The 288,358-nt window shown below is 42.6% G+C and overlaps 3 protein-coding genes across 7 annotated transcripts; all 3 read left to right on the forward strand.

The window, feature by feature from the left end:
• The first annotated feature begins 27,576 nt into the window (after positions 1 to 27,576).
• Positions 27,577 to 118,151, forward strand: nyap2a (neuronal tyrosine-phosphorylated phosphoinositide-3-kinase adaptor 2a). 3 transcript variants are annotated; one of them, XM_046297823.1, is made up of 4 exons: positions 27,577 to 27,750; positions 44,076 to 44,308; positions 77,435 to 77,742; positions 117,328 to 118,151. In XM_046297823.1, the coding sequence occupies exons 2-4, from the start codon at positions 44,106 to 44,108 to the stop codon at positions 118,149 to 118,151; spliced, it is 1,335 nt and encodes a 444-aa protein (XP_046153779.1). In that variant the 5' UTR covers positions 27,577 to 27,750; positions 44,076 to 44,105. The 3 variants fall into 3 exon arrangements, with proteins under 3 accessions (XP_046153779.1, XP_046153778.1, XP_046153780.1); XM_046297822.1 differs by lacking the exon at positions 27,577 to 27,750 and adding an exon at positions 38,647 to 39,540; XM_046297824.1 differs by lacking the exon at positions 27,577 to 27,750 and adding an exon at positions 38,647 to 39,540 and having other exon boundaries at positions 77,435 to 77,619.
• Positions 118,152 to 118,153: 2 nt separating this feature from the next.
• LOC123994815 (neuronal tyrosine-phosphorylated phosphoinositide-3-kinase adapter 2-like) lies at positions 118,154 to 149,507 on the forward strand. Its single transcript, XM_046297825.1, has 4 exons — positions 118,154 to 118,451; positions 132,699 to 132,899; positions 137,164 to 137,273; positions 147,029 to 149,507. Exons 1-4 carry the CDS (start codon positions 118,154 to 118,156, stop codon positions 147,266 to 147,268), a joined length of 849 nt encoding a protein of 282 aa, XP_046153781.1. The 3' UTR covers positions 147,269 to 149,507.
• A 45,957-nt stretch (positions 149,508 to 195,464) lies between these two features.
• On the forward strand, positions 195,465 to 255,153 carry irs1 (insulin receptor substrate 1). 3 transcript variants are annotated; one of them, XR_006831725.1, is made up of 3 exons: positions 195,465 to 199,287; positions 251,214 to 251,378; positions 252,339 to 255,153. XR_006831725.1 is itself a non-coding variant. In XM_046297826.1 (3 exons), exons 1-3 carry the CDS (start codon positions 196,077 to 196,079, stop codon positions 252,396 to 252,398), a joined length of 3,333 nt encoding a protein of 1,110 aa, XP_046153782.1. In that variant the 5' UTR covers positions 195,465 to 196,076; the 3' UTR covers positions 252,399 to 255,153. The 3 variants fall into 3 exon arrangements, 2 of the variants coding, with proteins under 2 accessions (XP_046153782.1, XP_046153784.1); XM_046297826.1 differs by lacking the exon at positions 251,214 to 251,378 and adding an exon at positions 252,091 to 252,152; XM_046297828.1 differs by lacking the exon at positions 251,214 to 251,378.
• Positions 255,154 to 288,358: the final 33,205 nt, after the last annotated feature.

Below are 288,358 nucleotides of genomic sequence, written 5' to 3' on the forward strand. Positions count from 1 at the left end.
GCCCATTTTCTTCTGTTTGGTGCCTAATGAACACTGTCCTGTCAGTCAGCACCTGCCTAGCGACTTGCTAGTGCCTCTCTCTATCTCTCAGTGAGAAACAACTAAGCCAGTCTGCTGTCAAGTGATCACGGTCTGAAAAAACCTGTCTCAGGACAGGGTACATACATACGTAGATACAGCAGGCAGTCACTTCTGTGTCTTAAGTATGTCCCAACTGTATCTGGCATGGAAGACTTGTGCGAGAGCTGGTGTGCCATCCTGAACAAATGTTCTATTGATTTAATGATATTAATTGTTGACCAGTTGAACAAGGATTGTATTGAAATGGATAACACGATTGAAGAGAATCGCACAGCTCTGCAAGGAGATGTTAATGATGGCATATTCAATGAACTGATGAAAACTAATCAAGCACTCCAGGACAAGTAGTCTACAGAAATAAAGGAGCATAAAATCAAGAAATTAATCCAAGACAAAGGCTACTTCTGGAGAAACCCTGATGAAAGAGGTCCTGCTCCTCTCCATGACAGACGTTGGAGGGTGTCCGCTTACTTCTATCCACCCCTGTCTGACCAACACTCTAAAACCAGCGCCTCTGACTGGGCCGACAGAAGCCCGGAGGTGGCCCCGGACACGTGCGACGAGATGCCAAACCGGACGGGGTAATAAGAAACAACTACCAGAGGCAGAGGGGACCTGCCCATGTCTCCTTGCTTGATAAAGGGTTATCTTTTGTGCCTACAACTCCGTGCAACGGTTTCGATGTTAAGGTAGACATGTACGTTTTTTTAGAAATCATTTAGAATCATTTAGCTCCCCTATTTGTGATATTTCTACTGAACATGTAGGCTGCTCATCTGCACATACTCGGACTTCTTTTTTGAAGTAAGACTTTGCCAGTCCTGTCTGGTCCAGCGACGGTGGGTCGCTGGTGATGTCTGGTGAGGACCTGCCTAACAGGCCTACAAGCCCTCAGTCCACCCTCTCTCTTAGCCTATTGTGAACCGTCTGAGCACTGATGGAGGGATTGTGAGTTCCTGGCGTAATTCGGGCAGTTGTTGCCATCCTGTACCTGTCCCACAGGTGTGATGTTCGGATGTACCGATCCTGTGCAGGTGTTGTTACACATGGTCTGCCACTGCGAGGATGATCAGCTGTCTGTCCTGTCTCCCTGTAGTGCTGTCTTAGGCATCGCACAGTACAGACATTGCAATGTATTGCCCTGGCCACATCTGCAGTCCTCATGCAGCATGCCTAAGGCACGTTCATGCAGATGAGCAGGGAACCTGGGCATCTTTTTTTGTGTTTTTCAGAGTCAGTAGAAAGGCCTCTTTAGTGTCCTAAGTTTTCATTACTGTGACCTTAATTGCCTACCGTCTGTAAGCTGTTAGTGTCTTAGCGACCATTCCACAGGTGCATGTTCATGAATTGTTTATGGTTCATTGAACAAGCATGGGAAACAGTGTTTAAACACTTTACAATGAAGATCTGTGAAGTTATTTGGATTTTTATGAATTATCTTTGAAAGACAAGGTCCTGAAAAGGGGATGTTTCTAGTTGAATCTTTCCATAATTTACCTAAGGATGGAAAAAAGCTTTGCTTGATTTACAATCTGAAACATCAGTCCTTACCCACCCTGCTGATAAGGGTGGGTCGGTTATACTCATGGATAGGAACATTTATGTTAATGAGTGTCATAGACAACTGAATGACAACACATTTTACAAGAAACTCAAGCGACCCACTGTCCAATTAAGAACACTATCTTTACTGTCCTATATGGGTATTTAATTTATGGTCAGATAGCCAAGAAGTTTTGTTACTTTTTGGTTATTTAACACCCTAAAATGTTCATTTTCTACACTTTTACAAAATTACACAAGAATTTTACAACACCTCCAGGGCGCCCTATTGTAGTGGGCATTGATGCATTGGGGCGGCAATGTAGCCTAGTGGTTAGAGCGCTGAACTAGTAACCGGAAGGTTGCGAGTTCAAGCCCCTGAGCTGACAAGGTACAAATCTGTCGTTCTGCCCCTGAACAGGCAGTTAACCCACTGTTCCCAGGCCGTCATTGAAAATAAGAATGTGTTCTTAACTGACTTGCCTGGTTAAATAAAGGTAAAATGAAGAAAATTAAAATTAATGGCCCCTCTATCGACTTTTGTTGACTTTTTTTATTAAACCACTTGCAGAACATCTCACCTCGTTTGTAAAGGACACCAGCAGTATGATCTATATTATTGAATCTCTTGATCCTCTCCCTGAGAATACTTTGATAGTTAATTTTGATGTTGAGTCGTTATACCTGAATATTCCACACGAGGGCGGTATTTAAGCTATGGAACATTTTCTTCTGCAACGTGACCCTAATGAACTAAATATATAATAATATATAATAATATATGCCATTTAGCAGACACTTTTATCCAAAGCGACTTACAGTCATGTGTGCATACATTCTACGTATGGGTGGTCCCGGGGATCGAACCCACTACCCTGGCATTAGAAGCGCCATGCTCTACCAACTGAGCTACACAGGACCACACAGGACCAACTACCTTCCAGTGCATGTATTATAACATTGGCTGAAATAGTACTCAGACACAACTACTTAATGTTTCTAAATGATTTCTTTATTCAGATGAAGGGTACTGCTATGGGATCCCCCATGGCTCCTAACTATGCTAATTTGCATGTGGGTTACATGGAGAAATAGTACATTTTCAATCCTCTAAAATATTTTTTTGCCTATCATTAATTGGAAACAGTATATTTATGATATTTTTGTTCTATGGAGGAGTGATGCAAAACAGCTCCAGGCATTCCATGCTTTTCTTAACTCTTGTTCTTCGCATCTGAGATTTACTATGCAATCTGACAAACATTCAAATCAGTTTCCTTGATCTTCTGATCTTGTGTGAGGATAATGTTCTATACACTGATCTTTACAGGAAACCTACTGATCGTAACAGTCCCTTGAAAACAGTTTGCCCTACAGCCAATTATGTTGAATCAAAAGAATATGGCTGAGATGCAAATAACTACCTACTGTTCAAAGTGCTCTGAACAAATGAAGGGAATCGTTCAAACATTGGCACATTCTAAGATCTGATGACAGTATTGGTAATGATATCGGGCCACACCCGGCCATGATTACAGACACCTGTGTGTGTCCGTTGACACTATATAAACTAGTCACCCCACAGTGTTTGTCATTATACCCTGATGAAGACCGCTTGTCTATTTAAACATTGGATATTAGGTTATTACATGTTTTCATCTGAGCTCCTGTCACGTTCTGACCATCGTTTGTGTGTGTTTTCCTTGTTTTAGTATTGGTCAGGACGTGAGCTGGGTGGGCATTCTATGTTGTGTGTCTGGTTTGTCTATTTCTATGTTTGGCCTGATATGGTTCTCAATCAGAGGCAGGTGTTAGTCATTGTCTCTGATTGGGAACCATCTTCCAGATCCATGGACTGCCCATGGACATGGTCTCCGACCGTGGCCCTCAGTTCTCGTCCCGGTTCTGGTAGGCATTCTGCGCCCTCATTGGGCCATTGGCCAGCCTGTCCTCTGAGCAGGTTGAGAGCTTTAAGTTCCTTGGTGTCCACATCATCAACAAACTTTCACGGTCCAAACATACCAAGACAGTCCTGCAGAGGGCATGACAATGCCTATTTCCCCACAGGAGACTGAAAAGATTTGGCATGGGTCCTCAGATCCTCAAACGGTTCTACAGCTGCACCATCGAGAGCATCCTGTCTGGTTGCATCACCGCCTGGTATGGCAACTGCTCAGCCTCTGACCGCAAGGCACTACAGAGGATAGTGCATACAGCCCAGTACATCACTGGGGCCAAGCTTCCTGCCATCCAGGACCTCTATACCAGGTGGTGTCAGAGGCAGACCCTAAAAATTGTCAGACTCCAGCCACCCTAGTCATATACTGTTCTCTCTGCTACTGCACGGCAAGCTGTACCGGAGTGCCAAGTCTAGATCCAAGAGGCACTGCTTCTACCCCCAAGCTAAACAAATGGCTATGTTTATTGTTTATTATCCATGCATAGTCACATTACCTTTACCTACGTACATATTACCTCAATTACCTGTGCCCTCGCACATTGAGTCTGTACCAATACCCACTGTATTTAGCCTTGCTACTGTTATTTTATTGTTGCTCCTAAATGATAGTCTTTAAATATATATATATATATATAACGTTTTACTTCAGTTTATTTTAGTAAATACTTTCTTAAAACGGCAGTGTTGGTTAAGGGCTTGCAAGTAAGAAAATCAATTTGATTTGAAATGTTCTAATGGCATTCACCGATGTCTAATAATGAAAATGCATGCAATATGAGTCTGAAATTGTCACGCCTTGGTCATTGTATCTTGTGTTTTTGTTATATGTTTGGGTAGGCCAGGGTGTGACATGGGTTTATATGTTGTATTTCGTATTGGGGTTTGTATTAATTAGGAGTGTGTATTAGTAGGGGTGTGTCTAGTTAGGCTTGGCTGCCTAAGGCGATTCCTAATTGGAGTCAGCTGATTCTCGTTGTCTCGGATTGGGAACCGTATTTAGGCAGCCTGAGTGCGCGTTGTATTTCGTGGGCGATTGTACCTGTCTTTGTGTTAGTCACCAGATAGGCTGTAAGTAGTTTCACTCGTTTGTTGTTTTGTATTCTCAGTTATTTCATGTACAGCATTTTCTTCATTAAAAGTCATGAGTAACCTACACGCTGCATTTCGGTCTGACTCACTTCAAACAACAGACGAATATCATTACAGAAATATGTATTGTTAGTGGCTGCTGAGGGTTGGCAAGGGTATCAGAAATGGTTCAATTGCTAAAAGCATGGATTTTTTTCTAATCACCAATTGCATAGTTTATATAAAATGTGTCAACCAGCCACTGAACTAATGGCTACAAAATTATTAGGTAACATATTTCATTAAATAACTTGTAAGGTTAGAGATGATAAGTTTAAAATCATGATGGTCAGGGACAGAAGCAGTGGTGGAAAAAGTATTACATTTCACACTTGAGTAAAAGTAAAGATACCTTGATAGAAAATGACTCTCGTAAAAGTATCTGGTTTTAAATGTACTTAAGTACAGTGTTGGGAAAAGTACTCATTTGTCATACTTAAGTAAACGCAATACATCAAATTGTCCTATATTAAGCAAACCTGACAGCACGATTTAAAAAACAATGCAGTATTTGTGTTTAGTGAGTCCACCAGATTAGAAGCAGTAGGGATGATGCGTGAATTGTACCATAATTCTGTTCTGCCTGAGCATTCAAAATCGAACGTGTACTTTTGGATGTCAGGGAAAATATTTGGGAGTAAAGTAAATATTGTCAAAAATAAAAGTGCAGATAGTGCAGATACCTCCAAAAACGACTTAAGTATTCCTCTAAAGTATTTTTAAATAAATATTTTATACCACTGGATAGAAGAGATTAATCACCCATGTTCCTTTTTAGAGATCGTGTTTACCTAAATCTTTGTTAACTTGCTGGAACAACTCAACAAATGACAGAGCAGACCTTTCAATTGTGCATTGCTATACAACAGACTATTACAGGTGGCAACTATAAAACCAATATGCTACCAGTACCAGATGTGGATCTCTTAGGCTTGTATTATTTCCCAGTTCAACCAATTTCCTTAAAACAAATATGTTCAGTGCTTTCGGAATGTTTTCAGACCCCTTGACTTTTTCCACATTTTGTTACAATACAGCCTTATTCTAAAATTGATGGGCGAAAAAACTATTTCATCAATCTACACACACAACCCCATAACGACAAAGAAAAACATGAAAAAAACGAAATATCACAATAACATAAGTATTCAGACCCTTTACTCAGTACTTTCTTGAGGCACTTTTGGCAGCGATTACAGCATCGAGTCTTCTTGGGTATGGCACTACAAGCTTGGCACACCTGTATTTGTGGAGTTTCTCCTCTCAAGCTTTGTCAGGTTGGGTGAGGAGCGTTGCTGTACATCTATTTTCAATCCTCTCCAAAGATGTTGGATCAGGTTCATGTCCAGGCTCTGACTGGGCCACTCGGGAACATTCAGAGACTTGTCCCGAAGCCATTACTGTGTTGTCTTGGCTGTGTGCTTAGTGTTGTTGTACTATTGGAAGGTAAACCTTCGCCCCAGTCTGAGGTCCTGAGCATTCTGGAGCAGGTTTTCATCTATCTATCATTCATCTATCTATCATTCATCTATCTCTGTACTTTGCTCTGTTCATCTTTGCCTCCATCCTGACTACTCCCAGTCCCTGCCGCTGATAATCATCCCCACAGCATGATGCTGCCACCACCAGGCTTCACCGTAAGGATTGTGCCAGGTTTCCTCCTACTTTCCGAATGCACTGTATATGTGCATATGATTTCATTTCTGTCCACCCACACCCAGGGATCTTCTGATAAACATAACTCAAAATCTCACTAATCTTATGAATTGGACTCTGTAATATTAAACCTTACTGTAATCTGGAATGGGGCGTCTCATGCCCCTGAATGTCAAGTCACAATGTGCATGGCACCTTTGACTCTGCCTGTAACCCCAAACCTAAATAGTTAGCCACCGTCTGCCTCTGTCTTCTGATGTCCCTGCAGGGTCAATTTGAGATGCCAGAGGGGGAGGCGGTGGACTCCCAGTCCTTGAGAATGAGGCAGATCCTCCGACAGTACTGTGCTCGCTGGGCCAGAACTTCCAGCCTCTGGACCACATACAAGAGTACTATGGAGAGAAGATAGCTCTGTACTTTGCCTGACTGTACTTTGCCGCTGTACTTTGCCTGACTGGGCGAGAAAACAAGCATTGCAGGCTGTGAATTCTGCAAATGTTTCTAGGATGGGCTATTACCGGGACTTTTCCCTTGTATTCAGATTACAACCGCTCACGTTTACACAAGGACTTGAAAACGAGATCGTGAACTCTGCAAACAACGTTTCCAGTCCGACAATGAGAATGGTAAATGAGTGTAATTAATTAACTTGTTCAATACATTGTAATACAAAATAAGCCAGCCATCCACCCATTATGGGCTATTAGCAGGACCATAGACTCTTGTCAAGAAGGGGGAGACTTGTATCATTTACGGATGAATGTTTTCAGTTGATGCCAAACGAGTTCGATCGGGTTTAATTCAGGAGACCTACAGTGGTTACTCCTTTAAAAGTTGTGCCACACTGCAGCACACCTTGCGGGCTGCCGAAGAATGCTATGGCACGTTATTTAATTGTCAACCATTGTTACCAATAATGCTAGTTAGTGCTAGTTTGACCACCAGAGGGCATCTTTGAGAAGCATTTGATAGCCTTCAATAGTGGCTGTATTAGAGAATTTAAATCCTGTTTTTGTAAGAACACAGTATATGGCATTGATTTTTTTTAAACATTTTTTTTTTTATTAATTTGATTAATATTATGGTGTTTCTATTCCAAGAAAAATGAAAAACGAAACCCTCAGCGTTTCTGTTAGGATGGAATGGAAAATATGGTGCTGTACTACAGTAAGAGCAGTACTAACTTCAATATGCCTTTTAAATGAGACCTAAACCACTTAACAGCACCTCATGTTGCCTACGGTAGGCCTACAGTATATCTAAAAATATTTTTTTCTATGGCGTGACTCCATCAATAATTACATTTAGAGGATTGGAGGATTCTAAATGAATATCTGATATGTGAGAATATCTGAGGGTCTTTAATTCTAAAATAATAATCGCTTTGTTTAAAAAATAACTATTTTGGCGATGATTTCATTTTCATATAACCTAGAGTGAGCAAGAAGAAGAAAAACCATTTTAAACCACATTCCCTAGTTTTTGGACAAGGACATCCCAGTGCCGACCGTGTGTGTTTGAAGAGTGTTTTCCAGTAAACAACAATTTGTTTACCTTCATTAGTCTGCTTTGTTCCAATATTTCTGTCATTCATTGATATTTATTCCCATAGTAAATCATTATTGATCCATAACTAAATAAAAATCTGCATTTTTATCATTATTTTAATATGAAGATACTGATGAAGAAATGCAGTACTGTCCAGAATATGCTTTATCCGACATGAGGTTGCCCACACGCAATTTAAACATTTGGATAATAAACATTTAATCATTTGGAAGATAGAAGCCGTCTGCATTTGTTTATTAGACTACTGTGCAGTCTGACAAGTAAACATAACCTACAGTAATGCTGTAGTAAACATGGTAAAGTGCCTAATTCCTTACATAAGGGAGAGCAGACCATGTCCAAACTTTCTCTGTGACCTCAAGTACTCATTAACTCTGTCTTTAATTCTTTTTCGGTTTGCATTAGTCATGGAGAGAAACTTCTGAGACACAGTATTAATGATGAACACTCTGAGGTTCACTAAGCCACATTTATCTCGGGATATATCCCAGTTGGTATTCTGTCTCCACTCGTGGTATCTCGCTTCGGTTACACATCCTTGGAATAGCAGAACAGCATAACTGTTCGGACGGCCCTTGCTGTGCCTGGTGTGCAGTTGGTCCAGTTCTGTTGTCAGGAGAGGAATGGAAATGTCAGGGTGAACCGACGACCTGACGAACCTGCCATGTATATTGACTCTGCCTGCCGGAGGTGGATTTCCAGAGCTCACAGGTGTGCCTGGCATGGATTGTGAATCCATATCGTTCCTCGCCCTCTTCAATGCGTCATTCTCCTTCTGACTCTCTACCAATGCCGCCTGACTCTCTGCCAATACTACCTGGCTCTGGACCAATGCATCAGCTGTCGCCCGTATCTCTGCCCTCAGATAATGTTTCTCTTTCTGCTGGTCTGCCTTCAATGACTCGATCTCGGTCTTCAAAGTTTGAATCTGATCCATGTGCACCTCCATCAGATGAGCAGAATGGTACCGCCCTGAGCCCCCATTGATTTACAGTGGCCTATGATAGAAACGGTAGATCAATTAAGAATTCAAAGTAACTCCAACACACACATGCTGCGTAAACATTTTTAAGAATCTGGCAACAATAATCGCTTTCTTGTCAACCATTTGTTTTTTCGGTGCAGCCCGTTGTCCAGCCCTTTGTTCACGGATGGTTGTCGGCATGGTTGTATGCTCTGCAAAAACACATTCACGTTTTTAGGGCACAATAATATTTTTTATTTCACTATCGATTTTAATACACAGTTTGCCTACACATTGAATGGCTATATACATTTTTTTTTAAACACACTGAAACCTAAATGCCTTTTTAGTTTTGGTGATCCTTTCAGCTCCAGCTCATTTTCATGTCCTCTGGTGTTTACAGTCCTAACCCTGAAGCGGGTAGCACCATAGAAAGAAGCTGACTGGAAGAAAACACTGTCCATTTTGTCTGTTTGGTCGCATTGTCATATTTTTCTTTAGAGAAACAGCTTGTTTTTGAATGGTAACTGTGTTAAGGGTGGAGTTTGGGGCGGGTTGAGGAGTACTGGAAAGGTGTGACTTTCAGTTTACAGTAGGGCATAAGAATACAGCAGATCGCCGATTGTTCTCACTTTGATTATGCTGTAACAACTTACTGCAGCACCATGACCAGGAACTCTATTCATTTAAATGAGCAGATTAGGGCTTTCAGGGGGAACGGAAAATCTACTGGAGACATTTAAAAGATACTGGTAGACTTGGGGATTTTAGTCACGGACAGTGCTATTCACAGACACTATCATCAGATGCCTGTGTTACGCCGAACGCGAAATCCCAGGAAAACGAACAGGTACAGTAGGTGACAATACTGCAAAGTTGGGCTAGTAATGCTAAAAATAATCCTTAAATAAATTGACTGCTGGTCTTTACTGTATGCTGCACATTTTTACGTTGAATTCCATTTCCAGCAAGACTATTCAAGCCATCGACTCACTGATGAATGAAAATGATGAGCGATCGACAAATGCCATGTGTAATGTGCTTGCATCACGGCACATCAACATCGTTCTAATCACAGTCAGAAGACAGTTGAAAAAACTTACATGGACTTATGGAAAGGCTCGGTAAGACAAGTTAATATGTACACTACCGTTCAAAAGTTTGGAGTCACTTAGATATGTCCTTGTTTTAAAAGAAAAGCACATTTTTTTGTCCATTACAATAACACCAAATTGATAAGAAATACAGTGTAGACATTTGTTAATGTTGTAAATGACTATTGTAGCTGGAAACGACAGATCCTTAATGGAATATCTACATAGGCGTACAGAGGCCCATTATCAGCAACCATCACTCCTGTGTTCCAATGGCACATTGTGTTAGCTAATCTGAGTTTTATCATTTTAAAAGGCTAATTGATAACAACTGAGCAAGAGGACAAGTACATTGGTGTCTAGTTTGAGAAAAAGATGCCTCGCAAGTCCTCAACTGGCAGCTTCATTAAATAGTGCCCGCAAAACACCAGTCTCAACATCAACAGTGAAGAGGCGACTTCGGGATGCTGGCCGAGTTGCAAAGAAAAAGCCATCTCAGACTAGCCAATAAAAAGAAAAGATTAAAATGGGCAAAAGAACGCAGACACTGGACAGAGGAACTCTGCCTAGAAGGCCAGCATCCCGGAGTCATCAATGAATCCTCAAGTGATATGCTGGACCCTATGTCAGAGAGGTGTTTCTGGGACCACATCGTTTCTTTGAAAGTAGGAGTATAGCAATATTTTGTTATGTTTAGGCCTATTTACATGTATGTTTCTAGTATTGTATCTAAAGTTGCCTGTTAGGCTAAATACATTTGTTTCTTCTCCAAATGCAGACAATGACCCAAAACACACTACCAACCGGGTTTGCATTGCAAATGAGGACATAAACTGGGTCAAGATGCCCGCAGAGAAAGTAGACCATAATGTAGTAACATAAAGGTTAAATAGAAATAAATAAACCGCCTACGGTAGACCTACAGTATATATACAAATGTTTTTTTTTAAATCTCTACATGTAGGTCTCCTGATTTAAACCCGATCTAACTTGTTTGGCATCAACTGAAAACATTAATCCATAACTGCTAAACCTACAAGCAAAGATGAACTGGTCAAGGCCATCAAGACATTTAGGCTAGAGAAATTGATGATACAACAATGTAACAAATACATTGATCATCTCAGCAAGGTTTTACCCATGGTCGTGGAGCTGGGTGGAAGTGCTGTAGGAATGCTCAACCGGTGTCGCTCATTCAGCCGACAAACTTTCAACCGGTTTTCCCCATTAAGCAGCGAGTCTGAGTCTGAGGCCAAGCCTTCTCTGGTCTCTACTCCTCACGTTACGGGGTCTGAGACGCCGAAGCTTCCCACCATTAGCTTTGACAAATTGAAAACCCTAGTCATTGGCGACTTCATTACCCGCAGTATTAGACTTAAAACGAATCATCCAGCGATCATACACTGTTTACCAGGTAGCAGGGCTACCGACGTTAAGGCTAATCTGAAGATGGTGCTGGCTAAAACTAAAACAGGCTAGTGTAGAGAGTATGTAATCCACGTCGGCACCAACGATGTTAGGATGAAACAGTCAGAGGTCACCAAGCGCAACATAGCTTCAGCGTGTAAATCAGCTAGAAAGATGTGTCGGCATCGAGTAATTGTCTCTGGCCCCCTCCCAGTTAGGGGGAGTTGATGAGCTCTACAGCAGAGTCTCACAACTCAATCGCTGGTTAAAAACTGTTTTCTGCCCTTCCCAAAAGATAGAATTTGTAGATAATTAGCCCTCTTTCTGGGACTTTCCCACATTTCTTTCTGGGACTTTCCCACATTTAAGTCATTTAGCAGACGCTCTTATCCAGAGCGACTTACAAATTGGTGCATTCACCTTATGACATCCAGTGGAACAGTCACTTTACAATAGTGCATCTAAAACTTAAGGGGGTGGGGCTGAGAGGGATTACTTATCCTATCCTAGGTATTCCTTAAAGAGGTGGGGTTTCAGGTGTCTCCGGAAGGTGGTGATTGACTCCGCTGTCCTGGCGTCGTGAGGGAGTTTGTTCCACCATTGGGGGGCCAGGGCAGCGAACAGTTTTGACTGGGCTGAGCGGGAGCTGTACTTCCTCAGTGGTAGGGAGGCGAGCAGGCCAGAGGTGGATGAACGCAGTGCCCTTGTTTGGGTGTAGGGCCTGATCAGAGCCTGGAGGTACTGAGGTGCCGTTCCCCTCCCAGCTCCGTAGGCAAGCACCATGGTCTTGTAGCGGATGCGAGCTTCAACTGGAAGCCAGTGGAGAGAACGGAGGAGCGGGGTGACGTGAGAGAACTTGGGAAGGTTGAACACCAGACGGGCTGCGGCGTTCTGGATGAGTTGAAGGGGTTTAATGGCACAGGCAGGGAGCCCAGCCAACAGCGAGTTGCAGTAATCCAGACGGGAGATGACAAGTGCCTGGATTAGGACCTGCGCCGCTTCCTGTGTGAGGCAGGGTCGTACTCTGCGGATGTTGTAGAGCATGAACCTACAGGAACGGGCCACCGCCTTGATGTTGGTTGAGAACGACAGGGTGTTGTCCAGGATCACGCCAAGGTTCTTGGCGCTCTGGGAGGAGGACACAATGGAGTTGTCAACCGTGATGGCGAGATCATGGAACGGGCAGTCCTTCCCGGGAGGAAGAGCAGCTCCGTCTTGCTGAGGTTCAGCTTGAGGTGGTGATCCGTCATCCACACTGATATGTCTGCCAGACATGCAGAGATGCGATTCGCCACCTGGTCATCAGAAGGGGGAAAGGAGAAGATTAATTGTGTGTCGTCTGCATAGCAATGATAAGAGAGACCATGTGAGGTTATGACAGAGCCAAGTGACTTGGTGTATAGCGAGAATAGGAGAGGGCCAAGAACAGAGCCCTGGGGGACACCAGTGGTGAGAGCGCGTGGTGAGGAGACAGATTCTCGCCACGCCACCTGGTAGGAGCGACCTGTCAGGTAGGACGCAATCCAAGCGTGGGCCGCGCCGGAGATGCCCAACTTGGAGAGGGTGGAGAGGAGGATCTGATGGTTCACAGTATCGAAGGAAGCCGATAGATCTAGAAGGATGAGAGCAGAGGAGAGAGAGTTAGCTTTAGCAGTGCGGAGCGCCTCCGTGATACAGAGGAGAGCAGTCTCAGTTGAATGACTAGTCTTGAAACCTGACTGCTTTGGATCAAGAAGGTCATTCAGAGAGAGATAGCGGGAGAGCTGGCCAAGGACGGCACGTTCAAGAGTTTTGGAGAGAAAAGAAAGAAGGGATACTGGTCTGTAATTGTTGACATCGGAGGGATCGAGTGTAGGTTTTTTCAGAAGGGGTGCAACTCTCGCTCTCTTGAAGACGGAAGGGACGTAGCCAGCGGTCAGGGATGAGTTGATGAGCGAGGTGAGGTAAGGGAGAAGGTCTCTGGAAATGGTCTGGAGAAGAGAGGAGGGGATAGGGTCAAGCGGGCAGGTTGTTGGGCGGCCGGCCGTCACAAGACGCAAGATTTCATCTGGAGAGAGAGGGGAGAAAGAGGTCAGAGCACAGGGTAGGGCAGTGTGAGCAGAACCAGCGGTGTCGTTTGACTTAGCAAACGAGGATCGGATGTCGTCGACCTTCTTTTCAAAATGGTTGACGAAGTCATCTGCAGAGAGGGAGGAGGGGGAGGGGGAGGAGGATTCAGGAGGGAGGAGAAGGTGGCAAAGAGCTTCCTAGGGTTAGAGGCAGATGCTTGGAATTTAGCGTGGTAGAAAGTGGCTTTAGCAGCAGAGACAGAGGAGGAAAATGTAGAGAGGAGGGAGTGAAAGGATGCCAGGTCCGCAGGGAGGCGAGTTTTCCTCCATTTCCGCTCGGCTGCCCGGAGCCCTGTTCTGTGAGCTCGCAATGAGTCATCGAGCCACGGAGCGGGAGGGGAGGACCGAGCCGGCCTGGAGGATAGGGGACATAGAGAGTCAAGGGATGCAGAGAGGGAGGAGAGGAGGGTTGAGGAGGCAGAATCAGGAGATAGGTGGGAGAAGGTTTGAGCGGAGGGAAGAGATGATAGGATGGAAGAGGAGAGAGTAGCGGGGGAGAGAGAGCGAAGGTTGGGACGGCGCGATACCATCCGAGTAGGGGCAGTGTGGGAGGTGTTGGATGAGAGCGAGAGGGAAAAGGATACAAGGCAGTGGTCGGAGACTTGGAGGGGAGTTGCAATGAGGTTAGTGGAAGAACAGCATCTAGTAAAGATGAGGTTGAGCGTATTGCCTGCCTTGTGAGTAGGGGGGGAAGGTGAGAGGGTGAGGTCAAAAGAGGAGAGGAGTGGAAAGAAGGAGGCAGAGAGGAAAGAGTCAAAGGTAGACGTGGGGAGGTTAAAGTCGCCCAGAACTGTGAGAGGTGAGCCGTCCTCAGGAAAGGAGCTTATCAAGGCATCAAGCTCATTGATGAACTCTCCGAGGGAACCTGGAGGGCGATAAATGATAAGGATGTTAAGCTTGAAAGGGCTAGTAACTGTGACAGGATGGAATTCAAAGGAGGCGATAGACAGATGGGTAAGGGGAGAAAGAGAGAATGACCACATGGGAGAGATGAGGATCCCGGTGCCACCACCCCGCTGACCAGACGCTCTCGGGTGTGCGAGAACACGTGGGCGGACGAAGAGAGAGCAGTAGGAGTAGCAGTGTTGTCTGTGGTGATCCATGTTTCCGTCAGTGCCAAGAAGTCGAGGGACTGGAGGGAGGCATAGGCTGAGATGAACTCTGCCTTGTTGACCGCAGATCGGCAGTTCCAGAGGCTACCGGAGACCTGGAACTCCACGTGGGTCGTGCGCGCTGGGACCACCAGAGTAGGGTGACCGCGGCCACGCGGTGTGGAGCGTTTGTATGGTCTGTGCAGAGAGGAGAGAACAGGGATAAACAGACACATAGTTGACAGGCTACAGAAGAGGCTACGCTAATGCAAAGGAGATTGGAATGACAAGTGGACTACACGTCTCGAATGTTCAGAAAGTTAAGCTACGTAGCAAGAATCTTATTGACTAAAATGATTAAAATGATACAGTACTGCTGAAGTAGGGCAGCTGGCAGTGGGTGCGTTGTTGACACTACACTAATCAAGTCGTTCCGTTGAGTGTAATAGTTTCTGCAGTGTTGCTATTCGGGGGCTAGCTGGCTAGCTAGCAGTGTTGATTACGTTACGTTGCGTTAAAAGAACGACAATAGCTGGCTAGCGAACCTAGAAAATCGCTCTAGACTACACAATTATCTTTGATACAAAGACGGCTATGTAGCTAGCTATGTAGCTAGCTACGATCAAACAAATCAAACCGTTGTACTGTAATGAAATGAAGTGAAAATGTGATACTACCTGTGAATGCGACCGGGTTGTTGAGTTCTATACAGAAGACGTTGGCTAGCGTTGGCTAGCTGATGGCTAGCTAGCAGAGTCACCTACGTTAAGGACGACAAATAGCTGGCTAGCTAACCTCGGTAAATTAAGATAATCACTCTAAGACTACACACTCTAAACCTAAACAACACAATTATCTTGGATACGATGATACGAAGACAGCAAAGACAGCTATGTAGCTAGCTAACACTACACTAATCAAGTCGTTCAGTTGAGTGTAATAGTTTCTCCAGTGCAGCTAATCAGTGGACGTTAGCTAGCTGGCTAGTGAAGACTACATTAGGACGGCGAAATACGATAATTACGCAATTATCTTTGACACAAAGACGGCTATGTAGCTAGCTGAGAAGAAATTGCTAAGATTAGACAAATCAACCCGTTGTGCTATAATGAAATATAATGAAAAAGTTATACTACCCGCGGGAGCGAAGTGCAGATGCGACCACTCGCTCCAACCGGAACCGGATAAAAAGCAGTCAAGGGGTCTGAATACTTTCTGAAGGAACTGTTTGTACGGGGTATACAACCATTCCATCTCCACAGATTTGTCAGTGAAGAGAGAATCATTAGATCATTTGTATTGGTACTGTCCACATGTAGCTTTTTTTTGGTCGCAAATTTACCTGGAGCTAACTCTACAAATAGCACTGCTGGGTGATTTGAAAAATCATAGTCAATCGATCAATAATATAATAATACTCTTAGCATAAATTATTATCTTGAATTTATTCTCCAACGGGGGTTGGGAGGGGGGGCCAGGATGGGTAGGAATGGAAAGGTGGGTGAGATGAAAGAGGAGAGATGACTTCACTGGGGAGGGGTCTCTGTAGGGCAGCCCTGGCCAGCCAGTCAGAGAGTGGCAAAATGGTGGAGAAGCAGTGGCACAATGACTAGGCAGAGGAGTAGAAAAGGAAAATGTCTTAGAGTGGGACCTATCCAGAATACACTACATAGTCTCAATTTGCTTACTCTGGACATCCAGCACAGACATACACTATATATACAGTGGGACAAAAAAGTATTTAGTCAGCCACCAATTGTGTACGTTCTCCCACTTAAAAAGATGAGAGAGGCCTGTAATTTTCATCATAGGTACACTTCAACTATGACAGACAAAATGAGGAAAAAAATCCAGAAAATCATATTGTAGGATTTTTTAATGAATTTATTCACAAATTATGGTGGAAAATAATTCAGAAAAGATACAACTATATTACATAGGTTTAAAGATTAACTTCTTGTAAATCCAACCACTGTGTCAGATTTCAGAAATGCTTTACGGCAAAAGCATAACTTACAATTATTTGAAAACATAGCCCAGCAGACAAATCATTACAAACAGTAACCAGCCAAATAGAAGAGTTACACAAGTCAGAAATAGAGATACAATTACATTTACATCTAAGTCATTTAGCAGACGCTCTTATCCAGAGCGACTTACAAATTGGTGCATTCACCTTATGACATCCTGTGGGACAGTCACTTTACAATAGTGCATCTAAATCTTAAAGGGGGGGGGGATTACTTATCCTATCCTAGGTATTCCTTAAAGAGGTGGGGTTTCAGGTGTCTCCGGAAGGTGGTGATTGACTCCGCTGTCCTGGCGTCGTGAGGGAGTTTGTTCCACTTACTTTTGCTGATCTTGATATGATTGAATAAATGTTCCTTTTGTTCGATAAAGTCTCTCTTTATATCTGAAAACCTCAGTTTTGTTTGCGGGTTTTCTTCAGTAATCCACAGGCTCGAACGCAGTCAAAACAGGTGTCACGCCCTGGTCATTATATTTTGTGTTTTTGGTATATGTTTGGGTAAGCCAGGGTGTGACATGGGTTTATATGTTGTGTTTTCGTATTGGGGTTTGTAGTAATTGGGATTGTGTATGATTAGGGGTGTGTCTAGTTAGGCTTGGCTGCCTGATGCGATTCTCAATTGGAGTCAGTTGCTTATCGTTGTCTCTGATTGGGAACCGTATTTAGGCAGCCTGAGTTCGCGTTGTATTTTGTGGGTGTTTGTACCTGTCTCTGTGTTAGTCACCAGATAGGCTGTAATTAGTTCACATTCCGTTTGTTGTTTTCTTATAGCAGTTATTTCATGTACCGCGATATATTTCATTAAAGTCATGAGTAACCTACACGCTGCATTTCGGTCTGACTCTCTTCATACAACAAACGAACGACGTTACAACAGGCAGACAAACAATCCAAATTGTATCTGTAAAGTTCATAGAAACATGTCAAACAATGTTTTTTATTTAATTCTCAGGTTGTTTTTAGCCTAAATAATCGATAATATTTCAACCGGACAGTAATGTTGTCAATATAAAAGGTAAACAAGAAAGGCACTCTTTCGGTCGCTCGCATGAAAAAGCTCTGTGACACGGCAGAGTCCACTCATTCAGACTGCTCTTACTCCCTCATTTTTCAGAATAAAAGCCTGAAACAATTTCTTAAGACTGTTGACATCTAGTGGAAGGCACAGGAACTGCAATTTGAGTCCTAAGTTAATGGGTACTGCAAAGGCATTGAATTGAAAACTACAACAACAAAAAAATCCTACTTACTGAATTGATTTTTTCTCAGGTATTTACCTCCCAAATCAGTTCTGTTATAGTCGCAGACATTATTCTCATAGTTTTGGAAACTTTAGAATGTTTTCTCTCCAAATCTACATTAAAATATGCAAATCCATATGCATATTGTATTTTCTGGGCCTGAGTAGAAGGCAGTTTAATTTGGGCACGCTTTTCATCCAAAATTCCAAATGCTGCCCCCTACCCTAGAGAAGTTAAATAGTACCCACAAAACTCCAGTCTCAACGTCTACAGCGAAGAGGCGACTCCGGGATGCTGTTCAAGTCAAAAGGTTGGACACACCTACTCATTCCAGGTCGACTTTTGTACTATGGGGGATAGCAGATTGACATACACCAGTTGTTACGGATACCAGTATCCTGTGTGTGTATCCTTGTGTGTGTGTGTGTTTCTTTTCTCTCCTTCTCCCCTCACAGGTGAAAATCATCACTCCCCAATCAGTCAACAATCAATCATCAATCAGAAGACACACCTCCTCCTGTTTCCTACCCAATCACAGTTCCTTTCCCTTGGTTTAAAAACACTGTCAGTTGTTTGCTCTACAGCTCAATCTCTCTGTAAATGCCATGACTGTAGGTCTTGCTGTTTCACTGTCTCGTTGTGTATTAACCTCTTTTGTTTGAGCACCGCCATAGCACTTTGTCATCACCTGTGAGTATTGTTTTTGGTTAATGTGTTTGATTGCTGGTGGGAAAAGGGGAAACCAAGACAAGTCGCCCATGGGCATACACTACCCGTAGGTAAACTTTGTTAAATACACTAGTTAGAACTGGGTGGACCACCCACTGTATTTTGGGTTAGTTAGCTGTTGTTAAAGTAGGCTAGTCTAGCTTAGGGGTGTTTTTGAATACTTATTGTTTCTTTCCTTGGGTCCAGCTCAGCCCCTTTTCCTGCTCACCCCCCCCACACACACACGATTACTGTGTATTTTACAATAAACCCTGAGTTTGACGGTAGATTTCAGTTGTTGTGGTTATTTTGTTCACTTTTACTTTATCACTATTAAAATTTGCATGAGTTATGTTATGGGTCTCATTACCATCCCCCCTAGACTGTCGGGCCTAAAGGGATTTTAACACCAGTACACCTCCATAGATATTCCATTAAAAAATCTGCCGTTTCCAGCTACAATAGTCATTTACAACATTAACATCTACACTGTATTTTTGATGTTACTTTAATGGGCATCAATGTCCTTTTCTTTCAAAAACCAGTGACCTGACACTTTTGAACTGTTGTGTGTGTGTATACAGTGGGGAGAACAGGTATTTGATACACTGCTGATTTTGCAGGTATTTCTACTTTCAAAGCATTTAGAGGTCTGTTATTGTTATCATAGGTACACTTCAACTGTGAGAGACAGAATCTAAAACAAAAATCCAGAAAATCACATTGTATGATTTTAAGTAATTAATTAGCATTTTATTGCATGTATTTGATCACCTACCAAGAATTCCGGCTCTCACAGACTTGTTAGTTTTTCTTTAAGAAGCCCTCCTGTTCTCCACTCATTACCTGTATTAACTGCACCTGTTTGAACTCGATACCTGTATAAAAGTCACCTGACCACACACTCAATCAAACAGACTCCAACCTCTCCACAATGGCCAAGACCGGAGAGCTGTGTAAGGAAATCAGGGATACAATTGTAGACCTGCACAAGGCTGGGATGGGCTACAGGACAATAGGCAAGCGGCTTGGTGAGAAGGCAACAACTGTTGCAGCAATTATTAGAAAATGGAAGAAGTTCAAGATGATGGTCAATCACCCTCGGTCTGGGGCTCCATGCAAGATCTCACCTCGTGGGGCATCAATGATCATGAGGAAGGTGAAGGATCATCCCAGAACTACACGGCAGGACCTGGTCAATGACCTGAAGAGAGCTGGGACCACAGTCTCAAAGAAAACCAGTAGTAACACAGTACGCCGTCATGGATTAAAATCCTGCAGAGCATGCAAGTTTCCCCTGCTCAAGCCAGCGCATGTCCAGGCCTGTCTGAAGTTTGCAAATGACCATCTGGATGATCCAGAGGAGGAATGGGAGAAGGTCATGTGGTCTGATGAGATGAAAATAGAGCATTTTGGTCTAAAATCCACTCACTGTGTTTGGAGGAAGAAGGATGAGTACAACTCCAAACACACCATCCTAACCGTGAAGCATGAAACATCATTCTTTGGGGACCCTTTTCTGCAAGGGGGACAGGACGATTGCACAGGGTTGAGGGGAGGATGGATGGGGCCATGTATTGCGGGATCTTCCCAACAACCTCCTTCCCTCAGTAAGAGCATTGGAGATGGGTCGTGCTGGGTCTTCCAGCATGACAATGACCCGAAACACACAGCCAGGGCAACTAAGGAGTGGCTCCGTAAGAAGCATCTCAAGGTCCTGGAGTGGCCTAGCCAGTCTCCTAGACCTCATGTTGCTGGAGTGAGTCAGCAGTTCCTGTAAGATGAAGACATTGATACTATGGACTGGCCCGCCCGTTCCCCAGACCTGAATCCAATTGAGCACATCTGGGACATCATGTCTCGCTCCATCCACCAACGCCACGTTGCACCACAGACTGTCCAGGAGTTGGCGGATGCTTTAGTCCAGGTCTGGGAGGAGATCCCTCAGGAGACCATCCGCCACCTCATCAGGAGCATGCCCAGGCGTTGTAGGGAGCTCATACAGGCACGTGGAGGCCACACACTACTGAGCCTCATTTTGACTTGTTTTAAGGACATTTACATCAAAGATGGATCAGCCTGTAGTGTGGTTTTCCACGTGTGACTCCAAATCCAGACCTTCATGGGTTGATACATTTGATTTCCATTGATCATTTTTTGTGATTTTTTTTTTTTTTTTTTTTTTGTCAGCACATTCAACTATGTAAAGAAAAAAGTATTTAATAAGAATATTTCATTCATTCAGATCTAGGATGAGTTATTTTAGTGTTCCCTTTATTTTTTTGTCTACAAATTTCTTGTTAACAAACTATAGTTTTGGCAAGTTGGCTAGGAAATTTACTTCGTGCATGACACAAGTCATTTTTCCAACAATTGTTTACAGAAAGATTATTTCACTTATAATTCACTATCACAATTCCAGTGTGTCAGAAGTTTACATTCACCAAGTTCACTGTGCCTTTAAACAGCTTGGAAAATTCACAAAAATTATGTCATGGCTTTAGAAGCTTCTGATAGGCTAATTGACATCTTTGAGTCAGTTGGAGGTGTACCTGTGGATGTATTTCAAAGCCTACCTTCAAACTCAGTGCCTCGTTTCTTGACGGTATGGGAAAAGCTAAATACATCAGCCAAGACCTCAAATCTATTGTAGACCTCCACAAGTCTGGCTCATCCTTGGGAGCAATTTCCAAATGCCTGAAGGTACCATGTTCATCTGTATCAACAATAGTATGCAAGATTAAACACCATGGGACCAAGTAGCCGTCATACCACTCAGGAACGAGATGCATTCTGTCTCCTAGAGTTAAATGTACTTGTGTGACAAGTGCAAATCAATCCCAGAACAGCAAACGACCTTGTGAAGATGCTGGAGGAAACCGGTAGAAAAGTATCTATATTCACAGTAAAATGAGTCCTATATCAACATAACCTGAAAGGCCGCTCAGCAAGGAAGAAGCCGCTGCTCCAAAACTGCCATAAAAAAGCCAGACTACGGTTTGCAACTACACATGGGGACAAAGATCTTTTTTTTTCGTAAAAGGACCACTGATGAATCAAAAATGGAACTGTTTGACCATAATGACCATCGTTTTATTTGGAGGAAAAAATGGAAGGCTTGCAAACTGAAGAATACCATCCCAACCGTGAACCACGGGGTAGCAGAATCACATTGTGGGGGATGCTTTGCTGCAGGAGGCACTGGTGCACTTCGTAAAATAGATGGCATCATGAGACAGATAAATTATGTGGATATATTGAAGCAACATCTCAAGACATCTGTCAGGAAGTTAAAGCTTGGTTGCAAATGGGTCTTAGAAATGGACAATGACTCCAATCAAACTTACAAAATTGTGGCAAAATGGCTTAACTTGATTGCATGGGGCAGGATTTTCGTTTTTGGCAAAAAAAACACCCATTTGAAACGGCCTATTACTCAGGCCCAGAAACTAGAATATGCATATAATTCAGTCAGAGTAGGATAGAAAACACTCTAAAGTTTCCAAAATTGTCTAAATATTGTCTGTGAGTAAAACAGAACTGATATTGCAGGCGAAAACCTGAGGAAAATCAAACCAGGAAGTGGCTTCTATTTGAAAGCTCCATGTTCCATAGCCTGCCTTCGCTCCATTTAAACAGATATCAACCAGATTCCTTTTCCTATCGCTTCCTCAAGGTGTCAGCAGTCTTTAGACAGAGTTTCAGGCTTTTATTTTGAAAAATGAGCGAGAAGGATAACATCGCGTCAATGGATAGCTGGGTGTTCACATGAGTTTTGCTTGCGCAACAGAGTGGGGCAGCCATTGTCTCTCCCTTTCCTATCGAAAAAGTGACAGTCCCAGTTGATATATTATCGATTTATATATTTTACATTTGATATATTTGGAATTTTCGTCTGCGACGTCGTGACTGCTCGAGCCTGTGGATTTCTGAAGATAACGCGACAAACAAATGGAGGTATTTTGGATATCAACAAAAGGAACATTTATTGTGTAACTGGGAGTCTCGTGAGTGAAAACATCCGAGGATCATCAAAGGTAAGTGATTTAAATCTATTGCCTTTCTGACTTTCGTGGCCAATCTACTTGTCTGCTAGGTTTTTGTATAATTTTCTCTACTGAGAGAGATGTTCTTACATAAACGCTTGTTATGCATTCGCCGAAAAGCTGTATTAAAATCTGACACGCCAGGTGGATTAACAACAAGCTAAGCTGTGTTTTGCTATATTGCACTTGTGATTTCATGAAAATGAAATATGTTTAGTAATTTAATTAGAATTTGGCGCACTGCAATTTAGCGGGTGTTGATGAAAATGATCCTGCTAAAGGGATAGGTGCGTCAAGATGAACCTCTCTGGGATATGTGGGGCGGTAGCGTCTCACCTGGCCAGAGAAAAGGCAGAGCGTCAAATTCAAATAAATTACTATAAAAATATAACTTTCATGAAATCACACATGCAAGATTGCAAATTAAAGGTACACTTGTTGTGAATCCAGCCAACATGTCAGATTTCAAAAAGTATTTTCAAAGAAAGCAAATGATGCCATTATCTGAGGACCGCACCATAGTAAACAGAGAGAAAAGCATATTTCAACCCTGTAGATGCGACACAAAACGCAGAAATAAAAATATAATTGCCTTACCTTTGATGAGCTTCTTTTGTTGGCACTCCAATATATTCCCATAAACCTCACAAATTGTCCTTTTGTTCGATTAATTCCGTCGATACATATCCAAAATGTCCATTCATTTGGAGCGTTTGATCCAGAAAAACACAGGTTCCATCTTGAACAACGTGACTACAAACTATCTCAAAAGTTACCTGTAAACTTTGCCAAAACATTTCAAAGTACTTTTGTAATACAACTTTAGGTATTTGTTAACATAAATAATAGATTAAATTGAAGATGGGATGATCTGTGTTCAATACACCCAAACAAGGGCACTGTGTTCATCCACCTCTGGCCTGCTCGCCTCCCTACCACTGAGGAAGTACAGCTCCCGCTCAGCCCAGTCAAAACTGTTCGCTGCTCTGGCCCCCCAATGGTGGAACAAACTCCCTCACGACGCCAGGACAGCGGAGTCAATCACCACCTTCCGGAGACACCTGAAACCCCACCTCTTTAAGGAATACCTAGGATAGGATAAGTAATCCTTCTCACCCCCCCTTTAAGATTTAGATGCAGTATTGTAAAGTGACTGTTCCACTGGATGTCATAAGGTGAATGCACCAATTTGTAAGTCGCTCTGGATAAGAGCGTCTGCTAAATGACTTAAATGTAATGTAAATGTAATACAGGAGGAAAGCAAACTGTAGCATGCTTTTTGGTCACAGGCCTCTATCTAACAGTACACTTCAAGTTACCCTCGTTCAAGATGGCCGTACTTCTTCATTACACAAAGGAAAAACCTCAACCAATTTTTAAAGACTGTTGACATCCAGTGGAAGCGATGGAAACTGCAAGAAGGTCCCTTAGAAATCTGAAAAGAGAGTGACTTAAAAAATACTTAAACTACAATCTGAATGCTTTGTCCTCAGGGGTTTGCCTGCTAAATAAGTTATGTTATACTCACAGACATGGTTCAAACAGTTTTAGAAACTTCAGAGTGTTTTCAATCACAATCCACTAATGATCTGCATATCTTATCTTCTGGGGATGAGTAGCAGGCAGTTGAATTTGGGCATGCATTTCATCCGGACGCGAAAATACTGCCCTCTGTCACCAAGAAGTTGAGGACCACAAAGTCAAGGTATTGGTGTGGCCATCACACAGCCCTGACCTCAATCCTAAAGAACATTTGTGGGCAGAACTGATAAAATGCGAGCAAGGAGGCCTACAAACCTGACTCAGATACACCAGCTCTGTCAGGAGGAATGAGCCAAAATTCACCCAAATTATTTTGGGAAGCTTGTGGAAGGCTACCTGAAATGTTTAACCCAGGTTAATCAATTTAAAGGCAATGCTACCAAATACGAATTGAGTGTATGTAAATTTCTGACCTACAGGGAATATGATGAAATAAATAATTCTCTCTACTATTATTCTGACATTTCACATTCTTAAAATAAAGTGGTGATCCTACCTGACCTAAGACAGGGAATTTTTACTAGGATAAAATGTCAGGAATTGTAAAAACTGAGTTTAAAAGTATTTGGCTAAAGTGTATGTAAACTTCCGACTTCAACTGTGTATATACAGTACCAGTCAAAGGTTTGGGCACACCTACTCATTCCAGGTTAACTTTTTTACTATGGGGGGTAGTAAATTGACATAAGATAGTAATTTTGCTGTTCACTAGGCCAACTGATCTTACAGGCTGCGGAAATTTCATGGTTGCCCTTAGTTTGAATATGTAATCCGGAGGCAAGTGTTTGTATTTATATTTATTATTGATCTCCATTAACTGCTGCCAAGGCAGAATTGAGGCAGTTATACAATTTTAAAACATTATAATACATTCATTACATAATTTTCAACACACTAAGTGTGTGCCCTCAGGCTCATACTCCACAACCACATATCTACAACTCAAAATCCATGTGCTTATGTTTGTGTTACTTCACAGTCCTGCTGTTCGATAAGGTGTATTTTAATTGCTTTTTAAATCTGATTCTACTGCTTGAATCAGATACCTGATGTGGAATAGAGGTCCATGTAGTCATGGCTCTATGTAGTACTGTGTGCCTCCCATATCCTGTTCTGGACTTGGGGATTGTGAAGAGAGACCTGGTGGCATGTATTGTGGGGTATGCATGGGTGTCCGAGCTGTGTGCTATTATTTTAAACAGACAGCTCGTACCTTCAGCTTGTCAACACCTCTTACAAAAACAAGTAATGAGGAAGTCAATCACTCTTCCAATTTGAGCCATGAGAGATTGACATGCATATCATTAATGTTAGCTCTCCATTTACTTTTAAGGGTCAGCCGTGCTGTCCTGTTCTGAGCCAACGGAACAGTAGTCCAGGTGCGACAAAACCAGGGACTGTAGGACCTGCCTTTTTGATAGTGTTGTTAAAAGAAGGCAGAGCAGTGCGTTTATTATGGACAGACTTCTCCCCATCTTAACTACTGTTGTATCAATATGTTTTAACCATGACAGTTTTCATTCCAGGGTTACTCCAAGCAGTTTAGTCACCTCAATTTGCTCAATTTCCACACTGTTCATTACAAGATGTAGTTGAGGTTTAGGGTTTAGTGAATAATTTGTCCCAAATACAATGCTTTTCGTTTTGGAAATATTTAGGACTAACGTATTCCTTGCTACCCATTCCTAAACTAACTGCAGTTCTTTGTTAAGTGTTGCAGTCATTTCCGTCGCTGTAGTAGTTGACGTGTAAAGTGTTGAGTCAGCAAATCGTTAGTAAAGATTGTAAAAAGCAAGGGGCCTAAAACAGCTACCCTGGGGCATTCCTGATTCTGCCTGGGTTATGTTTAAGGTGCTTCCATTAAAACCTCTTGGAACTACCCATTCCGGATCTGGGAGAATTGTCATCAACTACACTAATTAGCATAGCGCAATGGCCAAAAAATATTAATAGAAAATATTAATATCATGAAATCACAATTGAAATATAGTGAAACACAGCTGAGTCTTTTGTTAATCACCCTGCCATCTCAGATTTTGAAATTATGCTTTACAGCCAGAGTAAGACCAGCTTTTGTGTAAGTTTCTCGATAGCCTAGCATAGCATTATGTCCAGCTAGCAGCAGGAAGCTTGGTCACGAAAATCAGAAAAGAAATCAAATGAACTGTTTTACCTTTGATCTTCGGATGTTTTCACCGATGAGACTCCCAGTTAGACAGAAAATGTTCCTTTTGTTCCATAAAGATATTTTTTATACCCAAAATACCTCCTTTTGATTGTCACATTATGTTGAGAAATCGACCGGAAATAGCGGTCATGATAATGGCGAAAAAAATTCCAAATTATGTCCATAATATCGACAGAAACATGGCAAAAGTTTTTTATAATCAATCCTCAAGGTGTTTTTCAAATATCTATTCGATAATATATCAACCGGGACAATTGGCTTTTCAGTAGAAGCGAGAGGTAAAATGACTACCTCTGTCTTCTACGCAAGAATCACTCTGAGAGCCCTCAGCTGGCCACTTATGCAATGTAGACGTTTACGCTCATTCTTCAAAATAAAGGCCTGAAACTATGTCTAAAGGCTGTAGACACCTTAGGGAAGCCACAGAAAAAGGAATCTGGTTGATATCCTTTCAATGGGAAATAGGGATGCATGGAAAGACAGGGGTTTCAAAATAAGAGTCACTTCCTGATTGGATTTTTCTCAAGTTTCGCCTGCAATATCAGTTCTGTTATACTCACAGACAATATTTTGACAGTTTTGGAAACTTTAGTGTTTTCTATCCTAAACTGTCAATTATATGCATGTTCTAGCATCTGGTCCTGAGAAATAGGCGGTTTACTTTGAGAACATTATTTATCAAGAGGTTAAAGAACACCCTCTGTGTTCTGCTAGACAAGTAACTCTTTATCCCCATTATAGCAGGTGATGTAAAGCCATATCACACAACTTTTTCCAACAGCAGACTATGATCGATAATGTAAAAAGCTGCACTGCAGTCTAACAAGACATCCTCCACAATCATTTGTTACCCGATTCGGGAAACTAGGTGTATGTCAAAAATCACAACTTCACAGGAGAGCCGTTTTTTTTTAATCAAAATGCGTTTATTGGCAGAAATGCCTTCTCGAACATGTAAACTTTCATGTGCCTCAATAAAAAACTTGCATGGCATCTGTAAATACGAATAAAATTGTTAAATTACGAACCTTGTTGGTTAAGCCACAGAAAATACAGCAACCATGATTGGTTGAGAAAATGAGTTGGCTGGACATGCCAAGAGATTAGTTCAGATTTGTCTGCCATGTAGAAGGCTTCTGTCTATTTGAGTTCGTCAGTCTGTGTTGGTAATCCTGTTGAAAGCTGCTTTTAAAAAAACATGTATTGTTGTGTGGAGCTGCATAAGTGCTGCTCTCCATTTTCTGGAGGATCAAGTTTTGAAATCGGTGGAATTCGAGAATGACAGCTGGAGATGGACAAAACGCCTGTCTCCGGGTTACATCTTAAATCTAAGGGCAACCGTGGTATGGCATTCCTGACAGGGAGACATGTCCATCATGCATGATGATGTATACAGGTAAGACAGTCTAGCATTAGCTAGCTACATTGGAAAGAAAACACTTTGACATTTTGAATCCTACAGACGAAGAACCATATATGTGACATTTAAAAAAAGAGATATACATGAAAAATCATTATTGGACACCATTTTTCTATAGTGAACCGGTTTCACAAGCTTTCCACGCACTAATTAACAATCATTTCAAATTTAAAGATAGGCTCTCGTGGAATAACCGTTTATGTGCACCACTCAGAATGGACGGACAAGCGCACAACCTTTCTGTTGCTGATGAAAATCGCAGAATTGTGGGAAAGAAACGTAAAACAAAACTAAAAGAATGGAAAGACAGGCAAAGGAAGATCTTACGGGATGCGGGAAGACCCTATACAAATCGTAAGGGTCAAGAAAAAACTGTGAAAAGCTGTCCAAAAGAGGTATGTGGAAGAACCGTATATCAAACAATCAAGCTAGCTAGCTATAAAGTACAGTAACTAACATGTATGTTCTGGGTTGTCTAATTTGTAACTATAGAGAAAACATATTAGCTAAAGTTACTTGGCTACTAACTCATACATTATCGTTACAAATGTTATTGCTAGATTATAGAAGAAACATAGCTAGCTACTTTTTCTCCATCCACCGGATGATTTGACATGTCTACAGTAGCTAGCTAGTTACACTGTATTCTGCAGGGAAGAGCGTGTTCCACGACGTGCAGAAAGGATTTTGGAAAGTTGACTGATGAACGCAAGCTGCATCTGTTCAACAGTTTCTACACTGTCCCATACGAGAAACAACAAGCGTTGATTCTCTCCGGCTTAGAACAGGTTAGAAATAAGACAAAACGCCTATTATTATAATAGCTACATTGAACACTTGCATAGTTTCACTTTGACAGTAATGATACGTACATTAACGTTAACTCTAAAAGTGCTGTGTTAGACAATGGTGCAATACAAACTCATTCTGTGTATAGATTGGGAGTCTGTGAAAGATGGAGGTCCTGATCAAGCAATATCCTGAATGTGCTACAGTATATTAAATTCTGAATTCATCATTGTCAATTTTTATTGCAGCATGAGGTGAAACTGAGATGTAAACCTGAGGATACAAAGGAGAACAAACGACGGAAACAAACCTTCAAATACCATGTACAGCAAGCAGGCCAAAGATTGAATGTGTGCAAGGTTACTTTCATGTCTGTGTTCCAGCTAACCAACAGCAGTCTTCAGGCAAGTGAAAATATGAATCTATATGAATATCAATTACAAACATATTGTATTCTCTGTACTAGTTTTTAATAACCTGCTAATTGAAATGTAATTGTTTTGGTCAGGTTATTCAGGAAAAGTTAGCTAAGTCAGGTGAGGTTGCAGGGTCTCCAGATCAGGCTACTGAGGCTAGGTCTCCTTTAGAAGATGGAAGAGGGAAGCATAGCAATAGGTAATGCGCTATGGATTCCAGCCTGGATTATTTCACTATAGCAGTGCTCTAAACAATCTTCTAAACATTAACATAGAGTATCGAATGGATGAATAGCGAATTCTGAAACAAAAATATAAAAATGTTTATTACTTTTAAACAAAATGATGGTAACTAAGCTGTCCAACTACAACCTGAGCATTGAGGACTGAGTGCCGATTACCTTCCCCCTCCCACCAGACAGCACTGGCCTAATTCTCGCAGCCCTACAGGACCCCCGGCCACATACGCCAATGGCGTGACCGGGATTTGTACCCCGGTTATAGCGACACAGTTGCACTCTAAGTCAGGTCCCTAGACCATTGAGAGAATACAAGTTTAACAACACCTTGTTGTCTCCTTACAGGCCACATTGGATACATGCTACAGTGAAAGAGGGCATCAAGGAGCACATTCTATCTTTCCAAAGAACCCAGAACCACTACTCTCTGATGAAGGGGGATGTACACAGAGAATACCTCAGACCTGATCTGAATTTGTTGCGAATGTACCGACTCTACAAAGAGAAGAATACCACATCATCTGCAAAATTCTGGGTTTATAGGGACATTTTCAAACAGCAGAGTCTCAAATTCAGCCAACCCAGGAGTGACACCTGTGGCAAATGTGACGCATTCTTCACTAAGATGTCAGCAGCAACATCTGAAGAGGGAAAGAGGAAGATTGCAGTTGAAAGTGAGTTGCACCATCGAAAAGCCAAAAAGGCCTACACACAGCTTCAAAGTGACACTGAGTGGGCTAAAGCCAATGCTGACTGCCATGTCATTTCTGTGGATCTACAGGGGGTGATGTACACCCCTAATCTGACCCACTCCAATGTCAAATTTTAACTTTTGCATCCAGGAACTTGGAAACGAAGATCCTGCATACATGTGTGTTTGGCATGAGGGGATTGCACACTGAGGGTCCATTGAGGTGGCAAGCTGCATAATGAAGTGGCTGAAGACAAAATTCACGCCACTCACCAAACCAGAGGTGCGCATGTTGATCATATTCAGTGACAGATGCTGTGGGCAGAATAACAACTGGCGGATGCTCAATCTGATGTCGATTACTCGTCTCTATGGGTTACTTTACCCAAGTTGAGCAGACGTTCATGGTCTCTGGTCATTCTTTTCTTCCTTGTGATCAATCTTTTGCCACCATCGAGAAGAGGTTCAAGGTGTCAGTCCTTCATACACCTGATGATGTTTCAAAGATGATACTTAAAGCACAACCAGCAAAACCATTCAAGGTGATGAGGATGCAATGTGAAGACTTCAGGCACCTCCCAGATTCTGTCCTCAAGCGACCAGCTGGACTACAGATCATCTCAGTGAGGTGGTTAAAAGTCACAGGTATTGCAGAGAGAATAGTTTACTAACATCCCATCAACATGCAACATGTTGTTCTAACAATAAAATATCCTAATGCTTGACTGTGAAAGTTGTTATTGATGTCAGGAACTTAAAATGTTTCTGTTCTAATTTCAGTTGAGGATCCTTGGAATCTGTACAACAGACAGAGCCACAGTCTATTTGAGGGATGGAAATCGTGGCTGATCTCCAAACCACAACAAGGAGCTACACCTCAACCTCCCTATTTTGCAAGCCACTACCCTAGAGCATATGAGAGTCCTCTGCCCATCAAAAAAAAACAAGTACCAAGATCTGATGACCATGCTCAACTACTTGCCAGCTGCTGCACGCTCTTTTTATGAATCACTGCAGAGTGAATAATTTGTTGTTAAACCAAGCTACATAATTAACTGTTTTTCTGTGAGTTTATGATCCCCTGAACCTGTATACTGTAGTATGTTGAATCTGTATACATTTCAGAAGACATGTCACCCCTATTGTAGGAAATTAAATGTATCGTAGGTGTTTTCTATGTGAATCAATTTGTGTATGATTTGAACCAGCACAATATATTGAATTAATTTAATTTTAAGATGTTGTTCCTAGTGTAGAAAATGTTATGTACAATGTGTTCTGTTGATAATTTTTTTTAGTGTGATCATTTGAACCTTTTTTAATCTGAATGAATTAAAAACAAATAAGTCATCACATACAGTATGTGAGTATTCATTTGATCTTGATTCCCCTTTTTTATTCATTACAATATACAGTGTCTCTCTGTCACCACATTTAGCATGAACTCTAAGCAGTTAAATACTTATTTACTGCTGTCACCTCAGTGCAGAAGGACATTTCTTGCCTTTAGCATGGGTTTAACGCAATTCACAACTTAATTGCTGATCATAGTGTTAAACACAAAGAGAATGGTTTTCTGAACGTTTTGTAATATTGACCTTCGGGACCTGCATAATGGACATGCATATTGGCACATCACATTGATCCATATTTGATATTTACAAGTTGTGCTTGTTTTGATTGAATTAATTTAATTGTATTCTATTTTTGTAGTTCTATGGTATGTTCACATTGAGGGCTTCATTTTAAATGAGACTAAGATTTCATGACTCAACTTTTAAGAATAGTCATCAGTGCTAAAGTTGATAGACCACCTTTAAATGAACCTCCATACAAATGAATTAACTGTATATTGCATTGAAGTTATTTACATGAAGGGCATCTGTACTTGAAAGTACTTAAAACATATCAGGTGTTAAAAAAGGACATCTTACAAGAGTCATGCAAAATGTCACATATACTGTTCTTCCACAAACTGAGATCATCACTGGAGATATACTGTTCTTCCACATTCTAAAAATTAAAACGACAATAACAAAAGTATTATTCTAAATAACAAAAAAATATAAATTGTTGTTGGAATATATGGGTATGGTGAATTATTTGTCAACCATATAACACCTAATGTGGTACACACAATTAATAATATAAAAATAACTGATTATCTTAAAATGGAAAAATTGTCACATATATTGTTCTTCGTCTGTAGGATTCATTTGTAGAAATGTTAAAATAATGTAGCAGAATATAACACAATAAATATGGTAGGAGAAAATCCAAAGAAACACCAACTGGATTCTTTTTGGGGAGAGACCATCCTCTTAGAAATGCAAGAGAAAGCTCAAAACAGCTCCCTAAAAGAGCTCAAATTCCTATGGCTTCCACAGGGTGTCAGCAGTCTATGTTCACAGTTTCAGGCTTGTAACTTCAAAAACGAATAAGAAATACGTTTCTGTATGAGGACACAGTTGCACACCTGCTAAAAAAACATCCGAAAGATGTATTATAGTTTGATTACATTTTAGGGTGTCTGATGAGTAAATACAAACGTAATTTGACTTGTTGAAAGAAAGTTTAGGGATAGATTTTCAGATTCATTTCTCTGTTGAGCGAGTGGATAACTCAAATCGATGGGGCCAACTATACAGACTTTTTGGGATATAAAAAAGGATATTATCTAACAAAACGACATTACATGTTGTCTCTGGGACCCTTTGGATGACAAATCAGGGGAAGATTTTCAAAAAGTAAGTGAACATTTAATCTTTATATGTGAATGTATGAAACTTGGCCGGTGGGAAAAATATTTTGATGTGGGTCGCCGTCCTCAAACAATCGCATGGCATGTTTTCTCTGTAATAGCTACTGTAAATTGGACAGTGCAGTTAGATTAACAAGAATCTAAGCTTCAGCTGATATAAGACACTTATATGTACCTAAAATGTTTAACCACTATAATAATTATTAGAATTTATTTGATTTACGCACCCTCCAGTTAAACTGGAAGTTGATCTGCAAGCGGGACATCGATCCCTAAGGAGTTTTAACTAGCTAACGTTAGCTGTCTGCCTCGTTAGCTAATATTACGTGACGTTTGTGACCCTAAATATTGTTAACCTAGCTAGATTCAATGTTTCATTGTTTACCTAGCTAGCTAGCTACATGTCTTTAGTTAAAGTGTACTGAAGACTCATCTCTTCTTTACTGAAGACTCATCTCTTCAGTGGGTCATATGATTGAGTGTAGTCTGGCCCAGGAGTGGGAAGGTGAACGGAAAGGCTCTGGAGCAACGAACCGCCCTTGCTGTCTCTGCCTGGCCGGTTCCCCTTTTTCCACTGGGATTCTCTGCCTCTACCCTGTTACGGGGGCTGAGTCACTGGCTTGCTGGGGCTCTCTCGTGCCGTCCCTGGGGGGGGATGCGTCACCTGGGTGGGTTGATTCACTGTTGTGGTCGGCCTGTCTGGGTTCCCCCCACCCCTTGGGTTGTACCGTGTCGGAGATCTATGTGGGCTATACTCGGCCTTGTCTCAGGATGGTAAGTTGGTGGTTGAAGATTTCCCTCTAGTGGTGTGGGGGCTGTGCTTTGGCAAAGTGGGTGGGGTTATATCCTTCCTGTTTGGCCCTGTCCGGGGGTGTCCTCGGATGGGGCCACAGTGTCTCCTGACCCCTCCTGTCTCAGCCTCCAGTATTTATGCTGCAGTAGTTTATGTGTCGGGGGCTAGGGTCAGTTTGTTTATCTGGAGTACTTCTCCTGTCCTATTCGGTGTCCTGTGTAAATCTAAGTGTGCGTTCTCTAATTCTCTCCTTCTCTCTTTCTTTCTCTCTCTCGGAGGACCTGAGCCCTAGAACCATGCCCCAGGACTACCTGACATGATGACTCCTTGCTGTCCCCAGTCCACCTGGCCATGCTGCTGCTCCAGTTTCAACTGGCCTGGGCCCTAGGACCATGTCCCAGGACTACCTGACATGAGGACTCCTTGCTGTCCCCAGTCCACCTGGCCATGCTCCTGCTCCAGTTTCAACTGTTCTGCCTTACTATTATTCAACCATGCTGGTCATTTATGAACATTTGAACATCTTGGCCACGTTCTGTTATAATCTCCACCTGGCACAGCCAGAAGAGGACTGGCCACCCCACATATGCTCTCTCTAATTCTCTCTTTCTTTCTCTCTCTCGGAGGACCTGAGCCCTAGGACCGTGCCCCAGGACTACCTGACATGATGGCTCCTTGCTGTCCCCAGTCCATCTGACTGTGCTGCTGCTCCAGTTTCAACTGTTCTGCCTTATTATTATTTGACCATGCTGGTCATTTATGAACATTTGAACATCTTGGTCATGTTCTGTTATAATCTCTACCCGGCACAGCCAGAAGAGGACTGGCCACCCCACATAGCCCGGTTCCTCTCTAGGTTTCTTCCTAGGTTTTGGCCTTTCTAGGGAGTTTTTCCTAGCCACCGTGCTTTTACACCTGCATTGTTTGCTGTTTGGGGTTTTAGGCTGGGTTTCTGTACAGCACTTTGAGATATCAGCTGATGTACGAAGGGCTATATAAATAAATTTGATTTGATTTGATTTGATTTGTCAGCTAGCTAGCTAACGTTAGCTGGCTGGCTCCCTGCTGACATTGCTAGTTATATCCCAGAGCAATTTTATTTTCTAGTTAGATCCTAATGTTAGCTAGTTAACATTGCACCTGGTTGGTTAGCTTCCAGCACTGTGGCATTGTTGGCACTGTCTTCATTGTTGTTTATCTAGCTAACGTTAGCTGGCTGGCTCGTTAGCTAACGTTACTTGACGTGTGTGATCTTACACTTTATTTACCTACCTTGGTTCATTGTTTACCTAGCTAGCTATATGTCTTAAGCGAGAGTGGACTGTTAGCAAGCTAGCTAACGTTAGCTGGCTGGCTCCCTAGCTGACATTAATATTCGTATCCCAGAGCCGTTTGCTTTTCTAGTTAGAGCCTAATCAAATCAAAGTTTATTTGTCACGCGCGCCGAATACAACAGGTGTAGACCTTACAGTGAAATGCTTACTTACAGCACCTAACAACACAGTGCAATTTTAAAGTAAAAAATAGGTATGAGGTAAACAATAGATAAGTAAAGACATTTTTTTAAACTGTAAAATGACAGTGAAAATAACAGTAGCGAGGCTATATACAGGTTGTAGCGGTCCAGAGTCAAATACTCCGACTACTTTTGGAAGTAAGAGTTATTTTGCACCTCCAGCCAATCACAATCACTCTATGGAGACATATTGCAGACTTGTTGAAAAAGATGTTGTTCATCTCCTTAAGTACATATCTTTCCATAATTTACAGAAGAATGTAAACAAGCTTTGCTTGAATCACAATCTGATACGTCAGTTTGTACCCGCCCTGCTGATAAGGGTGGGTAGGTTGTACTCATGGATAGGACAGTTTATGTAAATGAGTGTCAATAGACAACTGTTTGACAACACCTTTTACAAGAAACTCAGAAATGACCCACTCCCCAATTTCAGAACACGATCTGTACTGTCCTAGATGGGTATATAAGTTCTGGTCAGATAGCCCAAAAATCACACAACCTTTTGGCTATTCAAAACCCTAAATTTGCCACTTCTTATACTTTGCCGAAATTACACAAGAATGTTTACAAACCTCCAGGACGCCCTATTGTAGTGGGCATTGATGCAGTCACGGCCCCTCTATCGACTTTTGTTGACTTTTTTTATTGGACCACTTGCAGAACTGCTCCCCTCCTTTGTAAAGGACACCAGCAGTATGATCTCTATTAATGAATCGCTTGATCCCCTCCCTGAGGATACTTTGTTAGTTACTTTTGATGTTGAGTCATAATACACAAATATTCCACACGGGGGGCATTGAAGAAAAATAACATTTTCTTCTGCAGTGTGACCCTAGTGAACTACCTTCCAGTGCATGTATTATAACATTGGCTGAAATAGTACTCACACACAACTACTTCATGTTTCTAAATTATTTCTTTATTCAGAAGATGGGTACTGCTATGGGACCACCCATGGCTCATAACTATTCTAATTTGTATGTGGGTTACATGGAGAAACAGTCTATTTTCAATCCTCTCAAAAATGTTTTCTTGCCTAACATCATTATTTGGAAACAGTTTATTTATGATATTTTGTTCTATGGAGGAGTGATACAGAACAGCTTCAGGCGTTCCATGCTTTTCTTAACTCCTCTTCTGAGCATCTGAGATTTATTATGCAATCTGATACACGTCAAATCAGTTTTCTTGATCTTCTGATCTTGTGTGAAGATAATGTGATCTTCACAGGAAACCTACTGACCATAACAGTTTTTTGAGGGCTGATAGATGTCACCCACTTCCCTTGAAAAACAGTTTGCCCTACAGCCAATTCTGTTCAATCAAAAGAATTTGTAAAAAACGTTCAGATTTCGACAGAAATATGGCTGGGCCGCAAAGATAATTCAAGGAGAGGGGGTACAAACATGGTCAGATTAATACTGTCATTGAGAAAATTCAAAACAAAGCATGACCTTTTTCAAGGTCAGTCTCACAAAAATAAGCATTCTTGCATTCTAACTACCCGCTATTCAAAGTGCTCTGAACAAATCGTTCACAAACATTGGCACATTCTAAGATTTGATGATGAGTATCGGTCGGTAATGTTTTCGGACCATCCCTTGGTCGTAATCTCACGGGGCAGAAACCTCAGAGATCAATTGGTAAACTCTGATTTTCCACCCCAGGATATTCCTGCACAACATGTATTTGCACCCCTACTGAATGGAAACTACAAATGTAATGGCCGTGCTCAATGCAATGGTACTTGTAAATGTAGATCCTTCGAACAACCCCAAACAAGGAAACAGATCCCAATCAAAAGGTGTTATCACGTGCTCCACTAAGGCAGTAATTTATCTTATAATGTGTCCTAGTGGTAAAAATGATGTGGGTAAAACAAAGTGCGAATTAAAAGTACGTATCTCGGAGCATCGTACAAAATTTACCGTTGCGGCCCACTTTTTGGAGGAAAACCACTCGATTTCATCTCTGCGTTATAATGGCATCGAACATGTCCCTCTCCCTAGGAGAGGAGGTGACCTCGACAATTTATTGTTAAAATGAGAGGCTGCCTGGATCTTTAATTTAAAGACCCTTGCTCCCTTTGGTCTCAACGTAGACTTTGATCTGAAGCCATTCTTGTGATTATTGTGATTTTTCTATTGTAAATGTTTGTACGCTTTTGTAGCCAAATTGTATCTATGATCATACGCTATCATTAGTTTTTTGTATGCTATTTTAATACATGAGAATTAACCAATGATATCAGGCCACACACGGCCATGATTACAGACACCTGTGTGTGTCTTTTGACACTATATAAACGAGTCTCACAGTGTTTGTCATTATACCCTGATAAAGACAGCTTGTCTGTCAAAATGTTGAACATACATTTTTTTTTGCAGCTGAGCTCCTAGAGTGTGCGGCTCACCTTTTATTTTTTCTAGTGTTCCACTCCGCTAGCCAGCACCTCCCCTAAATAGGTTTGTGTTTCTTTCGCCTCTAAGTTAGCTGGCCAGCCAGTCCAAATAATGACCATATCATGTAGCTGACAGTGTCTTTACTTTAGCTCATTTGTGTTCATTATTGTGGAGGAAGTTAGCCTAGTGGTTAGAGTGCTGGACTAGTAACCGAATGATTGCAAGATTGAAAATAAGATTTTTTTGTTAACTGACTTGACTAGTTAAATTAAGGTAAAAAAAATGAATACAAATATTATAGGAAAATAAACTCAAGATCATTATTTACAAGTGAATGCCGATCCAATTACAGAAAATAGCTGGCAGTTGTAAGCGTGATTAAATAAAAACAGGGCATTCTACCAGAGAATTTTAGAACTTGGACAATGTCTCATTGGCCTAACGTTATATCCCAATTTCACTTTGGTAAAGGTCATGCTCGTCACATTACCGTCGCTGGTAAACACATTCTATATCAAATAAAATCTAAGTTAATTTGTCACATGCACAGGATCCAGAAGGTGTAGTGAAATGGTTACTTGCATAGTGGAGTCTTTTGTTTTGACAATTAGCTAGCTAGCTAGACAATGTGTCACTTTGCGAGTGCCAAACACTGGCCATGCATTCTGCAAGTTTGATTGTCTATTCAAACTATTTGAAAGTAAATGCTACAGCACACTTCTATGGAAAATACGACACTGTAGCCTGCTCTACCCATACTGTCAAATAATTTAAATAGGCTACTGATCTATTTACTTTCTAGCATGTTTGGCTATTAAATGAGTGATGGCGAAATAGTAGCCTAATGTGTGTTGCGTAGTGGGAATAAACCAGTCATGTCATAAAAGGAGAGACAAGTCCGGCAATATGATAATGATTTCGGCCTATATAATAAAAGTTAAAGAAACATATTAGGCTACATGTTGCTATGCAATCTCCTTACCAATGACAAATGCATCTGTTTTTACATTAGGCCTACGATTTAATGTTTTCATTAGCCTACCGTTATTATAATTGATCCAACACGAGAAGTTGGGCATAAGCATGGTCTGAGATGTGCATGGAGATACGCACACTTTCCGGTCAAGTTCCAAATTGATAAATACTAACCTTTGTTTGAAAACTAATTATCTGGAGAGAGAGATGAGACAGAGCACAAGGATGTGTGGAAGAGATACCGCATTGTGGGGGTAGAGCGAAGGAGAACAGGCAGTTGCGAGCCAGTGAGGAGCAGGGGAGGAGATTGAAGTAGAAGGGATGGGAAGTGTAGATTAGCACACTTGTTCTTCATCTGTGTTGTGGTTTACCACTCGGAATCAGGGATTAATTCACAGCCACTCTGCCACTCTGTGCTTGTCAGGCTGCCTGTGAGGCTACTACTGTATCATCATGAGAGGCAGCTGGAATGTGATAGAGAGCCAGACTGCCAAGGAGGTGATACCATCACCAGGGAGTGAGAGTTGCCCTGGACCATTTCTGCTTCTGATCGCTGCCTCCTGCACCTAGCCTTCTCAGTTTGTTTTGCTCTGTTGTGTGTATGTGAGAGAACAGTGTGTGTCTGTGTGGATATGTGTGTGTGACACAGAGAGAAACACAGCCGCAGCGGAGGAAGGAGGAGCCAAGCAACTAGGGAGGGAGCTGGATGCTTGCGTGTTGCCGTGACAGCACCACAGCCTGCTGTTTCTAGTGACGACTGATGCAAGAATGTGTGTCTGAACTGTTCTAGGGAGGGGGAACCAGTGGTTGTCTGTGTCCAGCCCAGCTTGCAGTGTCCTGGGTGCCCCTTCTGTGCCTGTCTATCTGTCCGTCACTGAGGTTGGAGGTGGCCCTTGCTTTTTTACAACGCGGTACTCAGTCACTGGAAGATGGTCAACCTCCTCTTCCTCCTCATGCGTCCCTGTGATCTCCAACAGAAGCAGCAGCACTACCAGGCTCTCTCCTCTGTCATGCTCTGTACCACTGGGGGCTCTATGGTGCTAAGCTCCGGGTGATCCTGTTTACCTGCAGCTCAGCCCCCTCTCCTCCCTCCTAGCCTGTGTGGTGGACAGGACTGAACACCCACTAGTGTGGTCAACCTCTAGGTTACCTTGGTCTGACCCCAGCACTACCCAGCCACTGTAAGTATCATTCCCCTTTGCCTGCTACACTATCCTGCTTTTATTCTGTTTTCCGGTTCCGCTTCAGAGTCTGCCTATGGATCTGTTTCAATGCTCTACTGTCAATATTGATTGTTTGTAGAATGTAGTCTACCTACTTCGAGCCGTATGTTGTTGGTTTTATACAGTATATGTTAATAGGGAAAGACAGTCCTCAAAAAACACCTTGGAGTATACAGTAAGCCCATTATATTGTACATACTGTCTATCCATATTTGTATTTTTATTCAGACTATTTGTTAATGTCAGTTGTATACAGAATCTATGTCCATTGTAGCTATATTGGTGGTGCACTGCTCACCACAAACCACTGCAGATATAAAATTTCACGCTTCCCGTCTCTGAGGCGGAACAAATGTGTCTCAAACGATGAATTAGGAACTCCCTTTTCTGCATTATGTCACCCTCCACCGTGAGATGCTGTTGCCTGGCAACAGCCGGGCTCACTCTCCATTCCATTTTTAGAATGCTGCTGTGACTCCATCAGGAGAGCAAGGAGTGGGGGGTGGATTAGGAGAATTGGGCCAAGGATTAGAGGAGAAATTTAGAATAGGAAAAAGAGGGACAAGCGGAGAGAAAGAGAGAGTGGGTAAGTGAGAGAGTGGGTAAGTGAGAGTGCAGGGAATGACAAAGGAGAAAAGAGATCGATTAACTCCTTTTACATTCTGCACCTTGATTTATTCACACCCATGTGCACGGACACACACACACATACCTTCCCCCTCACCACATACAAGAAAACTCATCCTCCAATCCCTATAAATACAAACAAAAATATACACTCCCACCCCATCAGCTATGTATCGGTGTGTGCATTTGTGGGGGAGTGGGGGGCAAGTCTGGGCTAGCAGCAGATCAACCTTTTAGCCTGCTAGCCATGTAGAGTCTTGCAATGGGCTACACACAGCTTGCATATCACCAGCTGGCTGAGGTCCGTACCACTCCCCCATTGTCTGTGTTCGAGAGCATCAAAACCATGATGTATCATTGATAAATTGTCACTGACTGACAAATAAATCAAATAAAAAATGAGTAGTTATTTATGAGGCGATTTGTAGATCAGTCAGTCTCGACTCAACTTCAATGTCGGCTGCAATGTTAAAGGTGCCCAGTATCTCTGGCATGATGCAACTGTTACTCTGAGCGAGAGGTTTCTCATACATTTACATTTACATTTAAGTCATTTAGCAGACGCTCTTATCCAGAGCGACTTACAATCAGATCTCTCTGTGGTCTCTGGTGTGGCTAATAGGATCTCAACAACATACCCAAATTCACCCAAAATGCAATGCAACATAGTCTCACAAAAAATATCTTTGTGATTTATATATTTATAAACCTTATTTTGACAGGGAAGTCATACTGAGACTAGGGTCTCTTTCGCAGATGAGCCTTGCAGAAATACATCAAACACACACAATATACAAAATTACAAAAAATATTAAGAAAAACAGACACATTTATCAACATAGAGGTCTCTGATCATTACTCTGAACTGACCAAAGGGGACCAGAACATCTCATTTCAAAGAGCTCTGTAAAGGTGTTCCACATAAAGGGTGCAAAAAAACTAGAAGCAGCTTTACCCAACTCTGTGGAGACTGAAGTGGCATCCAGTGTTATCCAAGCCTGAGACCGGCTTTGGACATTTGTAAGTCTAAATTGTATTAATGATGATAGAGGCATAGGAAGTTTCTGCATGAGTGCTTTGTAGATAAACACAATATAATTCTGCTCACTCCTTACATGCGAAGAGGCCCAACCCACATTTTGATACAAAACACAATGGTGAGTTCTACAACCATCACAAGTAATAAATCTGAGGGTACAATGGAAAACAGCATCTAGTGGTTTAAGTGTAGATGCTGCTGCATGCATGTAGACAATATCCGCATAATCCAATTTGTAAGTCGCTCTGGATAAGAGCGTCTGCTAAATGACTTAAATGTAATGTAAATGTAATAATCTAAAATAAACATAAAAGTGGCCTCTGCGATTTCCTTCCTAATTACAAAAGTCAGACATGATTAATTTCTGTAAAATAAACCAACCTCGATCTTCAACTTCTTCACCAGCTCAGTGACATGTTTTTTAAATGGTCGTTTGTCAACAAGCCAGATACCAAGATATTTGAAGGATGGCACTCGTTAAATTTGTGTACCGTTCAAACTAGTCATTACAAATGTATTTAAATATGGGTAATGGGACCTAGAAAAAAAGCATTGGTTTTGTTTGCATTTAGCACAAATTTTAGATTTGCTCTCAAACAACTACACACACAATCCAACAATGATAGACAGGATAATTTCAAATATGCTCACAAAATCATACACAACGCTGTTTGTGCTCAAACACACACACAGTCTTGTTGACATTTTATATTAATGCAAATCTACTCTAGATCCATACAAAAAAAATTACCACTACCCCACTGGGCACACCATGTCATTTCAACGTGGAAATGTGGGTAACGTTTGATTAACAAGTTGATCAATGAGATTTCAACCTTTATTCACCCACTCGAAAAGACAGCCAAAAGTGTGCTGAATTCCCAATTTGTTATTAAACCTCTTAGGGATCGCGAACCGCTAGCGTGACACCTGTCGACAACCTCCGGTGAAATTGGTGCGCGCCAAATTCAAATGACAAAATCTTAATATGAAACATTCATGAGCATACAAGTGTCTTATATCATTTAAAAGCTTAACTTCTTGTTTAATGCAACTGCATTGTCAGATCTCAGAAAGGCTTTATGGTGAAAGCATACCATGTGATTATCTCAGGACAGTGCCCCACGTCAAAATACTTTTTCAACCAACACAGGCTTCACAAAACCACAAATAGCAATTAAATAAATCACTTACCTTTGAAGATCTTCCTCTGTTTTCAATGCCAAGGGTCCCAGCTACAAATGAATGTTTGTTTTTTGATAAAGTCCTTATTTATGCCCAAAAAAGTCTGTTTAGTTTTCGCCATTGATTTCAGTAATTGACTCCTTCAACATGCATCCAAAGGAATCCAGAAAGTTCCGGTAAACTTTGTCCAAACAAGTCAAACAATGTTTGTAATCAAATCTCAGGTACCCTAGTATGTACATAAATGATAATATTTCAGACTGAAAGAACGGTGTACAATAGGAAAGGAAAATAACGAAGAGCGCGCACTCATTCACGTTGGAAAAACTACTCGTTTTTCCAGAAACAAACCTGAAACCCTGTATAAAGACTTGACATCTAGTGGAAGGATTAGGTTCTGCAACCTGGGAGCTATTTTTATATATAGACCCATAGACTTGCATTGGAAAGGCCTGTGACCTCCTGCCATATCAATTCTGTTATACTCACAGACATTATTTTTACAGTTTTAGACACTTTAAAGTGTTTTCTATCAAATTCTATCAATTATATGCATATCCTAGCTTCTGGGCCCGAGTAAAGACAGTTTACTTTGGGCACGTCAGTCAGGCGGAAATTCAGTATACTGCCCCCTAGCCTTAAATAAAATAAAAATGTATTTGTCCCTTGCGCTGACTATAACAGGTGTAGACCTTACCGTGAAATGCTTACTTACAAATCAGTAACCAACAATGTAGTACAACAAAGAGTTAATTGCTAAATAATTGCTAAATAATTGCAAAATAAACTAAAGTAAAAATCAAAGTAAAGTAACACAATAAGATGTGCGGATGTACAGGTTAGTCGAGGTAATTTGCACATGTAGGTAGGGGTAAAGTGACTATGCATACATAATAAACAGTGAGTAGCAGCAATGTAAAACAAAAGTGTGTGTGTGGGGGGTTCAATGTAAATTGTCCGGGTGCCATTTGAATAATTGTTCAGCAGTCTTATGGCTTGGGGGTAGAAGCTTCTAAGCTTCCCAGTGATGTTTTGCGCCTTACGCACTACCCTCTGTTGCGCCTTACGGCTGGATGCTCTCGACGATGCAGCTGTAGAACCTTTTGAAGATCTGGGGATCCATGCCAAATCTTTTCAGTCTCCTGAGGTGGAAAAGGTGTTGTCGTGCCCACTTCACGACTGTCTTGGTGTGTTTGGACCATGATAGTTTGTTGGTGATGTGGACACCAAGGTACTTGAACCTCTCAACCCGCACCACTACAGCCTCATCAGTGTTAATGGGGGCGTTGCCCCTGAAAGTGAATATAATGCTAATGATCTGATGTTGTGTCAATGGTTCAAATTCAACATATTACATACCAGATTTGACTGTTGAAAATTGTTTACAGTGATGACATAATCCTATGGTTGTAATGTCACCCTCAAAACAACAGTTTACATTGATGACTTTATTAAAATCCAATGTATTTTCCACATAGACTCCACGTCACAATATGTTGACAAATATTTGCGCCCAGTGGGACATTGCATGTCATTTCCCTGCTCAACGTCGTTATACACCAGACGTCATTACTATTGACTTGACCTCCTTATCGTGTAACTCAGCCCTGTCTGTGTGTCTACCCTATCCCTCTCCTTGCAGTGCTCTCTGCTCCACTGCCAGTGAAAAACAATGACTTCTCAAGAGGAGGAAGCATCGTTCAGCAGGTTCTTCCAGTATGTGGAGGACAGTGGACTCAGGGCCTATGATGGACTGGTCATCCAGAATGCCTCTGACATCGCCCGTGAGAGCGACCGCGTCCGCAAAGAGACCAACTGGGCCTACCTTCAGGAGAAACACGATAAGAAGAGAAGACAGGAAGAAGCCATAAAGAGGTAAGACAAAGAGCTCATGCGCATGCACACAAATATGAACTAAGACACGTCATATGTATAAAAACCTGTGTGAAATCAATGACAGACTGTGGGAATGACAGACTGTGGGACTGTGTTAATTTTAACTTCACAGGACAATAACTTCACACACACATATACAGAGAAATACACACCAATGTAGTAGAGGAGAACTGGGACGAAAGTCACACTTTTTGTTTCTTTCTAATTGCTCAGAGATTGCTAGAACTAGAGACACCATATTTTATTACAAACAGACAGATGTCCTCCACCATTAGTAATTTAATTTCTAGGGTAAATTAGTTTAAATTAAATAGACCGAGAAGAGAACTAGTCTAACGTTACTTTTGTACCTGCCGGTTGGGACTGAAGGAACACTGTCTCGGGACGGAAGTAAGTGCACAATATATGTCTTATCTCCATGTTTCTGGTTTGTATGTTACTTTAAACAAATGTGACCGACCAGCTCAATTCAGTCTTATGTAGCAAAATTTGAAATTGTACAGACTCAGAGCTACAAAATGGTATATCATACACTGCAGTTGAGGAACAATGGGAAAGTGATTCTGCTTCGAAAGGTGATAAACCCGAACCACTTTTGAGAAAATGGCACTTGAATTATTTTGGGAACACCTACTGTAGAGCTCTTCTTTGTCTATACCTATTCAGCATTGTTCATATCCTCTTATGTCTTAGCCCAACCCATCTCTTTAAGGATTCACATGTGAGGCCATGTGCTACACAGAGTAATTAAGGTAGTGTAGTAAACAACCAAAGATTTCAAGACTAAAAGTGGTGAAAGTAGTAACTTACAGTAAAGACAATATTGACTGTCAAATAAAAGTGTATTTTTCACATGCCCAGGATACAGAATGAGTAAACAGTACAGTGAAATGATTACTTTGCAAATTTGCATAGTAGTAATATCAAAATTAGAAAGTGTCCAGATGAAAATATTTTATTAATATTTTACACAAAACAAAAATATAAATGCAACATACAACAATTTCAAAGATTTTACTGAGAGACAGTGGTTTTTCCTTTAAAAGTTATGAGCTTATGCCGCGACTGTTAATGGGAGATGGTGTCACAAGAGAGAGTTAGAACGCTGATCTATCGGTAGTCTAAACTGTGGCAATTAATGAAGGTGTTTTCCGTCTGAGTCTCTCCTCTGGCACTGGAGTCCTGCATCAGGCAACAAAAAAACTGTCAGCGATCCTGGAGTTAAGAGAGAACTTGAGTAAATGCAATGAGGGAAATTCACTTGACATGTGGACCGACAATTTTCAAAAAGGTGGGATTTTGGTTTCTCTCAATCCGAAACCAGAAATAAATAATTCATAATAACAAACTGGCTTAATTTACAAATTAGTACGAATGTCTCACCTCATGTTCACAAATGGCATTTCCCTTTATTCAGATTACAAATGCTCACTTCCAGTTATTTGAAATGAAATCTCCAAAATATTGTTATTTTTTACAAAGTTAATCTGCTCATGTTGTGTGTGTTCAATTTGTGACATTTGTCACGCCAGCCTTTGCTTTGGCTCCCCTTCCTGTTCAGCTCAGGCATTTGGCATCGCCGGCCTTCTAGCACCCCCACAACATGATGCTGCCACCCCCGTCCTTCACTATTGGTAAGGTCTAAAGCCTCCCCCTTTTTCCTCCAAACATAATGATGGTCATTATGGCCAAACAGTTTTGTCCCAATGTGCAGTTGCAAAGCATAGTCTGGCTTTCTTATGGCGGTTTTGGAGCAGTGGCTTTTTCCTTGCTGAGAGGCCTTTCAGGTTATGTCAATATAGGACTCGTTTCACTGTGGATATATATACTTTTGTACCTGTTTCCTCCAGCATCTTCACAAGGTCCTTTGCTGTTGTTCTGTGATTGATTTACACTTGTTGCACCAAAGTACGTTCATCTCTAGGAGAAAGAACGTGTCTCCTTCCTGAGCGGTATGACGGCTGCATGATCCCATGGTGTTTATACTGTACTTTATACTGTGGTTTGTACAGATGAACTTGGTACATTCAGGCGTTTGGAAATTGCTCCCAAGGATGAACCAGACCTGTAGAGGTCTACACATTTTTTTCTGAGGTCTTGGCTGATTTCTTTTGATATTTCCATGATGTCAAGCAAAGAGGCACTGAGTTTGAAGGTAGGCCTTGAAATACATCCACAGGTACATCTCCAATTGACTCAAATTATGTCAATAAACCTTTCAGAAGCTTCGAAAACCATGACATCATTTTCTGGAATTCTCCACACTGTTTAAAGGCACAGTCAACTTAGTGTATGTAAACTTCTGTGTTTTCAATTATTTTCTATGGGAAACTATATTTATGAGGAACCTCGTTACAGTTCATATGGCTTCCACTAGATGTCAACAGTCTTTAGAAATTGATGGATGTTTTTCTTTTGAGAAATGAATTAGTAGGACTGTTCATTGTGAGTGTCAAGCCAAGTGGACTCTTCTGTGTGGCGCGCGTGAACTGAAGCTCACTTCAGTGAACTGGAGCTCACTTCAGTGAACTGGAGCTCACTTCAGTGAACTGGAGCGCGCTATCTGCTATAACACATTGATTATTTATGTTTTAGGATGTCTAAGGTTGGATTAGGAAAGTTGTTTGGACCAAGTTTACAGGGAACTTATTAGATACTTTATAGTCATGTTGGGCGAGTTGGAACCGGTGTAATTCTGAATCAAACACGCCAAATAAATGCACATTTTGGGGATATAAAGAAGGAATTTATCGAACAAAAGGACCACTTGTGATGTTTCTGGGACATTTTGGAGTGCCAATAGAAGAAGCGCATCAAAGGTAAGGCATGAATTATATCGTCAATTTGTAAGTCGCTCTGGATAAGAGCGTCTGCTAAATGACTTAAATGTAATGTTATTTCTAGACTTTTGTGTCGCACCTGCCTGGTTGAAATATGTTTTTCATGTGTTGGTATGTGGGGCTCTGTCCTCAGATAATCGCATGGTTTGCTTTCGCCATGAAGTATTTTTGAAATCTGACACAGCGGCTGAATTTACAACAAGTTAAGCTTTATTTTGATGTATTTGTCTTGTGATTTTTATGAAAGTTAAATATTTATAGTAATTTAATTTGCCAATTTCACCAGATGTTGTCGAGGGCATCCCACTGATCCGAAAGAAGTTAAAGTCTTGTTCATCTAACTGCATTGTCTGATTTACAATAGGCTTTACAGCGAAAGCATGCCATGCGATTGTTTGTGGACCGCGCCCCACATCAAAATATATTTCAAACAGCACAGGCTTCATAAAATCACGAATAAATATTCACTTACTTTTTGAAAAGTAAGTTGACTGTGCCTTTAAACAGCTTGGAAAATTCCAGAAAATTATGTCATGGCTTTCGAAGCTTCTGATAGGCTAATTGACACAATTTGAGTCAATTGGAGGTGTACGTGTGGATGCATTTCAAGGACTACCTTCAAACTAAGTGCCTCTTTGCTTGACATCATGGGGAAATCAGCCAAGACCTCAGACTTCTTTTTGTAGACCTCCACAAGTCTGGTTCATCCTTGGGACCAATTTCCAAATGCCTGAAGGTACCACGTTCATCTGTACAAACCACTGTACGCAGTAAGTAAGTATAAACACCATGGGACCACGCAGCCATGATAGCTTTCAGATGGACATTCGTTCTGTCTCCCAGAGATGAACGTACTTTGGTGAGAAAAGTGCAAATCAATCCCAGAACAACAGCAAAGGACCTTTTGAAGATGCTGGAGGAAACAGGTACAGAAGTATCTACTGTATAGCCACAGTAAAACGAGTCCTATATTGACATTACCTGAAAGGCCGCTCCGCAAGGTTACGGTCTGCAACTGCTCATGGGGACAAAGATCGTACTTTTGCTAGTAATGTCCTCAGGTCTGATGAAACAAAAATATAACTGTTTGGCCATAATGACCATCGTTATGTTTGGAGGAAAAAGGGGGAGGCTTGCAAGCCGAAGAACACCATCTCAACCTTGAAGCACGGGGGTGGCAGCATCATGTTGTGGGGTGCTTTGCTGCAGGATGGACTGTTGCACCACACAAAATAGATGGCATCATGAGGCAAGAAAATTATGTGGATATATTGAAGCAACATCTCAAGACATCAGTCACGAAGTTAAAGTTGGTCGCAAATGGGTCTTCCAAGTGGACAATGACCCCAAGCATACTTCCAAAGTTGTGGCAAAATAGCTTAAGGACAACAAAGTCAAGGTATTTGTGTGGCCATCACAAAGCCCTTACCTCAATCCAATAGAACATGTGTGGGCCGAACTGAAAAAGCGTGCATGAGCAAGGAGGCCTACAAACCTCCATCAGTTACACCAGCGCTGTCAGGAGGAATGGACCAAAATTCACCAAACTTATTGTGGGAAGCTTGTGGAAGGCTACCCGAAATGTTTGACCCAAGTTAAATCAATTTAAAGGCAATGCTACCAAATACTGATTGAGTGTATGTAAACTTCTGACCTACTGGGAATGTGATGAAAGAAATAAAAGCTGAAATAAATAAAATAATGTTTGGATCCTAACTGAACTAATACAGGGAATTTTTACTTGGATGAAATGTTAGGAATTGTGAAAAACTGAGGTTAAATGTTTACATACACCTTAGCCAAATACGTTTAAACTCAGTTCAGCCTACCTGTATATATATATATATATATATATATATATATATATATATATATATATATATATATATATATATATATATATATATATATATATATATATATATATATGTAGTCTTACAGAGCCTTTTCATAAGTCCACTCAAGTTTCTTCAACTATCTTCTGACTGTGATTAGAGTGATGTTGTACCGTGATGCCAGCAGATTCCAGATTTCCTTTGCCGATCGTTCATCATCTTCAACCATCAGTGAGTCGAAGGCTTGATTGGTCTTGCTGTAAATGGAATACAATGTAAAAATGTTCAACATACAGTAAAGTCCAGCAGTCGATTTAAGCATTATTTTTGATCATTACTATGCCTACATTACAGTATTGTAGCCTACTATACCTGTTAATTTTCCTGGGCTTCGTGATCGGCATAACAAAGGCGAATAGCACTGTCTGTGACCATAGTCCCCAAGTCTAACCGTATTTGACCAACATGTTTAATTAGTCAAGGTTCCTTGCTCTTCCACACTTGATTGTTTATCAGCAGGACATTAGACTCCTACCGAGTTCTCCAAATGCATTGTTATCTAACCACATCTGGATGGATCCAAAACAAATTACTATGGGAATAAAAAATACTGAATGACAGAAATATTGGAATAAAATAGGCTAATGAAGGCATTAAATTCTTGCTTACTGGAACACCCAAAGTCATCCAATTGTTATAATAGGATATGAAGCAATAACCTACCTGTGTGTGGTCAACTATTTCAGCACCGATTCATGCTGCTCTGAGACAAGCATGGGGACTGGTCTTGATAATGATGATGAGATTTTAGTTTGAGATTTTAGTTTTCACTGAATCTTTGTTTTGAGTTTTGGTTAGCCTACAATTTGGGTGTGTAAATGTACGGATTATTTTGCTTTTCACTCACAGTCACCGGTCACATTGTACAGCGCTATATTGTCCGTAAAGCCTGAGGGTTTAGTTTATTGTTTTTCTTGGAATAGAAACACCATAATATCAATCAAAAATGTGTTCATAAATTCTCTAGAACAGCCAATATTTAAAACAGTCAAATGCTTCTCAAAGATGCCCTCTGGTGGTCAAACTAGCACTAACTTGCATTAATGGCAACAATGGCTGACACTTACATAATGTGCCATAGAATTCTGCGGCAGCCTGCAAGCAGTGCTGCAGTACGATGCAACTTTTAAAGGAAGAACCACTCGCTGGAGAGTTCAAATAAGAAAATCAGTCAATTGAAATAAATAAATTAGGCTCTAATCTATGGATTTCAGGACTGTGGATACAGATATGCATCTGTTGGTCACATACTTTTTTTTAAAGTTAAGGGTGTGGATCACAAAACCAGTCAGTATCTGGTGGAATCACCATTTGCTCCATGCAGCACGACACATCTCATTTGCATAGAGTTGATTAGGCTGATGATTGTGGCCTGTGGAATGTTGTCCCAATTCCTCTTCAATGGCTGTGCGAAGTTGCTGGATATCAGTGGAAACTGGAACACGTTGTCATACACGTCAATCAAGAGCATACCAAACATGCTCAATGAGTGACATGTCTGGTGAGTATGCAGGCGATGGAAGAACTGGGACATTTTCAGCTTCCAGGAATTGTGTACAGATTCTTGCAACATGGGGCTGTGCATTCTCATGCTGAAACATGAGGTGATGGCGGTGGATGAATGCACGACAATGGGCCTTGGGATCTCGTCATGGCATCTCTGTGTATTGAAATTGGCATCGATAAAATGCAATCGTGTTCGTTGTCCATAGCTTATTCCTGCCCATATCATAATCCCACCGCCACCATGGCATACTTTGTTCACAACGTTGACATCAGCAAAACCAGTCACCCACATGACACCATACACGATGTCTGCCATGTGCACATGTGTAGACATATAGACAATAGTGACCCATCCACTTAGCTAGCTAGTTAGCTGGACAATGATCTAAAACCCCAACCCATACTATTAGCAATACAAAGTGATTGTCATAGCTAGCCACATGAAATGCTGTAGTATGAATCTGCAAGTAGCTAAAACTAACCATCTAGGTTCAATGTTAGATAGCTAGCTAACAGGCTATACATATCAATGCAAATGGCTTTCTGGGATACAAATAAAATTGCTACATAGATCATACATGTAAAATTAGCTAGCGAGCCAGCAAGCCAATGTTCGCTAGCTAGCTAACAGTACGCTTTAACTTTAACAACTTCCTGAAAAAATGTAAAACCAATAAAAATCAAAAAATGTAGCTTGCTAGACTTTAACCCGTATACATGGAAGAACACTTGGTATCTTGTCCGTTTCGTTTGTAACTAGCTACAGCTTGTTTGGGCCGTTGCTGTGTTAAGTCACTCCGGATCACACTAACTCTAACTGTGTGCAGAAAGTAGTCCCTCACAACTTTTTCCCACTGAGCTTTGTTGATGGTGCCTGCTAAACTTTGCTCAGCGATGTTGTTGACAGCAGAAACAACACTTTTGCTGTTTTCCTTGGCTAACGTTATATCTTTCAAAAAAGCAGCGGAAGCTGAGCAGCTCATGTTATAGACAGAAGCGTGCTACTCTCGGCATGTCCAGCCCATCGATTATCTCAGCCAATCATGGCTAGCAGTAAGGTTCCTGTTTTTTCCCGTGGCTAAACCAAGTAGGCTCGTAATATAATTTTTTAATTTGTATTTACAGATGGCATACAAGTTTGTCATTAAGGCACATGAAAATGTACATGTTCCAGAAGACATTTCTACAAAAAACACACTTTGATAATACATATATTTTTAAACATTCAAATGCATCTCCTGTGAAGTAGTGATGTACACCTAGCTTCTTGAAATGGGTCACAAATGTACTATCAGTCGTTTTAAATAAGTATTGCTTACGGTTCGACATTTATGAAAATGAACCACGTGTCAACATCACAAGGTTGTGTAACCATAATATTTTGCCTTACAATATTAATCTAATTAAAATAGATCAACTAATAGCTATTTTAACCATAATTTTCTCATCTCACTTTAACCTTTCTAGGGCAGGCGTTCCGCTAACAGAACCCCTCGACAACAATCCTCTGAAAAGGCAGAGAGCGAAATTCAAAAATATTTTTTAGAAATATGTAACTTTCACACATTAACAAGTCCAATACAGCAAATGAAAGAAACTACTTGTTAATCTACCCATCATGTCCAATTTCATAAATGCTTTACAGTGAAAGCACAACATATGTTAGATCACTGCCAAGTCAAAAAAACACAGCCATTTTTCCAGCTAAAGATAGGAGTCACAAAAAGCTGAAATATAGATAAATTGAATCACTAATCTTTGATGATATTCTTGAGATGACACTCATAGGACATCATGTTACACAATACATTTGTTTTGTTCGATAATGTGCATATTTATATCCAAAAATCTCAGTTACATTGGCGCCGTTACGTGCAGTAATGTTTTGATTCCAAAACATCCAGTGATTTTGCAGAAATACTCATAATAAACATTGATAAAGGATACAAGTGTTATTCACAGAACTAAAGATAGATTTCTCCTTAATGCAACCACTGTGTCAGATTTTTTTTTTACTTCACGGAAAAAGCATAATCTGAGAACGGCGCTCAGAGCCCAATCCAGCCAGAGGAATATCTGCCATGTTGGAGTCAACAGAAGTTAGAAATAACACTATAAATATTCACTTACCTTTGATGATCTTCATAAGAAGGCACTCCCAGAAATCCCAGTTCGACAATAAATGGCTGATTTGTTCCATAAAGTCCATCATTTATGTCCAAATAGCCACTTGTTGTTAGTGTTCAGCCCAGTAACCATCTTCATGAGGCACAAGCACGCAAGTCCAGACAAAAACTCGAAATGTTCCGTTACAGGTCGTAGAAACAAGTCAAACGATGTATGGAATCAATCTTTAGAATGTTTTTAACATAAATCATCGATAAGGTTCCAACTGGAGAATTCCTATGTCTGAAGAACTCTCCCGTGACCGCGCGTCATGAGACCAAGGCACTATGCCAGACCACTGACTCAAGCGGGTCTCATGAGCCCCTCTTTAAAGACGGTTGACATTTAGTGGAGGCCGTAGGAAGTGCAACTTGACTCCATAGACACGGTGTATTTGGTAGGCCAAGCTTTGAAAAACTACAAACCTCAGATATACCACTTCCTGGTTGGATTTTTCTCAGGTTTTTGCCTGCCATATGACTTATGTTATACTCGGACATCATTCAAACAGTTTTAGAACTTCAGAGTGTTTTCTATCCAATACTAATAATAATATGCATATTAGCATCTGGGACAGAGTAGGAGGCTGTTCACTCTGGGCACGCTGTTCATCCAAAAGTGAAAATGCTGCCCTCTATCCCAAAAAGGTTTTAATGGGAATTGTAGTAGGATATCTTTCAAACCATTTGCAAAGGCTATTCATGCTTATCCCTACAAATCATACGCTTTCCTTGTGTCTTGATAGAATACATGTCTTTATTCCCTTCACAAACAGCACTCATCATGATTATCACATTTCCATTGACCCCCAAAATCATAAAGATATACATTTTTAAGCGCTAACCTGTTGATAAAAGCTTATGTGGAAAGCAGATCCATCAAGTCAATTGATTAAGGCATAATTCTAATAATGTTATATTTCAGTTTAAAACATTCTGTCACTTGTTGATAGTTTGCTAACATTATAAAAGCAATATGAAAGTCATCAGTTTACATTGTGTTTACTTTCATGTCACCTGTCTCGCGTGTAACTTCTCCCAGGCTATCACCCAAGACTAGCTAGCATGATACTTGAAACCTATTGTAACGTAGACACAGGGAGTCAGTTAGTGAGTTTAATGATAACGAACATGGAATGATACAAAACAAGAGAAGGGTCTGACATGGGAACACAAACAATACTACCTGATGACTGACAAAACTAGTGCTAGATAAAGGGTAAGTAATGAAGGTATTAATGAAGTCCAGTTGTGACTGATAGGGCCCAGGTGTGTATAATGATGGTTGCCAGGTGTGCGTAAAGATGGGTTGCCAGGACTGGTGGCTAGTAGACCGTTGACGTGGAGCGTCGGTGCGGGAGCGCGGGATTGGACGTAACACCTATGTTGTAGTTTAGTCACAAAATGGATTAAGAAAATGACATATGTTTGGAACCATAAACAATTAAACACTTTCAGTTCTGTTTTTTTACTTGCATTGCTCAAAACAGTTTTTTTGTCCCCTACAGTAGGAACATGCTGACTTCACCTTATCATTCGAGCTTCTGTGTTATCTGAGAAAATGGGCCTGTTACTATCGCCCTCTGTTACTTTTGTCCCAGCTCTCTCCTAGTACACACACAAACATGTACAGACTGAGGCAGCAAAGATGTACAGAATGAAATCCCTGGTTTTTCTTATACCATCTCACTCTCAAATCAAATCAATGTTTATGGTCACATGCTTCGTAAACAACAGGTGTATTGTAACAGTGAAATACTTAATTACGGGCCCTTCCCAACAATGCAGAGAGAAAGAAAAATAGAGAAATAATAGAAAAGTAATAATAAAAGTAATGATAAATACAAAATGAGTAATGACAACATGACTATATACACGGGGTATCAGTACCGAGTCGATGTGCAGGGTTAATAAACAGTAGCAGCAGCGTATGTGATGAGCCAAAAGGTTAGTGCAATAAGGGTCAATGCCGATAGTCCGGGTAGCAATTTGGTTAACTATCTTATAGTTGGTTTGGGGGTAGAGGCTGTTCAGGGTCCTGTTGGTTCCAGACTTAATGCATAGGTACGGCTTGCCGTGCCGTAGCAGAGAGAACAGTCTATGACTTGGATGGCTGGAGTATTATTATTTACACCACCTGGTGTTAAGGTCCTGTATGGCAAGGAGCTTGGCCCCAGTGATGTACTGGGACGTACGCACTACCCTCTGTTGCGCCTTGTGGTCAGATGCCAAGCGGTCAACGTAGCAAATGGTGATGCTGCCAGTGAAGATGCTCTCAATTGTGCAACTTTTTGAGGATCTGAGGGCTCATGCCAAATCTTTTCAGCCTCCTGAGGGGGAAAATGCATTGCAGTGCCCTCTTCACAACTGTGTTGGTGTGTGAGCACCATGATAGATCCTTAGTTATGTGGACACCAAGGAACTTGAAGCTCATAACCCCATTTCACTACAGCCCTGTCAATGTGAATGAGGGCGTGCTTGGCCATCCCATTTCCTGTAGTCCACAAACAGCTCCTTTGTCCAGGATCCTGATGAGCTTGGAGGGCACAAGGGTGTTGAATGCTGAGCTGTAGTCAATAAACAGCATTTTCACATAGGTGTTGTCCAGGTGGGAAAGTGCAGTGTCGAGTGCAATATAAATTGTGTCATCTGTGGGTCCGTTGGGGTGGAATGTGAATTTTGGGGTGGGTCAATGGTGTCTGGATGATGGTATTGAACGTGAGCTATGACAAGCCTTTAAAAATATGTAATGGCTACAGATTTGAGTGCTACGGGGCGATAGTCATTTATACAGATGACCTTGGCATTCTTGGGCACATGGACAATGTTGGTCTGCTTGAAGCATTTAGGTATTACAGATCGGGTCAGAGAGATATTGAAAATGTTGGTGAAGACACCTGGTCAGCGCATGTTCTTTGTTTCTCTGTGACCACAGTCGGTCTTATAGCTGAAAGTGACTTTGGCTGAGTCTCTACCCCCATCCCTCCTCCCCCACCTATTTTAAGAGCACTTGAGAGAATTATCATAATAAGATCTGGGTCTGTCCAATGTTTGCATGGTATAGTAGGGTATGACACCTGTACACTGTGAATGGAGCTGGAAGTCGCCTGACCACTTGGTACTAATGGGGATGTTTGGATTAGGAATGGAGTCAGATTTCAGCTAGTGTCTGTGTCAGGGAAAGTGTGTTTGTGTGTGTGTGTGTGTGTTCTCTCAGTTGTTGGGAGTCTAAAACTCGCGTTTTGGAATTACGAGCAAGATTTACTCCAATATTTCTACATGATGAATAGAGCTAGCTATCCTATCATGTTATAAAATTGTTACTGAACAGACTTGTAACTGTACTTTGGCTGTATCTACAGTATGTGAAGAAAGTGTATTCATTCAGTTGAATGGTGGTAAAAATTCAAGACCATGACCTTCAACGTGTATAAAGTAAAGACCATTCAAAATTGTTAAAAGCGAGACCACCATGACAAGCTAAAAAAACATGTGATAGAGAAATGGATAGATGGATTTCCACCCCAGAATTCTTACTGATGGACAGAACAACATAATGTAACTCCAAGTCGATCACACTTCTGTGAAATCAAACTGTCCACTTAAGAAGCAACACTGATTGCCAATCAATTTCACATGCTGTTGTGCAAATAAAATAGACAACAGGTGGAAATTATAGGCAATTAGCAAGACACCCCCAATAAAGGAGTGGTTCTGCAGGTGGTAACCACAGACCACTTCTCAGTTCCTATGCTTCCTGGCTGATGTTTTGGTCACTTTTGAATGCTGGTGGTGCTTTCACTCTAGTGGTAGCATGAGACAGAGTCTACAAACCACACAAGTGGCTCAGGTAGTGTAGCTTATCCAGGATGGCACATCAATGCGAGCTGTTGCAAGAAGGTTTGCTGTGTCTGTCAGCGTAGTGTCCAGAGCATGGAGGCGCTACCAGGAGACAGGCCAGTACATCAGGAGACGTGGAGGAGGCCGTAGGAGGGCAACAACCCAGCAGCAGGACCGCTACCTCCGCCTTTGTGCAAGGAGGAGCAGGAGGAGCACTGCCAGAGCCCTGCAAAATGACCTCCAGCAGGCCACAAATGTGCATGTTTCTGCTCAAACGGTCAGAAACAGATTCCATGAGGGTGGTATTGGCAAATTCGCCACTGGCGCCCTGTGCTCTTCACAGATGAAAGCAGATTCACACTGAGCAGAAGTGACAGTCTGGAGACGCTGTGGAGAACGTTCTGCTGCCTGCAACATCCTCCAGCATGTCCGGTTTGGCGGTGGGTCAGTCATGGTGTGGGTTGGCATTTCTTTGGGGGCCGCACAGCCCTCCATGTGCTCGCCAGAGGTAGCCTGACTGCCATTAGGTACCGAGATGAGATCCTCAGACCCCTTGTGAGACCATATGCTGGTGCGGTTGGCCCTGGGTTCCTCCTAATGCAAGACAATGCTAGACCTCATGTGGCTGGAGTGTGTCAGCAGTTCCTGTAAGAGGAAGGCATTGATACTATGGACTGGCCCTCCCGTTCCCCAGACCTGAATTCAATTGGTCCTCTGTAGCTCAGTTGGTAGAGCATGGCGCTTGTAACGCCAGGGTAGTGGGTTCAATCCCCGGGACCACCCATACGTAGAATGTATGCACACATGACTGTAAGTCGCTTTGGATAAAAGCGTCTGGTAAATGGCATATATTATTATTATTATTATTATAATTGAGCACATCTGGGACATCATGTCTCGCTCCATCCACCAACGCCACGTTGCACCACAGACTGTCCAGGAGTTGGCGGATGCTTTAGTCCAGGTCTGGGAGGAGATCCCTCAGGAGACCATCCGCCACCTCATCAGGAGCATGCCCAGGCATTGTAGGGAGGTAATACAGGCACGTGGAGGCCACACACACTACTGAGCCTCATTTTGACTTGTTTTAAGGACATTACATAAATGTTGGATCAGCCTGTAGTGTGGTTTTCCACTTTAATTTTGAGTGTGACTCCAAATCCAGACCTCAATGGGTTGATACATTTGATTTCCATTGATAATTTGTGTGTAATTTTGTAGTCAGCACATTCAACTATGTAAAGAAAAGAGTATTTAATAAGAATATTTCATTCATTCAGATCTAGGATGTGTTATTTTAGTGTTCCCTTTATTTTTTTGAGCAGTGTATTTGTATTTGTTTAACACTTTTTTGGTTACTACATGATTCCATATGTGTTATTTCATAGTGTTGATGTCTTCACTATTATTCTACAATGTAGAAAATAGTACAAATAAAGAAATACCCTGGAATGAGTAGGTTTGTCCAAACTATATATATAGTAAACATATACACAGCAACAACACAGACATTTTTTATGTAACCCTAATTTTACCAGGTAAGTTGACTGAGAACACATTATCATGTACAGCAATAACCTGGAGAACAGTTACAGAGGAGAGATTTATGAGCCAATTGTAACCTGGGGATGATTAGGTGGCCATGATGGTATGAAGGCCAGCTTGGGAATTTTGCCAGGACACCAGGGTCAACATCCCTACTTTTACAATAAGTGCCATGAGATTTGTAATGGCCATAGAGAGTCAGGACATCTGTTTAACATCTGTAATGTTCCCCCCAATCACTGCCCTGGGGCACTGGGATAATTTTTTAGACTGGAGGAAAGGGTGCCTGCTACAGGCCCTCCAACACCACTTCCAGCATAATTTGGTCTACCATCTAGGGACTGACCAGGACCAACACTGTTTAGCTTCAGAAGCAATCCAACAGTGGGATGCAGGGTGGTATTCTGCATGAAATATATTAATGCCTTCAAGGTATATACAAGATAAGTATCACACAAAACCATTTTCATTGAAAAGCAATACTGATTCTGGTACAATAGTGTTAGTAGCTGTCATGTCTGGACTATCATTGAATGTGAAGATTATTTATATAAAATCAGTTCTCTGAGTTTAATTATTACGTGATTAAACTAATCATGTCAACATTAATTAGCTAGGAAGTCGGGGCACCACGGAAAATGTTGAGATTTACAGAGTTGTAATTTTCTGAATATAACTTTTCAGATATTTTAATATCTGATAAATTAGTCATATAGGCATATACTTTGCACATGAACGGCTCCTCATTCTGAAAGAAATTGCAATGTACATGTTTATGAATGGATGTCGTTGTTGTCTCTCCGTTGAGACTCTAGTGGCAGTATTTCATTTTTGGCTGAAAAAACGTTCCTGTTTAAACAAGATATTGTGTCATGAAAAGATGATCGACTATGCATATAATTGACAGCTTTGGAAAGAAAACACTGACGTTTCCAAAACTGCAAAGATATTATCTGTGAGTGCCACATACTGATACTACAGGCGAAACCAAGATGAAACTTCAAACAGGAAGTGAGCCAAATTTTTGAGGCGCTCTTTTCCAATGTCTCCTTATATGGCTGTGAATGCGCCCGGAACGAGTCTACACTTTCTGCCGTTTCCCCAAGGTGTCTGCAGCATTGTGACGTATTTGTAGGCATATCATTGGATTGACCATAAGAGACTACATTTACCAGGTGTCCGCCTGGTGTCCTCCGTCGAAATTGCGTAATCTCCAGCTGCAAGTATTCTTCCAAACTTCCACAAATGACATATCATCGAATAGATATATGAAAAACACCTTGAGGATTGATTCTAAACAACGTTTGCCATGTTTCTGTCGATATTATGGAGTTAATTTGGAAAAACGTTTGCGTTTTAATGATTGAATTATCGTTTTTTTTTCTCATCCAAACTTGATGAACAAAACGGAGCGATTTCTCCTACACAAATAATATTTTTGGAAAAACTGAACATTTGCTGTCTAACTGAGTCTCCTCATTGAAAACATCCGAACTTCTTCAAAGGTAAATGATTTTACTTGAATGATTTTCTTGTTTTTGTGAAAATGTTGCCTGTTGAATGCTAGGCTTAATGCTATGCTAGCTATCAATACTCTTACACAAATACTTGTTTTGCTATGGTTGGAAAGCATATTTTGAAAACCTGAGATGACAGTGTTGTTAACAAAAGGCTAAGCTTGAGAGCCAATATATTTATTTCATTTCATTTGCGATTTTCATGAATAGTTAACGTTGCGTTATGCTAATGAGCTTGAGGCTCTACTTAAGATCCCGGATACGGGATTGCTCGTCGCAACAGGTTAAATCACCCTGTAGAGTTCCTCAGAGTCTCTGCTTAACTTTCCCAAAAGTCACAATGTCTTTCGTGGTTGTAGGTGGTTAGAATGAGTACCATTCAGAAATGTTCTCATAGAATAGATTGCTTCGGCGGTTGGCGGTATTCTCGATCTAGGTTTATGTAATTTCTAGCTGCAGGCTAGTAATTCATGTCGTCTAGAATTTTCTCTTATTCTGTAGTGATCTATAGTCTCAGAGTTGAACCATTTCCAGCCATGTAGCCAAAACTACAGCTGTATGGTCTCTGCGGCCTATAGAATTGTAGCCATTCCAACGTGGGGACTCTTTCCCGGCGTTCTCTGACTTAATGCATATTTTGTAGTAAGTGGGTTTTATACTCTGTGGAAAAAGGGGTGGTTCGATGATGCCTAATGTGGGCTCACGGGGGGTGTGGCCACTGACTAGTTAATCTTTATATGAAACTCTATACTCTCATTTAGAAGGTTAACATCACATTACATCTTTTCACAAATACTTTCATGTTTAATCACACATGTTTCACAATATTTAGATGTGACCCTGACAGCTGCGAAATGTACACTTTAGGAGATACAGTTATGTGTGCTCTCTATCCTTCATGAGATTACCAAATGAAACACACTCGTTATAACTGTCCCTTAAGTGTGCACGGACCATTCCCACATTCTCAAAAGTAGAAATATTGTTTTATTCTCCCATTTTGGGGATTGGGAGTTTGGCCAAGTCTCTTACTGTGTCCCACAGTTACACTTTCCAATCTCAATAATACAGACCCAGAAGCAAATATTTACGACTGTCATAAACTGTGGAGAAAGAAAGAGAGGGGGGGGGCTATGATCCTCCCCTCAGGGCACGTCATGACATGGCTCTCTTGGTTTTAAGACCTGAGTCTGAACACTGATATACTGCAGACTGGCTGTTCAGTGGATGTGTAAGATCCAAAATTATTTATTTACCCCTCTTACATGTGAGCTCTTTGAAAATGTCTCTGAGATTCTCTTGCTTTCTTCCTACAATCTTACCACAGACCATCATTCATCAGGTGTATGATAATGACAAGTAGAAGTAATCAGCATTTTAAAATGAATTGATTTAGTAGACTGTTTAATTATTCCGACTGTTCATGTCTATTAGATAGAAAAGTATATTGGCAGTCTAAAAAAATGTTGCTGTTGTAAAGTAAATTTTCTCCAATTGTCAATTTATTTTAATTGAGCTGAGGAAAATGTTGCATTTTTTAATCTAATTTACAGGAATTCTATGCATTTTGCAATGGATAATACTGTGTTTCTCTTCTCAAACATTATAACAAAATCAATGGACATGTGCCCCGATTGCCTGGGTCTGGGATTTTTTATTTACTTGAATGTTAGTTCTTTATGATGGTATTATTGAAACATACTTATAGTTATTTTTCTGCATGATTTCTATCTGGTTTTGGTCATTAAAGTTGACACTGAATCAGTTTTCCATCCCAAAAATGACCACTTCAGATGGTAATGAGTTAGCATGCTAACTGTTCTTGTAGACTTCTAGTCATTGCGCTAATTTTAGTTAGCATTTGCTCGTGAACTACCTCTAACTTCCTTCATACTGGCGACAGAGACATACAAATGGTATCCATAATGGTATTCTGTTGCCGCTAACAATATTTATGAAACAATTATTTTTCACATACAAAAATACATCGCCCAAAATATATTTTTTTGTGGACTCCCTACAGTACCCCAGTGTGAAAACCACTGCTTTAGGGAATAGAGAGCAATAGTAATGGGTTATTTTTGTGAACACTCTAGGTTCTTTTAGTCGGCTCAGCTGTTGTTGCAGGAGTTCTATGGTTGTCTGCTGTGCCGTGATCAATTGTTGTAGTAGGGCGTTATCCATCGTTCTTGAATGGTTCCTCCGGGTCTACTGTAAGAATCTTGATTTACTCACTTATCCTTGTGTCACTCGTCCACCTAATGCCCACATCCTCCACCAATGTGAGCGGACCACGTAATTGGGCGTCACTCTAAAGCGGGAAGGTGGAATAAACGAGTCAGGAGTAGGTTTTCTTGATTGAACACAGTTCTCTATTGAGGGCATTTGGTCAACACAAACACTCCAACATAATCAATGAAAATCTTCCAAGGAAAAACATACATCTTCTTCTCCAGATGAAACAGGAACACAATAGGCTTATCTTTAAACTACAACAAAAAGTCACGGGATTGTCACCGTCTTAGTGGTTCTTCCTGGATAGCTCCTCTCTCTCAGTGGCCATCTTCCAGAGATAGTTTACCCCCTTTCTCTGCTGGTTCCATTCTCTCTCTTATAGGGGAAGGAGAGTATGTCATTAGTACCGTCAGCTGTGCTTAATTGCCTCTGGTTACCTTGTCTCCCATGCCTTGTTGGGATACTATCCATGAGCCCAGCTTGCCCTCTGGTGGTCCTTCCAGAACTAACTCCACCATGCCTCGTTGGCCAAAGCTTACTGTGGTTGCTCAACTAAAAGTTTTGTGATTTTGCTCCTGTACTTAGAGGTAATTTGTGGTTTAGTAGGTACTACTTCATTGCTCCAGACCAGCGAAAGGGGAAATTAGAGCACTGATTATGCTTTTGGGTCCCAAAGCGCTACTGTGTCTCTAACATTACCTTATATAATGTTACTTACCCTACATTATTCATCTACATTTACATTTACATTTAAGTCATTTAGCAGACGCTCTTATCCAGAGCGACTTACAAATTGGTGCATTCACCTTATGACATCCAGTGGAACAGTCACTTTACAATAGTTACAATACTTTACAATAGTGCATCTAAATTATATTATTATTATATATTAAATCTTAAAGGGGGGGGGGGGGAATACTTATCCTATCCTAGGTATTCCTTAAAGAGGTGGGGTTTCAGGTGTCTCCGGAAGGTGGTGATTGACTCCGCTGTCCTGGCGTCGTGAGGGAGTTTGTTCCACCATTGGGGGGGCCAGAGCAGCGAACAGTTTTGACTGGGCTGAGCGGGAGCTGTACTTCCTCAGTGGTAGGGAGGCGAGCAGGCCAGAGGTGGATGAACACAGTGCCCTTGTTTGGGTGTAGGGCCTGATCAGAGCCTGGAGTTACTGAGGTGCCGTTCCCCTCACAGCTCCGTAGGCAAGCACCATGGTCTTGTAGCGGATGCGAGCTTCAACTGGAAGCCAGTGGAGAGAAGGGAGGAGCGGGGTGACGTGAGAGAACTTGGGAAGGTTGAACACCAGACGGGCTGCGGCGTTCTGGATGAGTTGAAGGGGTTTAATGGCACAGGCAGGGAGCCCAGCCAACAGCGAGTTGCAGTAATCCAGACGGGAGATGACAAGTGCCTGGATTAGGACCTGCGCCGCTTCCTGTGTGAGGCAGGGGCGTACTCTGCGGATGTTGTAGAGCATGAACCTACCGGAACGGGCCACCGCCTTGATGTTGGTTGAGAACGACAGGGTGTTGTCCAGGATCACACCAAGGTTCTTAGCGCTCTGGGAGGAGGACACAATGGAGTTGTCAACCGTGATGGCGAGATCATGGAACGGGCAGTCCTTCCCCGGGAGGAAGAGCAGCTCCGTCTTGCCGAGGTTCAGCTTGAGGTGGTGATCCGTCATCCACACTGATATGTCCGCCAGACATGCAGAGATGCGATTCGCCACCTGGTCATCAGAAGGGGGAAAGGAGAAGATTAGTTGTGTGTCGTCTGCATAGCAATGATAGGAGAGACCATGTGAGGTTATGACAGAGTCAAGTGACTTGGTGTATAGCGAGAATAGGAGAGGGCCTAGAACAGAGCCCTGGGGGACACCAGTGGTGAGAGCGCGTGGTGAGGAGACAGATTCTCGCCACGCCACCTGGTAGGAGCGACCTGTCAGGTAGGATTCAATCCAAGCGTGGGCCGCGCCGGAGATGCCCAACTCGGAGAGGGTGGAGAGGAGGATCTGATGGTTCACAGTATCGAAGGCAGCCGATAGATCTAGAAGGATGAGAGCAGAGGAGAGAGAGTTAGCTTTAGCAGTGCGGAGCGCCTCCGTGATACAGAGGAGAGCAGTCTCAGTTGAATGACTAGTCTTGAAACCTGACTGATTTGGATCAAGAAGGTCATTCAGAGAGAGATAGCGGGAGAGCTGGCCAAGGACGGCACGTTCAAGAGTTTTGGAGAGAAAAGAAAGAAGGGATACTGGTCTGTAATTGTTGACATCGGAGGGATCGAGTGTAGGTTTTTTCAGAAGGGGTGCAACTCTCGCTCTCTTGAAGACGGAAGGGACGTAGCCAGCGGTCAGTGATGAGTTGATGAGCGAGGTGAGGTAAGGGAGAAGGTCTCCGGAAATGGTCTGGAGAAGAGAGGAGGGGATAGGGTCAAGCGGGCAGGTTGTTGGGCGGCCGGCCGTCACAAGACGCGAGATTTCATCTGGAGAGAGAGGGGAGAAAGAGGTCAGAGCACAGGGTAGGGCAGTGTGAGCAGAACCAGCGGTGTCGTTTGACTTAGCAAACGAGGATCGGATGTCTTCGACCTTCTTTTCAAAATGGTTGACGAAGTCGTCTGCAGAGAGGGAGAAGGGGGGGGAGGGGGAGGAGGATTCAGGTGGGAGGAGAAGGTGGCAAAGAGCTTCCTAGGGTTAGAGGCAGATGCTTGGAATTTAGAGTGGTAGAAAGTGGCTTTAGCAGCAGAGACAGAGGAGGAAAATGTAGAGAGGAGGGAGTGAAAGGATGCCAGGTCCGCAGGGAGGCGAGTTTTCCTCCATTTCCGCTCGGCTGCCCGGAGCCCTGTTCTGTGAGCTCGCAGTGAGTCATCGAGCCACGGAGCGGGAGGGGAGGACCGAGCCGGCCTGGAGGATAGGGGACATAGAGAGTCAAAGGATGCAGAGAGGGAGGAGAGGAGGGTTGAGGAGGCAGAATCAGGAGATAGGTTGGAGAAGGTTTGAGCGGAGGGAAGAGATGATAGGATGGAAGAGGAGAGAGTAGCGGGGGAGAGAGAGCGAAGGTTGGGACGGCGCGATACCATCCGAGTAGGGGCAGTGTGGGAGGTGTTGGATGAGAGCGAGAGGGAAAAGGATACAAGGTAGTGGTCGGAGACTTGGAGGGGAGTTGCAATGAGGTTAGTGGAAGAACAGCATCTAGTAAAGATGAGGTTGAGCGTATTGCCTGCCATGTGAGTAGGGGGGGAAGGTGAGAGGGTGAGGTCAAAAGAGGAGAGGAGTGGAAAGAAGGAGGCAGAGAGGAATGAGTCAAAGGTAGACGTGGGGAGGTTAAAGTCGCCCAGAACTGTGAGAGGTGAGCCGTCCTCAGGAAAGGAGCTTATCAAGGCATCAAGCTCATTGATGAACTCTCCGAGGGAACCTGGAGGGCGATAAATGATAAGGATGTTAAGCTTGAAAGGGCTGGTAACTGTGACAGCATGGAATTCAAAGGAGGCGATAGACAGATGGGTAAGGGGAGAAAGAGAGAATGACCACTTAGGAGAGATGAGGATCCCGGTGCCACCACCCCGCTGACCAGAAGCTCTCGGGGTGTGCGAGAACACGTGGGCGGACGAAGAGAGAGCAGTAGGAGTAGCAGTGTTGTCTGTGGTGATCCATGTTTCCGTTAGTGCCAAGAAGTCGAGGGACTGGAGGGAGGCATAGGCTGAGATGAACTCTGCCTTGTTGACCGCAGATCGGCAATTCCAGAGGCTACCGGAGACCTGGAACTCCACGTGGGTCGTGCGCGCTGGGACCACCAGATTAGGGTGGCCGCGGCCACGCGGTGTGGAGCGTTTGTATGGTCTGTGCAGAGAGGAGAGAACAGGGATAAACAGACACATAGTTAACAGGCTACAGAAGAGGCTACGCTAATGCAAAGGAGATTGGAATGACAAGTGGACTACACGTCTCGAATGTTCAGAAAGTTAAGCTACGTGGCAAGAATCTTATTGACTAAAATGATTAAAATGATACAGTACTGCTGAAGTAGGCTAGCTGGCAGTGGGTGCGTTGTTGACACTACACTAATCAAGTCGTTCCGTTGAGTGTAATAGTTTCTACAGTGCTGCTATTTGGGGGCTAGCTGGCTAGCTAGTAGTGTTGTTTACGTTACGTTGCGTTAAAAGAACGACAATAGCTGGCTAGCTAACCTAGAAAATCGCTCTAGACTACACAATTATCTTTGATACAAAGACGGCTATGTAGCTAGCTATGTAGCTAGCTACGATCAAACAAATCAAACCGTTGTACTGTAATGAAATGAAATGAAAATGTGATACTACCTGTGAATGCGACCGGGTTGTTGAGTTCTATTCAGAAGACGTTGGCTAGCGTTGGCTAGCTGTTGGCTAGCTAGCAGAGTCTCCTACGTTAAGGACGACAAATAGCTGGCTAGCTAACCTCGGTAAATTAAGATAATCACTCTAAGACTACACACTCTAAACCTAAACAACACAATTATCTTGGAACGAAGATACGAAGACAGCAAAGACAGCTATGTAGCTAGCTAACACTACACTGATCAAGTCGTTCAGTTGAGTGTAATAGTTTTCCCAGTGCAGCTAATCAGTGGACGTTAGCTAGCTGGCTAGTGAAGACTACGTTAGGACGGCGAAATACGATAATTACGCAATTATCTTTGATACAAAGACAGCTATGTAGCTAGCTGAGAAGAAATTGCTAAGATTAGACAAATCAAACCGCCGATGCGACCACTCGCTCCAAACCGGAAGCCATCTCATATGCATATGTACGCTACATCATCGACTGCATCCTTATGTAATACATGTATCACAAGCCACTTTAACTATGCCACTTTGTTTACTTTGTCTACACACTCATCTCATATGTATATACTGTACTCGATACCATCTACTGTATGCTGCTCTGTACCATCACTCATTCATATATCCTTATGTACATATTCCTTATCCCCTTACACTGTGTATAAGACAGTAGTTTTGGAATTGTTAGTTAGATTACTTGTTGGTTATCACTGCATTGTCGGAACTAGAAGCACAAGCATTTCGCTACACTCACATTAACATCTGCTAACCATGTGTATGTGACAAATACAATTTGATTTGATTTGATTTGAACTGACAATGAATGGGCGACATGCACCAAATTGAAACTGATAATTGTGCACGACTTCAGTATTACTTACTAAAACTCTTCAGTATTACTTACTAAAACTCTTGTTACACTAAGGTTTTTATTCTAAGAGAAACTTAGACTACAATCAGGGTGTGGAAATGTTAGGATTATTTTGCTCTTACTGTAGTACTGTAGCCTACTCCCGACTCGTCACATTGTACAGTGCTGAGTGACATACCGGTCTAAGACACTGCATTGCAGTGCAAAATACATTGCTACAGATGCTGGTTCAATGGCAGTGACTGGGAGAGGCTTTTGTAGGCTTTTGTTTTATCTCCTTCTAAATAAAAAAATAAAAAAATAAAAATAACAAACTGGCTTTATTTACAAATTAGCAACAATGTCTCAACCCATATTCAAGATTGGCCCTTTTCTCGCTCACTTTATGTTATTTGAAAATAAAATAATCTCCAAAATATTGTTATTTTTTAAACAAAGTGATTATATTTATTATTAATTATTGTAGAATTATATAAAAATCCAATCAAATCAAATGTATTTATATAGCCCTTCGTACATCAGCTGATATCTCAAAGTGCTGTACAGAAACCCAGCCTAAAACCCCAAACAGCAAGCAATGCAGGTGTAGAAGCACGGTGGCTAAAAAAAACTCCCTAGAAAGGCCAAAACCTAGGAAGAAACCTAGAGAGGAACCGGGTGGTCCTGTAGCTCAGTTGGTAGAGCATGGTGCTTGTAACGCCAGGGTAGTGGGTTCGATCCCCGGGACCACCCATATGTAGAATGTATGCACACATGACTGTAAGTCGCTTTGGATAAAAGCGTCTGCTAAATGCCATATATTATTATTATTATTAGGAACCAGGCTATGTGGGGTGACCAGTCATCTTCTGGCTGTGCCGGGTGGAGATTATAACAGAACATGGCCAAGATGTTCAAATGTTCATAAATGACCAGCATGGTCGTATAATAATAAGACAGAACAGTTGAAAGTGGAGTAGCAGCACGGGCAGGTGGACTGGGGACAGCAAGGAGTCATCATGTCAGGTAGTCCTGGGGCATGGTCCTAGGGCTCAGGTCCTCCGAGAGAGAGAAAGAAAGAGAGGAGAGGAGCAAGGAGAGAATTAGAGAACGCACACTTATATTCACACAGGACACCGAATAGGACAGGAGAAGTACTCCAGATATAACAAACTGACCCTAGCCCCCTGACACATAAACTACTGCAGCATAAATACTGGAGGCTGAGACAGGAGGGGTCAGGAGACACTGTGGCCCCATCCGAGGACACCCCCGGACAGGGCCAAACAGGAAGGATATAACCCCACCCAATTTGCCAAAGCACAGCCCCCACACCACTAGAGGGACATCTTCAACCACCAACTTACCATCCTGAGACAAGGCTGAGTATAGCCCACAAAGATCTCTGCCATGGCACAACCCAAGGGGGGGCGCCAACCCAGACAGGATGACCACATTAGTGAATCAACCCACTCAGGTGACGCACCCCTTCCAGGGACGGCATGAGAGAGCCCCAGTAAGCCAGTGACTCAGCCCCTGTAATAGGGTTAGAGGCAGAGAATCCCAGTGGAAAGAGGGGAACCGGCCAGGCAGAGACAGCAAGGGCGGTTCGTTGCTCCAGAGCCTTTCCATTCACCTTCCCACTCCTGGGCCAGACTACACTCAATCATATGACCCACTGAAGAGATGAGTCTTCAGTAAAGACTTAAAGGGTGAGACCGAGTTTGCGTCTCTGACATGGGTAGGCAGACCGTTCCATAAAAATGGAGCTCTATAGGAGAAAGCCCTGCCTCCAGCTGTTTGCTTAGAAATTCTAGGGACAATTAGGAGGCCTGCGTCTTGTGACCGTAGCATACGTGTAGGTATGTACGGCAGGACCAAATCAGAGAGATAGGTAGGAGCAAGCCCATGTAATGCTTTGTAGGTTAGCAGTAAAACCTTGAAATCAGCCCTTGCTCTGAAGACTGTTGACACATTGAGGAAGCGATAGGATGAGAAATCTGGTTGATATCCCTTTAAATGGAGCAATGGGAGGCTATGGAACATGGAGTTTTCAAAATAGAAGCCACTTCCTGGTTTGATTTTCCTCAGGTTTCGCCTGCAATATCAGTTCTGTTATACTCACAGACAATATTTTGACAGTTTTGGAAACTTCAGAGTGTTTTCTATCCCAATCTGTCAATTATATGCATATTCAATGCTGTTTACTTTGGGAACGTTATTTTTCCAAACATAAAAATAGTGCCCCCTAGCTTCAAGAGGTTAAAGGTCCCCAAAGCACACACATCCCTGGGTCAAATAAAATCAAATTGTATTTATCACATACACATGGTTAGCAGAAGTTAATGCGAGTGTAGCGAAATGCTTGTGCTTCTAGTTCTGACAATGCAGTAATAACCAACAAGTAATCTAGATAACAGTTCCAAAACTACTAATTTATACACACAAGTGTAAATGGATAAAGAATATGTACATAAAGATATATGAATGAGTGATGGTACAGAGCGGCATAGGCAAGATGCAGTAGATGGTATCGAGTACAGTATGTACATATGAGATGAGTATGTAAACAAAGTGGCATAGTTTAAAGTGGCTAGTGATACATGTATTACATGAAGATGTAGTAGATGATATAGAGTACAGTATATACGTATACATATGAGATAAATAATGTAGGGTATGTAAACATTATATTAAGTAGCATTGTTTAAAGTGGCTAGTAATATATTTTACATAAATTCCCATCAATTCCCATTATTAAAGTGGCTGGAGGTGAGTCAGTGTGTTGGCAGCAGCCACTCAATGTTAGTGGTGGCTGTTAAACAGTCTGATGGCCTTGAGATAGAAGCTGTTTTTCAGTCTCTCGGTCCCAGCTTTGATGCACCTGTACTGACCTCGCCTTCTGGATGATAGCGGGGTGAACAGGCAGTGGCTCGGGTGGTTGTTGTCCTTGATGATCTTTATGGCCTTCCTGTGACATCGGGTGGTGTAGGTGTCCTGGAGGGCAGGTATTTTGCCCCGGTGATGCGTTGTGCAGACCTCACTACCCTCTGGAGAGCCTTACGGTTGTGGGCAGAACAGTTGCCGTACCAGGCGGTGATACGGCCCGACAGGATGCTCTCGATTGTGCATCTGTAGAAGTTTGTGAGTGCTTTTGGTGACAAGCCAAATTTCTTCAGCCTCCTGAGGTTGAAGAGGCGCTGCTACTCCTTCTTCACGATGCTGTCTGTGTGGGTGGACCAATTCAGTTTGTCTGTGATGTGTACGCCGAGGAACGTACAACTTACTACCCTCTCCACTACTGTTCCATCGATGTGGATAGGGGGGTGTTCCCTCTGCTGTTTCCTGAAGTCCACAGTCATCTCATTAGTTTTGTTGACGTTGAGTGTGAGGTTATTTTCCTGACACCACACTCCGAGGGCCCTCACCTCCTCCCTGTAGGCCGTCTCGTCATTGTTGGTAATCAATTCTACCACTGTTGTGTCGTCCGCAAACTTGATGATTGAGTTGGAGGCGTGCGTGGCCACGCAGTCATGGGTGAAGAGGGAGCACAGGAGAGGGCTCAGAACGCACCCTTGTGGGGCCCCAGTGTTGAGGATCAGCGGGGTGGAGATGTTGTTACCTACCCTTACCACCTGGGGGCGGCCCGTCAGGAAGTCCAGTACCCAGTTGCACAGGGCGGGGTCGAGACCCAGGGTCTCGAGCTTGATGACGAGTTTGGAGGGTACTATGGTGTTAAATGCTGAGCTGTAGTCGATGAACAGCATTCTCACATAGGTATTCCTCTTTTCCAGATGGGTTAGGGCAGTGTGCAGTGTGCAGTGTGGTTGAGATTGCATCGTCTGTGGACCTATTTGGGCGGTAAGCAAATTGGAGTGGGTCTATGGTGTCAGGTAGTGTGGAGGTGATATGGTCCTTGACTAGTCGCTCAAAGCACTTCATGATGACGGAAGTGACTGCTACGGGGCGGTAGTCGTTTAGCTCAGCTACCTTAGCTTTCTTGGGAACAGGAACAATGGTGGCCCTCTTGAAGCATGTGGGAACAGCAGACTGGTATAGGGATCGATTGAATATGTCCGTAAACACACCAGCCAGCTGGTCTGCACATGCCCTGAGGGCGCGCCTGGGGATGTCGTCTGGGCCTGCAGCCTTGCGAGGGTTAACACATTTAAATGTTTTACTCACCTCGGCTGCAGTGAAGGAGAGTCCGCATCTTTTGGTTGCGGGCCGTGTCAGTGGCACTGTATTGTCCTCAAAGCGGGCCAAATAGTTATTTAGTCTGCCTGGGAGCAAGGCATCATGGTCCGTGACTCGGCTGGTTTTCTTTTTGTAATCAGTGATTGACTGTAGACCCTGCCACATACTTCTTGTGTCTGAGCCGTTGAATTGCGATTCTACTTTGTCTCTATACTGAAGCTTAGCTTGTTTGATTGCCTTGCAGAGGGAATAGCTACACTGTTTGTGTTTGGTCATGTTTCCGGTCACCTCGCCCTGATTAAAAGCAGTGGTTCGCGCTTTCAGTTTCACGTGAATGCTTCCATCAATCCACGGTTTCTGGTTTGGGAATGTTTTAATCGTTGCTATGGGAACATCATCTTCAACGCACGTTCTAATGAACTCGCTCACCGAATCAGCTTATTCGTCAATGTTGTTGTCTGACGCAATACGAAACATATCCCAGTCCACGTGATGGAAGCAGTCTTGGAGCGTGGAATCAGATTGGTCGGACCAGCGTTGAACAGACCTCAGCGTGGGAGCTTCTTGTTTTAGCTTCTGTCTGTAGGCAGGGAGCAACAAAATGGATTCGTGGTCAGCTTTTCTGAAAGGAGGGCGGGGGAGGGCCTTATATGCATCGCGAAAGTTAGAATAGCAATGATCCAAGGTTTTACCAGCCCTGGTTGCGCAATCGATATGCTGATACAATTTAGGGAGTCTTGAAATCCCCAGCTACAATTAATGCAGCCTTAGGATATATGGATTCCAGTTTGCAAAGAGTCAAATAAAGTTCGTTCAGAGCCATCGATGTGTCTGCTTGGGGGGGAATATATACGGCTGTGATTATAATCGAAGAGAATTCCCTTGGTAGATAATGCGGTCGACATTTGATTGTGAGGAATTATAAATCAGTTGAACAGAAGGACTTGAGTTCCTGTATGTTGTTGTAACCACACCACATCTCGTTAACCACTCCTCTTTTCAGTTTGCTGCAGATAGCGACTGGAACGAGCTGTGGGATCCATGGGCCTCTCCGCTGTGTCATACAGCCGGGACAGTGTGTCTGCCTTAGCATTCTGGGAACCTGGTCTGTACGAAAGGGTGAAAAACATGGCCCACCTTCCCTGACGAGGGTTCAGCCGCCCGGATTTACTCCAAATTGCGGTGGTCGGTCCAGATGAGAAAAGGGTTTTGCCCCCTCAAGCCAATGTCTCCACGCCTTCAAAGCCTTGATGACAGTCAACAGCTCCCGGTCCCCCACGTCATAGTTTTGTTCCGCCGGGCTGAGCTTCATTGAGAAGAAGGCACCTTCTTGCGGGGAAAATTCAGGAAAAGTGACATACAAAAAAATGTGTTTAACTGAGGGCTCTGGGTGAGAATGGTGCCAGCTCACCTGGGGTGACGCCAGACTGCCCTGTCAGCTGCCTCGATCCGCAGAGGAACCGACCGGCAGTGTGACCTCTGCGGCCACAGATGGTGCACGAGATGGAACCTCTTCCTGTCTCCCTGCGCACTGCACCTCCCAACTCCGTGGGCATCGGAGTGGTGGTGCTGGGGGATGGAACTGACAGACCCCGCTCTGGACGTCCCCGGGTAGCCGGCAGGTTATCCAACCGAATGGACAGGTCCACCAGCTGGTCGAAGGTGAGGGTGGTGTCCCTGCAGGTCAAACCCGACGGACGTCCTTGTGCAAACTGCATCAATATTGGTCGATCAGGGCCCTGTCGCTCCATCCCACGCCGGCGGCCAGGGTCCGAAATTCCATTGCGAACTCCTGGATTCTTCTCGTCCCGTGCCTCAGATGGTAGAGACGTTCACCCACCGCTCTATACTCGGGCGGGTGATCGAAGATGGGTGAAATCCTCGAAATGGTCCAGCGCCGCGTCTCCTTCTCCACACACAGCATTGGCCTACTGCAGGGCTTTCCCTTAGAGGCACAAGACGAGGACGGACACCCACTCATGGCCCGAAGGAGCTGGGTGAACGGTTGCCAGGTAGAGATCTAGCTGCAAGAGGAAACCCTGGCAGAGTGCAGCCGTCCCGTCGTATTACTGGGGAAGGGCGAGACGAATCAAACTGGGACAGGATGAAGAGGAGGCGAGTAGTGGAGGCTCTGGTTGTGCTGGTGGAGGCGCTTTAAGAACTCCCTGTCTCTCCCAGCGGTCCATGGTTTGGACGATGTGGTCCGTGGCAGCGCCGAGATGTTGGAACATCGCCGCTTGCTCCTGGACGTGCTCCTGGACTCCTATACCAGGGGCACCTACTCCTGTTCGGTGCGTAAATTTGTAAGGGGTGCGTAACTGGTGGCAGGGAAGTCAGACGCAGGAGAGCAGAACTAGGTAATAGCTGGAGCAGTTTAATTTCAAAACCAACAGCAACAAAGAAATAACCAACATGGGAACAAATCCCGACGCGCACCAGTAAACATGTGCACAAGCACTTACAACAAACAATTCCGCACAAAGACATGGGGGGGAACAGAGGGTTAAATACACAACAATTAATGAGGGAAATGAAAACCAGGTGTGTAGGAAAACAAGGCAAAAAAATGAAAATGAAAGGTGGATCAAGGATGGCTAGAAGACCAGTGACACCGACCGCCGTACACCGCCCGAACATGGAGAGGAACCGACTTCGGTGAAAGTCATGACAATATGTTTATTTTTGTTTATTGTGCTGAATTATATTCTGTTAAACACATATGTGTATGTTGTTTTAATATTCTGTTTGTATTGTAATGTGTACAGGGCTCTCTTGTAAAATAGATTTTTAATCTCAATGTGACTCCCTGTTTAAATTAAGGTTAAAACCATCAAGCGGTATGATGAAACTGGCTCTCACGAGGACCGCCATAGGAAAGGAAGAACTAGAGTTCTCACTGCTGCAGATAAGTTCATTAGAGTTACCAGCCTCAGAAGGTTCAGCCCAAATAAATGCTTCAATGAGTTCAAGTAAAAGACACATCTTAACATCAACAACTCAGAGAAGTCTGTGTGAATCAAGCCTTCATGGTTGATTTGCTGCAAAAAAAACACGACTAAAGGACACCAATAAGATGAAGAGACTTGCTTGGGCCAAGAAACACAAGAAATGGACATTAGACCAGTGGCAAACAGCCCTTTAGTCTTATGAGTCCAAATTTGAGATTTTTGGTTCCAACCTCCATGTCTTTCTGATACGCAGTGTAGGTTCCCACCGTGAGGCATGGAAAAGGAGATGTGATGGTGTGGGGGTGCTTTGCTGGTGATTTATTTAGAAGTCAAGGCACACTTAACCAGCATTGCCACCACAGCATTCTGCAGTGATCCCATCTGCCATCCCATCTGGTTTGCTCTTATTGGGACTATCATTTGTTTTTCAACAGGACAGTGACCCAAAACACACCTCCAGGCTGTGTAAGTGCTATTTGACCAAGAAGGAGAGTGATGGAGTGCTGTATCAGATGAGCTGGCCTCCACAATCACCCAAACTCAACCCAATTGAGACGTTTTGGGTAGAGTTGGACTGCAGAGGGAAGGAAAAGCAGCCAACAAGTGCTCAGCATATGTTTGAACTCCTTCAAAAATGTTGGAAAAGCTTTCCAGTTGAAGCTGGTTGTGGGAATGCCAAGAGTGTGCAAAGCTGTCATCAAAGGGAGGCTACTTTGAAGAATCTAAAATCAAAAATCTATTTTGAATTGTTGAGCACTTTTTTGGTTACTGTCTGATTCCATGTGTTATTTCATGATCTTCACTATTAATTCAAATTCAGCAAAAAAAGAAACGCCCCTTTTTCAGGACCCTGTCTTTCAAAGATAATTCGTTAAAATCCAAATAACTTCACAGACCTTCATTGTAAAGTGTTTAACACTGTTTCCCATGATTGTTCATTGAACCATAAACAATTAATGAACACTTGTGGAATGGTCGTTAAGACACTAATAGCTTACAGATGGTAGGCAATTAAGGTCACAGTTATGAAAACTTAGGACACTAAAGAGGCCTATCTACTGACTCTGAAAAACACCAATAGAAATATGCGTCCCTGCTCATCTCCGTGAATGTTCCTTAGGCATGCTGCATGGAGGCATGAGGACTGCAAATGTGGCCAGGGCAATAAATTGCAATGTCCGTACTGTGAGACACCTAAGACAGCGCTACAGGGAGACAGGACGGACAGCTGATCGTCCTCGCAGTGGCAGACCAAGTGTAACAACCCCTGCACAGGATTGGTACATCTGAACATCACACCTGCGGGACAGGTACAGGATGGTAATGACAACTGCCCAAGTTACACCAGGAACGCACAATCCCTCCATCAGTGCTCAGACTGTCCGCAATAGGCTGAGAGAGGCTGGACTCAGGGCTTGTAGGCCTGTTGTAAGGCAGGTCCTCACCAGACATCACCGGCAACTATGGGCACAAACCCACCGTCGCTGGACCAGACAGGTCTGGCAAAAAGTGTTCTTCTCTGACGAGTCGCGGTTTTGTCTCACCAGGGATGATGGTCGAATTCACATTTTTCGTCAAAGGAATGAGCATTACACCGAGGCCTGTACTCTGAAGCGGGATCAATTTGGAGGCGGAGGGTCCGGCATAGTCTGGGGCGGTGTGTCATAGCATCATCGGACTGAGCTTGTTGTCATTTTAGGCAATCTCAACAATGTGCATTACAGGGAAGACATTCTCCTCCCTCATGTGGTACCCTTCCTGCAGGATCATCCTGACATGACCCTCCAGCATGACAATGCCACCAGCCATACTGCTTGTTCTGCGCGTGATTTCTTACAAGACAGGAATGTCAGTGTTCTGCCATGACCAGCGAAGAGCCCGGATCTCAATCCCATTGAGCACATCTGGGACCTGTTGGATCGGGCTAGGGCCATTCCCCCCAGAAATGTCTGGGAACTTGCAGGTGACTTGGTGGAAGAGTGGGTAACATCTCACAGCAAGAACTTTCAAATCTGTTGCAGTCCATGGGGAGGAGATGCCCAGCAGTACTTAATGCAGCTGGTGGCCACACCAGATACTGACAGTTACTTTTGATTCCCCCTTTGTTTAGGGACACATTATTCAATTTCTATTAGTCACATGTCTGTGGAACTTGTTCCGTTTATGTCTCAGATGTTGAATCGTGTTATGTTCATACAAACATTTACACATTTTAAGTTTGCTGAAAATAAACACAGTTGACAGTGAGAGGACGTTTCTTATTTTTCTGAGTTTACAATGTAGAAAATATAAAAAATAAAGAAAAACCCTTGAATGAGTAGTTGTGTCCTAACTTTTGACTGGTACTGTATATGGCAATAATTTTCTGGGAGTCTGTGCTTACTCCTTTTTGGGTTTGTGAGCAGAGTCTACAAACAAACATACAACTGCCAATGAATACTTTGATGAACTTTGCAAGTGAAACACAATATTTTCCGCTAAACTTGCTATTTTGACTGTAGCTATATACTGGGTGTACAAAACATTATGACACATTTCCATAAGAGGTGCATCTTTTTTTGTATTTATTTTAAATGTACCCTTATTTTACCATGTAAGTTGACTCAGAACACATTGTCATTTACAGCAACGACCTGCGGAATAGTTACAGGGGAGAGGAGTCCAGGTGAAAGGTATGATCCCTTATTGATGTCGCTAGTTAAACCCGCTTCAATCGGTGTAGATGAAGGAGAGAAAATAGATATGTGTGCCATTCAGAGTGGGCAAGACATAAGATTTACGTGTCTTTGAACTGGGTATGGTAGTATGTGCCAAGCTCACCGGTTTGTGTCAAGAACTGCAATGCTGCTGGGTTTTTCACACTCAACAGTTCCCTGTGTGTATCAAGAATGGTCCACCACCCAACGGACATCCAGCCAACTGACACAACTGCATTGGAGTCAACATGGGACACCATCCCTGTGGAATGCTTTCAACAGCTTGTCCTTGTAGAGTCAATGACCAAACATGGTGAATTAAGGCTAGGGCACCTCAATAATAGGAAGGTGTTGTTAATGTTTAATGCACTCAGTGTATATGGGTGCACGTGTGTGCATCAGCTGTCATAGTCATAGGCAACTTGGTAATATGGAGGAGAAGGTGCTTTTTGGGTCCATGATTGTGTCTTTGCATCTATGACATTTGGTATGTCTGAATCATTTTGCATATGTAATGTGATTTATGGATGAAACAAAATTATTTAAAAGATGTTTCCTGGCAGGATCGGTGAGGATGTGGCGAGGGTGACGGAGGGAAGCTACGCAGGGAAACACTTCCGCATGGGCTTCATGACCATGCCGGCGCCCCAGGACCGCCTTCCCTCCTCCTGTGGCCAGGGCTTCACTGTGCGTTCCCAGTCTCTACACTCTGTCGGCGGGGGTGATGAGGATGGGAGCCCCAACTCCCGTAAGCTACCGCCGCCCAAACCCAAGAGAGACCCCAACACCAAGCTCAGCATCTCCTCTGAGGGTGTGAACTCTGGATCTGCCTCCAGCAATTGCAACAGAGACAGCCTGGTCAAGTTTGACCGTGAGTGGCCTGGGCTGTGTGTGTATGTGTGTGTCCATGTCAACTTCAAATTAGATTAATGTTCTTATGAGGAAACCTTTTAGGTAGCCTGGTCCTATATATTGTATATGGCATGACAACAAAAGAGAAGTTGACTACAGTACATACAATATGGGAATTGGCATCATTTTTTGGTACATACAACAACACAAAACAGTCAACATGAAGCCGCATTTTGTTGTCCTAGCACAAGAACAGGGTTAGACAATTTTCTGTTTACAGTCCCGCACAGCACTGCCAAAGGCTACTGTCCTTATATACATAAAGTATACCAAGTTGCATTACTTTAATTTTAACATTCCAAAAGTTATATCCCTAAATTTGCTATAGTGCTATTAACTGGCCTGGAATGTCCATCTTTTTTTTAAAGATAGCAACACCAAACTTGATGTACCATCCGGATGGTGTCATTGACCGACATGACACGTTTCAAGTTAATGGAGCAAAGTGACATGCAGTTAATCATGCGTTTAATTAAAAGGGGAAACAGTTTGACATTTTTTGATGGGCCAATTTTCATGCCATCTTGGGAGATATCAAACTTTTAAGCATACATACCATGTTTCGAGTCAATAGGACTAACAGTTCATGAGAATATGATTTTTTAAGAGTTTGACAAAATTAGGCCTATACACTGTATAGCATTTGCAAACAGCTATTGTTTCAATTCAACCCAGAATGTATCTAAAAATAGACAGTTCAATAGGCCAAGGGATTCCTAGGATTTCATTTCATACGAATTAAAGCCAGAGGTTCAGATGGAACCCTCCAAGCAGTAGACACATCTCTTTTAAATGATATTTGTGACATGTTTCAGGAAACTAGACATATGTCACGGGTCACTACATTTGAACATCTTTTTTAAAATCAAAATCAAATCAAATTGATTTAAAAAGCCCTTCTTACATCAGCTGATATCTCAAAGTGCTGTACAGAAACCCAGCCTAAAACCCCAAACAGCAAGCAATGCAGGTGTAGAAGCACGGTGGCTAGGAAAAACCCCATAGAAAGGCCAGAACCCAAGAAGAAACCTAGAGACGAACCAGGCGCTGAGTGGTGGCCAGTCCTCTTCTGGCTGTGCAGGGTGGATATTATAACAGAACATGGCCAAGATGTTCAAATGTTCATAGATGACTGGCAGGGTTAAATAATAATAATCACAGCGGTTGTCGAGGGTGCAACAGGTCAGCACCTCAGGAGCAAATGTCAGTTGGCTTTTCATAGCCAATCATTCAGAGTACCTCTACCGCTCATGCTATCTCTAGAGAATTGAAAACAGCAGGTCTGGGACAGGTAGCACTACAAAATGTGTTCTTTTGGCAGAAATGCCTTCTGGAACATGTGAACTTTCATGTGCCTTAATTAAAAACGTGTATGCCATCTGTAAATACAAATAAAATAGTTAAATTATGAGCATAGTTGGTTTAGCCACAGAGAAAGTAAGCAACCTTCCTGCTAGCCATGATTGGCTGAGATAATAATTGGGCTGGACATGCCGAGAGATGAGTTTGGATTGGTCTGCCATATAGCGCACTTCTGTCTATGTGAGCTGGCTAGTATGTGTAGGTAATCATGTCTAAAGCGGCTTTTTAAAACAAGTATGTTGCTTAGTAGAACTGCATAAGTGTTGCTCTCCACTTTCTGGAGGACCGAGTTTTGAAATCAGTGGATTTAGAGTATGACAGCTAAGGAAATGGAGAAAACATCTGTCTCCAGATTACATCTTCAAACTAAGGGTAACCATGGCATCCGTGACAGGGAGAAGCATCTGACCATAATGTATACGGACGGGTAAGATAGTGTAAGTCACTCTGGATAAGAGCGTCTGCTAAATGACTTAAATGTAATGTAGTGTCTAGCCAGCTACATTTTCTGAAATTACATGTTTCTAATTTGGACATAAAGTCTTTTCATTTCAAGTTAGTGTACTGTTAGCTAGCTAGCTAACATTAGCTGGCTGTCTCACTAGCTAATGTTACATGTATGATCTTATTATTCATATCTCAGAGCCATTTGCTTGGCTAGTCATAGCCTAATGTTAGCTAGCTAACATTGAATCTGGTTGGTTAGCTACCTGCAGATTCATGCAGGGTAGTAATGTAATGAGTAGGGATTATGGTTCATTGTTTACCTAGCTAGCTAGCTACTTGTCTTAACAAAATACTCCACTATGCAGAGAACCTCTACTCCGATTTCAGAGCACTCTCGCCTGAGTGTGCCAGAGTGCAGAATAACTGATGAATTTACAAACACCCATTGAGTATGGCCTGTGTCAATACATCTCGGCCAAAAAGAGTAATTAAATTGTGGCCAGCTGCAGTTATAGCTGCATAGCTCTGGAAAACATGAAAATAGCCTAGCCAGCTCTGCTAGGGCAAGTAAAATGGTCAGAGGGGGGTGTTCTCTCATGTGTGTCTGGAAGTAGCTAGCAAGTTAGCCACTGTTAGCCAGTTAGCTTGGGTGTTTGACTGCCGTTGTGAGGTCAGAACATTCGGATCAACCCTACTCATCGGCCAGAGCGTCCAGTGTGCATCCTGAATGCTCCGAGAGCGAAACCTTCTAACTTTACAAACGGACAATCTGACAGCACAGTTGCAGTCACCAACGCTCTGGATAACATAACAGCATAACCAGCTCCGCCACAGCAACTAATGTTGAATGAGCTGTTCTCTCATTTGTGTCTGGAAGCATCTAGCAAGTTAGCTTGGGTGCTTGCCTGCTGTTGTTAGTACAGAATGTTCAGATCAAACTTTAAAGAGATGGGTGGGACTAAAGCCTAAGAGGGTGTGAACGATGCTGAAAACACTCTCCTGCAACCCGCCTCACCAATTTATATTTTAAAAAAGTATTATTTATCTCAAATCTGTAATCCTCCAAGAAGCTAGCCAGAAACTCCAAGAAGCTAGCCAGAAACTAGACAGAAGCTAGCCAGGAGCTAGCCAGAAGCTAGCCAGAAGCTAATCCAGAAGCTAATCAGAGGCTAGTTCAGAAGCTAGTTAGCTTCTTTACTGGCAAATCGTTAGTATTCAGCTAACCACGGTTTGTGGTCATCAGCTATCCTTTAGCTCGAAAATCTATCGCCAGTTTTGTACTGCGCAGCGTGGCTCGGAACAGAACATACCGGACCAATTTTTCTCTCCATGTCCCAGGATTTCAAACGCTAACTCTGGACATTCATACCTGGATCTCACAGCTAGCTAGCTGCTATCCGTGTGACTATCGGCTTTCGTCGATTCTGGAGCAAACATCAATTATTCCTGAGCAAGCCAGCTGAAGAGTTCCATCAATCACTCCTGGGCTGCAGTCACCTATCCGGACCCGTTTTACTGCCTACGCGGAGCAGTAAAACCACAACTGGACTGCCGACGTTATCTACCCGAAGGAGTTATCCGGCTGGCTCCTCCGTCGCGACGTTACCTGAATGCCCATCTGCGGCCTGCTAAACGTTAGCTGTCTTATCAGCTGCTATCTGAATAGACAATCGGACAATTTATTTATTTATTTTTATTATTCTTTTTTTTTCTTCTTGGGCCTCTATAACTATATATATTGTTTTTATTTTTGTTGTTGTTGTGTGATTTGGATTAATCCCCTCTACCACACGGAACCCCACTAATCTACTGACGGAACGCAAGAGGTGGCTAATAACAGACCTCCATCCTATGCTAGCTTGCTACTGATGGCCTGGCTAGCTGTCTAAATTGCCGTGACCCTAAACCAACCTCTCCACTCACCGGACCCTTTTGATCACTCGACTAAGCATGCCTCTCCTTAATGTCAATATGCCTTGTCCATTGCTGTTCTGGTTAGTGTTTATTGGCTTATTTCAGTGTAAAGCCTCTAGTCCTGCTCACTATACCTTATCCAACCTATTAGTTCCACCACCCACACATGCAATGACATCTCCTGGTTTCAATGATGTTTCTAGAGACAATATCTCGCTCTTCATCACTCAATACCTAGGTTTACCTCCACTGTATTCACATCCTACCATACCTTTGTCTGTACATTATACCTTGATGCTATTTCATCACCCCCATAAACCTCCTTTTACTCTCTGTTCCAGACGTTCTAGACGACCAATTCTTATTGCTTTTAGCCGCACCCTTATTCTACTCCTCCTCTGTTCCTCTGGCGATGTAGAGGTGAATCCAGGCCCTGCAGTGCCTAGCTCCACTCCTATTCCCCAGGCGCTCTCTTTTGACGACTTCTGTAACCGTAATAGCCTTGGTTTCATGCATGTTAACCTGTTAAGCCTCCTCCCTAAGTTTGTTCTATTGACTGCTTTAGCACACTCTGCCAACCTGGATGTTCTAGCTGTGTCTGAATCCTGGTTTAGGAAGACCACCAAAAATTCTGAAATTTGAATTCCAAACTACAACATTTTCAGACAAGATAGAACTGCCAAAGGGGGCAGTGTTGCAATCTACTGCAAAGATAGCCTGCAGAGTTCTGTCCTACTATCCAGGTCTGAACCCAAACAATTTGAACATCTACTTTTAAAAATACACTCTAAAAACAAGTCTCTCACCGTTGCCGCCTGCTATAGACCACCCTCTGCCCCCAGCTGTGCTCTGGACACCATATGTGAACTGATTGCCCCCCATCTATCTTCAGAGCTCGTGCTGCTAGGCTACCTAAACTGGAACATGCTTAACACCCCAGCCATCCTACAATCTAAACTTGATGCCCTCAATCGCACACAAATGATCAATGAACCTACCAGGTACCTCCCCAAAGCCGTAAACACAGGCACCCTCATAGATATCATCCTAACCAACTTGCTCTCTAAATACACCTCTGCTGTCTTCAACCAAGATCTCAGCGATCACTGCCTCATTTCCTGCATCTGTAATGGGTCAGCGGTCAAACGACCTCCACTCATCACTGTCAAACACTCCCTGAAACACTTCAGCGAGCAGGCCTTTCTCATCGACCTGGCCGGGGTATCCTGGAATGATATTGGTCTCAGTAGAGGATGCCTGGATATTTTTTTTAATTGCATTCCTAACCATCTTAAAATAAACATGCCCCATTCAAGAAATGTAGAACCAGGAACAGATATAGCCCTTGGTTCTCCCCAGACCTGACTGCCCTTAACCAACACAAACACATTCTATGGCGTTCTGCATTAGCATCAAACAGCCCCCGTGATATGCAGCTGTTCAGGGAAGCTAGAAACCATTATACACAGGCAGTTAGAAAAGCCAAGGCTAGCTTTTTCAAGCAGAAATTTGCTTCCTGCAACACAAACTCAAAAAAGTTCTGGGACACTGTAAAGTCCATGGAGAATAAGAACACCTCCTCCCAGCTGCCCACTGCACTGAATATAGGAAACACTGTCACCACTGATAAATCCACCATAATTGACCATTTCAATAAGCATTTTTCTACGACTGGCCATGCTTTCCACCTGGCTACTCCTACCCCGGTCAACAGCACTGCACCCCCCACAGCAACTCGCCCAAGCCTTCCCCATTTCTCCTTCTCCCAAATCCGTTCAGCTGATGTTCTGAAAGAGCTGCAAAATCTGGACCCCTACAAATCAGCCGGGCTAGACAATCTGGACCCTTTCTTTCTAAGATAACTGCCGAAATTGTTACCACCCCTATTACTAGCCTGTTCAACCTCTCTTTCGTGTCGTCTGAGATTCCCAAAGATTGGAAAGCAGCTGCGGTCATCCCCCTCTTCAAAGGGGGACACACTCTTGACCCAAAATGCTACAGACCTATATCTATCCTACCATGCCATTCTAAGGTCTTCGAAAGCCAAGTCAACAAACAGATTACCGACCATTTCGAATCTCACCATACCTTCTCTGCTATGCAATCTGGTTTCAGAGCTGGTCATGGGTGCACCTCAGCCACGCTCAAGGTCCTAAATGATATCTTAACCTCTTGCTCCTACCTGGCACGCAGGCGTCCCATCTAGACATCTGGAAATGCAAATGCGCTACGCTAAATGCTAATAGTACTAGTTAAAACTCAAACGTTCATTAAAATACACATGCAGGGTATTGAATTAAAGCTACACTCGTTGTGAATCCAGGCAACAAGTCAGATTTTTTAAATGCTTTTCGGCGAAAGCATGAGAAGCTATTATCTGATAGCATGTAACACCCCAAAAGACCCGCAGGGGACGTAAACAAAATAATTAGCATAGTCGTCGCTACACAAACCGCACAAATAAAATATAAAACATTCATTACCTTTGACCATCTTCTTTGTTGGCACTCCTAGATGTCCCATAATCACTATTGGGTCTTTTTTTCGATTAAATCAGTCCATATATATAGCCTAGATAGCCTAGATATCGATCTATGAAGACTGTGTGATAAACTAAAAGAAATAGCCTCTTATGACGTAACGTCATTTTTTAATTCAAAAAGTTGACGATAAACGTTCACAAAACACTTCGAAATACTTTTGTAATGCAATTTAGGTATTATTAAACATTAATAAGCGATCAAATTGATCACGAGGCGAAGTATATTCTTTAGCTGTCCGTCTGGAAATAATGTCCGGGTAATTCTCCACCAAAATATCCGGTTGGAGACTGGAAGAAATGCGTTGCCTTGCATCTGTTTGACCAAGAAACAAAGCCTAGGCAAATGACAAGACTCTAGACAACGTGTGGAAGCTGTAGGTATTGCAAACTCAGCCCCATTAAATGTGGTTCACCTTTATCAATCGGTTCAATTCGCGCATGGATATATTTTCCCATTTTCAGTGATCAGATTTTCCTGCGCTTTTCGATGAAACGCACAATCTGTTATAGTCACAGCCGTGATTTAACCAGTTTTAGAAACATCTGAGTGTTTTCTATCCACACATACTAATCATATGCATATACTATATTCCTGGCATGAGTAGCAGGGCGCTGAAATGTTGCGCGATTTTTAACAGAATGTTCGAAAATGTAGGGGGTAGGATTAACAGGTTAACCGCCATTGATAAGAAACATTACTGTGCAGCCGTATTCACTGATCTGGTCAAGGCTTTCGACTCTGTCAATCACCACATCCTCATCGGCAGACTCGACAGCCTTGGTTTCTCAAATGATTGCCTCTCCTGGTTCACCAACTACTTCTCTGATAGAGTTCAGTGTGTCAAATCGGAGGGTCTGCTGTCCGGACCTCTGGCAGTCTCTATGGGGGTGCCACAGGGTTCAATTCTTGGACCGACTCTCTTCTCTGTATACATCAATGAGGTCGCTCTTGCTGCTGGTGAGTCTCTGATCCACCTCTATGCAGACAATACCATTCTGTATACTTCTGGCCCTTCTTTGGACACTGTGTTAACAACCCTCCAGGCGAGCTTCAATGCCATACAACACTCCTTCCGTGGCCTCCAATTGCTCTTAAATACAAGTAAAACTAAATGCATGCTCTTCAACCGATCTCTACCTGCACCTGCCCGCCTGTCCAACATCACTACTCTGGACGGCTCTGACTTAGAATATGTGGACAACTACAAATACTTAGGTGTCTGGTTAGACTGTAAACTCTCCTTCCAGACCCATATCAAACATCTCCAATTCAGTTAAATATAGAATTGGCTTCCTATTTCACAACAAAGCATGCATCACTCATGCTGCCAAACATACCCTTGTAAAACTGACCATCCTACCAATCCTCGACTTTGGCGATGTCATTTACAAAATAGCCTCCAATACCCTACTCAACAAATTGGATGCAGTCTATCACAGTGCAATCCGTTTTGTCACCAAAGCCCCATGTACTAACCACCATTGTGACCTGTAAGCTCTCGTTGGCTGGCCCTCGCTTCATACTCGTCGCCAAACCCACTGGCTCCATGTCATCTACAAGACCCTGCTAGGTAAAGTCCCCCCTTATCTCAGCTCGCTGGTCACCATAGCATCTCCCACCTGTAGCACACGCTCCAGCAGGTATATCTCTCTAGTCACCCCCAAAACCAATTATTTATTTGGCCGCCTCTCCTTCCAGTTCTCTGCTGCCAATGACTGGAACGAACTACAAAAATCTCTGAAACTGGAAACACTTATCTCCCTCACTAGCTTTAAGCACCAACTGTCAGAGCAGCTCACAGATTACTGCACCTGTACATAGCCCACCTATAATTTAGCCCAAACAACTACCTCTTTCCCTGCTGTATTTAATTAATTAATTAATTTTGTTCCTTTGCACCCCATTATTTTTATTTCTATTTTGCACATTCTTCCATTGCAAATCTACCATTCCAGTGTTTTACTTGCTATATTGTATTTACTTTGCCACCATTGCCTTTTTTGCCTTTACCTCCCTTATCTCACCTCATTTGCTCACATCGTATATAGACTTGTTTATACTTTATTATTGACTGTATGTTTGTTTTACTCCATGTGTAACTCTGTGTCGTTGTATGTGTCGAACTGCTTTGCTTTATCTTGGCCAGGTTGCAATTGTAAATGAGTACTTGTTCTCAACTTGCCTACCTGGTTAAATAAAAGTGAAATAAAAAATAATAAAAAAATAAAGTTAGAAGCAATAGGATATGAATCATTAGCCTACAACTATTTCAGCATCTTTACACACTGCTCTGAGACGAGCATGGGGACTGGCCTTGATAAATCAACAATATTTGTACTTGGACTGAGTCTTCATTTGGGAATTGGTTTGACTACAATTATGGTGTAGAAATGTTATGCTCTTAGTGTAACCTTTAGTTAAGAACAAATTCTTATTTACAAGGACAGCCTACTCATTCCTCCCAGTCAGGGAATTGAACCCCAGTCTCCTGCATGCCTGAGCACAACACATGAATTCTTTAGCTAAATAGCTTAATACTGTGTAGACTACTCCCAACCATCAAGTTGTTCAGCGACTTATTTTCCGTTCCATCCTAACTGAAACCCAGAGGATTTTTAGTTTTTCTTGGAATATCAACAACATAATATTAATCAAATGAATCCCAAACTCTAAAAGTAATTGGAAAGGTAGATACAAATTATTTGTGACATTGTGATTAAGATAAAGAATGTAAACAAGATGCTGTGTTTAATTTACAGTAGTGATGGACAGCTGGTGGCATTTTGAAAACAGGTTTTTGAGCATTTGTAGCCCGATTATCAGGACAACATACTCTTTATAGACCGGCTTCTGTATGTCTTAACACCCCCCGAACTGCAATATATTCAACGCTTAAGTACTCTGAAGTGTTACATTTCTCACTCAAAACGGGTGATACGGTATTTCTTCATCTTTATGCTTTCGTTAATAAAATAACTTGAAAAAAGACATTCAAAATGCAGATGGTTATATAAACCGCATTTTAGTTGCACTTCCACCCTGCTCCACGACCAAGTGTAAAACCTTGCTGAGATGATCAATGTATTTGTTGCATTTTTGTATCGTCAATTTCTCTAGTCAAAATGTCTTGATGGCCTCAAATGTTTGGCGACATCTTCTAATTCCATGGTTTTTCTTTCTTTTTTAAACATTTTGTTTTTACATTGTAGCATAATAGTGAAGACATCACAACTATGAAATAACACATATGGAAACAGTTACAATCAGTTACAAATTCTTATTTACTAGGACAGCCTACTCCTTCCTCCCAATCAGGAATTGAAACCCAGTCTCCCACATGCCCACACAACACAGGGATAATTTAGATTAACAGCCCAGCACTGTAGCAGACTCATGACCGTCACGTTGTACAGTCTTCGGCCAAAAGTTTCGAGAATGACACAAATATTTATTTTCACAGTCTGCTGCCTCAGTTTGTATAATGGTAATTTGCATATACTCCAGAATGTTATGAACAGTGATCAGATTAATTGCAATTAATTGTAAAGTCCCTCTTTGCCATGCAAATGAACTGAATCACCCCCAAAAAAAACATTTACACTGCATTTCAGCCCTGCCACAAAAGGACCAGCTGACATGATGTAAGTGATTCTCTCGTTAACACAGGTGTGAGTGTTGACGAGGAAAAGGCTGGAGATCACTCTGTCATGCTGATTGAGTTTGAATAACAGACTGGAAGCTTCAAAACAAGGGTGGTGTTTGGAATCCTTGTTCTTCCTCTGTCAACCATGGTTACCTGCTAGGAAACACATGCCATCATCATTGCTTTGCACAAAAAGGGCTTCACAGGCAAGGATTTTGCTGCCAGTAAGATTGCACCTAAATCAACCATTTATGGGATGATCAAGAACTTCAAGGAGAGTGGTTCAATTGTTGTGAAGAAGGCTTCAGGACGCCCAAGAAAGTCCAGCAAGCGCCAGGATCCTAAAGTTGATTCATATGCGGGATCAGGGCACCACCAGAACAGAGCATGCTCATAAATGAAAGCAGGCAGGTGTGAGTGCATCTGCACACACAGTGAGGTGAAGACTTTTGGAGGATGGCCTTTTGTCAAGAAGGGCAGCAAAGAAGCTTCTCTCCAGGAAAAACATCAGGGACAGACTGATATTCTGCAAAAGGTACAGGGATTGGACCGCTGAGGACTGGGGTAAAGTCATTTTCTCTGATGAATCCCCTTTCAGATTGTTTGGGGCATCCAGAATAAAGCTTGTCCGGAGAAGACAAGGTGAGTGCTACCATCAGTCCTGTGTCATGCCAACAGTAAAGCATCCTGAGACCATTCATGTGTGTGGTTGCTTCTCAGCCAAAGGAGTGGACTCAGTCACAATTTTGCCAAAAAACACAGCCATGAATAAAGAATGATACCAACACATCCTCCGAGATCAACTTCTCCCAACCACCCAGGAACAGTTTGGTGAAGAACAATGCCTTTTCCAGCATTATGAAGCACCTTGCCATAAGGCAAAAGTGATAACTAAGTGGCTTGGGGAACAAAACATTGATATTTTGGGTCCATGGCCTTATCGTTCGGGAAGGCTTATATTTAGCATAGGTATAATTTTACAAGCCCTACATTCATTAGATAATTCCTGACTGTTTGAAATGCAGTGTATTGACCTATAAATGCGCAACAAATATTTTTTCTATTGTGAATCGCCCACAAGTTTTTGAAATAATCGAGTTATGATTTTTAGGCCACATCGCCCAGCCCTAGCTTGGAGGGGACTATGGTGTTTAATGCTGATCTTGTCCACGTGGAATGCAATAGAGATTGCGTCATTTGTGGATCTGTTGGGCCGGTATCTGAATTGGAGTGGATCAAGAGTGTCGGATGATGGTGTTGTGTACCATGACCAGTCTTTCAAAACATGGTTACAGATGTGAGTTTAGGCAGGTTACCTTTGAGTTCTTAGGAACAGGGACAATGGTGGTCTGTTTGAAACTTGTTGGGAATACAGACTGGGACAAGGACATTTTGAAAATGTCCATGAAGACACTTGCCAGCTGGCAATTATTGATGAAACCCCTGAATGATATGGAAAACTCCTCATTATTATCGGATATTCCAGTCTGTGCTAGCGAAGCAGTCTTGTAGTTTAGCGTCCGCTTCTTCAGACCACTTCCATATTGACCACTGGTACTTCCTGTTTGAGTTTTTGCTTGTAAACAGGAAACAGGAGGATGGAGGCATGGATGCAAGGGCCTTGTATGCGTTTCTGTGGGTAAAGTAAAAGTGGTCCAGAGTGTTAGCGCCTCTGGGGCACAGGACAGGTGTTGGTAAAAGTGTTTGTCTCCCCACATTAAAGTCTCCTCCTACTAGAAACGTTACCTTTGGGTGAACATTTTCTCGTTTATTTACGTCACAGTCATTTCCCCAACCGCAGTAGCAGCACGATGGTAGCAGCAGTGGCAGTGTGCTGCTGATGTGCAGTATATGTCTATACTCTGAATCTTTCAGGAGAGAAATATAGGATTCTTCTTCTTCTCCTCACCATTGTCTGTATGCAATTGTCATCACTTCCCTCTTTCATATCTCTCTCTCTTCCCCACTCTTGGCATTCCTCTCTTAGGCTTTCACATGTCTTCCTACATACTACGGTTGAATATTTTCATGATATTTTGCTAATCTTCCATCCTGAGAATAAATCACTTTTCTCCCGGGTAATCCGGTGTTTCCTGTCAAAACCGGAAGTGTCATTTCAAAGCATATTAAGCACATAAATATGTCTGAATTTCATTTAAGCTTTGATCGGCATTAAAATTCAAGCCTGATGCTACCTGAGCTTGATGAGCCAAACATTACTGATATTTTATGAGCTAAAGATGTTTTTATGAGCCCAAGCCCAAAAATTCCCAAATGACCGTGCCGTTATCCAACACATGGATAGCACATTACGCATTACAGAAAAACATAAAAGCCCATACATGTAGCTATGCTGTCTTGGATAAATAAATTTAATAAGCTCTAGTAGGCTAATCTTTTTGAGTGTGGACTGTATTACTGTATTGTAATATAATGTATTATATACTGGAATTACACATTCAAACCATGAAGCTGGGAGAGAACATGCAATGCTGGTGCAGGACATACGGCCCACAAAGTTGCAATTATACGCTAGCGAATTTGATTTTAATTTTGAAATATAATACGACCTATTTAAAAAATGTATGTTTAGTAGGCTGACACATATATACCATTCATAATATTTATCCCAATGTTGTGCGATGTGTGTTTACGCTGCTGCTAGTTTATGTTTATCATGTATGCATAGTCACTTTAATAACTATACATTCATGTACATACTACCTCAATTGGCCCGACCAACCAGTGCTGCCACACATTGACTAACCGAGCTATCTGCATTGTGTACCGCCACCCACCACCCACCACCCGCCAACTCCTCTTTTACGCTACAGCTACTTTCTGTTCATCATATACAGTGGGGAGAACAAGTATTTGATACACTGACGATTTTGCAGGTTTTCCTACTTACAAAGCATGCCGAGGTCTGTAATTTGTTATCATATGTACACTTCAACTGTGAGAAACGGAATCTAAAACAAAAATCCAGAAAATCACATTGTATGGTTTTTAAGTAATTAATTTGCATTTTATTGCATGACATAAGTATTTGATCACCTACCAACCAGTAAGAATTCCGGCTCTCACAGACCGTTTTTCTTTAAGAATCCCTCTTGTTCTCCACTCCTTACCTGTATTAACTGCACCTGTTTGAACTCGTTACCTGTATAAAATACACCTGTCCACACACTAAATCAAACAGACTCCAACCTCTCCACAATGGCCAAGACCAGAGAGTTGTGTAAGGACATCGGGGATACAATTGTAGACCTGCACAAGGCTGGGATGGGTTACAGGACAATAGGCAAGCAGCTTGGTGAGAAGGCAACAATTGTTGGCGCAATTATTAGAAAATGGAATAAGTTCAAGATGACGGTCAATCACCCTCTGTCTGAGGCTCCATGCAAGATCTCACCTCGTGGGGCATCATGATCATGAGGAAGGTGAAGGATCAGCCCAGATCTACACGGCAGGACCTGGTCAATGACCTGAAGAGAGCTGGGACCACAGTCTCAAAGAAAACCATTAATGACACTACGTCATCATGGCTTAAAATCTTGCAGCGCACCCAAGGTCCCCCTGCTCAAGGCAGCGCATGTCCAGGCCTGCCTGAAGTTTGCCAATGACCATCTGGATGATCCAGGGGAGGAATGGGAGAATATCATGTGGTCTAATGAGACAAAATAGAGCTTTTTGGTCTAAACTCCACTCGCCGTGGAAGGATGAATACAACCCCAAGAACACCATCCCAACCGTGAAGCATGGAGGTGGAAACATCATTCTTTGGGGATGCTTTTCTGCAAAGGGGACAGGATGACTGCACCGTATTGAGGGGAGGATGGATGGGACCATGTATCATGAGATCTTGGCCAACAACCTCCTTCCCCCAGTAAGAGCATTGAAGATGGGTCGTGCTGGGTCTTCCAGCATGACAACGACCCAAAACACACAGCCAGGGTTCTTAAGGAGTAGCTCCGTAAGAAGCATCTCAAGGTCCTGGAGTGGCCTAGCCAGTCTCCAGACTTGAACCCAATAGAAAACCTTTGGAGGGAGCTGAAAGTCCTTATTTCCCAGCGACAGCCCCGAAACCTGAAGGATTTGAAGAAGGTCTGTATGGAGGAGTGGGCTAAAATCCCTGCTGCAGTGTGTGCAAACCTGGTCAAGAACTACAGGAAACGTATGATCTCTGTTATTGCAAACAAAGGTTTCTGTACCAAATATTAAGTTCTGCTTTTCTGATGTATCAAATACTTATGTCATGCAATAAATGCAAATTAATTACTTAAAATTCATACAATGTGATTTTCTGGATTTTTTGTTTTAGATTCCGTCTCTCACAATTACAGACCTCTACATGCTTCGTAAGTAGGAAAACCTGCAAAATTGGCAGTGTAACAAATACATGTTCTCCCCACTGTATGCATAGTCACCTTAACCATATCTACATGTACATACTACCTCAATCAGCCCGACTAACCAGTGTATGTATGTAGCCTCGCTACTTTTATAGCCTCGCTACTGTACATAGCCTCGCTACTGTTATTTTTCTGTCTTTTTACTGTTGTTTTTATTTCTTTACTCACCTATTGTTCACCTAATACCTTTTTTGCACTTTTGGTTAGAGCCTGTAAGTAAGCATTTCACTGTAAGGTGCTGTTGTATTCGGTGCAGGTGAAAAATAAACTTTGATTTGATATATTACTCTTTCTCTTGCTTCATTCCTTCCTCGCTTTCAACAGTTAACTGAAATCCGGTTCATTGTCCTTATCGTCAGCATTGTAATGACATGTTTGAATAATATTGGACTAGAATAAGATGCAGACAGCCTTCACTTTTAATGAACTCCAGGAGATAAGAAGCATTTTTTAAGGTATGAGGCCATGCATAACCCATTATTCATTAGCTAAATATAAGGCTAACACTGCATAGAATGTATTACCTGAAAGAGTTAGGGTAGGACATTATCATCATTAACAAAAGTATGTGGACACCTGCTTGTCAAACATCTCATTTCAAATTCATGGGCATTAATATGGTGTTGGTCCCCCCTTTGCTGCTATAACAGCCTCCAGCCAAGACTTTCCACTAGATGTTGGGACATTGCTGCGAGGACTTGCTTCCATTCAGCCACAAGAGCATTAGTGAGGTCGGGCACTGATGTTGGGCGATTAGGCATGGCTCACAGTCGGCGTTCCAATTCATCCTCAAGGTGTGTGATGGGGTTGTAAGGTCAGGGCTCTGTCTCGGCCAGTCAAGTTCTTCCACACCGATCTCGACAAACCATTGCTTTATGGACCTCACTTTTGTGCATGGGGGCATTGTCATGATGAAACAGAAAAGGGCCTTCCCCAAACTTTTTCCACAAAGTTGGAAGAACAGAATCGTCTGTATGCCATAATGTATGCCATTATGCGGTAAGGTTAAGATTTCCCTTCACTGAAACTAAGGAGCCTAGCTTGAACCATGAAAAACAGCCCCAGATCATTATTCCCCCTGCACCAGACTGTAGATTTGGCACTATGTATTGGAGCAGGTAGCGTTCTCCTGGCATCTGCCATACCCAGACTCGTCCGTCGGACTGTCAGATGGTGAACCGTTATTCATCACTTCAGAAAACGCATTTCCACTGCTACAGAGTTGCTTCCAGAGGCAGTTTGGAACTTGGTAGTTAGTGTTGCAACAAAGGACAGACCACTTTTTATGCTCGATGCACTTCAGCCCTCGGCGGTCCCGTCTGTGAGCTTGTCAATGTAAATAGTCCAGGTGGTCCATTTTATTAATTGTTCAGCAGTCTTATGGCTTGGGGGTAGAAGCTGTTAAGGAGCCTTTTGAACTTAGACTTGGCACTCTGATACCACTTGCCATGTGGTAGCAGAGAGAACAGTCTATGACTTGCGTGACTGCAGTGTTTGACCATTTTTTGGCCTTCCTCTGAAACCGCCTAGTATATAGGTCCTGGATGGTAGGAAGCTTAGCCCCAGTGATGTACTGGGCCATAAGCATTACCCTCTGTGGCACCTTACGGTCGGATGCCGAGCAGTTGCCATACAGTGGTTCCTCCTTTAAAAGTTGCAGTGTACTGCGGCGCAGTTTACATGGTGCTGCAGAATTCTATGGTACGTTATTAAGTGTGAACCCCTGGTACCATTAATGCTAGTTAGTGCTAGTTTGACCACCACAGGACATCTTTGAGAAGCATTTGAAAGCCTCCCGACTGGGAGGAAGGAGTGGGCTCTCCTTGTCAATAAGAATTCGTTCTTCACTGATTCCATATGTGTTCTTGCAAAGTTGTGATGTCTTCACTATTTTTCTACATAGTGGAAAATAATACAAAGAAAAAACCTGGAATGAGTAGGTGTGTCCAAACCTTTGACTGGTACTTGCTTAATTAAATTCCACCGACAAGGAAGAAGGAGTAGGCTGTCCTTGTAAATAAGAATTTGTTCTTAACTGAAGGTTACACTAAGAGAGTAACATTTCTACACCATAATTGTAGTCTAACCAATACCCAAAAAGAGATTCTGTTAAAATAAAAATCTCATTGATTTATCAAGAGCAGTCCCCATGCTTGTCTCAGAGCAGCGCAAAACGGTGCTAAAATAGTTGTAGACTAATGATCGAAATCCTACTGCTTCTAACTTCAATATGTTCTTTAAATAAAAAAAGGCCTACACCACTTTTAACAGCACATTACTCAACACTAGTGAGACTCATGGTAAATCTACAATATATTGAAAAATATGACGTGACTCTCCGACAATAATTACATATAGAGGATTGGAGGATCTTTCTGTAATTCAGTGATATTTATTCCCATAGTAATTCTTATGGATCCATAACTAAATTAACATTGGCATTTTGAAATAATATTTTTATCATTATTTTATTAATGAAAGCATGAAGATGCCATTATTTGTTACATTGTTTTACATTTACATTTACATTTAAGTCATTTATTTAGTTTGAACGTGCAAACTGGCACTGAGAACAGAACAGCGGGAACGTTTCTCTAGTCAGAGCCATTATTAGTGCAATGCCCCTTAAAATGATGCCAGTGTGGCGGGGTGGGGGTCAACCCCCTCCCCCATCCCCCTCCCTTCCCCATGGGCTAGGTCGTCTTCTGTGCGTGGCTCTGCGGCCTATCCTGTGCCCCCTGCACTCATGCCTTGAACCTTGCATGCTTTCAGTGGATACAGCTGGAGAACTGCAAGGCAAACCCATAGTGCGCCACTCGGGAGCCATGACCAATATATATTGTGTTGCTAATACCAGGGTTAATAATATATCTGTGAGAATATCCAACAGGCTTTTGCATAATTCTAAATTAATAATAACAATATTTTGGAGATTTTGTTTTCAATTAACGTAAAATGAGCAAGAAAACGGCCATTCTTGAACTGGGGTTGAGACATTGTTACTAATTTGTAAATCAAGCCAGTTTGTTATTTAGAATGATTTATTTCTGTTTTTAGAGAGAGAGAAACCAGAAACCCACAGTCATCTCATGGGTCTCACAGTCAAGGCCAGCACAGTATTGAACCAGCATCTGTAGCAACGTAGCTTGCACCATTAGACCTTTGTGCCACTCAGGTGCAGAACAACATACAGCACTACAGTCAGAGCAAAGTAACAACAACTTTAAATCAAATAACATTTTATTTGTCACATACACATGGTTGGAAGATGTTAATGCGAGTGTAGCGAAATGCTTGTGCTTCTAGTTCCAACCATGCAGTAATATCTAACAAGTAATCTAACCTAACAATTTCACAACAACTACCTTATACACACAAGTGTAAAGGAATGAATACTAATATGTACATAAAAATATATGAATGAGTGGTGGCTGAACGGAATAGGCAAGATGCAGTAGATGGTATAGAGTACAGTATATACATATGAGATGAGTAATGTAGGGTATGAAAACATTATATAAAGTGGCGTTGTTTAAAGTGGCTAGTGATACATTTATTACATCAATTGTTCCATTATTAAAGTGGCTAGAGTTGAGTCAGTATGTTGGCAGCAGCCACTCAATGTTAGTGATGGCTGTTTTTAACAGTCTAATGGCCTTGAGATAGAAACTGTTTTCCAGTCCCCGCTTTGATGCACCCGTACTGACCTCGCCTTCTGGATGATAGCAGGGTGAACAGGCAGTGGCTCGGGTGATTGTTGTCCTTGATGATGTTTATGGCCTTCCTGTGACATCAGGAGGTGTAGGTGTCCTGGAGGGCAGGCAGTTTGCACCTGGTGATACGTTGTGCAGACCTCACTACCCTCTGGAGAGCCTTATGGTTTTGGACGGAGCAACTGCTGTACCAGGCTGTGATATAGCCTGAGAGGATGCTCTCGATTGTGCACCTGTAAAAGTTTGTGAGTGTTTTTGGTGACAAGCCAATTTTCTTCAGCCTCCTGAGGTTGAAGAGGCGCTGCTGCACCTTCTTCACCACACTGTCTGTGTGGGTGGACCATTTCAGTTTGTCCGTGATGTGTATGCAAATGCTAGTGTAAAGCAGAGAGTCAATCAACTCTTTAAAATCCAGTTCCAACTGTTCAGAGCTGCCCTTCATAATGTCATTAAAACCCACATGGACTAAAATAGAATCAATTTCTATCTACTAACGTTGTACATTCGGGAGCAGCTTATTTATGTCATTGATTTGAGATAGTTTATGCACCAGGAGCAGTCACATTTCTTACCATGGAGCTGCCCAAAATCACGGCTGGCGAGAAGGATGACGAAATTCGCCCACTCAGAGGACCCTTTAAGGATGTGCGAGTGGCAGGATAGCCTGAGTCCGTAGCTCCTAGCGCCTGGTGCTGGCCTCCGACCGATGTAGAAGCCTCACTCGATCCACAGTAGGGCTCAAGTTAGGGGAAGGAGTAGGCACAGTGGCCGCAGACACAGGCACCCCCAGTGACAAATGTGCAGGAAGATCAGGGTCCAGGGTGGTGAAACTTTTCATTGTTTCAATCCGTTCTGGGCCTCTCGTTTGGAGTGTAGGCTGCTTTGTGGGAGGCCGCTGTGTTCGGCTTCTACAACTTGTGACATGCGACCATCATTGATTGCTATGCTCCTCTTGCTGTGCTCCTTCGACTCCGCCACCAGATGGTGGACGAGAGGCAGGAGATGTCTTCCCTGCGAATGAACTCCGGGCAACACCGGCCTAGAAAAGGTAAACATTCCACTCAGTGCTTTCCAAAGTTTCTTACCTAGACTGACGACCTGCGTGCTCAAGGAAGCAACCTCAAGCCCACACACCTGTATATATAAGGTTGACAGTACATGTCACAGCAAAAACCAAGTCATGAGGTCCAAGGAATTGCCCGTAGAGCTCCTATACAAGATTGTGTCGAGGCACGTCTGGAGGAAACCTAGCACCATCTCTACGTTAAGGCATGGTGGTGGCAGCATCATGCTGTGTGAATGTTTTTAGCGACAGGGACTGGGAGACTAGACAGGATCGAGAGAAAGATGAACAGAGCAAAGTACGGAGAGATGAAAACTTTCCTTGATGAAAACTTGCTCCAGAGCACTCAAGATCTCAGACTGGGGCGAAGGTTCACCTTTCAAAAGGACAATGACCCCAAGCACACAGCTAAGACAATGCAGGAGTGGCTTCTGAACAAGTCTCTGAGTGTCATTAAGTGGCCCAGCCAGAACTTGAGATGATCTGTAGAGAAGAATAGGACAGACTCCCCAAACACAGGTGTGCCAAGCTTGTAGCGTCATTCCCAAGAAGACTCGAGGCTGTAATTGCTGCCAAAGGTGCTTCAACAAAGTACTGAGTAGTGTCTGAATACTTATGTAAATGTATAATTTCATTTTATTTTTATTTTGCAAAAATGTCTAAAATCTTGTCTTTGCTTTGTCATTATGGAGTATTATTGTGTGTAGCTTGATGAGGGGAAAAAACATTTAAATATATTTTAGAATAAGGCTGTAACGTGACAAAATGTCGAGATGAGATCTGAATACTACTGCACTGTATTTCTGTATTTCAAAATGTTCAGTGGTGATAAATACAAATGATTGAACTATTCCTTAGTTCCAAAAGCATGTGGTATTTTCTTCCCAAAATGTGTCATTGTTCCAAAGAGAATCTCTGCTGCTATTACATTCAATGGAGAATATGGTTGATGGTAACTTCCTGTTGGTGTGGGCTTTTCGGATTCTTCTGTGGAGTTTAAGAGGTGCCACCACCTACTGTACGTAGTGTGCATTTCTCTAGTATTGACAGTGTTGTAGTGAGAGTACGAATCATAGACTGTAGCATATATCAAAAGACTTAACAATGCAAATACAAATATATTGTCTACCTGCCAGAGATGCAAATAACATCTAAAAATGGCAAACTCTGCTCTCCCTCTATAGTGGTAGGAATTTAAAGCCTTGGGTATAGGGAAATGGCAAATATCAAGTCAGAGGCCTTCTTTTGCGTACTGGGTAGTGAAGTATTTCAAGATGATAGGTTTGTTTGCTATTGAGATTGTGCATAGTAGGAACAGTGTGTGCACAGGGAAAAGCCTATAGGAAATAGGAGGCCATCATTGGTCTATTGTGTGGGTGCTATTATTTCCTACAATTGACAATAACTTTTGAACATCATCTTGGCAATTACTTACCCCAATTCTGGCTTCAACTTTGACTCATCTGCCCTGGGCTCTCTGTAATTCCAACCCAATTTTTGGGCTACCCAAGAGGAAACTCTGGCGTTACAGATGCAAGAGGGTGGATGAAGGCAAATGGTAAACCGGCCACCTCTTCCCTCCATTCTACTGGCCAGTCACTTGATAATAATCTGGATAACTTCCTATCGTGGATATACCACCAACGGGACTCTCGAAGCAGCAATGTTCTTTGCTTTTCTGAAACATGGCTCTCCAACTTGATGGATTCTCCATTCACCGGGCGGACAGGACAGTGGAGTCTGGGAAATCTTCATCAAAACCAACTGGTGTGCTAACTCCTGCACGGTGGAAGTGTCCACCTGTCTTGGAATACCTAATGGTCAAATGCTGACCCTTCTACCCCCCGAGGGAGTTTACAGCTGTTATCATGACTGCTGTATACATTCCACGTCAGGACTAAACAAATAACAAGCGAACTGTACAAGGCTATAAACATGCAAGAAAACCTGTATCGAGAGGCTGCTTTTCTCGTTGCCACTGATTTTAATTCTGTGTCACTAAGACACGTGATGCCCAACTTCCATCAACACATCTCCAACGGCACTAGGGGCAATAAAGTCCTAGACCACTTCTATTCTACCTACAAGCAAGAATACAAGGACCTCCCTCGTTCACTATTCGGAACATCCGATTATGACTCTGTACTCCTACTTCCTGTTTACAAACAGAAATTGAAATAGGGAGTACGCGTGACTTGCTCCGTTGAGAAATTGCCACCGGAATTAGAGATTATGCTACAGGACTGCTTTGCACTGCTTTGCTAGCACTGATTGGAATATGTTTAGAGACTTCACCGATAGCATTGATGAGCTAACCACCTCTGTCCCCAGCTTCATTAGAAAGTGCATTGACTGCATTTTCCCCACGGTGATGGTTCCCTGCTTCCCCAATCAAAAGCCCTGGAATAACACAGAGGTTGAGAACAGGGCTACCACACACAGAACTATCGTAGACAACCCTGAGGCTAAGCTGACAGGAATAATTACAAGTCCCACAATGACCAGTTGGCAGGCATATTCACAATAATTTTCAACCTATCCTAGTACCAGTCTGTAATCCCCACATGTTTTAAGATGATCACGCTCATTCCTGTTCCCAGGAACTCTAATGCTTCATGCCACAATGACTACCGCCCTGTAGCACCCACTTCTGTAATCATAAAGTGCTTTGAGAGGCTATTTATGGCACACATTAACTCCACCATCCCAGATACACTCGACCCACTCCAATTTGCATACAGCCCCAACAGATCCATAAATGAAGCAATCTCACCATGCCATTGGCTTTGAGTAAGGCCAATGTGTCTATGTATGCGGGTGACTCAACACTATGCACGTCAGCTACTACAGAGACTGAAATTACTGCAACACTTAATTTCGGAATGGGTAGCAAGGAATAAGTTAGTCCTAAATATTTCCAAAACCTAAAGCATTGTATTTGGGACATATCATTCACTAAACCCTAAACCTCAACTACATCTCGTAATGAATAATGTGAAAATTGCGCTGTCAAGGTGAAAACGTGTTGATACAACAGTAGCCAAGATGGGGAGAAGTCTGTCCATAAAAAAGTGCTGCTCTGCCTTCTTAACAACACTATCAAAAAGGCAGATCCTACAGACCCTGGTTTTGTCACACCAGGACTACTGTTCAGTCGTGTGGTAAGGTGCCACAAAGAGGGGCTTAGGAAATTTGCAGTTGGCGCAGAACAGGGCAGCACAGCTGGCCCTTAAAAGTACACAGAGAGCTAACATTAATGAGATGCATGTCAATCTCTCATGACTCTCAAAGTGAAAGAGTGATTGACTCCCTCATTACTTGTTTTTGTAAGAGGTGTGGACAAGCTGAAGGTACTGAGCTGTCTGTTTAAAATACTAGCACATAGCTCAGACGTCCATGCATACCCCACAAGACATACCACCAGAGATTTCTTCACAGTCCCCAAGTCCAGAACAGACGCACACTACTACATAGAGCCATGACTACATGGAACTAACTATATTCCACATCAGGTAACTGATGCAAGCAGTAGAATCAGATTTAAAATGCAGATAAAAATGCACCTTATGGAACAGCGGCGACTGTGAAGTAACACAAACATAGGCACAGACACATGTTTGTAAATATGTGGTAGTGGAGTATGGGCCTGAGGACACACACTTAGTGTGATGTGAATTCTGTAATAAATGTAATGTAAAAAAAAAACTGCCTTAATTTTACCGGACCCCAGGAAGATTAGCTGCTGCCTTGGCAACAGCTAATAGGGATCCATAATAAATACAAATACTAATTTCTCTTCACACTGCCCTCACCCAAATAGATAAGAGGAAAACTTGTGAGAATGTTGTTCATTGACTACAGTTTTGCTTTCAACACCATTGTCCCCTCCAAGCTCATCACCAAGCATAGGACTCTCGGTGTGAACACCTCCCTCCTGCAACTGGATCTTGGACTTCCTGACGGGTCGACCCCAGTTGCTGAGGGTAGGCCAAATCATCTCTGCCACGCTGACCCTCAACACAGGGGGTCTACAGGGGTGTATTCTTATTCCTCTACTCCCTGTTCACCCACGATTGTGTGGCCATCCGCGACTCCAACATCATCATCAAGTTTGCTGACGACACTACGGTGGTATGCCTGATCACCAGCGACGATGAGTCAGACTATAGGGAGGAGGTCAGTGTCCTAGCGGTATGGTGCTAGAGCAACATCCGTAAGACAAAGGAGCTGATCGTGGACTACAGGAATCTGGGCAGGGGGGGGGGGTGAGTAAAACCCCCTGGGGCTGCAGTGGAGCAGGTCGAGAGTTTCAAGTTCTTCTGTGTCCAAATCACTAAAGACGTAAAATGGTCCAAACACACAGTCATAGTTTTGAAGAAGATGCGACAGTGGCTCTTCCCCTTCAAGAGGTTGAAAAAGTTTGGCATGGGCCCTCAAATCCTCAAAAAGTTCTACATCTGTAGTATTGAAAGCGTCTGGACTGGAGGAATCACTGCCTTGTATGGCAATAGCACCGCCCTCAATCACATGGCACTACAGAGGGAAGTGCTGAGAGCCCAGTACAGAACTGAGTACAGAACATTGCATTCGGAATGTATTCAGACCCCTTGCCTTTTCATACATTTTGTTATGTTATAGCCTTATTCTAGAATGCATTAAATCGTTTTATCCCCTCATCAATCTACATACAATAGCATATAATGACAAAGCAAAAAAACGTTTTTTAGACATTTTTGGAAATGTATTAAAAATAAAAAACTGAAATATCACATTTACATAAGTATTCAGACCCTTTACTCAGTGCTTGGTTGAAGCACCTTTGGCAGCGATTACAGCCTCAAGCTTTCTTGGGTATGACGCTACAAGCTTGGCACACCTGTATTTGTGGAGTTTCTCCCATTCTTCTCTGCAGATCCTCTCAAGCTCTGTCAAGTTGTATGGGGAGTGTTGCTGCACAGCTATTTTCAGGTCTCTCCAGAGATTTCGATTGGGTTCAAGTCTGAGCTCTGGCTGGGCCACTCAAGGACATTCAGAGACTTGTCCTGAAGCCTTTCCTGCGTTGTCTTGGTTGTGTGCTTAGGGTCGTTGTACTGTTAGAAGGTTAACCTTCACCCCAGTCTGAGGGCCTGAGGGCTCTGGAGCAGGTTTTCATCAAGGATCTCTCTGCACTTTGCTCCGTTCATCTTTCCCTCAATATTCTACAGACAGACAATTCCTTCGACCTCATTGCTTGTTTTTTTTGCTCTGGACCTTATACAGAGAGGTGTTTGGCTTTCCAAGTCGTGTCCAAACAATTTAATTTACCACAGGTGAACTCCAATCAAGTTGTAACAAAATAGCTACACAGACTGTATCTTTATTGACCTTTTATTGACCGCTCAAAGGGCCCACACACTCACACACACATTAACATTTGTTTATCTTTTATCCTGTTGCCTAGTCACCTTGCCCCTATATGTACATTATCTACCTCCATCACTCAAGTATCCCTGCAAATTGTAATTATGGTATTGACCCTGTATATTATTTGCTTGCTTACTTACTTATTGTGTTCATCATATCTCTTCTTTCTTGTGTTTTTTTTAGTATTACATTGTTATTGATTATTGCATTATTAGTTTGAGTTTGTAAGAAATGTATTTTACTGTACTTGCATGTGAAATTTTAAAAAATTGACACTTGAAACAAATTTTTGTACGAGCATATGTCCTGAGATGTGCAAACAGTCCAACAGGGAGATTGTTTTGGATTTGGTCAGTACTAAAGTCCATGGTGAATTTCAGGTTTGTGTTCCATTGCTCCAGGATAACAAATAATTCAAGGAGCTCTTCTTCACTGCCTGTCCACAGCATCAGTATGTTGTCAATGTATCTGTACCAACCCATGATGTTGGGTAGGAAAGAGGGTAACACTTCATTTGGATAGTCTCAAGTAGATGGTTTGTAGATGTTCATATGGAAGCCTTGAAGCACAAGGAAAAAAAATATATATATAGACTCTTGGAATTATCTTGTTTGAACGACTTAGTATCTTGTTCGAATTACTTAGTGTCTCGTTTTAACGACTTAGTAAAAAGGTTGTCAGAACGTGTAAGGGTTGTTGTAGCCATTCATTCACTAATTCCATCCATTAATATTATTATTCATGTACAGTTCTTTGATAGCCTAAAATCACGGCTGCTTTTGAATGCTAGAACAGTGGGCGAGTGTGGAGCAAGGAGCAGAGCGTAATCGAGCAGATTTTTAAAGAATTGTCAGTCTTCTCTCCTGTTTCACAAGCTCTGGGCATGCGCTGCCAAGCATTTTCATTTCCTTTATCACTATTCTTTTAATTAGGCCTATGTGGTGGTAATATTTTAGCCTACCTCACCAGCAGTAGCCTATATCTAGTTTATATTGTAAGCGGTGCGTAACTGGTGGCAGGGAAGTCAGAAGCAGGAGAGCAGAACTAGGTAATAGCCGGAGCAGTTTAATTGCAAAACCAACAGCAACAAAGAAATAACCAACATGGGTACAAAACCCGACGCGCACCAGTAAACATGTGCACAAGAACTTACAACAAACAATTCCACACAAAGACATGGGGGGAACAGAGGGTTAAATACACAACAATTAATAAGGGGAATGAAAACCAGGTGTGTAGGAAAACAAGACAAAACAAATGGAAAATGAAAAGTGAATTGACGATGGCTAGAAGACCGGTGACGCCGAACGCGAAAATATTACAACGCATAGGCCTAATTAAAATAGTGATAAAAGAAACAAAAATGCTAGGCTGAGTATGCCTCGAGCTTGTGGCCGAGCAGTACCAAAGAAAAATTGGAGCGGGAGAGATGGCCGACACCATTTTTTATCTGTTAAATTTACGCTGTGCTCCTCGCTCCACACTCGCTCACTTACATGTTATGGCATTCAAAAGCAACCCTGCTTTAGGCTATCAAAGAACTGTCAATGAATAATCGTATCAACGGATGGAATCAGTGAATGAAAGGCTGCAGCATCTAGCCATCGTCAATTCACAAACTTCTACAGATGCACAATCGAGAGCATCCTGGCGGGCTGTATCACCGCCTGGTACGGCAACTGCTCCGCCCTCAACCATAAGGCTCTCCAGAGGGTAGTGAGTACTGCACAACGCATCACCGGGGGCAAACTACCTGCCCTCCCGGACACCTACACCACCCGATGTTACAGGAAGGCCATAAAGATCATCAAGGACATCAACCACCCGAACCACTGCCTGTTCACCCCGCTATCATCCAGAAGGCGAGGTCAGTACAGGTGCATCAAAGCTGGGACCGAGAGACTGAAAAACAGCTTCTATCTCAAGGCCATCAGACTGTTAAACAGCCACCACTAACATTGAGTGGCTGCTGCCAACACACTGTCAATGACACTGACCCAACTCCAGCCACTTTAATAATGGGAATTGATGGGAAATGATGTAAATATATCACTAGCCACTTTAAACAATGCTACCTTATATAATGTTACTTACCCTACATTATTCATCTCATATGCATATGTATATACTGTACTCTACATCATCGACTGCATCCTTATGTAATACATGTATCACTAGCCACTTTAACTATGCCACTTTGTTTACTTTGTCTACACACTCATCTCATATGTATATACTGTAGTCGATACCATCTACTGTATGCTGCTCTGTACCATCACTCATTCATATATCCTTATGTACATATTCCTTATCCCCTTACACTGTGTATAAGACAGTAGTTTTGGAATTGTTAGTTAGATTACTTGTTGGTTATCATTGCATTGTCGGAACTAGAAGCACAAGCATTTCACTACACTCGCATTAACATCTGCTAACCATGTGTATGTGACAAATAAAATTTGATTTGATTTGATTTTATAAATGGCCACTCCGATACAATGACTTTGTTGTCCTTAAGCCATTTTGCCACAACTTTGGAAGTGTGCTTGGGGTCATGGTCCACTTTGATTACCCATTTGTGACCATCCGTCTTCCTGGCTGATGTCTTGAGATGTTGCTTCAATACAGCCATATAATTGACCTTGCCTTCTGGATGATAGCGGGGTGAACAGGCAGTGGCTCGGGGGGTTGATGTCCTTGATGATCTTTATGGCCTTCCTGTAACATCGGGTGGTGTAGATGTCCTGGAGGGCAGGTAGTTTGCCCCCGGTGATGCGTTGTGCAGACCTCACTACCCTCTGGAGAGCCTTACAGTTGAGGGCGGAGCAGTTGCCGTACCAGGCGGTGATACAGCCCGCCAGGATGCTCTCGATTGTGCATCTGTAGAAGTTTGTGAGTGCTTTTGGTGACAAGCCGAATTTCTTCAGCCTCCTGAGGTTGAAGAGGCGCTACTGCGAATTCTTCACGATGCTGTCTGTGTGAGTGGACCAATTCAGTTTTTCTGTGATGTGTATGCCGAGGAACTTAAAACTTGCTACCCTCTCCACTACTGCTCCATTGGTGTGGATAGGGGGGTGTTCCCTCTGCTGTTTCCTGAAGTCCACAATCATCTCCTTAGTTTTGTTGACGTTGAGTGTGAGGTTATTTTCCTGACACCACACTCCGAGGGCCCTCACCTCCTCCCTGTAGGCCGTCTCGTCGTTGTTGGTAATCAAGCCTACCACTGTTGTGTCGTCCGCAAACTTGATGATTGAGTTGGAGGCGTGCGTGGCCACGCAGTCGTGGGTGAACAGGGAGTACAGGAGAGGGCTCAGGACGCACCCCTCTGGGGCCCCAGTGTTGAGGATCAGCGGGGAGGAGATGTTGTTGCCTACCCTCACCACCTGGGAGCGGCCCGTCAGGAAGTCCAGTACCCAGTTGCACAGGGCGGGGTCGAGACCCAGGGTCTCGAGCTTGATGACGAGCTTGGAGGGTACTATGGTGTTGAATGCCGAGCTGTAGTCGATGAACAGCATTCTCACATAGGTATTCCTCTTGTCCAGATGGGTTAGGGCAGTGTGCATTGTGGTTGAGATTGCAACGTCTGTGGACCTATTTGGGCGGTAAGCAAATTGGAGTGGGTCTAGGTTGTCAGGTAGGGTGGAGGTGATATGGTCCTTGACTAGTCTCTCAAAGCACTTCATGATGACGGAAGTGAGTGCTACGGGGCGGTAGTCGTTTAGCTCAGTTACCTTAGCTTTCTTGGGAACAGGAACAATGGTGGCCCTCTTGAAGCATGTGGGAACAGCAGACTGGTATAGGGATTGATTGAATATGTCCGTAAACACACCGGCCAGCTGGTCTGCGCATGCTCTGAGGGCGCGGCTGGGGATGCCGTCTGGGCCTGCAGCCTTGCGAAGGTTAACACGTTCAAATGTCTTACTCGCCTCGGCTGCAGTGAAGGAGAGACCGCATGTTTCCATTGCAGGCCGTGTCAGTGGCACTGTATTGTCCTCAAAGCGGGCAAAAAAGTTATTTAGTCTGCCTGGGAGCAAGACATCCTGGTCCGTGACTGGGCTGGATTTCTTCCTGTAGTCTGTAATTGACTGTAGACCCTGCCACATGCCTCTTGTGTCTGAGCCGTTGACTAGAGATTCTACTTTGTCTCTGTACTGACGCTTGGCTTGTTTGATAGCCTTGCGGAGGGAATAGCTGCACTGTTTGTATTCGGTCATGTTACCAGACACCTTGCCCTGATTAAAAGCAGTGGTTCGCACTTTCAGTTTCACGCGAATGCTGCCATCAATCCACGGTTCTGGTTAGGCAATGTTTTAATCGTTGCTATGGGAACGACATCTTCAACGCACGTTCTAATGAACTCGCACACCGAATCAGCGTATTCGTCAATATTGTTATCTGACGCAATACGAAGCATATCCCAGTCCACGTGATGGAAGCAGTCTTGGTGTGTGGAGTCAGCTTGGTTGGACCAGCGTTGGACAGACTTCAGCGTGGGAGCCTCTTGTTTTAGTTTCTGTCTGTAGGCAGGGATCAACAAAATGGAGTCGTGGTCAGCTTTTCCGAAAGGAGGGCGGGGCAGGGCCTTATATGCGTCGCGGAAGTTAGAGTAACAATGATCCAAGGTTTTTCTACTCCTGGTTGCGCAATCGATATGCTGATAAAATTTAGGGAGTCTTCAGTCTTGTTTTCAGATTAGCCTTGTTAAAATCCCCAGCTATAATGAATGCAGCCTCCGGATAAATAGTTTCCAGTTTGCAAAGAGTTAAATAAAGTTTGTTCAGAGCCATCGATGTGTCTGCTTGGGGGGGGATATATACGGCTGTGATTATAATCGAAGAGAATTCTCTTGGTCGATAATGCGGTCTACATTTCTACATATAAATACATTTATAATGCGGAATTTCACTAACTGCTCTCCCAAGGCAACAGCCTCGGGAAACATTTCAAATGGAGAGGAAATAAACATTTTGTTAGTTTTCACTTTGCGAAATCTTAATCAGTCCAAACAATTCAAATTCAAAATTCTTACTTTCCAATTAACTATTAACTGTTACTTTCACTAGTCCACATCTCTGTTTCCTTTAACTCAGAAGACCTCTCAATCACCATCACCCAGTACACATACCTTCTGCTGCAACACTTGTTTCCCTCTACAATCTATACTATACTCTACCTCTGTCTTTCCGTCTAACGTTTACTTTACCAGGTGAACAAAAAGTTTTAAATTACAGTGGAAACAAACATAATTACTCGTGACCCCTCCTCCATTTCATCAATTCAAGAATTGTTAAGAATAAGACGGAATAATGTATCTCACGAGATTAAAACCCCTAGGGTTTTCCTGAGTCTACTTGGAGTGTTTGGTTGTGACAAAGAACGCATTTTGTTATACATTTATTTGAAGAAGAAAAGAGGAGAAGAAAAGACTTGCTTGGGCCAAGAAACATGAACAATGGACATTAGACCAGTGGAAATCTGTCCTTTGGTCTGATGAGTACAAATGTATGATTTTTGGTTCCAAGCGCCATGTCTTTGTGAGATGCCTAGTAGGTGAAGCATGGAGGAGGAGTGTGATGGTGTGGGAGTGCTTCGCTGGTGACATTGTCAGTGATTTATTTAGAATTCAAGGCACTCTTAACCTCTCTAGGGTATGTGGGACGCTAGCGTCCCATCTGGCCAACATCCAGTGAGGTTGCAGAGCGCCAAATTCAATTACAGAAATGCTCATTATAAAAATTCAGAAAACAAAACATATTTTACATAGGTTTAAAGATTAACTTCTTGTTAAACCAACCACAGTGTCATATTTATGAAATGCTTTTCGGCGAAAGCATACCTATTCCAGAACATACCTAGCCTAGAACATAGCCCAGTTGACAAATTATTACAAACAGCAACCAGCCAAGCAGAAGCGTGGAAATAAATGGAGATGAAATGAATCCCTTACTTTTGATGATCCTCATATGGTGGCAAACAGAAGACATTGATTTAGTCAATAAATGTTCCTGTTGTTCGATGAAGTCTCTTTATATCCAAAAACCGTTTTGTTAGCACGTTTTCTTCAGTAATCCACAGGCTCACACTCAATCAAAACAATCAGACAAAAAAAATCAAAATTGTATCAGTAAAGTTCATAGAAACATGTCAAACAATGTTTATATTCAAAACTCAGGTTGTTTTTTTAGCCTAAATGATCTATAATATTTCAACCGGACAATAACGTTGTCAATATAAAAGGTAAACAAGAAATGCACATGCACCTGCACGAGTCCACTCGTTCAGACTGGTCTTACTCCCTCATTTATAAGAATAATAGCCTGAAACGATTTCTAAAGACTGTTGACATCTAGTGGAAGGCATAAGAACTGCAAATGGAGTCCTAAGTCAATGGATACTGTAATGGCATTGAATAGAAAACTACAAAACCCCCCAAAAAACTACTTCCTGAATGGATTTTTCTCAGGTTTTCGCCTGCTAAATCAGTTCTGTTATACTCACACTATTGTAACAGTTTCGGAAACTTTAGAGTGTTTTCTATCCAAATCTACCAGTTGTATGCATATCATATCTTCTGGGCCCAAGTAGCAGGCCGTTTAATTTGGGCATGCTTTTCATCCAAAATTCAGAATGCTGCCCCCTACCCTAGAGAGGTTAAACATTATGGCTACCACAGCATTCTGCAGCGATGCGCCATCCCATCTGGTTTGCGCCTAGTGGGACTACCATTTGTTTTTCAACACGACAATGACCCAAAGCATATCTCCTGGCTGTGTAAGGGCTATTTGACCAAGGAGTGTGATGGAGTGCCGCATCAGATGACCTGACCTCCACAATCACCCGACCTCACCCCAATTGAGATGGTTTGGGATGAGATGGACCGCAGAGTGAAGGAAAAGCATCCAACATTTGCTCAGCATATGTGGGAACTCCTTCAAGACTGTTGGAGAAAATGCCAAGAGTGTGCAAAGCTGTCATCAAGACATTGAAGAATCTATAGTGTTAAAAATATATTTTGATTTATTTAATACTTTTTTTAGGTTACTACATGATTCCATGAGTGATATTTTATAGTTTTGATGTCTTCACTATTATTCTATAATATAGAAAGTAGCAAAAATAAAGATGAAACATTGAATGAGAAGGTGTGTCCAAACATTTGACGTATTATACATGTTGTTGCTATTATTAGGCTAACAGAAGAACACATATCTTTGGACAGATCCAGGGAGGCCCGCCCCGAGTCTCAGGGATTGCTGGTGGTCATAGGGACAAAGAAAGTCACTTCCTGCCGCTAATTAACTAATGGATAGTAAATTAATAATTTAATAGGCAACTTATTGGAAATGTCAGAATAATTTGCATTACCAATAGCTACTGCAGGCCATATGCATTTCATTTTAATTTCAAAGTTCCAATTAGTTGTTTACTCACATAAATCCTGCATATTATTATTAAGAAAAATGATCACTTCCACGGTGGAGGGTTCAGGCATGGTTCTCCTTTTGTCTATGGTCCAGCTTGCCGAGTCGGATACTATTTCACTGCTGCTGCTGCTGTTGGCCGGGACGGAAATCACACTTCTCACCAACTTGGCTATCCGTAGATATACTGTGCTCTTTTGGACTTCCACCAGCCCAACAGATCTCTTTTGTCTGCCATCACAGGCCTCTGTTGTATATCTTGTCACGTCATCATCATCTTCTTCATCAGCATTCTCTGTGACTTTTTTCCACTCTGAAAAGTCCAACTCTCTTCTCTTGGCGGGTTGTGGCACAGACACAGTATTCTGTAGGCTCCTCTGATGGTGGCACAGCCATGGATTGTAAAAGTTTGCACACATGGTCATAGACATCTTGCCTGTCTTGGGCGGGCAGCATCCTCAACTGGTTGAACTTGGGCCAGATGAATGTTGCCACCTTGTGTAGGTCTTTGATGTTCACCTTCCTCTCCAATCAACCGCTGTGATGCTGTCGCACAGCAGCCTGCTGTTGCTAGGCAAGTGCGTGGGGCTGACAGTGATACCTTAGTCTCTCTGACCCGAGACAAACCAGGTTAATTAAGAGTAAGATACTTTTCCAGTTCCTTCTGTGTGTCAAAAAAATGGCTTTAGGAACTCCAGGGGATACTGCATGTAATTCTTTTGACTCTCTCTGTGGGGCTCTTTCTGCGGACCTACAGCTTCTCGTGCACTTCATTGTACATGTCCTGAACAGAGTTGAGGGTCAGGTACACCGTATTAAACCTTGTGTCTCCCATCTGCAGCTGGCTCTTTGAGAGTTGCACAGCCAGCCCAGACTGCTTTACATAGCTGTAGAGCGTATAATAAGCACATCATAAACTTTCAAACCCGTTTCATGGCAAATACGATGCCCATGGAAAGCTATATGAATGAACAGAGGTAGCATGCACCTTCCCGTAAGTAGCCAGCACATCAATACGCTTTTGGGCAAGCTCGTCAAAGCCTGCCCCTTCTACACTATTGAAGAGCCAAACATCCTTGCCAAACATCCTTGTCATGTACCGACTACTTTACTTTAAATGGAGGACAGGCATGCATAGGAAAACAGAGGTTTCAAAATAAGAGGCACTTCCTGATTGGATTATCCTCAGGCCTGCAATGTCAGTTCTGTTATAGTCACAGACAATATTTTTAAGGTATTGGAAACTTTAGAGTGTTTTCTATCCTAATCTGTCAGTTATATGCATCTGGTCATGGGAAATAGGCCGTTTACTTTGGGAACGTTATTTTTCCAAACATAAAAATAGTGCCCCCTAGCTTCAAGAGGTAAAGTGGCACAGTTACTTTTTTGTTAACAAATGCAGACATATACAATCAAATCAAATCAAATGTATTTATATAGCCCTTCGTACATCAGCTGATATCTCAAAGTGCTGTACAGAAACCCAGCCTAAAACCCCAAACAGCAAGCAATGCAGGTGTAGAAGCACGGTGGCTAGGAAAAACTCCCTAGAAAGGCCAAAACCTAGGAAGAAACCTAGAGAGGAACCAGGCTATGTGGGGTGGCCAGTCCTCTTCTGTCTGTGCCGGGTGGAGATCATAACAGAACATGGCCAAGATGTTCAAACGTTCATAAATGACCAGCATGGTCAAACAATAGTAAGGCAGAACAGTTGAAACTGGAGCAGCAGCACGGCCAGGCGGACTGGGGACAGCAAGGAGTCATCATGTCAGGTAGTCCTGGGGCATGGTCCCAGGGCTCAGGTCAGTTGAAACTGGAGCAGCAGCATGGCCAGGTGAACTGGGGACAGCAAGGAGTCATCATGTCAGGTAGTCCTGGGGCATGGTCCCAGGGCTCAGGTCCTCCGAGAGAGAGAAAGAAAGAAGGAGCGAATTCAAGAACGCACACTCAGATTCACACAGGACACCGAATAGGACAGGAGAAGTACTCCAGATATAACAAACTGACCCTAGCCCCACGACACAAACTACTGCAGCATAAATACTGGAGGCTGAGACAGGAGGGGTCAGGAGACACTGTGGCCCCATCCGAGGACACACCCAGACAGGGCCAAACAGGAAGGATATAACCCCACCCACTTTGCCAAAGCACAGCCCCCACACCACTAGAGGGATATCTTCAACCACCAACTTACCATCCTGAGACAAGGCTGAGTATAGCCCACAAAGATCTCCGCCACGGCACAACCCAAGGGGGGGGGGGCGCCAACCCAGACAGGATGCCAACCCAGACAGGACCACAACAGTGAATCAACCCATTCAGGTGACGCACCCCCTGCAGGGACGGCATGAGAGAGCCCCAGTAAGCCAGTGACTCAGCCCCTGTAATAGGGTTAGAGGCAGAGAATCCCAGTGGAAAGAGGGGAACCGGCCAGGCAGAGACAGCAAGGGCGGTTCGTTGCTCCAGAGCCTTTCCGTTCACCATCCCACTCCGGTTCGTTGCTCCAGAGCCTTTCCGTCCCACTCCTGGACCAGACTACACTCAATCATAGCGTACGTGTAGGTATGTACGGCAGGACCAAATCAGAGAGATAGGTAGGAGCAAGCCCATGTAATGCTTTGTAGGTTAGCAGTAAATCCTTGAAATCAGCCCTTGCTTTGACAGGAAGTCATTGTAGAGAGGCTAGCACTGGAGTAATATGATCAAATGTTTTGGTTCTAGTCAGGATTCTAGCAGCCGTATTTAGCACTAACTGAAGTTTATTTAGTGCTTTATCCGGGTAGCCAGAAAGTAGAGCATTGCAGTAGTCTAACCTAGAAGTGACAAAAGCATGGATTAATTGTTCTGCATCATTTTTGGACAGAACGTTTCTGATTTTTGCAATATTACGTAGATGGAAAAAAGCTGTCCTCGAAATGGTCTTGATATGTTCTTCAAAAGAGAGATCAGGGTCCAGAGTAACGCCAAGGTCCTTCACAGTTTTATTTGAGACGACTGTACAACCATTAAGATTAATTGTCAGATTCAACAGAAGATCTCTTTGTTTCTTGGGACCTAGAACAAGCATCTCTGTTTTGTCCGAGTTTAATAGTAGAAAGTTTGCAGCCATCCACTCCCTTATTTCTGAAACACATGCTTCTAGCGAGGGCAATTTTGGGGCTTCACCATGTTTCATTGCAATGTACAGTGGTGTGTCATCCGCATAGCAGTGAAAGTTAACATTATGTTTTCGATTAACATCCCCAAGAGGTAAAATGTATAGTGAAAACAATAGTGGTCCTAAAACAGAACCTTGAGGAACACCGAAATTTACAGTTGATTTGTCAGAGGACAAACCATTCACAGAGACAAACTGATATCTTTCCGACAGATAAGATCTAAACCAGGCCAGAACATGTCCGTGTAGACCAATTTGGGTTTCCAATCTCTCCAAAAGAATGTGGTGATCGATGGTATCAAAAGCAGCACTAAGGTCTAGGAGCACGAGGACAGATGCAGAGCCTCGGTCCGATGCCATTAAAATGTCATTTACCACCTTCACAAGTGCCGTCTCAGTGCTATGATGGGGTCTAAAACCAGACTGAAGCATTTTGTATACATTGTTTTGTCTTCAGGAAGGCAGTGAGTTGCAGCCTTTTCTAAAATTTTTGAGAGGAATGGAAGATTCGATATAGGCCGATAGTTTTTTTAAATATTTTCTGGGTCAAGGTTTGGCTTTTTCAAGAGAGGCTTTATTACTGCCACTTTTAGTGATTTTGGTACACATCCAGTGGTTAGATAGCCGTTTATTATGTTCAACATAGGAGGGCCAAGCACATGAAGCATCTCTTTCAGTAGTTTAGTTGGAATAGGTTCCAGTATGCAGCTTGAAGGTTTAGAGGCCATGATTATTTTCATCATTGTGTCAAGAGATATAGTACTAAAACACTTGAGCGTCTCTCTTGATCCTAGGTCCTGGCAGAGTTGTGCAGACTCAGGACAACTTTGGTTTGGAGGAATACGCAGGTTTAAAGAGGAGTCCGTAATTTGCTTTCTAATAATCATAATCTTTTCCTCAAAGAAGTTCATGAATTTATCACTGCTAAAGTGAAAGTCATCCTCTGCTGCTTTTTAGTTAGCTTTGCGACAGTATCAAAAAAGGAATTTCGGATTGTTCTTATTTTCCTCAATTAAGTTAGAAAAATAGGATGATCAAGCAGCAGTAAGGGCTCTTCAGTACTGCACGGTACCGTCTTTCCAAGCTAGTCGGAAGACTTCCAGTTTGGTGTGGCTCCATTTCCGTTCCAATTTTCTGGAAGCTTGCTTCAGAGCTCTGGTATTTTCTGTGTACCAGGGAGCTAGTTTCTTATGAGAAATGTTTTTAGTTTTTAGGGGTGCAACTGCATCTAGGTTATTGCGCAAGGTTAAATCGAGATCCTCAGTTAGGTGGTTAACTGATTTTTGTCCTCTGGCGTCCTTGGGTAGGCAGAGGGAGTCTGGAAGGGCATCAAGGAATCTTTGTGTTGTCTGTGAATTTATAGCACGACTTTTGATGGTCCTTGGTTGGGGTCTGAGCAGATTATTTGTTGCAATTGCAAACGTAATAAAATGGTGGTCCGATAGTCCAGGATTATGAGGAAAAACATTAAGATCCACAACATTTATTCCATGGGACAAAACTAGGTCCAGCGTATGACTGTGACAGTGAGTGGGTCCAGAGACATGTTGGACAAAACCCACTGAGTCGATGATGGCTCCGAAAGCCTTTTGGAGTGGGTCTGTGGACTTTTCCATGTGAATATTAAAGTCACCAAAGATTAGAATATTATCTGCTATGACTACAAGGTCCGATAGGAATTCAGGGAACTCAGTGAGAAACGCTGTATATGGCCCAGGAGGCCTGTAAACAGTAGCTATAAAAATTGATTGATTAGGCTGCATAGATTTCATGACTAGAAGCTCAAAAGACGAAAACGTCATTTTTTTTTGTAAATTGAAATTTGCTATCGTAAATGTTAGCAGCACATCCGCCTTTGCGGGATGCACGGGGGATATGGTCACTAGTGTAGCCAGGAGGTGAGGCCTCATTTAAAACAGTAAATTCATCAGGCTTAAGCAATGTTTCAGTCAGGCCAATCACATCAAGATTATGATCAGTGATTAGTTCATTGACTATAATTGCCTTTGAAGTAAGGGATCTAACATTAAGTAGCCCTATTTTGAGATGTGAGGTATCATGATCTCTTTCAGTAATGACAGGAATGGAGGTGGTCTTTATCCTAGTGAGATTGCTAAGGCGAACACCGCCATGTTTAGTTTTGCCCAACCTAGGTCGAGGCACAGACACGGTCTCAATGGTGATAGCTGAGCTGACTTCACTGACTGTGCTAGTGGCAGACTCCACTATGCTGGCAGGCTGGCTAACAGCCTGCTGCCTGGCCTGCAACCTATTTCATTGTGGAGCTAGAGGAGTTAGAGCCCTGTCTATGTTGGTAGATAAGATGAGAGCACCCTTCCAGCTAGGATGGAGTCCGTCACTCCTCAGCAGGTCAGGCTTGGTCCTGTTTGTGGGTGAGTCCCAGAAAGAGGGCCAGTTATCTACAAATTCTATCTTTTGGGAGGGGCAGAAAACAGTTTTCAACCAGCGATTGAGTTGTGAGACTCTGGTGTAGAGCTCATCACTCCCCCTAACTGGGAGGGGGCCAGAGACAATTACTCGATGCCGACACATCTTTCTAGCTGATATGCACGCAGAAGCTATGTTGCGCTTGGTGATCTCTGACTGTTTCATCCTAACATCGTTGGTGCCGACGTGGATAACAATATCTCTATACTCTCTATACTCGCCAGTTTTAGTTTTAGCCAGCACCATCTTCAGATTAGCCTTAACGTCGGTAGCCCTGCCCCCCGGTAAACAGTGTATGATCGCTGGATGATTCGTTTTAAGTCTAATACTGCGGGTAATGGAGTCGCCAATGACTAGAGTTTTCAATTTGTCAGAGCTAATGGTGGGAAGCTTCGGCGTCTCAGACCCCGTAACGGGAGGAGTAGAGACCAGAGAAGACTCGGCCTCTGACTCCGACCCCCTGCTTAATGGGGAAAACCGGTTGAAAGTTTCTGTCGGCTGAATGAGCGACACTGGTTGAGCTTTCCTACAGCATTTCCTTCCAGAAACTGTGAGAAAGTTGTCCGGCTGCGGGGACTGTGCCAGGGGATTTATACTACTATCTGTACTTACTGGTGCCACAGACGCTGTTTCATCCTTTCCTACACTGAAATTACCCTTGCCTAACGACTGCGTCTGAAGCTGGGCTTGTAGCACAGCTATCCTCGCGGTAAGGCGAGTACAGCGACTACAATTAGAAGGCATCATGTTAATGTTACTACTTAGCTTCGGCTGTTGGAGGTCCTGACAAATCGTGTCCAGATAAAGCGTCCGGAGTGAAAAAGTTCAGGAAAAAATAAATAAATATATGAACGGTAATTAAAAAGTGAAAACCGTAAAGTTGTCAGGTAGCAAAATAGGTTGGCAACAAAACGCACAGCAACACACAGATTTTTTTTAAAGCAACCACTAAAGGTAGAATTATTCACAACAAGCTTCATAGTCAAGTGTATCTCATTGTGTGTCCACAGGTTCTGCAGAAGGCCTGTCAGGTCATTTGATATATAGGTTTGGCCTGGGGAAGAGGCCGTCGCACCAGGCCGTCGCACCAAAATGGCACTACAGAAAAGATGTACCAGTTGTCTTGATGTCATACTTTAAAAATGCCCCGTACTCTTTGCATTTTTTCATTGCCAGAGGATTTGCCAGGTCAAATGTTTTCCAGAGATCAGACTTCCCCTTTCACTCCTGAGCAACAAATATTCATTTGCCTGTGGCAAAACCCTTCTTCACATCCTTCGCATCCATTTTGCTGTGTTGTAACAGTTTTCTGAGGTTATAACCAATTTATTAATGCAATTATGATTGGCTCTCCTATGGTCCGGCCCTACCTTATCGGTCATGACCTACATGCACGTTACATGCACTACATGCAAGTGCCACGTGAATAGAGCATGGTAATGGTTGAAGGGAGTAGGGAATGCTTTTGCTGTCTAAACAAATGAGGGATTTCATTAACATAACTTTTCAGTAAGAGAAACAACAAGTAAAACAATTAATTAAAATGACTGTATTTAGGTATAGCGTCAGAAACATGGACAATGGGATACACACTGTTGATGGCTGCACTGCCTGTCCTGCTCGTTGACAGAGAGGAGGAGAGAGACAAGGTGCTGCATTTAAAAAAATATATGTTTTATGTATACAGCCAGACAAGCCCGAGCTGGAATTTGAGCCTGGCTTGGAATGACAACTCTACCCCCAACCTTGAGCCTAATGCTAACCCTAACTCTGAAGAAACAAATATCCATGTACTTGCAAGTGGGGGAAAAAAGTCCAGTGTGGCAGTCTCCTGCACCTCTCCATGTATATTTATTTATCTGTGTCTTTCAGAAGGCTTAAAAGCGCAAGTAAAATTTTGGCGTGACCAATAAAGTGATCTTAATCTTATACAATTCTGCCTCTATTGTCCTTTGTATCATGGTTATCTGCTGATGACCTGTTTTAACGCTACTGTCTGTCTGTCCCCCATGCAGCGTCCAAGTCGCGACCTTTCAGTGAGGAGTACAAGCGGATCCCTCCTCCCAAGCCAAAGAGGAACCCTAACACGCAGCTGAGTACCTCCTTTGATGAGTCCTACATCCAGAATCATGGCAACAGGAAGGAAGGAAGGAGGGAAAAGTCCTCATCGCAGAGCCAGAGCCCAGCCCCAGATACGGAGGACGAGGACGAGCCTGTCTACATCGAGATGGTGGGTAACATTCAGAGGGAACTGAAGCAACGCCTCTTGGAGGACGAGGACCAGAGTGAGTCGGTCTATGAGGAAATGAAATACCCCATGTTCGACGACATGCTCCAGGACGCTAAGTGGGAACAGGACATGGAGCAGGGTCGTTCCTCCTCCTCCCACACCACCCCCCGGGGGTCCCTCTGTGACATCCCCGCCCCCTTCCCCAACCTGCTCACCCATCGGCCGCCCTTGCTGGTCTTTCCGCCAGCCCCTGCGCAGTGCTCGCCTAACTCGGATGAGTCACCCCTCACTCCGCTGGACGTCACAAAGCTGCCCATGCTGGAGAATGTTGCCACTGGGTACACCAACAAGCCCGGGGGAGGTGCCTCTCCCACGACCTCTGAGGCTCCGCCCCCCTCCTCCTCCCCCCACCACCGCAAGGGGGAGAGAGAGAGAGACAGGAAACGAGAACGGGAGAAGGGAAGGATAGAGAGCGGGATCTCCAATTCACCCACACTATCACTGTGTCTGGTCGCTCCTCTGCCCCTCCCCTGCCCTCCACTCTCTACAAGGCATCGGCGTCGGCTCATGGGTATCCCAGAAGCCATTCCGCATGTCCCTCACCTGTAAGCATGGGTCGCTCGATCACACCGCTCAGCCTCAAGCGCCCACCACCTTATGACGCCCTGAAGATAGGTGGCAGCATGCCCCGATCCACCTCCTCCGTTGCGCATGCCGCCAAGAGCTCAGTTGGTCAGGAAGGGGGAGGCAAACTGAGTAACTCTTCTTCGGCCCACAGCTCCATGCAGAATATGTCGCGTTCCCGCACCCCTACAAGCCCTCTCGATGAACTCACCAACCTGTTTACTGGTGGCCGGAATATGCTAAAGAAGGGATCGGGAGGGAGGAAGGTCAAGGAGTCCGCTGAATGTGAGTGCCTATGATTAGGTATTGGCACATACAATAGTTTGTTCATGAGGGTTAAATTGTCTCAAATGATCTATGTAAATTCAGTGTCAGAGGTGTAAAGGCAGTGTCAGAGGTGTTTTCAAGACGTTCAAACATTCATAGATGACCAGCAGGGTCAAATTGTAGAGAATACAACAATTCAGCACCTCAGGAGTAAATGTCAGTTGGCTTTTCATAGCCAAGCATTGAGAGGTTGAGACAGCAGGTGTGGTAAAGATGGAGAGAGAGTCGAGAACAGCGCATCTGGGACAAGATAGCATGTCTGGTGAACAGGTCAGGGTTCCATAGCCACAGGCAAAACAGCAGAAACTGGATCAGCAGCATGGCCAGGTGGACTGGGGACAGCCAGGAGACATCAGGCCAGGTAGTCCTGAGGCAGTCCTGAGACATGGTCCTGTAGAGATGAGTCAGAACAAGCTAGGACTGTGCGATATAAAAGGGAGTTGTGGTTTCCAAAAGACCAATATTCTACACAGTTTAGTGCAGAACACTGGCAATAAACTACAATGACCATAATGCATTGCTCACCCACTTTGGGGTGTCAGGTAGCCTAGTGGTTAGAGCATTGGGCCAGTAACCAAAAGGTTGCTGGATTGAATCCCAGAGCTGACAAGGTACAAATCTGTCATTCTGCACCTGAGCAAGGCAGTTAACCCACTTGGATGTTGATTATGGCAGCCCCCCGCACCTCTCTGATTCAGAAAGGTTGGGTTAAATGCGGAAGACACATTTCAGTTGAAGGCATTCAGTTGTACAACTGACTAGGTATTCCCCTTTCCTTTCCTTACTTGTCAGGGAGAGAAGAGAGAACGCACAAGAGGGAAAGAAAGCAGTTGCTTTGCGAGGTACAGTATCTCTACCTGAAAATACATGATCTTTGTTATGCAGGTGAATGAGGACCCAAAAGCGACTTAACAGAAACAGAGTTTATTCCAGTCTTTAACAAAAAACGATAATCCTGGATACTATCACAGGTAATGTCCAAACAGGAATAACTGAAATCCTCTACTGTAGAGGGGAACAACAGGAGAAGCGACCACAGACTGCAGGTCGCTTCGGGTTGGCGCAGGCCGTAGCTGAAATAGACACCTGCTCACACGCAGCATCTGAAGAAGGCAAAAACACGACGGAACAAGAACACAGCACAGCAAACATCAAACAAGGATCCGACAAGGACAGACGCAGAAAGCAGAGAGAGAAATAGGGACTTAATCAGAGGGCAAAATAGGGGACAGGTGTGAAAGAGTAAACGAGGTAGTTAGGAGAATGAGGAACAGCTGGGAGCAGGAACGAAACGATAGAGAGGGAGAGGGATAGAGAGAGAGGGATAGAGAGAGAGGGAAAGAAACCTAATAAGACCAGCAGGGGGAAACGAATAAAAGAGAAAGCACAGGGACAAGACATGACAATATATGACAAAACATGACAATCTTAGTCAGTGGTTATCAAAAATATATATTTTTAAAACATGTTTTAAAAAACATAAGCCTATGCAACATTAACTTATATAAAAAAAGTCTAAGCCGTTATTTAATCAATTTTCTTTTGCCTTTAATACTGTAGCCCATAGATACGCATTGAATAACACAGTCATAAATGGCAAAAAAGTAACATAAATAATCAGGAATAAGGTTTTGAAGTGTCTGTCCTGTATCTTGGAGATATAAGAAAGCTCAGGAAATACAGTTGAAGTCGGAAGTTTACATACACCTTAGCCAAATACATTTAAGCTCAGTTATTCACAATTCCTGACATTTAATCCTGGTAAGAAATCCCTGTCTTAGGGTCACCACTTTTTTTTAAGAATGTGAATAATAATTTATTTCAGCTTTTATTTATTTCATCACATTCCCAGTAGGACAGAAGTTTACATACACTCAATTAGTATTTGGTAGCATTGCATTTAAATTGATTAACTTGGGTCAAACGTTGCGGGTAGCCTTCCACAAGCTTCCCACAAAAGGTTGGGTGAATTTTGGCCCATTCCTCCTGACAGTGCTGGTGCAACTGAGTCAGGTTTGTAGGCCTCCTTCTACGGGATTGAGGTCAGGGCTTTGTGATGGCCACTCCAATACCTTGACTTTGTTGTCCTTAAGCCATTTTGCCACAACTTTGGAAGTGTGCTTGTGGTCATTGTCCATTTGGAAGGCCCAATTACGTCCAATCTTTAACTTCCTGACTGATGTTGCTTTAATATAGCCATATAATTTTCCTTATTCATGATGCCACCTGTTTTGTGAAGTGCACTAGTCCCTCCTGCAGCAAAGCATCCCAACAACATGATGCTGCCACCCCCGTTCTTCACGTTTGGGATGGTGTTCTTCGGCTTGCAAGCCTCCCCCTTTTTCCTGCAAACATAACGATGGTCATTATGGCCAAACAGTTCTATTTTTGTTTCATCAGACCAGAGGACACTTCTCCAAAAAGTATGATCTTTGTCCCCATGTGTAGTTGCAAACTGTAGTCTGGCTTTTTATGGTGGTTTAGGAGCAGTGGCTTCTTCCTTGCTGAGCGGCCTTTCAGGTTATGTCGACATAGGACTCGTTTCACTGTGGATATATATACTTTTGTACCTGTTTCCTCCAGTATCTTCACAAGGTCCTTTGCTGTTGTTCTGGGATTGATTTGCACTTTTCACAACAAAGTACGTTCATCTCTAGGAGACAGAACACATCTTCTTCCTGAGCGGTATGATGGCTGCGTGGTCCCATGGTACTTATACTTGCATACTATTGCTTGTACAGATGAACGTGGTACCTTCAGGTGTTTGGAAATTGCTCCCAAGGATGAACTTGTGGAGGTCTACAATTTTTTTCTGAGGTCTTAGCTGATTTCTTTTGATTTTCCTATTATGTCAAGCAAAGAGGCACTGAGTTTGAAGGTAGGTGCTTGAAATACATCCACAGGCACCTCCAATTGACTCAAATTATGTCAATTCGCCTATCATAAGCATCTAAAGCAATGACACAATTTTCTGGAATTTTCCAAACTGTTTAAAGGCACAGTTATTTTATTGTATGCATACTTCTGACCCACTGGAATTGTGATACAGTGAACTATAAGTGAAATAATCTGTCTGTAAACAATTGTTGGAAAAATGACTTGTGTCATGCACAAAGTAGATGTCCTAACCGACTTGCCAAAACTATAGTTTGTTAACAAGAAATATTTGGAGTGGTTGAAAACGAGATTTAATGACTCCAACCTAAGTGTATGTCAACTTCCGACTTCAACTGTATTGTGTATGGGTTACCTTCAGACGAGTCCCGTGACACTTGTGAGAAAAAAAACAGAGATTACCATTGTGTATTTGAGAGTCTCCCCTTTCCACATAGTGGTCATACTAGTTTGAAGGCCAAACCCTTTGTACGCTACTCTTTTCACAAGAAGGCCAATTTTCGGGACGTCTCATGCTCTGACAAACATAGCTGTATATCGGCCGACATTGGCAGATGTGGTGGATTGAAATGCAGTCCATGCAAAAAACTGATATCTCTAGTTTAAATTGACAGAATCTGTCAGGATTTTTAAAATTATGTAACTTGAAGGCTGTGTCAATAGACTCTTAAGGATTCAAAACTGTTCTGTAAGTAATGTTTGTACAGTAGGCTATAGGCCTATGTTGGCTTTGGTTGAATTGCCCTGCCAGTGGTGTTCTTCTCAGACCATTTAGAAATTAGACATATTTTTCAATCTATGTGACCACAATGGTAATAGATTATTTGTTGTATTTGTTGTGAGACACAGCGGAGTGAGCCTAATAATTTGCCTTCTTTATTTTACTGGACTGATGGCCTGCATCTGATGGTCTGGGGGGAGGGAGGAAAGGAGGCTGCCTCACCTGTCTCACCATTCCTCTACTCTCCCTCCTTGCGCTGAGAAAAGGGGACACAGTCTTCCAGCTGCACCAATTCATGTTGTTACACCTATGACCAGAGAAAGTTAAATATTCCTCAATACTAAAAAAGACACATGCTACTAATAATAACAATGCAAGCTTATTGAAACACTTCGTTATACTCATTGATTGCATCTCCAGTGCTGGTTATAGCATGAGTGCAAGTATGGAGAACATGCATTTTATGACTTAAAGTGGCTTCGGAAAGTATTCAGACACCTTGACTTTTCCCTCATTTTGTTACATTACAACCTTATTCTAAAATGGATTTTAAATAAATAAATAAAATCTCATAAATCTACACAGTACCACATAACAACAAAGCAAAAACTGTTTTTTTAGACATATTAGCAAATTTATATATTAATTTATTTTAATCACATTTAAATAACTAGTCAGACTAGTCAGTAGTTTGTTGAAGGACCTTTAAAAGTGATTACAGCATTGAGTCTCTTTGGTATGTTGCTACAAGCATGGCACACCTGTGTTTGGGGAGTTTCTCCCACTCTTCTCTACAGATTCTCTCAAGCTCTGTCAGGTTGGAAGCTCTATGGACAATTCCTTGAACCTCATGGCTTGGTTTTGCTTGGACATACACTGTTAACTGTGAGACCTCATATAGTCAGGCGTGTGCCTTTCCAAATCATGTCCAATCAATTACATTTAACACAGGTAGAATCCAATCAAGTTGTAGAAACATCTCAAGGATGATCAGTGGAAACAGGATGCACCTGAGCTCAATTTTGAGTCTCAAATAAAATACTTACGTAAATAATATATTTTTATTGTTAAAAAATGTGCACAAATTTCTAAAAAACAGTTTTTGCTTTGTCATTGTGTGTAGATTGCGAATGATTTTTTCATCCATTTCAGAAATAGGCTGTAAATTATCAAAATGTGGAAAAAGTCAAGAGGTCTGAATACTTTCCGAAGGCACTCTATAAAAGTGTTGAAGATAATAGCACTGTCAATACTAATTTAAGCAGGAACTTATAAAAACATCAGCTCTTTGTTGTATTAAATGAGTCTCTCTCTAGTCAATGAGTCTCTCTCTAGTCTACTCACTGTATCAACTTTGCTGTCCGCTCGAGGCTTGTTTTTACAGTCTTTGGCTCGATAAAACTCTGCAAACATAGTAATCTGAGCTTTCTGATTGGTCGGCAGTAGGCCTATAGCTGCATTTAATTTTCTCTCTGGGCCTGCAGGGTATGCAGAGTTCTACCTTCAAACACATTAAATGGTTAAAAATGGGAAGTCATTAAATAAAACAAATATTTTATTAAGTAAATTAACGTCAATAAATGATGGTTAATAAGTGAGAAGCAGTAATGGGCAGTCACTACCATCATGTGACTTTTTTTTATTTATATTCTGTGTTGTTTACAGCATTCAACCCACATAATGCATATTGCATCTACTGTACTGTGTAAAAATCGAAATAAAAAAAACTGTGATCATAACCAAACCGACCTCAAAAAATACTAATCGCTCAGCACTAGTGTGTGAGCCCGGATGTATCAGAGCCAGCGAGATGTGGAGAGGAGGCCAAATCAGCAGGTGGTGTGTGTGCACGGGCACTGTCAACCAGTGTTAGGAGTATGTGTCCAGCAAGGAGGATTAGCATGAATCTAGAACTTCTGTGACACACTGCCTCTCCCATAAACCTGTCATGATGCAGATCACAAGCACGGGCACACACACACACAGAAAGAGTCCCTCAATCTCACACACTCATCCCCCCACACATGTGCAGACTAAGAATAAAAAAGCAACTGAAGTACTCAACTCAAAAACATGTTCCAAACCAGTTTTCTCAATGAGATTATTAATCCCCACTTGGAATCCTGTTAGATAGGAACTTTAACGTTGCTGTGGATGTCGAAGATTGAACCAGATTATAGTGCAAGTGCGCCACAGATTACAGTAAACTCTCATGAGGACCTCTTCACCATCAACCACATACTGGCATGCAATGCAAGCCACACAGTAATGCACGGCAAGGCAAGCCATAAGGTGATGCACCCTAAATGGGATCAAGAGGGTAAGGTCTGATTTCTGTGTCTAGAATGGCACTGATTTAGGTTAAATCCATTGATTTCAGTTTTTATGAAATAATACACAGAGCTTTTTAATTTTTGGTGTCCATATTAGGAATCTATTCTTCACAGCAACACTATAATTCTGTGTTGACTTGCCATGCTGATATCAGTCTCCTGTCTATGGATTCGGCAGTGCTTGTCTTATTGTTTTATAGTTTCCGATTGGCTTTTGCTCTGTGTCATGGGGGAGATATTTTGGGCCCTCTGATGGGCTGCAATACCTCAACTAAGCTCTGTGCATCCAATAAAAGTATAACCTCCAGGATCCAGCAGCATGGGGCTAGAGAGGCAGGGGAGGTTAGAAGATTCTGGAGCATAGCAGTGTAGCAGTGTAGCAGTGTAGCAGCAATATAACACAGCATGGCTGGCCTATTTATAGGCCTGGCATTGCATGCATCCTGAGACTCACAGCACAGCACAGCACAGAGAGTAGCAGGAATACAACACGCGAAAAGGAATAGGAACAAATACATGGTACGGATGATAGTCGAGAGTCGTAGTGTTTACCCACATGGAAAATATGTATACAGTACCAGTCACAAGTTTGGACACACCTACTCATTCAAAGGTTTTTCTTAATTTATTCTATTTTCGACATTGTAGAATAATAGTGAAGACATCAAAACTATGAAATAACACTTATGGAGTCATGTAGTAACCAAAAAAGTGTTGAACAAATAAAAATATATTTAGATTTTAGATCCTTCAAATTAGCCACCCTTGGCCTTGATGACAGCTTTGCACACTCTTGGCATTCTCTCAACCAATTTCACCTGGAAAGCTTTTCCAACAGTCTTGAAGGAGTTCCCACATACGCTGAGCACTTTTTGGCTGTGTTTCCTTCACTCTGCGGTCCAACTCATCCCAAACCATTTCAATTGGGTTGAGGTCGGGTGATTGTGGAGGCCAAGTCATTTGATGCAACACTCCATCACACTCCTTCTTGGAGGTGTGTTTTGGGTCATTGTCCTGTTGAAAAACAAATGATAGTCCCACTGCTATGGTAGCCATGCTGGTTAAGTGTGCCTTGAATTCTAAATAAATTACTGACAGTGTCACCAGCAAAGCACCCCCACACCATCACACCTCCTCCTCCATGCTTCACGGTGGGAACCACACATGCAGAGATCATCAACCGTTCACCTACTCTGATTCTCACAAAGACACAGCGGTTGGAACCAAAATTTGGACTAATCAGACCAAAGGACAGATTTCCACCATCTAAATGTCCATTGTGCGTGTTTCTTGGCCCAAGCAAGTCGCCTTCTTCTTATTGGTGACCTTTTGTGGTGTTTTTTTGCAGCAATTCGACCATGAAGGCCTCATTCACGCAGTCTCCTCTGAACAGTTGATGTTGAGCTGTGTCTGTTACTTGAACTCTGAAGCATTTATTTGGGCTGCAATCTGAGGCTGGAAATTCTAATGACCGTATCCTCTGCAGCAGAGGGAAGTCTGGGTCTTCCTTTCCGAGAAACATGAATTTTTCCGGATTTACTGACCTTTGTGTCTTAAAGAAATGATGGACTGTCATTTCTCTTCCTTTATTTTGAGTTTATTTGAAATTCCACAAATTAACTTTTAACAAGGCACAAATGTTAATTGATATGCAATTCCAGGTGACTACCTCATGAAGCTGGTGGAGAGAACGCCAATAGGGTGCAAAACTGTCATCAAGACAAAAGGATGGCTTCCTAAGTATAAAATATATTTAGATTTGTTTAACACTTTTTTGATTACTACATGATTTCATATGTGTTTTTTTCATAGTTTTGATGTCTACTATTATTCTACAAATTAGATACTAGTAAAAATAAAATAAAACCCCTGGAATGTGTAGGTGTGTCTGAACTTTTGACTGGGACTGTAGATGTTTACTCAAATATGGAAAAAAAAAATTTAATGACAGTTGGCTGCTATATTTATTTTTATTTTGGTTGAGAAAGGTTGGTTTGAGAATGTTTTACTAAGAGAGACTGAACCAGATTTTCCTGGAGCCCCACCTCAAGTGTAGCTTCTTAAAGTAATACTTCAATGAATGTTAATCTTCAGTTCTGTCTCAAAATATTTAGGTAAATTCAGAGTGACTGCTAAAAAGTTGCAAAAAAGTATTGAATATATCCACCTACGGATTATACCTGTCTTCTACCCTGAGAGATAAATAAAGAGAGACAAGCCATTTAAGAAAGAAAAAAAGAGGAGGGGCAGGTGGAGGCATTGTCAGAAGGAGAAAGATAGACAGTGTTGGAAATAGATTAAGAGGCACAAAGAGAGAGGGAGGCAGTGTCATATGTGTATGTGTGTGTGTCGTATGTATCAGAGAGCCAGTGATATGTGGAGAGAGAAAACAGACAATGTTTGTATGTATAATGGATCCCCATTAGCATCTACCCTTTCTGGGGCCCAGCAAAATTAAGGCAGTTATATACCATTTAAAAAACATTACAATACATTTCACAACATACAGTTGAAGTCAGAAGTTTACATTCACCTTCAGCTTTTATTTCTTTCTTTCATCACATTCCCAGTGGGTCAGAAGTTAACATACACTCAATTAGTATTTGGTAGCATTTCCATTAAATTGTTTAACCTGGGTCAAACATTTTGGGTAGCCTTCCACAAGCTTCCCACAATAAGTGGGTGAATTTTGTCCCATTCCTCCTGACAGAGCTGGTGTAACTGAATCAGGTTTCTAGGCCTCCTTGCTCCCACAAGCTTTTTCAGTTCTTCCCACAAATATTCTATGGGATTGAGGTCAGGACGTTGGGATGGCCACTCCAATACCTTGACATTGTTGTCCTTAAAGCCATTTTGCCAAAACTTTGGAAAATGCTTGGGGTCATTGTCCATTTGGAAGGCCCAATTGTGACCAAGCTTTAACTTCCGGACGGATGTCTTGAGATGTTGCTTCAATATATCCACATACGATCTTTGTCTCAATGTGCAGCTGCAAACCATAGTCTGGCTTTTTTTATGGCAGTTTTGGAGCAGTGGCTTCTTCCTTGCTGAGCGGTCTTTCAGGGTATGTCGATACAGGACTTGTTTTAGTGTGGATATATATACTTTTGTACCCGTTTCCTCCAGCATCTTCACAAGGTCCTTTGCTGTTGTTCTGGGATTGAATGGCACTTTTCGCATCAAAGTACTCTCTAGGAGAGAAAGTCTCCTTCCTGAGCGGTATGGCGGCTGCGTGGTCCCATGGTGTTTATACTTGCGTACGATTGTTTATACAGATGAACGTGGTACCTTCAGGTGTTTGGAAATTGCTCCCAAGGATGAACCAGACTTGTGGAGGTCTACATTTTTTTCTGAGGCTGATTTCTTTTCATTTTCCCAGGATGTCAAGTATAGAGGCACTGAGTTTGAAGGTAGGCCTTGAAATACTTCCACATGTACACCTCCAATGAACTCAAATGATGTCAATCAGCTTAGAAGCTTCTAAAGCCATGACATCATTCTCTGGGATTTTCCATGCTGTTTAAAGGCACAGTCAACTTAGTGTATGTAAACTTCTGACCCACTTTGTGATACAGTGAATTATAAGTGAAATAATCTGTCTCTAAACAATTGTTGGAACAATTACTTGTGTCATGCACGAAGTAGATGTCCTAACCGACTTGCCGAAACTATAGTTTGTTAACAAGAAATTTGTGGAGTGGTTGAAAAGCTAGTTTTAATGACTCCAAGTGTATGTAAACTTTAAGTGTGTGCCCTCAGGCCACTACTATACTATCACATATCTACAACACATTTACATGTGTATGTGTTTATAGTGTGTATGTTATCTGCTGTGGAATTGAGGGAGCATGGAGGAGGTAAGACTAACAGGTGGTGTGTGTGTGTGCACAGACGCTGTCAGTCAGTGTTTGTCCAGCAAGGAGAAGTAGCATGAGCCCAGAACTTAAAACCCCGTTTTTCCCCCAATTTCGTTGTATCCAATTGGTAGTTAGTCTTGTCTCATCACTGCAACTCCCGTATGGACTCGGGAGAGGCGAAGGTCGAGGGCCGTGCGTCCTCCAAAACACAACCCAGCCAAGCCGCACGGCTTCTTGACACAATGCCTGCTTAACCCGGAAGCCAGCCGCACCAATGTTTCGGAGCAAACGCCGTACACCTGTACCCGGCCCGCCACAGGAGTCGCTAGGGTGCGATGGGACAAGAACATTCCTGCCGGACAAACCCTCCCCTAACCCGGACGACGCTCAGCCAATTGTCTGCCACCCCATGGGTCTCCCGGTCGCGGCCAGCTGTGAGAGAGCCTGGACTTGAACCAGGATCTCCAGTGGCACATCTAGCACTGCGATGCAGTACCTTAGACGACTGCGATGCAGTATCTTTGACCACTCGGGAGCCCAGAACTCCTGTGAAACAAATGCTTCTCCCATAGGCCTATCATGATGCAGATCACACACACACACACGCTCCTGACCAATTGTGCTATTTTGTGTTTTTCAACCTCTCCTTGGCCAAGTCTGCAATACCTACATGTTTGAAGCAGACCACCATCGTCCCTGTGCCCAAGAATGCCAAGGTGCTCAATGAACAGCATTCTCATGTAGGTGTTTCTTTCGTCCAGGTGGGAAAGGGCAGTGTGGAGTGCAATAGAGATTACATCAACTGTGGCTCTATTGGAGCAGTATGCGATTTGGAGTAGGTCCAGAGTGTGATGATGGTGTTGATGTGAGCTGTGACCAGCCTTTCAAAGCACTTCTTGACTAGAGATGTGAGTGCTACAGGGTGACATAGCAACACGAAAACTCTCTCTCTCTCTCTCTCTCTCTCTCTCTCTCTCTCTCTCTCTCTCTCTCTCTCTCTCTCTCTCTCTCTCTCTCGCCCTCTCTCTATCCTCTGCTCTGGCTGGCAAATGGACCGTGCTCAAGAAGGTTATTACGGCTCATACACTTGCCAGTGAATATAATTGAAAAAAGCTTTCATCTGCTAGCAAAGCAATTTCCTTAATGCCTTTAGCGCACATGAAGGACGTGATGAATGTGGTGGCAAATGGACAGGCTGTGAGCGCAGGTTGCAGGGTTTAAAAAGACAGCCCAGCCGCCCAGCAGAGGACAGGAAAAGAGGCATGAGGACGTGTGGGCGGGCGGAGAAAGCATGAGTAGAATAAGCATGCATAAATGGACAGTGTAGAAGAGAAGGGATGACCAGAACACAATTTTGGGAAATATGGCCTCCTCCTTTCTAGCTACACACCTCTGCACCCAACAGTATTCAGCTCTATAGTGACACCCCGTGGTCATATCATACCGCAGTATCTTAACACCCCAAAAGACCCAAGGACTCCTTAGGGACCTGTGCAGTGTTGATCTGAGAGGATTGGAGTGGTGCCCTGATTGAAGATTTTTATTTTTATTGATTTGGGGTGATTTAACATTTATTTAGTCAGAGATTGTAACGTTTGTCATAACGAGGAGACCAAGGAGCAGCGTGAGATGAATACATTCCTCTTTATTTAAACGAAGAACACTGAAGAACACTGAAGAACACTGAAGAACACTGAAGAACACTGAAGAACACTGAAGAACACTGAAGAACACTGAAGAACACTGAAGAACACTGAAGAACACTGAAGAACACCGAAGAACACCGAAGAACACCGAAGAACACTAAACAAACGTGTCGCTATAAACACGAGTGCTGACATGCAACTACACATAGACAATAATCCACAAAACCAAAATGGATAATGGCAACCTAAATAGGATCCCCAATCAGAGACAATGATAAACAGTTGCCTCTGATTGGGAACCAATTCAGGCCACCATAGACCTACATTTAGCTAGACAAACCAAAACCCCATAGATATACAAAAAACGCTAGACAAGATGAAAACACACATACCACCCTCGTCACACCCTGATCTAAACAAAAATAATAAAGAAAACAAAGATAACTAAGGTCAGGGCATGACAGGGATGTCATATTGAAACTCGTGTTTTTTTTGTGACCCTTGCACAACATTCAAAATAATAAACACATGCATCAATACAAAATAAATACACTCTGGAAGTAAACATGAACCTTTGCTTAGACAGGGAAGTCATATCAAATTAAATGTATACAACAGGGAAGCAATTACAAAATACACATAATCAATCAACCAATCATGGCATTAAAACAACCATAGGGGAATAGGTTTGTCCAATTTTTCCTGGAGTTCATTCCATGTCTGGGTAGCATATAATCGAATGCAGTTTTCCCTAATCATGATGAGGTACGGGGGACATCAAGAACAAGCCAGTTCTGTGAGCTAGTCAATGGCTGTGTTTGCACAGGAATCCCAAATCAGATCTTATGCTAATTATTTCCATATCTGATACCTATCTGATCTTTTCACTAATGGGTCAACAGGTGAAATGGGTGAACAGACAAAATAAATATGAAATCAAATTTTTGACTTCCAATTTATACCACTTCCAAATGCGGATCTCAGTGGAGGCTCTTCAGAGGAGGAATGGAAGAACCATCCTCCTCAGTGAAGTTCATAAAAATGTCAATTGTAAAACATTTTAAAAGTAAAACCTTTTAGATAATACTATACTAAACATAATCACATCACCAAATAACTGATTAAAACACACTATTTTGCAAAGGTCTACAGTAGCCTCAACAGCACTTTGTAGGATAGCACCATGGTGTAGCCGGAGGAAAACTAGCTTCTGTCCTCCTCTGGGTACATTGAATCCAATACAAAACCTAGGAGGCTCATGGTGTTCACCCCCTCCCATAGACTTACACATTATGACAACTTCAGGAGGTTGTTCTCCAGCCTATCAGAGCTCTTGAATGATGAACTGACATGTTGTCCACCCAATCAAAGGATCAGATAATTAATCTAGCACTGACAGCATAAGCTACAGCTATCTAGCACTGCAGTGAATAAAAGGTGGTGAGTAGTTGACTCGAAGAGAGAGGGAGACAATAATTGAACAGTTTTGAGTAAATTCATTTATTCCAAAAAGAAGGAGAAGCAAGAGAGAAATAGAGAGAGATTTTGTCATTTTTTTCACTCTCAGTTTCAGCAAATGCATCTAGCTAGCTTAGCCTACTAGCCTACTGAAACACACTGCTCAAACAGAGGGATGCTATGTTAGCTAGCTGGCTATGACTTTCCAACACAACACTGGAACTCCTCCAAGTCAAGGTAAGCTTTTGATTTGTTGTGCATTAAAGTCCACAAACAAATACTATGTGGCTGTTATGAGAGTGAACTCTGTTTACGTGTGATCAAAGGTGTATTCATTCCGTTGATTATGTTAAAAAATGTTTCTTAAAAGTAAAAAAAACTGCAACTGTTGGACAAATGATTACACCCTATAGCAGCTAGATGCAGGCTAGAGTGTGCAAGGCGGTATTGAATGTCACTGTCTATCACCTCAAATTTGTCTCTCGACCTGTGTGCACCTATGTTGTAAACTTTCATTCATAGGCTAGGTTGTAGCAACCTCATGAGTATAGGGAAAATGAAAGTACCATGTGAACTGGGTGAATTGAATATGAATCAGAGTCATGCAGTAATAGAAATAAGGCCTTGCTCATAAAACATGTTTTGTCCTCCCTCATCTTAAACGGCACTGACCACCACTGGTAGATCTCAATCCTGATACAATTCTCATGTTCCATATGTGACCTCAGTCTGGACCCTCAGATCAGATTTTTTTGCTGTGAATTGGCTTTTTTGCATATGACCTGCCGCTACTATGACAAGCACCCAAAATGTAAAGGAACAGTGACAGAAAATGAGCATTTCATCTGTATGCTACTTCATTGGCTACATCAGTGTAAATGCAGAAATCTGATATGGGTCACATGTAAATCTGAGTGTGGACAGTCATAAATAAAAATTTGATATGAAAATCAAATCTGAATTAGGTTCTTAGTTTGGTAGTATAAACACAGGTGGTATGCCTCCAATTAAAAAGAGATGAAAGATCGGTATGCTGCGCTTAAACAGGCAGACAAATTCTGGTATTATTTCCATGTATTGGTCTTTTGACAGCTCTTTCTACAATATTTGGGAAAAAGATCAGAATTGGGCTGTATGTGTAAATGCTAGATGGTGGCCTGGTTTCAGTAATAACAGGAAGGGGACTATGGTACACTGAGTCCAGAGGTTTTAGTGTAGTGGTGGCGTGCATATAGATTGTGTATAAGCATTTACTAAATGTAATAGCCTTTTCAAAACAACCCTCTCCCTCCCAGGTGAGGCCAAGACCAGGAGCCACAGTACAGAACCTCTATCTAGGCACGAGAGCAAAGCTCACCACGGAGGCAGCCAGGAGTCTCCCAAATCCCAGGACTGGGATGGGCCCTCCGGACATTCACCCAACCCCACTGCCATGCCCAGCCGCCTGGGACGCTCTTCTGTCAGCCCCACCATGATGCTGGGGAGTGGGGTCACAGGTGAGGGCCTCTGCCTGGAGTTACACACAATATTTAAATTACAGAAATGAATGTAAAAGAGAATGTGTTTTAGATGGAAATAGTTAAACAATTATTAGACTTCCAATGTTGGAGCCCATAGTGTTCGATTGGTAAGAGCTAATAATTTGGAAGACACATGAAAAGTCTCTACTAAATGTATTGGCATGACATTTGAGAATTATAAGTAGGCTATATGAGTATTTTATAACATAAAAAAAAATGAATTATATCATGGAAGGCTAAATAATTCAGATATGGTGAAAGAAATGAATGTTTACATCATCAAATTTTAATGTGTACAAAATGTGGCTCAGAATCCTTGATACAGTGCATTGGGAAATGATTCAGATCAGTTGACAATTTGTGACTTTGCAGATTTACTCCAAAATGTTTTATTTTTTATTCCCTCATCAATATACACAGAATATCCCATAATGACAAAACAAAAACAGGTTTTTAGACATTTTTTAATGAAATATCACAATTACATAGCTATTCAGACCCTTTCCTCAGTACTTTATTGAAACACCTTTGAGTCTTCTTGGGTGTGATGCTACAATCTTGGCACACCTGTATTTGTGCAGTTTCTCCAATTCTTCTCCGCAGATCCTCTCAAGCTCTCTCAGGTTGGATGGGGAGCGTTGATGCACAGCAATTTTCAGGTCGCTCCAGAGATGTTTGATCAGGTTCAAGTCTGGGCTCTGGCTGGGCCGCTCAAGGACATTCATAGACTTGTCCCGAAGTCACTCCTGCATTGTCTTGGCAGTTTGCTTAGGGTCATTGTCCTGTTAGAAGGTGAACCTTCACCCCAGTCTGAGGTCCTGAGCGCTCTGGAGCAGGTTTTCATCAAGGATCTGTAACAGCGTTCTTCGTTTGTAGAAAGAGAGTCGGACCGAAATGCCTTTAATGTCTTTAATGAAGAAAAACGGAACGATACATGAAATAACTAATAAATACAAAAACAACAAACGGAACGTGAAACCTATTACAGCCTATCTGGTGAACACTACACAGAGACAGGAACAATCACCCACCTATGCTACACCCCTACTCAGCCGCAATCTCAATGCCTACACAACCCCAATACGAAACACAACATTTAAACCCATGTCACACCCTGGCCTGACCAAATATATAATGAAAACACAAAACACTAAGACCAAGGCGTGACAGAACCGCCCCCCCCCCTAAGGTGCGGACTCCCGGACGCACCTCAAAACCATAGGGAGGGTCCGGGTGGGCGTCTGTCCATGGTGGCGGTTCCGGCTCGGGACGTGGACCCCACTCCATTAAAGTCATAGTTCCTCCCCTTCGCGTCCCGGGATAATCCACCCTCGCCGCCGACCATGGCCTAATAGTCCTCACCCAGAACCCCACTGAACTGAGGAGCAGCTCGTGACTGAGGGGCAGCTCGGGACTGAGGGGCAGCTCGGGACTGAGGCAGCTCGGGACTGAGGGGCAGCTCGGGACTGAGGGGCAGCTCGGGACTGAGGGGCAGCTCGGGACTGAGGGTAAGCTTGGGACTGAGGGGCAGCTCGGGGCTGAGGGGCAGCTCGGGACTGAGGGGCAGCTCGAGACTGAGGGGCAGCCCGGAACTGAGGGGAAGCCCAGTACTGAGAGAAAGCCCAGTACTGAGAGGAAGCCCAGTACTGAGAGGAAGCCCAGTACTGAGATGAAGCTCAGGTAGGTAGCCGGCTCCGGTAGATCCTGGCTGGCTGGCGGATCTGAAAGATTCTGGTTGACTAGCAGATCTGGAAGATTCTGGTTGACTGGCAGATCTAGAAGATCATGGCTGACTGGCGGATCTAGCTGCTCTATGCAGACTGGCAGCTCTTTGCAGACTGACAGCTCTGGCTGCTTCATACAGATTGACAGCTCTGGCTGCTTCATGCAGACTGACAGCTCTGGCTGCTTCATACAGACTGACAGTTCTGACTGCTCCATGCAAGCTGACAGCTCTGACTGCTTCATACAGACTGACAGCTCTGGCTGCTTTATGCAGACTGACAGCTCTGGCTGCCTCATACAGACTGACAGCTCTGACTGCTCCATGCAGGCTGACAGCACCCTGCAGACTGACAGCTCCTTGCAGACTGACAGCTCCTTGCAGACTGGCAGCCCTTTGCAGACTGACAGTTCTGGCTGCTTCATGCAGACTGACAGCTCTGGCTGCTTCATGCAGACTGACAGCTCTGGCTGCTTCATGCAGACTGACATCTCAGGCTGCTCCGAACAGGCAGGAGGCTCCGGCAGCGCTGTAGAGGAGGAAGGCTCTGATAGCGCTGAACAGACAGGAGACTCCGACAGCACAGGTGAGGCGAGGCGCACTGTAGGCCTGATGCGTGGTGCTGGCACTGGTGATACTGGAGCGAGGACATGCACAAGAAGCCTGGTGCGGGGAGCTGCTACCGGAGGACTGGTGTGTGGAGGTGGCGCTGGATAGACCGGACCGTGCAGGTGCACTGGAGCTCTTGAGCACCGAGCCTGCCCAACCTTACCTGGCTCGATGCCCACTCTAGCCCGGCCAATACGAAGGGCTGGTATGAACCGCACCGGGCTATGCACCCGCACTGGAAACACTGTGTGCTCCATAGCATAAATAACACGGTGCCTGCCCGGTCTCTCTAGCCCCCCGGTAAGCACAGGAGTTTGCGCAGGTCTCCTACATGGCATAGCCATACCCCTGTAAGCCCCCCCAATAATTTTTTGGGGCTGCTTTTCGGGATTCCTTGCCAACCGTGTTCCCTCGTATCGTCGGCTCCTATCTCCTGCTGCCTCTGCTCTCCTAAGTGCCTCCACCTGTTCCCATGGGAGGCGATCTCTTCCGGCCAGTATCTCCTCCCAAGTGTAACAACCTTTGCCATCCAACACGTCTTCCCATGTCCATTCTCCGAATAATTCATCCTCCTTTCGCTGCTCATGCTGTCGCTGCCGTGTCTTTCTCTTCGACTCCATTCTCCTATAGCCCTCTTCGCACTACTCCAGCGCACACTCTCTGGGTCGACCGCCCACCTGTCTATTTCTTCCCACGTAGTATACTCCATACTTCTGCTGTCCATAACGTCCTCCCTTCGCTGCTCATGCTGTCGCTGCCTGTTAACACGCTGCTCGGTCCGTGTGTGGTGGGTGATTCTGTAACGGCGTTCTTCGTTTGTAGAAAGAGAGTCGGACCGAAATGCAGTGTGGTGGTTACTCATGTCTTTAATGAAGAAAAATGGAACGATACATGAAATAACTAATAAATACAAAAACAACAAACGGAACGTGAAACCTATTACAGCCTATCTGGTGAACACTACACAGAGACAGGAACAATCACCCACAAAATACACAGTGAAACCCAGGCTACCTAAATACGGTTCCCAATCAGAGACAACGAAAATCACCTGACTCTGATTGAGAACCACCTCAGGCAGGCAACCTATGCTACAACCCCTACTCAGCCGCAATCCCAATGCCTACACAACCCCAATACGAAACACAACATTTAAACCCATGTCACACCCTGGCCTGACCAAATATATAACGAAAACACAAAACACTAAGACCAAGGCGTGACAGGATCTCTGTGTACTTAGCTCCGTTCATCTTTTCCTCGATCCTGACAAGTCTCCCATTGCCTGCTGCTGATGAGGGAAAAAAACATTTAATTCATCGTGGTCCTTCTGTAGCTCAGTTGGTAGAGCATGGCGCTTGTAACGCCAGGGTAGTGGGTTTGATCCCCGGGACCACCCATACGTAGAATGTATGCACACATGACTGTAAGTCGCTTTGCATAAAAGCGTCTGCTAAATGGCATATATTATTATATTATTATTATTTAGAATAAGCCTGTGACTTAACAGCATTTGGAAAAAGTCAAGGGTTCTTAATACTTTCCGAATGCACTGTAAATTAAGATTGATCTCTTCTTGAATTTACTGTTGAGTTGGTTAAAGTCATATGCAACTGAAATGCAACTTGTGTGACCACTATGCATTTCTGACATTCAGTGCCACTGAGATGAAGTTAATAAAACGCAGCTGCTGAGGACAGAGCAGTCAAGGTTAGCTAACCGAAAGAATTATGTTTCATTATTTGGGTTTGAACTCCTTTTGAAGGCTAAAGCACAGCTAAACGAAGGACAGGGCAAATGTGCCTATAGGTCCTGACAACACTATCGGCCCTTACAACACAGGTCCTCAGACCATCCCTAGCAACAATGTACTGTACATCCTAACCGACTGAGCACGTCTCCCTACAGAATCCAAAGCGGTGTGTAAGCTGGGCCGGTCAGCCTCTACATCGGGGGTTCCTTCCCCGTGCGGGACTCCCCAGCACCAGCCCTCCGAGCCCCAGCCAGGCTATAGTCAGGTACCGCCGCATGCCACCACAGAATAAGAGAGCAAGCTAGAAAGAAAGTGCTTGTGAGCCCATGTGGGGCCCTTGTCCCTGTCTCTCTGTGTTCACCTGTGTGTCGGCTGTCTGACCCCATCCCCAAATCGTATTTTCCTCACCCCGAAGCACCATCCCCCTGTCACCTGTCCCACCACTATGTAGCTGTTTTGTCTCGTCTGTATTGCATTTATCCAGGGTCACTCTGCTTATTTGTGTTTTGTTTTTGTGGAGACATCTTCATCCTGTGGTATTTCAAGTTAATTGGTATACTCATATATACAGACATCAAACCTCAGTGATATAATAATCTGTTTCCATCTCAGGACAAGGAGCCAGGGCAAACTTTCTTCCTCCCTCCTCCTTTTACTTTTAACACTATACCTACCTGTCCCTCCTTAATTTAGCTGGCCCTTACTTACTTCAGCTAAGCCCTTCCCTTTGTACACTGACTGAAACTTCCAATTTACTGGAACCGTACCACTGCACTTTGACCTTACCTCCACCTGTGCCTTTAGCTGGCCCTTAACCTGGACTTCGATCTGGTCCATAACTGGCACCTTCCATCTTCCCTTTTCGTTTACCTCTATGACCATCTATGCTATAACCTGACCCTTTAATCTAAACATTGATCAGGACTTTGACCTATGCCTGGCATTTTAACTGTCCTGTCTTTTACACAGCATTTTACCTGCTTTTCTCCCTGGCAGCACCTTCAGTTCCCAAACCCCAAGCAGATGTGCAGCTTCTACTTCTAAAAATGACCAAACGTGACTAATTTCATGTTTGATGTATGTATATACAGGGCCATGAAAAAGCATTTGCCCCTTTCTGATTTGCTCTATTTTTGCATACTTTTGATACTGAATGCTATCAGATCTTCAACCAAAACCTAATATTAGATAAAGGGAACCTAAGTTTACAAATAACAAAAAATCGATATATTATTTGTATTTATTTAATTAACAAAGTTATACAACACCCAGTTCCCCTGTGTAAAAAAGTAATTGCCCCCTTACACTCAATAACTGTTTGTGCCACCTTAACTGCAATGACTGCAAAGAAAGCTTCCTGTAATTGTTGATCAGTTGCATAACTTTGTTTATGAAATAAATTAAATCATGTTGTAATTGTTGTGTTATTTGTTCACTCAGGTTCCCTTTATCTAATATTAGGTTTTGGTTGATTACAAAATCTAATAACAAATATGCAAAGATTTTGAAAATCCGAAAGGGGGCAAATGCTTTTCCGCAGCACTGTATGTATACACAACATACAGTGCCAGTTAAAAGTTTGGACACACCTACTCATTCCAGGGTTTTTCTTTATTTTTACTATGTTCTACATTGTAGAATCACAGTGAAGACAAAATATATGGAGTCATATAGTAACCAAAAAAGTGTTAAACAATTCAATATATATATTTCAGATCCTTCAAAGTAGCTACCCTTTGCCTTTATGACAGCTTTGCACACTCTTGGCATTCTCTCAACCAACCTCATGAGGTAGTCACTGGAATGCATTTGCTGCAGAGTATAACTTTCATTAGAGTTACCAGCCTCTGAAATTGAAGCCCAAATAAATGCTTCACAGAGTTCAAGTAACAGACACATCTCAACCTCAACTGTTCAGAGGAGACTCTGTGAATCAGGCCTTCATGGTTGGATTGTTGTGAAGAAACCACTACTAAAGGACACCAATAAGAAGAAGAGACTTGCTTGGGCCAGGAAGCACGAGCAATGGACATTAGACTGGTGTAAATCTGTCCTTTGGTCTGATGAGTCCAAATTTGAGATTTTTGGTTCCAACCGCCGTGTGACTACCTCATGAAGCTGGTTGAGAGAATGCCAAGATTGTGCAAAGCTATCATCAAGGCAAAGGGTGGCTGCTTTCAAGAATCTAAAATATACTTTTTTGTTTACTACATGATTCCATATGTGTTATTTTATAGTGTTGATGTCTCCACTATTATTCTAAAAAGTAGACAATAGTAAAAAATAAAGAAAAACCGTTGAATGAGTAGGTGTGTCCAAAGTTTTGACTGGTACTGTTTGTGGAATGTTTATTGAGAGCACTATGTGTTTGTGTATGCTGTTGGTTATGGAACAAGTTTTTACTTTTCTTATATCTCTTTATGAGTGTTCAACCATTCTTGAACATGTCTCATTGATGTATACATATGTATCTCTCTTCTGGGGAGGTAGCATATGATGCTTCAGAAGTGACATGCTACACACACAATACACAAACAACATGCACACACACTCACTCACACACACAAACACTCACACACACACAAACATACACACACACACACACACTAAGACAGGTCACTCAACCATTTGCACGAATCAGAACTAAGCTACCCAGCCTTCTTCATTCTCACTCCCTAGCTCTTAGAAAAACTAGTCTAACTAAAAACAGAAGGCCTATCCTACTGAAAGTCATCCAATCAAAACAGAGGCCAAGAAAATAAAACCTTGTCAAATCGTTCTGTCATTCCTCCCTTTCTGTGTCCTTTTTGTGTCTGTGTCCTTGTCTATATATTGTGAGAATGCTGAAAAAGCATTTGTTGTTATGTGTGTTTTCCAATGAATGTCTTACTGTGTGCATGTTTGTGTATTTGTGTGTTTGTGTGTATGAACATGCAGTGGGCCATGTTTCACAATTACATAAATACTGCTTAAACTTCCTATCTGAATAATTGAATATTTGATGACCATAATGTCTACACTTGAATTTACTGTTATATAAGCATTGGTCAATGATGACACTGTGTTTTACTGTTCATGGAAAGGAGGACAGTCTTATACACATCAATACATCATATAGTGTTATACACATGGAGCCTACGTAGGCTACTGACAATACATACCTGATCTATTCAGACAAAATCAACACACACTTCACAACCAACACATCTGCCAAGACAATACATACATTAACATAGACTTGTGGTCTCATTCAACAAACACTACTGTCTGTACCTTTCCTTAACATTAGGAAAGCAGTAGCACTCACTACCAGCTATTTTCTACTTCTGTCTATAACATAAACCTAGACCATTGGTTCCCAACCTTTTCTTAACCGTGGCACACCTTGATGGGATGAAACTTTCTGTGGCACACCTAAACTTTTCCTAATAATTTATTTTGTGGTAATCTGATCCATACTGCAAATAATCAATTTTCTGTATCATTTTTTCTTTCATAGAATAAATAGGGTTTATTTAAACTACTTTCATAGTTCTTTACTCATGTTTAATTTGTGTGGACCCATTTAAAGCATCCTGCAAATCTCCAATGTAAAGAAAAACTCTTGTAGTTTGAGAGATGAGAGGTTTTCGGCATTGTAAAGGTGCAACCACAAACACAAAGCAATGCTCCGTTTGATTCTTTGGCAGAGGCTGTGGTACTGCTAAGCCTCGTCAGACTTGCCTGTGCAAAGGGTTCTCACAAAAATAAAAGAAATAAAAAAAGAAATAAAATTATACGAATGACCATGTTCGTTGTGCACCCCTCATATGATACAAATGTAACAACAGCTCCAGCGCATTGGACTTGAAACAATGGTACAGATGCAACCATGTGTGCCATTCAATATATTATCTACAGTCATGGCCAAAAGTTTTGAGAATGACACCAAAATACATTTTCACAAAGTCTGCTGCCTCAGTTTGTATGATGGCAATTTGCATATACTCCAGAATGTTATGAAGAGTGATCAGATGAATTGCAATTAATGGCAAGGTCCCTCTTTGCCATGCAAATGAACTGAATCCCCCAGAAACCATGTCCAACGCATTTCAGCCCTGCAACAAAAGGACCAGCTGACATCATGTCATTGATTCTCTCGTTAACACAGGTGTGAGTGTTGACGAGGACAAGGCTGGAGATCCCTCTGTCATGCTGATTGAGTTCGAATAACAGACTGGAAGCTTCAAAAGGAGGGTGGTACTTGGAATACTTGTTCTTCCTTTGTCAACCATGGTTACCTGCAAGAAAACACATGCCGTCATCATTGCTTTGCACAAAAAGGGCTTCACAGGCAATGATATTGCTGCCAGTAAGATTGCACCTAAATCAACCATTTATCGGATCATCAAGAACTTCAAGAAGAGCGGTTCAATTGTTGTGAAGAAGGCTTCAGGGCGGCGGCCAAGGAAGAAGCCACTTCCCTCCAGGAAAAACATCAGGGACAGACTGATATTCTGCAAAAGGTACAGGGATTGGACTGCTGAGGACTGGGGTAAAGTAATTTTCTCTGATGAATCCCCTTTCCGATTGTTTGGGGCATCGGGGAAAAAGCTTGTCTGGATAAGATAAGGTGAGCGCTACCATCATTCCTGTGCCATGCCAACAGTAAAGCATCCTGAGACCATTCATGTGTGGGGTTGCTTCTCAGACAAGGGAGTGGGCTCACTCATAATTTTCCTAACACAGCATTGAATAAAGAATGGTACCAACACATCCTCAGAGAGCAACTTCTCCCAACCATCCAGGAACAGTTTGGTGACAAACAATGCCTTTTACAGCATTATGGATTACCTTGCCATAAGGCAAAAGTGATAACTAAGTGGCTCGGTGAACAAAACATCGAATTTTGGGTCCATGGCCAGGAAACTCCCCAGACCTTAATCCCATTGAGAACTTGTGGTCAATCTTCAAGAGGCAGGTGGACAAACAAAAACCCACAAATTCTGACAAACTCCCAGCATTGATTATGCAAGAATGGGATGCCATCAGTCAGGAAGTGGCCCAGAATTTAATTGACAGCATGCCAGGGCGGATTGCAGAGGTCTTGAAAAAGAAGGGTCAACACGGCAAATATTGACTATTTGCATCAACTTCATGTAATTGTCCATAAAATCCTTTGACACTTATGAAATGCTTGTAATTATACTTCAGTATTCCATAGTAACACCTGTCAAACATATCTAGACACTGAAGCAGAAAAATTTGTGGAAATTAATATTTGTGTCATTCTCAAAACTTTTGGCCAAGTCAAAATCCCATGTTCATTCCACAGGTCACGTTTATAAGTGTTAGAAGAGTGTTCCAAAAATGTAACCTTAGAGTTCCTCAAGTCACACCAGTGTGCCGCTGTAAACCGGTTAAAAACCACTGACCTAGACTACTCACAATTTGTACTCTTTCCAGACACCAACAACACACACTTCAGGACACATACATCTATCACACAAATACAGTGTCTAGTGAAAGTCTACACACCCCTGTCACAATTGTCACATGTTGCTGCCTTAAAATTGGATCTAAAAGGGGATTCAATTAGATTTTTCCCATGTGAAACTTATGATCCCTTATTGATTTCACCAGTTAAATCTACCTCAGTGTAGATTAATGGGAGGAGATTTTTTTTTTATGGGAGGAGATAGGTTAAATATGGATTTTTAAGCCTCGAGACAACTGCGACATGGATTTTGTATGTGTGGCATTCAGAGGGTGAAAGGGCAAAACACAAGATTTAAGTGCCTTTGAACAGGGTATAGTAGTAGATGCCAGGCGCACTGGTTTGAGTGTGTCAAGAACTGCAATGCTTATGGGTTTTCCATGCTCAACAGTTTGCCGTGTGCATCAAGAATGGTCCAACACCCAAAGGACATCCAGCCAACTTAACACAGCTGTGAGAAGCATTGGAGTTGACATGGGCCAGAATCCCTGTGGAAAGCTTTCAAAACCTTGTAGAGTCCATTCCCAATTAATTAAAGCTGTTCATCGTGGCAAAAAGGGTGCAACTCAATATTAGGAAGGTGTACCTAATGTTTTGTAGACTCAGTGTTTATCCATTGTTTTTTGTAAGAAATGCTGAAGCTCTGTAGATTTGGTTGAGAATCATTAGTGGCGGCAATCTTCAAACCTTTGCAAGCTGTTTTAATGTCAGGACTGAGAATGGACCCCTCAGGAACACTCAACAACTCTTGGACAGCCATTCTGTTATCTTTGGCAAAAACATTTTTTTAATTGTCCCACTGAAAAATACAACTCTATTCCAGGGTTCAGAACATCTATTCAGAAGACGGAGGCACATTTTCCTCTACCTTTTTACCTGGGCTTTGCTCCTTTCATATTATTTTGATCATTTTATAACTCTACAGCCCCTGCCAGTGACAAGCATACTCATAACATAATGCTGCCACCACAAAAGGGATCAACACTATGACATTCACTCCACATTGCTGGCCAGTATGACAACATGAAAAGAAGGAAGCCTTTATTAAAACAAATCAATTTCAAATCATCCATTATGTTTGCAAAAAGGTCCTTAAGTAACACTGCAAGACAACATAGCAAATAAATACACTTTTTGCCTTCAGGTTTGGGACAAATCCAATAAAACACATCACAGAGTGAACCCCTCTGTATTTTGAAATAATGTGGTGGCAGCATTATATTATGTTTATGATTGTTACCGGCAGGGAAAGATGAGTTTGTCAGGATCAAAATAAATATATATATACAGTACCAGTCAAAAGACTGGACACACCTTTTCATTCGAGGGTTTGTCTTTATTTTTACAATTTTCTACATAGTATAATAATAATGAAGGCATCAAAACTATGAAATAAAACATATGCAATCATGTCGTAAAAAAATATTCCATATGTTTTATTTCATAGTGTTAAACAAATCAAAGTATGTTTTATATTTGAGATTCTTCAAGTGTAGCCACCCTTTGCCTTGGTGACACCTTTTCACACTCTTGGCATTCTCTCAACCATCTTCATGAGGTAGTCATCTGCAATGCATTTCAATTAACAGGTGTGCCTTGTTAAAAGTTAATTTGTGGAATTTCTTTCCTTCTTAATTAATGCGTTTGAGACAATCAGTTTTTTATTTTTATTTTTTATTTTATTTAACCAGGTAAGCTAGTTGAGAACAAGTTCTCATTTACAACTGTGACCTGACCAAGATAAAGCAAAGCAGTGCGACAGAAACAACAACACAGAGTTACACAAAAAATAAACAAGCGTACAGTCAATAACACAATAGAAAAAAAAGAAAGTCAGTGTGTGCAAATGGCATTAGGCAATAAATAGGCAATAGTAGCAAAGTAATTCCAATTTAGCAGATTAACACTGGAGTGATAGATGAGCAGATGATGGTGTGTAAGTAGTAATACTGGTGTGCAAAAAAAGCAGCAAAGTTTAAAAATATATATATATATATATGAGAATGAGGTAGGTAGATTAGGTGGGCTATTTACAGATGGACTATGTACAGCTGCAGCGATCGATTAGCTGCTCAGATAGCTGATGTTTGAAGTTCGTGAGGGAAATGTAAGTTTCCAGCTGCAGTGATTTTTGCAATTCGTTCCAGTCACTGGTGGCAGAGAACTGGAAGGAAAGGCGGCCAAAGGAGGTGTTGGCTTTTGGGATGACCAGTGAAAGACACCTGCTGGAGTGCATGCTTCGGGTGGGTGTTGTTATCGTGACGAGTGAGCTGAGATAAGGTGGAGCTTTATCGAGCAGAGATGTATAGATGACCTGGAGCAAGTGAGTCTGGCGACGAATATGTAGTGAGGGCCAGCCGACGAGAGCATACAGGTCACAGTGGTGGGTGGTATAAGGTTGGCAGGTTAGCCTAGTGGTTAGAGTGTTGGATTAGTAACCGAAAGTTTGTAAGTTTGAATCCCAGAGCTGACAAGGTACAAATATATCGTTCTGCCCCTGAACAAGGCAGTTAACCCACTGTTCCTAGGCGGTCATTGAAAATAATAATTTGTTCTTAACTGACTTGCGTTGTTAAATAAAGGTAAAATAAAAAATAAATAAGGTGCTTTGGTGACCAAAAGGATGGCACTGTGATAGACTACATCCAATTTGCTGAGTAGAGTATTTGGAAGCTATTTTGTAGATGACATTGTCGAAGTCGACGATCGGTAGGATAGTCAGTTTTACAAGGGTAAGTTTGGCGGCGTGAGTGAAGGAGGCATTGTGTCGAAATAGAAAGCAAATTCTAGATTTGATTTTGGATTGAGGATGTTTGATATGAGTCTGGAAGGAGAGTTTACAGTCCAGACACCTAGGTATTTGTAGTTGTCCACGTATTCTAGGTCAGAACCATCCAGAGTAGTGATGCTAGTCAGGCGGGTGGGTGCGGGCAGCGAACGATTGAAAATCATCCATTTGATTTTGCTAGCATTTAAGAGCAGTTGGAGGCCACGGAAGGAGTGTTGTATGGTATTGAAGCTTGTTTGGAGGTTTGTTAACACAGTGTCCAAAGAAGGGCCAGATGTATACAGAATGGTGCCATCTGCATAGAGGTGGATCGGGGAATCACCCGCAGCAAGAGCGGCATCATTGATATATACAGAGAAAAGAGTCGGCCCGAGAATTGAACCCTGTGGTACCCCCATAGAGACTGCCAGAGGTCCGGACAACAGGCCCTCCGATTTGACACACTGAACTCTGTCTGTGAAGTTGTTGTTATTATTATATTATATTATTATTATTATAAGTTGTTTTTTGAACCAGTCGAGGCAGTCATTTAAGAATCCAAGGCTATTGAGTCTGCCAATAAGAATACGGTGATTGACAGAGTCGAAAGCCTTGGCCAGGTCGATGAAGATGGCTGCACAGTACTGTCTTTAATTGATGGCGGTTATGATATCGTTTAGTACCTTGTGCATAGCTGAGGTGCACCCATGACCAGCTCGGAAACCTGATTACACAGCGGAGAAGGTACGGAGGGATTCGAAATGGTCAGTGATATGTTTGTTAACTTGGATTTCAAAGACTTTAGAAAGGCAGGGCAGTATGGATATAGGTCTATAACAGTTTGGGTATAGAGTGTCACCCCCTTTGAAGAGGGGGATGACCGCGGCAGATTTCCAATCTTTAGGGATCTCGGACAATACTAAAGAGAGGTTCAGAACATCTGCGATCTGGATTTGGGTGAAGGAGAAGCTGGGGAGGCTCGGGCAAGTAGCTGTGGGGGGTGCGGAGCTGTTGGCTGGGGTTGGGGTAACCAGGAGGACAGCATGGCCAGCTGTAGAGAAATGCTTATTGACATTTTTGATAATCATGAATTTATCGGTGGTGACCGTGTTGCCTAGCTTTTATCGGTGGTGACCGTGTAACAAGACCATTTCCTGGGACACAGACATGTCTTATATGGTCAGAAAGCTTGAATTCCTGTTCATCTAACTGAACTGTCCAATATACAATAGCTATTATAGTGAACAAATACCATGCTGTTGTTTGAGGAGAGTGCACAACAACAAAAACATTTCATCATGGCAACTGGTTTGATACATTTACCTCTGAAGGTAAATAATGTACTTACATTCAGTAATCTTGCTCTGATCTGTCATCCTGAGGGTCCCAGAGATAAAATGTAGCATTTTTTTGTTTAATACAATCAATTTTATGTTCAAATGTAGGAACACTTTTTCTTTCACATTGAACATGTGGATCAGGTTGTGTAGATATGTAGTTAAAGCATCTAATGTAAATCCCTTTTTTGATTACATTTTAAAGCAGCAAAAATGTGATAGCTTTGCAAGGGGTGTGTAGACTTCACTAGGCACTGCACATATTATTGACTGAGTTTATTACACTCAACTTACTTTGCCAGTAAGATTGCACATGTCTGTTGATAGAGACGAATTACACTCATAGTCTCTCTCTTCGAATGCTACTGTCTGTCTATGGCAACACCAACATTCTGGGCAACCCCCTCATACCCTCTGTCCCCCACCCCTCCTCACCCCAGATGATCCCTCCCATGCTGTGGGCTTGCGGAGACAACACCATGATGGAGATGATTGAGAAGAAGCGCAGCCTGTGTCAGGAGATCAAGGCCCGCCGGGGGCCAGCAGACAACAACCTGTGTAAGCAGGACAGCATGCCCATCTTGCACAGCTGGAGGAAGAGCAGCAATGGGACCAAGAAGTATGGCGGCCCTCCCCCTTACTCCACACAGACCACCGTCTTCTGGGACACAGCTATCTGACAGGAGTGAACCACCCTGTCCTGGGCCTTGTAACGGGCCTTGTTCAAATGGAAGAACCAGGACTTGACCAGTATGTCCAGGACTACCTAGACTTGACTAGTAAGAAACACATTTTGTTTTCCGTTGCAAAACATTTTAAAACGTTTCTGTTGCGTGCCCTAATGAACACAACCCTGTCCTCAGACTCCTCCCCCTTCCTTTCACAAGCCAGAGATGGGCATTGAGCTGGTGACCAATCAGAGCACAGGGAGACAAGAGTTCCCCCCCACCTCTCTGTTGTAGCAATTCAAATATCTGGTATATCTCCCTGGTTTCGTATTGCTAATTTATATTTTAAAAAAGTGTACCTCAGTAATTGTCTTAATATTGAATATGCTTAGTACAATTATATATTTTCTAAAGATTAAAAAATAAAAAATAATTTGGACATTTTAGTCTACAGTTGTTAAATGGTTTTTCAAACCTTGTCTTGGATATTTATGTTGCAAGGACACTTGTCTGTGCGTTGGAGAAAATAATATGTTGCCAATACGTTGAGCCAATTCAGTAAGAACACCATGGTTTTTTATACAAAAAAATCTAAAGGATAAATGTTCTTATAACGATGAAAAAAGCACTAATTTTAAATTGAATATATTTTGGCATCTTGAATTTAGATGTTGTTGTATTGGAATGCTGTTGTGAACCATTTGAATGATCCACAATGTAGGTTTGGCTTGCTCCACTGCCCTAACAATCACTATGACCATGTCCCGATACTTAGGGCAAATCTGCCATATCATATAGGGCCAGGACCAAAAGTAATATGGTAGCACCTCGGGGCAAATCCTATCAAATCACTGGTCGGACAAAGAGACAAGGTAACAATTTACTTGACAACCAGCGTCATAACACGTTATGACACGGTCTTAACATGTCATATGTCATAACAACTGATGTAATCTGTCATAACCTGTCATAATATAGTCATAACACTATCATGACACATGTTTTTTGTTGTGACATTTATTGCATTATTCTATGGCTGGTTATGACACCTACATAAGTGTCAAACCCACAAAACCCACCACACAAGGCAAAACATTCCATTACACCATAGCCTACTTGTCAACAGTATATTTATGTTATATAACATTTTCTGAAATTGAACATATTAAATTATTATTGTAATTGCACACAAATTATTGTCAGACATGCAGCTACCCCAATGCTCTGTTGCTGATGACTGGGATGAATGCAGGAGAAGATTTCAGGAGCAGGAAAAGACAACTTCTTTATGACTGATTACTGTTTATATGATTATGATGGTCATAATACCTCTTGACAGTGTCATAAACTATATTTTCTTAATCCAAGTAAAGTGACACAGGAAGGTCATAATGCTTCATGACAGTGTCAAAAAGTGTATTGTCTGCAAGTGATTTAAAATATGATGAAAAACAACATGACTATAAATAATGAATTACGACAACAAAAAAAGCACTTATTAAGAAACAATCTTTCAAATGAAAGGAACCTTCTTGGTAGGGATTTTTGTTTTTAAATAAATGTGGGTTTTGAACGTCTTATGTATGTCATAAAATAATGCAATATATGTCACGTTTGTAAATATATTGGTAATGACAGTTTTATGACAAGTTATATCAGCTATTATGGCATATTATGACATGGTCATGACTGTGTCATAAGGTATTATGAAGCTGCGTGTCAAGTAAAGTGTTACCGAGACAAGAATATAGGAGACAAGGAGATAGGAGGGAAGGGTGCCATTTATTAAGAGTGTTGGGACAAGATGGTTTGTACAGTACCCAACATAATCTTTTCACACGACTGAGTCCAGCCAAACTTCACTGCCCTGGCCTGCCCTGGTTACACATCAACCATAGTTGCTGGAACCGAGCTGTAAAGAACAATGTGAAAACAAAATGTTGACACTAGCAACTACGGTTCGGGTCTACACAAAAGTGTTTAAAAACTATAAGAGATTATAAGAGAGTCAGTGACCCACAATCACCGTGCCAGAGTGACTGACCGGGCAGTGGAAGACTCGGCCATAGGGATGGAGATACTGTCATGGTGTATTTAATAAAGGCAGTTAAGATTATCCACCTATTCAGACAGGAACTAAGCTTGAATTAAAATTATGTTATGTCTTATCTGAGTCTGGGGGTATTTCTCTTGCCTCCAAATGAAAACAATTATAGTGAGTTTGAACTTTCTAGTTCAAACACGTTTGAGTTCTGCACATGTTATATAGTTCTACACATGTTAAATATTTCCAAATCGAGTCGTATCAAAATAATGTGAGGAGACATGATTATTGTTTATAAATAACCACACATCATACCATAACATATGCACACACACCAGGAGCCTATTCAGGAGGATGTAGCCTCCGGAGCTAAGGCGTCTCACATTCTGTTTGAAAGCCTGGGGAAGTTCTCATCAGAAAAGATGATCAAAAGTGGTGCATCAAGGCAGTCTAGTGACACATTTCCACTTCTCAAACAAATAAATTATTTTACATGGTTGGAGCTCCAAAAGAGCTGATGTTTCTGAAAAATGTTCTGACTTGCAACAAGCAAGCTAAGATAAAAACAACAGTGATTAGCTAGTTGTGTCACCTAATTATTTGTGATTGGCTGGCTGTGTTATACTATCATCAGTGATTGTATGGCTGTGACATTTGATTAGTCATGTTTTGCCGGCTTCCTTGATGAGGTTTGTAACAGTAGTCTACAGAGAGTAGTCTACTGTCAGTTGTAGATCATTCCGCTAATAAGGACAGGATCTACAGTGGCCCAAAATTGTGTCATCACTGTCAACCAGTCTATCAGTGAGCTGTCTGACATCAGCTCCTGGTAGAAGTTGCCCTTGAACACAGATCTAACCATTTAAGGGGGAAAAGACACAACTGTCCTCAGGTCAGTGTCTGGTGACAACTTCATCCTTCTCCCTGACACAGCCAAACTGGCCTGTGAAGTTCTAACACTACACATCTGCTCGGTGAGAAATGTACACTTGGAGCACACATGAGACATTTTAGAATGCTCAGGGGAGCTATGGCAGTGGCTATGGAGGGACCAGCATGGACCAGCACTCTTGCCATCTCCTTACTCCTCGTCACTATTTTCTTCAATCCTGCTATTTCCATTGCATTTATCCTCAATTGCCCTTGTCGCCTCATTCTGCTTCTCTCTTCATCCTGTTTTGATCCTTTCCCCTTAGAATACTGTGTGAGGCACACACACACAGTATTGACAATGATGTATGCCATTGTGGAAATCCTTGTTATAAACATTGCTTTGGAGACCAGGGTTCACTGTGGCTCAGAGAGATGGTCACTAAAGCTCACAGAAATAGATATATGACCGAAACATTTATGATTACAGACCAGTGACAAGGTTTTACTTCAGAGAACGGATCTATCTAACCACACAGTAGGCAGGTTTTCATTGACCCAGGTTTGTTTGACAAAAGCAATGTCGCAACATGTGTAATGGAAGAAGGTAGATATACTGTATATAGGAGACCTTTTCTAAAGATCAACAACATTTGTATCCGTTCGACAGGGGTGTATTATTCTTTTGTCGAACATTATTGGGACAAATCACAATGGAAATTGTGTTTTTCAAATAAATGATGATTGCCCAATATTTTTTAAGGCACATGATGTCAACACGTAACTCTGAAACTCCACACCACATTTTATTATAAATGCCTACTGCATTTTAAATCTATTTTTCAACTATACAAATAATGTTTCTTTGCAGGATCCTTCCAAGACTGGCTGACTTTTGCGGGTTACCAGAGACATGAAACAGTTAGGTGGGAGGGCATACAGACTGTCACCAATTTATGAATATCCAATTTGCCTAAATAGGTAAAGTAAACTTGATTTTTATTAGACTGTAGGTTTTTGCGAAAAATATGTTTTTAAAGGTGTTATGTCATTACGTTCAGCTGTTCTTATTATCGAAACAAGATGGTTAAATTATTAAGTGCAGGGGAGAGTGGCATAAGTTGAGCTAAAGGGTTAGTTGAGCCACCTCTTGTTTCTACATTAACATTTTTGTCATTTAGCAGATGCTCAAATCCAGAGCAACTAACAATTAGGGCATTCATCTTAAGATAGCTAGGTGGGACAACCACATATCTCAGTCACAGTAAGTACATTTGTACATTGTTCTAGGAAACCATACACAAAATGAATAATGTCACCAAATATGTAGGAAGATGTCATCATTTCATGGAGACTGTGAAGGAAGAGACGACATGGAAAAAGTAAAATCGAATCTAAACACATTTTATTGGTCACATAAACATGGTTAACAGACGTTAATGCGAGTGTAGTGAAATGCTTGTGCTTCTAGTTCTGAGAGTGCAGTAATATCGAGCAAAGTAATCTAAGAATTCCACAACAGCTACCTAATACACACAAATCTAAAGAGATGGAATAAGAATATGTGCATATAAATATATGGATGAGTGATGTCCAGAGCGGCATAGATGCAATAGATGGTATAAAATACAGTATATACATATGAGATGAGTAATGTAAGATACGTAAACATTATTAAAGTGGCATTATTTAAAGTGATCTACTTATCAAAGTGGCCAATGATTCGAGTCTGTATGTAAGCATCAGCCTCTATGTGTTATGACAGCTGTTTAACAGTCTGATAGCCTTGAGATAGAAGCTGTTTTTCAGTCTCTCGGTCACAGCTTTAACCTCTAGCGACTCCCAAACCCGCATGTGGTAGCGTAATCATCGCCTGAAACTAATTAGCATAACGCAGAGGACATAAATATCCCTAGAAAATATTCCTATTCATGAAAATCACAAATGAAATATATTGAGACACAGCTTAGCCTTTTGTTAATAATCACCCTGTCATCTCAGATTTTCAAAATATGCTTTACAGCCAACGCTAGACAAGCATTTGTGTAAGTTTATAATAGCCTAGAATAGCATTATACAATGCTAGCAGCAGGCAACCTTGTCACAGAAATCAGAAAAGCAATCAAAATAAATTGTTTACCTTTGATGAATGGATGTTTTCACTCACGAGACTCCCAGGTATATAGCCAAAGTTCATTTTTTCCCAAAATATAATTTTTGTAGGCGAAACAGCTCCGTTTGTTCTTCATGTTTGGCTGAGATTTTTTTCTCCAAATTAGCTCCATAATATCGACAGAAACATGGCAAACGTTATTTAGAATCCATTCTCAATGTGTTTTTCTAATATCTATTCGATAATATATCCGTCGTTTTCTCTAGGACCGATTGGTCCGATTGGACCTCTGTACTTTATGTGAGAATCTCTCTCGGAGCCACCATGTGACCACTTACGCAATGTGCCCCCATAGGGCTATTCTTCAACAGAAATGCGTAAAACTACGTCACAATGATGTAGACACCTTGGGGGAATACGTAGAAAGCGTCAGCTCGTTGATGGTGCATTCACAGCCATATAGGGAGTCATTGGAACGCAGCGCTTTCAAAACCTGGGGCACTTCCGGATTGGATTTTTCTCAGGCTTTCGCTTGCAACATCAGTTCTGTTATACTCACAGACAATATCTTTACAGTTTTGGAAACGTTAGAGTGTTTTCTATCGAAAGCTGTCAATTATATGCATATTCTAGCATCTTTTCCTGCCTGAGGTTGAAGAGACACTGTTGCGCCTTCACCACACTGTCTGTGTGGGTGGACCATTTCAATCTGTCTGTGATGTGTACACCAAGGAACTTAAAACGTTCTACCTTCTCCACTGCTGTCTCGTTGATGTGGATGGGGGGTGCTCTCTCTGCTGTTTCCTGAAGTCCACGATCATCTCCTTTGTTTTGTTGACATTGAGTGAGAGGTTATTTTCCTGACACCTCAATCCGAGTGCCCTCAGCACCTCCATGTAGGCTGGTCATTGTTGGTAGTCAAGCCCACTACTATTGTGTTGTCTGCAAACTTGATAATTAAGTTGGAGGCGTGCATGGCCATGCATTAATGGGTGAACAGGGAGTACAGCAGAGGGATGAGCATGCACCCTTCTGGGGCCCCAGTGTTGAGGATCAGCGAAGTGAAGCTGTTGTTTCCTACCTTCACCACCTGGGGGCCGCCCTTCAGAAAGTCCAGGGCCAAATTGCACAGAGAGTCGTTGAGACCCAAGGCCTCAAGCTTAATGATGAGCTTGAAGGGTACTATGGTGCTGTAATCAATGAACATCATTCTTCTATAGGTATACATGGGTATTCCAGATGGAATAGGGCAGTGTGCAGTGTGATGGCGATTGCATCATCTGTGGACCTGTTGGGGCGGTATGCAAACTGAAGTGGTTCTAGGGTGGAGGTGATATGATCCTTGACTAGTCTCTACTCCCAGTCATCTTTCCATGGTTAAATGCAGTTGTTGGCGCTTCCAGTTTTGTGTGAATGCCGCCATCTATCCACAGTTTCTGGTTAGGGTAGGTTTTAATAGTCACAGTGGGTACAACATCTCCCATGCACTTCCTTATAAACTCACTCACCGAATCAGCATATAAATCAATGTTATTCTCTGAGGCTGCCCGGAACATTTCCCAGTCTGCGCGATCAAAACAATCTTGAAGAGGGGATTCCGATTGGTCAGACCAGCGTCGAATTGTTCTTGTCATAGGTACATCCTGTTTGAGTTGCTGCATAGAGGACGGTAGGAGCAAAATGGCGGGGGAGGGTCTTGTATGTGTGTAGCGGAAGTTAGAGTAGCAGTGATCCAGCGTATTGCTACACTAAATATGCTGATAGAATTTATGGAGCCTTGTTCTCAAATTTGCTTTGTTAAAATCCCAAGCTACAATAAATGCAGCCTCAGGATATATGGTTTCCAGTTTAAATAGAGTCCAGTGAAGTTCCTTGAGGGCCAACGTGGTAGCTGTTTGAGGGGGGATATACACGGCTGTGAAAATAACCGACGAGGACTCTCTTGGGAGATAATATGGTCGCCATTATATTGTAAGTAATTCTAGGTCAGATGAACAAAAGGACTTGAGTTCCTGTTTTTACGATTACACCATGATTCATTAATCATGAAGCATACACCCCACCATTCTTCTTCCCAGAAAGATGTTTATTTCTGTCAGCGAGACACATGAAGAAACCCGGTGGCTGAACTGACTCCGACAACATTCAGAGAGAGCTATGTTTCCGCGAAACAGAGAATGTTACATGCTCTGATGTCTCTCTGGAAGGCAACCCTTGCCCTAATTTCATCTACCTTGTTGTCTAGAGACTGGACATTGGCGAGTAATATACTTGGAAGCAGTGGGTGGTGTGCACGCCTTCGATGTCTGACCAGGAGGTCTCTCTGTCTACCTCTTCTGCAGCGACGTTGTTTTGGGTTGCCTCTGGGATTAGATCCAATGTCCTGGCTGGTGGTCAGAACAAAGGATCCACTTTAAGAAATGTAAGAAATCCAATGTAAGAAATAATACATAAAAAATAAAATACTGCATAGTTTCCTAAGGACTCTAAGCGAGGTGACCATCTCTGTCGGCTCCATCTTGCTAGGTAAGCAGGTAAGTGGTAAGCAAGTTAGGTCCAACTAAGATTTTCACAAAATCAAATACATTTCTTGTGTTATAGGTTTCATTATTGCTTGTTCTAAACCAAAATAGATAATTGTAAGATTGTTTTATATATCAGTCGGGGTCTCTATAAGCTAAATTGTGATATTCTAAACCTAGCATGAAAGTGCATCCGTGTAGCTATGTGGGCTAATATAGTGAAAATATTTGCCATGGGGTAACTTGAGGTATTGGCCACCATACCCCATACAAATGATGATAGCATTTTGTTTGTTTCATGCATAATAGGCCCGATTCAGAATCTATTCCATTTTTTTGCATTTTGATTTAAGCACTTCTCAGTATTTGGTATTCAGACCTGATGCGCATTGAACCTTTTATATGCTAAACGGTCGCGGTATACAGCCACCCCTTCATCCCCTTCCAACCTCCCTACATTCATTTCTGTCTTAAATGACCATACAATTATTATCATCTCATGTGTCCAGTCTGATAATATGAATCAAAACACAGGAAAAACGGAATTATGACTGCACTGTGCACTTTCAATTGGGCTGCTGAATCGGGATTACACTGAAAACAATTACAGTATATTACAGTTTTAAGTGCCTTCTGATATTCTTAAAGTTGAAGCATTGCAATATTTTTAAAATAGGCTATATCAAATAGGCAAATACATAATGACAAAGATACAAAACATATAGGCAATATCAGTGCTTTAATGGTGAATAAAGAAGGAAAATTGTTCATTAGGAAGTGATGATCAAGTTTAATAATAGGCCTACTGCTTCAGAATTCCATCTTACAAGAGCTCAAAACGTAGCCACATTAAAGAGGAAGTCTGCATTCTTAAATATAACAAAGGAACACCCCATCACTGTTCTGGTAAAAAGCTGAGGTATGGGGACAAATGTAACCTCTCTCAAATTCATAGACAGAGCTCTGGCTGCAAGGACTGACCATCCATGATATCCAAATGATAGTTTAATTACGTTTTTTCCCAATGACTTTGTTTACAAACAATGGTGTAAACCTATTTTAGGTTCTTCTGGGGTATAACAGTTTATTTATTTATTTTTATTTAACCTTTATTTTGACAGGTCAATGCTGAGACCAAGGTCTCAGCATTGTATAGCATTGTATAGCACAATACACATAAAAATACAATAAACACATTCAACATCAAAATACACGTTACTATACACAAAAGTACATGTCAAGCAAAAAACAATCAGACACATTCTTTGGTTAAAAGGTCATGGAAGTTTATGCAAAAGGTTTTATAGACAAAAAGAGCTCAATGCTTCGATCCACAAGATTTCAAGGAGGGCCAGTCCACATTATGATACAAAATGCAATGATGTATCCTTTCATAAATTGCTATGGTAAAGTGCATCCAATAGCTTCAAAAAGCTGCATTTTACATTCATATACAGATGTAGGATCTTCATTTGAGCCAGTTTGCTAGAGAAGGAAAATAATCCTGCAGCAACAGGAAATGTGATTGATTATAATGAATGGACCTTTTTTGTAGGGGTTGATACATTTTTCATGGAAAGACAGGACATGTTCCTATAGAAGGAGCCTATTGAATATTGAACTAGGCCTTTATAAGTTATATTTTTCAAGAATCAATGGGTATATACAGTCGTGGCCAAAAGTTTTGAGAATGACACAAATATTAATTTTCACAGTCTGCTGCCTCAGATTGTATGATGGCAATTTGCATATACTCCAGCATGTTATGAAGAGTGATCAGATGAATTGCAATTAATGGCAAAGTCCCTCTTTGCCATGCAAATTAACTGAATCCCCAAAAAACATTTCCACTGCATTTCAGCCCTGCAACAAAAGGACCAGCTGACATCATGTCATTGATTCTCTCGTTAACACAGGTGTGAGTGTTGACGAGGACAAGGCTGGAGATCACTATGTCATGCTGATTGAGTTTCAATAACAGACTGGAAGCTTCAAAAGGAGAGTGGTGCTTGGAATCATTGTTCTTCCTCTGTCAACAATGGTTACTTGCTAGGAAACACATGCCGTCATCATTGCTTTGCACAAGAAAGGATTCACAGGCATGGATATTGCTGCCAGTAAGATTGCACCTAAATCAACCATTTATGGGATCATCAAGAACTTCAAGGAGAGTGGTTTGATTGTTGTGAAGAAGGCTTCAGGCCGGCCAAGAAAAACCAGCAAGAGCCAGGACTGTCTCCTAAAGTTGATTCAGCTGCGGGATCGGAGCACCACCAGTAAAGAGCTTGCTCAGAAATGGCAGCATTCAGGTGTGAGTGCATCTGCACGCACAGTGAGACGAAGGCTTTTGGAGGATGGCCTGGTGTCAAGAAGGGCAGCAAAGAAGCCACTTCTCTCCAGGAAAAACATCAGGGACAGACTGATATTCTGCAAAAAGTACAGGGATTGGACTGTTGAGGACTGGGGTAAAGTAATTTTCTCTGATGAATCCCCTTTCCGATTGTTTGGGTCATCGGGGAAAAGCTTGTCCGGAGAAGATAAGGTGAGCGCTACCATCATTCCTGTGTCATGCCAACAGTAAAGCATCCTGAGACCATTCATGTGTTGTGTTGCTTCTCAGATAAGGGAGTGGAGTTAGTCACAATTTTGCCTAAGAACACAGCCATGAATAAAGAATGGTACCAACACATCCTCAGAGAGCAACTTTTCCCAACCATCCAGGAACAGTTTGGTGACAAACAATGCATTTTACAGCATTATGGATTACCTTGCCATAAGGCAAAAGTGATAACTAAGTGGCTTGGAGAACAAACATCGATATTTTGGGTCCATGGCCAGGAAACTCCCCAGACCTTAATCCCATTGAGAACTTGTGGACAAACAAAAACCCACAATTCTGACAAACTCCAAGCTTTTCTTTTGCAAGACTGGGCTGCCATCAGTCAGGATGTAACCCAGAAGTTAATTGACAGCATGCCAGGGCAGTTTGCAGAGGTCTTAAAAGAGAAGGGTCAACACTGCAAATATTGACTCTTTGCATCATCTTCATGTAATTGTCGATAAAAGCCTTTGACACTTATTAAATGCTTGTAATCATACTTCAGTATTCCATAGTAACATCTGACAAAAATGTGTTAAGACACTGAAGCAGCATACTTTGTGGAAATTAATATTTGTGTCATTTTCAAAACCTTTGTACAGTATTATTGGTTTAAAAGTCAAAAAATTGAAGTAGCAATCACAGATTGCTCCTTTAAATGAGACACAGATAGGCCTACTTAAAACCCAGAATATTAATGGCAAATATAAAGAGTACAAAACATCAAAACTTTAAAGCGTATGATATTGCAGATCATTTTTCACCGACTATTGTTGTCCTAGTTTTTCTAAAATGTCTTGATATATTCATAAACATGATATGGAAAGGCTAATTAACATACTACTGCACACATTCCTGTGACAATCCCATTTCCTGCTCCACCTACATACAGTAGGTGCAAAGTGTTACAATATCTGTGTAATCCAAATTTGCCAATGCTAACATTTTTGTTGTTGTAGATTTTGTTTTTAAGAGAAGAAAATGTCGCCCTGAATCTCACACAATCACACTTGTAAACTTACTGCTGCAAGGTGCTCGCACAGTCGAACTGTGCTGCACGGAGAGAAAAAAATATAATTTTTAAGCAGTGAATCTGCTTGTTTGCATAGAAATAGGATGGATAGAAAGGACACAGTCCTATTTCACACAAGCCCATTCATGATAGATTGTGTCAGGAGCATTGAGTGCATTAACCATTTGATGTTCAATCACTGAGTACATAAGGAGTTATGTCCATTCTATTCAATCCATCTCTATATGTGTTCCAACCCTTATGAATACATTACAGCTCTTCTTTGATTGTCTAGCTTCCACTTATTTGTCCTGTGGGGAGAAGATCTTGAATCTAAGGGTACGTATATATATTATATTTTGTGTATACGTTTGCACTGTGGGGCTAAGACAGAAGCACTGTGATGTCACACTTTTGTCTTTCTTGCAATGAGAGTGTTTGAGTGTTTTTTTATGACTATGTCCGAGGACAAAAAAAAGAGTATGCTTATTGTAATATTAATAAATATCTATTGAGTATGAGATAAATAAATATGTTTTTGCATTTTGCTGTGTGGAGTGGTTGTTTTGCCAGGACAAAGTTAGTTCTCTACAATTAGATCAGGCTCACAAGGATCTACTCAACAGTATGACTTTATTTCCACAGTGCTTGGTAGGCTACATTCCCTTGTAGTGAGGGCAGATCACGATGGCTTATGAAGACTTCTGCCTGTAGGCCATTTGATATCATTAATAACACCCATTTGGAGATATTATACTGGAAAGAGCCAGAAACCCCACAGATGACTTGCTGGCTGCTTCAGACCCACTAGACACAGACGTCAATTCAATGTCTATGTCACGTTGGTTCAATGTAATTTATTGAAATGGGGTGGAAACAACATTTTTCAAATAAAAAAATCTCATTTTGTTAATTAACAACAGATGTAGACTAACAGCGAAACGCTTACATATGGGCCCTTCCCAGCAATGCAAAGAGAAAGAAAATAGAGAAATAATAATAAATTCACAATTTGTATTGATAACTTGGCTATATGCATAGGGTATCCAGTACCAAGTTAATGTGCATGGGTATGAGTTCATTGAGGTAAATACTGTATGTACATATAAATAGGAATAAAGTGACAGATTATAAACAGCAGCAGCAATGTATGTGAAGTGTCAAAAAAGTTAGTGCAAAAAGGATAGATGCAGATAGTCTGGGAAGCTATTCTGTTACCTATTTTGCAGTCCTATGGCTTGGGAGTAGAAGCTATTCAGGGTCCTGTTGGTTCCAGACTTTGTGCATCGGTACTGCTTGCCGTGCAGTCGCAGAAAAAACAGTCTATGACTTAGGTGGCTATGACAATTTTTAGGGCCTTCCTCTGACACCACCTGGTATAGAGGTCCTGGATGGCAGGGAGCTCGGTCCTGGTGATGTACTGGGCCATACATACTAAGTGATGATGCAGCCAGTCAAGATCATCTCAATGGTGCAGCTGCAGAACTTTTTGAGGGCACATGCCAAATCTTTTCAGCCTCCTGAGGGGGAAGAAGTGGTGACAAGCCCTCTTCACGACTGTGTTGGTGTGTGTGGACCATGATCTTTAGTGATGCAGATACAGAGAAATGTAAAGGTTTCGAGAGCCCCTCTCCAATACAGCCCTTTTGATGTGAATGGTTGCGAGCTCTGCCCTTTGTTTCCTGTAGTCCACGATCAGCTTCCTTGTATTGCTGACGTTGAGGAAGAGGTTGTTGTCCTGGCACCACACTGCAAGGTCTGTGACCTCTCTATAGGCTGTCTCATCATCATCGGTGATCAGGCCTACCACCACGTGTCGTCGGTAAACTTAATGATGGTGTTGGATTCGTGAGTGGCCACGTAGTTGTGCATGAACAGGGAGTATAGGAAGGCACTAAGCACCTATCACTGAGGGTCATCCAGCGTGGTGGATGTGTTGTTACCCTCAACACCTGGGGGTGGTCCATCAAGAAGTCCAGAATCGAGTTGCAGAGGGAGGTATTTAGTCCCAGGATGCTTAGTGTAGTGATGAGCTTGGAGGGCATTATGGTGTTGAATGCTGAGCTGTAGTCAATGAACAGCTTCTCACATAGGTGTTATTCTTGTCCAGGTTGGAAAGGGCAGTGTGGAATGCAATAGAGATTGTGTCATCTGTGGATCTGTTGGGGGCGGTATGCGAATTGGAGTGGGTCCAGGTTATTTGAGATGATGGTTGATGTGAGCCATGAACAGCCTAACTCTGGAACATTCCTGTCCTTTCCCGATAAATTTCACTCCCATCCCGTGCTCATTTTTGCATGCAGAAATACGTTGGTTATTGTGTTTGTTTAAGAAGTATTGAAAATTATTCCAGTAATGCGATATGTGACTGTGATATATCTTAGTTAAATGCACTGACTGTAGGCCAAGTGGCTCTAAATAAGAGCGTATTCTAAATTACCTAAATGAAGAATAAGCTAGAGGATGAGAATTGAGACCCCAGCAGGATGGTCTGCTCAGCAAAATAGTCAAAATATTCACCTCAGATGGCATGGGTTTAGTTAAAAACGCAAACAATTGAGCTTGAGGGTAAAGTTGTTGGGAGTAAAGCAGCTTTGCCCCTTCAGTCCTCTTGTCCCACTCTTCAGTTGGTAGCCTATTTGATTAAACCACAGGATTTTTTAAATAAACTGTACTCTGTTCCTTCATTGTCAAAGAAAACTCCATAAAATGTTGCTAAAACATCGTTCTTTCCTAACATCACTCTAATGTTAATGATGGGTCCTTGGCTGCAACAAGACTTTGCATTTCCTTTATTGAAGGTTTCATAATTTATCCTACCGATGTAGATTAGCATCTGAGGTAGCCTATAGTGACTAACTAAATTTGGAGTGAGGCACGAGAGTGAGCGGGGGAGGGGGGGGGAATTACATTTACTTTGTATAGAATTTTTAAAGTAAACTGTATTAGGCCTAACCCCACACATGACATGTTTCCACCGCAAAAACTATGTTTAGAACTAGTCCTGTACTGCCCTTTCCTGTGGACTGTTGATCCTGTCCCATCCTGTCCAGAATTTGACTCAAGAACTTCACTCCCATTCCTGCCAGAATCCCAAGGGACCCGCAAGACCTGCTTCCGTGTAAACCTCTAGTCAGTCCCTCCAGGATTCTGCAATTCTGCGATTGCATAATTAAATGCAAAATCAACCAATCCGCGCATATTATGAGAGCTTGCAATTTTGACCAATCCTCGCATAAAAAGGTCCAATCAAAAGCTGGTTCGTAATTTTGACAAATTACTGCACTGTTACCGTGGAAAATGGCCCAATCCAACCAGATGTCAACAAAGTTCTTTCCCGCTGGCCTGTCACCATATTCACGTGAGAAGATGATGGCTGATTGTTGATGGCTGACAGGCAGTACAATGAACAGAAATGTAATTTGCCAACAAAAATAACAACTAAAGACCGTGCAAAACAATTTCCAAATGTTTTACATCGCGAAATCTTGGAGGGACTGTCTAGTACATATTATCCATGTCCTTGTTCAGCCACAACTTCGAGAAATATATGTTACCAGAAATCTTCAGATCCCGTTGATTGGATAGTCTCGAATGGAGCTTGTCCAGTTTGTTCTCCAATGATTGGACGTTTGCCAATAGAATGGAGGGTAGAGGCAGTTTATGTCCTGCACCTCCAACTCATTGAAGTAGAAATCTTCATCCAAATTGAGGTTAGTGATTGCTGTTCTGATGTCCAGAAGCTCTTTTTAGTTATAGGAAACGATGGTGGAAACTTTATGTGCCAAAATAGTAGAATTGGTGAGGAACCCTTAAAACATCTGCTATCTACTGCACCGCGATTCTTTCATTCTTCTCATTCAACCAGTTTGTGCACAGTGGGATGTACAGCTGCACTCTAAACAGCCTATAGACATTAGTGGATCAGGTACAATTTGGGGTCCCAACATACTATTGAGAGTATGAATATGTGTAATTTCGAAATTTGCTTGTGCATCTGCATTTCTTCTCTTGTAAGGGAATACCCCCCTGTATTGGACAAAAATGAATGGCATGTCATTGGCATCGGACAAACCATATACACATTGTCCAATACCACCCAATTAGGCGTTGAGTCATGCAAAGTGTATTGCAAATGCCATATGGCAATTGCCAGTTGTAAACACTTTAAAAATCCAACAGGTGGCGAATCCGCTCCACCATGGTTTTTCATATTGGAAATGTAACCCAAGTCAATATCCAAAAGCAAAATTTTGAAAAAATGATTTTTTTGTCAAAAACTTATCACCCCTTAAAAAAGTGCTTTCTGAACCGTTTTTCGAAATTCTTCCGATTTTTTTGTCAATTACACATGTGTAAGAACTGTATGAATACACTTTTGTCCCATTTTATTATCATATATATATTTTTTTACATGCGCATAAGTAATATGTTTTGTCCATTTTCAATATGATTTCATAGGAAGTCAAAAGTCAAAAGTCAAAAATGTCAAAATTTTGTAAAAAACTTCACACACCCTTAAAAAAGTGCTTTCTGGACCGTTTTTCTAAGTTCTTTCGAATTTTGTGTCAATTACACACGTATAAGAACTGTATCAACATACTTTTGTCCAATTTTATTATCATAATATTTTTTTTTTACATAAGGAATATGTTTTGTCCATTTTCAATATGATTTCATAGGAAGTCAAAAGTCAAAGTCAAAAGTCACTTTTTTGGGGGGCCAAATGCCATGAGAAATTTGACATGCTCAAAATTCCTACAGAAATGCCAAATTGACTGGCCTGATGAACAAAGGATGGCCTGGCAGTGATAGTTGCTCCTTTCCACCGCTCGTTGTGTTGTCTTCATCATGTCCATTTGGTGATGTTTTTTCACTGTTGAATCATATTGCAAATGCACGTGCATTGTTGTGCAACTGGTAACCCAAAAATAAAAATATGGGGATTTCATTATGTCCATTTGTTTATGTTTTCTTACTTTTGCAAAGTCACTGTACATTTGCAATATGGTTCAATGGGCAGGTACCATCACAAATTTGTCATGCTATAAAAATCCTGCAGGAATGTGAAATTGACTGGCCCGATGAACTCGGGATGGCTGGGCAGTGATTCTGGTTCATCTCAATCGCTCGTTAGGGTTGATTTCAAATTGTCACTTTGGTGATGGTACCTCACTGTTTAAACATATTGCAAAGGGACAGGAGTCACCAGCAAGTCACTGTCCATCAGTCAATTAGATATCATTCTGACACCAAACTGATACAAACTGACACTAAACCCACTTTTTCCAACTCGTTTAATAGCCAACTATCACATACTTCAGAGCTGGCCCAAAATTCACAACGCCTTCGGTTCAAACCATAAAAAAAACATAAAACACGTAGTTACGTTCTAGCTGCGGGTCCATTTCTTATGTTATGTGTAGGCCTAGCTGAGGCGACCCCGAATCCCGAGTTTCGGCTCGATAGGTCCTTCGGTGCCCGAGTAAAACCCTAATTGGTGCTGAAAATCCACTTTTTTCCATGCCTTGCTATGGAGTCCTTGAATGAGCTATCGTACAGAAACGTTGAAGTCCGTCTCTATGGGCCGAGCCGGTTTCAATGCCCCTAGTCTTGTGTCTCTGAGACTTTTGTAAATGTCGTAATTTTCGTAATGGTCAAAATGAATTGAAGTCATTGCAAATGTACGAGGCTGTTTATCGGTCCGAGAACCTTCCAGAGCCACCTAACACACCACGCACTATCGACCTGAGGTCTAGAACAGGTTTCTAAAGTTTCGGAACTCTAGGTCTGACGGTTCTGTTTTAGCTCGAACAAAGCTAACTATTGCAGGCACTGTCAGTCTCTATGCACCCCAATACGTCCCTACTTACATTGTGTGTCTGTGTGATTTAGTTTTCCTTTGAAATTTTATGGGAAAAATGACTGATTTGCAGTTCATGGGGGTTGCCTAATCACACGTATGAAGTTTTGGACAGATCTGACTTTTTTAACCCTTCGAAACAGCTCCTCAGACACCAATCATGGCACTTCCGGTTGGCACAGGAAGCTATAAGTCAACACATATCCTCATTGGGGTATGCTTTTACAGAATCCTGAGTTTTAAGTATTTACGTTAAGAATTGACTGATTTACACAGGGTTGAATGCACTATGTCTATCAAACTGCAGGCAGGGTATGGATATACACTTTTAGGGTGATTTTAACCACTTCCGGTTGGTCCAGGAAGCTTAGAATCAACACAGGTAGACCGCATACCGGCTTGATGGACTGTTACTAAAGACAGGTTCATACGGCATTCATAACCCATATAGAATTCAGGTTGAATTTAGGGGTGCAGGCAATGTATTCCTATGGGGAGAGGGTTAATGCTACACGGTCAAGGTTAAGCTTGCACGGATCGGAAGGACCTTAGGAACATACCTAAGGTCGAATTGTGCTTCTCACCCTAACGGTTCTCTCACTGTCACCCAAAAGCAAATGACGTTGTGGGGCAGGCTTCATTTTGGCCCTACTTTTCTCATGGTCGCTGCGCTCAGACCGAGCGAGCTACGGTCAAGTGGGATATCTCGTTGAACTCGGCACGGCCTAGAGATTATGTTTATGCCATTGCCTGCTCTCTGTGTCTTTGAGCACTGCACTTTATCACTCCATCCTTGCTGTGTGTGTGTTTGAGAGCTTTTCTGTTGGGAGAAATGACTGATTTACAGTTCATGAGGTTTACCAAGTCACACATATGAAGTTTTGGAAAGATGTGACTTTTTTAACCCCTCAAAACAGACAGTGTGACCCAATTAAAGGCACTTCCGGTTGGCACAGGAAGCTATAGGTAAACACATGTCTTGACTGAGGTAGCCTCTTACAGAATCCTGAGTTTTAAGTCTTTAACGGTTGAATGTAGTCATTTTCACCTTTGAAGGTTATGTACATCAAAACACATTTTGGGTCAATTTAACCACTTCCGGTTGCTCCAGGAAGCTTAGAATCGACACAGGTAGACCTCATAGTGGTCTGATGGACTGTCATAGAAGACAGCTTCATAAGGAATTCATAACCCACATAGGCTTCAGGTTGAATTTAGAGGTGCAGGCAATGTATTCCTATGGGGAGAGAAGTCAATGCAAACTGTTTGATGTAAACACCTTCTTTTAACTGGTAAGGGTTAATGCCACACGGTCAAGGTTAGGCTTGCACGGATCGGGAGGACCTCAGGTACGTTCCTGAGGTCGAATTGTGCTTCTCACCTTAACGGTTCTCTCACTGTCACCCAAAAGCAAATGACATTGAGGGCCAGCCTTCATTTTGAGCCTACTTTTCTAATGGTCGCTGTGCTTAGACCGAGCGAGCTACGGTCAAGCGGGGCATCTTGTTGAACTTGGCACGGCCTGGAGAATATGCAAATGCCATTGTAGGCTATGTGTGTCTTTAAGCACCGCACTTTGTCACTCCATCCTTGCTGTGTGTGTGTTTCTGTGTGTGTGTGTGTGAGAGAGAGCTTTTATTTGACATCTGTTGGGAGAAATGACTGAATTACAGTTTATGGGGGTTGCCTAATCACACATATGAAGTTTTGAAAAGATCTGACCTTTTTAACCCTTGGAAACTGCCACCATTTAAGGCACTTTCGGTTGGCACAGGAAGCTATAAATAAACTCATATCCTGATTGGGGTATGCTCTTGCAGAGCTCCGCAGCACACTTTAAAAAGATTCGTAAGAACACCCTGCAACTGGATCTGTAACCGTTGAAAAAAAAACACCTATCCGTGAACATCACCAATCTGTCATTGTACGATTTCTCTTAAATGACGATAGATAAATGGCTGGTTCTTTTTTTATTGACACCGGAGGCTCCTTGACTTTGACGTGAAGTGGAAAAATAATTTATCTATTTTCATTTTGGACCTTTAATCCCAGATAAATGGCCATAACTTAAAAACCGTTGAGGCCTAGACGCCATCTTGTTCGGGGCCAACTGCCCATTATGCAAAACCTACGCTCACCGAGTTTCGGCTTTTAAATATTTTCCGTTTTCGAGATAAGGCCCCGTCGTGAATCGTGATGTTTTGTCCAATAGCAATATGATTGCTTATGCCCTCTTGTGGGATTTTCCGGGACAGCGGAAAAATGACCAAAATCTGATTATTTTTGTAAAACGGAAACCGAATGTCCGACAAAGTTAATTTGATGACTTCCCGGTAGGTCCGGCCCTGCCGCTCGGCCCGACGCCATCCGCAAATTTTACAAACGTTTTCGGGCGTCTAGTAAGGGGCCGTACATTTGCAATATGGACTTTCTCACTAACCATACAGCAACTGCCGAAATCTTCCCTTAAGGTATGTTATGTCAGTCACTGAGTCACTCAATTAGCATTTTTTTATTTGTAGTTAGTCAAGCCATCTATCTAGTTATCATGGACGAATACCGACCGAGCACACAGGGCATGTGCCCAGGGGCCCTGATCTCCAGGATTCTCACTCAGATATTATATTAATGTGGCACAAGTTTCACATCCTGATCTATTTCACCTGTCTTGTGTGTCACGCCCTGATCTGCATCACCTGTCCTTGTGACTGTATCAGGACCTCCTGGAGGTTTTCAGCAAGGCCCAGGCTACCTCCCTTCCTACACATCGTCCCTACGATTGTGCTATTGACCTCCTCCCAGGCACCACACCGCCTCGAGGTCGGCTATATTCCCTGTCCGGACCTGAGACCATGGCCATGGAGGAGTAAATTGAGGACTCACTGGCTGTTAGGAGCATTTGCCCTTCTGCCTCTCCTGCTGGCGCAAGACCCTGCGTCCATATATTGAATACCGGGGTCTCAATGATACTACGATTAAAAATCGCACCCTCTACCACTCCTGTCCTCAGACGAGTGGAAGACAGCTTTCAATACTGCCAGTGGACATTATGAGTACCTGGTTATGCCATTTGGTACCATCTGTAAATCGTTACCCTCTACTACTCCTATCCTCAGCTTTCAAACCTCTCCAGGGGGTACTATATTCACCAAACTGAACCTTCGGAATGCCTACCATCTTGTGCAGATACGCGAAGGAGAAGAGTGGAAGACAGCTTTCAACACTGCCAGTTGGCATTATAAGTACCTGGTTATGCTGTTTGGACTCACCAACGTGCCTGCCGTTTTCCAGGCTCTGATCAACGATGTGCTACGGACATGTTGAATCGTTTTGTTTTTGTCTACTTCGACGACATGGTTTTCTCTCATTCTGCCCAGGAAGACATTTTCCATGTTCGACAGGTTCTTCAGCGCCTCTTGGAGAATCAGTTGTTTATAAAGGCTGAGAAATGTGAATTCCACCGCTCCACTATCTCCTTTCTAGGATACGTTATTGCTGAGGGGAATGTACAGATGGATCCGGGGAAGGTGAGAGTGGTGCTGGATTGGCCCCAGCCCAAGTCCAGGGTACAGCTCCAACGGTTTCTCGGTTTTGCCCATTTCTACCACCCTTTAATTCAGGGTTACAGGAACCTGGTGGCTCCGCTCTCTGCACTCACCTCTCCCAAGGTATCGTTCACATGGTCACCAGCAGCTGGACAAGGCTTTTGGGGATCTTAAGCAACGATTCACTACCGCTCCTATCCTCATCCATCCATACCCAACTCGTCAGTTTGTGGTGGAGGTTGATGCTTCCGACATGGGAGTAGGGGCTGTTCTTTCCCAGCGATCCGTCCAGACCAAAAACTTCATCCCTGTGCCTTCATGTCCCATCATCTCAACTCTGCATAGAGGAACTATGATGTTGGGAACTGGGAATTCCTAGCTGTGAAGATAACTCTGGAGGAGTGGAGACACTGGCTGGAAGGGGCGGAACGACCATTCCTGGTATCGATGAATCATAAACATTTTGAATACCTCTGTACTGCCAAGCGTCTTAACCCAAGGCAAGCACGTTGGGCTCTGTTATTTACCAGATTAAATTTCACCATCTCCTACCGACCAGGGTCAAAGAACATGAAGCCAGACGCTCTATCCCATCTGTACAATTCCACTGCAACTCCCTATGAGTCTGAGACCATCCTCCCTGCCTCCCTGTCCCTTGTTTGGCGGCTTCTGTCATTTTGGGAATTGAGGCTCTGGTTCGCAAGGCACAATGTTCCCAGTCGGACCCTGAGGGTGGTCCGGCTAACCGGCTGTTTGTTCCGGATTCGGTCCTGTCTCAGGTTCTGGAATGGGCTCATTCTTCCAGGTGTACCTGTCATCCTGGTACTCGTCGAACACTGGCTTTCCTCCGTCAACGCTTCTTGTGGCCCACCATGGTCCCTGATATCTCTCCCTGATACCCCAGAGCAGGAAGTGGAGGTCAACATATCTTTAGCTCAGATGTTTGTCAGCCGCTGTCAACGTACCTGGAGAAGAGCTCGGGCGGTTCTTCATCAAGACCACCTCCAGGTATCGTCGACAAGCGGATCGCCACTGGACTCTGGCTCCTCGCTGTCAGGTCGGGCAGATAGTATGGTTGTCCACTCAGGACCTACCCTTCCGGGTAGAATCCCGTAAACTTTCCCCCCCGTTTCATTGGTCCTTTCCCCATTTCTAGAGCCATTAGTCCCACTGCTGTCTATCTGTTGTTGCCCCGTACCATCCGTGTTTACCCCACTTTTCAAGTGTCCAGGATTAAGTTCTTGTCTCACAGTCCTCTTTCTTCTGTTTCTAGGACCGTCCCTCCCCCCGGATCATCGATGGCCAGCCAGCATATACGGTGAGATGCCTCCTGTGGGTTCAACCACAGGGCAGGGGTTTCCAGTACCTGGTTGACTGGGAGGGTTATGGCCCGGAGGAGAGGTGCTGGGTTTCTGCTAAAGGCGTCCTGGACTTGGTCCTAATCGCCGATTTTCACCGCCGACACCCCAGTCAGCCAGGTATGTGCCCAGGTAGGACGCCATGTGGTGCCCCTAGGGAGGGAGGGGGGGGGTATTATTATTATTATTATTTACTGCCACACACTAATCTGTTTCACCTGTCCTTGTGATTGTCTCCACCCCCTCCAGGTGTCGCTTATTTTCCCCAGTGTATTCATCCCTGTTTCCTGCCTCTCTGTGCCAGTTCGTCTTGTGTGTTTCAAGTCAATCAGCGTGTTTTTCCCGTGCTCTTGCTTTTGCTATTCTCTCATTTGCTAGTCCACCCTTGCCTGTTTTTCTGGACTCTGTACCCGCCTGCCTTTCCAGTCTGCCTGCCCTGACCTCAAGCCTGTCTGGCACACTGTACCTCCTGGACTGTGATCTATTTTTTTATGTTTGTCTGTTGCCAGTTCGTCTTGTCTCGTTGAGCCTACCAGCATGTTTTTCCGTACTCCTGTTCTCTTTAGTCCCTGTTTTCTAGTTCTTCTGGTTTTGTTCATTCTGCCTGCCCTGAGCCTGTCTACCAATCTATACCTTTTGACACTGTCCTGGATTACCAATTTCTGCCTGCCCTTGACCTGTTGTTAGCCTGCCCCTTGGATTGTAAATAAACTGCTGTGATTCGAGCAGTCTGCATCTGTAACTTATTCTGATAGTACGAACTGGCCATGACTGACCCAGCAGACTCGGACCAGCTCCGCAACGTCATCTCTTCTTCACGATGAGTTACTTTGAAGGTTTATGGAAGTATTCCAGACCTTGGCAAACACCATGACCCTGCATTGAATACATTGCTGGAGCAATTTTGCAAATAGTCTGTTAACCGCACAGCCCCTAAGTAACTCCGCTATCAGTCTCCCCAGGTTACCCCGGCTTGCCGAGAACCCTGCTTACCTCCTCCGGAACACTTCGCTGGAGAGTCAGGAACCTGTCCCATATTTCTCTCCCTGTTTTCTCTCATATTCGAGCTGCATCCCTCGTCCTTTCCCTCGGACCGCTCGAAAATAGCATACCTCATAACACTGATGTCCGGGAGGGCCCTCACCTGGGCTAGGGCAATGTGGGAACAACAATCTGCCTTGTGCTTCAGTCTGGAGGAGTTCATGGCAAAGGTGAAAAGGATTTTCGATTCTCTATTGTCTGGGAGAGAGGCTGCACGGAAGTAACTCCAGCTTAACCTGCAGGCTCGACACAAAATGCAGAAATAAAAATATTAATCATGCCTTTGACGAGCTTCTTCTGTTGGCACTCCAATATGTCCCATAAACATCACAAATGGTCCTTTTGTTCGATTAATTCTGTCCATATATATCCAAAATGTCAATTTATTTGGCATGTTTGATCCAGAAAAACACCGGTTCCAACTCACGCTACATGACTACAAAATATCTCAAAAGTTACCTGTAATCTTTGTCCAAACATTTCAAACAACTTTCGTAATACAACTTTAGGTATTTTTTTACGTAAATAATCTATCAAATTTAAGACGGGATAAACAGCGTTCAATTCCGGACGAAAACAAAGGAAGCATGTTCTAGGTGGCGTGTACCAAATCATTAGAGTGCACCTGGAGCGACACAGGAAAAGAACAGGGCTACTTCTTAATTTCTCTAAAGAAAAACATCAACCAACTTCTAAAGACGGTTGACATCTAGTGGAAGCTATAGGAACTGCAAGGATATTTCTATTAAAACGGCCTTGCCATAAAAATCCAATGGAAAACAGATTGACCTCAAAAAAATGATTCCCTGGATGGATTGTGCTTGGGGTTTCGCCTGCCAAATCAGTTCTGTTATACTCACAGACTTTATTCAAACAGTTATACAAATCTACCAATTATATGCATATCCAAGCTTCTGGGCCTGAGTAGCAGGCAGTTTACCATGGGCACACTTTTCATCTGGTACATGAAAATAGTGCCCCCAAGCCATAAGAAGTTTGACCTGACGTGCCACAGATTGCTGCAGCAGCATGCAGGGTGTGCTGCAGTAGTACACACCTTTTAAAGGAGGAACCACTGTAGCTTGCACATTATTGGGTTTTGAGTGAGTAGAATCTGCAAAGAAGATTTTAATCTATTTAAAGACTTTAATGGACCATCAATACTGGATCAGTAATGTGGGAGTTGAATGTGAATGAATTTACAAAATAAAATTTAAATTATGAATCAATGATAATTGAAACCTGTATAGGCTATTTGGGAATTAAACTTTAATTAACCTGAAAGCAATGCTGTGGGATCCAGGTTAATGTAGGCAAGTTTAAATTGTCACATAGGCAGAAATAAATCCATTTTGATATTATCCATATGATCACCTGAAAATATTTGTTTGGCAATTAACTTCTTAGTGTCACGCCTTGGTCTTAGTATTTTGTGTTTTCTTTATTTGTTTGGTCAGGCCAGGGTGTGACATGGGTTATTGTGGTGTGTTTTTTGTCTTGGGGTGTTGTGGGGTGACTAATTAGTCTATGGCTGCCTGAGGCGGTTCTCAATCAGAGTCAGGTGATTTATCGTTGTCTCTGATTGGGAACCATATTTAGGCAGCCATATTCTGTGAGTGTTTTCGTGGGTGATTGTTCCTGTCTCTGTGTAGTGTTCACCAGATAGGCTGTAATAGGTTTTCGCATTTCGTTTGTTGTTTTGTAATATTTATAGTTATTTCATGTATCGCTATTCTTCATTAAAGAACATGAGTAACCACCACGCTGCATTTTGGTCCGCTTCTCCTTCAACTGACGAACGCCGTTACAGAATCACCCACCACACCCGGACCGAGCGGCGTGGTAACAGGTAGCGACAGCAGGAGCAGCGAAAAGAGGAACGGACATGGGAGGATGAATTTAAATGTAAATGAATTGTTTGGAGAAGGACCCTGGGATCAGCCGGGAGAATATCGCCGCTCCAAAGAAGAACAGGAGGCGGCAAGAGCTGAGAGACGCTGGTATGAGGAGAAACAACAGCGGCAGCAGGAGATACAATATCGGGACTACACTACTTGGGAGGAAATAGACGTTCCGTTCCTGTAGGTTCATGCTCTACAACATCCGCAGAGTACGACCCGGCCTCACACAGGAAGCGGCGCAGGTCCTAATCCAGGCACTTGTCATCTCCCGTTTGGATTACTGCAACTCACTGTTGGCTGGGCTCCCTGCCTGTGCCATTAAACCCCTACAACTCATCCAGAACGCCGCAGCCCGTCTGGTGTTCAACCTTCCCAAGTTCTCTCACGTCACCCCGCTCCTCCGCTCTCTCCACTGGCTTCCAGTTGAAGCTCGCATCCGCTACAAGACCATGGTGCTTGCCTACGGAGCTGTGAGGGGAACGGCACCTCAGTACCCCCAGGCTCTGATCAGGCCCTACACCCAAACAAGGGCACTGCGTTCATCCACCTCTGGCCTGCTCGCCTCCCTACCACTGAGGAAGTACAGTTCCCGCTCAGCCCAGTCAAAACTGTTCGCTGCTCTGGCCCCCCAATGGTGTAACAAACTCCCTCACGACGCCAGGACAGCGGAGTCAATCACCACCTTCCGGAGACACCTGAAACCCCACCTCTTTAAGGAATACCTAGGATAGGATAAGTAATCCTTCTCACCCCCCCCTTTAAGATTTAGATGCACTATTGTAAAGTGACTGTTCCACTGGATGTCATAAGGTGAATGCACCAATTTGTAAGTCGCTCTGGATAAGAGCGTCTGCTAAATGACTTAAATGTAAATGTAAATAGACAGGTGGGCGGTTGACCCAGGGAGAGTACAGGAGCCCGCCTGGGATTCGCTGGAGCAGTGCGAAGAGGGTTATAGGAGAATGGAGTTGGAGAGACAAGCACGACGGCGCAAAAGGAAACCCAATAGTCAGCCCCAAAAATGTATTGGGGGGTGGCTCAGGGAGAGTGTGGCAGAGTCAGGAGTCAGACCTGAGCCAACTCTCCCTGTTTATCGTGAGGAGCCAAAGAGGAGACCAGAACCAGAGCCGGTGTTAGAGGTGAGCGAAGCAGAGACTGTGAAGGAGTTAATGGGAAAAGTGGAGGAGAGAGTAATGAGGGAGTTGCTAGTATGGTGCTTTAGGTACGATATTCGTCCGACGGCGCGTGTCGGGGATTTAATGGCACCTGGGTCAGCGCTCCATACTCGTCCTGAGGTGCGTGTTAGTCGGCTGGTGAAAATTGTGCCAGCCTCACGCTCTAGGCCTCCTGTGTACCTACCTAGCATCGCACGTCCTGTGCCAGCCCTGCTCTCAGGCTCTCCAGTACACCTTCACGGTCTGGTCCATCCTGTGCCACCTTCACACACCAGTCCTCCAGTGGCAGCTCCCCGCACCAGGCTTCCTGGGCGTGTCCTCGATCCAGTACCACCAGTTCCAGCACCACGCACCAGGCCTTCAGTGCGCCTCGCCTGTTCAGCGCAGCCTGAGCTGTCAGTCTGCATGGAGCAGCCAGAGCTGCCAGTCTGCATGGAGCAGCGAGAGCTACCAGTCTGCATGGAGCAGCCAGAGCTGCCAGTCTGCATGGAGCAGCCAGAGCTGCCAGTCTGCATGGAGCAGCCAGAGCAGCTAGATCCGCCAGTCAGCCATGATCTTCCAGATCTGCCAGTCAACCAGATTCTTCCAGATCTGCCAGTCAACCAGATTCTTCCAGATCTGCCAGTCAACCAGACTCTTCCAGATCTGCCAGTCAACCAGAATCTTCCAGATCTGCCAGTCAACCAGATTCTTCCAGATCTGCCAGTCAACCAGACTCTTCCAGATCTGCCAGTCAACCAGACTCTTCCAGATCCGCCAGCCAGCCAGGATCTGCCGGAGCCAACTACCTGCCTGAGCTTCCTTTCAGTGCTGAGATTTCTCTCAGTGCTGAGCTTCCTCTCAGTGCTGGGCTTCCCCTCAATGCTGAGCTGCCCCTCAGTCCTGAGCTTCCCCTCAGTCCCGAGCTTCCCCTCAGTCCCGAGCTTCCCCTCAGTCCCGAGCTGCCCCTCAGTCCCGAGCTGCCCCTCAGTCCCGAGCTGCCCCTCAGTCACGAGCTGCCCCTCAGTCCAGTGGGGTTCTGCGTGAGGACTACTAGGCCATGGTCGGCGGCGAGGGTGGACTATCCCAGGACGCGAAGGGGAGGAAATAAGACATTATATGGAGTGGGGTCCACGTCCCGAGCCAGAGCCGCCACCATGGACAGACGCCCACCCGGACCCTCCCTATGGTTTTGAGGTGCGTCCGGGAGTCCGCAACCTTAGGGGGGGGGGGGTTCTGTCACGCCTTGGTCTTAGTATTTTGTGTTTTCTTTATTTGTTTGGTCAGGCCATGGTGTGACATGGGTTATTGTGGTGTGTTTTTTGTCTTGGGGTGTTGTGGGTTGACTAATTAGTCTATGGCCGCCTGAGGCGGTTCTCAATCAGAGTCAGGTGATTTATCGTTGTCTCTGATTGGGAACCATATTTAGGCAGCCATATTCTGTGAGTGTTTTCGTGGGTGACTGTTCCTGTCTCTGTGTAGTGTTCACCAGATAGGCTGTAATAGGTTTTCGCGTTTCGTTTGTTGTTTTGTAATATTTATAGTTATTTCATGTATCGCTATTCTTCATTAAAGAACATGAGTAACCACCACGCTGCATTTTGGTCCGCTTCTCCTTCAACTGACGAACGCCGTTACACTTAGTTAAATTGAATAATATCCCTCTCGTGGTGTGGGGGCTGTGCTTTGGCAAAGTGGGTGGGATTATATCCTGCCTGTTTTGCCCTGTCCAGGGGTATCGTCGGACGGGGCCACAGTGTCCCCCGACCCCTCCTGTCTCAGCCTCCAGTATTTATGCTGCAACAGTTTATGTGTCGGGGGCTAGGGTCAGTCTGTTATATCTGGAATATTTCTCCTGTTTCTCCGGTGTCCTGTGTGAATTTAAGTATGGTCTCTCTAATTCTCTCTCTATTTCTTTCTTTCTTGCTTTTCTTTCTCTTTCTCTCAGAGGACCTGAGCCCTAGGACCATGCCTCAGGACTACCTGGCCTGATGACTCCTTTCTGTCCCCAGTCCACCTGGCTGTGCCGCTGCTCCAGTTTCAACTGTTCTGCCTGTGGCTATGGAACCCTGACCTGTTCACAGGACGTGCTACCTGCCTCAGATCTGCTGTTCTCAACTCTCTAGAGACAGCAGGAGCGGTAGATATACTCTGAATGATCGGCTATGAAAAGCTAACTAACATTTACTCCTGAGGTGCTGACCTGTTGCACGCTCTACAACCACTGTGATCATTATTATTTGACCCTGCTGGTCATCTATTAACATTTGAACATCTTGGCCATGTTCTGTAATCTCCACCCGGCACAGCCAGAAGAGGACTGGCCACCCCTCATAGCCTGGTTCCTCTCTAGGTTTCTTCCTAGGTTCCGGCCTTTCTAAGGAGTTTTTCCTAGCCACCGTGCCTCTACACAATATAAATACATTTCATTGATTGATTGAATTATACAACGATATACAATCAGAGGAGATTGGCTGGATTTCGGAAGATTAATCACTTGTTACCAATGTGAGACAACGGTGGACAAGCATGGAATTTTTATTTAATAGAAATGTGATTCTTTACCACCAGGGGTCACTTATCCCTGAGGGCTGAAACCACATGTGATTCCTCCGAAGGTGGGACTTCCATCAATACTGGATTAGTACTGTGGGAAATGGCCTCAATGAGCTTGCAAAAGCACATTTAATTGATTAATCACTTTAATGATAAATCAAACTTGTATAGGCTATTTGGGAATTAAACTGTAATTAGCTGTATTTAGTTTCATATCGAAAAATTGTCTCATTTGTAGAAACCAATCAATTTAGCATATTATTCAAAAGATCAACCTGAAAAGGGTTGGAAGGCAATTGAACAACCTAGTTTAATTGAATGTGACAACAACACCCAATCAGTTGAGATTGGTAGGATATCAGAAGTGTAACCACTTGTTACAAATGTGAGACAATGTTGGGTGTCACAGAAATAATTCTTAAAACAAAAAATGACTGCCGATTATTCTCCCCCAGGGGTCACTGATCGCAGAAAGCTGAAATCAAACGGGAGTCCAAAAAAAGTGGAACTTCCATTTTCAAAGGCACATGGTGTTGCCGTGTGAACAAAGGGAGAGAAAAAAATAGCTTTAGCATCTTGTGCACGCTAATCCTACTTTGTACACTTTCAAGCACAACAGAGAACCCATTTCAAGGGACTGGTTTTACTGATAACGTCTTACATTCAAACACTTTTGGAGATATTTTCTCAATGTTTTAACCTGAATTCAAGATGAAGGCCTCATTCTATCTTAGTTAGATTCCTCGCACGGGGCATCAATATGTCGTGTCTTGACTATCATTCATGTGTTTGACTGTTATTTTATCAAATAATTACATACCACGTTCAATTATTATGCAATTAAATGGGAAAAGTTATTTAATGAGTTACTATCTCCCGACTAAACTCTAAAGAGTTCCGGTTGGAGCGAGTGGTCGCATCTGCACGTCGCTCCAACGGGTAGTATAACTTTTTCATTATATCTCGGTTTGATTTGTCTTATCTGATTTGTCTTATCTTAGCAATTTCTTCTCAGCTAGCTACATAGCCGTCTTTGTATCAAAGATAATTGCGTAATTATCGTATTTCGCCGTCCTAACGTAGTCTTCACTAGCCAGCTAGCTAACGTCCACTGATTAGCTGCACTGAGAAACTTTTACACTCAACTGAACGACTTGATTAGTTTAGTGTTAGCTACCTACATAGCTGTCTTTGCTGTCTTCGTATCATCGTATCATCGTATCCAAGATAATTGTGTTGTTTAGGTTTAGAGTGTGTAGTCTTAGAGTGATTATCTTAATTTACCGAGGTTAGCTAGCCAGCTATTTGTCGTCCTTAACGTAGGTGACTCTGCTAGCTAGCCAACAGCTAGCCAACGCTAGCCAACGTCTTCTGTATAGAACTCAACTACCCGGTCGCATTCACAGGTTGTATCACATTTTCACTTCATTTCATTACAGTACAACGGTTTGTTTTGTTTGATCGTAGCTAGCTACTTAGCTAGCTACATAGCCTAAATGTCTTTGTATCAAAGATAATTGTGTAGTCTAGAGCGATTTTCTAGGTTCGCTAGCCATCTATTGTCGTTCTTTTAACGCAACGTAACGTAAACAACACTGCTAGCTAGCCTGCTAGCCCCCGAATAGCAACACTGCAGAAACTATTACACTCAACGGAATGACTTGATTAGTGTAGTGTCAACAACGCACCCACTGCCAGCTGGCCTACTTCAGCAGTACTGTATCATTTTAATCATTTTAGTCAATAAGATTCTTGCTACGAGCTTAACTTTCTGAACATTCGAGACGTGTAGTCCACTTGTCATTCCAATCTCCTTTGCATTAGCGTAGCCTCTTCTGTAGCCTGTCAACTATGTGTCTGTTTATCCCTGTTCTCTCCTCTCTGCACAGACCATACAAACGCTCCTCACCGCGTGGCCAGCGGCCACCCTACTCTGGTGGTCCCAGCGCGCACGACCCACGTGGAGTTCCAGGTCTCCGGTAGCCTCTGGAACTGCCAATCTGCGGTCAACAAGGCAGAGTTCATCTCAGCCTATGCCTCCCTCCAGTCCCTCGACTTCTTGGCACTGACGGAAACATGGATCACCACAGACAACACTGCTACTCCTACTGCTCTCTCTTCGTCCGCCCACGTGTTCAGCGCACACCCCGAGAGCGTCTGGTCAGCGGGGTGGTGGCACCGGGATCCTCATCTCTCCCAAGTGGTCATTTCTCTTTCTCCCCTTACCCATCTGTCTATCGCCTCCTTTGAATTCCATGCTGTCACAGTTACTAGCCCTTTCAAGCTTAACATCCTTATCATTTATCGCCCTCCAGGTTCCCTCGGAGAGTTCATCAATGAGCTTGATGCCTTGATAAGCTCCTTTCCTGAGGACGGCTCACCTCTCACAGTTCTGGGCGACTTTAACCTCCCCACGTCTACCTTTGACTCTTTCCTCTCTGCCTCCTTCTTTCCACTCCTCTCCTCTTTTGACCTCACCCTCTCACCTTCCCCCCTACTCACAAGGCAGGCAATACGCTCGACCTCATCTTTACTAGATGCTGTTCTTCCACTAACCTCACTGCAACTCCCCTCCAAGTCTCCGACCACTGCCTTGTATCCTTTTCCCTCTCGCTCTCATCCAACACCTCCCACACTGCCCCTACTCGGATGGTATCGCGCCGTCCCAACCTTCGCTCTCTCTCCCCCGCTACTCTCTCCTCTTCCATCCTATCATCTCTTCCCTCCGCTCAAACCTTCTCCCACCTATCTCCTGATTCTGCCTCCTCAACCCTCCTCTCCTCCCTCTCTGCATCCCTTGACTCTCTATGTCCCCTATCCTCCAGGCCGGCTCGGTCCTCCCCTCCCGCTCCGTGGCTCGATGACTCATTGCGAGCTCACAGAACAGGGCTCCGGGCAGCCGAGCGGAAATGGAGGTTTTCGCCTCCCTGCGGACCTGGCATCCTTTCACTCCCTCCTCTCTACATTTTCCTCCTCTGTCTCTGCTGCTAAAGCCACTTTCTACCACGCTAAATTCCAAGCATCTGCCTCTAACCCTAGGAAGCTCTTTGCCACCTTCTCCTCCCTCCTGAATCCTCCGCCCCCCCCCCCTCCTCCCTCTCTGCAGATGACTTCGTCAACCATTTTGAAAAGAAGGTCGACGACATCCGATCCTCGTTTTGCTAAGTCAAACGACACCGCTGGTTCTGCTTAAACACTGCCCCACCCTGTGCTCTGACCTCTTTCTCCCCTCTCTCTCCAGATGAAATCTCGCGTCTTGTGGGGGCTGGCCGCCCAACAACCTGCCCGCTTGACCCTATCCCCTCCTCTCTTCTCCAGACCATTTCCGGAGACCTTCTCCCTTACCTCACCTCGCTCATCAACTCATCCCTGACCGTTGGCAGTTTATGTGTCGGGGGCTACGTCCCTTCCGTCTTCAAGAGAGCGAGAGTTGCACCCCCTTCTGAAAAAACCTACACTCGATCCCTCCGATGTCAACAATTACAGACCAGTATCCCTTCTTTCTTTTCTCTCCAAAACTCTTGAACGTGCCGTCCTTGGCCAGCTCTCCCGCTATCTCTCTCTGAATGACCTTCTTGATCCAAATCAGTCAGGTTTCAAGACTAGTCATTCAACTGAGACTGCTCTCCTCTGTATCACGGAGGCGCTCCGCACTGCTAAAGCTAACTCTCTCTCCTCTGCTCTCATCCTTCTAGATCTATCGGCTGCCTTCGATACTGTGAACCATCAGATCCTCCTCTCCACCCTCTCCGAGTTGGGCATCTCCGCGCGGCCCACGCATTGGATTTGCGTCCTACCTGACAGGTCGCTCCTACCAGGTGGCGTGGCGAGAATCTGTCTCCTCACCACGCGCTCTCACCACTGGTGTCCCCCAGGGCTCTGTTCTTGGCCCTCTCCTATTCTCGCTATACACCAAGTCACTTGGCTCTGTCATAACCTCACATGGTCTCTCTTATCATTGCTATGCAGACGACACACAATTAATCTTCTCCTTTCCCCCTTCTGATGACCAGGTGGCGAATCGCATCTCTGCATGTCTGGCAGACATATCAGTGTGGATGACGGATCACCACCTCAAGCTGAACCTCGGCAAGACGGAGCTGCTCTTCCTCCCGGGGAAGGACTGCCCGTTCCATGATCTCGCCATCACGGTCGACAACTCCATTGTGTCCTCCTCCCAGAGCGCCAAGAACCTTGGCGTGATCCTGGACAACACCCTGTCGTTCTCAACTAACATCAAGGCGGTGGCCCGTTCCTGTAGGTTCATGCTCTACAACATCCGCAGAGTACGACCCTGCCTCACACAGGAAGCGGCGCAGGTCCTAATCCAGGCACTTGTCATCTCCCGTCTGGATTACTGCAACTCGCTGTTGGCTGGGCTCCCTGCCTGTGCCATTAAACCCCTTCAACTCATCCAGAACAACACCCAATCAGCCCGTCTGGTGTTCAACCTTCCCAAGTTCTCTCACGTCACCCCGCTCCTCCGTTCTCTCCACTGGCTTCCAGAAATCGCATCCGCTACAAGACCATGGTGCTTGCCTACGGAGCTGTGAGGGGAACGGCACCTCAGTACCTCCAGGCTCTGATCAGGCCCTACACCCAAACAAGGGCACTGCGTTCATCCACCTCTGGCCTGCTCGCCTCCCTACCACTGAGGAAGTACAGCTCCCGCTCAGCCCAGTCAAAACTGTTCGCTGCCCTGGCCCCCAATGGTGGAACAAACTCCCTCACGACGCCAGGACAGCGGAGTCAATCACCACCTTCCGGAGACACCTGAAACCCCACCTCTTTAAGGAATACCTAGGATAGGTTAAGTAATCCCTCTCACCCCACCCCCCTAAGTTTTAGATGCACTATTGTTTGACTGTCCCACTGGATGTCATAAGGTGAATGCACCAATTTGTAAGTCGCTCTGGATAAGAGCGTCTGCTAAATGACTTAAATGTAATGTAAATGTAAAGATGTAAATATCTCTTACATCTGTCACAATCAAGTCATTAATTCTTATTTACCTTATCAGTCTCTTTCTGAATGTCATAATATCATATAAATCTGCATGAACCCTAGTCTCTATGATGAATCAGCTATACACAAATTGGCTTAATTATTTATTGACTAACTAACTCACTAAATAATCACACAGAATTACATAAACACACACACAGGATAGATTATACATTGGTTACTAACATAAATGGCAGATTCAAAAGAGAGGGAAAGGGAAAGACAAATGAATTCCACTAACATACAGCTGAACTATGCTCATGGAAATGTGAATACTTTGCATATTTTTTGCACGGCAAGCGTTACTGGAGAGCTAAGTCTATGACCAAAAGGCTCCTTAACAGCTTCTACCCCCAAGCCATAAGACAACTGAACAATTAATCAAATGGCCACTGTACTGTTTCACATCCCTCCACTTGTTTTGTACACTGCTGCTACTTGCTGTTTATTATCTATGCATAGTCACCTCTGCCTACATGTACATATTACCTCAACTAACCTGTACCCCTTCGCACTGACCCGGTACCGGTACCCCCTGTATAGAGCCTCGTTATTGTTATTTTATTGTGCTACTTTTATTATTTTTTACTTTAATTTATTTGGTAAATATTTGAACTGCACTGTCGGTTAAGGACTTGTAAGTAAGCATTTCACTGCAAGTGACACACCTGTTGAATTTGGAGTGTGTGACAAATAAAGTTTGATTTGATTTTTGATTTGAAGTATTCAGACCATTTGCTATGAGACTTGAAATTGAGCTCAGGTGCATGCTGTTTGCATTGATCATCTTTGAGATTTTTCTACAACTTGATTGGAGTCCACCTGTGGTAAATTCAATTAATTGGACATGATTTGGAAAGGCACACACCTGTCTATATTAGGTCTCACAGTTGACAGTGCATGTCAGAGCAAAAAACCAAGCCATGAGGTAAAAGGAATTGTCCATAGAGCTCAGAGACAGGCTTATGTTGGGGCAAAGATCTGTGGAAGGGTACCAAAACATTTCTGCAGCATTGAAGGTCCTAAGAACACAGTGGCCCTCATCATTCTTCAATGGAAGAAGTTTGGAACCACGGAGACTCTTCCTGGAGCTCGCTGCCTGGCCAGATTGGAACGACGGTTCACCGACCAACAGGACAATGACCCTAAGCACACAGCCAAGACAAAGCAGGAGTGGCTTCAGGACAAGTCTCTGAATGTCTTTGAGTGGCCCCGGCAGAGCCCGGACTTGAACCCGATCGAACATCTCTGGAGAGACCTGAAAATAGCTTTGCCATACTTTTCCCCATCCAACCTTACATCGCTTGAGAGGATCTACAGAGAAGAATGGAAGAAACTCCCCAAATACTGGAGTGTCAAGCTTGTAGCGTCATACCCAAGAAGACTCGAGGCTGTAATCGCTGCCGAAGGTACTTCAACAAAGCACTGAATAAAGGCTATAAATTCTTATGTAAATGTGATAGCAGTTTTGTTTTTGCAGGCATTTCTAAAAACTTGTTTTTGCTTTGTCATTATGGGGCATTGAATGTAGATGGGGGAATTTGAATCCATTTTAGAATAAGGCTGTAACGTATCAAAATGTGTAAAAAGTCAAGGGATCTGAATACTCTCCACAAGCGTTTTGAGATTATGCCGTCGTAATTTGTGGTTTAGTACTTTTACCCCGAGTCACTGCTTCATTGATCCAGACCACCGCAAGGGGGAGTTAGAGGGATGATTATGCTTTTGGGTCCCAAGGCACTAATGTCTCCACCTGAATGATTGCTGTAAATGAATGGGTGACATGAACAAAATAGAAACTGATAATTGTGTACAACTTAATTTGAATTAACTGAATGAGTTTTACCTTTATTTAACTAAGCAAGTCAGTTAAGAACAAATTCTTATTTTCAATGGCGGCTTAGGAACAGTTCAGGGGGAGAACAACAGATGTTTATCTTGTCAGCTCAGGGATTCGATCTTGTAGCGTATTACTAAAACTTTTAAAGGTTTTTATTATAAATTAAACAAAAATATTCAGTGATATTCTTAAAATATACAGTGCCAGTTAAAGGTTTGGACACTCTCCCATTCAATGTTTTTTCTTTATTTGTACTATTTTTGAAATTGTATATAATAGTGATTTCAAAACTATGACATAACACATATGGAATGATGTAGTAACCAAAAAAAGTGTTAAACTGATAGAGGAATTCTAAATTCCTTTGTTTTAATTGCCAAAACAAATTTTGCACTCGTTTCTAATTCATTAATGATGTGTAAGTTCATTAATTATGCATGAAGTAGATCGAGACCAGTCTTAAAAGCCAGGTAAGAGCGTTTAATTCCAGAGAGTACTAAATGCTTACACACATTTCCACAGGTTATAAACTAAACATGACATCATCAGTTTCCCACCCTCTCTCCGATTCTCACAAGAACCCATTGTTTTAGGAATGGAACCTTTCCCAGACATTTCTTATCTGTCTGAAAAGCCACATAGCATCACTCCCCTTTTGACTGCCCAAGACACAGACAATTAATTCGTTCTGCTTACATTTTCAGTAACAGCTTAACCAATAACTTTTACTTTTCATACCATAACATAATAGTATTAGAATACATGGTTCTAATCAATAATGTATACATAATTAATCATCTTAACAACAATTTCCTCTAACATAAACAAATCAAAATATAGTTGAGATTCTTCAAAGTAGCCACCCTTGAACACTCTTGTCATTCTCTCAACCAGCTTCATGAGTTAGTCACCTGGAATGCATTTCAATGAACAGGTTTGCCTTGTTAAAAGCGTCCATTTAATTTCTGACTTTCTCAAATCTTACTAACAAACAGGAGTTTTTCAAAATATTGACACAAACGGTGTGTGCCAACGAATTTGAAGATGGAAACGAGATCTGCACTGAACAAAAAGTGAAACACAACATGCAACAATTTCAAAGATTTTACTGATTTTACACAGTTCATATAAGGAAATCAGTCCATTTTTTAAAAAATCATTAGACCCTAATCTATGCATTTCACGACTGGGAATACAGATATGCATCTGGTCACAGATACCTTTAAAAAAAGTAGGGGCGTGGATCAGAAAACCAGTCTGTATCTGGTATAACTGCCATTTGCCTCATGTCTCCTTCGCGTAGAGTTGATCAGGCTGTTGATTGTGGCCTTTGGATTGTTGTCCCACTCGTCTTCAATGGCTGTGCGAAGTTGCTCGATATTGGTGGGAACTGGAACATGCTGTAATACACGTCGATCCAGAGCATTCCAATTATGCTCAATGGGTGACATGTCTGAGTATGCAGGCCATGGAAGAACTGGGACATTTTCAGCATCCAGGAATTGTGTACAGATCCTTATGATATGGGACCGTCACTTTACATGTGGCATTCATATTTTTGTTCTGATGGGCTGAAATATATTAGTTCTGAGCTAAATCTAACACAGCTGATAGCTAAACCAACACACCCCAACTTTAAATACCCTGAAATCTACTCAAATATATATCAAATCCCCCTCAAGTTTACAGCCAATGGGATATTTGCCAATGAGTTCAGTGACCATTGTCTCGTTGCCTATATAAGAGATGTTAAACTATCTAAATCTCGCTCATGCATTATTAAAGATACATTTTAGGAATTTTAATGAGCACATTTTTGGTCTGAGCTGGGGTTGATTGACTGGGGGATTGTCAACTATCACTGACTTGGATTAGGCCCTTCATTGTTTTATTTCCCTGTTAACTCTGCCGATTAACATGGCACATATAAACTGAGGGTAGAAGACCGACGTAATCCTTGGTTTATGCTTGAATTGTCTGAGAAATTACATTTGAGAAATAGATGTCTATCCCTGCTTTAAAAAGCTAAATCAACATCTCTCTAACGACAAAGGATGAGACCCAGATGCAGACACAGGAGGCAGATGGTTAGAGTCTCTGATATTTATTAGTATACAAGGGACAGGCAGAAGTTAATTGACCAGGTCAGAGTCCGAAAGGTACATGGGGGCAGGCAGGCTTGATGTCAGGGCAGGCAGAAAAGTTTGGAACCGGGAGGGCTAGAAAACAAAGAGTAGGAAAAACAGGAGCACGGAAAAACACACTGGTATGTTTGACAAGACGAACTGGCAACAGACAAACCGAGAACACAGGTATAAATATAATGGTGACGATGGACGACACCTGTAGGGGGGTGGAGACAAGCAATTTTCTTTTTCAGCTGGCCACCTGTTTTGAAAAGAAAATTAATCTCATCCCACTAGAGGGAGTCCTTTAGTCACCTCAGAACAGATTATAGAGAATAATTCACTAACAGACTCACATACTTTATTTTTATTTCAACCCTTTGATGTCTATGATGTACTAAAGTGCTTTGCTGAAGATTGATGTTAAAAAAACATAGGCGCTGATTCACTTGATCGCTTATTACCACAGCTCTCTTCCCAATTTATTGCAGAATCACTGGCCTATATTTTTAACATGCCAATTTTTGTCTGGTGTTATCCCTAAGATCTGGAACACGGAACAGGTACTCCCCCTACTTAACTTCTTGCGTCGAGCCATCCCGGATCCGGGATCGTGAATACAGCCTCAAGCTCATTACCATAACGCAACGTTAACTATTCATGAAAATCGCAAATTAAATGAAATTAATCTATTTGCTCTCAAGCTTAGCCTTTTGTTAACAACACTGTCATCTCAGATTTTCAAAATATGCTTCTCAACCATTGCAAAACAAGCATTTGTGTAACAGTATTGATGGCTAACGTACCATTTAGCATTAGCATTCAGCATGCAACATTTTCCACAAAAAACAGAAAATAATTAAAATAAAATAATTTACCTTTGAAGAACTTCAGATGTTTTCAATGAGGAGACTCTGTTAGATAGCAAATGTTCCATTTTTACAAAAAATATTATTTGTGTCGACTAATCGCTCCGTTTTGTTCATCACATTTGGGGAGGGAAAAATATATATATATTAAGTCATTAAAACACAAACTTTTTTCCAAATTAACTCCATAGTATCGACAGAAACATGGCAAACCGATGTTTAGAATCAATCCTCAAGGTGTTTTTCACATATCTATCGACGATAAAATCCATCATGGCATTTTACTCTCTCTTCTGAAGAAATGGAACGCGCATGGACCTACAGATTACGCACACAGGACACCGGGCGGGACACCAGGTAAATGTAGTCTCTTATGGTCAATCTTCCAATGATATGCCTACAAACACGTCACAATGCTGCAGAAACCTCGGGGAATAGACAGAAACCGCAGTCTCATTCCTGGTGCATTCACATATAAGGAGACATTGGAACACAGCGCCTTCAGAATCTGGGGCATTTCCTGTATGAAACTTCATCTTGGTTTCGCCTGTTGCATTAGTTCTGGGGCACTCACAGATAATATATTTGCTGTTTTGGAGACGTCAGAATTTTGTCTTTCCAAGGCTGTCAATGCCATGCATAGTCGAGCATCTTTTCATGACAGAATATTGCGCTTAAAACGGGCACGTCTTTTTATCCAATAATGACATAGCGCCCCCATAGGTTGAACAGGTTAAAGTAGGAGATTCTTCTGACTTAGATAACTACCGTCCAATTTCCAAATCATCTTGCCTTTACAAAGTTTTTAGAATCCATGAACAACTTTCAGCTAAATACTTCTCACTCTATTCTTAATGTGCACCGATCTGGTTTTAGACATGGACACAACAGTTTCATCTGCTATGCTTGTTTTAGATTTGTTAAATTGCTTGGATCATAAAAATCATTGTGCTGCCTTTATTTATAGACCTTTCCAAGACCTTTGATACCGTTGACGATGACATTCGTATTCAATGGTTGACTGAAATAGGGCTGGATCAGGCTTCTTGCAAGTCATTTGAAAATTATCTGTCAGACAGTACTCAATGGATATTACAAAATGTATACCGCAGGGGTCAGTACTGGGACCTGTTCTCTGTACTATTTATATCAATATTGTTCTAACTTGCTATGCAAGTTATGCATTAATATGCATCTGTATGCAGACAAGTCTGTTCAATGCCATTGCCCCAACTGTTGATTGACCCGGCTATGTTGGAGCTGAAAACGGACTTTGTTACCTTACAGAAATCCCTACTTGGTTTAAAGACTAAATGCATGTTGTTCTCGCAAGAATGTTTCAGATGGACTACATGTATTAATTGGATGATTCTCCCATTGATCGGGTTCCCTCTTACAAATATCTGGGCATTTGCCTTGACGAAGACTTACATTACATTTTACATTTAAGTCATTTAGCAGATGCTCTTATCCAGAGCGACTTACAAATTGGTGCATTCACCTTATGACATCCAGTGGAACAGCCACTTTACAATAGTGCATCTAAATCTTTTAAGGGGGGGGGTGAGAAGGATTACTTTATCCTATCCTAGGTATTCCTTAAAGAGGTGGGGTTTCAGGTGTCTCCGGAAGGTAGTGATTGACTCCGCTGTCCTGGCGTCGTGAGGGACTTTGTTCCACCATTGGGGAGCCAGAGCAGCGAACAGTTTTGACTGGGCTGAGCGGGAACTGTACTTCCTCAGTGGTAGGGAGGCGAGCACGCCAGAGGTGGATGAACGCAGTGCCCTTATTTGGGTGTAGGGCCTGATCAGAGCCTGGAGGTACTGAGGTGCCGTTCCCCTCACAGCTCCGTAGGCAAGCACCATGGTCTTGTAGCGGATGCGAGCTTCACCTGGAAGCCAGTGGAGAGAGCGGAAGAGCGGGGTGACGTGAGAGAACTTGGGAAGGTTGAACACTAGACGGGCTGCGGCGTTCTGGATGAGTTGTAGGGGTTTAATGGCACAGGCAGGGAGCCCAGCCAACAGCGAGTTGCAGTAATCCAGACGGGAGATGACAAGTGCCTGGATTAGGACCTGCGCCGCTTCCTGTGTGAGGCAGGGTCGTACTCTGCGGATGTTGTAGAGCATGAACCTACAGGAACGGGCCACCGCCTTGATGTTAGTTGAGAACGACAGGGTGTTGTCCAGGATCACGCCAAGGTTCTTAGCGCTCTGGGAGGAGGACACAATGGAATTGTCAACCTCCTTCCCCAGGAGGAAGAGCAGCTCCGTCTTGCCGAAGTTCAGCTTGAGGTGGTGATCCGTCATCCACACTGATATGTCTGCCAGACATGCAGAGATGCGATTCGCCACCTGGTCATCAGAAGGGGGAAAGGAGAAGATTAATTGTGTGTCGTCTGCATAGCAATGATAGGAGAGACCATGTGAGGTTATGACAGAGCCAAGTGACTTGGTGTATAGTGAGAATAGGAGAGGGCCTAGAACAGAGCCCTGGGGGACACCAGTGGTGAGAGCGTGTGGTGAGGAGACAGATTCTCGCCACGCCACCTGGTAGGAGCGACCTGTCAGGTAGGACGCAATCCAAGTGTGGGCCGCGCCGGAGATGCCCAACTCGGAGAGGGTGGAGAGGAGGATCTGATGGTTCACAGTATCGAAGGCAGCCGATAGGTCTAGAAGGATGAGAGCAGAGGAGAGAGAGTTAGCTTTAGCAGTGCGGAGCGCCTCCGTGATACAGAGAAGAGCAGTCTCAGTTGAATGACTAGTCTTGAAACCTGACTGATTTGGATCAAGAAGGTCATTCTGAGAGAGATAGCGGGAGAGCTGGCCAAGGACGGCACGTTCAAGAGTTTTGGAGAGAAAAGAAAGAAGGGATACTGGTCTGTAGTTGTTGACATCGGAGGGATCGAGTGTAGGTTTTTTCAGAAGGGGTGCAACTCTCGCTCTCTTGAAGACAGAAGGGACGTAGCCAGCGGTCAGGGATGAGTTGATGAGCGAGGTGAGGTAAGGGAGAAGGTCTCCGGAAATGGTCTGGAGAAGAGAGGAGGGGATAGGGTCAAGCGGGCAGGTTGTTGGGCGGCCGGCCGTCACAAGACGCAAGATTTCATCTGGAGAGAGAGGGAGAAAGAGGTCAGAGCACAGGGTAGGGCAGTGTGAGCAGAACCAGCGGTGTCGTTTGACTTAGCAAACGAGGATCGGATGTCGTCGACCTTCTTTTCAAAATGGTTGACGAAGTCATCTGCAGAGAGGGAGGAGAGGGGGGGAGGGGGAGGAGGATTCAGGAGGGAGGAGAAGGTGGCAAAGAGCTTCCTAGGGTTAGAGGCAGATGCTTGGAATTTAGAGTGGTAGAAAGTGGCTTTAGCAGCAGAGACAGAGGAGGAAAATGTAGAGAGGAGGGAGTGAAAGGATGCCAGATCCGCAGGGAGGCGAGTTTTCCTCCATTTCCGCTCGGCTGCCCGGAGCCCTGTTCTGTGAGCTCGCAATGAGTCGTCGAGCCACGGAGCGGGAGGGGAGGACCGAGCCGGCCTGGAGGATGGGGGACATAGAGAGTCAAAGGATGCAGAAAGGGAGGAGAGGAGGGTTGAGGAGGCAGAATCAGGAGATAGGTTGGAGAAGATTTGAGCAGAGGGAAGAGATGATAGGATGGAAGAGGAGAGAGTAGCGGGGGAGAGAGAGCGAAGGTTGGGACGGCGCGATACCATCCGAGTAGGGGCAGTGTGGGAAGTGTTGGATGAGAGCGAGAGGGAAAAGGATACAAGGTAGTGGTCGGATACTTGGAGGGGAGTTGCAATGAGGTTAGTGGAAGAACAGCATCTAGTAAAGATGAGGTCGAGCGTATTGCCTGCCTTGTGAGTAGGGGGGAAGGTGAGAGGGTGAGGTCAAAAGAGGAGAGGAGTGGAAAGAAGGAGGCAGAGAGGAATGAGTCAAAGGTATACGCGGGGAGGTTAAAGTCGCCCAGAACTGTGAGAGGTGAGCCGTCCTCAGGAAAGGAGCTTATCAAGGCATCAAGCTCATTGATGAACTCTCCGAGGGAACCTGGAGGGCGATAAATGATAAGGATGTTAAGCTTGAAAGGGCTGGTAACTGTGACAGCATGGAATTCAAAGGAGGCGATAGACAGATGGGTAAGGGGAGAAAGAGAGAATGACCACTTGGGAGAGATGAGGATCCCGGTGCCACCACCCCACTGACCAGAAGCTCTCGGGGTGTGCGAGAACACGTGGGCGGACGAAGAGAGAGCAGTAGGAGTAGCAGTGTTATCTGTGGTGATCCATGTTTCCGTCAGTGCCAAGAAGTCGAGGGACTCGAGGGAGGCATAGGCTGAGATGAACTCTGCCTTGTTGGCCGCAGATCGGCAGTTCCAGAGGCTACCGGAGACCTGGAACTCCACGTGGGTCGTGCGTGCTGGGACCACCAGATTAGGGTGGCCGCGGCCACGCGGTGTGGAGCGTTTGTATGGTCTGTGCAGAGAGGAGAGAACAGGGATAGACAGACACATAGTTGACAGGCTACAGAAGAGGCTACGCTAATGCAAAGGAGATTGGAATTACAAGTGGACTACACGTCTTGAATGCTCAGAAAGTTAAGCTTACGTAGCAAGAATCTTATTGACTAAAATGATTAAAATGATACAGTACTGCTGAAGTAGGCTAGCTGGCAGTGGCTGCGTTGTTGACTTTGTAGGCTAGCTGGCAGTGGCTGCGTTGTTGACACTACACTAATCAAGTCGTTCCGTTAAGTGTAATAGTTTCTACAGTGCTGCTATTCGGGGGCTAGCTGGCTAGCTAGCAGTGTTGATTACGTTACGTTGCGTTAAAAGAACGACAATAGCTGGCTAGCTAACCTAGAAAATCGCTCTAGACTACACAGAGGCTACACTTTTATCCTGCCGATACAATGTGTAACCCGCCAGCTGTATGTTATTCATGTCGTCGTTCAGCCACGACACGGTGAAACAGATATTACAATTATTTGTCCAGCTCTAGGTGAGTAATCGCTGTTCTGATGTCCAGAAGCTCTTTTTGGTCATAAGAGACGGTAGCGGCAACATTATGCAGAAAATAAGTTCCAAACAACGCGAAAAAACAAACAAAATAGCACAGTTGGTTAAGAGTCCATAAAATGGCAGCCATCCCCTCCAGCGCCTTTACTGATTATTCTCTCTGTTACCGCATGTAACGGATGTGAAACGGCTAGCTAGTTAGCGGTGGTGCATGCTAAATAGTGTTTCAATTGGTCACGTCACTTGCTCTGAGACCTTGAAGTAGTGGTTCCCCTTGCAGCAAGGGCTGCAGCTTTTGTGGAGCGATGGGTAATGATGCTTCGAGGATGACTGCTGACGTGTGCAGAGGGTTCACGCCCGAGTATGGGCGAGGTGGCGGCAGGGTAGCCTAGTGGTTAGAGTGTTGGACTAGTAACCGAAAGGTTGCAAGTTCAAATCCCCGTGCTGACAAGGTACAAATCTCTCGTTCTGCCCCTGAACAGGCAGTTAACCCACTGTTCCTAGGCCGTCATTGAAAATAAGGATTTGTTCTTAACTGACTTGCCTAGTTAAATAAAGGTAAAATAAAAATAAAAACACGCATGTCAAGCGGTATCGGAGCGCCAAGTCTAGGACCAAAAGGGTTCTTATCAGCTTCCACCCCAATCCATAATACTGCTGAACAATTAATCAAATGGCCACCCGGATTATTTATATTGGCCCCCTTGTTTTTACACTGCTGCTACTCGCTGTTTATTATCTATGCATAGTCTCTTCACAAATTACCTCGATAAACCTGTACCCTCACACATTGACTCTGTAGTGATACCCCCCCTATATAGCCTTGTTATTGTTATGTAATTTTCTTGTGTTACTTTTTTTCCCCTCTTTAGTTTTATTTAGTAAATATTTGCTTAACTCTATTTCTTGAACTGCATGGCTTGTAAGTAAGCACTTCACGGTAAGGTCTACACCTGGGTTGATTTGATCATTTGGTATCCTTTTTGTTTATTGTGAACTGCGTTCTTGAACTCAGACTTGAAACTTTCTTTGTAAAAATATGTAGAAATAGTAAAATAAAGAAAATACCTTGACTGAGTAGGTGTGTCTAAACTTTTGACTGGTACTGTATGTGTGCTCAGGGGCGAAAATCTGACAATTACATGAAATGTTCTCGAGCAATTCCTGAGGGGGGCACTAAAAGTACTGCTGTAACACACGTTGTAATATGTTAAATGTATATTGAGGAACTATAATGTCTACAACTGGATAATTGATAGGTACAGTAGTTAACTGAATGGTTTTCCCAACTTGTTAAAATGTTTCAATCATTATCATCATTACTCAAAAAAGTTCTGGGACACTGTAAAGTCCATGGAGAACAAGAGCACCTACTCCCATCTGCCCACTGCGCTGAGGCTAGTTAACACGGTCACCACCGATAAATCCATGATAATCAAAAATTTCAACAAGCATTTCTCAACGGCTGGCCATGCCTTCCTCCTGGCTACTCCAACCTCGGCCAACAGCTCTGCCCCCCAGCTACTTGCCCAAGCCTCCCCAGCTTCTCCTTCACCCAAATCCAGATAGCAGATGTTCAGAAAGAGCTGCAAAACCTGGAACCGTACAAATCAGCTGGGCTTGACAATCTGGACCCTCTATTTCTGAAACTATCCGCCGCCATTGTCGCAACCCCTATTACCAGCCTGTTCAACCTCTCTTTCATATCGTCTGAGATGCCCAAGGACTGGAAAGCTGCAGCGGTCATCCCCCTCTTCAAAGGGGAAGAAGCCCTGGACCCAAACTGTTACAGAACTATATCCATCCTGCCCTGTCTATGTAAGGTCTTTGAAAGACAAGCCAACAAACAGACCACTGACCTTCTCAAATCCCACCGTAGCTTCTCCGCTGTGCAATCTGGTTTCCGAACCGGTCACAGGTGCACCTCAGCCATGCTCAAGGTACTAAACTATATCATAACCGCCATCGATAAAAGACAGTACTGTGCAGCCGTCTTCATCGACCTGGCCAAAACATTCGACTCTGTCAATCACCATATTCTTATCGGCAGACTCAGTAGCCCCGGTTTTTCTAATGACTGCCTTGCCTGGTTCACCAACTACTTTGCAGACAGTGTGTCAAATCGGAGGGCATGTTGTCCAGTCCTCTGGCAGTCTCTATGGGGGTGCCACAGGGTTAAATTCTTGGGCCGACTCTTTTCTCTCTATATATCAATGATGTTGCTCTTGCTGCGGGCGATTCCCTGATCCACCTCTACACAGACGACACCATTCTGTATACTTCTCACCCTTCCTTGGACACTGTGCTATCTAACCTCCAAACGAGCTTCAATGCAATACAACACTCCTGCCGTGGCCTCCACCTGCTCTTAAACGCTAGTAAAACCAAATGCATGCTTTTCAACCGTTCGCTGCCTGCACCCGCACGCCCGACAAGCATCACCACCCTGGATGGTTCCGACCTAGAATATGTGGACATCTATAAGTACCTAGGTGTCTGGCTAGACTATAAACTCTCCTTCCAGACTCATATCAAACATCTCCAATCCAAAATCAAATCTAGAATTAGCTTTCTATTTCGCAACAAAGCCTCCTTCCCTCACGCCGCCAAACTTACCCTAGTAAAACTGACTATCCTACCGATCCTCGACTTCGGCGATGTCGTCTACAAAATAGCTTCCAATACTCTACTCAGCAAACTGGATGCAGTTTATCACAGTGCCATCCGTTTTGTTACTAAAGCACCTTATACCACCCACGACTGCGACCTGTCTACTCTAGTCAGCTGGCCCTCGCTACATATTAGTCGCCAGACCCACTGGCTCCAGGTCATCTACAAGTCCATGCTAGGTAAAGCTCCGCTTTATCTCAGTTCACTGGTCACAATGGCAACACCCACCCGTAGCACTCGCTCCATCATGTGTATCTCTCTAATCATCCCTAAAACAAACACCTCATTTGGCCGCCTTTCCTTCCAGTTCTCTGCTGCCTGTGACTGGAACGAATTGCAAAAATCGTTGAAGTTGGAGACTTTTATCTCCCTTACCAACTTCAAACATCTGCTATCTGAGCAGCTAACCGATCGCCGCAGCTGTACATAGTCCATCGGTAAATAACCCACCCAATTTACCTACCTCATCCCCATACTGTTTTTATTTATTTACTTTTCTGCTCTTTTGCACACCAGTATCTCTACCTGCACATGACCATCTGATCATTTATCACTCCCAGTGTTAATCTGCTAAATTGTAATTATTCGCCTACCTCCTCATGCCTTTTGCACACAATGTATATAGACTCTTTTTTTTCTTCTCCTCTGTTATTGACTTGTGTATTGTTTACTCCATGTGTAACTCTGTGTTGTTGTCTGTTCACACTGCTATGCTTTATCTTGGCCAGGTCGCAGTTGTAAATGAGAACTTGTTCTCAACTAGCCTACCTGGTTAAATAAAAAAAACTCACGTCAATTACGTGCATTGAGTGCCTTTCAGACAGTAGATACAACCCTGTTACCTGCCAGATAAGGAACTGGCAGTGGATCAAACCATTGTGAGGCAAAGGGCGGGGGGTCGCAATCTTTTGAAACTTAAAAACGCGCTATTAAGTACCTATAATCAGCACAAGTGTTTTCATAGCGAATTATATATTATTGAAATGAAAAAGTTATGTTTACAGTGATATATTGGGGGGGACAAATCATATTTTTTCCTTGATGTGGGGGTTGTGTCCCCTGGGATTTCCACCTATGTGTGTGCTGTCTGGGAAACATTTGGTGCTGAGTGGGTACATTTTTAGCTTAAACTATCTATGAATTAATAATAAACAATTTAAATATACCTGTACATAAAGTGTTTGGCTATATGTCATGTTTCAAACTTTGAATTGGAATTCACTTTAGGGACCGAATTAAATGACCCAAAATCAGACAGGTTTCGTTAGACGCAAAACCAGTAGGTGGCACTCTCAGCTATGAACCAGCTAACAGTGAAGAATTGCATAGGCCTACTTTATGATATAACAATTTGACTAGGTTTATCCCAAATTAACTTTCCGAGCAATAAACACACGCTCACATATTAAATGGAATTGTGATTGGCATAATGCACACACAACAAAGTATTGTGATTGTCTCGGGACGGGAGCGGGTGTCCTTGAAGATGCTGCCAAATTATTGTCCCTTATTCCGTTCAAAAAATCCATTCCCTCCCGGGAACGAGGCACATTGTTTTCCCCAAGTAGTTGTTAAACAAAACATTCAGGTGTAGGCCTATGCTGGTGGACATACAAGACCAAAAAAACAAAGTAAAACAACTGAGCCATGCTTCATTATATAAATCAGTAAAATATCGACTTTGAAAGCACGGTTCTAGAGCCCAAGACCATAACTTCCTAGCACAAGAACGCGTATTTCTACTGTTACTCCCATTCAAATGGTCGTCACTTGTTACAACAGCCACAAAGTCGTAAACCCCGCCTATTTCTACAATGTATCTTCTTAAAATGTCATTTTTAAACCTAACCGTAACCACACTGTTAACCTTGAATAAATACGTTGTTTTTTTAATCATGAACTTCTACGATATAGGCAATTTTGATTTTGTGGCATGTTTTAAGCGCAATTTCGTCACGCAAACGGATTGATATAAACTCTGGCCAATCATATTCTTACAACGATTCTATTATGGCAAGCGATAGGCTGACGCGGTTTATTGTGTCAAGGAAGGCGGTATCCCTTGTTTAAACTGTCCACGCATCGAATCGTCACGTGGGCATCTCCTTGAGCGCAAACTGTAATCGATTGGGATTGTAGCGTACTCACACCAACTTGTTTTGGTTTACAGCTACTGGATTTATTAACAAAGTGGAGAAGAGAACTTTACATTCATCGGCTTCGTATCACATTGGACTCTAACATATTTTGAAAAGATAATAGAATGCACTGATACATGTTTTATTTTTATGGGTTGCACTTTTGCAAACAGGGCTATCGACGGGACAAGGCTGCTTTTGGTGGTTACCGAGCATGCGAAATGGGGTCATATGCTGACGGGGCTTGTTTTGAACTCCGGACTGAAGTGAGTTTTCCCATATTTTGGTAGGCAACTTTTTGTCATCATAATGAAAGGACAAATTCATAAAGAGTATGTTATTTTACGTTCTTAGGGAGAAAATGTAGCATACTGCCTAGAAATTCCACTGCAGCACCAACAGTTTGACAGCACTTATTGGTTTAGCGCCGTTAGTTTAGCTAATTGAGACGTATGCCATAGCATATTCATAATTAAGCTCCACACTAACTCGTTTTCAATGGCTATATTAGGATCTAAATACCCTAATATTTTTTGCTTTTTTATTTCAGTAAGAACAGTTGTATTTTTAAATACAAGTACTATTTAAAATTCCAAAATGGCTAGCCCAACTACAGAGGAGCAGGGTTGTTTTTCAGATGTAAGAAAGGTGGGTTATTTAAGGAAACCTAAAAGCATGCACAAAAGGTTTTTTGTCCTGCGGGCTGCTAGTGCTGCAGGACCCTCCAGGTTGGAGTACTACGAAAATGAAAAAAAATGGAGACACAAGTCCGGGGTGCCTAAAAGGTCAATCCTGCTGGAGAGCTGCTTCAACATAAATAAAAGGACAGATTCCAAAAACAAATACCTGGTGGCTCTTTACACCAAGGATGAGTATTTCTCTATTGCAGCGGACAGCGAGCAGGAACAAGACAGGTGGCACCAAGCACTAGTGGACCTACACAACAAAGGTAAAGTTCATGATGCTGCTGTTGGTGGCAGTGGGATGGCAGAGGAAAATTATGGAGAAGAAACCATGCCAGGACCTGCCTTTAAAGAAGTCTGGCAAGTTATTTTGAAACCAAAGGGCTTGGGACACACCAAAAATTTAATTGGGATTTACAGATTGTGCCTAACAAATAAAACCATCAGCTTTGTGAAATTGAACTCGGACGCAGCGGCGGTCGTGCTGCAATTAATGAATATACGGAGATGCGGTCATTCAGAGAATTTCTTTTTCATTGAAGTGGGAAGATCCGCAGTCACAGGACCGGGGGAATTTTGGATGCAAGTGGACGACTCTGTTGTTGCTCAAAATATGCATGAAACCATCCTGGAGGCGATGAAAGCGATGAGTGAGGAATTTCGTCCCCGGAGCAAAAGCCATTCCTCGTCAAACTGCTCCAACCCAATCTCTGTGCCTTTGAGAAGGCATCACCACAACAACCTGCCACCTAGCCAAGTGGGACTGGGAAGGAGGTCCCGGATTGAGAGTGTGACGGCCACCTCTCCTGCTGGCCCGGGAAAGCACAGTCATTCATTCAGAGTGAGGGCCTCTAGTGATGGGGAAGGAACCATGTCCAGACCTGCCTCAGTGGATGGGAGCCCCTGTGCTGCCAGGACACAATCTCACAGACACAAAGGGGCCTCCCGCCTCCACCCTCCCCTCAACCACAGCAGGTCTATCCCCATGCCCTCTTCGTGCTGCTCCCCCTCAGCAATTAGCCCAGTTAGCCTGTCCTCCAGCAGTACGAGTGGGCACGGCTCCACTTCAGACTGTCTCTACCCCTGCCGCTCCAGTGCCTCCATATCTGGCTCTCCTATTGACGCGGGATTCATTTCCTCTGATGAGTATGGATCCAGCCCCTGTGACTTCAGGAGCTCCTTCCGCAGTGTCACACCTGACTCCTTGGGTCACACACCGCCCGCCAGGGAGGAAGAACTCAACAACTACATCTGCATGGCAAAGCCTGCAACTCTTCTGAGGGGCCACTGTGGCTGCAGCCCCCACCCCCATGGTACGCCATCCCACCTGGACGAGCCTGAGCTGGAGAAGTGCTTCGGGAAACGGACACACTCCTCAAGCACATCTCCCCTGACAGTGTGCCACCAGAAGACCCCCTCTCAGTCCTCCACAGTATCGCTGGAGGAGTACACAGTAATGCAGCCTGCATACTCGTCATGCAGCCGAGCATCCAGCTACAGGCACTCTGCCTTCATGCCCACACACTCATTCCCAGAGGAGGGCATAGACATCCCCTTAGAGGGCAACAGGGTGAGCCAAAAAGATGATGGCTACATGCCCATGACCCCAGGTGTGGCACCTGCCACAGGTAAAAGTGCCGACTACATGCCCATGAGCCCCAAAAGTGTGTCGGTGCCACAGCAGATTAACTCCCACCAGCACCCCAAAATGGACTCCAATGGGTACATGATGATGTCACCCAGCGGGAGCTGCTCACCAGACACCACAAACTACGGTCAAATCTGGACCAATGGGGTCAACCCTAAGCTGTCTGTCGAGAGCACAGAGGAGAAATTGTTGTCGCATGGGGATTACATGAACATGTCACCGGCGAGCTGCTCCATGACTAGCACACCGCCAGACTGCTACATCAACCTGGTAGAGGATCCACCCAAGTCCATATACGCCTACTTTTCCTTGCCTCACTCTTTTGAACACAGCCACAGGAAGCTGGACCAGAACCCCCTGCTCCTTTCGCTCAGCTCTGGACACCTGGCCTTCGGGGACACTTTAGCCTCCTCCACGAGCAGCGACAGTCTGATGGGACAGGGCCACAGTAGTCAGCCCGTGGTCAAGTCCAAGAGAGCTGATGTGGACAGCAGGCTGGCCAGGCCCACGCGCCTCTCTCTGGAGGGCAACAAAGCCAGCACCCTGCCTTGCACCCATGAGTGCCCCTTCCCTACAGATCCCAAGAGCCCCGGGGAGTATGTCAACATAGAGTTCAACGACAAGGCCTTCTCAGCCGACTTGGCCACTCACTTCTCCCCTGTGTTCCCAGGGAGTGGCCCAGAGAAGCCAGCAGAGATTTCCTCAGACTACATGAACATGCACCTGGGTGCTCAGGGCAGGGGCATTCCCAACTGGGAAGCCAAACCCCTAGCCTCCTGCACAGATTGCTATGCTATAGTGGCACCTGTTGCTCCCTCCTCCTCTGTAATCCCCTGTGAGAACCTCTGTAGACGGGACTACAGCAGCACACAGACGGACTACTCTGACACACACATGATTCTGAATGCTCCGATGTCGACCATTGATGCCTCCCCCTTCTCTGTGTCCCCTCCAAGCCAGGACCTGTCTGTGCTGGGTGCGGGTCCCAGTGCCGTGCCCTTAGGACTAATGGGCCCTCTCTCTGGGCTGAGTGCTTTCACCAGGGTTAACTCCAGTTTTATCTGGAACCAAGGAGCTAAATTGATCCGTGCCGACCAGCAGGGCCGGCGCCGGCACAGCTCCGAGACCTTCTCCACAGGAGTCCCGGTCAGCGCCGCCGCGCCCTCCGTGGAGGAAGTGAAACGTCACAGCTCCGCCTCTTTCGAGAATGTGTGGCTGAAGCCGGGAGAATCCCCATTATCTGCCAACAGCAGGAGAGAAAGCCCATTGGCGCCCAGCTCTAACGGACAGAACCAGAACAGGCTGAACTACATCGACCTGGACCTGGCTCAGGACCAGAACCTCCCAGAGTGGAGTTCCCTCCCGGCCAGAGCCATGGACACGCAAGGTGGGAGTGCCCCAGAGGACCTGCGTGCCTATGCCAGCATTAGTTTTCAGAAAGCAGGCGAGTCGAGGATGAACCCCGCTCATAGAGAAGGTAAGACTGTCCGCTCCCCGTAGCATCTTTTCCTAACAATTCTGTTTTTGTTAGTATGTGTGTGCGTTGCATGTCTGATGGGTGGAGTTAGAGTTTGTGTGTTAGCACTCGGAAATGTTGATTCTATTTGTGCATGAAAATACTTGTGGTATTCGTGTTTCGTCATTGTGCATACCACCATTCAGATTACTGTATGGATGAAACATGAAGTCCCAAGTTTTTATAAGCATGCACATTGAAAGCAGAGAACATACTGTACTCAGTCAGTCCCAGACCTGGGTGATTCCCTTAAGCTCGCCCACTCATGAGAGGTTTCTCAGGAGCCAGAATTAGTTTATTTTGCAATGTAATACATTACTACACGAGCTTGACTTTCTACTGAGCTACTCTACTGAGCTCCAATCAGTTTAGCACAGTTTCATATAGGTAAACTAAGTATTCATGTATTTACATTTTTTTTTGTCTTGGTTAAGTAGCCTAAAGTCTGAAATCTCCTTCCTCTTTCCATATAGGTCAACCTCTTTCCACTTTTTTTGTTGTTAATGTTATAGGCTACATTTTGAAGCTGATGGTTTAGATTTTTACCTAATGCCATTAAGGAGTAGCTAAGTTTTGATGTTTCATTAAGTAACATGCAATTGGCTGGATCAAAGATCTTAATGTTCGAGCACTCCACACTCGGTCTCACTCCAACATAACATTTACATTTACATTTAAGTCATTTAGCAGACGCTCTTATCCAGAGCGACTTACAAATTGGTGCATTCACCTTATGACATCCAGTGGAACAGCCACTTTACAATAGTGCATCTAAATATTTTAAGGGGGGGGGGGTGAGAAGGATTACTTTATCCTATCCTAAGTATTCCTTAAAGAGGTGGGGTTTCAGGTAATAATTAATAACATAATTCTCTCAGGATGACACAAATGTAATAGGAGATGGATGAGAGGCCTCTTTGTTCCCTCTGACTGGAGTGTATTCTCAGGGCACCAGTAAATATGTATTTTTCCAGAAAAAAGCTCTTATTTTACAGATCGTCCAACTATAAATGTCTTTTGTGAATTACATTAGCCTTTTCTCTGGTGGTGGGCCTACCTTGTATGCCGACATGGGTTGTTGTTTCCATTAAATGTACCCGTGAGCACCAACATGTGAGGTTCATAGGAGCACCTCAAATTTGGTGCCAAAAAATGTTTTTTTTTTGTTGTTTGTAATTCAGGCATGTACATTTTAAAAAAATCAGTTTTCATCCTTAAATTAGGAATAAGTGAAGGCTTTGATTTCTGGTCAAACATGGAAAACGGCTCTTAGAAAACATCTACCAGAATAAGTCTTAAAAGGTATTAGAAATACATCAACACACAATATTGTTGCAGTTAAGACCCTTGCCAACGAATATCAACACTTTTGTTAACTGATTTTCCTTCTGTAAGGTTAGGAAATATTGCCGTTCTTTTACAAAACCCCCACATCTTTAAGATAGTTTCACATTTCTCTCCCTCATGAGGGAGGATGATGAAAGTTAATAGAAGTATGTAAAGGTAAACCTACAAATTTAGTTATTCTTTCCATATATGATGATTTTGTTTATGATTTATTAAGTGATTCAAATGTGTCATTCATTACAAAGTCGGTAACAGAATAACTGCAATTTAATTGGCTAAAATTCATAAACCACAGTTGGGTCACCTGCTTACTGTCCTCCCTTCCACTGGCATACTGTTGAGTTCAGCTCATAATTGTGATAACTCTGGACAACCCCTCCTGTCTTTCTCCCTGTCACTCTACTCTCTCTTTCGCTCTCCTCTCCAGTAATGTCACCTTTTACTGACACCTATCCATGAGCCCCATCTGTTTCCATTTACTGTAACCAGCGTCCTCAACCGACACTGTACGTCCATGGACATTGAAAAGTAGCTGAAATTTAGAAGTTTATGTTTCATAAGTTTGGACAGCAAACTGAGACACCCTTGGAGAGTGAGGTCACAGCCAGGGGATCATCCATTCTTGACGGCTACCCTGGAGCAATTGGGGTTAATTTTTGTCTCTGGGATTCGATCCAGTAACATTTCAGTTACTGGCCCATCGATCCTAGCCGCCAGGCTACCTGCTGCACCGGTACTGTGTTGTGCTCTACGGAGTCCAAACTTGTGAAACATAGACATCTATTATTAATTCAGATTTGGTCTGTCTGTACCAACCACATTTGGTCTTGTTTAGGGGGAACCTCATTAGAATAAAAGCCGATGTGTAAAATAATACCCAAACACACAAACGTGGATACTGCATTTTTCTACCTTTTTGTGTACCTGTTCAGGATACATCACAATGAATACATGACATATCCATAATTATGCATTTCTGTATAGTACAGAACAGTGGCCCATGATGTCATTCAGTTATTGTCAGGTGTTAATCCATTTCACTTACTGTAGTTCAATAATTAAAATAGATTTTTTCAAACTCAAGGTGTCATCATAGCTGACGCCCCATTATTTCAGCATACATCTTTTAATCTTAATTTAGGCTATATGTTTAAAATGTCATTTTTAAATATTTCTTTTACCGTAATTGTTACGTAATCTGCAGTGTTCAAGTATACTGAATAAAAATACTCGCAACAATTTCAAATATTATACTACTAAGCTACAGTTCATACAAGGAAATCAGTCAATTGAAATACATTCATTAGGCAGTAATCTATGGATTTCACATGACTGGCAATACAGATATGCATCTGTGGTCAGATATGAGAAAAACAGTCAGTATCTGGCGTGACCACTATTTTCCTCAGGCAACACGAAACCTCTCTTTTGCATGGAGTTGATCAGGCTGTTGATTGTGGCTTGTGGAATGTTGTCCCACTCCTCTTCAATGGCTGTGCGAAGTTGCTAGATATTGGCTGGAACTGAAACACCCTGTCGTACACGTCGGCAAACTGCTCGCCCACACATCTGCGGTTGATGAGGTGGCTTATGGTAGAGAAATTAACATTCAATTGTATGGAAACAGCTCAGGTGGACATTCCTGCAGCCAGCATGCCAATTGCATGCTCCCTCAACTTGAGACATCTGCAGCATTGTGTTGTGACAAAATTGCACATTGTCGAGTGACCTTGTATTGTCCCCAGCACAAGGTGCACCTGTGTAAGGAATCATGCTGTTTAATCAGCTTTTTTATATGCCACTCCTGTCAGGTGGATGTATTATCTTGGCAAAGGAGAAATGCTCACTAACAGATCTAAACAAATGTGTGCACAGAATTTGAGAGAAATTTCTAGCATCTTTTTATTTCAGCTTATGAAACATGGTACCAACACTTTACATTATGTGTTTTATTTTTGTTCAATGTAAGTGTGATTGTGGAAATTGTTCAAAGTAGACCCTGTGCAATCAATGGTTTTAGTTTGGCATTTTAAGGTGAAAGATCTTGAGTCTGAGTCATTCTGTTACCATGGAGTTGTCCTGTGTGTGTACCAGTACTTAGAGCATTCAAAGTATTCAGACCCTTTTTAGTTTTTCCAATTGTTTTACATTCTATTCTAAAATGGATATACATTTTCACACACTATCCCATAATGACAAAGCAAAAACTGGTTTTCAGAAATGTTTGCACATTAAAAAAATGAAGTAAATGGAAATGTGACATTTTACATACGTTTTCAGACCCTTCATTCAGTACTGTGTTGAATCACCTTTGGCAGCGATTACAGCCTTGAGTTTTCTTGGGTATGTAGCTACAAGCTTGGCACACCTGTATTTGGGCTGTCATGTACCTTTTTAACTGAGTGGCTTCCGTCTGGCCCCTTTACCATAAAGGCCTGATTGGTGGAGTGTTGCAGAGACTGGAGAACCTTCAAGAAGGAAAACCGTCTCAACAGAGGACCGCTAGTGCTCTGTCAGCATGACCAACAGGTTCTGGGCCCAAGTCCTTCTTCCTCGATTGCTCATTTTGGATGGGCGGCCAGCTCTGGGAAGAGTCTTGGTGGTTCCAAACTTCTTCCATTTAAGAATGATGGAGGCCACTGTGTTCTTGGGGACCTTAAATGCTGCAGACATTATTTTGATCTGTGCCTGGACAAAATGTTGTCTCGGAGCTCTACGGACAATTCCTTTGACCTCATCGCTTGGTTTTTACTGACATGCACTGTCAACGAGAGAACCAATGGAAACAAGATGCCATTGAGCTCAATTTTGAGTCTCATCGCAGAGGGTCTGAATACTTATTTAAATAAGGAATTAATGTTTTTTTATTTTATACATTCGCAACAATTTTCTAAACCTTTTCTCTTTGTTATAGATTATTACGTGTAGATTGATGGAAAAAGAGTAACAATTGTATCCATTTTAGAATAAGGCTAATACGTAACAATGTGCAAAAATTTAAGGGGTCTGAATAATTTCCAAATGGGGGGGGGTGTCCAGTATTGCAGAGAAGATGGAATGAGAGGAGAATAGACCGCGGAGGAATATTTTATAATTTAAATGCTGTGAAATACCAGCCATTCACAGTGCTGGATAAAGAGATACTGTTCTGTAGAGATTGCTTGGTGTGGTTGTATGTGCGTGCATGTGCATATGGGTTGTGTAGACTGGGGTGCAGAATTGTGTAACTCTTCTCCTCTGCTTATTTTCGCCTTCAGGAAGCCCCCCCCCCCTCTGCTGGATTGGTGGGTAGAAAGTGTGTTTAACATGTCAAAGATTAAAACAATGTCTTGGTCGACCTCTAGAATATACCCAATTTATTGATCAATTCAAAGATGGTGTAGCAGTGCAGACGTTGTTTGTCGTTCACCCGTGTAAGTTTTGTATTATTTTTTTGTATAGATTTCTCTTTTTCCATTTAAAAAAATTAAATATACCTTCCGGCAACCCGCCTCACCCAATGTGATACGGATCTGCTATTTTTAGACCTTGTAGCCAGAACCTCCATCAGAAGCTAGCCATCAGAATCTAACCAGCTAATTAGCTACTAACTATTTAATCATTGTTAGCCACTGCTAGCGGCCTTTAGCTTTAGCATAGACACCAGCCACTTTTAGCCTGGATAATACTTGCCAGTCTGCATATCGGACTGTTTTTCTCCACTACAACACCAGATTCCTGCCGTAAGCCCTGGACCATTACTCCAGATCATCCCAGCTAGCTAGCTGCCACCAAGTGGCCCAGCCCCGAAGGTAGCCTTGAGCCAGGCCCATCTCCCGGCCTGCTCAGTGGACCCTATGTCTCCCACTTGTTAGCGTAGTAACGACTAGCTAGCGGATTCCCTGTTTCATCTATTGCTGTTCACTGGACTAGAGGTCGACCGATTATGATTTTTTTTTTACGCCGATACTGATTATTGGAGGACCAAAATAAACCGATACCGATTTAATCGGACAATTAAAAAATATATCTATTTGTAATGATGACAATTACAATACTGAATGAACACTTATTTTAACTTAATATAATACATCAATAAAATAAATTTAGCCCCAAATAAATAATGAAACATGTTCAATTTGATTTAACCTGTTACTCCTACCCCCTACTTTTTTGAACATTCTGTTAAAAATCGCGCAACATTTCAGTGCCCTGCTGCTCATGCCAGGAATATAGTATATGCATATGATTAGTATGTGTGGATAGAAAACACTCAGACGTTTATAAAACTGGTTAAATCACGGCTGTGACTATAACAGAACGTGCGTTTCATCGAAAAGCACAGGAAAATCTGATCACTGAAAATGGAAATATATATCCATCCGCCACTTCAACCCATTGATAAAGGCGAACCACAATAAATGGGGCTGAGGTTGCAATACCTACAGCTTCCACACGATGTCAACAGTCTTGTCATTTGCCTAGGTTTTGTTTCTTGGTCAAACAAAGAAGAGACGAGCCATTTGTTCAAGTCTCCGACCGGATATTTTGGTTGAGATTTACCCGGACATTATTTCCAGATGGACAGCTAAAGAATATACTTTGCCTCGTGATCAATTTGATCTCTTATTAACGTTTACTAATACCTAAAGTTGCATTACAAAAGTATTTCGAAGTGTTTTGTGAAAGTTTATCGTCAACTTTTTTTATTTAAAAAAATGTAGTTACGTTATAAGACGCTATTTTTTTCCGTTTATCACACAGTCTTCATAGATCGATATCTAGGCTATATATGGACCGATTTAATCGAAAAAAAGACCCAATAGTGATTATGGGACATCTAGGAGTGCTAACAAAGAAGATGGTCAAAGGTAATGAATGTTTTATATTTTATTTGTGCGGTTTGTGTAGCGACGACTATGCTAATTATTTTGTTTACATCCCCTGCGGGTCTTTTGGGGTGTTACATGCTATCAGATAATAGCTTCTCATGCTTTCGCCGAAAAGCATTTAAAAAATCTGACTTGTTGCCTGGATTCACAACGAGTGTAGCTTTAATTCAATACCCTGCATGTGTATTTTAATGAACGTTTGAGTTTTAACTAGTACTATTAGCATTTAGCGTAGTGCATTTGCATTTCCAGATGGCTAGATGGCACGCCTGCGTGTCGGGTGCACTTAAGAGGTTAAACTGTTGAGTGTAGGGGGCAGTATTTTGATGTTTGAATGAAAAACGTACCCAAATTAAACTTGCCTATTTCTCAGCCCCAGAAGCTAGAATATGCATATAATTGACAGATTAGGATAGAAAACACTCTAAAGTTTCCAAAACTGTCAAAATATTGTCTGAGTATAACAGAACTGATATTGCAGGCGAAAAACCTGAGGAAAATCCAACTAGGAAGTGCCTCTTATTTTGAAAGCTCCCTGTTCCATTGCATGCCTTCCCTCCATTTATTGGGATATCAACCATATTCCTTTACCTATGTCTTCCACGTGGTGTGAACAGTCTTTAGACATAGTTTCAGCCTTTTATTCTGAAAAAATGAGCGAGAACGATCACATCGCGTCAGTGGATGGCTGGGTGCCAGCAGAGTTTTGCATGCGCTAACCGCTTGGAGCTCCTATTGAAAAAGCTACGGTCCGGTTGAAATATTATCGATTTATTTATTGTAGAAACAACCTGGGGATGGATTATAAAAACTTTACTTTACTGATACTATCTGCCCCGTCGTGACCGCTCGAGCCTGTGGATTACTAAAAACGCGCCAACCAAATGGAGGTATTTTGGATATAAAAATAATCTTCATGGAACAAAAGGAACATTTATTGTGCAACTGGGAGTCTCGTGAGTGCAAACATCCGAAGATCATCAAAAGATAAGCGTTTCATTTTATTGCTTTTCTGACTTTCGTGACCAATCCACTTTGCTGCTAGCTGTTTGTAATATTTTGTCTGCTGAGAGATATGTGCTTACATAAACGCTTGGTTTGCTTTAGCTGTAAAGCTTTTTGAAATCTGACATGCCAGTTGGCTTAAGTTAACCTCTGGGATATGTGGGACGCCACATAGCCTGAAGCCAGGGAAAATGCAGAGCGCCAAATTCAAATAAATTACTATAAAAATCTAACTTTCATTAAATCACACATGGAAGATAGCAAATTAAAGCTACACTTGTTGTGAATCCAGCCAACATGTCAGATTTCTGAAATAAAAATATAATTTTGACGAGTTTCTTTAGTTGGCACTCCAATATGTCCCATAAACATAACAAATGGTCCTTTTGTTCTATTAATTCCGTCGATATATATCCAAAATGGCGCATTTGATCCAGAAAAACACCGGTTCCAACTTGCTCAACGTGACTACAAAATATCTCAAAGGTTACCTGTAAACTTTGCCAAAACTACTTTTGTAATACAACTTTAGGTATTTAATGTAAATAATCGATAATATTGAAGAGGGGATGATCTGTGTTCAATACAGGAAGAAAACAATCTGAAGCATGCTTTCTGCTCATGCGCCTCTATCTAACAGTACACTTCAAGTGACCCTCGTTCAAGATGGCTGTACCTCTTCATTATACAAAGGAATAACCTCAACCAATTTCTAAAGACTGTTGACATCCAGTGGAAGCGATAGCAACTGCAAGAAGTTCCCTTTAGAAATCTGGATTCCCATTGAAAAGGGTGACCTCAAAAAAAAGGTCACTCTTTTCCTCTGGGTTTCCACTGCTAAATAAGTTGTGTTATACTCAGACATGAGTCAAACAGTTGTTGTTGTCTATCCAAATCTACTAATAATATAAATATCTTATCTTCTGGGGATGAGTAGCAGGCAGTTGAATTTGGGCATGCATTTCATCCGGATGTGAAAATGCTGTCCCCGGTGACCAAGAAGTTAACAACAATCTAAGCTGTGTTTTGCTATATTGCACTTGTAATTTCATGAAAATTTAATATTTTTAGTAATTTAATTTGAATTTGGTGCTCTGCAATTCAGCAGATGTTGACAAATGATCCCGCTAACAGGATGGGTGCGCCAAGAAGTTAACAGCTTTGGTTTCTCAAATGACCGCCTCGCCTGGTTCACCAACTACTTCTCAGAGTTCAGTGTGTCAAATAGAAGGGCCTGTTGTCCGGACCTCTGGCAGTCTCTATGGAGGTACCACAGGGTTCAATTCTCGGGGTGACTCTTTTCTCTGTATATATCAGTAATGTTGCTCTTGCTTCGGGTGATTCCCTTTTCCACCTCTATGCATACAAAACCATTCAGTACACTTCTGGCCCTTCTTTGGACACTGTGTTAACAAACCTCCAAACGAGCTTCAATGCCATACAACACTCCGTGGCCTCCAAATGCTCTTAGACGCTAGTAAAACTAAATGCATGCTTTTCAACTGATTGCTGCCCGCACCCGCCGGCCCGACTAGCATCACTACTCTGGACGGCTCTGACCTAGGTGTCTGGCTAAGTATCTTGGTGTCTGGCTAGACTAAGCTTTCCTTCCAGCCTCATATTAAACATCTCCAATCCTAAATTAAATCTAGAATCGGCTTCCTTTTTCGCAACAAAGCCTCCTTCACTCACGCCTACAAAACACCCTCGTAAAACTGACTCTCCTACCGATCCTTGACTTTGGCGAAGTCATTTACAAAGTCACTCTACTCAGAAAACTGGATGCAGTCTATCACAGTGCCATCCGTTTTGTCACCAAAGCCACATACACCACCCACCACTGCGACCTGTATGCTCTTGTCGGCTGGCCCTCGCTACATATTTGTCGCCAGACCCACTGGCTCCAGGTCATCTATAAGCTCACTGGTCACCATAACACCCACCCGTAGCATGCGCTCGAGCAGGTATTTCTCACTGGTCATCCCCAAAGCTGCCTTTCCTTCCAGTTCTCTGCTGCCAATGACTGGAACAAATTGCAGAAATCGCTGAAGTTGGAGACATATCTCCCTCACTAACTTTAAGCATCAGCTGTCTGACCAGTTATCGATCGCTGCAGCTGTACACAGCCCATCTGTAAATAGCCCATCCAATCTACCTACCTCATCCCTGTATTGTTTTTATTTACTTTTTTGCTATTTTGCACACCAGTATTTCTACTTGCACATCGATCACTCCAATGCTAAATTGTAATTACTTCGCTACTATGGCCTATTTATTGCCTTACCGCCTCATGCCATTTGCACACACTGTATATAGACTTGTTCTATTGTGTTTTTGACTGTACATATGTTTAGTCCTTCTGTAGCTCAGTTGGTAGAGCATGGCGCTTGTAACGCCAGGGTAGTGGGTTCGATCCCCGGGACCACCCATACGTAGAATGTATGCACACATGACTGTAAGTCGCTTTGGATAAAAGCGTCTGCTAAATGGCATATATTATTTTATTATTTTATTATTATTATTCCAGTTGGAACTGTTGTTTCTCGCACTGCTTTGCTTTATCTTGGTCGCAGTTGTAAATGAGAACTTGTTCTCAACTGGCCTTCCTGGTTAAATAAAGGTGAAATAACATTTAAAAAATATTGGATGACTAAATAAAGCCAATACCGATTTTTATTTAAATGTATGTATATTTGCTATAATGACAATTACAACAATACAAACTTTTATTTTAACTTAATATTATACATAAAATCTATTTTGTCTCAAATAAATTATTAAACAGGTTCAATTTGGTTTAAATAATGAGAACACAGTGTTATGTCATAATAATGTAAAATTCTGGCAAATTAATTACGATCTTCACACAGTTCGCAAGGAGCCAGGCGGCCCAAACTTTTGCATATACCCTGACTGTTTGCACTGAACGCAAGAGAAGTGACACAATTTCTCTAGTTAATATTGCCTGCTAACATTATTTTATTTTAACTAAATATGCAAGTTTAAAAAATATATACTTGTGTATTGATTTTAAGAAAGGTATTGATGTTAATGGTTAGGTACATTTGTGAAATGATTGTGCTTTTTTTGCGACTGTGTTTTTGTTAAATCAACACCGTTTGGGGAAGTAGGCTGTGATTCGATGATAAATTAACCGGCACTGCATTGATTATATGCAACGCAGGACAAGCTAGTTAACACAGTAATATCATCAACCATGTGTAGTTAGCTAGTGATTATGTGAAGATTGGTTGTTTTTATAAGAAGTTTAATGCTAGCTAGCAACTTGGCTCCTTGCAGCTAGCAACTTGGCTCCTTGGCTCCTTGCAGCCACAAGGTCCTTTTGACGCTGCACTTGCGTAACAGGTTGTCAGCCTGCCGTGCAGTTTCCTCGTGGATTGCAATGTAATCGGCCATAATCGGCATCCAAAAAGGCCGATTACCAAGTTGTTATGAACTTGAAATCGGCCCTAATTAATCGGCCGACCTCTAGTGTATATACTCATGAAATGGATGTCCTGTTTGTGTTAGGGAGCATGCAGGAACAAGCTGCATCTTGTGTGTATGTATTCTTTGGCTAGTCTTGTTTACTTTCTCACACTTCAATTCATTATTTCACACTTTTATTTAAGCAAAAGCCCCTTCGATGCTTTATTATTAGGATAGATTTTGGAATAATACCATTACGCACTTATTTGGGGTTGTGCATGAACAAAACATATCTGTACTAGACACTACAACACATACATCCATGCGTCCCTACATTGAGAGAAAAACAACGTGTGTGTCTGATTCAACGGTGGTAGCCTGAAGTCTGGTATAGCATAGTACCGACCCTATTGGTGAACTGGGGAAAATCCCATCCACCCCCACAGTGCTCTTCTCCTGCCTGCGTGACAGATAACGATGCTGGTCGCTGTGACGTACCGGTTTGTCACGTGCCGCACTTTTAGTGTGTCATATGGGATTAGCAGGCCATGGGCTTGGGTGCAAGGGATCACAGGGCGCCGAGCCAAGATTGGCAGAGCTGGAGCAGGGGAAAATACTTTAGTTTAATGTGTGTTAGGGTTGGGCGATGTCCACCTTTGTCCCATCATGTTTATGTACCCCTATTGGTTATGTTTATGTACCCCCAATGTATATTTATATTTTTTTATATGCAAAGGTAGAAAAAGACACTAGCGTGGAGTGATTGGCACAGTCAACGAGCCTCATTGGCTGTGTGATGGGTGAATCATCATAGGCTGCAGGATCTAGCAACTCTGCTGTCACATTTTTGCTTATCCTCTCTTATTAGGCCTAAGATACTGTGCGTTGAAGGTAGGTTGCACATTGCTAGAATACTATTCAAAAAGGCCTAGGCCAACTGGGCTACTTACTGTTTTCTTTCATAAGGTTTCCTCAGCTGTAACCCAATTTTTCTTTAGACTTCTGTCGACTTTTCCATCTTGGTAGTGTTAACTCGATTGCATGTCTTGTGGCCTGAAATTTAATTTTTATAATTTTTCATTCAAAATGAAGTTGTGATTGAGAATAGCATAGGTTAAAATGTACTTAATTGGCCCATTTAAAAGCAGCAACATTAGGACATTAAACACTATTGTTTTTTTTGGGGGGGGGGTATACTGTTAATTTGTCTTAATGCTTTTATAATATTTAATTTAGTAGGTTTACTAAGGATTATTAGGATTTTAGCATTTGGGTTCATAATTGTTCATAGGCGGGGAAAAAAAGTTATTAACCAAAAGGTTAAAAGCCTAATCCTTCTAAATGAAATATAATAAATGCATTAAGACAAATTAATAGATTCTCCCAAACATTTTTATGAAGTGTTTAATGTTGTTTCTTTATGTAAATCATAGTCTATGCAATTCTCAATCCCAACTTTATTTTGAATGACTAATTATATTTCAGGCCACAAAACAGGCATTCAAGTAATTTCTGTCATAATGCTTTGCTCAACTGTAAGGTTTGTTCAAATTTAGAATAAAATCTTTCTATCTTGCTATTGTTTGTTCAATCTCATTATTACCTTAGGCCTTCTGAGATTCTTTCAATTAAAATAAATTGAAGTAGGCTATAAGAATATAGGCAATTTCTTCGGAATGTCACCCGTGTACTGCCTGACTAATTTCTCCACTTTACTGCACGGGGCCAGTCAGTTGAAATAGGTTAGGTATCGTCTGTCATATCACAGTATCGTCTGTAGTATCAACTAACCCTAGTGTGTCTTCTCCTAGCCCCCCCCCCCCCCCCCCACAGACCACGTATTTTTAAATTTTTATTTTTACCTTTATTTAACTAAGCAAGTCAGTTTACAATTTATTATTTTCTATGATGGCCTAGGTACAGTGGGTTAACTGCCTCGTAATTGTACGCCTCTCATATTTGGGTCATGTTTTGGGGGGTTATCCCACTGTGCTACCTCCCACCAGCCCCCCAATGCTAGCCAGGAGTATAGGTTTGCTTGCTGCTGAATATCTGTAGGTTTGGGCAAGGGGCTTTTTTGTGTTTCCCAACATGGAGGAAAAGAAGGATTGTTTAGCTATAGGAGGGAGGGAGGGATTGTGTAAACATGAGGAAGAGGGTGTAGTTGTGTAATGGTAGAGTCGAGGGAGAACATTGGAGGGGGATGGGGCACTTTGAAGGGGATGCTGGAATGTGTGTAATCGTGTCTAAATGAGAGGCTTGCCACTGCGCCGGGTTAGTCTGGCTGACACCAGCTCTCGAAGTCCTACTAACTTGAGTGTGGAAAGGCTTCTTTGATGTGCTGGCACAAAGCATTGATAATGAAGGGCTTTTCCCGAAGACTTCAAGACCGCACCCTCCGCTGGTTGGATATCCTTGTTTCAAATTGAACAAATCATGATCTATTGTTTTACATAGGGCGGCCCCAGCCTTTCTGCTTCATCCAGCCAGCTAGCCCTTCCGGGTTAAGAAACACAGTAGCTATGTAGCACAACACTTTGAACATCGTTTGATGCTAACTAAAATGTAAAACATAAAACTAAAAAAGTTTACATAATGAATAGGGAGCATTAATCATCACACATTTTCTAAATTAAGCTAGACGTATACGTTGCACGTCACCACTGTGTATAGAGTGCATGCCTTATCATGTGTAAGCACGTCTGCCTGTGTTTCTCTTCACAGTCCCCGCTGTTCCATAAGGTAAATTTAAATGTTTTTAAATCTGATTCAACTGCTTGCATCAGTTACCTGATGTGGAGTAAAGTTCCATGTAGCCATGGCTTTACGTAGTACTGTGTGCCTCCCATAGTCTGTTCTTGACTTGGGGATTGTGAAGAGACCTCTGGCATGTCTTGTGAGCTGTGTGCTAATATTTTAAACTGACATCTTGGTGCATACTGCATATCAACACTTCTTACAAAAACCAGTAGTGATGAAGTCAATCTCTCTTCCACTTTGAGCCATGAGAGACCGACATGCATACTATTAATATTAGCTCTTTGTGTACGTCCAAGGGCCAGCCGTGCTGCCCTGTTCTGAGTCATTTGCAATTTTCCCAAGTCCCTTTTTGTGGCACCTGCCCACACGACTAGTCCAGGTGCGACAAAACTACGGCCTGTAGGACCTGCCCCGTTGATAGTGCTGTTAAGAAGGTAGATCAGCGCTTTATTATGGACATACAACAGTAGCTAAGATGGGGAGAAGTATCAGTATTTTTTTGACCATGACAGTTTACAATCCAGGGTTACTCCAAGCAGTATAGTCACCTCACCTTGCTCAATTTTCACATTTATTTATTACAAGATTTAGGTGAGGTTTAGGGTTTACTGAATGATTTGTCCCAAATGCAATGCTTTTAGTTTTCAAAATATTTAGGACTAACTTATTCCTTGCAATCCACTGTGATTGCAAGGAATAATAACTCTAAGTGTTGCAGTCATTTCAGTCGCTGTAGGAGCTGACATGTATAGTGTTGAGTCATCCACATACATACACGCTGGCCTGTCGCAGCCAGCCGCAACCCGGAGACCCATGGGGCGGCGCACAATCAACCCCCACAATCTTTTATAAATTTCTCTCAGCCAATCATCAGTCATTTGTGTAAGTGCTGTGCTTGTCAAATGTCCTTCCCTATAAGCATGCTGAAAGTATGTTGTCAATTTGTTTACTGTAAAATAGCATTGGATCTGGCCAAAGACAATTTTTTCTAAAAGGGTTGGTAACCGGCTGATGGTCAGCTATTTGAGCCAGTAAAGGGGTCTTTACTGTTCTTGGGTAGCGGAAGTTGGAGACTTATGTCCCTCACCAACTTTAAACATCAGCTATCTGAGCAGGTAACCGATCGCTGCAGCTGTACATAATCTATTGGTAAATAGCCCACCCATTTTCACCTACCTCATCCCCACAGTTTTTATTTATTTACTTTTCTGCTCTTTTGCACACCAATATTTCTACCTGTACATAATCATCTGATCATTTATCACTCCAGTGTTAATCTGCAATATTGTAATTATTCGCCTACCTCCTCATGCCTTTTGCACACATTGTATATAGACTCCCCTTTTTTCTCTACTGTGTTATTGACTTGTTAATTGTTTACTCCATGTGTAACTCTGTGTTGTCTGTTCACACTGCTATGCTTTATCTTGGCCAGGTCGCAGTTGCAAATGAGAACCTGTTCTCAACTAGCTTACCTGGTTAAATAAAGGTGAAATAAAAAAAAATACTTTTGCTTCCCTCCAAGCCTGGGGGCACACACTTTGTAGTAGGCTTAAATTGAAATAAAATGGCAAATAGTGACAATGTCGTCCACTATTATCCTCAGTAATTTTCCATCCAAGTTGTCAGACCCTGGTGGCTTGTCATTGTTGATAGACAACAGTATCTTTTTCACCTCTTCCACACACACTTTATGGAATTCAAAAATTACAATGCTTCTCTTTTCATAATTTGCTGATATATATTTGGATGTGTAGTGTCAGCGTTTGTTGCTGGCATGTCATGCCTAAATTTGTCACGTTCTGACCTTAACTTCCTTTGTTTTGTGTTTGTTTATATGGTCAGGGCATGAGTTGGGGTGGGCAGTCAGAAAAACAAACAATGTTTTGTTTCTGTGTTTGGCCTACTATGGTTATCAATCAGAGGCAGGTGTCGTTACTTGTCTCTGATTGAGAATCATACTTAGGTAGCCTGGGTTTCAGTTTTGGGTTGTGGGTATTTGTCTTCCGTGTCAGTGTTTGTCGCCACACGGGACTGTTTAGTTTCTTCACGTTTATTATTTTGTTCCAGTGTTCAGTTGTGTTTTTTGAATAAATCAATATGGACACTTACCATGCTGCATTTTGTCCGATTCTCGCTACTCCTCAAATTTGCTAATCTTGCCAATGAAAAAAATAATTAAAGTAGTTTGCAATATCAGTTGGTTTTGTGATTAACGAGCCATCTGATTCAATGAATGATGGAGCGGAGTTGGCTTCTTTTTTTTGTAATTTAAGGTACTCCAAAGCTTTTTACTATCAATCTTTGTCATTTATCTATGTTTCATAGTGTAGTTTATTTTTTTCAATTTAGTCACATGATTTCTTAATTTGCAATACGTTTGCCAATCGGTTGTGCAGCTAGACTTATTTGCCATTCCTCAACCGTACCATTTAAATAAATAAAAAATCCTTATCAATCCATGGGGATTTAACTTTTTTTTTTCTGTGATTTTCCTAATGGGGGGGCATGCTTATTCGTAACTTTAGTAAGACATTTCATAATTGTGTCAAGTACAGTGTCTGTTTGCTCCTCATTACACACCACAGACCAACACACATTCTTTTATATCAACAACATAGGAATCACTACAAAACGTATTGTATGACCTCTTTTACACTATTAGCTGCTGCCCTTTACAACAACTGTGATTATTATTTGACCCTGCTGGTGAATGTTTGAACATCTTGGCCATGTACCATTACAATTTCAACCCGGCACAGCCAGAAGAGGACTGACCACCCCTCAGCCTGGTTCCTCTCTAGGTTTCTTACTAGGTTCCTGCCTTTCTAGGGAGTTTTACCACGCCACCGTGCTTCCACATCTTCATTGCTGTGCTGTTTGGGGTTTTAGGCTGGATTTCTGTATCGTACTTTGACATCGGCTGATGTATAAAGGACTTTATAAATACATTTGATTGATTAGGCCCAGCCTTTGGAACTTTGTTTTTCCAAGATATTGCTACTATGTTATGATCACTACATCCGATGGATCTGGAAACTGCTTTCAAGCTAATTTCTGCAGCATTAGTAAAGGTGTGCTCAATACATATTGTTTTCATTCCTGTGCTGTTTTTGAATGATATCCTGAACCAGGTTGCAGGCGCTAGTTACAGTTTAAGTGGGCAGCTTGATAAAAGCCAGTCAACATTTAAATCACCCAGAAAATATACCTCTTTTTTTATTGGTCACATACACGTGTTTAGTGAAATGGTTGTGCTTCTTGCTCCGACCGTGCAGCAATATCTAACAAATAATATCTAATAGTTTCAAGACATATTCCCAAAATACACATAAATCTAGGTAAGGAATATATTTAAAAATATACATATATATATACCACTGTTCATAAGTTTGTCACTTATAATTTTTTTTGAAAGAAAAGCACTTTTTTGTCCATTACAATAACATGAAATTGATTATCAGCAACCATGTCACCTGTGTTCCATTTGCACGTTGTGTTAGCTAATCCAAGTTTATAATTTTAAAAGGCTAATTGATCATTAGAAAAACCTTTTGCAATTATGTTAGCACAGCTGAAAACTGTTGTCCTGATTTCACAAAGCAATAAAACTGGCCTTTAGACAAGTTCAGTATCTGGAGCATCAGCATTTGTGGTTTTGATTACAGACTCAAAATGGCTAGAAACAAAGACCTTTCTTCTGAAACTCGTCAGTTTATTCTTGTTCTGCGAAATGAAGAAGTTATGCAAGAAATGTGAGAAATTACCAAGAAACGGAAGATCTTGTACAACGCTGTCTGGTCAGCATGTAAATGTTAACCGTGTATTGCTACCACTGTATTTTCTAAGAGAGTTTCAAAGATTGTCAGAATATGAATGTCATCTGTTACTAGCAAATTATTGATTTCATAAACCTTGTTCCTTAAGAATCTCATGTTAACGTGGGCTATTTTGAGCACTTCTAGGCTGCGTGTTTATTTTTATTGCTTTACTGGGTAGCTTAGCAGAAGTACATATGCTCATGTTATTTATGTTTGTGCAGGGCTCAGTGCTAACATGTTGAATCTATAAATAGTTGTGCCACATACTTTGACTTTTTACACTCTATGAAAAGTAATCTGACTGTGGGTTTTGAAGTGTGTTAAACCTATTTAGCCTTTACTGTTATAATCTAGTCTCTTCATTCCCTGCTCAAACATTTTGGAAGGTAGCCTACATTTACATTTACAATTTATTGTTATGAATCCAGTTGTAGTGATGATAGTAATGTGCACTTTGTGTCTTAACATGGATCTACAGTTTCTAGATGATAAGCCAGAGAGAGATCCATGGGTAGGCCTACACAAAATGTGACCTGTTTCAGGAAACTAGGCGTATGTCGCAGGTCACTACTTCACAGGAGAGCCATTTGAAAGTGAACTTAAAAAAAAAAAAATGACATGTTTTTTTTGACAAATACCTTCTTGCACGTTAACATTCACGTGCCTTAACCTGTTACTCCTACCCCCTACTTTTTCGAACATTCTGTTAAAAATCGTGCAACATTTCAGCACCCTGCTACTCATGCCAGGAATATAGTATATGCATATGATTAGTATGTGTGGATAGAAAACACTCAGATGTTTATAAAACTGGTTTAATCACGGCTGTGACTATAACAGAACGTGCGTTACATCGAAAAGTGCAGGAAAATCTGATCACTGAAAATGGGAAAATATATCCATGCGCCACTTCAACCAATTGTTTAACGTGAACCACATTAAATGGGGCCGAGGTTGCAATTACCTACAGCTTCCACACGATGTCAACAGTCTTGTCATTTGCCTACTATTTGTTTCTTGTTCAAACAGATACAAGGCAGCGCAGTTCTTCCGGTCTCCGACCGGATATTTTGGTTGAGATTTACCCGGACATTATTTCCAGACGTACAGCTATAGAATATACATCGCCTCGTGATCAATTTGATCGCTTATTAACGTTTACTAATACCTAAAGTTGCATTACAAAAGTATTTTGTGAAAGTTTATCGTCAACTTTTTTAATTAAAAAAAATGACGTTACGTTATAAAATGCGATTTTTTTTTTTACGTTGATCACACAGTCTTCATAGATCGATATCTAGGCTATATATGGACCGATTTAATTGAAAAAAGACCCAATAGTGTTTATGGGACATCTAGGAGTGCCAACAAAGAAGATGGTCAAAGGTAATGAATGTTTTAGATTTTATTTGTGCGTTTTGTGTAGCGCCGACTATGCTAATTATTTTGTTTACGTCCCCTGCGGGTCTTTTGGGGTGTTACATGCTATCAGATAATAGCTTCTCATGCTTTCGCCGAAAAGCATTTTAAAAATCTGACTTGTTGCCTGGATTCACAACGAGTGTAGCTTTAATTCAATACCCTGCATGTGTATTTTAATGAACGTTTGAGTTTTAACTAGTACTATTAGCATTTAGCGTAGCGCATTTGCATTTCCAGATGTCTAGATGGGACGCCTGCGTGTCAGGTAGGAGTAAGAGGTTAATATTAAACTTGTATGCCATCTGTAAATACGAATAAAGTTGTTAAATTAAGAGCCGAGTTGGTTTAGCCAAAGACAAAAGAGAAATTATTGCAATGATTGGCTGAGTTAATGATTGGGCTAGAAATGCCAAGAGATGAGTTTGGATTGGTCTGCCATAGCACGCTTCTATCTATTTGAGCTGTATCGTATATTAAAACTGCATAAGTGTTGCTCTCCACCTTCTGGAGGACCGCATTTTGAAATCAGTGGAATTCGAGTTTGATTGCTAAGGAGATGGAGAAAATGCCTGCCTCTGGATTATATCTTCAAACTAAGGGCAACATGGCATCCGACAGGAGACGCATCCATCCATGAATGATGCATATGGGTAAGATAGTCTAGCTAGCTTATTATGAGCTATTTGCTTGGCTAGCTATAGCCTAATGTTAGCGGTTAGCTGCCTGCAGATTCTTGCAGGGTAGTAGCGTCATGAGTTGTGATTATGGTTCATTGATTACCTAGCTAGCTAATGTTATAACCTGTGTTTATTACCTTATTTGTTTCTCAGAGGCATTTGCTTATCGAACTATAGCCTCATTTTATCTAGATAACATTGAACCTGGTTGGTTATATACCTGCAGCTTCATGCAGGTGCAGGGTAGTGATGTCATGAGTTAGGTAAAAATGAACCATAATTCTATCTAGCTAGCTTCATGTCTTAAATACCAAAAGACTCCACTATGCAAGTAACCATTTTGGGTGAGTTCCTAAATTCAGTAATCTACTCATATTTTCAGAGCACTCTCGTCTGAATGTGCCAGAGAGCAGAATAACTGATGCATTTACGAAAGCTCAACACATGTTGAATATGGCCTGTCAGTAAAGCGTAATTAAATGGATTCCAGCAGCACAGTTAGTCACCAACGTTCTGGATAACATAAACAGCCTAACAAGCTCTGCTAGGGCGAGTAAAATTGTCAGAGTGGGGAGTTCTCTCATTTTTCTGGAAGTAGCTAGCCAATGTTAGCCAGTTGTCTTAGGTGCTTGACTGCCATTGTGAAGTCCGAATGTTCAGATCAACCCTACTCTTCGGCGAGAGTGTCCGATGTGCGCTCTAAACTTTCCGAGAGCGACACGTTTTGAATTGACAACCGGACAATCTGCCGGCACAGTTGCAGTCACAAACACTCTGGATAACATAACAGCCTAACCAAATCTGCTAGGGTGAGTACTGATCAGTGAGCTGTTCTGTCATTTGTGTCTGGAAGTAGCTAGCAAGTTAGCTTGTGTGCTTGACTTCTGTTAGTACAGAACACATGGATCAATCCTAAGAGATGGGTTGGGCTAAAGCTCAAGAGGGTGTGAACGATGCTGAATGGGTGTATATAAAGGACTCTCCAATAGTAGTACCGAAACATTCAAAGGCCATTTTCTGAAAAGTAAGTTTACAAACTTTCAAAGCAAAATTACTTTCCCATTGTTCCTCAACTGTAGTGTGTGATATACCATTTTGTAGCTCTGAGTCTCTACTTTTATCCAATCGAAAAAATACAACTTGAAATGTTGCTACATTAGACCGATTTGAGCCGGTCAGTAACAAATCTACTTTGTCTATTATAATGCCCCCCGCCAAACCTCAACCCAGGAACCATCATACTATTTCATATAGGCTACATAAGAGTATATTTTTAGTTTGGCTAAATGTAATGTTGTTTCTGGTCAATTAGCCTAAACCTCAACAGCAGCATCATCAAGCTATACGGTGGGGCAAAAAAGTATTTAGTCAGCCACCAATTGGGCAAGTTCTCCCACTTAAAAAGACGAGAGGCCTGTAATTTTCATCATAGGTACACTTCAACTATGACAGACAAAATGAGAAATTCAGAAAATCACATTGTAGGATTTTTTATGAATTTATTTGCAAATAAGTATTTGGTCAATAACAAAAGTTTATCTCAATACTTTATATACCCTTTGTTGTCAATGACAGAGGTCAAATATTTTCTGTAAGTCTTCACAAGGTTTTTCCACACTGTTGCTGGTATTTTGGCCCATTCCTCCATGCAGGTCTCCTCTAGAGCAGTGATGTTTTGGGGCTGTTGCTGGGCAACACAGACTTTCAACTCCCTCCAAAGATTTTCTATGGGGATGAGATCTGGAGACTGGTTTAGGCCACTCCAGGACCTTGAAATGCTTCTTACGGAGCCAGTCCTTCGTTGCATGGGCGGTGTGTTTGGGATCATTGTTATGCTGAAAGACACAGCCACGTTTCATATTCAATGCCCTTGTTGATGGAAGGAGGTTTTCACTCAAAATCTCACGATACATGGCCTTATTCATTCTTTCCTTTACACGGATCAGTGTCCTGGTCCCTTTGCAGAAAAACAGTCCCAAAGCATGATGTTTCCACCTCCATGCTTCACAGTAGGTATGGTGTTCTTTTTGCATGCAACTCAGCATTCTTTGTCCTCCAAACACGACGAGTTGAGTTATCAAGAAGTTATATTTTGGTTTCATCTGACCATATGACATTCTCCCAATCTTCTTCTGGATCATCCAAATGCTCTCTAGCAAACTTCAGACGGGCCTGGACATGTATTGACTTAAGCAGGGGGACATGTCTGGCACTGCAGGATTTGAGTCCCTGGCGGCGTAGTGTGTTACTGATGGTAGGCTTTGTTACTTTGGTCCCAGCTCTCTGCAGGTCATTCACTAGGTCCCCCCGTATGGTTCTGGGATCTTTGCTCACTGTTCATGTGATCATTTTGACCCCCCCAGGGTGAGATCTTGTGTGGAGCCCCAGATGGAGGGAGATTATCAGTGGTCTTGTATGTCTTCCATTTCCTAATAATTGCTCCCACAGTTGATTTCTTCAAACCATGCTGCTTACCTATTGCAGATTCAGTCTTCCAAGCCTGGTGCAGGTCTACAATTTTGTTTCTGGTGTCCTTTGACAGCTCTTAGGTCTTGGCCATAGTGGAGTTTGGAGTGTGACTGTTTGAGGTTGTGGACAGGTGTCTTTTATACTGCGAACAAGTTCAAACAGGTGCCATTAATACAGGTAACGAGTGGAGGACAGAGGAGCCTCTTAAAGAATAAGTTACAGGTCTGTGAGAGCCAGAAATCTTGCTTGTTTGTAGGTGACCAAATACCATAATTTGCTAATAAAATCATAAAAAAATCCTACAATGTGATTTTCTGGATTTCTTTTTCTCATTTTGTCTGTCATAGTTGAAGTGATGATGAAAATTACAGGCCTCATCTTATTAAGCGGGGGAACTTGCACAATTGGTGGCTGACTAAATACTTTTTTGCCCCACTGTAACTCAATCTCAAGACCACCTCAGGCATGGAATGCCTTATTTGTTTCAATGGCATTTAACACAATAGCATGTGATGAATTGATATTAGGTTTGGCCTGAGCTTTTGCTTATCCCTGTTCACCATAGCTGCCAGAGGATATCCGTAACGTGAAGTAGGCTGTAACACTCCTACCAATGTTAATTTGACCTGGAAATTATATTTGTTACCACTTATTTAGACTACTTGCATACTTTGGATTATATTAGCTAGATTTCCACACTTTTTTAAAAGTGAAAAAAAGTATGAATAAATGTGCTCAAAAAGATATGTACACAATTCTGGCAGATGTGTTTTTTAATTAAACTGTCTAGTTGTGAATAAAAAGCTGTGAGTAAATGTCACAAGCTGAATAAACAGGCGCTAAACTTTTCATTCAACAAATAAGAACATGGAAGTTCCATGTGTTTCGATCCGATTGTAGACTATATCAATGATTTTGCCATAAAGTATTGTGATAAACAGCAAATGTTACCATTCTGGTATTGTGAGTTACATTGCTATTGACTGTCTACAATGGCATGAACAAGTATGTTAACCTTTTGGAATTACCTGGATTTCTGCATGAATTGATCATAAAATTAGATCTGATCTTCATCCAAGTCACAACAACAGACAAACAGTCTACTTACAATAATGTGTGTTATTAGTTTATTTTTCTTCTCTATATCGAATACATCTTATAAACATTCAGTGTAGGTTGGAAATTTGTGAACCCCTAGGCTAATACTTCTCCAAAGCTAATTGGAGTCAGGAGTCAGCTAACCTGGAGTCCAATCAATGAGACGAGATTGGAGATGTTGGTTAGTGCTGCCCTGCCCTATAAAAAACACTTCTTGCTCTTCAGAAGAATCATTGCCTGATGTGAACCATGCCTCAAACAAAAGAGATCTCAGAAGACCCAAGATTTAAGTTTTGTTGACCAGCATAAAGCTGGAAAGGGTTCCAAAAGTATTTCTAAAAGGCTTGATGTTCATCAGTCCACGGTAAGACAAATTGTCTATAAATGAAGTCAGTTCAGCACTGTTGCTACTCTCCCTAGGAGTGGCTGTCCTGCAAAGATGACTGCAAGATTACAGCGCAGGATGCTTAATGAGGTTGAGAAGAATCCTGGAGTGTCAGCTAAAGACTTACAGAAAGCTCTGCAACGTGCTAACATCTCTGATGAGTCTGCGATACATAAAACACTAAACAATAATGGTGTTCATGGGAGGACACCACGGAATAAGTCACTGCTGTCCAAAAAAAACATTGCTGCTTGTCTAAAGTTCACAAAAGAGCATCTGGATGTTCCACAGCGCTACTGGTAAAATATTCTGTGATCAGATGAAGCTACAGTTGAGTTGTTTGGAAGGAACACACAACACTGTAGATAAAAAATGGCACATCACACCAACATCAAACTCATCCCAACTGTAAAGTATGGTGAAGGGAGCATCGTGGTCTGGAGCTGCTTTGCAGCCTCAGGGCAGCAAACCAAGTTTATCAAGACATTTTGTCCACCAATTGAAGCTCAACACAATTTGAGTGATGCAACAGGACAACGACCCGAAACGCAATTAAATCAAAAGAAGAAAATATACCTTCTGGAGAAGCATAGTCAGTGTCCTGGCCTCAACCCGAATGTTTACACGGTGTGTTCAATAAAGATGTGAAAACATATATAATTGTTTGTTATTAGTTTAAGCAGAATGTTGTGACTTAGATGAAGATCAGATCAAATTGTATGACCATTTTATGCAGAAGTCCAGGTAATTCCAAAGGGTTCACATACTTTGTCTTGCTACTGTATACTGACTGTTCAATTAGATTGTTTTGACCAAGGGTTCACACATTGATTCCCCTCAACTGTTGTTCTAGTTTTATATAGCCACAGAACTTTAATGTAGTGACTACGTTGATGTCGCCATCACTTTTTCCAAAGATGGACGGATCCCAAGTTATGGGGCTGGACTGTCTCTCTGGGTCTTTGAGCCTGCCTCTCTTGACTCGCAGCTCAGTGAACCTGATGCTCTGACAGTGTGGTTAGACAGTTGGGTTAGCTGCCGAGCCAATGAGCTGAGAGGAAAGTGACGCTTCGTCTTCTGTTTTGCTCCCCACCCTCCCTGCAAGCTCAGCCCGCCTGCCTCCACGAGATCTGCCCGGCTGGCCGACTTGGAGCAGCACTGAGTGCACTGTCCTCACTTCACCTCTTCTCCCAGCGGCACTTGGCGGGCGGCGTCTGGTCTGGGGTTCTGTAGTAAAGCTGCGAGCTGTGGGACCTAAAGCTGGAGGAGCCGGGACTGTGGGACAGCTCAGTTGTAGGGAACCCAGAGAGCCTCTGGGGCTTGTTCTGATAGTTGTGGCCCCCTGCCTTAGTAGGTTGGGTGTCTGTCAGTCATGCTGTCTGCCAGGGGGGATTTCTTCATTTTTTATTTGACCTGTTTTGACAGGGAGTCGATGCTGAGACCAAGGTCTCTTTTTTCCAGATGAGCCCTGTATAGTGACACAATACACATCAAAATACAATAAACACATTCAACTACAGATTCATATGCACATTCAAATAGACTTTATTATTCACAGAAATATATGAAAAGTTAAACACAATTATAGAAGCAGACACATTCAGTATTAAGGTCCCCTAACAACCGTCTAAAATGCACTAGCGACACCAATTTTAAAGTGTATTATAGAACATTCCACACTCAAGGCACAAGGAAACCAAAGGCTGATCTACCTAACTCTCTAGACACCAAAGGAATCTAGAGAGTTAACCAACCCTGTGAATGGGTTTGATAACTTTCATTTCAAATCTTAGTAATGAAGGTTTATGGAGCACGACTTTGTAACAAAAATAGCATAATGATGTGATCTATATGACTTCAAACAGGTTCTGCCAACCTTTTGGTAAAGAATACAGTGGTGAGTGATAAAACTCTCCTGTGGTAAAGCAAAGAACGCTATGAAAACGGCATCCAGGGTTTTGATAATTAGTATCACCATAATCAAAAACAGAAAGGTTGCCTGCACAATATGCTTCCTGCTGACTAGAGAGAGACAATAACTGTTTCTGTAAAAAAAAAAAACATTAAGTCTTAGTTTCTTAGCAAGCTCTCTTTTTTTAAACGATAAATCATTTTCAAGTCATTTGTATGCAGGGACTCGTTCGTTTTATAGAACCATCCGATGAATCGTTTGATTATAGAACCATTAAGAGTGCCTCCCTATCCAACTTGTTTGAATTGAGCCTACCTAGCTTCTGTGCAGTGTCTAACTTCTTGCACTGCGCTGATGCACATGTAAAACTGAGGGAAGTGTTTCACTTCGGGCCAAATAAAATATCAGAACAGCATTCCCCCAGGCCTGCAGACAGCTAGTATGTCTGAAATTAGGGTTTAAAAAAAATAATATTCACACCTTAAAAGTGTTGTTGAGTTCATGTATCCAAACAAGGCTAAATTCTCCGAAGCGAGACACTGGACAGCATTGTGTAAGCTAGATGAATGTTGCTCTTTGCACCCCGCCTTCTGGAAATGATTATAGGGGAAACACTACACTGAAGGCCCTCTGATCAGACACAGATCTATGATGTTACATCCCTCCCACTACTCTGAACGGTACTGTCTGACTGAGGCACACCAAGGAAAGATAACACTCTTTATAACAACAATAAGGGAATAAGAGAGATCTTTGTATCTGGAAGGCATCCAGAAGAAGCCACAATAAACTACAGCAAAGTTATTAAAACCTCTCTTTGTTTGGATTTCCAGCCCCACTGGAATGGCATATGTCCTTCTCCCTGCAGTAGCTGCCGTGGCCCTGCGCCAGCCAGGCACACAACAATATTTCCAGAAGTGCTTATGTCCTTATTTACAGTGCCTTCAGAAGGTATTCACTCCCCTTGACACATTTTGTAAGACAGATTTCTTTTGTCACTGGCCTACATACAATATCCTATAATGTCAAAGTGAATTATTAATGTATATACTTTTTTTTTTACAAATTCATAAAAATGAAAAGCTGATTGAATATCCCTTTTGAGAATGTTTACTTTATTAATAACACTTTGGATGGTGTATCAATACACCTATAGTCACTACAAAGATTAAGGTGTCCTTCCTAACTCTAGTTGCCAAAGAGCAAGGAAACCGCTCATTGATTTCACTTTGATGCCAATGGTGACTTTAAAATAGTTTAATGGCTGTGATAGAACTGAAGGATCAACAACATTCTCACCCCACAATTACTAAACAATTTACAGAGTGAAAAGGAAGCCTGTACAGAATTAAAATGTTCCATAACATATATCCTGTTTGCAACAATGCACTAAAGTAATACTGCAAAAATGTGATAAATCAAATCTAATCAAATTTTATTTGTCACATACACATGGTTAGCAGATGTTAATGCGAGTGTAGCGAAATGCTTGTGCTTCTAGTTCCGACAATGCAGTGATAACCAACAAGTAATCTAACTAACAATTCCAAAACTACGGTCTTATACACAGTGTAAGGGGATAAAGAATATGTACATAAGGATATATGAATGAGTGATGGTACAGGGCAGCATACAGTAGATGGTATCGAGTACAGTATATACATATGAGATGAGTATGTAGACAAAGTGGCATAGTTAAAGTGGCTAGTGATACATGTATTACATAAGGATGCAGTCGATGATATAGAGTACAGTATATACGTATGCATATGAGATGAATAATGTAGGGTAAGTAACATTATATAAGGTAGCGTTGTTTAAAGTGGCTAGTGATATATTTACATAATTTCTCATCAATTCCCATTATTAAAGTGGCTGGAGTTGGGTCAGTGTCAATGACAGTGTGTTGGCAGCAGCCACTCAATGTTAGTGGTGGTTGTTTAACAGTCTGATGGCCTTGAGATAGAAGCTGTTTTTCAGTCTCTCGGTCCCAGCTTTGATGCACCTGTACTGACCTCGCCTTCTGGAATATAGCGGGGTGAACAGGCAGTGGCTCGGGTGGTTGATGTCCTTGATGATCTTTATGGCCTTCCTGTAACATCGGGTGGTGTAGGTGTCCTGGAGGGCAGGTAGTTTGCCCCCGGTGATGCGTTGTGCAGACCTCACTACCCTCTGGAGAGCCTTACGGTTGAGGGCGGAGCAGTTGCCGTACCAGGCGGTGATACAGCCCGCCAGGATGCTCTCGATTGTGCATCTGTAGAAGTTTGTGAGTGCTTTTGGTGACAAGCCAAATTTCTTCAGCCTCCTGAGGTTGAAGAGGCGCTGCTGCGCCTTCTTCACGACGCTGTCAGTGTGAGTGGACCAATTCAGTTTGTCTGTGATGTGTATGCCGAGGAACTTAAAACTTGCTACCCTCTCCACTACTGTTCCATCGATGTGGATAGGTTGGTGTTCCCTCTGCTGTTTCCTGAAGTCTACAATCATCTCCTTAGTTTTGTTGACGTTGAGTGTGAGGTTATTTTCCTGACACCACACTCCGAGGGCCCTCACCTCCTCCCTGTAGGCCGTCTCGTCGTTGTTGGTAATCAAGCCTAAGCTATTAACTTTGTCTTGAATACAAAGTTATGTTTGGGGAAAATCCAATAAAACACATTACTGAGTACCACTCTGAATATTTTTAAGCATGGTGGCTGCATCATGTTATGGGTATGCTTGTAGTCTTTCAGTTTTTCAGCATAAAAAATAAACGGAATGGAGCTAAACAAAGGCAAAATCATTGAGGAAAACTTGGTCCAGTCTGCTTTTCACCAGACACTGGGAGATTAATTCACCCTTCAGCTGGACAATAACCTAAAACACAAGGCCAAATCCACACTAGTTGCTTACCAAGAAGACTGAATGTTCCAGAGTGTTACAGTTTTGCCTTAAATCTTCTTGAAAATCTATGCCAATGATCAACAACCAATTTGACAGAGCTTGAAGAATTTAAAGAATAACGGTCAAATATTGTACAATCCACGTGTGCAAAGCTCTTAGAGACTTACCCATAAAGACTCACCATGGTAATCACTGCCAAAGGTGATTCGGGAGGTGTAAAATGTATGTAAATTAGATATTTCTATTTACAAAAATGTTTAATAACATGTTTTCACTTTGTCATTATGGGGTATTGTGAATTATTATTATATATTATTTAAAACATTTTTATAAATGTTTTGAATGCAGGCTGCAACACAACAAAATGTAGAATAAGTCCAGGGGTATGAATACTTTCTGAAGGGACTGTATATATTTGCGGTCACCGGGTCCACGGTGGAAAGTCTTTTTTTTTGTAGGTGTATTCGCTATGGTGGTGGTATGCCTCTGCCTCACAAGTAAAAGAAAAATATATATATATTCTCTTTCCCTAAAGGGTATTGTGTGTCAGTGTTATTTTTTGTTGGGCACATGTCTTTATATTGCATTGTGGTAAAACACAAGCCACTTTTTGCAACTTAATTTCTAAATCTTTCAACGTCTTTTACAGGGATCTGTTTTTGTTACTTGTGTGTTTGAAAGAGGGCTGACTTGGCTTTGTAGTCGCTTTCTTGTGTGGAGATTGTTTGTTTGTTCAGTGACACAGCTCCTGCACCTGGGTATTGTTCATTAGGCCATGCAATGTGAAACTTGTCAAAGTGCATGTAGTCCCTTATTGTTTGTCTGTTTTCCCTTTGTTTGGTGCCTAATAATGAAAAATGACCCTGTACAACATCAACATGCATAGGCCGAGCCGGCAAAAACAAATTCCCTCAAGGATTCATTGATGATATCTTGTGTAAACTAGCAGTCCTACTTGTGGTCAAGACCAACCAAATTTGTATAACTCCTGAAATGTAAGTGGCATTTTGGTTTAGAGTGGTGTGGACCCCGGGTTCTTAGATGTATATCTCTTGAGTTGGAAAAATCTGCTTTGAATAGAGCACTTGAGTTTACTGCATCGGTGTGAGGGGCCGATTGGGGAGGGGAAAAAAAGTGTATTTGTGTCTGTGTGTCTCAACTTGCTGAAGTAGGCATAACATCTGGATTGTGTGGGAGCGGAAAATTTGCTGAAAGGAATGGTATTTGGCACACCGCTCTCCCCCACATCAGACAGACCGTGATACAAGCGTTTTGTTTTCTCAAGCCCCAGAAAAAGGTGCCCTATTGTTTTGATCTCCAAATATCACTCTTCAATTCCAGTCAGCCCCCCCCCCCACCAGATCAGTGATTTGTCTACTGCTTTTTGATGAGTTATCTACCATAGGGATATATTAGTTGCGATGACCCTGTAACACTTCATACCCCAATAGAATTTTTGAATGATGCTCTAGATTACTGATCATTTTCAAGATAAAGCTAATTTTGTCACAAATTTCAAATATAGTGCTAAAACAAAGAACAAAAGACTATTACAAATTAACTCAGTTTTAAAGAGCACAATACCACATTCATTTCAGTACAAATAACACACATTTTGTCTCCCATTGTATAAAGACAATGGGGTTGAATGCTGAGCTATAGTCAATAAACAGCATTCTTACATAGCTTTTCCTCTTGTCCAGGTGGGATAGGGCAGTGTGATGGCTATTGCATCGCCTGATTTGATTTGATTTGACTATAAAAAAGATTAACACTCAACAAAACAAAAAACTAGAATATTTAAATTGTAGTAAATTTGACCAAATTACTCATTCAAAATGTACAAACTATAATTATGATTTTGATACTTATAGATATTATATATATTCAAAAATGTATAAAAATTGTAAGCGAGGACAATATTCAGAAATGATTTCAGAATCCACACAATATGTCTAAATGTAGATAAACTCTCCCAATACAATTTAATAGAGACCAGGTTGACAGAAAATGTAGAAATAGTACAACAATTTAGTGAATGCAGTAATTATTAAACTGAGAAAGATTCAGAGATGCACAACTGTTCAGAGACCATTTTAAACATACTCAATTTGTATATAAGATTTGTAGTAAAAATTAATGGCACACTGTCACGCTAGTGTTTGCATTTAGCCTACAACATGTCATGGAACGTGTTGAAGCATGCATGTTCCCCATCCTACAAATCAAATCAAATGTTTTTGGTCACATGCAGATGTTATTGCGGGTGTAGCGAAATGCTTGTTTCTAGCTCCAACAGTTGAAATAATGTCTAACAATTTCCCAACAATACACACATTTAAATTAAAGGAATGAAATTAAGAATATATAAATATTTGGATGTGCCATGTCGGAGCGCCATAGACTAAAATACATTTGAATATACAAATGAGAGGGGTAATGCAAAATATAAACATTATTGTGACTATTGTTCCATTATTAAAGTGGCCAGTGATTTCAAGTCTATGTATATAGGGCAGCAGCCTCTAAGGTACGTTTGTTTATTAGGATCCCCATTAGCTAATGCCGTAACACTAGCTTATCTTCCTGGGGTCCAACACCAATTAACAAGACATTTATAAACAACCACAAATCAAGACTTCACAAACATTCAACAAAGTAGACAAGGTGCTAGTGGTGGCTATTTAAGTCTAATGAGGTTGAGAGAGAAGCTGTATTTCAGTCTCTCGGTCCCAGCTTTGATGCACCTGTACTGACTTTGCGTTATGGATGATAGCGGGGTTACAGGCAGTGGTTCTGGTGGTTGTTGTCCTTCATGATATTTTTGGCCTTCCTGTGACATCGGGTGTTGTAGGTGTCCTGGGGGGCAGGTATTTTGCCCCCGCTGACGAGTTGGATTGCCCTGCAGTTGCGGGCGGTGCAGTTCCCGAACCAGGGAGTGACACAGCCCGACAGGATGCTGTTTCTGTGTCTGAGCCGTTGAATTGCGACAGCACTTTGTCTCTGTACTGACCTTTTGCCTGTTTGATTGCCTTACGGAGGGAATAACTACACTGTATTCTGTTCATGTTCCCAGTCACCTTGCCATGGTTAAATGCAGTGGTTCGTGCTTTCAGTTTTGTGCGAATGCTGCCAACTATCCATGGTTTCTGGTTTGGGTAGGTTTTAGTAGTCAGTGGGTACACATCTCCTCCTATACCTTTCCTGATAAACTCAGTCACCGTATTTGTCAATATTATTCTGAGGCTACCCGGAAGATATCCCAGTCCGTGTGAAACAATCTTGGATTCTGATTGGTCAGACCAGCGTTGAATAGTATGTAGCACGGGTTCTTCCTGTTTTGAGTTTCTGCCTATAGGAAGGGAGGAGCAAAATGGAGTCGTGATCAGATTTCCCGAAGTGGGAGGCCCTTGTAGGCATTTCGAAAAGCTGAGTAGCAGTGGTCCAATGTTTTCTCAGAGCGAGTGCTACAGTCAACATGTTGATAGAACTTCAGTAGCGTTTTTCTCAGATTGGCTTTGTTAAAATCCCTGTCTACAATAAATACTGCCTCAGGATATGTGGTTTCCAGTTTGCATAGAGTCCAGTGTAGTTCTTTGAGGGCCGTCATGGTACCGGCTTGAGGGAGAATATACACGGTTGTGACTATAACCAAAGATAATTCTCTTGGGTGGTAAAATGGTCAGCATTTGATTGTGACTTGAGTTTCTATATGTTATCACACCATGAGCCCTTCTTCCCAGAGAGGACTTTATTTCCTGTCTGCGTGATGAACTGAGAACCCAACCAACTGGCTGTACGGACACACAGTATATCCCAAGAGTAGGTTACAATTCCGTCTCTCTGGAAGACGATCCTCGCCCTGAGCTCGTCAACTTTATTATCCAGAGACCGAACATTAGTGAGTAATATACTCTGAAGCTGTGGGTGGTGTGCGTGCCTCTTGAGTCAGACTAGGACTCCACTCCGAATACCTCTTCTCCGCGGGCAGTGTTTTGGATCAGCCTCTGGAATCAGTTTAATTGTCGTGGGGGGTCCGAACTAAGGAAAGTGGTAATGCTGGTGAGTTACCACTGATCTGATATTTTTTTGTATGTAATAACGCCCCAAAATTTCTGGGCTAATGTAAGAATGAACACATAAAGAAACAAAATACTGCAAAGTTGCTTAGGAGCTAGAAGCACGGCTGGCCTATCTGTCAGCGCCATCTTGCACAAAATTTTAAAATAGTGTTTGTTCTACCTGTAATTTGAAACCGGTTTTAGGGTGTCATTACCTGAGCTGTTAGAACATAGAAAATACACATTTGTATTTTCCCTCCAGTGGCACGCCATTACATTTTCCGCACTCCGTTTTACACACTAACCTCTGTGTAGCCTGACCTCCATAATGGTCTTGGGGCAATTCTTCCTATTGGGCCTTACTGTGCCACAATAGTATGCATCAAGATCGCTCACCAGAGGTATGGATTAAAATAAGTCGACATGGTCATTTGACAAGAGAGAGCCCCCCCCCAAACTTTGTACACACTGAAAACAAAGCAGTAGCTTGTCAAGGAGTCAGAGACACCATATTTTATTCCCCACTTTACTTACTTTTTTGGGCCATATACTGCTTTCACAGTAGTCTACCATAAAATGTTATCATTGCCTCATCCACTGAGAGGGCTTGCTGTGGGTGTAGTAGTTTGGCTAAGTTCTCTTGCAGTATTTTGATGAAAGGCCTGACTTCATGTAATTTGTCTTTCACATTGGCTGAATTTGGATCGAAGAAGTGCAGGTGTTTAAATAGCTGCTCAAAGCGGCTGCGTGGAATTTTACTTTTACCCTGAGTGTGGTGTCAGTGGACCAGTAGTCGGAGAGAGCATAAGCGGTGGATGCCGATGAGAATGTTGATTCCAATGACGCGTTTAATCTCATCTTCAAACGTGCCAAACCATGATGGGGAGGTATTGAATGTGGTGGCATACAGGTTGGTGTTGAACACCACATCTGGAAAAAAAAACACTTTCAAAACTCCAAAACCCCTGCCAATGTCACTTTAGGGCCAGGCTGTGTGGTGCAAGGATGAATGGTGTGACTCAACTGAAAAGTAGGCCGGGCTGTTGCCCTCGTAGATACCGTTCTTCCTTTAATTTCTCTTTCTCTCCATGTTACTCTTCATCCAAACTCCCCTCCTTCCACACCTCCCTCTTCAATCTTCTTCCTCTCTCTCTCCCTCTTCCTCTCCCTCCACTCTCCTCTTCCTCCTATTATCAGGTTGCTATACAGCACTTTCAATCAAACAATCAATCAAAGTCTTTAGTGGCCAGATTGTTTCTCAGTTAATGGTGTGCATATTTAAGTCAGACTGATGGATAATCAGACAGGATAAAGCACACAGACGTTCATGCATGATCAACAGGATCATATTATAACTAAAGGCTATATAGGTTAAACACACTTCAAGACCCATGGTCAGATGACTTTTCATAGATGTTAAAAAGTCAAAGTATGTGGCACAACCGTTTTATAGATTCAACACATGTCAGCACTGAGCCGGTGTGCCCTAAGAGGAAGTTCAGTGTGCAGCTCACCCAGCAATAACATAAATAACATGAGCATATCTACTTCTGCTAAGCTTCCCAGGGAAGCAATAAAAATAACTATGCATTCCAGAAGAAAAGTGCTCAAAATAGTCTGCGTTAACATATGTAGCTTATGAAACAAGGTATATGAAATCAATAATTTGCTAGTAACAGATTAACATTCATATTCTGACAATCTCTGAAACTCACTTAGATAATACCATTGATACAGTGGTAGCAATACAAGGTCATAACTGCTGACCAGACCGGACGCATCGCATTGCAAAATACATTTTACACTTACTGTTGAAGTCGAAGTTTACATACAGTGACATTTAATCCTAGTAAAAGGTCCATGTCTTCAGTCAGATAGGATCACCACTTTATTTTAAGAATGTGAAATGTCAGAATAATAGTTGAGTGGTTTATTTCAGCTTTTATTTATTTCATCACATTCCCAGTGAGTCAGAAGTTTACATACACTCAATTAGTATTTGGTAGCATTGCCTTAAAATTTTAAAACTTGGGTCAAATGTTTCAGGTAGTCTTCCACAAGTTTCCCAAAGTAAGTTGGGTGAATTTGGCCCATTCCTCCTGACCGAGCTGGTGTAACTGAGTCGGGTTTGTAGGCCTCCTTGCTCGCACCCGCTTTTTCAGTTCTGCCCATAAAATGTTCTATGGGATTGAGGTCAGGTCTTTGTAATGGCCACTCCAATACCTTGACTTTGTTGTCCTTAAGCCATTTTGCCACAACTTTGGAAGTATGCTTGGGGTCATCGTTCATTTGGATAACCCATTTGTGACCGAGCTTTAACTTCCTGACTGATGTCTTGAGATGTTGCTTCAATATATCCACATAATTTTCCTCTCTCATGATGCCATCTATTTTGTGAAGTGTGCCAGTCCCTCCTGCAGCAAAGCACCCTCACACAATGATGCTACCACCCCTGTGCTTCACGGTTGGGATGGTGTTCTTCGGCTTGCAAACATCCCCCTTTTTCCTCCAAACATAACGATGGTCATTATGGCCAAACAATTCTATTTTTGTTGACATTTTTTGACATTTATCCAAAAAGTGTGATCTTTGTCTCCATGTGCAGTTCCAAACCGTAGTTTGGCTTTTTTATGTCTGTTTTTGAGCCATGGCTGGAGGACTATTTTTACTCTGAATATAGATACTTTTGTACCTGCTTCCTCCAGCATCTTCACAAGGTTCGTTGCTGTTGTGATTTGCACTTTTCATACCAAAATAAGTTAATATCTAGGAGACAGAACGCGTGTGATGGCTGCGTGGTCCCATGGTGTTTATACATGCATACTATTATTGTACAGATGAGTGTGGTACCTTCAGGCATTTGGAAATTGCTCCCAAGGTTGAACCAGACTTGTGGAGGTCTACAATTTTCCCATGATGTCATGCAAAGAGGCACTGTGTTTGAAGGTATGCCTTGAAATACATCCACTGGTACACCTCCAATAGGCTAATTGACATAAGTTGAGCCAATCAGAAGCTTCTAAAGCCATGAATTTTCCATGCTGTTTAAAGGCACAGTCAACTTAGTGTATGTACACTTCTGACACACTGGGATTGTGATACAGTGAGATAATCTGTCTGTAAACAATTGCTGGAAAATTACTTGTTATCATGCACGAAGTAGATGTCCTAACCGACTTGCCAAAACTATAGTTTGTTAACAAGACATTTGTGGAGTTGTTGAAAACTAGTTTTAATGACTCCAAGCTAAGTGTATGTAAACTTCCAACTTCAACTGAATGTAGCCTAAGAAACAAGGTCCATGAAGTCAATAACTTGCTTGTAACAGATTACCTTCCGACTATAACTCAGATAATACCTTTGACACTGTGGTAGCACTACATGGTTATAACAATTACCTAAAAGACAGAAATGCCAACGGGGGTGTTGTTGCGGTCTATATTCCGGACCACATTCCTGTAAAGCTTAGAGACGATCTAATGTTAAAATTATGTTGAAGTAATATGGCTACAGGTTCATCTGCCTCACCTAAAGCCCATTCTTGTGGGAAGCTGCTATAGACCACCAGGTGCTAAAGGTCAGTATCTGGATAATTGTATGAAATCTTGGTAATGTACACTAAACAAAAAATTAAACATCCTCTCACTGCCAACTGTTTTATTTTTAGCAAACTTAACCTCTTGCTTCTACCTGGCACGCAGGTGTCCCATCTAGAGCTCTGGAAATGCAAATGCGCTACGCTAAATGCTAATAGTATTAGTTAAAACTCAAACGTTCATTAAAATACACATGCAGGATATTGAATTAAAGCTACACTCGTTGTGAATCCAGGCAACAAGTCAGATTTCTAAAATGTTTTACGGCGAAAACATAGCACATATTTATGTCAAACCACCACCGCAGACATAGCTCATTAGCATAGCCAAGTAGGAAAAAATATGCAATCAACAAACGCAGGATTAAAAAAATAATAATTTCACTAACCTTTTGAAATCTTCATCAGATGACAGTAATATAACATGTTACACAGTACATTCATTTTTTTCAATAATCTGCAATATATATCCATGAATCTCTGTTTACAATGACGCATCGTTCAAAAAATGCTACTAAAATGTCAGGAGAAATTAAATAGCTCCGGCAGATAACGTCAGCTAACAAGGAATACACATCATAAACTTTGACTAAATATGCATGTTTTACATATGTATAGGAAGATACACTTCTTCTAAATGCAAACGCTGTGTTACATTTATTTTTAACGTTACAGTTTGCGTTTACTAGGCTATACTAGGTCGCAATTGTAAATGAGAACTTGTTCTCAACTTGCCTACCTGGTTAAATAAAGGTGAAATAAAAAAAATAATAAATAAAAATACTAGGAGTCGGCGCTCCAAATGTATCATTATGCCTCCTACATCTTGGAGTCGACAGAAACCCAAAATTAACACATAAATATTCCCTTACCTTTGCTGCTCTTCCATCAAAAGACCTGGAAGGGATTATACTTACCAAAACAGCGTTTAGTTTTCTAGTCTGCGTCTTTCGGTTCTCAAAATTGCCACTTTTCGGTCGAAATGTAGGCAAAATTCAAGTGGATGCGCACCAAAACGTCGAAATTATATATTATATGTCGAGTAAACTTGTCAAACTATGTTCATAATTAAGCTTTAACATGTTATAAAGGTGTACAGCAATTGTGAGGACGAAGCGAAACACACACGTCTTGTAATTGATCCTGAAGAAAAGAGAGAGCGGGAGCAGAGCGCGCATAAACGTACACTTTTTTTCCGCGTGACCGAGACCTTTCGGCACGCTCAACGTCTCGTGAGCGCGCGATTCACACAATGAGAAGCCCCATTGAAAGCAGGCTTCGCGCTGAACACGTAGGAACTGTTCCCAGAGCGGTAGTTGTTTGGGAAGGCGTTTAAGATGACGTCAAAGTTGGGCCAACTTTTTCCATGACGAGAGATTTTGGGAGAATGCATGCCCTGAGACTTCTGCTTTACATAGAGACAACATTTAAACGGTTTTAGAAGCTTTAGAGTGTTTTCTATTCGATAATATTTTTTATATGCATATATTAGCAACTTTTGACAAAAATTTATCCTGTTTTATATGGGTACCCAATTCCTCCATTTGGGGCAGTAAACAGGGCTAACATGTGTAAATATTTGTATGAACATAACAATATTCAACAACTGAGACATAAACTGAACAAGTTCCACAAACATGTTACTAACAGAAATTGAATAATGTGTCCCTGAACAAAGGGAGGGTCAAAATAAAAAGTAACAGTCAGTATCTGGTGTGGCCACCAGCTGTATTAACTCCTTAAGGCTGCAATCCTGTTAACGGGATGATTATGACAACAGCCAGTGAAAGTGCAGGGCACCAAATTCAAAACAACGGAAATCTCACAATTACAATTCCTCAAACATACATGTATTTTCTACTGTTTTAAAGGTAATCCTGTTGTTAATTCCACAACAGTGTCCGATTTCAAATAGGCTTTACAGCGAAAGCACCACAAACGATTGTTAGGTGACCACCAACTCACAGAAAAACCCAGCCATTTTTCCAGCCAAAGAGGAATCACAAAAAGCACAAATAGAGACTAAATTAATCACTAACCTTTGATGATCTTCAGCAGATGACACTCATAGGACTTCATGTTACACCATACAGGTATGTTTTGTTTGATAAAGTTCATATTTATATAAAAAAATCGGAGTTTACATTGGCGCGTTACGTTCACTAGTTCCAAAAACATCCAGTGATTTTGCATAGCCACATCAATTCAACAGAAATACTCATCCTAAATGTAGATGAAAATACAAGTTATACACATGGAATTATAGATATACCTCTCCTTAACCTCTCTGGGATATGTGGGACGCTAGCGTCACACCTGGCCAAAAGCCAGGGAAAATGCAGAGCACCAAATTCAAATAACTTACTGTAAAAATCTAACTTTCAGTAAATCACACATGCAAGATAGCAAATTAAAGCTACACTCATTGTGAATCCAGCCAACATGTCAGATTTCAAAAAGGCTTTTCGGCGAAAGCATAAGATGCCACTTTATAAACAAAGAGAGAAAGCATATTTCAACCCTGCAGGCGCGAGACAAAACACAGAAATAAAAATAGAATTCATGCCTTACCTTTGACGAGCTTCTTTTGTTGGCACTCCAATATGTCCCATAAACATAACAAATGGTCCTTTAGTTCGATTAATTCCGTCGATTATATATCCAAAATGTCAATTTATTTGGTACGTTTGATCCAGAACAACACCGGTTCCAACTTGCTCAACGTGACTACAAAATATCTCAAAGGTTACCTGTAAACTTTGCCAAAACATTTCAAACTACTTTTGTAATACAACTTTAGGTATTTTTTCACGTAAATAATCAATCAAATTGAAGACTGGATGATCTGTGTTCAATACAGGAAGAAAACAAACTGAAGCATGCTTTCTGGTCATGCGCCTCTATCTAACAGTACACTTCAAGTGGCTCTCGTTCAAGATGGCCGTAATTCTTCATTACACAAAGGAATAACCTCAACCAATTTCTAAAGACTGCATCCAGGGGAAGCGATAGAAACTGCAAGAAGGTCCATTAAATCTGGATTCCCAATAAAAACCCATTGAAAAGAGAGTGACCTCAAAAAACTAAAATCTGAATGGTTTGCCCTTCGGGTTTCGCCTCCTAAATAAGTTATGTTATTCTCACAGACATGATTCAAACAGTTCTAGAACCTTCAGAGTGTTTTCTCTCCAAATCTACTAATAATAGGCCTACAAACCCTCAGTCCAGACTCTCTCAGCCTATTGTGGCAGTCTGGGCACTGATGGAGGGATTGTGCATTCTTGTGTAACTTGGGCAGTTGTTGCCATCCTGTCCCTGTCCCGCAGGTGTGTTCGGATGTACCAATCCTGTGCAGATGTTGTTACACGTGGTCTGCCACTGCGAGGACGATCAGCTGTCTGTCCTGTCTCCCTGAAGCGCTGTCTTAGTTGTCTCACAGTACGGACATTGCAATTTATTTCCTTGGCAACATCTGCAGTCCTCATGCCTCCTTGCAGCATGCCTAAGGCACATTCACACAGATGAGCAGGGACCCTGGTCATCTTTCTTTTGGTGTTTTTCAGAGTCCGTAGAAAGGACTAGTTTCCTAAGTTTTCATATCTGTGACCTTAATTGCCTACCGTCTGTAAGCTGTTAGTTTCTTAATGACCGTTCCACAGGTGCATGTTCATTAATTGTTTATGGTTCATTGAATAAGCATGGGAAACAGTGTTTAAACCCTTTACAATGAAGATCTGTGAAGTTATTTGGATTTTTATGAATTATCTTTGAAAGACAGGGTCTTGGAAAGGGGACATTTCTTTTTTTGCTGAGTTTGTGTTATCAGCAGAAGCATATTTTCTGGGTCATTTTTAAATATTGATTGGCTATCATCAAGCTGCCCGCTCAAGAAAAAAATTCAAACTGTAAGCAGTGCCTGCAACCTGGCTCAGGTTGTCAGTCAACCTACCAGGGTAGTTCCAAACAGCACAGGAATTAAATCATCATCATGTATTGCTCACATGTTTACTAATGCTGCAGAAATGTGCTTTAAAGCAGTATCCAAATCCATAGGATGTGGTGATCACAATTTAATAGCCATGTCTAGTAAACCCAAATTTCCGAAGGCTGGGCCTAATATAGTGTATAAGAGGTAATACAATACGTTTTGTAGTGATTCATATGTTGATGGTGTAAAGAATATTTGCTGATCTGTGGTGTGCAATGAGGAGCAACCAGAAGCTGCACCTGACACATTTATGAAATTGCTTATTCCAGTTACTAATAAGCACACACCTATTAAGAAAATGACTAAAAACTGTTAAATCCACATGGATTGATGAAGAATTGACAAATTTTATGGTTGAAAGGTATGGCAAATAAGTCTGGCAGCCCAACTGATTGGCAAATGTACTGCAGAAGGAAATAGGGTGACTAAACTAAAAAAAATTAAAAAACTATACTATGAAACAAAGATCAATTGTGGAGGTGCTTTGCTGCAGGAGGGACTGGTGCTCTTCACAAAATAGATGGCGTCATGAGAGAAAAATTACGTGGATATATTGAAGCAACATCTCAAGACATCAGTCAGGAAGTTATGGCTTGGTCGCAAAAGGGGCTTCCAAATGGACAATGACCTCAAGCATACTTCCAAAGTTGTGGCAAAATGGCTATCCTCTTGGAACTACCCATCCGGGAGAATTGTCATCAACTACACTAATTAGCATAGCGCAACGGTCAAAAAATATTACTAGAAAATATGAATATTCATGAAATCACAAGTGAAATATAGCGAAACATAGCTTAGCCTTTGTGTAAGTTCATTGATAGCCTAGCATAGCATTATGTCCAGCTAGCAGCAGGAAGCTTGGACACGAAAATCAGAAAAGCAATCAAATTAACCGTTTACCTTTGATCTTCGGATGTTTTCACTGACGTGACTCCCAGTTAGACAGCAAATGTTCCTTTTGTTCCATAAATATTATTTTTATACCCAAAATACCTCCGTTTGTTGGTCACGTTATGATGAGAAATCCACCGGAAATAGCGGTCACGACAACGGCAAAAAAAATATATATATATCCATAATATCGACAGACATGGCAAACGTTTTTTTATAATCAATCCTCAAGGTGTTTTTCAAATATCTATTCGATAAAATATCAATCGGGACAATTGGATTTTCAGTAGGAGCGAGAGGAAAAATTACTACCTGTCTTCTATGCAAGAATCACTCTGAGAGTCCTCAGCTGGCCACTTAAGCAATTCTTCAACATAAAGGAGTGAATCTACGTCTAAAGGCTGTAGACACCTTAGGGAATACTTAGAAAAGGAATCTGGTTGATATCCCTTTCAATGGCCAATAGGGATGCATAGGAACACAACCGTTTCAAAATAAGAGGCAATTCCTGATTGGATTTTCCTCAGGGTTTTGCCAGTTCTGTTATACTCACAGACAATATTTTGACAGTTTTGGAAACTTTAGAGTGTTTTCTATCCTAAGCTGTCAATTATATGCATATTCTAGCATCTGGTCCTGAGAAATAGGACGTTTTCTTTGGGAATGTTATTTTTCTAAAACTAAAAATAGTGCCCCCTAGTTTCAAGAGGTTTAAGACAACAAAGTCAAGGTCTTGGAGAGGCCATCACAAAGCCCCGACCTCAATCCTGTAGAACATTTGTGGGCAGAACTGAAAAAGCGGGTGCGAGCAAGGAGGCCGACAAACCTGACTCAGTTACACCAGGAGAAATGGGCCAAAATTCACCCAACTTATTGTGGGAAGCTTGTGGAAGGCTACCCAAAATGTTTGACCCAGGTTAAACAATTTAAACGAAATGCTACCAAATACTAATTGAGTGTATGTAAACTTTTGACCCACTGGTAATGTGATGAAATAAATGCTGAAATAATTAATTCTCTCTACTCTTTTCTGACATTTCACATTCTTAAAATAAAATGGTGATCCTAACTGATATAAGACAGGACATTTTTACTAGGATAAAATGTCAGGAATTGTGAAAAACTGAGTTTAATTGTATTTCGCTAAACTTACGACTTCCACTGAATTTCACTCATTTCAAAACCATCCGCGCTTTCAAAGTGCAAGGACGTGTCCAAATCCATATCACCAACCAACATAGCTGCAGCATCTTCCAAAGTGAAGAGCCGTGACTGCTTTGGCGCTGTCATTCTGACAGCATACCACGTTTTTACGGTTGCTGGTTGATGATAACAGCCACGCAAATACGACAATAGGTTGTTAGCCAGTTCATTTTGCGATATTGACACATAATCATTGTCAGAAAAGGCTGTTTGCGGCCTCTCAACTCATTTAAAGAATGGCCTCTGGGTTCTAAAGGGTTTAAAGTAATTTGTTATCATAGTGCTGCTAGGCTAGAGTACATATTGGAGATGGTTTAGACTCAACCTATGAGAGGTAGCCTATAGGTTAGCTGATGTCTGACTCTCAGTCAAGCATTTTACCATTTATTTAGTTGAGATATTTCAATAGTTCGTCATTGGGCTGAATGTGGTAAGTAACAGTTGAAATGAGTGGATGGCGTTGTATTGCTGGTGTGACAGACACACCGACAGAGACACACAAAGTGCTGTGTTTGTATGTAGTTCCAGGATTTTATACAGAGAAACACATATGAATTGATATCGAGGCTTAGCCTACCTAATGTGTGCATATGTTTTAGCGTGTGTGTGGTGGTGCACTCTGATGTGTGTGCACACTTGAGAGGGGGGCAGATATTTGGTCCTGTGTGGCTGAGTAAGTGATTGAGCGCTAGATGTCCGGTTTCTGAACATGACCTGTGTTCTGACGTAGGTTGGAGAGAATGTCAACTCATTTTGTGGTCGCTCATCTGTGTGCGATGGTAATGCTATCCCCTCACTGGGGATGCGCATAAGCTAAAAGTGTAAGCCCCCCCCCCCCCTCCATGCACACCTGCTCTCGTGTGGCGTTGGTCCCTTAAAAGGAGCTCCTGACTGAAGTGTGTGTGTGTGTGCGCGTGTCATTCTGCACACTGCACATACATTTTGTTTATTTATACAACAACTTAATGTGTTAACACGGCTTTATCTAATAGCACAACCAAATTTCCTGGATTGCAGTTGCTTTGTACACTCATTAAAATAAGCACATACAAGAAAACACACATACATGTAATAGTGCCAGACATGCACACAAACATATACAGTTGGAATTGCTGTTATGATTTTAGTTGTCCTTGATGTCCTTTTGTTTTAAATGTATTATTATAATTTTTTAATTGCTTTGTCCTATCTCTTTGTTGTTGGTGTATTAGGAGATGCTTGGGGATGGGGAATGGAATTAATTGTATTTTTAATTTTTCTTCCTGGGGGGACTGTGGGAAGGGTCTCGAACGGTTGAGAGACAGCTATTGGGGAACTGGGGGGGGGGGGGGGGGTCTTGGAGGGTTCGGGTTCATGTTTTTTGGCCTGGTGATGTATCGGTCAACGTGCCCTTGAGCAGAGCATTGACCCTGGATGCTTCTGAATGGGAATGTGTTGGATGACTGGTATGATGTAGTTGTTGAGCGGCTTCACTGCAAGTATATTGTATGTATCGAATATTCAATACATTTTTAAAAATAAAAAGGGGGAAAATGGTGTTCATGGGAGGACACCCCTGAAGAAGCCACTGCTGTTCAAAAAAAGTTTGTAAAAGTGCACCTGGATGTTCCACAGCGCTACTGGCAAAATATTCTGTGGACAGATGAAACTACATCATACCAGTCTATTTGAGTTTTTTGGAAGGAACACACAAAACTATGTGTGGAGAAAAAAAGGCACATCACACCAACATCAACACCTCATCCCAACTGTGAAGTATGGTGGAGGGAGCATCATGGTTTAGAGCTGCTTTGCTGCCTCAGGGCCTGGACAGCTTGCTATCATCGATGGAAAAATGAATTCCCAAGTTTATCAAGACATTTTGCAAGAGAATGTTAGGCTATCTGTCTGCCAATTGATGCTCAACAGAAGTTGGGTGGCGCTGCAGGACAATGACCCAAAACACAGAAATAAATCAACAGAATGGCTTCAACAGAAGAAAATAGTCCTGACCTCAACCCGATTTGAGATGCTGTGGCATGACCTCAAGAGAGCAGTTAACACTAGACATCCCAAGATTATTTCTGAACTGAAACAGTTTTGTAAAGAGGAATGTTCCAAATTCCTCCTGACCGTTGTGCAGAAAAGGTTTGGTTGACGTTATTGCTGCCAAAGGAGGGTCAACCAGTTATTAAATCCAAGTGTTAACATACTTTTCCACCCTGCACTGTGAATATTTGCATGATGTGTTCAATAAAGACATGAAAACGTATAATTGTGTGTGTTATTAGTTTAAGCAGACTGTGTTTGTCTATTGTTGTGACCTAGATGACGATCAGATCAATTTTATGACCAATTTATGCAGAAATCCAGGTATTTCCTAAGGGTTCACATACTTTTTCTTGCCACTGTATAGTTTCTATGCAATCTTTCTAAATGTCAACATAAAATCACAGGATAAGTTATTGGTAACATAGCTAGTGATAGGGGTCGATTTGGACCTGAGTTATGCACGTATAAATGGAACTTCTCTAGGGTAGGGGGCAGCATTTGGAATTTTGGATGAAAAGCATGCCCAAATTAAACTGCCTTCTACTCAGGCCCAGAATATAGGATATGCATATAATTAGTAGATTTGGATAGAAAACACTCTAAAGTTTTCACAACTGTTAAAATAATGTCTGTGAGTATAACAGAACTTAGAACCTGAGAGAAATCCATTCAGGAAGTAGGATTCTTTTGTTTTCTATTCAATGCCATTACAGTATCCATTGACTTAGGACTCAAATTGCAGTTCCTATGCCTTCCACTAGATGTCAACAGTCTTTATAAATTGTTTCAGGCTTGTATTCTGAAAAATTAGGGATTAAGAGCAGTCTGAATGAGTGGACCCTGCCGTGTCACAGAGCTTTTTCATGCGCGCGACCGAGAGTACCTTTCTTGTTTACCTTTTATGTTGACTACGTTATCGTCCGGTTGAAATATTATCGATTATTTAGGCTAAAAACAACCTGAGGATGGAATGTAAACATAGTTTGACATGTTTCTGTAAACTTTACGGATACAATTTGGGTTTTTTGACTTCCTGTTGTGACTGCGTTTGAGCCTGTGGATTTACCGAACAAAATGCACGAACAAAACGGAAGTTTTCGGATATAACCAGAGACTTTATCGAACATTCGGTTACATGTCCAATGCTCTAACCACTAGGCTACCTGCCGCCCCAATGATCTTGCATTAAACAAACCTGTTTGTCCATGTATGCTGCTGATTCAAAGCTACGCGCATCAGCAACCAATATAAGTGTGAAGTCACTGAAACCTTTAACAAAGAGTTGCAGTTTGTTTTAGAATGGGTGGCCAGTAATAAACTAGTCCTGAACATTTATAAAACTAAGACCATTGTATTTGGTAAATTATTCCCTAAGTTCTAGACCTCAGCTGAATCTGGTAATTAGTGGTGTGGCTGTTGAACATGTTGAGGAGACTAAATGACTTGGTGTTACCTTAGATTGTTAACTGTCATGGTCAAAACATATAGATTCAATGGTTGTAAAGATAAGAGGTCTGTCTGTGATAAAGACATGCTCTGCTTTTTTGACGCCACATTCCACAAAGCAAGTCCTGCAGGCTCTAGTTTTTTCCATTAATGATTATTGTCCAGTCGTATGCTTATGTGCTGCAAAAAAAGGACATAGTTAAACTGCAACTGGCCCAGAACACAGTGGCCTGTTTTTGGTCTTCATTGTAATCAAAGGGCTAATATCAATACTATGCATGCCAGTCTCTGATGAAAGACAGACTGCATCACTTCTTGTTTTTATAAAAACAATGTGTTGGAAATTCCAAATTTGTTGCATTGTCAACTTACGCACAGAACTGACACACACACTTACCCTAGCAGACATGGCACCAGGGTCTTTTCACCGTCCCCAGGTCTAGAAGAAATTCAAGGAAATGTACAGTATTATACAGAGCCACGATTGCATGGAACTACCTTCCATCTCATATAGCGCAAGTGAACAGCAAACATGGTTTCAAAAAAACAAATATAGCAACTAGGGATGCACCGATATGACATTTTTGGCCGATAGCAATATCCAATAATTTTCTTGCCAAAAAAAACGATATAAAGAATTGCTGCCTTTTATACATTCTAGTACACACTGACCCAAAAATTATTTTGTTGGCATGTCCCCATTACCAATAAAACATCATCAACACATATTTATTTCACTTACTTGCTGTGCTGTTTCATTGTTCATTTGTTCAGTCATTTAATTCTCAACCAGGATTTCATCATACATGTCAAGCAGTGAAGTTTCAGCTCTGTCTGTTCGTGGCCTCTACTTTCGTGGGACCTCTCCGTCGGTGCACACTGTCACTGTGTCCGTTTCCATCTTGTCCAGCTGTGTCTAACATTTCACGTAAACACGGTTTCTTGTCTGCATTGAAGTAGCGGTCCGTGTATCTAACATCGAGCATGGTGGCGACACAGTTAAGTGGCTCAGAGAATGCCTCCGAATCGCTTGTTCACGGTCCCCTAGTAGAGTACTTTTGCAAGTTTTAACCCCACAGTCTGTCGGCAGTTTTGTTGAGCAGGTGTTTCAATGCCATGACAGAGGGTATCACGTCTGCTGCAGACTCAGTTGATTAGCTTATTTCTCGATTCCGTTGTTAAAATGGAGCTAGGAGTTTGTTGATGTTTCTAAGTTTCAAACATATATTTTCAAATGCCATTTTAAATGGCAGCAGCGGTATGAGAACCAGCACATTCTTGAGCTTGCACTACGGCTTTCCTCAGTACGAAATCCTCGTCGACCCACTGTGCTGTCAGACTCTGCATGCTCATGGGGCTGACATCGCTGGTCCAAATGTCAGTCGTGAAGCTAATAGCAGTGACGCCCATAGCAAGTAGCTCATGGATGTGCATTTTCAACAATACTGTGTAACTCTGGTAGGCCAACATCTGAAAAATAGAGCCTACTTGGTAGTGTGTACCGGGGCTCGAGGTGCCCGACCAGTCGGCGAAAGCCAACATCGTCCACAATAGAGAATGGTTGATTGTTGTCAAGGGTAATGAATTCCATTATCTTGGTGTTAATGGATTTCACCTTTTGAGTTGACTTTCAAATGACTGCTCGACTTGAAATTGTTTAGTTGTTGGAAGTGTGCGCTTAATTTTTTTCTGCTTTTGTTCTCAGTAGTCGCTGAACGTCTGGGGGTGATGCACTTTCAAATGAGTAATTAGGTTTGTGATATTGAAAGATTTCACTTTCTCCCCTCGGGAAATAATAGGTAGCACAAACGTTGCATATGGCCTTTTTATGATCTTTCTTGTAAACTTCAAAATCCACACAGCAGACATTGTGGGCTAGTTTAGGAATACTGTGTTGCACGTGTAGTGCAGTATTTATCGTGGCGTCGTTACGTCATCTACCTACGTTATATAGGTATGCACGTCAGCTTTGACATCGGTCTTGCACATCAATGTTAAACTAGACAAAAGTTTTGAGAATGACACAAATATTAATTTCCACAAAGTTTGCTGTTTCAGTGTCTTTAGATATTTTTGTCAGATGTTACTATGGAATACTGAAGTATAATTACAAGTATTTCATAAGTGTCAAAGGTTTTTATTGACAATTACATGAAGTTGATGTAAAGAGTTAATATTTGCAGTGTTGACCCTTCTTTTTCAAGACCTCTGCAATCCGCCCTGGCATGCTGTCAATTAAATTCTGGGCCACTTCCTGACTGATGGCAGCCTATTCTTGCATAATCAATGTTTGGAGTTTGTCAGTAGTTATGGGGTTTTGTCTGTCCACCTGCTTCCTGAATATTGACCACAAGTTCCCAATGGGATTAATGTCTGAAGAGTTTCCTGGCCATGGACCCAAAATATTGATGTTTTGTTTCCCGAGCCACTTAGTTATCACTTTTGCTTTATGGCAAGGTGCTCCATCATGCTGGAAAATGCATTGTTTGTCACCAAACTGTTCCTGAATGGTTGGGAGAAGTTGCTCTCTGAGGATGTGTTAATACCATTCTTTATTCATGGCTGTGTTCTTAGGCAAAATTGTGAGTGAGCCCACTCCCTTGGCTGAGAACCAACCCCACACATGAATGGTCTCAGGATGCTTTACTGTTGGCATGACACAGGACTGATGGTAGTGCTCGCCTTGTCTTTTCCGGACAAGCTTTTTTCCCGGATGCCCCAAACAATCGGAAAGGGGATTCATCAGAGAAAATGACGTTACCCCAGTCCTCAGCAGTCCAATCCCTGTACTTTTTGCAGAATATCAGTCTTTCCCTGATGTTTTTCCTGGAGAGAAGTGGCTTCCTTGCTGCCCTTCTTGACACCAGGCCATCCTCCAAAAGTCTTCACCTCACTGTGTGTGCAAATGCACTCACACCTGCCTGCTGCCATTCCTGAGCAAGTTCTGTACTGGTGGTGCCCTGATCCCGCAGATGAATCAACTTTAGGAGACGGTCCTGGATCTTGCAAGACCTTCTTGGGCGCCCTGAAATCTTCTTCACAACAATTGAAGCGCCCCCCTTGAAGTTTTCGATGATCCGATAAATGGTTGATTTAGGTGCAATCTTACTGTCAGCAATATGCTTGCCTGTGAAGTCTTTTGTACAAAGCAATGATGACGGCATGTGTTTCCTTGCAGGTAACCATGGTTGACAGAGGAAGAACAATAATTCCAAGCACCACCCTCCTTTTGAAGCTTCCAGTCTGTTATTTGAACTCAATCAGCATGACAGAGTGATCTCCAGCCTTGTCCTCGTCAACACTCACACCTGTGTTAACGAGAGAATCAATGACATGATGTCAGCTGGTCCTTTTGTGGCAGGGCTGAAATGCAGTGGAAATGTTCTTCGGGGATTCGGTTCATTTTCAATTAATTGCAATTCACCTGATCACTCTTCATAACATTCTGGAGTATATGCAAATTACCATCACACAAACTGAGGCAGCAGACTTTGTGAAAACTAATATTTGTGTCATTCTCAAAACTTTTGGCCACGACTGTATAGGTGATAGAGGAAGCAGCAGTGAAATGCTTGTTAGTGGATAAAGTGGCCCATAGGGGACCACACACTCCCATCTGGAAAACTACCAGCAGTGATAGAAGCAGCTATATACCAGCTCTTCCTCACACGGACGAAAGTGCCAAGCGAGCAATTGAATGCAGTCTTCGGTTGAAGTTGGAAGCTTACATACACTTAGGTTGGAGTCATTAAAACTCATGTTTCAACCACTCCAAAAATGTCTTGTTAACAAACTTTAGTTTTGGCAAGTCGGTTAGAACATCTGCTTTGTGCGTGACACAAGTAATTTTTCCAACAATTGTTTACAGACAGAATATTTCACTTATATTTCACTGTATCACAATTCCAGTAAACTTCCAGTCAGAAGTTTACATACACTAAGTTGACTGTGCCTTTAAACAGCTTGGGAAATTCCAGAAAATGTCATGGCTTTAGAAGCTTCTGATAGGCTAATTGACATAATTTGAGTCAATTGGAGGTGTACCTGTGGATATATATTTCAAGGCCTACCTTCAAACTCAGTGCCTGTTTGCTTTACATCATGAGGCAATCAAAAGAAATCAGCCAAGACCTCAGCAAAATAATGTAGACCTCTACAAGTCTGTTTTATCCTTGGGAGCAATTTCCAAATGCCTGAAGGTACCATGTTCATCTGTACAAACAATAGTACGCAAGTATAAACACCATGGGACCACGAAGCTGTCATACCACTCAGGAAGGAGACGCGTTCTGTCCTAGAGATGAATGCACTTTGGTGTGAAAAGTGCAAATCAATCTCAGAACAACAGCAAAGGACCTGGTGAAGATGCTGGAGGAAAGGGGTACAAAAGTATCTATATCCACAGTAAAACGAGTCATATATCGTCATAACCTGACAGGCCGCTAAGCAAGGAAGAAGCCACTGCTCCAAAACCGCCGTAAAAAAAAGCCAGACTACGGTTTGCAACTGCACATGGGGACAAAGATGGTACTTTTTGGAGAAATGTCTGATGAAACAAAAATAGAACTGTTTGGCCATAATGACCATCGTTATGTTTGGAGGAAAAAGGGGGAAGCTTGCAAGCCGAAGAACACCATCCCAAACGTGAAGCATGGGGGTGGCAGCATGTTGTGGGGGTGCTTTGCTGCTGGAGGGACTGGTGCACTTCACAAAATAGATGTTATCATGAGACAGGAAAATTATGTGAATATATTGAAGCAACATCTCAAAACATCAATCAGGAAGTTAAAGCTTGGTCGCAAATGGGTCTTCCAAATGGACAATGACCCCAAGCATACTTCCAAACTTTGTGTGGCCATCACAAAGCCCTGACCTCAATCCTATAGACAATTTGTGGGCAGAACTGGATAAGCATGTGCGAACAAACCTGACTCAAACCTGACTCAGTTACACCAGCCCTGTCAGGAGGAATGGGCCAAAATTCACCCAATTTATTGTGGGAAGCTTGTGGAAGGCTACACAAAACGTTTGACACTTGTTCAACAATTTAAAGGCAGTGTTACCGAATACTAATTGAGTGTATGTAAACTTCTGACCCACTGGGGAATGTGATGGAAGAAATAAAAGCTGAAATAAATCATTCTCTCTACTATTATTCTGACATTTCACATTCTTAAAATAATGTGATCCTAACTGACCTAAAACAGGGAAGTTTTACTAGGATTAAATGTCAGGAATTGTGAAACATTTAAACTCAGTTTATTTGTCTAAGGTGTATGTAAACTTCCGACTTCAACTGTGTGTGCTTACATAGACTTGTGGCTTATAATTTTATTCTATGCCATTTACTATAACATTTTGGTTTTCTAAGTAAAGAGGAGTAAGACCGAAACATTTTGGATCTGTAAAAACGTGAGTGTTGAGGTGTGCTCTAAGAGCGACACAAGCTACACAAATTAGCCGTTCTAAAGCAAAAACATACGAATGTGTGCAGCCCAGCAATTTGTAGCTTGATGCAAGTACGCAGGATCATCATTTTGCGTACCTAATTGCCTATATTCTCGCACACTTCTCAATTGAAACCGATATCTGCAATCAGATTTCACAGTCAGATGACAAACTAGTCTATATCCCAGAGCACCTAGACCAGGGTTCCCCAACTCGCGGCAATTCGACACAAAAGGGGAATGACATAAGACTGTAAAAACACCAGCAAATCAGCTCCAAGTGATTTTATTTTTGGAAATCTGTTCCAAAGTATTCCCACTTATAAGAGACAAATATACAGTATGTATGTATATATACATATGTATATATATCGTATACAAATGTTAGCAAGGTTTGAAATGATTCTGTTTTGGTAAAATATTATATCCATTTGGATGTATTGTGGTAAATTTGCAGTTTACAAATTTCTGGCCCTCTAGGTGATGATTCCCGACCTCGACCAAGTGTAGACACATTACAGGCTATTATATTACATTCTGTAATAGTTTGGGTTGTACTACCCCTGAGGTCCAAACATACACTGAGTGTACAACACCTTCCTAATATTGAGCTGCGCACCTTCAAGGTGCCAAAAGCGTTCTATAGGGATGCTGGCCCATGTTGACTCCAATACTTGCCACGGTTGTGTCAAGTTGGCTGGATGTCCCTTGGGTGGTGGACCATTCTTGATACACACAGGAAACTGTTGTGTGAAAAACCCAGCACCGTTGCATTTTGACACAAACTGGCACCTACAGCTTGGCACCTACAGTACTACCATACCCCGTTCAAAGATACTTAATTAACCCTCTGAATGGCACACACACAATCTGTGTGTCTCAAGGCTTAAAAATCCTTTAACCTGTCGGCTCCTCTTCGTCTACACTGATTTGAAGTGGATTTAACAGGTGACATCAATAATGGATTATAGATTTCCCTTGATTCACCTGGTCAGTCTGTCATGGAAAGAGCAGGTGATCTTAATCAGTGTACAACACTAACGTCCACTGTCCATTGGTTGTGACTGGGAACCTGTAGCTAGCTGTGTGACAGACAGTGTGTTAATCTCATACCCTCTCGTTCTCCCTGCATGCACCTGACCCGGATTCTAGGAAAGCAGCAGCTGTCAGAAAAATATGCATTGAAAGATGAGATGAGCCCCTCAGCACCGAGGAGGGGGAGAGGGAGAGGATGAAGAGAGGGGGGAGCAGCATGGCAAGGGGAAGTAGCGAACCAACCTACTGTAGCAGCCCATAGCTCTAGAAACAAGGCCAGAGGTGTGTGTGCAAGTTGTAATTTCTGATAATGGCCATGATAGGTGGACATTAGTGGATGTGATTCGGTATAGCTGGCATGTGTGTGTGTGTGTGTGTGTGTGTGTGTGTGTGTGTGTGTGTGTGTGTGTGTGTGTGTGTGTGTGTGTGTGTGTGTGTGTGTGTGTGTGTGTGTGTGTGTGTGTGTGTGTGTGTGTGTGTGTGTGTGTGTGTGTGTGTGTGTGTGTGTGTGTGTGTGAGACACCTCTGTGTGAGTGATGAGCGGAATGTCCCTGCTGATGCTGAATGTCCCCAGTCAGTCAGTCTGATGGTCTAATCACATCTCTAGACAGACAGGGACGTCATTGCCTGCAGCCATCTTTCTCTCTCGCTCCCTCATTCATATATATATAACTGGATCAGATAGACTAAAGGGAAGGACTAGGAACAGGACATTCCTACAGCCCTGTCACACACAAACACACAGTTTAGGGGTGCTTTGTGTGGGGGGGTTGAGTGCGAGATGCATATTTGTAAGTCGCTCTGGATAAGAGCGTCTGCTAAATGACTTAAATGTAAAAATGTAAATATGGGAAGGTTGCAGGGAGATGCCTACCCCTATACGCCAAATTGGTTTGGTCACCCAAATCTAGCACCCCCACCCCATACCCTCCTGTGTGCTACTGCTAGTTGCCAGGGAAACGGTGAAGCTGATTTGTCAACCCTTTCCTCTTAGACCCAGACAGCCCAGTAAAGTTGAGGGAGGGAGAGAGACTGTCTGGGTGCACACTGTTCCTGGTAAGTCCATGAATCTTAAAGCCGATCACCCTCCTTATGGGCTCGGGTGTGCAAGATGAGCTGATCCCCCCCCCCCCCTCTCTCTCACTCACTCACTCACACACAATAAACATGGCTTTGTATTGTTGTCTTTCAGGTGGAATCTGTTATCTCTTTTCTAAAATGTCTCTTTTTTCTCTCTAACAGAATGAAGATGGGTGCTCTCCAGTGAATTTAGACTTCCTTGTCATAGAACAGACATCATAGAATGGACCTCACAGATTCACAACCAGACCTCACCAGTCAGGCCCCGCAAACCTGACTTGACAAAACTATTACTGGACATTACAATCCAGACCTCATAATCTGGATTTCACAATCCTTACTTCTTCATCTGGATTTTGCAATCCAGAATTCACAGTTTGGACATTGTAAACCAAACCTCACAATCCATTATCTGGACTTCACAACCCGGACCTGCAGTGTTGATGCTGTATCCCAGGTCCTCCTCTTAGCACCGGTATGGTACTACTTAACGGTACTCAGCCTCACTGCACCACTTCCTCAGGCAACAAAGCGGCAAACCTGCCCAGTCTCACCTGAGGACTGCCCAGTCTCAAACCTGCCCAGTCCCCCACGTCATATTTCAATTTTCTTCACTTATTGGCTTTCTGTTGCTTTTGTTTCTTGTTACGGTCATTTACATTTTGGCCAGTTTGGCTTCCAGGCCAGTGTCCCCACCACACAACTCAGGTGCTCCCATAGCATCATACCAAGCCTCCAAATGGCTACAGTAGTCACTAGTGTTACTTGAACTGTGTCTTCTGTTACTGGGTCCCTCCATGTCAGCAACAAATTGTGCTTCATTCTAGTAGTTTGTAAATAGGTTCTCTATAGGATCCTCTTAAATAATGTGGTACATGATATATAGACACAATGTCAATAGTGTTGTATCATCTATTTTAGATTTATTTTACCTTTATTTTACTAGGCAAGTCAGTTAAGAACAAATTATTATTGTCAATGAAGGCCTAGGAACAGTGGGTTAACTGCCTGTTCAGGGGCAGAACGACAGCTCGGGGATTCGAACTTGCAACCTTTCGGTTACTAGTCCAATGCTCTAACCACTAGGCTACCCTGCCGCCCTATCTAAACATCCAGTCAGGCAGGAATAGTCCCATATCTGAGCTGTTGGTACTAATACTGACACTGTCTAGCTGAAATGTAATGGCTTTCACAGATCTAATGGCAGAGGAACTCTATGTTGCTGTGGATTTCTAACATTTCTATTTCTATGGTACAGCATTGTCACCAAGTATATGTGGTTGGAGCAAATCATATCAACTCTTAGGGCTACATTGTAACAGTCTCTTCCATAGAGGCACCTCTGTAAAGGCTTGGAAGCCAGTAAAGTTGCTTGCGACGTTATCATTTTATTTACCATTTTATTTTTGCAGAAAAACATGGACTGTAATAGATTCACACAAAAAAGGGCATATTTTCTGTCATTCTTGCTGCTGACGACTTTGACAAACCATCTCTGTAAATTATTGAATATATAATGTCAATTGTTTTGAAAGACAAGATTATTTAACATGGTTTATATCGGTGCATTTTGAATTTAAACTGAAACGTGTCCAATATTTTTGTATCCCTTATCAATGGGAAATCTGCTTCTTACATATGATCCTATATATTCCTGTCCACCTCATGGGTTTTTGTTCTTTTGTTGAACATTTCGAATGTTGTCAAGTGGATTCTAGGTACTACCCATGTTAAACAAGAACCCCACTCCTCCAAACACACCAGCACCATCCCAATGGGCCTGTTCCTGAGAGTCCTCTGTTTCTCTAACACTATAGGCTACAGCTGTGTTGCTCTGTAATCCTGTAGGCTGCAATTGTGTATTTTTCTAACTGGATTGGCTGCTTCTGTAATCTAATAGGTTGCTTTCCTGCGGCCACCGAACTTCACCTGAATGCTACTTATGGGCATATTCAGTACGGTGTAATTCCGAAACACACTGTAGAAAACAAATTGTGCTATATTGCACATAATGAGAAAAGGCAAGACAAGATGAACCTCAAACCTCTCCACCAACCCTGTCTTCCACTGTAAATAATGTATTGTAAGACAACAGATAATAGAAATAATAAATGTATGGGTTGGAACGACTGAATATAACGTCAATGTGGTGAACAACATGAGTGAATGTTATATAAGAACTATCAACTGAACAAATGAAGAATGAATGAATTAATAAACGCATTTTTGGATGTACAAATTAGCGGATGAGTAAATAAATGCATTAAAGAATGACAGGGATAGCAAGAGCACCAATATAATATAGCTTGGGGCTTTGCATTCTCATATACCCCCGTGCCCTTTGCTAGGTTCTGACAAAGTGAAAAAAACTACTCAAAGCTCAAGCCAAGTTTATTCACCCACTGGGTCAAACAGCTGAAAAGACAACATGTTTCTACCAGCACAAGTATTTATACCCTCCTATTAGGCGGAGTCTCCTCTTTGCAGATCTAGACAGCCAATACATCTCTGTTGCTAGGCAGGAACTTGGGTGGTGTGTGTTAAAATGTTCCTTGTCAGTTCTATTACCTCAGCCCTCATTCCTCAGTCCTCCCTAATGCAAGGCTATCCAACCTTATCAATGACTGAAAATAGACAGTTACCCTCAATGAGATTTAACAATAACATATACTATGTAAAGTAGTTCTAGTAGTGTATGATGACATGGTCTAAGATGTTTCTACAACTTGATTGGAGTCCGCTTTTGGTAAATTCAATTAATTGGACATGATTTGGAAGGGCACACACCTCTCTATATAAGGTTCCACAGTTGAGCTCGTTGAGCACCAAGACAGGATTGTGTCGGGGCAAAGATATGGGGAAGGGTACCAAAATATTTATAAAATTGTATTGTAACAACGTTATACATGTAAAGTAGTAGTAGTATAGTAGGGTAGAAACTTTCTGGAACCTCCGTAATAAAGTAGATATTTTAATATTTCTTGTACAATGGTGTCTTTATTCATTTGATGGCGTTAAGTCATTTAGCAGACTTTATTAGCAGACTTTATTATTTATTGCCTTACAATCAGGGCATTTAACTAAAGTAAGTATAACAACCACATATACAGTTGAAGTCAGAAGTTTACATACACTTGGAGTGTAGGTTGGAGTCATGATAACTCGTTTTTCAACCACTCCACAAATTTCTTGTTAACAAACAATAGTTTTGGCAAGTTGGTTAGAACATCAACTTTGTGCATGACACAGGCCATTTTTCCAACAATTCTTTACAGACAGATTATTTCACTTAAAATTCACTGTATCACAATTCCAGGGGCTCAGAAGTTTACATACACTAAGTTGACTGCCTTTAAACAGCTTGGAAATGTCCAGAAAATTATGTCATGGCTTTATAAGCTTCTGATAGGCTAATTGACATCTTGTATCCAAGATGGCATAGCAGTTCAGACGTCTTTTGTCCTCGTCTTGTCGTGTCCCATGTATATATATATATTTACAACTTTTTTTCACATACATTTTATTTTTATTTTCCATCAACTCATCTTCAAAACACTCTCCTGTAACCCGCCTCACCAATTTATATTTATAAAAAAAGTATTATTTAGCTCAAATCTGTATTCCTCCAAGAAGCAAGCCAGAAACTCCAGGAAGCTAGCCAGAAACTAGCCAGAAGCTAGCCCAGAAGCTAATCCAGAAGCTAGTTAGCTTCATTACTGGCAAATCGTTAGTATTCAGCTAACCGTGGTTTGTGGTCATCAGCTATCCTTTAGCTCGGAAATCGGCTTTCGTCGATTCCGGAGCAAACATCAATTATTCCGGAGCTAGCCAGCTCCGTCAATCACTCCTGAGTTCCATCAATCACTCCTGGGCTGCAGTCACCTATCCGGACCCGTTTTACTGCCTACGCGGAGCCCCACCGGGCCTTCACAACTGGACTGCCGACGTTATCTACCCGAAGGAGTTATCCGGCTGGCTCCTCTGTCGCGACGTTACCTGAATGCCCATCTGCGGCCTGCTAACCGTTAGCTGTCTTACCGGCTGCTATTTGAATAGACAATCGGACAATTTGTTTAATTTTTATTATTATTATGTTTTCTTCTTGGGCCTCTATAACTATTGTTTTTATTTTTGTTGTTGTGTGATTTGGATTAATCCCCTCTACCACACGGAACCCCACTAATCTACTGACGGAACGCAAGAGGTGGCTAATAACAGACCTCCATCCTATGCTAGCTTGCTACCGATGGCCTGGCTAGCTGTCTAAATCGCCGTGACCCCCAACCAACCTCTCCACTCACTGGACCCTTTTGATCACTCGACTAAGCATGCCTCTCCTTAATGTCAATATGTCTTGTCCATTGCTGTTCTGGTTAATGTTTATTGGCTTATTTCACTGTAGAGCCTCTAGTCCTGTTCACTATACCTTATCCAACCTATTAGTTCCACCACCCACACATGCAATGACATCTCCTGGTTTCAATTATGTTTCTAGAGACAATATCTCTCTCTTCATCACTCAATACCTAGGTTTACCTCCACTGTATTCACATCCTACCATACCTTTGTCTGTACATTATACCTTGATGCTATTTTATCGCCCCCAGAAACCTCCTTTTACTCTCTGTTCCAGACGTTCTAGACGACCAATTCTTATTGCTTTTAGCCGCACCCTTATTCTACTCCTCCTATGTTCCTCTGGCGATGTAGAGGTGAATCCAGGCCCTCCACTCCTATTCCCCAGGCGCTCTCTTTTGACGACTTCTGTAACCGTAATAGCCTTGGTTTCATGCATGTTAACATTAGAAGCCTCCTCCCTAAGTTTGTTCTATTCACTGCTTTAGCACACTCTGCCAACGCGGATGTTCCAGCTGTGTCTGAATCCTGGCTTAGGAAGACCACCAAAAATTCTGAAATTTTAATTCCAAACTACAACATTTTCAGACAAGATAGAACTGCCAAAGGGTGGGTGTTGCAATCTACTGCAAAGATAGCCTGCAGAGTTCTGTCCTACTATCCAGGTCTGTACCCAAACAATTTGAACTTCTACTTTTAAAAATACACCTCTCTAAAAACAAGTCTCTCACCGTTGCCGCCTGCTATAGACCACCCTCTTCCCCCAGCTGTGCTCTGGACACCATATGTGAACTGATTGCACCCCATCTACAGAGCTCGTGCTGCTAGGCGACCTAAACTGGAACATGCTTAACACCCCAGCCATCCTACAATCTAAACTTGATGCCCTCAATCTCACACAAATTATCAATGAACCTACCAGGTACCTCCCCAAAGCCTTAAACACGGGCACCCTCATAGATATCATCCTAACCAACTTCCCCTCTAAATACACCTCTGCTGTCTTCAACCAAGATCTCAGCGATCACTGCCTCATTGCCTGCATCCGTAATGGGACAGCGGTCAAACGACCTCCACTCATCACTGTAAAACGCTCCCTGAAACACTTCAGCGAGCAGGCCTTTCTAATAGTCCTGGCCAGGGTATCCTGGAAGGATATTGATCTCATCCCGTCAGTAGAGGATGCCTGGATATTTTTTTTAAATGCCTTCCTAACCATCTTAAATAAACATGCCCCATTCAAGAAATTTAGAACCAGGAACAGATATAGCCCTTGTTTCTCCCCAGACCTGACTGCCCTTAACCAACACAAAAACATCCTATGGCGTTCTGCATTAGCATCGAACAGCCCCCGTGATATGCAGCTGTTCAGGGAAGCTAGAAACCATTATACACAGGCAGTTAGAAAAGCCAAGGCTAGCTTTTTCAAGCAGAAATTTGCTTCCTGCAACACTAACTCAAAAAAGTTCTGGGACACTGTAAAGTCCATGGAGAATAAGAACACCTCCTCCCAGCTGCCCACTGCACTGAAGATAGGAAACACTGTCACCACTGATAAATCCACCATAATTAAGAATTTCAATAAGCATTTTTCTATGGCTGGCCATGCTTTCCACCTGGCTACTCCTACCCCGGTCAACAGCACTGCACCCCAAACAGCAACTCGCCCAAGCCTTCCCCATTTCTCCTTCTCCCAAATCCGTTCAGCTGATGTTCTGAAAGAGCTGCAAAATCTGGACCCCTACAAATCGGCCGGGCTAGACAATCTGGACCCTTTCTTTCTAAAATTACCTGCCGAAATTGTTGCCACCCCTATTACTAGCCTGTTCAACCTCTCTTTCGTGTCGTCTGAGATTCCCAAAGATTGGAAAGCAGCTGCGGTCATCCCCCTCTTCAAAGGGGGGGACACTCTTGATCCAAACTGCTACAGACCTATATCTATCCTACCATGCCTTTCTAAGGTCTTCAAAAGCAAAGTCAACAAACAGATTACCGACCATTTTGAATCTCACCATACCTTCTCTGCTATGCAATCTGGTTTCAGAGCTGATCATGGGTGCACCTCAGCCACGCTCAAGGTCCTAAACGATATCTTAACCGCCATCGATAAGAAACATTACTGTGCAGCCGTATTCATTGATCTGGCCAAGGCTTTCGACTCTGTCAATCACCACATCCTCATCGGCAGACTCGACAGCCTTGGTTTCTCAAGTGATTCCCTCGCCTGGTTCACCAACTACTTCTCTGATAGAGTTCAGTGTGTCAAATCGGAGGATCTGCTGTCCGGACCTCTGGCAGTCTCTATGGGGGTGCCACAGGGTTCAATTCTTGGACTAACTCTCTTCTCTGTATACACCAATGAGGTCGCTCTTGCTGCTGGTGAGTCTCTGATCCACCTCTACGCAGACGACACCATTCTGTATTCTTCTGGCCCTTCTTTGGAGACTGTGTTAACAACCCTCCAGGCAAGCTTCAATGCCATACAACTCTCCTTCCGTGGCCTCCAATTGCTCTTAAATACAAGTAAAACTAAATGCATGCTCTTCAACCGATCTCTACCTGCACTTACCCGCCTGTCCAACATCACTACTCTGGACGGCTCTGACTTAGAATACGTGGACAACTACAAATACTTAGGTGTCTGGTTAGACTGTAAACTCTCCTTCCAGACCCATATCAAACATATCCAATCCAAAGTTAAATCTAGAATTGGCTTCCTATTTCGCAACAAAGCATCCTTCACTCATGCTGCCAAACATACCCTTGTAAAACTGACCATCCTACCAATCCTCGACTTCGGCAATGTCATTTACAAAATAGCCTCCAATACCCTACTCAACAAATTGGATGCAGTCTATCACAGTGCAATCCGTTTTTTCACCAAAGCCCCATATACTACCCACCATTGCGACCTGTACGCTCTCGTTGGCTGTCCCTCGCTTCATACTCGTCGGCAAACCCACTGGCTCCATGTCATCTACAAGACCCTGCTAGGCAAAGTCCCCCCTTATCTCAGCTTGCTGGTCACCATAGCATCTCCCACCTGTAGCACACACTCCAGCAGGTATCTCTCTAGTCACCCCCAAAACCAATTCTTTCTTTGGCCACCTTTCCTTCCAGTTCTCTGCTGCCAATGACTGGAACGAACTACAAAAATCTCTGAAACTGGAAACACTTATCTCCCTCACTAGCTTTAAGCACCAACTGTCAGAGCAGCTCACAGATTACTGCACCTGTACATAGCCCACCTATAATGTAGCCCAAACAACTACCTCTTTCCCAACTGTATTTTATTTATTTATTTATTTTGCTCCTTTGCACCACATTATTTTTATTTCTACTTTGCACATTCTTCCATTGCAAAACTACCATTCCAGTGTTTTACTTGCTATATTGTATTTACTTTGCCACCATGGCCTTTTTTGCCTTTACCTCCCTTCTCACCTCATTTGCTCACATTGTATATAGACTTGTTTATACTGTATTATTGACTGTATTTTTGTTTTACTCCATGTCTAACTCTGTGTCGTTGTATCTGTCGAACTGCTTTGCTTTATTGTTACGGATACAGTTATCCTGTGTGTGTGTGTGTATCCTGTGTGTGTGTTTCTTTTCTCTCCTTCTCCCTTCACAGGTGAAAATCATCACTCCCCAATCAGTCAACAATCAATCATCAATCAGAGGACACACCTCCTCCTATTTCCTGACCTATCACAGTTCCCTCCCCATGGTTTAAAAACCCCATCATTTGTTTGTTCTAGAGCTCAGCTCAATCTCTCTGTAAATGCCATGTCTGTAGGTCTCTGTGTTTCACTCTCGCTTTGTGTCTTAACCTCTCTTTTGTTTAAAGCACCTCCATAGCACTTTGTCATCACATGTGAGTATTGTTTTTGGTTATGGTGTTTGTTTGTTTGCTGGTGGGAAAAGGGGGAAACCAGGACAAGTCGCCCATGGGCATACACTACCCGTAGGTGAACTTTGTTAAATACACTAGTTAGAACTGGGCGGACCACCCACTGTTATTTTGGTTAGTTAGTTAGTTGTTGTTAAAGTAGGCTAGTCTAGCTTAGGAGAGGTGTTTTTGAATACTTATTGTTTCTTTTCTTGGGTCCAGCTCAGCCCCTTTTCCTGCTCCCCCCATTACCGTGTGTTTATAAATAAACCTAGAGTTTGACGGTAGATTTCTGTTGTCGTGGTTATTTCGTGTTGGCTTTAGGGATGATCAGTGAGATACACCTGCTGGAGCGCGTGCTACGGATGGGTGTTGCCATCGTGACCAGTGAACTGAGATAAGGCGGAGCTTTACCTAGCATGGACTTGTAGATGACCTGGAGCCAGTGGGTCTGGCGACGAATATGTAGCGAGGGCCAGCCGACTAGAGCGTACAAGTCACAGTGGTGGGTGGTATAAGGTGCTTTAGTGACAAAACGGATGGCACTGTGATAAACTGCATCCAGTTTGCTGAGTAGAGTATTGGAAGCAATTTTGTAGATGACATCGCCGAAGTCGAGGATCGGTAGGATAGTCAGTTTTACTACGGTAAGTTTGGCGGTGTGAGTGAAGGAGGCTTTGTTGCGGAATAGAAAGCCGACTCTTGATTTGATTTTCGATAATATATTAAACATCAACTGTAGCTCAGTTGGTAGAGCATGGCGCTTGTAACGCCAGGGTAGTGGATTCGATCCCCGGGACCACCCATACATAGAATGTATGCACATGACTGTAAGTCGCTTTGGATAAAAGCGTCTGCTAAATGGCATATATTATTATTATTTGATATGAGTCTGGAAGGAGAGTTTACAGTCTAGCCAGACACCTACATTTACATTTAAGTCATTTAGCAGACGCTCTTATCCAGAGCGACTTACAAATTGGTGCATTCACCTTATGACATCCAGTGGAACAACCACTTTACAATAGTGCATCTAAATATTTTAAGGGGGGAGGGGGTGAGAAGGATTACTTTATCCTATCCTAGGTATTCCTTAAAGAGGTGGGGTTTCAGGTGTCTCCGGAAGGTGGTGATTGACTCCGCTGTCCTGGCGTCGTGAGGGAGTTTGTTCCACCATTGGGGAGCCAGAGCAGCGAACAGTTTTGACTGAGCTGAGCGGGAACTGTACTTCCTCAGTGGTAGGGAGGCGAGCAGGCCAGAGGTGGATGAACGCAGTGCCCTTATTTGGGTGTAGGGCCTGATCAGAGCCTGGAGGTACTGAGGTGCCGTTCCCCTCACAGCTCCGTAGGCAAGCACCATGGTCTTGTAGCGGATGCGAGCTTCAACTGGAAGCCAGTGGAGAGAGCGGAGGAGCGGGGTGACGTGAGAGAACTTGGGAAGGTTGAACACTAGACGGGCTGCGGCGTTCTAGGGTTTAATGGCACAGGCAGGGAGCCCAGCCAACAGCGAGTTGCAGTAATCCAGACGGGAGATGACAAGTGCCTGGATTAGGACCTGCGCCGCTTCCTGTGTGAGGCAGGGTCGTACTCTGCGGATGTTGTAGAGCATGAACCTACAGGAACGGGCCACCGCCTTGATGTTAGTTGAGAACGACAGTTTGTTGTCCAGGATCACGCCAAGGTTCTTAGCGCTCTGGGAGGAGGACACAATGGAGTTGTCAACCGTGATGGCGAGATCATGGAACGGGCAGTCCTTCCCCGGGAGGAAGAGCAGCTCCGTCTTGCCGAAGTTCAGCTTGAGGTGGTGATCCGTCATCCACACTGATATGTCTGCCAGACATGCAGAGATGCGATTCGCCACCTGGTCATCAGAAGGGGGAAAGGAGAAGATTAATTGTGTGTCGTCTGCATAGCAATGATAGGAGAGACCATGTGAGGTTATGACAGAGCCAAGTGACTTGGTGTATAGCGAGAATAGGAGAGGGCCTAGAACAGAGCCCTGGGGGACACCAGTGGTGAGAGCGCGTGGTGAGGAGACAGATTCTCGCCACGCCACCTGGTAGGAGCGACCTGTCAGGTAGGACGCAATCCAAGCGTGGGCCGCGCCGGAGATGCCCAACTCGGAGAGGGTGGAGAGGAGGATCTGATGGTTCACAGTATCGAAGGCAGCCGATAGGTCTAGAAGGATGAGAGCAGAGGAGAGAGAGTTAGCTTTAGCGGTGCGGAGCGCCTCCGTGATACAGAGAAGAGCAGTCTCAGTTGAATGACTAGTCTTGAAACCTGACTGATTTGGATCAAGAAGGTCATTCTGAGAGAGATAGCGGGAGAGCTGACCAAGGACGGCACGTTCAAGAGTTTTGGAGAGAAAAGAAAGAAGGGATACTGGTCTGTAGTTGTTGACATCGGAGGGATCGAGTGTAGGTTTTTTCAGAAGGGGTGCAACTCTCGCTCTCTTGAAGACGGAAGGGACGTAGCCAGCGGTCAGGGATAAGTTGATGAGCGAGGTGAGGTAAGGGAGAAGGTCTCCGGAAATGGTCTGGAGAAGAGAGGAGGGGATAGGGTCGAGCGGGCAGGTTGTTGGGCGGCCGGCCGTCACAAGACGCGAGTACCTAGGTACTTATAGATGTCCACATAATCAAGGTTGGAACTATCCAGGGTGGTGATGCTGGTCAGGCATGCGGGTGCAGGCAGAGAACGGTTGAAAAGCATGCATTTGGTTTTACTAGCGTTTAAGAGCAGTTGGAGGCCACGGAAGGAGTGTTGTATGGCATTGAAGCCATGTAAACGTCTGACTCACTGGGAATGTGATGAAAGAAATAAAAGCTGAAATCAATCATTCTCTCTACAATTATTCTGACATTTCACATTCTTTAAATAAAGTGGTGATCCTAACTGACCTAAGACAGGGATTGTTTACTTGGTTTAAATGTCAGGAATTGTGGAGAAACTGAGTGTATTTGGCTAAGGTGTATAGAAATTTCCATCTTAAACTGTAGTACCAAAAGAACACACTCCTTATTTATTACTATTTTCTACATTTGTAGAATAATAGTGAAGATATCACAACTATGAAATAACACACATGGAATCATGTAGTAACCAAATAAGTGTTCAACAAATCAAATTATATTTTATATTTGAGATTCTGTCATCCAGCGTCATGAGGAATGCTTTTCCAACAGTCTTGAAGAAGTTTCCACATGTGCTGAGCACTGTTTTCTGTTTTTCCTTCACTCTGCGGTCCAACTCATCTCAATTGGGTTAAGGTTGGGTGATTGTGGGGGCCATGTCATCTGATGCAGCGCTCCATCACTCTCCTTAGGCAAATAGCCCTTATACAGCCTGGAGGTGTATTTTGGGTCATTGTCCTTTTGAAAACAAATGATAGTCCCACTAAGCACAAACCAGATGGGATGGCTTATCGCTGCCGAATGCTGTGGTAGCCATGCTGGTTAAGTGTGCCTTGAATTCTAAATAAATCACTGACAGTGTCACTAGCAAAGCACCATCACACCTCCTCCTCCATGCTTCACTGTGAGAACCACACATGCAGAGATTATGGCTGGGCGATATGGCCAAAATCTCATATCCCGAAAACGAGACATATCAAAATATAGCACATTTTCTGTAAATTCAATGAATAAATAGGTTATATAAAATGACGACATGTAAAGGCATATATCTTATTCGATTTTGAATTATTCTCAACAAATAAAAGCTACTTACTTATATTTGATTATTTCTCCTTTTATTTAGAACTTTTGTGGAAATGTTAAATTAGGCATGTAATAAAATATGAATGTATGAAGTCTAAAAAGGTAAATAGAAAACACTTCAACTATAATTGCAAAAAAGATAAATATAGGCCTAAAATATATCTATATATTTTTTTAGTGGCTTGCCTGCTTTTGCATGTTATTTTGGCATTAATACGTGTCACATATCAATTTGCATTTTGTACCTTGGATTGGGTGTTAGCACCAACTCACGAAACCCCCGTTTCTCGACCGTGTAAATGGGCAATGTATTTGCAGATGTAAGTTGTAACGGCAGCTGTTATCTCCTTCCACCTTCGTGATTCTTTGCCATATGGTGTGCCGTGGGCAAAAGCCTCTTACAACTTTGTTTTGAGCACTCGATTGAACTTTTTCACATGATTCTTGCATAGGTGGTAAAAGAGGTTAGTGGTGTTTGAGCCTGTTGTCGGGACTGGCTTGCAGCATATTTTGCAGAGGACGGTTTTCTGGTCCTTGTCAGACATTTCATACCCAAACCACGGCCATGCGACTGAAGTAGCCCCTCTTTAAGGTACGAGCTCCGTGTCTCCATGCTCTGTGTCACGTTCACTCTCCTCCATGTTTGTTTGTGTTGCAGATTTCCTTCCACACAGAATGCAAAGCGTCGTCCAATTGACAAAAACAAAAAAATATTGCCGTAAAGAGTGTGATTTGCGACACAACTAAATAAAAGATAGAAAAACATATATCGTTTCATATTATGCTCTATCATCACACGATATATATCAACATATCGCCCAGTTCTTGCGGAGATAATCTGTTCACCTACTCTGCGTATCACAAACAGAGCCAGTTTCATCATTGCGCTTGATGTTTTTTGCGACTGCACTTGAAGAAACTTTCAAAGTTCTAGAAATTTTAAAGTCTTAAAGTAATGATGGACTGTAATTTATCTTTGCATTTTTGAGCAATTCTTGCCTTAATATGGACTTTGACTTTTATCAAATTTGGCTATCTTCTGTATACCACCCCTACCATGTCATAACACAACTGATTGGCTCAAACGCATTAAGAAGGAAAGAAATTCCACAAATTTTAACAAGTCACCTGTTAATTAAATTGAATTCTAAGCTATGAATTGTTTTAAGATGGTCATACCAAGGATCATTTAGCTTTTGATTTTGCAGTTTAAGACCCATTAAGGTATAAAAAAAATATATTAAACAATTATTGGATGAAACATTGAATTTGGCATTACTGCTATAAGTCAATAGAAACGCATTGCGTAACAGATTCACGATATGGAACAATATAGATGGTCCAACTAAAATAAAAATGTTCTGAAGTGTATCTGAGAGATATAAGGAAGATAAGAAAACATATGTATTTATCCTCTTATTTTAGGCACTAAACTATCTCCATACAGTGCATTCGTAAAGTTTTCAGACCACTTCCACAATTTGTTACGTTACAGCCTTATTCTAAAATGGACTAAATAATTTTTTCCCCTCATCAATCTACACACAATACCCCATAATGACGAAGTGAAAACTAGTTTTTAGGAATGATTGCAAATGTATAACAAATAAAAAACAAATACCTTATTTACGTAACCCTTTCCTATGAGACTTGAAAATTGAGTATAGGTGCGTACTGTTTCCATTGATCATCCTTGAGATGTTTCTACAACTTGATTGGAGTCCACGTGTGGTAAATTCAATTGATTGGACATGATTTGGGAAGGGACACACCTGTCTAAATAAGGTTCCACAGTTGACAGTGCATGTCAGAGCAAAAACCAAGTCAAAGGAATTGTCCGTAGAGTTCCGAGACAGGATTGTGTCGAGGCATAGATCTGGGGAAGGGTACTAAAAAATGTCTGCAGCAATCAATGTCCCCAAGAACACAGTGGATTCTATCATTCTTAAATGGAAGAAGTTTGGTGCCACCAATACTCTTCCTAGAGCGAGCCGCCCTGCCAAACTGAGCAATCGGGGGAGAAGGGTATTGGTCAGGGAGGTGACCAAGAACACAAGTGGAGATCCCTAGTAGTCGAAGACACTGCATCTCAGTGCGAGAGGCATCACTGCAGTACCTGGTTTGAATCCAGACTGCATCACATCCGGCTATGATTGGGAGTCCCTTGGGGCAGGTTTGGGTTTGGCAGGGGTATACCGTCATTGTAAATAAGAATTTGTTCTTAACTAACTTGCCTAGTTAAATATAGGTTACTTTTTTTCTTTCTTTTTTTAAACCCCATGGTCTCTCTGACATCGGAGATGGGAGACCCTTTCAGAAGGACAACCAACTCTGCATCACTCCACCAATCAGGCCTTTATGGTAGTGTCACGGCACAGGGGCGGTTCCTCCTGCAGGCAGAGGAGGGTCGTTAGTCGTTAGTGATTGGAGTCACCTGGGCTCAGGGTATTTAAACTGCTGCTTCACTAATTTAGTCTAGTTTGTTTGTTCCTTTGTAGTTTTGCATAGTTTTCACTCAGTCATTAACACACACATATTCATCCATCCCTGCACTTTACATACACCTTACATTATGATACTTTCATACCTCATTCCTTTTTCTTTGTTTAAAATTAATAGTTTTGGTTTACAATAAATAACTTTTTGATTGGCCTATACCAGGGGTGTCAAAGTCCAATGGACGGAGGGCCAAATAAAAAATTTAGCTACAAGCCGAGGGCCGGACTGTTCGAATGTTCATTGAAAATTTTTTAAATGACGCATATAGTCTAGTGAACCTAATTGAACCTACTGAAAACCTAACAAATATATTCCAATATGATCAGATAAATAAAGCAATATTTTCTTATGGCTCTGTCAGTAATCTTTAATTTTCAACAGACACAAAAGACAAATTTCCTTTATATAAAAATCCCCATAACATGAACATTAAATGAAAGAAACCGGTATTCAAGGCACCATCAGTAGCCTATATTTTCTATTTTAGCAAAAGTGGGCTAAATTTACTTCAAAGAAAAAAACAATAATAGCAATTTTCTATCATCCACTCAACTGAAATATTTTTAAAATATAATTGGATTGAAATACAATAAAATAAAGTGCAAAAATCTATTAATCAAAAACAACACTTTGTTTAAGGAGAAGTAACATGCAGTGAAAACAAATATTAAACTTTAACTTTTAAACTTGAACTGAGTAAAAACTCTAAATATGTGATTGCACAGTAATGTTCACTTGTTTGAGGTTGAGGGTGATACTTGGTGGTGTCCCATCTTTTCCACAAGTTCATCAATGTTCGGGGTAAGGCTCTGAGCTGAGGAAATCCTCAGAATTGAGTGGAGGTGTTCAGCAGTAAGTCGACTTCTGTGTGATGTTTTGTTCAAGTTCATCAAAGAAAACAGTTGTTCACACAGGTATGTGCTGCCAAACATAGACAACGTTTGAGCAGCCTGGATGCGCAGCTGGGGCATTGTGTCGGGGAGGAAACGGGCGAACTCCGCAGCACCCACTGCCGCATATTTTGCCCTCAGTGCATCATTGCATTGGAGGTCAATCAACTCCATTTGGAGGTTTGGTGGTGAGCTTTCCACGTCAACAGCAAATGGGTTACCGAGCAGTTCCAACCTGCTTTTTTGTGCTTCAAAGTCAGCAAATCGGCGTCGAAAGTCAGCGGCAAGCATACCTATTTTATCAGCCAACTGTGCGCTCGGGAACGCACTGGTAGAGAGCTTCTCTTTCATGGTCTGGCAGCTGGGAAAGTGGCTCAAATTTTCTTTCCGCATCTGCGTCTCCCACAGAGTCAGTTTGGTTTTAAATGCCTTCACTGTACTGTACATATCAGAGATGACACGATCCCGACCCTGCAGCTGCAAGTTCATTGCATTCAGATGACTCGTAATGTCACACAGAAAAGCCATTTCACACAGAAACATTTCGTCTCGGAGTTGTGTTGTGTCTTTCCCTTTGCTGTCCAAGAACAGACAAATCTCCTCACGAAGCTCGAAACATCTTTGAAGCACCTTTCCCTGGCTTAGCCATCGCACCTCTGTGTGATAAGGCAAATCACCATGCTCCGTTTCTAACTCCGTCAGAAATGCCTTGAACTGGCGGTGATTCAAACCTTTGGCTCTGATAAAGTTAACTGTGCGCGTGATGATGCTCATTACATGCTCCATTTTCAAGGCTTTACCGCACAACGCTTCCTGGTGTATGATACAATGATAAGCTGTCAGCTCACCTGTCGCGTTTTCCTCTTGCATCTTTTCCCGTATCTTTGCCACCAGTCCGCTCCTGCGTCCACACATCGCAGGTGCTCCGTCGGTTGTCAAACCCACGAGTTTTTCCCAAGGCAGCTCCATCTCATTTACACATCTTGACACCTCTTCATACAAATCATGCCCCGTAGTTGTGCCATGCATAGGACGTAAAGCCAAAAACTCCTCTGTCACGCTTAGGCTGGAGTCCACTCCGCGGATGAAAATTGACAACTGGGCAATGTCAGAAATGTCGGTGCTCTCATCCACAGCCAAGGAATATGCAATGAAATCTTTTCCCTTTTTCACAAGCTGCTCTTTTAGATTGATGGACAACTGGTCTACTCTCTCGGCAATGGTGTTTCTGCTCAGACTCACATTTAAAAAGAGTTGCCTTTTTTCTGGGCAAACTTCGTCACAAACTTTAATCATGCAGTTTTTGATGAAATCCCCCTCCGTAAATGGCCGGGCTGATTTAGCGATCTCTTCTGCCAAAATAAAACTGGCCTTGACAGCAGCCTGGCCTTGTGATTTGGCTTTTTTGAACAGAGCCTGTCGAGATTTGAGGCCTCGTTTTAATTCCTCTGCCTTTTGTAGCCTTTGTTCCATGTCCATATTCTTGTTTTTGTCCGCGTGTTTCGTTTCATAATGTCGTCTCAGATTATACTCTTTCAGTACCGCCACACTTTCTCCACACAGAAGACACACAGGTTTTCCAGCTACCTCCGTGAACAAATACTCCGACTCCCACCTTGTTTGAAACCCCCGGTTCTCAGTGTCCACCTTCCGTTTTGCCATTTTTGATGGGTATCTGAAAGTTAATTTTACTGTGATGCTGACAACTGCTGTGCCAATAAATATTGAAATGAAGCAGCCTACTGCTCGGTGCGTCACCGTTGCATTGTGGGAAATGTAGTATTGGTGCGTGTAAAAGATCTGCGGGCTGCCGGCTTGCTGCGGTCTGCGGGCCGGTTCTAATAATAAATCAAGATCATCCCAGGGGCCGTAAAAAACCTTCTCGCGGGCCGGATGTGGCCCGCGGGCCTTGACTCTGACATATGTGGCCTATACCTATTGTTCGTGTCCCCTCATTTTTTAACGGACCTCTGAGACTATCACAGTGCAGGTGCATTTATACAGAGACTTGATTACACACAGGTGGATTGTATTTATCATCATTAGTCATTTAGGTCAACATTGGATCATTCAGAGATCCTCACTGAACTTCTGGAGAGAGTTTGCTGCACTGAAAGTAAAGGGGCTGAATAATTTTGCACGCCCAATTTTTCAGTTTTTGATTTGTAAAAAAAGTTTGAAATATCCAATAAATGTCGTTCCACTTCATGATTGTGTCCCACTTGTTGTTGATTCTTCACAAAAAAATACAATTTATATGTTTATGTTTGAAGCCTGAAATGTGGCAAAAGGTCGCAAAGTTCAAGGGGGCCGAATTCTTTCGCAAGGCACTGTATCTCTAGTTTAAATAGATGGGGTTTTGATGGGAATTGTGTTATTGTGCTAATTAGATTTCTGTGGGGGCACAGAAATTGTAGGCTTATGGTTTTTTAAGAAAGGTTAATGAAGTATGCAACAAGAAAACATAGAAACACCCAGACTGTGAAACACAAAACACTGATTTGCTTTGGCATGGTTTGCCTTTTGAGTTTTTTTATTTTGTTCTTTCTGGCTTTTATCTCAAGGAGATTATCCTGGATTAATAATGGTTCAATTAAATACATGAACAAGCCAGGTAATTAACAGGACAGTCTTTCTGGTTTTATGTTATTACTCATGGAACTATTTACGCAAAATAAAAGTCTGACAGGTTGTAGTCCAAATGGTTTGGCCGCGGCATTTGTAGAAATAGAATTCTAAATCGTTGACAGTTTTACTTCTCAAACAATGGAACGGTAGTGGCCTCCCAATACAAATCCAGGATCAGTTTTCCTTTTGGGAGAAAAACACTAAACTGACCAGAGATCAGTGTCTAGGAGCAGTCTTGGGGAGCAGTCCTGGCCTGCCTTCTGTCCTGAGGTAGCTATCTGGGGATAGTGTCCTGACCTGGCATCCCCCCTTTCTAATTCACTTAACCAGCTGGAGTCCACAGGCCATGCACCATTCATTCTCACTGTGCCCCAGAGAGGTGTCACAAGGTGCTAGTGTTGTAGGCAGGGGTTAAGAATTAAACCGTAGAATTTGAATTACTAGAATGGATATTCTAATTCTATAGGCAATGGCCATGTCTTCACCTCATGGTACCCTGCTAATATGAGAAAGTGGGTACCTTGTCAGTTGCACAACTGAATGCATTCAACTGAAAAGTGACTGACCGGCTCAAATCGGTCTTATGTAGCAAAATTTGAAATAGGGTTTTTTACATTGGTAAAAAGTAGAGACTCAGAACTACAAAATGGTATATCATACACTACATTTTTGAGGAACAATGGGAAAGTGATTCTGCTTTGAAAGTTGCTAAACTTGTATACTCACCTTTGAGAAAAGGGCCTTTGAATGTTTTGGTACCTACTGGAGAGCTCTACTTTGTCTAAACCCACTCAGCATTGTTCACACCCTCTTAAGACAGCCCCACTCATCTCTTTAAGGAATCACATGTGATGTAATGTGCTAAACAGTGAGTAGTGTAGTAAAGATTAAGACTAAAAGTGGTAGTAGCCTACAATAAGGAAAAGTCCCAGGTAAACAGAAAAAATATTTTAGAAATATTAGATGACACTTAACCAGCCACACTTGTCTAAATTGATGGGTCATGTGAAATAAATGCTATTACCACCAGCCACATCTAGTGGTGGAAAAAAGACTAAATTGTCGTACTTGAGTTAAATGTAAAGATACCTTAATAGAATATGACTCAAGTAAATGTCACCCAGTAAAATACTTGAGTGAAAGTCTAAAAGTATTTGGTTTTAAAAATACTTAAGTATCAAAAGTAAATGGAATTGCTAAAATTGACTTAACTATCAAAGTAAAAGTATAAATCATTTCAAATTGCTTATATTAAACCAGACAGCCCAATTGTATATATTTTTTTATTGACGGGTAGCCAGGGGCACACTCCAACATTCAGACATATGCAGTAGGGATGACCAGGTATGTTCTCTTGATAAGTTTGAAAATTGGATCATTTTCCTGTCAAAATGTAATGAGTACTTTTGGGTGTCAGGGAGTAAAAAGTACATTATTTTCTTTTGAAATGTATAGAAGTAAAAGTAAAAGTAGCCAAAAATATAAATAGTAAAGTAATGTACAGATACCCCCCCCCCCCCCCAAAAAAAAATACTTAATTAGTACTCTAAATTATTTTTACTAAAGTACTTTACACAGCCCAAATGCCTTCACACCAGTGCATTAGCATACTTTATATACTGTTACACACGCACTTATCACATAGTATTCATAGTTCTCCAAGATGGCGTAGCAGTCGGACGTGTGTTTAGTCTTGTCCCGTCCTGTCTAGTGTAAATATAGTTTTCTTCGTTTTTTTTTCTGTATATATTTCGTACATATTTTAATCTCACTTTCCAACTAGAGCTGAATATACTCTCCTGCAACCCGCATCACCCAATGTGGTACGGATCTGCTTTTTCTATACTTTACTTTAGAACCGGAACCCCCATCAGAAGCTAGCCAGCTAACTAGCTACTAGCTAGCACTCAGTTAGCCTTTGCTAGCGGTCTTCAAAGCTAACTAGGACACCAGCGCGACATCAACCCAGAGCATATCAGACTGCTTTTTCTCCGGATTCCTACCGCAAGCTCTGAACCTTTACACCGGATCATCGCAACTAGCTAGCTGCAATCCGAGTGGCTACTCCTGGCTAACGTCTCTGTCCCAAAACAAGCACCAATTAGCCTTGAGCTAGCCTCGAGCTAAGCCCATCTCCCGACTAGCCGAAGAGGCCCAACAATACCTCTTTTGCCAATTGGCCTGGACCCTTTACTGCCGACACGGAGGCCCGCCGATCCATCGGGACTGGTCCGCCGACATAATCGTCCGAGGTGGTTTCAACAGGCTTTTTCGTTGCGACATCGCCAAAGATCCATCTGCCGGCCAAGGCCCGCGAGCTTTCTGAAACGCTGTGTCTCCAGCTCACCTAGCGTACTAGAGCACCTGTAGCATACTCCTGGGCTACAATTACCCGGGCCCACGACCGGTCTGTCGTTGTCACCGCATGAAGAGGAATAAACAGACTCACCCCATCGCGACGTCCCCCCAAAGGTTAACTCTCTAGCCCTCACTCTCTCCCTGCTTGCTAATTCGGCCTGCTAACGGCTAGCTTGTCTAGCCCGGGCCTACGAACTGTTAGCTTGTTAGCACAGGCCTGCTAACCATCTGAATCACCTCATCCCAAACACTCTGAACCCATTTACTTTCTATCTCTTTTTGATTTTTATTTTGTTTATACCTTCCGGAAACCTGCCTCACCCACTGTGGTACGGAATCGCTGTTACTTTTAATTTTTATTTTATTTTTATGACACACTCAAGAACCTCCAGACGCTAACCAGCTAACTAGCTACAAGCTATTTAGTCATTGTTAGTTTTTTTTAAAACCTGGATAACACTCGCCAGCCCAGCCCCCCTGCCCTATCCACCGCTGCCCCCTGGACACTGATCTCTTGGCTACATAGCTGACGCACGCTGGACTGCCCATTAATCACGGTACTCCATTCTGCTTGTTTGTTTATCTGTCGGCCCAGTTGCCTAGTCAACGCCATTTTACCTGCTGTTTGTTGTGCTAGCTGATCAGCCTCACCCACTGTTTTTAGCTAGCTTTCTCAATTCAACACCTGTGATTACTGTATGCCTCGCTGTATGTCTCTCTCAAATGTCAATATGCCTTGTATACTGTTGTTCAGGTTAGTTATCATTGTTTTAGTTCACAATGGAGCCCCTAGATCTACTCTGCATACCCCTGTTACATCCCTTGTCCCACCCCCCACACATGCGGTGACATCACCCATTACAACCAGCATGTCCAGAGATACAACCTCTCTCATCATCACCCAGTGCCTGGGCTTACCTCCGCTGTACCCGCACCCCACCATACCCCTGTCTGCGCATTATGCCCTGAATATATTCTACCATGCCCAGAAACCTGCTCCTCTTATCCTCTTATCCTAGCCTTTAGCCGCACCCTCATACTACTCCTTCTCTGTTCCGCGGGTGATGTGGAGGTAAACCCAGGCCCCGCATGTCCCCAGGTACCCTCATTTGTTGACTTCTGTGATCGAAAAAGTCTTGGTTTTATGCATGTCAACATCAGAAGCCTCCTCCCTAAGTTTGTTTTACTCACTGCTTTAGCACACTCTGCTAACCCTGATGTCCTTGCCGTGTCTGAATCCTGGCTCAGGAAGGCCACCAAAAATTCAGAGATTTCCATACCCAACTATAACATCTTCCGTCAAGATAGAACTGCCAAAGGGGGCGGAGTCGCAGTCTACTGCAGAGATAGCCTGCAAAGTAATGTCATACTTTCCAGGTCCATACCCAAACAGTTTGAACTACTAATTTTGAAAATTACTCTCTCCAGAAACAAGTCTCTCACTGTTGCCGCCTGCTACCGACCCCCTCAGCTCCCAGCTGTGCCCTGGACACCATTTGTGAATTGATCGCCCCCATCTAGCTTCAGAGTTCGTTCTGTTAGGTGACCTAAACTGGGATATGCTTAACACCCCGGCAGTCCTACAATTTAAGCTAGATGCCCTCAATCTCACTCAAATCATCAAGGAACCCACCAGGTACAACCCTAACTCTGTAAACAAGGGCACCCTCATAGACGTCATCCTGACCAACTGGCCCTCCAAATATACCTCTGCTGTCTTCAACCAGGATCTCAGCGATCACTGCCTCATCGCCTGTATCCGCCACGGAGCCGCAGTCAAACGACCACCCCTCATCACTGTCAAACGCTCCCTAAAACACTTCTGTGAGCAGGCCTTTCTAATCGACCTGGCCCGGGTATCCTGGAAGGACATTGACCTCATCCCGTCAGTTGAGGATGCATGGTCATTCTTTAAAAGTAACTTCCTCACCATTTTAGATAAGCATGCTCCGTTCAAAAAATGCAGAACCAAGAACAGATACAGCCCTTGGTTCACTCCAGACCTGACTGCCCTCGACCAGCACAAAAACATCCTGTGGCGGACTGCAATAGCATCGAATAGCCCCGTGATATGCAACTGTTCAGGGAAGTCAGGAACCAATACACGCAGTCAGTCAGGAAAGCTAAGGCCAGCTTCTTCAGGCAGAAGTTTGCATCCTGTAGCTCCAACTCCAAAAAGTTCTGGGACACTGTGAAGTCCATGGAGAACAAGAGCACCTCCTCCCAGCTGCCCACTGCACTGAGGCTAGGAAACACGGTCTCCACCGATAAATCCATGATTATCGAAAACTTCAATAAGCACTTCTCAACGGCTGGCCATGCCTTCCGCCTGGCTACTCCAACCTCGGCCAACAGCTCCGCCCCCCGTAGCTCCTCACCCAAGCCTCTCCAGGTTCTCCTTTACCCAAATCCAGATAGCAGATGTTCTGAAAGAGCTGCAAAACCTGGACCCGTACAAATCAGCTGGGCTTGACAATCTGGACCCGCTATTTCTGAAACTATCTGCCGCCATTGTCGCAACCCCTATTACCAGCCTGTTCAACCTGTCTTTCATATCGTCTGAGATCCCCAAGCATTGGAAAGCTGCCGCAGTCATCCCCCTCTTCAAAGGGGGAGACACCCTGGACCCAAACTGGTACAGACCTATATCCATCCTGCCCTGCCTATCTAAGGTCTTCGAAAGCCAAGTCAACAAACAGGTCACTGACCATCTCGAATCCCACCGTACCTTCTCCGCTGTGCAATCTGGTTTCCGTGCCGGTCACGGGTGCACCTCAGCCACACTCAAGGTACTAAACGATATCATAACCGCCATCGATAAAAGACAGTACTGTGCAGCCATCTTCATCGACCTTGCCAAGGCTTTCGACTCTGTCAATCACCATATTCTTATCGGCAGACTCAACAGCCTCGGTTTTTCGGATGACTGCCTTGCCTGGTTCACCAATTACTTTGCAGACAGAGTTCATTGTGTCAAATCGGAGGGCATGCTGTCCGGTCCTCTGGCAGTCTCTATGGGGGTGCCACAGGGTTCAATTCTCGGGCCGACTCTTTTCTCTGTATATATCAATGATGTTGCTCTTGCTGCGGGCGATTCCCTGATCCACCTCTACGCAGACGACACCATTCTATATACTTTCGGCCCGTCATTGGACACTGTGCTATCTAACCTCCAAACGAGCTTCAATGCCATACAGCACTCCTTCCGTGGCCTCCAACTGCTCTTAAACGCGAGTAAAACCAAATGCATGCTTTTCAACTGATCGCTGCCTGCACCCGCATGCCCGACTAGCATCACCACCCTGGATGGTTCCGACCTTGAATATGTGGACATCTATAAGTACCTAGGTGTCTGGCTAGACTGCAAACTCTCCTTCCAGACCCACATCAAACATCACCAATCGAAAATCAAATCAAGAGTCGGCTTTCTATTCCGCATCAAAGCCTCCTTCACTCACGCTGCCAAGCTTACCCTAGTAAAACTGACTATCCTACCGATCCTCGACTTAGGCGATGTCATCTACAAAATGGCTTCCAACACTCTACTCAGCAAACTGGATGCAGTCTATCACAGTGCCATCCGTTTTGTCACTAAAGCACCTTATACCACCCACCACTGCGACTTGTATGCTCTAGTCGGCTGGCCCTCACTACATATTCGTCGCCAGACCCACTGGCTCCAGGTCATCTACAAGTCCATGCTAGGTAAAGCTCCGCCTTATCTCAGTTCACTGGTCACGATGGCAACACCCATCCGTAGCACGCGCTCCAGCAGGTGTATCTCACTGATCATCCCTAAAGCCAACACATCATTTGGCCGCCTTTCGTTCCAGTACTCTGCTGCCTGTGACTGGAATGAATTGCAAAAATCGCTGAAGTTGGAAACTTTTATCTCCCTCACCAACTTCAAACATCAGCTATCCGAGCAGCTAACCGATCGCTGCAGCTGTACATAGTCTATAGGAAAATAGCCCACCCATTTTCACCTACCTCATTCCCATACTGTTTTTATACTGTTTTTATTTATTTATTTTTCTGCTCTTTTGCACACCAATATCTCTACCTGTACATGACCATCTGATCATTTATCACTCCAGTGTTAATCTGCAAAATTGTATTATTCGCCTACCTCCTCATGCCTTTTGCACACATTGTATATAGACTGCCCATTTTTCTACTGTGTTATTGACTTGTTAATTGTTTATTCCATGTGTAACTCTGTGTTGTCTGTTCACACTGCTATGCTTTATCTTGGCCAGGTCGCAGTTGCAAATGAGAACTTGTTCTCAACTAGCCTACCTGGTTAAATAAAGGTGAAATAAAATAAAAAGTTAAGGCAATGCATAAGTTAAGGCAATGCAACCTGAGTTTAATCCTGAGTGAGGTGCACATGTACAGTACATAAACAGATGCATGCGGTGGACGCTTGATACGGTCACATTATATTTTTATGGTATGTCACAAAATCATGTTACGACAGCATATCAATATAAATAAAATAATATACAGTATGTACACAGACAGTAGTGATAGACAAGGTAGTTTTATATGTATAAAATCAGGGGTAAAGTGGCTGAGCAGCAGGATAGAAAAAATAGTAGCAGCAAGGTATGGAGTGTGTGTTAGGAGAGATTCATTTTAATAGAGGCACTGTAGATAGTGCTGATGACTGGTCCTGCCGAACCACGCATGAACAAGGGAATATATATTCTGAGAGCCTGTTTCTGTCCTGCCCTTGTTTTTGGTGTAGGGCATGTGATGTCCATAGGCTCTTCGTCGCAAAACTCCCTTATCATCTCAAAAAGATACGTTTGTCTAGCTTTGTTCAGTCCAGGTGGTGCTTGTACAGGCAGGCCATCTATGGGAGGAAGGATGTCAGCGCTGTGCAGCAGCTGAAACCTGGTCCCGACTGAGTCCGAATGCTCCTTGGCGACAACACCAGGCTCCATAGCATCGAAGCTGTAAAACAGGAAATAACAAAAATTAAACATTTCAACCTTGCACCTCATGAATTCACCTAAGTTTAGAAAATAAGAATAACCTCATACAATGCAATGAAAATGATATTCACTTGAAGTGCTGCTACTGCTTGATCTGTGGCAGCGGCCTGAAGTACGGAGTCAGGTGTTGTTGCCAGCTATAGCTTTCCACCAGCAACGTACCATCCTCCAGTCCAACCAGCTATGGGATGTGTGATCAATAAAAGTAGTGCCAATCATGTTGGAGGTCAAATAATCTAAATGTGTTTATGCTTTACATACCAACTGTTGTCATCGAATCCTTGTAGAGACGATGGCAGCAGCTTTCCACCAAAGTGTTTGTGTTCTGGGTGGCGTCCTGGTAATACTATTGCATTATCATCTGCGTAGTTGTTGATGAAGTTCACCACTCGCTGAAGTCCTCATGCTTCAGGTGTAACCTGTGTTGGGCCAGCTCTCATTTTGATGGGAGGCATTATATCATTCTCATTGTATGACTGGTGGAGGAGAATCAGGCATGTTCTACTGATGCTGAAAGACACTTTCCAGACTCCAATATTTTAGCATTATTATAGAATAGATCATCACTACACACAGTTCATACAGTTCTAACGTCAGCTGGCTAGCTACCAGCAAGCGATAACTAGCAATACAAACCAATTGTGACTTAGCTAGCTAAAATTAACCAAATAGGTTCCATGTTAGCTAGCTAACATTAGGCTATAACTAGCAATGTGAAATGGCATTCTGAGAAAACATCACTAACATTACACACACTTCATACATGCAAGTTTATGTTAATGTTAGCTAGCAAGCCAGCCATTTAACCTCAGCTAATGTTAGCTAGATAACAGCAAGCTTTAACTTGGGGTCTTTTGTTTAGACATGTCATGTTAATGTTAGCTAGCTTGCTAAAAAAAATAACTAAAATCCCAATCCATAGTTACGTTACTAGCAACACAAACCGATTGTCATTGCTAGCTAAAATTAACCAGATAGATGAAATGTTAGCTAGTTAGCTAGCTAACGTTAGGCTATAACTAGCAATGCGAAATGGCATACTGAGAAAATATCACTAACGTTACACACACTTCATAAACATAGGTTAATCTACAATGTCGTCTTCAATGAAAATGTTTTTACTTAAATCAGGGATTTCCTCATCGTCTGAATCATTTTCAGAGTCAGAGAGAATCAGCATGGCATGATTGTCCTCCAGAAAGTAGTCCATCACACTTCTCTTCCAAAGTTTGGGGTCACTTAGAAATGGCCTTGTTTTTGAAAGAAAAGCACATTTTGTCCATTAAAATAACACAAAATTGATCAGAAATACAGTGTGGACATTGTAAATGACTATTGTACCTGGAAACGGCAGGCTTTTTATGTAATATCTACATAGGCGTACAGAAGCCCATTATCAGCAACCATCACTCTTGTGTTCCAATGCCACGTTGTGTTAGCTAATCCAAGTTGATCATTTTAAAAGGCTAATTGATCATTAGAAAACCCTTTTGCAATTTTGTTAGGACAGCTGAAAACTGTTGTTCTGATTAAAGAAGCAATACAACTGGCCTTCTTTAAACTAGTTGAGTATCTGGAGCATCAGCATTTGTGGGTTCGATTATTGGCTCAAAATGGCAAGAAACAAAATAAATTTCCTCTGAAACCCGTCAGACTATTCTTGTTATGAGAAATGAAGGCTATTCCATGTGAGAAATTTGCAAGAAACTGAAGATCTCGTACAACGCTGTGTACTACTCCCTTCACAGAATAGAAAGAGGAGTGGGAAGCAGCGGTGCACAACTGAGCAAGAGGACAAGTACATTAGAGTGTCTAGTTGAAGAAACAGACGCCTCACAAGTCCTCAACTGGCAGCTTTGTTAAATAGTATCCGCAAAACACACAGTCTCAATGTCAACAGTGAAGAGGCGACTCCAGGATTCTGACCCCAAACTTTTGAACGGTAGTGTAGCTAGCTAAACAATGAACCAGGCTACGTAAAAAATATGTTGAAGAACACACAGGTCACATAATGTTAGCTAACAAGCCAGACAGCTAACATAGGCTAGTTAAACAACAATTAACAAAGTGCCAGCAATGACACAGTTCTATGGAGCTAACCAACCAGGTCCAATGTTAGCTAGCTAACATTAGGCTCTAACTAGAAAAGCTAACGGCTCTAGGAAACAAATAATAACGTCAGCTAGGGATCCTGCCAGCTAACGTTAGCTAGCTAGCTAACAGTACACTTTAGCTTGAAATGAAACCACTTTTAGAATCCAAAATTAGAAACGTGTAATATCTGAAAATGTAGCTAGCTAACGCTAGACTATCTTACCTGTATACAACATCATGCATGATGGACGCATCTCCCTGTCAGGAGTGCCATACTACAGTTGCCCTTAGTTTGAAGATATATTCCCATATTCCCATGTAATCCAGAGGTTATATAATCTCTTTAGCTATCATACTCAAATTCCACTGATTTCAAATTTTGATCCTAAAAAGTGGAGAGCAGCACTTTTGCAGCTCCACTACACAATGTTTTTTTTAAAAGCTGTGTTTGACAGGATTACCAACATCAGACTGACGAGCTCAAATAGACAGCAGCCTTCAATATGGCAGACCAATTCGAATTCCTCTCTCGGCATGTCCAGCCCACTCAAAATCTCAGTCAATCATGGCTAGTGGGAAGGTTGCTGGCTTTTTCTGTACCTTAACCATCAATGATCGTAATTATTATCAATTTTATTAGTATTTGCAAACGGCATACAAGTTTGTTATGAAGGCACATGAAAGTTCACATGTTCGAAAAGGCATTTCTGCCAGAAAACGCATTTTGATCAAATATTTTTTGCTTTCAAACGGCTCTTCTGTGAAGTTGTGACTTGCGACAGACACCTAGTTTCCTGAATTGGGTTACATTTCCTGTTCTACATGGCTATCTATCCACTTACGTAATGTGGTCGTTCACGCTCATTCTTCAAAATAAAAGAGTGAAACTATGTCTGAAGACTGTTGACACATTGAGGAAGCGATAGGATGAGGAATCTGGTTGATATCCCTTTAAATGGAGCAATGGGAGGCTATGGAACATGGAGTTTTCAAAATAGAAGCCACTTCCTGGTTTGATTTTCCTCAGGTTTCGCCTGCAATATCAGTTCTGTTATACTCACAGACAATATTTTGACAGTTTTGGAAACTTCAGAGTGTTTTCTATCCCAATCTGTCAATTATATGCATATTCAATGCTGTTTACTTTGGGAACGTTATTTTTCCAAACATAAAAATAGTGCCCCCTAGCTTCAAGAGGTTAAAGGTCCCCAAAGCACACACATCCCTGGGTCAAATAAAATCAAATTGTATTTATCACATACACATGGTTAGCAGAAGTTAATGCGAGTGTAGCGAAATGCTTGTGCTTCTAGTTCTGACAATGCAGTAATAACCAACAAGTAATCTAGATAACAGTTCCAAAACTACTAATTTATACACACAAGTGTAAATGGATAAAGAATATGTACATAAAGATATATGAATGAGTGATGGTACAGAGCGGCATAGGCAAGATGCAGTAGATGGTATCGAGTACAGTATGTACATATGAGATGAGTATGTAAACAAAGTGGCATAGTTTAAAGTGGCTAGTGATACATGTATTACATGAAGATGTAGTAGATGATATAGAGTACAGTATATACGTATACATATGAGATAAATAATGTAGGGTATGTAAACATTATATTAAGTAGCATTGTTTAAAGTGGCTAGTAATATATTTTACATAAATTCCCATCAATTCCCATTATTAAAGTGGCTGGAGGTGAGTCAGTGTGTTGGCAGCAGCCACTCAATGTTAGTGGTGGCTGTTAAACAGTCTGATGGCCTTGAGATAGAAGCTGTTTTTCAGTCTCTCGGTCCCAGCTTTGATGCACCTGTACTGACCTCGCCTTCTGGATGATAGCGGGGTGAACAGGCAGTGGCTCGGGTGGTTGTTGTCCTTGATGATCTTTATGGCCTTCCTGTGACATCGGGTGGTGTAGGTGTCCTGGAGGGCAGGTATTTTGCCCCCGGTGATGCGTTGTGCAGACCTCACTACCCTCTGGAGAGCCTTACGGTTGTGGGCAGAACAGTTGCCGTACCAGGCGGTGATACGGCCCGACAGGATGCTCTCGATTGTGCATCTGTAGAAGTTTGTGAGTGCTTTTGGTGACAAGCCAAATTTCTTCAGCCTCCTGAGGTTGAAGAGGCGCTGCTACTCCTTCTTCACGATGCTGTCTGTGTGGGTGGACCAATTCAGTTTGTCTGTGATGTGTACGCCGAGGAACTTACAACTTACTACCCTCTCCACTACTGTTCCATCGATGTGGATAGGGGGGTGTTCCCTCTGCTGTTTCCTGAAGTCCACAGTCATCTCATTAGTTTTGTTGACGTTGAGTGTGAGGTTATTTTCCTGACACCACACTCCGAGGGCCCTCACCTCCTCCCTGTAGGCCGTCTCATCATTGTTGGTAATCAATTCTACCACTGTTGTGTCGTCCGCAAACTTGATGATTGAGTTGGAGGCGTGCGTGGCCACGCAGTCGTGGGTGAACAGGGAGTACAGGAGAGGGCTCAGAACGCACCCTTTTGGGGCCCCAGAGGATCAGCGGGGTGGAGATGTTGTTGCCTACACTCACCACCTGGGGGCGGCCCGTCAGGAAGTCCAGTACCCAGTTGCACAGGGCGGGGTCGAGACCCAGGGTCTCGAGCTTGATGACGAGCTTGGAGGGTACTATGGTGTTAAATGCCGAGCTGTAGTCGATGAACAGCATTCTCACATAGGTATTCCTCTTGTCCAGATGGGTTAGGGCAGTGTGCAGTGTGGTTGAGATTGCATCGTCTGTGGACCTATTTGGCCAGTAAGCAAATTGGAGTGGGTCTAGGGTGTCAGGTAGGGTGGAGGTGATATGGTCCTTGACTAGCTCAGTTACCTTAGCTTTCTTGGGAACAGGAACAATGGTAGCCCTCTTGAAGCATGTGGGAACAGCAGACTGGGATAGAGATTGATTGGAATATGTCCGTAAACACACCAGCCAGCTGGTCTGCGCATGCTCTGAGGGCGCGGCTGGGGATGCCGTCTGGGCCTGCAGCCTTGCGAGGGTCAACACGTTTAAATGTTTTACTCACCTCGGCTGCAGTGAAGGAGAGGCCGCATGTTTTGGTTGCAGGCCGTGTCAGTGGCACTGTATTATCCTCAAAGCGGGCAAAAAAGTTATTTAGTCTGCCTGGGAGCAAGACATCCTGGTCCGTGATGGGGCTGGTTTTCATTTTGCAATCCGTGATTGACTGTAGACCCTGCCACATACCTCTTGTGTCAGATCCGTTGAATTGAGATTCTACTTTGTCTCTATACTAACGCTTAGCTTGTTTGATTGCCTTGCGGAGGGAATAGCTACATTGTTTGTATTCGGTCATATTTCCGGTCACCTTGCCCTGATTAAAAGCAGTGGTTCGTGCATTCAGTTTCACGCGAATGCTGCCATCATTCCACGGTTTCTGGTTTGGGAATGTTTTAATCATTGCTATGGGAATGACATCTTCAACACACGTTCTAATGAACTCGCACACCGAATCAGCGTATTCGTCAATGTTGTTGTCTGACGCAATACGAAACATATCCCAGTCCACATGATGGAAGCAGTCTTGGAGTGTGGAATTAGATTGGTCAGACCAGCGTTGAACAGACCTCAGCGTGGGAGCTTCTTGTTTTAGTTTCTGTCTGTAGGCAGGGATCAGCAAAATGGAGTCGTGGTCAGCTTTTCCGAAAGGAAGGCGGGGCAGGGCCTTATATGCGTCGCGGAAGTTAGAATAGCAGTGATCCAAGGTTTTGCCAGCCCTGGTTGCGCAATCGATATGCTGATACAATTTAGGGAGTCTTGTTTTCAGATTAGCCTTGTTAAAATCCCCAGCTACAATGAATGCAGCCTCAGGATGTATGGATTCCAGTTTGCAAAGAGTCAAATAAAGTTTGTACAGAGATATCGATGTGTCTGCTTGGGGGGAAATATATACGGCTGTGATTATAATCGAAGAGAATTCCCTTGGTAGATAATGCGGTCGACATTTGATTGTGAGGAATTCTAAATCAGGTGAACAGAAGGACTTGAGTTCCTGTATGCTTTTGTGACCACACCACGTCTCGTTAGCCATAAGGCATACGCCCCCGCCCCTCTTCTTACCAGAAAGATGTTTGTTTCTGTCGGCGCGATGCGTGGAGAAACCAGCTGGCTGCACCGACTCCGATAGCGTCGCTCCAGTGAGCCATGTTTCCGTGAAGCAAAGAACGTTACAGTCTCTGATGTCCCTCTGGAATGCTACCCTTGCTCGGATTTCATCAACCTTGTTGTCAAGAGACTGGACGTTGGCGAGAAGTATACTGGGGAGTCTGACCGGAAGACCGCTACGTTTCCCTCTTTTACGAAGTCGTTTTTTTTGGGTCGCCGGCTGGGATCCATTCCGTTGTCCTGGGTGAAAGGCAGAACACAGGATCCGCTTCGCGATAGTCATATTCTTGGTCGTACTGATGGTGAGTTGACGCTGCTCTTATATTCAGTAGTTCTTCTCGACTGTATGTAATGAAACCTAAGATGACCTGGGGTACTAATGTAAGAAATATCATGTAAAATAAACAAAAAACTGCATAGTTTCCTAGGAACGCGAAGTGAGGCGGCCATCTCTGTCGGCGTCGGAAGTACAATATCTATCATTATATCTTCCGAAAAAACTGCAGCAGAAATTATTATCTATACATAACGAGCAGCTCATTTATCGACACAAGATGCTACACCGCAGACCAATCTGAAACTCATCTCTCAGCGTGTCCAACCCACTCATTATCTCAGCCAATCACGGCTTGTGGGAAGATTCCTGACTTTTTTGTCTAAACCAAATAGGCTCATAATTTATAACTTTATTCATATTTACAGATGACATAAAAGTTTGTTATTAAGGCACATGAAAGTTCACATGTTCGAGAAGGCATTTCTGCCAAAAAAAAACACATTTTGCTTAAAAAAAGAAGAATTACGTTCAAACGGCTCTCCTGTGAAGTCGTGACTTGCGACATATGCCTCATTTCCTAAATCAGGTCACACGTGTTTTCCTCTGATTCAGAGAGGTGTGGGGGCTGTCTTAATCGACGTCATCGGCTCCCGAGGAGCAGTTAACTTCCTTGTTCAAGGGCAGAACAGTAGATTTTCCCACATTGCTGGCTCTGCGATTCCAACCATGTACTTTTCGGTTACTCTCTTAACCGCTAGGCTACCTGCCACGGAGCGCAGGATAAGATTTAGCAGGATAAGATTTAGCAGATCAAATTTTATTGGTCACATGCGCCGAATACAACAGGTTTAGACTTTACAGTGAAATGCTTACTTACGAGCCCCATATTTGCAGATACAGCTACAATGTTGAGTGTTATGAATAGAAATTAATGCATAGGCCTACAATAGAAATACTGTACATCTGTACATGTAGGCAAACAATGTTTCTTTCTATCCAATTGGAGTAATAAGGACATTCTCACTGTCCCAGGAGGTGTCAGAAAGACCTTTAACAAAACATTCCTTTGCATGCCCTAATAATGAACATGACCGTCGTAAACATGGTGATATTTTGCCTTAGGGTCATGCCGTCTTGGTGGTTTCAGTTTGAATAGTCTCGATTTGTGAATCATGTCTGTTCCATTGTCATCAACATACTGAAAGGTGCGTGCAGAATATATAGACTAGTAACAGGTATCCCTTAGTGATCACTCTTCCACACAAAGTATGTAGGTATCTACAAGTACCTAGGTGAGGTACAAGCCTTGCATGTATGCTATAATATCTGCATTTGGAGAAATCAACAGGCTGTGCCAGACATTGAGAATGACTTTTCCAGGCATGTAACAGAGAGTGGGAAGACCTCTTGGCGTGGGCAGGGGTAGCGAGACTGGGCCACACAACTACCATCAGCACCACAGGGTTGGGCAGGAGGGGTCGGGCCAAGTACGAAGCTCCACTCTTACACGAATTAACCTTGATGGAGGGTCTCATAGACTAAACGTAACATAGTAAATGTAAATCTGGGACACTCAAATAAGTATGATATGTTACATTTGGTATGGTTACATAAAACAGATTGTTACTTAAGGCAAAAGCGAAAGTAAGGTGGTTGTCTCGAAGTATAACATGAACCCAAAGGTTGTGAGTTTGAATCTCATCACGGACAACATTAGCAAAATAGGTAATTTGAACTACTTACTACTTTTCAACTACTTTGCAACTATACTGATCAAAAATATAAACGCAACACGTAAAGTTTCGGGTCCCATGTTTCATGAGGTGAAATAAAAGATTCCATAAAGTTCCCATACACCCAAAAAGCTTATATATCTCAAAAGTTGTGTACACATTTATTTGCATCCCTGTTCGTGAGCATTTCTCATTTGCCAAGATAATCCATACACCTGACAGGTCATATCAATAAGCTGATTAAACAGCATGATCATCACACGGGTGCACCTTTTGCTGGGGACAATAAAAGGCCACTCTAAAATGTTGATTTGTGTCACACAACACAATGCCACAGATGTCTCTAGTTTTGAGGGAGTGTGCAATTGGCATGCTGACTGCAGGAATGTCCACCAGAGCTATTGCCAGAGAAATTAATGTTAATTTCTCTACCATAAGATGCCTCCAACGTTGTGAGGCTGCCTCCAGCTTTTGTAGGCAGCCTCACAACCGCAGACCACATGTAACCACACCACCCTAGGACCTCCAAATCCGGCTTCTTCACCTGCTGGATCGTCTGAGACCAGCCTCCCGGACAGGTGATGAAACTGATGAATATTTCTGTCTGTAATGAAACAAAACATTCTGATTGGCTGGGCCTTGCTCCCCAGTGGGTGTACCATGCTCCCAAGTGGTTGGGCCTATGCACTACCAGAGCTGCGCTCCGGCCCAGTTTTTTGCATTCCATAGATTAATGAATTTCAAATGACTGATTTCCTTATACAAACTTTATCTCAGTAAGATCGTTGAAATTGTTGCATGTTGCTTTTATGTTTTTGTTCAGTATACTTAGCATATTAGCTAACTCTTCCAGCTAACCCTTCCCTTAACCTTAACCCTTTTAGCTAACCCTAACCTTCACCCTTTAACCTAACTCCTAAACTTAAACATAACCTTAACCCTAACCCCTTGCCTAGCTAACATTAGCCAGCTAGCTAACAGTAGCCACTTAGCTAGATTCATAACATATCATACGTTTGTAAATTCTTAACATGTAGTATGTTTTGCAAATTCATAACATGTAATGCAAATTCTAATTCGAAACATATGATAAGAAATGGGTGATGGACATCCACAAATTAATACATACTATATGAAATGTTATATATACTAAATGTGTCTCAGATTTATACACATAACCATCTAAAATGCTCTGAGACCAGGTTGGGATCGTACACAGTGGAGCCATTGGTATGGCAGGAGAAGATGAAGAGCGACATGAATGAGAGCGAAAGAAGAAAATAGGAGATGATGGAAAGGAGGAGGAGAGTAAGGACAAAGAGAGAGAGGAGAAGGGTTTTGCGGGAGTCAAGGGGCCCTCTGTAGTCTGGTGAGTAATGCAGAGCAGATGTGTCCTTATCTGACTTGGGGATGAGAGCTGTGTGTGTGGTGCAGGGAGTAATCTAAAATGTTATGTTAATGAGCATTTCTCTTTTGCTAGGAATACATCCACCTGACAGGTGTGGCATATCATAAAGCTGATTAAACAGCATAACCATTACACAGATCCACCCTGTGCTGGATACAATAAAAGGCCACTCTAAAATGTTCAGTTTTGTAACACAACACGATGCCACAGATGTCTGAAGTTTTGAGTGAGCATGCAATTGGCATGCTGACTGCAGGAATGTCCACCAGAGCTATTGACAGATAATTTAATCAAATCAAATGTATTTATATAGCCCTTCTAACTTCAGCTGATATATCAAAGTGATGTACAGAAACCCAGCCTCTTGTTGTTTTCTCTACCATTGTTGTTTTAGAGAATTTGGCAGCACGCCCAACCGGCCTCACAACTGCACAACGTCTAATCACGCCAGCCCAGGACATCAAAATCCGTCTTCTTCACCTGCGGCATTGTCTGAGACCAGCCACCCGGACAGGTAATGAAACTGTGGGTTTGCACAACCGAAGAATTTCTGCACTATATGTATAAGGGCACAAGGCGAGACCCAAATGCTGACACAGGAGGCAGATGGTTGAGCTCCGATATTTATTATAACAAAAGGGGTAGGCAAAAGGCAGGTCGGGTACAGGCGAGAGTTCAAAAACCAGGTCAGATTCCAAAGAGTACCAGGCGATAGGCAGGCTCGAGGTCAGGTGCAGGCAGTGTGGTCAGGCAGGTGGGCTCAGAGTCAGGACAGGCAAGGGTCAAAACCAGGAGGGCGAGAAAAGAGAGACTGGGAAAAGCAGGAGCTGAGACACCAAACCTCTGGTTGATTTGCCAAACAAGACGAACTGGCCCAGAGAGACATGAAACGCAGGAATAAATACACCAGGGATAATAAGCGACACCTGGAGGGGGTGGAGACAAGCACAAGGACAGGTAAAACAGATGAGAGCATGACAATATGTCAGAAACCATCTCAGGGAAGCTCATCTGCGTGCTCGTCATCCTTACCATCCTTATCATGACCTGACTGCAGTTCGGCATCGTAACAAATTTCAGTGGGCAAATGCAAGCTGGAGAAGTGTGCTCTTCGCAGATGAATCCCGGTTTCAACTGTTTGCTGATGTCAACGTTATGAACAAAGTTACCCATGGTGGCGG

The sequence above is a fragment of the Oncorhynchus gorbuscha genome, linkage group LG14 (genome assembly GCF_021184085.1).
Source record: "Oncorhynchus gorbuscha isolate QuinsamMale2020 ecotype Even-year linkage group LG14, OgorEven_v1.0, whole genome shotgun sequence".
Taxonomy (NCBI): Eukaryota; Metazoa; Chordata; class Actinopteri; order Salmoniformes; family Salmonidae; genus Oncorhynchus; species Oncorhynchus gorbuscha.

Excerpts from the sequence above, each read along its gene's own strand:
- nyap2a (XM_046297823.1), top strand. The coding sequence starts at position 44,106 with ATGACTTCTCAAGAGGAGGAAGCATCGTTCAGCAGGTTCTTCCAGTAT. Across the intron at positions 44,309-77,434 it reads CAGGAAGAAGCCATAAAGAG|GATCGGTGAGGATGTGGCGA; the intron begins GTAAGACAAAGA and ends GTTTCCTGGCAG. Across the intron at positions 77,743-117,327 it reads CAGCCTGGTCAAGTTTGACC|CGTCCAAGTCGCGACCTTTC; the intron begins GTGAGTGGCCTG and ends TCCCCCATGCAG.
- LOC123994815 (XM_046297825.1), top strand. The coding sequence starts at position 118,154 with ATGGGTCGCTCGATCACACCGCTCAGCCTCAAGCGCCCACCACCTTAT. Across the intron at positions 132,900-137,163 it reads GCTGGGGAGTGGGGTCACAG|AATCCAAAGCGGTGTGTAAG; the intron begins GTGAGGGCCTCT and ends GTCTCCCTACAG. Across the intron at positions 137,274-147,028 it reads CCCAGCCAGGCTATAGTCAG|ATGATCCCTCCCATGCTGTG; the intron begins GTACCGCCGCAT and ends TCCTCACCCCAG.
- irs1 (XM_046297826.1), top strand. The coding sequence starts at position 196,077 with ATGGCTAGCCCAACTACAGAGGAGCAGGGTTGTTTTTCAGATGTAAGA. Across the intron at positions 199,288-252,090 it reads GAACCCCGCTCATAGAGAAG|ACCCAGACAGCCCAGTAAAG; the intron begins GTAAGACTGTCC and ends CTTTCCTCTTAG. Across the intron at positions 252,153-252,338 it reads CTGGGTGCACACTGTTCCTG|AATGAAGATGGGTGCTCTCC; the intron begins GTAAGTCCATGA and ends TCTCTCTAACAG.